Raw genomic sequence first — 283,192 nt, 5'->3', positions numbered from 1 at the left:
AGCCACGGGGCCGGCCCTCCATCAGATTTTCTACATGGAAATCCATGCTGTCCTCAAATAAACACAGTTGCACTTCTTTCTTTCAATTCTGGATGCCCTTTCCCCTTGCCTTAGCTCACTGGCTAGAACCTCCAGTACAATGTTGAATAGGGATCTTGAGAGTGACATCTTTGCCTTGTTCCTGGTGTTAGCAGGAAATCTAGGGTTGTTTTAGGAAAACTCACACTTTTAGCAGCTCTCTCTATGGGGTCTTGGACTCCTCTTCTCTGTTGGGTTTTGCCATCAGTACAATCTAATCTGCTTTAAAACTCCAGTATATTTTTTCTTTGTCATTCCAAAGGGATTTTCAAGGATGGAGTGGTAAACATATGTGCTAAGGTAGCCTTCTTGAATTAGACGTCCAGTGTTAGGGTTTTGCCAGGCAAGTGTAACCACAAAAGACAGAAGGTGGGGAGTTAGGATGATCTGATACAGCAGAGACTCTGGGCTGAAAAGGGAAGAGAATGAAGACAGAAGGGAGCTGATGGATGGAGATAACATCTCAGGGTCAGTTTATGGGGGATTGAAGAACAGTTGTCTGAGGAAGAGTTGAACAAAAGGAGCAGAAGGTGAGGTCAGAGGGGAAAATGTGAGCACTTACAGGTGGTGACAATGTCCGGGACGGGAACAAGGGTGTGGGCAGAGGAGAAAGTGATTAGACATGTGAAGGTTGTAGAACGGAGAAGCAGCGACTTTAGAGTTACCCAGGATGCATTAGGCATTGGGATGCCAAAAGGCTTCAACAAATGAGGCAGTGCTGGGAGGTCAATGGACAACACTAATGAGGGGGTAGAGAGTGGCACAGGTGGATGGAGCAGGGGCTTTCTCAAGAAAGTGACAGAGTGATGTTCCGGAAGCAATGGGGAGCTAGGAAGGACCTGACCCCACCTCCCGACCCTGGCCCCACTTCCTGACCCTGAAGTTGGGGTGAGGTAGAGTGGGCGGCTGCCGTCAGAAGAGGCGACAGGAGTGGCAATGACCCAGGGGAGGTGCAAGACTCTTTCTCCCCAGTTCTTGGGTGCCAGCTCCCTACCTCTAGTTACACTTGGGGATCGCAATCCAGCCCCAGCCCCCAGCCCAGGGATTGCAGGGCTGAGTGTGGTCAGCGGCCTGGAGGGAGAGAAGAGCACGGGCTTGGGATCCTTGGGCCACTCGCTTCGCTTTTCTGAGCCTCAGTTTTATCAACTCTAAAATGGGATTTTCATGTCCTAAGTGCTTAAGAATGGCCCCAACTATGATTATTTTATATTCCTAGGGCTAGACTCTGATTTCCCTGTCCCTGTCTGGGAGCTCCCTGATTTTGACCGTAAGCCTACTCCACCTCTATCTCAGGCTGAATCTGCCCCACTCCTTGACAGTGAAGAGCTGGGGCTCCACTCTGCAGGGTTGCGTCTGGGCCTTGAAGGTGTTCCCTGAACCCCAGGCTCTTACAACCACCAAGATTATTACAGCACATTTAGGGTTGGACCTGGATGGGAGGCCCGCAGTCTGCAACAGGACAAGGAGCAGAGGCTGTAGGTCCTGGGAAGAAAAGGAGCAGGAAGCGAAGCATGTGGCTGTCATCAGCCACCCCAGGTCATCGGTGCTGCCTGGGCCACTAGGCAGTGGCTTCTCTGGTCCCACAGGGGTTGGAGCAGGGCTGCTCACCTGGGAGGCTGGCAGTGATGGAGGACACGGCCAGCTACTCTGTGCAGAGCATTTCCCCTTCACATTCTTCCCGTTTTCTAGATCCAGAAGCAGAGAACAAGAGAGTGACTTGCCCAAGCTCCCACACCTAGTAGGTAGGACTTAGTGGGAGCAATTACTGAGCACTTTCTCTGTGCCTATGGCCCATTCTCCTCTCAATCCTTGTCTTAGTATCCACTTCAGGAGAGCAGGGGTTGGTTTCTGTTTCCTGTTCCCTCCTAACATCTAGAAGAGGGTCCTGCTCCTAGTTGGTGCTCAATAACTACTTGTTGAACGTTGGATGAATGTCGGGCACTGTGCCAAGTGGCTGATATCTGTGCGTTCTGTCACTAATTGTCCCAGGTCCATTTTACAGATGATGAAACTTGTGAACAAAGAGGCTCAGTGTTTAGGGAGGAACAAGGCAGGTGATGCAGAGGGAGAAGGGATCTGGGTCTGAATCCTGCCTCCGCCACTAATTAGCTTTGTGTCCTTGGGCAAGTCACTTAACTTCCCTGAGCCTCAGCTTTCTCATGGGAGAGTGGCTATCTCATGGGGTTGCTGTGGGGCCCTGGAGGCCTGGTCCAGGGTGGAGAGAGTGAGGGAGGAGTGAAGGTTAGGGTCTGAGTCATTTCTTTGGGAGGGAGTCTTGGCTCTTATCTGGGGGCTGGTGAGACATGAAGGGGATGACCTTCGGGGACAGACAGACAGACCTGAATTCTTAACCCACTTACAAGCTGTTGAACCTTAGGGAAGGGACTTACATTTCCCTTTATTTCTTTCCTACTGAAACTTAAACTTCAGTTTCCACGTCGATTAAAAGGGGGAAAGCATGCCTCCCTCTGGGGCTTGTTGTAAGGATTAAGCGAGGCCATGTTGCAAAGTGCCCATAGTAGGTGCTTCATAAACACAGTGTCCAGGTGTCCCCTCTACCAACCTTTCCAGGAGAATCTCTTGAAATGCGATCCCCACTCCAACCTTGGCCCCTCTAAGCTAGCAATTCTCTAAGACCTCTGCAAGGAATTCACTTCTTACTCTGGCCTCGCCTCACCCAATCAGGAGAGGTGCCCCTGCCAACAGACTGGAGACGGACATGGTCAGGGGAGCTGGTGGCTTCAAGAGAACTCCCCCTTCCCCCCTGCACCCATGTCCTTCCCAGGGTGACTCCTCCCTGCCCACAGCTACATGTTCTTTCTGAATCATGTCACTTAAAAGCCTCCGTGGGCACCTGCAGGGGGCACCCCAAACTTCTTAGCTGAGCATTCACCGTTAACAGCTCCTTCTCCAAGGCTGGCCCTCCGCCACCCAGTCTCTCTTGCTGCCCCTCCCTAGTCAGCCCTCTACCCCTCCCACCCCCCACCACAGTGGCTGCAGCACACCCCTTGGCTAGGAACACCCTCCCCCATCTTCTCCACCCAGCAAAGTCTTGCTCCCCGCTCAAGGCCCAACTCAAATATCAGTCACCTCTCCCATAAAGCTTTTCCAGACCGCTTTCCCTGCAGGACTGATTGCTCCTTCCTCACTCTCTACCCCCAGGCTAGCCGGGCATGCTGCTCACAGGGGCAGTGGGATGGTGTCCACAGGTCACAGCTGTTCTGTGTGTGGAGGAGCACTCCTGCTCCTCTGGGAAGTGGGCAGACATGGCTGGTCTCCTGTCTTGCCCTGCCCAGGCTGCTGGACACTTGCCCCGTGCCTTCCAGGGTCCCCTGTGCGTGTCCCCAGTCCCCATCTGGGCTCTGAGCCCCAGAGGTAGCAGGTGTACCCCTCATCCGGCAGGAAGGCTCTGGCTCCACCCTTCTTGGCTGTGTGCAAAGCTGTATAGTACAGATGGGGATGTCGAAAATATCCATGACATATTCCAAATTGGCCTACTTTCCTATCACGAGAGAGTCTGAGACTGAGACGGGCGAGGACAAGTGAGATGGGAATTTGGGACCTGTTCCCACCTTTTTCCTCCTCCCTCAGCTCAGTTGTTAGACAGGGAGGGATGTGCAGCCTCTCCCAGCAGCCCCCACCCTGTTCTGGGGCTGTGTGGTTGGGGTATTGGTGGGGAAGGCTGCATGGAGGAGTGGGGTGCAGAGGACCTGGGGAAGCTGGTGGAGGAACCAAGGATGGAGACCTGGGTCCTAGCTTGGGAAGCTTCCAGCCCCAGGAGGCAGGGCAGTGGAGGTCATCTCATTGGACTTGGGGGCTGAAGGCTCGGGTTCAAGTCCTGGTTCACCTGGGAAGCCTTGGGCAAGTTTCTGAACTTTTCTAGGCTTTGGTTTTCTCATCAACAAAATGGGCTGCTCATAATCCTGCTTGCCCTCCTTGAAGGTTTGAGTATGGGATTGCTTTGAAGACTATAAAGCTCTGGGCCCTGCCTAATTAATCCAGTTCTCAGCCTTTTCACTTTGGTTAGGCTGTGCGCTCACACGGTGGCTTAAGTGGTCAACTGCTCCAGCCCTCTGCCTCCCAGCAGGCCTGGCGGGGCCTCCACCCTTAATCCCGGTTTAGTGATCTCTGAGTAGAGAGTCACCCACAGTCCTTACCTCGTGCCAGGCCATCATCCACCCTCCTGCACTGGCAGGAAGCTCACACTCAGAGCTACCTTCAGTCTCTCTTGCTGCTTGCTGCTGTGGAACCACTTGGGTGTTCTCTGGCTTGTCTCCTCTTTCACACACAAGGTGATCATTATTTTAATTTCTCCCTTTTCAGGCTAAACATCCCCTCCTTCCCTGATGGGTTTCTCAAGATGGGAAGGATCCTTGGGGAATTTTTCTAACTCTGATGAAGCTGGGCTTCTTCCTGTTTTCAGGTTCCTCACCCAATTCAGGTTCCTTTGAATTCTACGGAGGATCTTCTCTGCCTCAGTGTCCCCAGCTGGCACACAACTAGAGAAATAAGTGGCCACGTTGGGAAAGCTTGGTTGCTATGGATCCACTAATCAGGGCAAAACCAGAAATAATGGTTTATATTTAAAACACTTATTATGCACATACCCTTTATCCAGCGATTCCACTTCTAGGAATTTATTCTACAGATATGCTCACATTGTGTGGAATAAAGTAACTGTCGGGACCTCTCTTGCACTGGACACATCCTAAATACCCATCGACAGGGCACCTTTATATGTGCTGATGCGGAGCAATTTCTAGTGTATGTTGTTCAGTGTGTCGTACGCTGCCGTTTGGGTAAGAAAACACACACAAAAAATGCTCCTGAACACAAGGGCACGTCCTGAGAGACCAAAGAACCTGGGAATGGTGTTTGCTTCCAGGGCCAGACCTGGGTGGCTGGGGACGGAGGCAGTGATGGGGAAACTGACTTTCCACTGTATTCTCTTTTGCACCTTTTGAATTTTGCATCATGTGCAAATAGGATTTCCTATTCAAAGAGTAAGTTCAATTAATTTTTTCCAGCCCTTAAAATCTTGCATGTCACTGATTTTTGGCCCAGTCATATACTAGCAGTTATTGCAGAGAAGGACGGACCCCTGGGAAGGAGGCTGAAGCCAGGGGTGCGGCAGGCAGTGGTCTTATCTTGGGAAGGAGCTCTAAGCTCAGAAGGTCCAGCGCGGAAGAGGTGGACACAGAGGAGCAGCCATGTAAAGGCCCGGGAGAGTCAGGACAGCAGAATGCCCAGAACCCGTGCAGCATGGACGCGCTGGAGGATGGACACAGAGGGGATCAGGAGGAGCCAAGCTCTGCCCTGCGAGGAGGAGACAGACAGCCACAAGTGAAGCTAAGTGGGTGTTATGGAAGCCCAGGGGAGAGGGAATTTGAGCTAGAATGTGTTTGTATGTGTTCGTGTGTGTGAGGAGGGCAGGGGTGGAGTTTGGGAAGGCTTTATTGAGGAAGTGGAATTGGAGCTGGGCATGGATGTGGGAGTCAAATGTCAGCAGGTGCAGAGGAAGGAAAGGACAACCCCACGGTGGGGAACAGTGTGGGCAAAGGCGTGGGGTGAGAAGGGAAGATACAGAGCGTGTGCGTGTGCGTGTAGGGGTGTGTGTGTGTGTGTGTGGTGTTGCAGAAGGTAGCCAGAGGTAAGGCTGGAAAGACTAGGGGACAGGACCTTGCAGGGTCTCGAATTCCAGGCTAAGAAATTTATCGAGTAGGTCAGACATTCTCCCCCGAGGTGAATGGATCTCTAGGGTAGTTCTTCTCAGACTCAATGGGGGGAAGGACCTTTTTGTTGTTAAATTTCCAATTGATCGTGAACCCATATTTTTGTAAAATACAGTAAAAATGATCATGTGCTTGGATGTTGTGGCAATGTCAAATCCCTGTAAAGGTTTCTCAACGCTTACTCTCTTTCTGTACTCATCTGTTGTGAACCAGTGGCTAGCACTGGCCTGTGGACCACACTTGGAGTAGCCCTGCCCTAGGGGTCTTTGGAGGGGCTGCAGAGGTCAGGGAGGCCCACAGATTTCTTGTGGTTGGGCATATATATTCATTTGTCTAGGGAGAGGGTGAAAGCTTTTGTCAGGACCTCAAAGGGGTAAGGGTCCCCAAAGGACACAGTCCCCTGTTGTAGGGAGTAGTCTTTGCTGAGGAAGATTGGCCCTGAGCTAACATCTGTGCCAATCTTCCTCTTTTTTGTGTGTGGGTCTCGCCACAGCATGGCTGATGAGTGGTGTAAGTCTGTGCCCAGGGACTGGCCCTCGAACCCAGGCTGTGGAAGTGGAGCATGGCGAACTTAACCACTACGCCACAGGGCCGGCCCTGGGAGTAGTCTTTGAATGGAAGGGTCTAGTGGGGCTTTAGGGCAGCAGGGAGCAGCAAATGTGCTTGACTCATCCTGGGACTCCTCCCTGCCCTACCTGCACCCAGAGCAGCCAGTCCAGGGTCTAGCAGTGGAGAGAGGCCTAGGGGAGTGAGAGATTCCAGAGAGCATCACTTAGGGAGTGATTAAAAGAACCTGTGGGAAGGAAAACCAGAGGGCTTTTTAAAGCTATGTTTGGAGCAAGAAGATCAGGGAGGGGTGGCCTGCCGCTGGGGCAGATGGTACGATGTTAGCTGAAGATGGGGAGCGGAGCTCCTCAGTGCCCGATCAGACGTCTGCTGCTGCTTGGGAAGCAGAAACCTGAAAGGGAGCCTCCCTTGGGGTGGGCGCCAGGCAGAGGAGGAGGCCCTAGGGATGCAGTCTTGGTCCAGAAAACCAGAAAACCTGGGTTCCTATGAGCCTCTTCTGAGTCTTCAGAGCAGATCCTTGGTGCCCTAGGGCATCAGGAAAGGCCGTGACTCATGTGGGCACAGGCTTCCTGTTTCCATGAAAAGTAGACTCTGAAATCTGCAGGTGGGTTGACTTATTGACCTCCCTGGAAAACTCCTACTTTCATTATTTTTTTTTATTGAGGTGAAATTCACATCACATAAAATTAAAGTGAACAACTCAGTGACGTTTGGTGCATTCACCATGTTAAGCAACCACCCCCTCTATCTAGTTCCAAAACACTTTCATCACCCCCAAAGGAAACCCCATCCCCATTAAGCAGTTGCTCCCCATTTCCCCGTCCCCCAGGCAAATCTTTATGTATTTATCTATTCTGAATATTTCATATAAATGGAATCACACAACATGTGACCTTTGGTGTCTGGCTTCTTTCACTCAGCATAAGGTTTTTGAGGCTCATCCGTGTTGAAGCATGTATCAGTACTGCGTTCCTCAATATGGATGAATGATATTCCATTGTATGGATCTACCACAAACCGTTCATCCATTCATCCACTGAAGGACATTGAGGCTGTTGGGTCACATGGTAATTCTATGTTTAACTTTTTGAGGAACCGCCAAACTGTTTCACATAATTGCTGAACCATTTTTCATCCCCATCAGCAAATGTATGAGGGTTCCACCTACTTTCATTATTAAACAGGTGATTGCTGTGACCTTGGAAGGCAAGGAGTTGGTTACCAGGCACTAATATGGATAAAATAGGTCAGGATGATACTTGCTCTGTTCCCCACTGCCCACCATAGGCTTATAAGGCTGGTTGGCAGGCCTGGGAAGGCTGCTGGCTGAAGGGTGTCTTTCCCTTTTTCACCAAGGCATGTGGATCAGATGGTGAAATCTAGAGTCTCAAAGCCAAGCTGAGTGTGGTCCTGCAGGAGTTGGGCTTGTGGTCCACCTGGGCCCCAGTGGCTCACAATATGTCCTCTCAAGCATAGATATAGACTGCTTTCCTTTTCCTCCTCCCTGCTCTGGTCCCCTCTCCTCATCTTTTTTTTCTCTTTCTTTTCCCCTTTCCCAGGCTTCTCACCTCCCTCCAGCCCTCCCTCCTCCCTCCTCTCTCCCACCTCCTTTCTCCTCTCCTTTTCTCCTGTTTTTTTCCATCTCTCATCTTCTCTTCATCCCACTCTGCTGCCCTCCTCTCCCTTCCCCTTCCAACTCTTCATTCCTGCTCCAACCTCCTCCTCTCTCGCTCCTCTCCCCCCACCCTCCACTAGAGCACTAAGGCTGCAGTCCCCTCACCAAGGCAATTCTTATGCCTAGAGGACTGAGTGGGAAGGAAGAAGGCGGGGAGCTGCATGCATGTTCATGTATCCAGGAGCCCCTCTCCCCACTTAGGCTGCAGAAGGTCACCCCCAAGTGAGGTGGGGGGGTTGGAAAGCCTCTTTTATTCCCTCCTCTTCCCAGGAGAGGAGACCCACTGGCATTGGCAGCACCGAGCATGGTGGCACACAGCTGACGATCAGGAGACCCAGTTCTGGTGGTCGCTGTCCCTCAGTATCAAACATCAAGGTTTGGGGGAGGAAGGAGTTGCCAGGGGTGCATATGGTGGCAGGGACTGGCCTTGGTGGTGGTTTGAGGAAAGGAGAGGAGAGGGACATTCATTGGTGCCACAAGGTTCTCCTGGACACTCCCTGTGTGCCAGGCTCTCCAGTGACTTGCCAACTGAGCCACATTAGCGGGCAAAGCCCTAAGCTGGGAAAGCAAGAAGTCCCTACCCCATTGGTTCTCAAAGTGTGGTCCCCAACCAGCAGCAGCAGCATCATTTGGCAACTTGTTAGAAATGCAAATTCTCAGGCCCCTCCTCAAACTTATTGAATCAGAAACTTTGGGGGTGGGGCCCAGCAACCCCTGTTTTAACAAGCCCTCCAGGGGATTCTGATTCTCACTTTAAGAACCACTGTCCTGCCCTGACGGGAGCCCTAGGTAACATGAGAGACTCACTCAGGGCTCTGTCCAGTGGGAGAGGTAGGACCCTTGCTAGCCATCTGACGGGGAAGACAGAGCCTTGTCCTCAGAAAATTCCCAGTCAGAGGGGAACATCTAGGCTTCTCACTGCAAGCCCCTCTAGCAGGGGGGTGGGGGTGGGGGTGGGATCCCTTCCTGCTGGAAGTACCAGGATGAGTCTCTTTACAGAGACTCCTATAGTTAGGACCCCAGAGAAACCCCATACACACACTTTCTCTCTCCATTCTTCAGAAAGTGGGTTTGATGTGCTAATGAGGGCGTCAATTATTGAGCATCATTAGCATTTGTTACAATAACAAGCAGGGGAGGTGGGACCACAGGGAATGAAGGAGGATCTTTTGAAACTGACTGCCTTTTACTCCTCTCCTATAGGGTGAGAGGGAATGGAGAGCAGGAATGCAAGAGGAGACTTTTAGAGGCTCTCAGAGACTAGGCTGTGGTCAGAAGGCTGTAGGCCTAGGGCAGAGGGAAGACCCCTCTCCTCCTCAGCTCCCTCAGCCAGCCCAGCTTCTGCCCCAGATGCCAGGTCACTGTCCCTGGTCACTCTCTCCCCAGAACAGGGCCAGATCCCAGTCCCCTCACTGCCTTCAGAGCCACTCTTGGAGTTTGGATGGTCCAAAGGGGGCTCATGAAGTGTGCTGGCCAGATAATAGCCCTGTTGGCAGGGGGCTTTCTTGAGGATCTGGGGTGGGGGGCTCCAAGGCGGCAGAGTGAGCAGTTTGGGGTGTCTCAGCCATAATTTCCACATCACTCTTTTCCCTGTGCCTTCCCCTAGAGGCCCATGTGCCCCTCTCTGCCTACCCCAGGCCCCATCTCCCTCTCCTGCCCAGACATTTGTCCAGGTGCAACCCCTGTCCCCACCATCCCTTGGGGAAGGAGAAGCGAGGCTGAGAATTCTCACCTCTAGGGTGCTCCCTCATAACCTCCCTCCTGCAGGCTGCCAGGAACAGTCGTGGTGGCTGGGTGGAGTCTGTGAGAAGGGCACGTTGGGTGGTTAAGATCTGCTGTTCCAATACCTCAAACATGCCAGCTGCCCCCTCCCAATGGAGAGCAATGCCAGAGAAGCAGGGGAGGAGGGCCAGAGGGAAGTTACCTGTTGAGGAATGAGAGTTGGGGTGGGGTGGCACCTGAGGCATCTCGGGTGGAGGCAGCTGGCACATGGGTTGTGCCTGGGCACCATGCCAGCTTACAGGAGCAATTCTCGTCTCTCAGCTGGAGAAATAATACCTGTGTTGCTCTTGCCCTGATTGTGGAGATGGCTTCCCCAGCCTTCTCCCTACCCTAGCAGCCTCTGCTTTTGAGATCTGATGGGAGGGGAGGAGGCACCTATCTCCCCTGAGGGGTGGGGCAGAGGATCGGGTGGGGTCAATGAGGGGCGATGGTGCCAGGCCATGTGCCCTCTGGCTCCACTTGGGCCTCGAGGTCTTTGTTCCCATTAGGAGCTGTATCCCTTCTCGTACCTCAGTGGGACCCATGGAGATGGCTGTCCTGGGTTGGGTGGGTGTCGATGAAGTGGTTGAGGGGAGGAGGTGGTCAAATGAGCTCACAGCTCTGAAGATGATCAGAAATGTTAAAGGATTCGTCTTTAAAAAGTGAGCTACACAAATAAAAAATATTACCTGAATCTGATTTAAGCTCCTCACTATGGATGGGACTCCATGATGCCGGAGGTCACATTAGGGTGGGAAAGAAGGATGCATTGTCCTGCTAACATGTTTGGAACTGTTCCCAATCTCTGGGGGCTGATTCACAGAGCCTCTCCCTGGCCCAGTTCCCGAAGCCAGTGGCTTCTTGGCATCTAGTGTAGGGGCAGAAAAATCTCCATGTGATGGACAAGCATCTTTCCAGTCGTCATCCAGGGGATAATGCCCAGTTCCTTAACCTTGACGTAACTGTGTGTCTTAACTCTCAGCCACATTCTTGAGCCCAGCTCTCTTCCATCCACTGTATGGTTATGAGATGTTTGCTGGAGGTCGGTCCCTGCTCCTGGCAGCCCTAACAGGGTCAGGAGATGGTGGTGGTGATGGAAAAGAGGCTGGGAGCTTTGGAGTCAGGCAGAGCTGGGTTTGAATTTCACCTGTGCTACTCTCACATTGGGCAAGTAGCTATACCTCTCTGAGCCTCAACTCCTTTATCTCTGAAATGGGGCTGAAAATGCCCACTTCCTCAGGGTTGGTGAGAGGGTTAAATTAGAGAATACAGTCGGCCCTCCATATCTGTGGGTTCCACATCCGCGGATTCAACCAACAGCAGATTGAAAGGCCTACAATGGTTACGTCTGCACAGAACATGTACAGCCTTTTTTTCTTGTCATTATTCTCTAAACAATACAGTAAAACAACTATTTACACAGCATTTCCATTGTATTAGGTATTATAAGTAATCTAGAGATGATTTAAAGTATATGGGAGGACAAGTGTAAGTTATATGCAAATACTACACCATTTTGTATAAGGGACCCACGCAGCCTTGGATTTTGGTATCCGCAGGGGTCCCAGAACCAATCCCCTGCGGATACCGAGGGACAACCGTATGGGTAGAGCACCTGCTGACTCTCCTCTTAGGTGGGCACAAAGTGGGAGAGGGAAGAGACCTTGTCTTATGGGCGAGCCTGAGGGGAGGCAGAGTCCTGTGTAGTTTGAGTGGGGGGACTGAATGGAGGAGCAGCAGTGCGAGCCCCAGTCTCTGGGTGCTGAGAGACTTGGGAGGTGGTGTCCATGCAGCTGAGGGGCAGCCACCCCAGCCCTCGCCAACCCCTCCCCTACACAGGGCCTGCTGCCTCCCATGCCCATCCTGGGCAGGCAGCCAGGCAGGGAGCTGGACGAGTGCCCACGGTGCGCTCAGAGGCCAAAAGATGGGCACCGTCCAGTTGGCAGAGGGAGAGGCAGCTGGCCCAGGAGGGGAGAAGTCAGGGTACCGACCGCTGGGGGCGTGTGCCCAGACGGTGTGTCTGGGACACAGCTCTTGGCTGCCCTCCTGGGTTGTCCGGCTGGAGCTGGGAAGGGCCCCCTTCATCTTCTGTCCTGGCCCTGTCACCTAAGCTACTGCAACTAGAGATTAATGTCTAAGGAGCATCTGGGACGTGCCCCTACCCAGGCATGAGGCTGGCTCAGGAGCAGGCCTGGGGGCGGGCAGGGAAGTGGGAGAGCATAGATCAAGGCTGCAACTGGGTAGACTAGGAAGTGGGGAAACCGGTTTGGCATTTGGGCCACTTGGGGTGGGGTCTCCTCTGCTGCCTGCCACTCTGCCTGGTAGCCTATAGAGAAGAGAGGTACCGTGCCCCTTCTTGCTCACCGAAACTGGCTGTGGGAATGCCGGGAGTAAATAAAAGGGACAGGGGACTCAGACCACCTTCCCTCCCCAAAAGAAGCTTGGGAGAGAAGGGACAGGACAGAGAACCGGAGGGAGGGAGGGAGCAAGCTACCAGGACAGGAGGAGGGGTCAGAGTCAGTGCCGGTCGGACCTGGAGAAGTCTGTGGAGCCAACAGGTAGGCCAAGGTGGGACAGGGAGGAGGTGGGAGTAAGGCACGGGTCTCGCAGAGCTGGGACCTGCAGGCTGCGGTGGAGGAGGCAATGGCGTCGCCAAGCGAGGTGTGAGACTGGGCAGGAGCTGGAGCGCCCTCCTTTGGGGTCCTACTTGACAGATGAGCATAGACCCGCTCACTCCTAGCACGGGCCCCTGCAGTTCCAGGAGACGCCTGTAGGAGGGGCAGCAACCCCAGCTGGGGGCAAGGAGACAGCCCAGCAGGGGGCGCCGGGGTGCTGAATACCCGAGGCTGAGCCGTGTCTAAGGAGGAGGGGAGGGGGTCTAGACTCTCCCTGCATAGGGCGGCTGTGGCTTTCGGAGGTCACCTTGGCTGAAAAGTGGCCCCTCAGTACCCCCGCCCCGCCTTGCCTCCCTGCCCGGTCGCTCCCCGAATGCTTCTCCATCCCAAGGCGCGCCGGGGCTTGGAGACGAGAAGTCCCCCACCCTAGAAGTGCACCACCCTCCTCTGAGGGCGGTCCCGCGCTGCATGGATTTGTCTCTATCGTGGCACGAGGATTGCTTGGGGTGGGAGAAGCAGGTGGAGAGGGAAGGGGAGCGTGAGCGCGCCCCGCACCCCTGGCCCGGCCGCGCGCCGCGGGATCCCGCGGGGCGGCTGGAGGGCGCGAGAAGGCACAGTGCCCCCTCCCCTTCCCTCCCGCGCTCCCCGCCACCCCGGGCGGCCCTTTGTACACTCCGGCCACACGCGCGTGCACGTGCCGCGCGCGCTCCCGTCCGCAGTGACACACCCGCGCCGGCCCGCGCTCGCGCTCACACACACACACACACACACACACACACACACACTCGCTCTCGCACACTCGGTGACACGCCCGCGCGCGCGCGCGCACCCACACGCCCGGCCGCCGGCGCCCTCCCAGCTGGTCCACCCCGGCGGGGCCCGCGCCCCCGGCCCGCCCGCCTGGCACCGCGCACCGGGGCTGGGGCCGAGCGAGGAGCCCGCGAGGCGGCGAGAGGGCGAGCGCCTGGCAGGCCGGCCTGGGGCCCCCGCCCCCCGCGCCCCCGCCCGATGGGGAACGCTCCGTCCCAAGGCATGTCCCTGTCTCTCTCCTCCCTAATGTGCCTCCATGCTTAAGTGGAAGGTATTTCTGTTTTCTTTGTGTGTTTTCCCCTCGGCCGGGGGAGGGGGCGGCGGCCAGGCCAGGGAGGCGGCGGCCGGCGGGGCGAGGGATGCTTGGGGCGCAGGTGTGTGGGGGGCAGGGGACCGCGGCGCGCCGGGTTTGAGAGAAGGACCTGGGCGAGAGGAGTGCTCGGACCAGAGAGGGGGTCACGGATTGGCGAGGCTGAAGACCGGGTGGGGAGGGCCTCGCGATGCCCGGGGGAGGGGGCCTGAGAGGTTAAAATTTAAAGGGGTTTGTGTGGAGGGGGAGGGGTGGGGAGAAGAGGAAGGGGGATGGACGGTGAGGAGAGTGGGGGAGGGGAGTGGTCCATCCGAGGAGGAGGAGGAGGAAGAGAAGGATGAAGGGGATGGAGGGGGGGGGGAGCATCAAAGGCTTCTCTTTTCCCCAGGTCCCAGAATGGGGTGCGCACACTTGGTTGGTGGTTGTAGGCGCTTTGCGCCAGCCCCCCAGGGAAGGAAGGGGATGAATGCATTCTGGGGTTGGCTGTGTTGCCAGGATACAAGCCTATATTTTCCCCCTCACCTCACCTCGAGGCCCTAGCCCTGGAGACCTCGGAGCCTAGGCAGCAGTCGCAGAAACTGGGGACCCGCTCCCCGCTCGGCGGGCGGGTAGGGAGGGGCCAGGAGAGGGAGGGGCGGGGGAGGGGCTATTTGATCTTAAGCCCTCCCCCTGCAGAGGCCAGAGGGCAGGGGAGGGCGCCCCCAGCTGGGGAGAACATCTAGGGTGAGCGAGGAGGTAGGGACCGCCGGAGGCTGAGGGGCAGAGGGCGGGGCTGGGGAGGGGACACGCCGTGGCCCCCCCTCCCCTCCCACGCACCCCCCTGCTACGTCAGAAGCTCCCGGACCAGCTCCGAGTCCTGTCGGTGGGGGCAGCAGGATGCTGGTGGAAGCAGAGGGGGCCGGCCGGGTGCCTCCGCAGCTCGGCTGGCAGGGCCCGGTGGGGCGTGTGCGGCTGCTAGTGCGAGCCCCCCCGCCCCACCCCTCCCCATGCAGCCCTGGCAGTGCCTCCGGCGCTTTGCCCTGGCCTGGTGGGAGAGAACAGCTGAGGGCAGAGCCCGCTCTCCCAGGGAGGAGGCTGCACCGAGGGACCCCGGGGGCCGAGGGGAGCCAGGTGAGCAGGAACAGGGATTGTGCCAGGAGGAGAGCCCGGACGGTCTTCCCCTCTCACAAAATGCGTACTATGGAACCAGGAGGTCGTGCAGCCCCCAACTTTAAGGGAAGTGGGTTCCGCGAGCCAGCAGAGGGTTCCTGGCTGAAGCCTTTCAGAAGATGTTGGAGCTACTGTTGTTTTGGGGAAGGGGAAACAGATGAGGGCTCAGAGTGGGGAGTGGCTGACCAGACTTCCAGGCTTGTGGGTCTGAACGTTCCTTGGCTGGGGTTTGAGCACTTTGCAGAGGAGGGGGGATACCTTCTTCCTGACTCCCGGTATCTTGGTCTGGGTGACCTTGAGCCAACTGCTTTACCGTCCAACTCCATGCCTCAGTTTCTCTCATCCTTCCTTATCCCTCTTGCTGGTCTTAAAGAATTGATGATGCATTTGATGGAGACTGTCACTGTGAAAATGTGAGGCTCTGTCATCGTTGGTGGCAGCGATGATGGTGGTGGTTTCTGGCATGGTTGTGAATGTGTATGCATGTGGGGGGCAACGATGGTTTACATGTGAGGGTTTTTGCTGGTTCTAGTTGGTGTTGGGGCCACTGTGGGCAAGTGTCAGGGGCCCAGCATTCACACAGAAAGGAGGACCCCAGGCAAGCTCAGAGTTGTTGGGGCAGAGACTTAGCTGGTGGCCTGGTATAGAAGCAAGGGATGGGGGTGAGGGCTCTGGGCATAAGGGGAGGGGGCTCCAAGAATAAGATCCCCCCTCACCCAGACTGCCTGGCACCCAGGCACCATTGGCAGCGAGTGCAAAGGCTTTGCCCTGGCTTCCTGCCACCCCGCCTTGGGGACAAGAGGGTCTTTGTCCAGTGCCCCTCCCAGCCCTGCTCCTTCCACCCTTACCATGATGGCTGGTTCTCTGTGATGACCCTCGGGGCTGGGATGGAGACGCAGGTTCCCCATATGCTGGGGATCTAGAAGAAGCAACTGTGGTCCTTGGGCAGTGCTGAGTGGAGAGGGGGAGCTCTCCTTGGGGAAGTGTTCCTGGAAATGAGCCATCGGAGGCCTGCCCCCACCCCAGGCCTTCTGCTGTCCTCCTTGCCTAATGGGGGATCTGGGGTCTTCATGGCCTGATTCCTGCTGGGCTCCAGGTTTGTTAAAGATGTACAGGGTACAGGGCTGGGGGCTGGGATGCAGAGCCTCAGATGTTCTCTCTCTCTCTCTGGCCAGGGACCCACCCTGGAGAAAGGGTTTAATTAGAACCATTGATTCCTTCTTTGGCTTTGGGCATCGGTCTCAACGGTGTGGTCAGAGCTGAGGGGCGGAGGTGGCACGGCTGCTGTCTGCCCAGTGCCAACTTTGGCTTTCTCTGACAAAACCCAAGCTTAGGAGGGAGGGGCTGGGCCCTTTGAAGGACCAGGTCTGTTTTAGCCTCACCCCCACCCCAGTTAGGTCTTGGGGAAAGAAGGGAGATGGGTTTGTGGATTTGGGGTTGTGGATTTCAAGCTAGGGAGCTGTGTGTGGGGTTCGAGGTCATCCTGAGTAGTGGGGCTGTGGTTCGGGAACGAAGGGGCAGCTGTGTTTGGGAGGGGTCCTCTGAAGGGGAGTCAGGAGGCGAGTGAGGGGGCCTGTGGGTGTGGGGCAGGCAGAGAGCTCAGGGGAAGTATCTAGGGCTTGCCATAAAAGCTTCTCTTTCGAGGAATCCCAAGCACTTATCTCCCCCAAGCCCTGGGAAGGAGATCTAATTTCTTCCTTCGTTTACATTCTCTGAGGCCCAGAGAGGGACGGAGACTGCCTCAGAGGCCCAGCGGGCCTGGGTCTGGCCTTTGAGCCTGGCTGCCCCACCGAGTGGCCCCTGCCTAGGCACAGGGAGCTGAGGGTGAGGCTCCTGGCAGCCTCGGATCTGGTCTCTGGGCTTGGTGGGAGGTGGGGGACAGGTCCTGTCCCCCAGGCCCCGCTGCCTCCCGTGGGTAGCCGGTGCAGGTGCAGGGGCAGGCTTCAATGAGCCACTCAGATGCTCTTTGAAGAATCCCTTGTTGGCTTCCTAGGGCCCATTCGAGCAAAGATAATAAAAATCTGGCCGTCAGCGGGTTTGAGGGCTGCGCTCGCTTCCCCTTCTTCCATTCCCAGCTCTGAAAAGCCTAGATGAAGGCTTTGGATTTGGCTGGGAAGCAGCGCTGCCTGCCCTGAGGGAGGGCAGAAGGGAGGGGGCAGAGGAGGGAGGACTGATTTTCTGGCAGCTGGAGGAGTTGCAAGGGAGGTGGGCAGAGGGGCAGGGGCATGGCCCCCAACCCCTGCCACACAGCCTCAGCCCCGATGGGCTCCCGTGCCCCATACCCAGGCTCCAGCTTTGTCCTTGGGTTCTGGAGGCCGGGAGCCCGCCCCCCCGGGCTCCACTGCTCCCACAGCCCCCCTCTCTGCCCCCCAGTCCCCCTACTTTCTTCCTCCTGGTCTCCCCTCTCTCTGCCTTCATACTCTCTCTCTCTCCCCCCTTTGTCTCCCCCTCTCTGCTCCTTAGTCTCCCCTTTTCTCTGCCTGTCTACCCCCTCCCATCTGTCTGTCTTCCTTTCCCCATCATTGGTCCTGCTTTCTAGATCTGTCTGGAAGGTTGAGAGGCCAAATTGGGGGGTGTGGGGGCAGCTGCACTCACGGAAGGGACGGGCCTGGGTTGACTATTATGGTCTGTCAGGTGCCATAGTTATCAGAGTCCAGGTGGAAGGGGGCTGCTGAGCACTTAGAGATTGTGTGTGTGTGTGTGTGTGTGTGTGTGTGTAGTGAGGTCGCTGTCCCCCTCCCCACGCCACAGGGGGCACCTTGCCCTGACATTGGGCTGCAGACACTCCAATTCCCCTGCTGCCTTCTACTGCTGCTTGACTGCCGGAAACCAATGCCTCCGGCCTCTGGCCCCTCCACCCCCCACCCCACAGTCACCCACTGTCCTAGCCATCACTGCTGCCCTTGCCCACTGTTCCCCTCATGCCCACCACACCTGTCTCCAGGATCAGAGGTAGGAAGGGAGGGATCTGAGGAGCCTCTTAGCCCCATCCCCCCACCCCAGGTCTCTGATAAGCCTGCCTCGAGCCCCATCCAGGTCCTATGCCCCCTTTGCCATCTTGTAAACCGCCCATATGAAAGACAAGACTGCTGTGGAAAAAGCCCTGGACTGAGTAAAAAGACCTTGTTAGGATCCTTCCTCAGTGCCCAAATGTCCGAGTGACCTTGAGCAAGTCCCTTCCCACCTGAGCCTCTTTCCTCACCTGTGAAAGGAGGGGAGGTGAGCTGGATCATCTTCAGGGTCTCTTCTGACATTCTACCGATGTTGTGTCTCTCTTCTGGGTGATTTGCATATGCTTTGCATATATTAATGGTGCCTGCTTAAAGGGGGAGGGTGCCACCCACGGGGACCAGAGCCCCACCCACCATTGCGACTCCCCTTGCCCATTGGCCCATACTTTCCCTGCTCCAGTCTCCCAGAGAGGCGGAAGCTGAGGCCTGAGCATCCCCTGGGGAGGTGAGGCTGGCCCCTGTGTTCCAGCCATGCTGGAGGCAGGATGGGGGGACAGCCCTGGTGGCGGGGGGGCTCCTGCCCTAATCACTCCTGCTCCAAAAGTGTCCAAACAGGTGGCATGTGAATTCACTGAAGTTTCTGTGGCTACCATGAGGGGTGTGAAACCCCACTGAGGCTGGCAGAGGGGCTTGAGGAGTCTCCCTCCCCCATTCCCAGGGCCTGTGCTTAGCTAGGTGTAAGAGTTCCTCCTCTGGCTGCAGCTCTTACCCACAGCCCAGGGCAAGTCCTGCTGTCTTGTGCCCCTGCCCACTTCTGCTCAGGCCCCTGGGCTCTGGGTTGTGGGGTTGGAACTTGGACTTGAGTGATGGTCACTGAGACAGAACTAGATCATTGCATGCTGGGCCCTGCCTCGTCACCACACCAGAGCAAGGCCCCCTGCTCCCTGTAAGGGTCACAGACATCATAGAGAGGGAGAACCTGATGCCCTCTGTTCTGCCCCTACCTCCGTCAGCCCAGCCTGATCTCATGGGGACTGTCCCAGGGCCTCCTCCCCTGCCACCTGGTATGTGCTCTATGTCTATCCAGCACAGGCCAGTGCCCTGGATCCCAGCCCCCAGTCCCACCTCAGTTCCTTTCACCCCCGTAATGCCCATCACATGGGGCAAGACTGGGGTAAAGGTTGGCGGCCTGGAGAAGATAATGTGAGGCCACTGAGTGGTGGTAAGAATTTCTGAAGAAAGGAGCAAAAATGCCCTTCACTGACAAGGAGGACTGGGCCAGAGGAAATGCAACAAGAAGGATCAGGGTTAGATTTTGTCTTAGAGAGGGACTGTCCCAAGGGGCAGATTAGTTTCTGACCACGGACTTATTGTGAAGATTAAATGAAATGATAGCTGAAAATGCCCTGCACAGTGCCTGACACATAATGAACACTTAATAAATGGTGTGGGCAAGGAAACAGATGTCTCTGAACTCAGAGAAGACCCTCCCTAACCCTGAGATTTACGGTTTTGCAGGGGATGAGGAGTTGGAGGGGCAATTCCCAGAAGAGCTGTTTCTCCCACGCTCAGGCTGCTGCCCGCCCCCTCCCCGCACACCCCTCATGACCCACGCGTGTGCTGGGCTCAGGGCCCAGCGCCCTGGGACACGCCGCCTTCATCCTCTCTGCTGCGAGTGGGCAAACAGAAGGGTTTGGAGGCCGGGAAAACTGTTCTTCTCCCCCTCCCCCTGTCTTTGCACAGGGCAGCTTGAGAGGAAACAGGCCCACGCTGCAGCAGGAGGAATCGAGGTTAGATGGGAAGGAAAACCTCCCGCGTGCGAAGGGTGGCTGTGCCCAGGTGGGGAGCTCCAGTGGTGTTCTGCACCTTTGATTCAATGATAGGTGTGTATGAGCACGAGTAGGCTAGTGTTGTACCCAGGGGCAGGGGGCTGGTTGGCATGACCTTTGAGATGACCTTTGGGCCATCCTGAGGAGCTTGATAGATCCAGTTAACCTCCTGTGGCTCTTGTGGTTGGTAGAGAGCAGGGGGCGGTGATAGAGAGGGGTCCAGAGCTGCTGGGCTGCTTCAGAGAAGGGGACAGGGAAGTCACTCTTTGATCCCACAGGGCAGAGAGGTGAAGTGCAGTGTAAAGAGCACGCATTGGCCTGGTGTCAGGTTGCCTGCTTCCTCTACTGCTGTGTGACCTTGGGCAAGTTATTTGCCCCTCTGGTCTTCGTTGTTCTTGGTGTGAGAGGAGAGGGTGGAACTAGAGAATCTCTAAGGTTCCTTCCAGCTGTCACAGGTTCTGGCTGCCTCATCTCCCCTGAGATCATATATGCCTTGCCACATGGAGGGTGAGAAGAATATTTTCCAGTTCCAGCTAAACCAGGAACAATGGAGATTTGGCCAAAGAGAATGTTGGCGCACACACATACACCTTCCCCCCCTTACAAACAATCCCTCCTGCTCCAAAGGCACACCTTGCTAAATCTGCCCTTTCCGCCCGGAGGATGGATAAAGGAGTGGCTGGAGGATTCAGCTGTGTCTGACTCATAAACTCACTCCTTTCCTCCCACCCCTGCAGAATGGGCTTTGCCACCCTCCATTCCAGCCAGAGACTATAATCCAGTCCTTGTTTTCTTCTGCTGAGGCATTTCCAGCTGGAGGCTCCTCTCCCCCGCAACCTTTTCCTGGTTCCTGGTAGCCTCAGCCACCTGGCCCAGTTGCCTGCATGTCCCGGCATGGAGTGGTGAAAGACTGGGAAGGAGTTGGGTTTTCACAGGCCGACCTCCCTCACCTCTGCAAACATCCTCATCCCAGGACACTGGCTTCTTTTCCACCCCAGCTGCAGATCATGCTGGAGACCCCAGACCCGGGGCCCACAGGGGTGCCCCCAGACCCAGAGACCGCCATGGAGAGGCCCTAGCTAGGGATGTTTGTGCAGAGCGCAGAAGGTGGAGGGGTGTGTATGTGTCCTGCTGGCTCCCCACACCCCCAGGGCGCATGATAGTGATAATTGCAGTCACCCCAGGCACCAGCATCTGCCTCATTGGGGAGGAATTAATGATCCCAGCTCGTTGGGAGGGCATTCCAAGGCTCGCTGAAGCCCTTGCAGACATCCAGGCCTCTCTGCCCACTCTCCTGGGCTGTCCCCTGCCTACTCGGCCCCACCCGGCGGCCAGGCTGGCCCAACGAGTCCCCATTCTTGTCCCAGCCTCCTTCAACGTTGAAAGTTGGGGCTCTGAGGAACAGTGAGGGCTGTTAGGACTGACATAGGTGCTCACTTTGCTGGCCCCAGACATTTTAGGCTCTCCCCAGTCTGGGCACTTGGGGGAAATTCTGGATGGTAAAACAAGAAGGGCTTTTGAGGGGCTTCCTGGAGCCTCTTCCATGATAGAGGTGGGACAGCAGGAAAGGGGCTCCTGGAGAGCCAGCAGTCACTTAGAGATGAAGCTCAGGAAATCCTGGACCCACCTCTCCTGAACCTGACGGCTCATCCCCCTTCCCTGGTCCTTGGTCCATCTGCAGCCCAGGGTTAGAATCATCTGCCTCCTACTCCTAGGATGAGGCAGAAAGAGACTGAAGCAAAGCCTTCTCTTCCACTTATTGTCCTTAAGAAATAGTTTATGCTGGAGCATGCAATGGAAAGAGGTTAGACTTGAAGCAGAACTTCCCAGAGGACACTGAATGGGAGACAGCCAAGACTGGGGAAGATGGATGGGAGGCACTTTAGCTCAGGGGTGAAGAGCTCAGGCTCTGGAGTCAGACAGATCTGCACTGGCATTCCAGCCCTGACACTTGCTCACTCTGTGGTTTTGGGCAAGTCATGTCACCTCATCTGTAAACTGGGGCTGACAACAGTGGTTTCGTCACAGGGTGGGTATCAAGATGAAATGAGGTAATTAACGCAGAGTTCCTGGCACATTGTCAACCTTCAATAAATAATAATTTCTTTATCTTCATCCTCTTCCTCCAACTGAATGATGGCACGGGGGACCACTCTCCCTGGAGGAAGGGGCATGCATGAGAAAACCTCTTTAGTCTTCTCCAAAACCCAGATCCTCACCCCAGCCTCTCTGGGGCTGGGCCCCGGAGCTCCTCTTAAGGCTGGTGGTGAGAAGGAAGCAGGGCCTCCTGAGTCTTCTCCCTCCCACCTGTGCCCCTCTGTCCATCTGCCGCTTCCAAGCCTCACCCCCGCCCCCACCGCCTAGTCCAGGAAGCCCTCTGGGGCTAGATTCGTACGTAGAGCGTTCTTGATTTCTTCCTCCAGTCAATGTCCCCACATCTGGGAACAACAGCTGCTTCTCCCTGGGGTGCCTGCGTCTGGGGTAATCCGTGGGAAAATTGGAACCATGGGGTTGGCAGGGGGCTCTGAGAACGATTGCAGCCAGACATGATGTGGGTATGGATGGGTCTGAGCCAGCTGAGTGAGGGCTGTGCCCGAGAGGGTGCCTGGCCATGGCATCTCCAGGCAGGAAGGGTCTTAATGCTGCGTGCCCCGGGATGAGAGGCAATAGACAGATACTGCAGCACGGGGGAGACAGAGCACAGTGAGAAGGACTTCCTGCGGGGTGAGAGGGAAACGGCCATGATGGACAGCTGAGGGGCCCTGCCCTGGGAGTCTGAGGGTCCAGTGGTTGTGGAGGCAGGAGTGGGTACAGGGCTCTGGGCCCAGCCCCGTCACAGTGGGTGGGTGGTTGTTGGGAGTGAAATATCTGTTTCCTCTGTTGCAGGCAGGTAGGGGTGCCTTCCCCCGGGTTAGAGGGTGAGTGGAGCAGATGGGGTCTCTTGGGCCAGGAGAGGGTTGTCAGCAGAGCAATGACAGGGGGCCCCTCTGACTCTGAATCCACCAACCTTTCCAGAATGGAGTGACCTGGGCTGGGGGAGGCAGATGGGCCCTCCCAGGTGCTATCATTTGGGATCTTATGTGGGCACCCCAGTAAAGAGTCTGCCCCCATTTCTGGGAGCAGAACCAGGCCTGATCTGTTGGCTGTCTGTCCCGGGGACCCCATTCTGGGGACCCCACGTTTTCTGTGTTGTCCTGCTGTCTGTCCTCCTGTCTGTCTCCCACTAGTGTTGTTGCCCCCTCAGCCCTTGCTCTTCCTCCAACACCCAGTCTCTATCCTGCCTGCCCCCCAGCCCCCAGTGACCCCCAAAGGGATAGCTCCTGAGGCTATGCCTTGCTCTGTCCCTGCTCCCCCCTCCCTCGTGTTCCTTGCCAGGGGCCTTCCTACTTTGGGATCCCCTGCCCCAGCCCCTTCCGCTGTCCAGCTCCTCTTCCTCGGGCCGGCCTGGGCGTTCATTCATGACTTTCCTCCTTTCCTGTCCCTCACCCAGGGCTCCAGCGTGCATCAGGAGGGAAGCCTCCAGGACTCTGTTCCCTCTGTTTAAAGTCTCCAGGTTAGTAAGCCAGGAGGGAGGCCTCCCCCCCCATCCCACCTGCCACGGCTCCTCAGCCAGATGCCCCTCCCCAGCCTAGAGGGCCAAAAGTGGGGGAGAGGGCTATCCCTGGTGGGCCCAGGCCTGTGCCAGGGGAGAAGGCAGCAGAGACCTGACTCTGGAGTGGGCACCATGCCTGGCAGAGAATGTATCTGTGTTTGCACGTGTGTGCATGTGAATTAGTGTGCGTGTGCAAGCACGTGTGCATGTACATGTGTGTGCTGGATGCAAGGCCACCGTGTAATTGGGGCTGGGGAGGGGGAGGAGGCAGGAGCCCTCTGCCGAGGAGACTGAGGGCCTGGGGAGGGGGTCAGGGGCAGGGGGCCCATCTCCTGGGGAGAAGCCAGTATTCTAGCGATGGCCAGAGGGTGGGGGATGGGAGAAGATGAGACCCCATCCAAGCTGAGTACAGCTTTGTTTAGTTTATAGGCACTTGCACACCTGTGAGCTCCTTTCATTTATTCAATCGTTTACTCGTACATTCATTCAATGAACATTTATTGAACACCTTCTCTGCCAGGCACTGGGCTGGGCTCAGAGTCCAACAGTGACCAGGACAGACAGGTTCTTCCATTGCGTAAATGGTGAGCGCTAGAGGGTAAGGGGTCAGCTGAATTCACCACTGTGGGGCTTGGGGCTGTGACCTGGCCGGCTGACTGCAAGTACCTGCCCTCACCCAGGACTGTGCCGCTGTGTCCACTGATGCCCCGTCCGCCCCTGCTCCCCCTGCTGGCAGCTGCTCTGTACTTCATGTCCCTGGAGAGTGTCCCTGACCCAATGGCGCCCCCCTCATGGTGTGCCCCCGCCAAGCAAGGAGGGACTGGCGACCATGGGATTGTGGGCAGAATTATTTGGCCCCGTGCTGGGGTTCCTTCAGGGGGCCTCAGGGAGCCCAGGCTGGGAGGCCACCCCCTCGTCTGTGCCCAAGACCGGCAGCCTGGAGTACTGGACTTGAGAGTCAGCCTGACCCAGGTTCAAATCCTCACTTAAGCCATTTCCCAGTGGTGTGGCCTTGGACAAGCCGCTTTCCCTCTCTGAGCCTCTGTGTTCTTGCCTGTACGATGGCAGGGCTGTTGAGAAGAGTGAAGGAGAAGCAGCAGCTGGTGCGGAGCCAGGCCCACGGTGGGCGCTGCCTGATTGCTGCTTCCCTTTCTGTCCCCCGCCCCCCCCCCGCCCCGGGCTGGGCAGGCTGTGCCCTGGGCACTGTCTAGGTGCGGCTCCTGCCCGCCTCAGGAGAGGGGCTGCAGAATCCCACTGTTGGCTGTTTGCAGGCTCTGCATCCTCCAGCCTTCTCCAGCTCTCTGAAGATGCTCCAGCCCCAATCCGGTCGGGCAGCTGGGCGAAGCAGACCTCCTTGCCACCGTGGCTGCTGCCGCCTTGATGGCTTTTTAATAACTTTGCTCGGAGACAATCAGCAGAGCGCTCGTTTGTCTGCCTCTTAATTAAAATTACCGTTTTCCTAAAAGAGCAACGATGCCGCTCCCCTCCCTCCCCGCTCTGCGGCTGCTGCCAGGAGAAGGCAGGAGCGACTGGAGACTGCAGCTCTTCCCCTCCGCTCCATCCCGGTCACGCGGGCCACCATCCCCCTTCCCCACACAAACAGCTTAGCGGCCTTGGGGTGGGTTCAGGGGAAGGGAACCAGGGAAGGGGCCTGAATGGTCTCCTCTTTCCCCTACCCTCTTCTGGAACACTCCCAGGGGCAGGGAGCACAATCCCTTCCAAGACTTACTTTCCACATCTGTAAAGAGGGGGAGCAACTGCTGTCCTGCTCTACCCCCCAGAGTGGAGTCTGACGTGGGTGGGTTTGGGGAAAGTGCTGTAAAGGATTCTTAGAATGCCTGGGGTGGGGTGGGGGTGGGGGAGGCATCATGTGGGGCCAGAGGCTATGTGGAGTGGACACAGTGGGGTCAGCCCCTCACTGTTGACTCTGGTTTCAGTTAGATCTCTATGCTCCCTCTGCGGGCTTGGAGAGAGCAAGAGGGTGGAGGGCTGGCAAGGTGGGGGGACCTCATATAGTCGTTGCTGAGTTTTGGAAAAAAATCATCCCTGGTCATAATGAAAATACTAGTGACCAATATTTATTGAATGTTTGCTCAATAATATATGAGCCATATGCTGGGTTCAGTTCAGTACATGTGTCAGTTCATTTCATCCTCACAACCGTCCTGTGAGCTCAACGCTGTTGTCTCTGTTTTACAGGGGAGGTGACAGGCCAGAGAGGTTAAGTAACATGCCCAAGGTCACAGGGAAGCTGACGTTCAGATGATCCATCATGGCAGCGTCAGCCCTACTCCCCCTCCTTCCATTTTGCCTTCTACCTGGAGCCTTTCTTAGGTCTAGCCTCAATTCCTCATGCTATGTGTTGGGTAGTACGCCTTCGCCCCGCTTCCTGAGCTCACGCAGGCAGGGTTCCTCCGTGGTTTGTGCCACTGAGAATTGTCTCTGAGGTTCATCTCCACCTTCCTCCCCCAACCCCATTCCTGGTTCCACTCCTGGGGAGTCTCAGGGGCCCCCAGACCCTGGAGTGGGGGGGGGGACTGGAGGTTAGAGAGTTCCCATTTTCAGACTTCCTTTCGGTTCTAGCAGAGTTCCTCTCCACCTGGGGAAAAGACCGGGGGGACGGGGAAGTGACTCGATGACTTAGTTGTGATAGCAGATGCTGCTTGGTTGTGAGGCAAGGGAGATGGTCTTACATGGCAGCTCCACCAATGAGGCCCACCCAGGAACCCGCTGTGGAGGAGCGAGAGGTGCCTGGGGAGGCCCTCCTGAGATGTTGTCGTTTCCATCGGCTCCCGTTAGGCCTGGCCTTTCCCCTCTGTGAACCTTGGCTTCCACAACTCTCCTTCCAGGAAACAAACACCCTCCTTTTGTCAGCTCCCATTTCTGCTCCCCCCTGAAGTGGCCCTCCCTCATCACCTCCAGGTTTGCCCCTCTGAGCTCCCATAGCACTGTCAAATCTTGTGGCCATTGCTTCTGGACATAACTGAACCTACTAGTCCACTTTTGCTCTTGGGGGCAGCAAACTCAGTGCCTTCAGGGGCAGGAAATGAGTGAAGCAGTGGATGAGGACAATACAGAATGGTGGAGACTGTGGTGAGGAGAAGTGTACATATGCTCCTTAAAGACATTAAAATTCAAAGAAACAAAACAGAACAAAACACCACCAGCCAAACAAAATGCCTGCACCCCAGTGTGGCCCCAGTGTCATCCTTGCTAAACCGTGATTCATTTCTTGGCATCCCCACATTGCCTAGCACATAGTAGGTGTGTACTAATTGTTTGTTGAGTGAATACATGATCATACATGTGCCCGGCACTGTGCTAGATACTTTACATATTTATTTCTTCCTGTCTTCCCAAGGTAGGCACTGTTTTCCCCATTTTGCTGTTGGAGAAGCTGACATTCAGAGAAGTAAAATGACTTGTTCAAGGTCAGACATATGGGAAGGGACGAGGCAAGATCTGAGCCTTGGCTTGTTGTGTCCTTCCTGCTCTATTTGGTCATGGCCATGCATACGTGTGACAGGTGACACACGCAGCCAGTACCTGCCCTGGGTACAGGGAGCACTTGTGTGGCCAATGGCCGCCTGGTTGACGTTCGTTGCGCACCTTGTGGAGAGGTAGGGTTGAAGGAGGTGAGGGCTGCAGAGGCAGGGAGGGAGCAGGCACCCCTCACCCCTGCATGCCCCTCCTCCCTCAGCTTCCGGTCCCAGCCCAGCAGCCTGGGGATGGCTGTGTGGTGACAGGTGCCGAGCTGCTGAGATGACAGCACTGCTGATTCCCCCATAATTACTGTCTGATGAGATGCCAGAATTAGCCGCCACGCGAGCATGGGACGCAGACACGGGGCATGGTGCGGGGAAGCAGCAGGGGGGTGAGAGCCTCTTCTTCCAAGCCTGGGCCCCTCTGGCAGCAGGGTAGCGTCAGCACTGGGGAGGAGGAAGTAGGTTAGCAAGGAGGAAGCACTGTGTGGTTAATATGCATCAGTTATTGCTGTGTGGGCTGTGGTTTTCCAGCCCTCAAAGTGGCTGGGCATACCTCTGAGATGGCTGGCTGCCGGACAGGGCATCAAAGGCCTCAGGCCACTAACCAGAGAATTACAGGCAGCGCAGCCTGCCCACTTAGACTCTTAGACACGCTCTTCGGTGCCTGGAGCTTAGATCTGCCTTGCTGGGGCTGTGAGGGGCATAGCTGCTGGGAAAGGGCTAAGACCAGAGCAGACTCCTCAAATGACATTACAAGGCCAGGCACCAGAGGGAGATGGAAGTGCCTGGAAGGAGCAGGCAGGTTCGGCTGACCTTGCCAGGAGAGTCATCCATCCCAGGCAGGAGTAAAGTTGGCCCCCAGGGCCAAGGTCAGGGGAGGCCAGAGAGTTAGGAGCAGGAGGCCAGGAAGGTCCGTTCTGGTTGCAGAACAGGGCTGGGTATGCCCTGGGCATTTGTTTCCCCTGCACACATGCTGGGGGCAGGAGGGCTGTAGAGGGCTGAAGTAGAGAGGGGTCACCTGGGCTGCTCAGACCTCATCTCGACCACTGGAGCAGTTCTGAAGGCCACCAACTAAGAGAGGTGGTGGCAATGTTGTGCTCACCCAGTGGAGGGCAGTGTAGATGGCAGGGGCTGAAGCCAGGCCACAGAAGGAAGGACCTGAGGTTTTGGGCTAGCAGAGAAGATTCAGGTTCAGGAGCCTCCATCTTGCTCCAAAGGAAGAGGTCATGACCTGCTCCTGGGCCCCTCTGAGGGCCTTGGGCACAAACTCTGGCTCATTTTAAGGAAAGAAGAGCCCCACAAAATGATTGGTGCCTTGGATATAACGAGTTCTCCATTCCTGGAGGTATCCAAGCCCTGGCTGGATGGCGTTCCTGAAATGGGGAGGGCTTGCAGCTCTCCTGTCTCGGCACAGCCTGTGGCAGGGGCTGGAAAGACTCTGTCCCCAGCTAAGGTGTCAGGAGAGGGCTGTGGAAAGATAGGTCCCCTAGAGGTTCTTTCAGGGCTGTGAGACCCCCTTCCCAGCCCGGGCTTCTGTGGCCTGGGGCAGCTCTGCTCCCTGCCACCACCACCAACCCCTCCACTCCACCCCACTTGGCCCTGCCCTGGGGAGGAGTCCCTTTGGCTCTTCCGGTGGGAGGCCGCCCCCAAGAGGATGGGGCTGAGGGTCTCTGTGCTTTGCTGGGGAGGAGGGTCATTTGAATGCTCCTTTCTCAGGCAGTTGGACAGACTGAGGGCATGTGAGGGGCTCTGGCCCAACGGCTTGGACAAAGACTCATGGATGCCGTGGTGGCAGAATCAGCATCTTCCTCAGGGGTAGCAGGGTGCAGGGGAAACAGGGGGATATGGGCTGAGACCCCCACAGTTGAGATCAGGCTCCTCCACATATCAACTCTGACCTTGGACAAGTCACCCCTTCCTGAACCTCTGCTTCCTCACCCGTGTAATGTCACTAGGTGACTCGGAGAATTGAATGAGTACTGGTTCCAAGAGCCCTTGTAGAGTGTCCTGAATGGGAGGTTATCTGGAGTGGTATCGTGCATGGCTGGCCCATGTTTCCCACGGCATCCAGCAAGCCTGGAGCTAACTTGAAACCTCTTCACTCCAGATGGACGAGTGGGTTTAACTGAGAAGAGAAGGTTGCAGTCTTGGAGTCTTTTGCAGATGGAAGGGGAGACTCTATTTCTCCTCTGCCTTCCAGCTGTGCTCCACCCTCCTGGACCCTGCTCTGGTGGGAGGATTCAGGTTAGACAACAGGGGGAACTTCTAAAATATGCCTCTGGTATCTGATCAGGCTTCCCTGGTCAGCCTGGGCCCAGCAGTCAGGCAGGAAACTTGCTGAGTCTCTTGCCTTCTGCGAGCTCCCCTCCTCCGCCATCCCCCAGAGTCTCTCGTGGTACTAACCTTGGCCTCCCTAGGGAGGGGAGATAAGGAGGTGCAGATGTGGCTGTTGGTGCATGCTGGCTTGTGGGGCAGTAGAGTAATTCACCTGGGAGGTGAGGGCTGAGCCTTGGAGCCCAGCAGCCCTGGCCTTCAACCTTCAGCAGCAGGTGGAAGCGGGTCAAAAGCCCACTAGCCCCTCGCCCTAGTGGAAGAGGCTGAGCCCCTGTAGAGGCAGAACAAGGGCTGGGGGTGTGCAGGCCCCAGAGGAGCATCTCAGTCCTCGGCATCGCCTCGCTGCTTAAACGTTGGTCAGAGCGGAGTGGCCTCGAGGTCATTGGGCCCATCCCTCTATTTCAAGACAGAATGTAAATGACCTCACTTCAGCAAGGAAACCCTGAACTTGGCAAAGCAGGATAGGGGCGAGGAAGTTGCCTCCCTGAGAAGGCGTCGCTGGACTCAGGATGGGCAAATGGGGTCCCCACTATCTTGCACCCCAAGCTGGAGACGCATCAACCTGGCACTTCAGGGAGCCTCCAGATGCACTGCAGTTTCTCAGGGGTCCTAAATGCACATGATGTGTGTGCGTAGGCACAGCGCCCTGTTTGTCCACGGGGCATCTACGACGGCAGAGTGGTGAGTCAGGGTGGCATCTGTGTGGTGACCTCAGTCCTGGCTGGGCCAGGTGTGCCCCTGTGGGTGTAGATGCCTGTGGTGGGTGCAGGACATGCAGTCTGTGACAGAGTATGTGTTGGTGAGCATGTGCTGGGCACGTGGGTGTGCACCGTAGTGCACAGGTATGACGATAGAAGCCTGAGGGAGCCGAAGTGTGTGCCTGAGCAACTGAGCGAGTGTGTGGAGTCTGGAGCCCCCAGGACCCTGATCATTCTGGTAGCTGAGGGAGCTGTCTGGGTGCTGACAGAGAAAAGGCCTCCTAGAGAGAGCCTGACCATGAAGGGTGGTGTCTCTGAGGAGGGTCTGGAGGGGTCCAGCAAGGCAACATTTATGAGGCCCTTGATGAACACTGGGTATTGATAACACTTTCTTGTGGTGAGATGGGGTGATGGATGGGGCTCCCACCCCTCACTTCCAACAGACTGTGGTCTCTCCCTCTGGGAACAGACGTCTCCCTCTGTTTTCAGCCCCGGGCAGCTGTAGGGGCATGATAAAGTTCCCTCAGCCCACATCTGCTGCCCCCCCCAAGCACCCTGAGGCTCGAGTGTCCCCTGGGAGAGAAGGAGCTCTGGTGGCCTCCTCAGAGTGGTGGCAGAGCTGGGAGAACAGGCCTCTGCCTCCCTCCCTTCCCGCCGTCTCATGTTCCCTCCTTCCCGTCCTCACAGCCCGTGTTCCTCTCCGCTGCCTCTCCAAGGAGGTGTGGAGCCGACAGGACACCTTCCGGGGGCATGTGACAGTGAAGATGCCATGCAGGACTTAGCTTGTTAACGCGGCTCCATGTGGGCACACACCAGGGCTGTTCCCAGCTTTTCCAGCAACAGCTTCAGACTGGGGGTGACATGCTCCCCTCCACATCTCCGCCCCCTCCCTTCCCGAGAAAGCCAATTAGCCAGATCTTCGTTAGTAGCTAAAAATCAAAATCCTACAGTCCTACATCTGATAAAACTCTGACAGTAGAGTGAAAGGAAATCAGGCGATTGGGCAGATCAGGAAGAAACTTTCCCCCTCTTGCTCCCAGGGCCGGTGCCTTTGTGCAGTGCATAACCTGCACGCCTGTCTGAGTGTTATTAGCTTTTTTAAAAAACAAATAAGAGGACTGGGGCTCAGAGAGGCTGCTGACCTGCTCAAGGTCACACACCTAGTCAGTGGCAGGGCTGGGTTTGAACAGAGCTTTCTCACCCCCAAATTCAGTGATTTTGGTAATGCCATAGCTTTTCGTGCTGGGGGGGAAGTATGGGGAGAAGAGGGAGAATTGTATATCTGAAATTCTCAGTAGGGCGCTGGTTTGTTGGCCCTTTTGCAAGGAGTGGGGGTCTCATCTGAGGAGTGTGGTCAGGACGCCACGCGGTGACCCTGATGTCTGTGTGGTGAGCATCCACTGGGCTGGGGGTGCTCCTGGGGGTGTGGCTGGGCCGTGACTCACGGCTCTTCTCTCCTTTGGGCCCAGGGTGCTGTGGCATGTTTTCCACCTCGCTGCCGATTCCTCCTAAGGAGGTTGTTAGTCTGTGCCCTCCTGGGGCTCATGGCCTGGAGAGGGGCTCCCCTGGCGATTGCTTTCTGAGAAGTGGCATAATGGAATGGAAAAATCCTTGTCCCTGGGGGTCAGGACGCCTGGGCTCTATTGCTGGCTCTTCCTCCAGCTCCTATGACTGAGTCAGGTTCACTCTTTGGGCCTTAGTTTCCTTCTGTGAAAGGCGTTCGGCTGTAGGGAGAGAGAGCATGGTTTTCAAGACACAGGTGGGGTAAGCAGAAGAGTTTTGAGACTTCACTCCTCCTGCCTCAGGGATAAGAGCTGCAGGGAGGGAGGCCTCACGCTGCCGGGGTCAGAGGGCTGCTCTGCTGTGTGGTCTGTGGATGTTGTTGGGGGGGCGGCACGGAGAAGGGCAGCAGGTAGAAGAAAATAAGGACTCCACAGCCATGCACAGCCAGGGTGGGTGGTGGAGATGGCACCAAGGCTGAGCCTGGCATCTTTGACTGTCCCCAGGCTCCCTGCTCTGCCCCTGAGGTGGCTTGTGGATCTCCTCACCCTGCCCACTTCTGTCTGGCAAGACCACCCAATCTGGATAGAGTGGTACTTCTGCCATCAAGGAGGCCCCCAGTCTGAGGGAGGAGACGAGGGCCTTGCTCTGAGGGAACTTCCAATCTAATAAAGTCAACAGGGGCCCTACCCTAGGGCCCCTCAGAGAGGAGGCACAGGCTCTGCCCTTAGGGAGTGCCCAGTCTGAGGAGGAGACAAGGCTCTGTCCTAGGCGGGTCCCTAGTCTGAGGGGGGAGACATGGCCCCTACCCTGGGAGTATACCCATTCTGAGAGGAAGACATGGGCCCTGCCCTGGGGTGTGCCCAGTTTGAGGGAAGAGGCTGTGCCCTGGGGGTGCTCCCAGTCTTAGCAAGTGGTCAGAATCAGCCGCCAAGGGATGGGTGAGAAGGAAGAGCTGGCAGAGGGAGCATCTGGCTGGGGCAATGCCCGCCCACCCCCGCCCCCGGGGGCCTAACACCCTCTCTTTCAAATTCTCTCTCCCTGGGGAAAGCCCCAGAAGCTCTCCTGGGAGCAGCTCTACTGGGTCCCAGTTCCCCCCCACCGAGCCCCCCAATCTCCTCCTAGGCAGGTGAGCTCTCCCAACCCAAGCCCTGACAAGGTCTTTTAATTAGATTCCGACTCGTTTACCAACTAAGTGGCCTTCGGTGGGTTTTAAATCTGTGTAAATTGGTTTGTGTTTCTCTGCCTGTGTGAAGCTGTGACTGGCAGCGCCTGCTCCTTCCCCCGCCTCCTGGCTCCCTCGGGCTCTGTCATCCCTGCCCCACACCCCACCTGAGTCCAGAGGCCCAGCTTCCCTGGGGCTGAGGGGTAGCAGGGCTCCCTGGGCATGGGGGTGGGAGAGACCAGGGGGTCATGGGCCACGGTCCTATTCACCCCCTCCTCCCCAGCCCCAGGGGAGGGAGTCCACTCAGTGACTCTTGTTACATCACTCAACCTCCCTGGTCCTCAGTTTCCCTTGTGCTGTGAGGAGAATCATCCTGCCCCAGGCCCTTCTCCACAGTAGTTCTGTAGATGAATGCTGGGGGTTGAGAGGGGGCATCAGGTGTGTCAGCAGCCAAGGACCACCCTGCCTCTGACACCCTCTTGCCTTGTCCACCTTCCCCCACCACGGCAGGGCCTAGGAAGTGGTCCATCTTGGGGGGGATGGGCTCTACCTGGCCTCTTCCCACTTCTCTGTCTGGCCTCTCACACCTTGGGGGGAGGGGAGCTGGCCTTCCCTGGGGACCCAATGATGACATCTTGCCTGGCCTTGCCCCTGTCTCTGAGTGTCCCTGATCCCAGTCACCCGGAAGTCACCTTTATTGTCTAACCATCTCCCCAATGCTTTCAAGTCAGCTCCCTTTCCCCCCAGGCCTCCCTCCCATGGGTTCCCCTCCCCCTTCCTCTCTGTTTGCCCTCTGTCCAGACAGGCTCTCCTAAGGTGGCTGACATTCCGGGGGGTGGTGCTGGGTTGGTGGGGAATGGGGAAACATGGGGGCAGGTGAGGGGGTTTCTGAGCACACCCCTGCCCCATGCCAGGAACTGGACATGAATCCCTGTCCCTAATTCTCAGTCCAGTTGCCTCCTTCCCTCTGATCGCCCTTCCTCCCACCACCCGCCCCCACCTCTGAGGCTGTGGTTGGAGTGACAGGAAGACTCAACAGGGCGCTGGGCATTAGCAATTTGGGGGGATATTACACAGGAATGTTTACAGAAAGGCAATTGCCCGGAAAATGACTTTGGTTGCTGTGGTATGGGGCGGAAAAGATGGTTTTAGAAAACAGACACAGATGGGCTTCTGCTCCAAGGACCCACAGACAGACAGCAAGGACGGAGGGGCCTGGGCACACAAGGAGCGCAGAGCGAGGGGCACACAAAGACAGAGAGGGCGGGGCAAGGGATGATCCCCTCACCTGATCCAGGTTCACACAGCCTCTGCCAAGCTTGACCTTGGTTCTCTGACCTCTGACCTCCCAGCACAGTGTGCTTTCTGACTGCAGCAGGCAGGCGCCCAGCAGGATGGAGTTGTTAGGCACAATTGATGGTGGCAGTCTCCTCAGGGCTCCTCCTGGGTGACTTGGGCTCCTCTTGCTTTGGCTGCAGACGGTGGAACTGGGGGAGCCTCGAGCTGCATGTGCTCAAGTGTGAGCGTGTGGGCAGGGCACTTTGGGGTCTGAGCCAGGCCCTCCACCCTTCCAGCAATCTCCATGCACCCCTCCCCTTGCCCTGCCTGAGGACCTCACTGAGATCCAGCCCGGGGGCCTATGGGCTCCCTGAGCTGGTACTCAGCTCCCACTTCTGCCCAGGCAATGGCTGGGGGCACATGTGTGAGGCCTGTCAGGTCCTCAAGGGAGAGATCTTGTGCAGCCTCTCCATCTCGAGGGAGAGGGAGACAGGGACCTCAACTCCAGGTCATGAGCTGAGAGGGTCCTCACCCTCTACTTTCTCCCTTTCCTCTCTCTTCTTCCCTCTCCCTCCCCCTCTCCCCCACATTCTCTTCCTCTGAAGATGATGTCATGTGTGAATGTTGCCCAGCATCGGCCAGAGGACGGAGTAGATGGTGACATCTGGAGTAAAGACTCCAGGTGGGGCTGGGCTGATGGCTTATGAGATGGTGTCACTAAAACTTGGGGATCTTAATTCTCATCATGAGTTACAGTGATCTCATGTAAAAGAATGCAGAGGAGGATAAAAATAAATCAGGCTCATAAATAAACCTGGAATTTGGAATTGGTGGAGCAAATAACAATGTGGCTCTCTTCCCAAGCACCTGCGCCTTTATCCTCCGCCGGCCACTAGGGGGCACACAGCTCTTCCCGGTCACCGCAGCCTCAGGCTCGTTCCCTCCGCTCATTCTGAGCTGGATTTCACCAGTCCGGGGCACTTTCATCTCTGACTCGAAAATTAGGGTGGGCCATGCACACTGAAGGTTCTTGGAGAGATGCCAAACCCTCTAGCCCCAACTTATCTTTCCGGCTCCCTGAACCCCCATACCCCGTGCCCCTTCACCAGTACCCCAGCTCTGCTTCCCCCTCCGGGGCCTCCCCACCCTTCCCCTTCCCTCAGAGCTCCCTGCCTCCGCCTCTCCACCTGAGTCCTTCAATTCCCACGTTCTTGCCCCAGTAAACCCAGCTCTGCTTACTCCCTCAAGGCCTCCTTGTCCCATCCGCCCCCCCGCCCCTCCTCAGACCCCTGCCCAGATGGATGCCTCACCCCCCCTGCTATTGAGCGGGAAGCATTGATCTGCTCAGGGCCGCGCTGCCCAGAGCCGGCTGCCTGCTACATTGGAATCGATCTGGGCTTTCACTGGGCTGCTCAGTCCAGGGAGGGTCAGGGCCGCCCCGAGGACTTGATGGCTGGAGTAGGAGCAGGGGTAATGGGAAGGCTGTCCTGCTAGGGCCCAACAGCCCACGTGCCAGGAATGGGTTTAATTCAAAACAATGTACTTTCCTCCATTGTCTTGCCAGCTTCTCGCTCAGTGCCCAGGGGCAGGGTTTAGAGGTTAACATCTCTATTTTACAGATTAGTGCCCTCCGGCTCCGAAAGGGAAGAGACTTGTTGACTGAACAGATAACTAAGTGAATGGCTAACCTGGAGTCCCTCAGGGAAGAAGCTGACTCTAAACCCAGAGTGTCTCTGGCCTGTTTTTCCTCCCAAGGCTCTGACCTCAAGTGCAGGGGCTGGCTCAAAGAGAGAAATTTATGCCTGAGCCCTCCAAGCCCCCACGGGCCTCCTTCTCCTAAGGGTAGCACGATGGCCCCCAACCCAGAAGCCCAGGCTAGTCCTCCCAGTCCCCCGGGGCCCTGCAGGAAAGAGTGAAATATGCACAGAGCAGGGAGATAGGACACCTGGGTTACGCAGGCACCTCACCTCTTCCTTACTCTAGTTTCTGTCCTTGTTAAATAAAGTCAAGGATCTGGAAGATTCTTAAACAGATTCTAAAGCTTTTCAAATCAAAGCCGCTCCTTCCCACTGCCCCTCAGGGATAGCAGTTGGTCTCTCCTGCCCCCTCCTCTGTCTCTACCACCCCCCAGAACCAGGCTCCTGCCCCACCCCTGACCCCTCCCTCCGATAATGTCTGGGCACCTGAGGGGTGAGCCCTGACCTCGAGGAGGCAGCGAGGAGTGAGTCCTTGTTCCACTCTGTCCAGACCTGCTCAGCAGCCCTCTCCCCACCCCGCCCACCCGTGTGAGATTTATGGGACTGCAGTCATAGATAGGGCTGCGAGCACATGTCTTCCGTCCGCAGCTGCTTCCGCTCCACCCTCCCTGTGCCTGCTCTAGGAGCCGGCACCCCTCCCGGCCAGCCCTTTAATCAACCAGGGAGAGCCTGGGTGACTCCAGACCTCCCCACAGTCCCGCCCCTCTCAGGCTGGCATACTGTGTGCCCCACCCCTGACGCGGGACTGAGGTCTCCACCTAGGAGCCGGGGACGGAAGTGCTGGCGTGGAGGGTGGGGGTGGGGATGAGCAGCTCTTCTGGGGCTAGGAGGACAGAAGGGCAGGAGGGCAGATGAGAATGGGATCTGGCCCAGTGCACCTGTGTGTGTCCAGAGCCCTCGGAGGGCACCATGAGCCTGGCTGTTGGGCTCTGGACAAGGGGAGGGGTCCCTCTGGCTCAGGCAGGGCTCAGGGCTGAACTCTCCAGCCAGGTCTCAGCAGCAAGGCCGTGGGCAGAATCTGGCCCTGCCTGGGCGAAGAGAGGGCTACGGAGTGTCCAGGGCCCTTGGCCATGGAGGTTCTCCTCCTGCTCAGTTGTACCTGATGAGGTTGCAAACCTCTAGCTGGTGGTGAGGGGCAGTGGAGAAGGAGGGAGGTCAAGGGTCATGGGAGGCAGCCCCCTGCCTCCGGTTGGGGCTATTTCTCCAGCGCCCAGAGCACTGGGCCCCATCCTGGCCCCTCATCCTGGATGGTTATTCAGGTCACTCCCTTTCAGCCACATTCACTGGCCACCCTGAGTTGCCACCAGCTCCTCAAGGGCAGGGACTGGGCCCTCGTGAAGATGGCCCCAGAGTTCCCAGCCTCACTCAGTCAGGGGCCATCTTCACAAATTTCCTCCCTTTCAGGGAACCGTGGCACTGTATGAACTCAATGTTTTTCATTAACTCACTTTGAACTTAAATAAATTTTCTTAAAAGGAAACCTTCTCTCTCTACCATCCCAAGGAATGATATCCATGAAATCGGTGGTTGGACCTTCTAATGGTTTTTTTTCTAATCCTTATGAAAATAAAGGCATAACTATTAAACTATGAAATGATGTTCCTCCCAAAGTCATCTCTTGTGTGTCTGGACCTCACTTTGAGGAGCAGAACAGAGGGTGGCGACTGCGATGAGAGGGGCAGATGCCTGGGGAGGGAGAGGGAGGGAACCCAGACCCAGCGCCAAGGTGGGCAGGCAGCAGGTAAACAAGGAAGAGCACCCAGTGCTGTGTGGTATTGTCATTGTTTCATCAATAAACAATTGTCATCTGGCAAGGAAAGTGTGGTGGGAGCAGGTGACACGAACCTAATAGATATTGGGGTCAGATCTGGCCTCCACCACTCACTGTGGCTTTGGGCATGTCACTGGACTTCCCTGAGCTTGGTAGCCCCATCTCTGAAATGGGGCCATAGTAACACCCCCCGACAGGGTGTTGGGAGGCTCCCAGGCCGTGATGGTGGTGGTCAGTCAGGCCCTTGGAAGCTGTGGACTCTGTCCACAGGAGCTGGTCTTCCCTTGGTTTGGTGGCAGGTGCTGGGTCGTCTAGGGTTCTGTCCCCCAGATCCACATGCCTCGGCTGTAGCCCAGGGAGGAGTGTGTGTGTGTGTGTTGGGCAAGGAGTGGCTTTTCCTGAAATGTGGCTGAATCTTGTCTTTCCTCCTGTGGTTGAAGAGGCCGTGACTGAGGCCTGGCAGCGGGCCTGATGAGCAGTGGATGTGTGGAGGGAGGGGGCCGGCGAGGGGCTGGGCTGGGTGGAACCTGGCTGGGTCCCAGGATCCCCAGCCTCCTGCTCCTCTGCCTCAGTTGGCCCTGGGAGTCTGCCCTGCATGGGGGTGCATGTGTCTGCTCCAGGGCCTGATGTGCCCAGACGTAGGCTCTGCTTGGGGGGCGCTTTGAGGCTGGTGCAGCTGGGGGTGTGCCAGGGAGACTCTGTTTATCTCCCAGCGAGGGTGACCTCTGGGGATGAGGGAGGGCAAATCTGTTTTGTGGGCAGGAATGTGGCTGAGGTAGGCCCCAGCAACTCCTCCCACGGCGTGGGTGACACTCTGGAACCACTGACCCCTCCTGGGCTGTGGGAAGTTCAGCTCTGAGGCTGGAGGGTGGGAGACAGCAGGGCTGGGCCCGGGGAGGCCAGGAGCTCAGGGCTGGTGGGCATGTGAGGAAGGGACTCAGAGTTCCGCTTGGAGACCTCAACCCCCGGCCTTCTCTTTTTTTCGCTTCTGTGCTGTCCTTTGTCCCCTGTGCGTTCCTTACAGGTCTTGAACTTGTACGTATGTTGGGAGGGCTGATGGAAGAAAGGGAGGGGAGGGGTGAGGGGAGGGTCCCGGGGGAGGGCTTGAGCTGTTCTGTCTGCTTTCTTTTTCCTTTGAGTTTGTCCCAAATCCATCTCTCACTGTCCTCTGTGCCCAGCCTCTCCTGTCTGTCCATCTGTCTGTCTCTGGGGAGGGAGGGGAATGGGGGTCCCATGCCCCAGACCCTGGCCCTCTGTCTCCTTGGGAAGCCCGGAGTGTGATCTTTGCCCCCACCCCCCGACGTATCCTAGCCCTGGCCCCTTTCCAAGCCAACCCCCATCCTTTAGGACAAGTGTGTCCTGATAGGACAAGTGTGTCCTGGACGTGCTAGTCTGAGGGAGGAGGCTAGGTTCCCCCCACCCTTGGACCCCCCCACCTCCTTAGAGTATGCTTCTGAAAGGAAGACAGTGCAGGCTCCTTTCCACATATTTCAGGAAGCATCTAAAAGAAAACTCCCCTTCCCTCACCTGTTCACACCAGCTTTAAGAAGGAGGAAGGGGGTGTGTGGCTAGAGAGGTGCCCAGGACCCCTGCTTCCATCCCCTCCTTGGCCCCAAAGGACAGCACCTCACCACACAGTCATTATCCCTCCAAACCCAACTGCAGAAGAGCAAGATGTTGGACCCTGCCCTTGCTCCCCACCCTCCTTGGCCCTCTAGGCTCACTTTCCACCCCATCTCCCGTTCTGCCTCCTTCTGTCCCCTACTGAGAGGTGGGCAGCCCCTGCCTCACCCAGGCACCCCTCCCCGCAGTGACCCCCAGTGAGTGATGGGTGGCCTGAGGCAGGGCGCACCGTGACCACTCGCCCCCCCACCCCGTGCTCCCTCTCCCCTCTCGCAGATCCGGAGCGGAGCAGCCCCCCCATGCTGTCTGCGGATGATGCCGAATACCCGCGGGAGTACCGGACCCTGGGGGGCGGGGGCGGCGCGGGCAGCGGGGGCCGGCGCTTCTCCAACGTGGGGCTGGTGCACACGTCGGAGCGACGGCACACGGTGATCGCCGCCCAGAGCCTGGAGGCGCTCAGCGGGCTCCAGAAGGCGGATGCCGACCGCAAGCGCGATGCCTTCATGGACCACCTGAAGAGCAAGTACCCCCAGCACGCCCTGGCCCTGCGGGGTCAGCAGGACAGGATGCGAGAGCAGGTGAGTGGGGGCCGGCTGCGGGCTGGGGGCAGCGAGGAGCGGGCAGGGAAGCGGTCTGAGCCCGTGCTCCCCTGCCCCCAGGCTCATCTCCATTCCGAGGGGGGTCGGGGGCAGAGAGGGGGTAGGGGGGAGTTGGGATGTGCCCCAGCTGGTTGGCCTTTCTGGAGCCTAGGGAGGAAGGGGGTGGAGGCTCAGCCTGCAGCCCTGGAATTTGGAGCAGGGGTTGGGCAGAGAGCCCCCCCTCTACCTTCAGGCTGTTTGACTGGGCAGAGGGGCAGGAAGGCGTGTCTTGGAGGCCAAGGGCATGGGTAGGAAGAAGAGGGGACAGGCTTGGGGACTGACTGGTCTGAGTCTGAGGGTCCATCCAGCCGTGGGGTTGAGACCTTGGGGTCGGCACCTCTGTGATATGGCCCCTGAGGGAAGGTCAGGCCGCGGGGGCTCAGAAGGCCTGGTCTGATGTGCCCTAGCCCCTGGGAGAACGGAGCCCAGGTCACCTGGGCCTTTTCCCTCCCTGCCCTGTTTCTTCCCCCAAGACTCGCTGTGTGACTCTGAGCTAGAGGCCTCCTCTCTCTGTGCCTTGGTTTCTCTCCTGCCATCAGTAAGGCTTAGAGGAGAGTCAGGGCTTCTGCCTCTGGACCAGGACCTGTCTCCTTCTGTGTGGAGTGGGATGCTTCCCTTTTAAATCTCTCCCAGATCCTTGGGTTCCTGGATGCATCTCTGCATCCACATATGACCTTGTCTGTAGGAAAGTTCTTTCTTGGGACTAGCCATCTGCGTACAGTCCCACATTGGTGAGGTACCTTGAGGGCTGCTGTGCATTGTCCACTGTGGGAGAGGGGACCGAGGGGAGGGTGGTGCATCCCATCCACATCCTTTCAGTTGAGCCTCGGGATGTCAGTCCCTGCTCCCACACCTGTCTTGCTCTGTTCCACCTTTCCAGGTACTGCTAGGTGTGGCTGGGAAAGGGAAGAGTGTCCCTACCCCATCCTCACTGCAGGGAACAGGACACATTGGCACATTTCTGGTATTTATCTGCCCCCTGATATCACCTTCAGTTCTGTCTGGCTTTTACCTTTTCCCAGCTCCAGAGTTCTCCTGGGAGCAGAATTGCCATTGGGATAAGGGAGAGTCACAGATGAAGGAGATATGGCCCCACCCTCAGGGATCCCCTCTCAGTGGGTTCCCTTTGTGCTCTGGCTTGGGAGGAGGGGGAAGGGGCATTTGTGATCTAGATGGGGTAAAAGGATGGTTTAACTTAAGTATGAGGGGCACAGTCAGTTGGGAGAGTGTTTGGAGGAGGGAAGATCAGGTTGGCAGGCCTGATCAGGGAGGGCTTCCTGGAGGAGGAGGTAGCTAATCTAGGCTTAGAAAAATGAAAAAGGTCTGAATAGGCATAGAGGAAGAGAATGTTGTTTTAGGAGGTGGAGAGGGGAGGGGAGCAGAGGCCTGCGTTGGCTTGAGGACTGGCACAGAGGTCCCCCTGGCTGGTGCAGAAGGCTCAGGGGAGGGGGGCAGTGTGAGGTGTGGGGGCAGACTGGAAAAGTGGGGCCAGATGCTGGTGGCTAGGAGGGCTGTGGTTGTTTTTGGATGGTGAATAGGAGGGCACGAGGAGGGCTGGAGGCAGGAGGAGAGGAGGAAGAGAGCATCAGGGAGGACGAAGGGAAAGGGGTTGGAGGAAGACTGAGTAAGGCTTATTTGCTGCCTGGACCTAGGAGGCAGACAGAAAAACCTGGGTGACAGGGAGATGTTGGTGCCTTGGGGAGAAATGAGAGGGTTGGGAGGGAAACGTTTGGGGGGTGGGGGTCAGGAATATGGGAGATGAGTCTGAGGCGTGGGTAGGGCATTCACAGGGTATCCGTTAGGCACCACAGGCATAGCTCAAGACTCTGAAGGGAGCTCAGCTCCAGGAGGAGGGTTGAGCATGATCGGGGCAGAATGGAAGTGGAGCTGGGCTATAAGCGTGGTCACCAAGGCAGAATGGAGACTGAGAGGGGAGGGGGCCCACAACCATGACAGTGGGGGTGGGGAGGGGGAACCAGGAACATGAGGAAGAGGAGAAAGGCCCAGCAGGAGGGCCACCTGCTCTTCAGAAATCAGGAGGGACAGGGAGAGAGAAACAGCCCTTGGGACTGGCCAGGATCTGGGGGTCCAGAGGGGACTGAGCTCGTTGCTCATGGTGTGGTGAGGTAATGGCCAGTTACAGGGGTTGAGGAGATTGGAGGTAGTGAAGGAACAGACCCCTGGCTGCAGACCTGTCTGGGGAAGTTTGGCCAGAAAAAGGTGAAGACAGGATGGCGGCCTCAAGGGGCAGCGGGCCTGTGAGAGATGATGTGGGCGTGTTTGAGGGCCTCAGATGTGTCTGGCATGTTCACTGGCACAGAGTAGGCACTTGGTAAATACTTAGTAAATGAATCAAAACACAGCCACTCACTCAAATTCCTTCCTTCCTTCCTTCCCTCATTCGTTCCCTCCCTTAGCGTGTAAGTGGGTAGGACCACCAGCCGTCTCATTTGCCGTGGAATGCTTGGCGCCTGAGCAGAGTGCTGGCTCAGGAAATGTGTGCGGGATGAATGAAGATGAATGAATTTGAGGATGCTGAGGGGAATAGGGCCATGGGGAGAAGGTCCTGGAAGCATCAGGAGGGGAGGGGCTTCGAGCCTTAGGTGTGGTGTGGCCTTGGGGTGGGAGAAGAAAGTCGCTTCCTCTGAGATGGCAGGGAAGAAAGCAATGGGGACAGAGGCACACTGGGGTGAGTTCCCATCTCTGTGAGATAGGAGGTAACATCTTCAGTGAGGAGGGAATGAAGAGCTGGAGGAGGGGAGAGGTGAGGAACAGCTCCCTGGCAGAGTGTACAGAGAGGTGTTCAAGAATTGAAGAAAAAGACTTCAGAGAGTATCTGATGGGGAAGGCCCTCCCCTGGGCTCACGGAGCTGCCAGTCTGACAGGAGAGAAACATCCAGAAACAGACCAAGGGCTCTAATTAGAGACCCAGCCTTGTAAGGGACTAGCCAGCATTGCAGGGTCCCTCTGCGGTGTAAGCTCTGTGCCAAAGCTCGCCCCAGGAATGCCCCTCTCCGCCCCGTCACAGCCCCCCAGCGGCTCCTGCCCGCTCCCCCTAATGGGGTGTCCCCCCCTTCGCACACACAGGTTGGCGGCTGGACCGTGGACCCCGTGTGCCTCCTCAGCTCCCTCTGCTCCCACCTCCATGGCGACTCCGCCCCCTCCGGGGCTGGCCAGCCGGCCCAGGTGAGTCACCCACCTCCACCCCACCCCCCAAACCCACGGCAGAGTTTGGCTTTGGGGAGGACTTTTTTGGAGGGGGGGTATCCAGGATTTTTATTTTGCATCCCTTTCTCTTATGTAGGAGCCCCCATTTTCAGGAGACTTCTATGCCCTCTACTCTCCCCCTGATTGTCTAATTCCTTCCACCACCTCCCCAAACCCGTGGCAAGGTTTGGCTTTGGGGAAGGAATTTTTTGAGGTTTTGAAACAAATTTTTATATTCTTTTCTCCTTGAAACAGGAGTACCTCTCCCACCCTCCCCCCATAGGTGTTCAGGAGACTTATGCCCTATACTCAATCCCCACCCCCACTGTAGACCATCTCATTCCCTGATCCCCACCCTACCCTTCCATCTCTGAGCAGACCCAAACTTCCCCTGATGTCTTATCATCAGGAAGTTCTTCATGATGTCTCTCTCCCACCCTTCTTGCTATGTTCCAGGCTTAGTTTCAAATTTTTAAGAGGACTTGGGCATCTAGCCGTTTGTCCTGAACTTGTTCCCTGATTCTTCATCAAGCCTCAGTTTCCCTGATGGGAAGATGGGTCTGAGCTTAGACAGGGCCACACTTAGAGAGCTTGGGCTCCCTGCTCAGGCCTGGACATTGCCATGGGTGAAAAACGGGCATCCAAGGCCCAAATGGGGAGAAGGGGCCAGGGGTCAGAGTTGCAGTGGGAAAGGGGGGCCCTGAGGGGGCCTTGACTTGAGGGTGCTCAGCTATAGGCTGCAGAGGAGGTGCAGAGGCAGGGAGTCCAATGGTAGCGTGAGTGCCAGCTTCACTTCCTCACACACCCTGCTCCCCTGGAGAGGCGCAGCAAGGCCTGGCTTTTTCAAGGCGAGTTAGGAGAAGGAAAAATGTGACAGCCTGGAAAAGGACAAGAGTCCAGAGCACGGACCTTTCAGCTGAGTGTAACTCACGTCTAGCAACAGATTGGCCCACTTGGCATCATGCACAGGGCATTCGGCCCATTTCCTTTCCCTGCTCTCTGCCCCATCTTGACAACTTCGGGGAACAAAGATGTGTCTACCCCCAAGGCTGGATGGCAAGTGGGACAGACTTGTCCTGAGTGGCCAAGTGTGTGTGGAGGTCAAAATGGGGCTGGGGCAGGAGTGGCGATGGGGCAGAGGACAGGTGTGTTGTGCCTGGGGCACACAGAGGCCCTCCCCCCGATGGACTGTCTTGGGGCTAGGTATGGTTGGGGTGATGGAGAGGAGTGAGGCTGGACCTGGTGAGCTCAGTTGTCCCAGATCATGGGATTCTAGGTCTGTCCACATGTGGACTCTGCTCTGATGGAGGAAGGGGGAGAGCTTGAAGGGACCCTCACCGCACAGCTTTGTAATTATGGAGAAAAGTGGCTGTGCACAGGATCTTGTCAGCACTGGATACTTAGTGCTTATCACACTTTCCATTCCCTGTGGCTGAGTCTGAGGCTTCTTTTTGTAAAGTGCAGGACCAGAGACGTTCAGCAAATTCCAGAGTCACACAGCAGGGCAGGATCAGAGGCCATCAAGGAAACTTAGGCATCCTAGGCTTCCCAGACTTGGCTGGCAATTGAGTCATGGGAGAGCTAAGAGGGCAACGGTGCACAGCTGAGACCCTGGTGGGGAGAGGCTGTGAGCTCCGAGGGTGGCGCGTCAGGAGGCAGGACACCCTCCCCCCAACCAACCCCAGGCCAGACCTTTGGGAGTAGGGGCCTGAAGAGGACCCTGGGAGGGGACCAGAGGCCAGCCTCCAAGCCGCGGCCCCTCCCCCGCTTCCACTAGGCTGTCTAACCTCCCTCCCTCCTTCTGCAACTCGAGTCCCGGGCAGGCGTATCGGGTGACCGCGGCGACGCAGCCACCAGCCTCCGCCGCTCCTTTGCGGGGCTGCGCCGGCGGGGCCGCGCCGGGGGAGGGGGCCGGAGAGGATGTGCACGGCGGCGCGCCGCGCCGCGCCAGGTGGAGTCGCGGTTACCGGGGCGACCGGGGCCCGGGCCGGCTCGGCAGCGGCGGCGGCTCTCGCATTGCAGCAAAGGGCACCGGCAGCGGCGGCGGCTGCGGAGGCGGCCGGGGGAGGGGAGAGCCCGGGCGGGTGGGAGTAGGGGGCTGCCCTTCCTCCCCCGCCCGACGCGGGACCTGGGGCTGGGGCCCCCCGACATACACCTGTGGCCGCAGGTAAGGAGGAGCGGCTGCGGGGGCCGGGGTCGCTGCCTCGGGTTCCGCTGGGGGCGAGGGCACCGAGATGGGGGGCCCCAGGGGCCTTCCGGGGGTGGGGGCACGCAGGCTGTTGCGGTTTCTGATCCCTGAGCAACACCCCCTCCCCTCCCCCACCGCGTTCGCAGCCTTCGGCATGGGCCAGGCCCCCAGCCCGAAATGCGGCTGGCGCCCCCACCTCCAACCTCGGAAAGTCATGACCTTCCCGGGGTGCGCTCTCGCCCCCAGCGCAGCGCGGGTCCCGCAGCACCCCTCCCCCGACTCTGCATCCGGAAGGGGTAGTAAGTGAGGGTGTCCATGAGCGCACTCCGGGCCAGGGGGCGGGGGTCGGGCATGTGCGTCTAGGTGGGAGGCTGGCGCCCGCGGGGGCGCGTTACGTCGCCCCAGCCTGGGGGGCGGGTGTTTACGCAGACGCGTATTCACAGGAGTTGAGAGGTGGGCGTGTGCGCCGGTGCACGCGGAGCCAGGGGATTAAGGAGTAGGGGTGCGACCCATTGGTTGTCCTTCCTTCCTGGAGGATGCGTCGTTGGGGCTCGAGGTCAAGGAGGGGTTACTCAGCCACCTAGCCCACAAGGGATGTCTGCCCAGGGGAGCGGAGAGACCTCAGGTGGCTGGACTTAGGATCCTGGAGGGACATGGCCCGGCCCCCCTCCCTCCTGGGGCACGGAGACGGGGGGGGGGGGGGGGGGGGGGGAGATGGGGGAGAAAGGACCAGCTGCAGGGGACGGGAAGAACCCCACTGAGGGCGCCTAGAGTGGGGAAGGGAGGGAGTTAACTCCTCAGCTCCCAGTGGGAAGAAGCTGTTTTCTCTTCTCACCAGGGAGTTCCAGGACTCCCTGGCCTTGCTTCCTTGGGTCTCCGGAGAAGCCCTCCCACCCCTGTTTCTGAAAGCCTTGTCCCTAGAGAGTGGGTGGTTGGCTTCCATCTTATCCTCTTAGAACACCTCTCATTTCCCCCCTGGGCTCCTGTAAGATTCTTCCCTACAAGTGCTTCCCCAGGCAGGGTCTCTCCTACTCAATCTTTTCTTTATTTTGCCTGCTCACTGCCCTCTGGGAAGGTGAGACGCTCCACCCTCCCCCACCACCACCCCCCACCACCCCCCAGCCCCCGCCTCCCCCAAGTATGGGGGCGGGAGACAGCTTGGCCGTGGTATTGAGGTTTTTGCTTGGAGAGTCACACCTCTCTTGGGCTCTTCCTGCCCTCTGCCCTCCTTCCAGGGGGTTTCTGGAGCTGGGACATTCCCAGGGAAAAGGCCCAGAAGGCTGAGCAGTGCTGCGTGCCAGGAGATGTAGGGAGTGGTGCCAGACAAGAGTATTCAGAGACATCCCCCTCCTCCCATGTCTGGTCCTATTGTCTTGGCATTCATTCATGGTCAAATATTTGTTGAGGGTCTACCATATACCAGGCACTGTGCTGGGCACGGCAGGGGGAACAGACAACCAAGAAGAGGGCGAGGAGGTAAAGGGCGCTGGATGTTGGAAGGGGAGAGCCCCACCTTAGCAAACGGAGGAGGAGCCTCCTGCTCTCAGTCACCCAAGGCTGTCCCATGGGTTTAACACCCTGGAAGGAAGCAGAGACAGAGGATGGTCCCCAAGGACCTCTCCCCACTATGGTTCCCCTCTCCCAGGACACTGAGTTGTCAGGAGACTGTGTGTCTCATTCCTGGTGGGGCCAACATGAAAGAGGATCATTCTTCCCACTTTCCAGAGAGGACGGAGGGCCTGGATTCACTCCGTGTGCTCTACAGGCCACAGCCAAAAGTCCCAGGACTCTGATCGCAGCCTCTCCAAGTTCGCCAGGCACAGACGCTGCAACTCGTCCATCTTTACCCTCTAACGGGACTTGGCTGGCCTTTCCTGTGGCACTGATGCTACCCTGTCGTCTCCCCTGGCCCCAGCTAGTGACTCCTCTCTTCCAGGTCTGATTGCCCCGTGGACGTGCCCAGCCTTGGGACCCTGAGGCAGGCCCATGTTGAGGCAGAGCCAGTGTGGCTGTAGCCAGGCCCCATCCCTGTCTCCCTCCCAGAGGCAGGAGGTGGGCCCCAGCCCTCTGCACGTATCAGTCAGATGTGTTGACGCTGGGGGCCGGCTGAGGGTGGGGCATCTTTGCCTCTTTTGAACCAGGAGTTCCCCTACCTGACACATCATGTCTGGGACACCATAGGCACAGGAGAGTGGCCGAGGTGGCCAGAGGCACCATGATCTGGCTAGCGGGGGGAAAGAGGGATGAGACTTTCTTTTCGTGTGTGTGTGCTGTATGTGGACTGCTGTGTGTTTCTGCAGCTCAGTGTGTGTGTGTGTGTGTGTAGATACGTGTGACTGAGTATCCATGTCGCTGTGTGTTTCTGTGACTCTGGGGGGATGTTGGAGGGGGTGTGTGAATGGTGCCAGTGTCTGTGTTTCTGTGGCTGGAGTAGAGCTTGTGGGAGTGTGTGAGCAAATCAGGGCCTTGGCGGGGGGCATGTTTGTGTCTGACTGGGGGTTGTCTGTGTATGAATATCTCTGTCTCTGAGTTTCTGGTTGTTTCTGGAGTTGTTTCTGACCATGGAGGGCTTCTCACCAAGTACTGTGTCCCTTTGTGGGTGTGTTTGTGGCGATGTCGTTATCGGAGGATGTCTGAGAGTTTGTGCATGGCTCAGCGTGGGACCTGTGTGTCGCGGGGCGCCGTGGGTGGCCTGTGTGTACACGGGGTAATGTTGGTGGTGGACGAGGGACGGCGGCCTTCTCTGCAGAGCCGTCCATCACTGCTGGGGCTGCAGACGTGACTATCATCATAAACCTCCCCGTGCCCCCTGCCTGGCTCTGCCTGCCCCTCATGTGTCCACTCCTCTGCTACCCCTCCCCTTCCTGTGGCCACAGGCAGCTGTGGCTGGAGCCTGTTACTCTAGCCCCTCCCCTCCCCTCAGCACCTGTGGGCATCCCCTGGCATCCATGGGACACATCCATGGGCATGTGTCCATCGATTGTTCTAGGCGTTGGCTAGGGCACAGACTTTGCTGTCCCCTTCCTCTGCCTAGCATGTGACTATTTTTTGTGTCTGTTGGAGCCAGTACTGGGGGGAGAGGTGGGGATTGTGGCTCAGATGGGGATGGCCCTGGCAAGTGAACCTCTTCATCCCAGCCCTAGCCTGGTGTCACCCCACCCTAAAGGTCTAACTCAGGTAAAAGCCTCCATCCCAGCAGTGCCCCTCCCCTCAGCTGCTGACCAACTCCTCTCTGCCATTAAAGCAGTCAGGTGGCACAGGACACCCCAGCCTGGTGTCCTTCCCCCATCGAGGACCCTCAGTGTCCCTCCCCTCTGCTAGTGGCTCTGAGGCCTGGGGAATCTTGTCTGCTGATGCCAGGCACCCCAGGGCCAGGCCATCTGCTGCCTCTGTCTTCCTGCTGAGGCTGGCACCAGTCAGCAGGGTGCCCTCAGCTTTGCCAAGAACCAAGCCGGCCTCCGGGCCACTCCTTTGTCCTTAGCCATCTGGAAAGGCCTTCTGGTCTCCAGGGAAGGCAGGGTGACCTTAGGTTATTGTGAATGAGGAGGAACCTGAGGCCCCCATTCTAGGGGTGCCAGGAGCCCTCCTCTCTCATCTCTCCGGCCATAGGATGTTGCCCATGCTCCCCGTCTCCCCAGCTCCCCTTGCTGCCCATGGCTCCCCATCCACTGCCCCGTGCTGTGAGGTGACAGCGTCTGTTCACCCTTCTCTGCAATCCAGGTCCATCGTGTTAACAGGCCTCCCTGCCCTGGCCCTGGCCCCCAGCCTCCCTTTTCCACTCCCCACCCCATCAGCCCTTTTGGGGTCCAGTTCCCATCTCGCTCTGCTTCACTCGGATGCTTTCTGCTCCTCCACCCCGTTAAGTCTAAATACTTGCACTCAGCATGGAAGCCCATTCTTCTGGCCCCGGCCTCCTCTGTGCAGCCTAATCTGCTGTTTTCCCTGCACCCCAGCCAAACTGGGCGATCGCCTATTCCCTCAACACACTCTTGGCTTGCCTGCTCCTGAGCACTTGCCCACGCTGTCCCCTCTTCTCAGCATGCCTTTCCTCCCAATCTCCAGCTGCTCATTTGTCAAGACCCAGCTCAAATGCCACCCCTTCCGGGAAGTTTTCCCTGGCCCGCCACAACCAGATATCATTTCTCTGACCACCCCCCCCCAAGCTCTGCTTCATCTCTGCCAGTGTCCCGTGGGTTCCCTATATCACGGTCATCTTTGCCTTTTCCTACCTGTGACTCTCTAAGGACAGCTACTGTGACTAGAATGCGTGGCTTGTAACCATCTGGAATGGTTCTCCCGGCCCCCACCAGTGGGCCTGGCGCCTGCTCAGGGCCATCCTGGGGCTCAGTAGAGAATGGGACGTACCAGGCGTTGCTTCCTTCCTGCTCTTCAGAGGGTGGAGGGCCCACGTCCCAGGGCTGAGTGCTGAGCTCCAAGGGTCTCTAACCCGCCCCTGTCCCTACTTTCCCCTCTCAGCCCCCGTATAACCATCTCTTCTCTTATTTCCATCAGCAGCCCAACTACTGGAGTTTCAAGGTCAGTGCGTGGTGCTTCTGCTTCCGTGACAGCTGCATGTGCTCTCCCATCCCTGCCCCTGCCCCTCCCTGCACATGCTTTGCACAGGGTGTGCGTCTGCACGCAACCTTCTGGTGTGGGCGGTGGGCCTTGGGGCTGCAGGCTGTGGCTGCTGCTTTGAGAGTCTGGGTTCGCCTGCCAGGGGCTTGTGGGTCCAGCGTGGGAGTTGGAGCCACCTCTGCTGGGCATCTGGGCTGGGGATACTCAGGCTTCCCCAGACCGTGAGGGGCATTTGGGAAGGAGAGGGGCTATCTGACATTTCCCCCAGCCTGGAGAGACTGCTGGCTCTGAGGCAGGGACCTGGACCCCATGATCTTGTTGAGGGCCCTGTTCTCTGAACTCAGATTTCATCTTCCAGGGAGGCCCTGTGACTATGATGGGTCCCCCATCCCTTCCTTACTTTCCACTATGGGGAGCTGGTGAGTGCCAGGCAAGAGACTCATAGCCCTGCATCCCAAACCTGTTGCCCAAGTGGAGGGCTAAGCTGAGGGAGGGGTGCCTTCATGCCTCCTTGGGAGAGGCTGGACTATCCACAGCCCGAGAGCTGTCTGCCCTTCCAGGGGCATCCTGCTGACCCCTGGAGGAGCACCCTCAGGCGCCTCCTCCACCTTCTCTGGCATCCAGGCCCAGAACTGAACCAAGTCAGACTGCTGCTTGTGTCCTGGAGTCTGCTGCCCCTCACGTCCCAGGCATCATGACGGGGTGGGAGGCATTCATCCCCGACTCCCCAGGCATCAGCTTGCTCCAAGCATCTCATTTGCATGCGTTCTCCCAGAGAGAAGTCCTTGAATCAGAGACTGGGAAATTACAGCATCATGGCGTCAGGCAGATAGCCTTTTTGGAGGAAGCAGTTCAGTGCCTGGGCCAAGAGCCAGGCTGCCTGGTGGTGCATTCCAGTCTGCTATTAACTAACTAGTGCGGTGACCTGGGACAAGTTACGTAATCACCTGGGCCTCAGTTTCTCCTCTGTAAAATGGGACAACAATATCTGCATCATAGAGTTGTTGTAAAGATAGAAGAAATGAGAGCCTGTGTGTCCTATGCACAGAGCCCGGCTCCTAGCAATCCCTCCACGTAGCTTACCTCATTAGCTCTTAGAGTCACAGACACTGACTTGATTCCCAAATCAGAATCACCTTGGGAACCTGTCAACAATCTTGAGCCTCGGGCTCCAGACCCCAGAGATTCGAATTCAGTGAATGTGGGGTCCTGGAAAGTGTTTTTAAAAGCTCCCAAGTGCTTCTGCCCCAGTCTGTGGACAGCCATTGGGAACTTCAGCTCCTAGCTTGACCACCCCCACTCAAGGTTCCCTCCCCTGATCTCTGACCAGGAGTCATCAGCTCCTCCCTGGAACATCTCCGGTGACAAGTGCTCCCTGCCTCCCTGGCAGCCCCTTTCCTATCTTTGGAAAGCTCTGCTTGAATTACTCTTCTGTTCTCTTGCCATCTCCCTTGTAATTGGGAAGTCCTTCTGAATGTCTCACTTTTTTCTGCCCTGTTGTCTCAGCCCAGGGCTGGAGAGAAGCGCTAAGGGGCTTTCTGTCTTCTCAAGAGGGTTTTCCACAAAGGTAGTGAGAATGGAAAGGTGCCCACAGGGCCAGGATGGAGACAGGAACTGGCGGAGCAGGGAATGTGGGCATCTCTTCTCCCAGGGTTCCCTGGGCAGGGTCCTGCCTTTTCAGCAGTCAGCAGTCCCTAGCAACCCTGCCCCCCTTCATTCTGGCCCCTGTTCCATCTTCTTACTGGCACCTCACTGTGGCCACCTCCCTACTCCTCATCCCTGCTAGTTGCCTCATTCTGCCTGAATTCTGTAGCCCCTCATCCCCACCAGCCTGGCAAGCACTGACCTTCCAGTTGCCTGGCAACCTCATGACCACCAGCTCAGACCTGGTTCCTGACACTGCCGTGGGGCGGAGGTGAGAGAGAGGGGCATAGGCTGGCACTGGTGATCAGCCTGGATCTGAGCTGCAGGGTCCAAAATCTGGGCACAAGCATCCCCCAAATGGGCCCAGTCCTACACTGACACATGCCCACGCACTGGTCAAGGCATTGTGCTTGAGGCTGGATGCCCTCTGAGGTCCCCAAATCTGACCGTCCACATCCCCAAGCCCTTGAGGCCACTGTGGGGACAGCTGGGCATGTTGCCCATTAGAGGAAGATGCTCTCTCTTTTCAAGAGTACTAATCCGATTGGAACATTAAATTGAGTTAATACAGAAGATGGAGATTAATTAGGGATTAATCAGGATTTGGGGATGGAGGGAGCTGAGAAGGAGAATAAATGATTCCTTTTTAGAGATATTTTTACTGTTTTTTTAAAAATTTTTCCCCCCAAAGCCCCAGTAGATAGTTGTATGTCATAGACGCACATCCTTCTAGTTGCTGTACGTGGGACACGGCCTCAGCATGACCAGAGAAGTGGTGCGTGGGTGCGTGCCTGGGATCTGAACCCGGGCCGCCAGCAGCGGAGCGCACGCACTTAACCGCTAAGCCACGGGGCCGGCCCTTTTTTTTAAATTTTTTTATTTATTTATATTTACTGGTTTTTTTTAATTATAAAAATTATATATTCTAAATGTGCAAAATTCACCCAGCAGAGAAATATATAAAGTAAAAAGAGAAAGCACTGTCTCAATCCCAAAGTAACCAATGGTAATGGTTTTGAGTGATTTGTTGTTAAAAATAGGCAACTTATAGAAAAATACAATTGGGAAACATGACTTTTTCCTGATAATATATGTATATATAATACGTATATGTATATAAGTACGCAACATGGAATGATGTAAATCTGATTCATTATCTTTCTCCCTTAAATACATGAGTTTCTCACAGCAACCAGATGTGAGGGGAGGGGCTGGGGCAGAATGGCAGGAACTGTGGCCCTGAGTGACAGCCCGAGCCTTCAGCCAAAAGTAGGTTCTTAAAGTGCAACTGAAATCATGGTGACCCCTCCCCCAAGGAGAGTAATCAAGCTGTCCCTGGGGCAGGGAATGTCACTGGGTGACAGTGTTCCCTAGCCCCAGCCAGCTATCATCCTCAGCTGTAGCTTCAGGCAAGGGGCTGCCCTGCTGGGTACTGCGGGAGGCCCAGTACTGGGTACTGAGGTACAGCCAGGCCCGATGGCTGTGTGGCAGCATGTGCCTTACGGGGGGTGGGGGGGCTGGCACTTATGCCACATGATAGTGTGGGTCACACCGGGCTTAGCATGTGCACTGCATGTACTAGGCAGGTAGTCTGTTTGAAACTGGGGTCCAACTGGCTTTGGGGGGTTTGGGACGGTTCTCCCAGTCACTCTAAGTCAAGGACATTGTGCCCAGCCCGGTGAGGGCCCATACCATCCAGAGTTGGGATCCTGGGGTCCCCAGCTCTCTCTGCCTTCTCCCTGGGCCCTCCTTCCTGCCCACTCCAAACTCTCTGAACTCCACGAAGGATAAATTCGCTGCTCACAAACCCGCCGCTTAATTAATGTCTGGAACTAATGCCCCAATTTGCTCAATGATTCTGCTGCTCACCTCGGTGACAAATTTGTGTTGTTGTTGTTCTTTGGAAGCTTAAAATAGCAGGCGTGCCCATAGCTCCCGCTCAGATGGTTTCTTGTCTGGCTTCTCAGGGTGCCTGAGTCCTTTGCCCACTCGTTACCTGCTGGGTGTCCCAGCCAGGCCAAGGCCCCAAGAGGTTGGGGAATGCTCCTGCAGCCTCACAGCGAGTCTGGAATCCAGGAGACCCTCCTGTGTGTGTGTGTGTGTGTGTGTGTGTGTGTGTCACTGGCTGGTGGAGGGTCCCCAGGCCTGGCTGGGGGCAGTGGGCAGAGCGAAGGCGCTCATGCTTGTTTCCTCTCGGCCCGCCCTGCCCCTGCAGACCCGCAGCTCGCGCCACACTCAGGGAGCCCAGCCCGGGCTGGCAGACCAGGCTGCCAAGCTGTCATACGCCTCTGCGGAGTCCCTGGAGACCATGTCGGAGGCCGAGCTGCCCCTGGGCTTCAGTAGGATGAACCGCTTCCGACAAAGCCTGCCCCTTTCCCGCTCCGCCAGCCAGACCAAGCTGCGCTCGCCAGGTACTGCTTGCCCCATCCTTCCTCCTCCTGGCCACTGGCTCCTCCCTTTGCTCTGCTCCCCTGGAACCCTCTTCATCCCCTTCACCATTCTGCCTCTCCTCGACCATCTTTCTGGGAAGCCTCTGGCTCCCTTCCCCATCTCCCCATCTCCCCGCCCCCCAGCAATCTCCTCCCCTCAGGGCCTCTCCCTCCTTAGCTTCTCTCTGCCCAGCCCTCCTCTATCTCTCTCTCTGCTCACCTCTCTCCATCATCTTTCCCACCCCTCTCTCTCCCTCAGCATCCCCTGCCCTATCACTTTCTCCCTTAGGCCTCTCATCCTCTTCAGCAGCCCCCTTTCCTTCATAGCCTCCCTTCTCCCCTCTCTCCCCCTCAGCAACGACTCCCTCTCAGTTTCTGCCCCACCGCTCCTGCCCCCAATTACATTTTCTCGTCCAGGCTCCAACCTGCCTGTGGTCGAGTTGGTGCCTTGAGAGACCCGCAAGCATGAGGAGTGCCTGGGTGCACCTGCACTCCGGGGCAGCGTCCGGCCTCAGACCCTGCCTCTGCGGGGCCAGCGCGGCTCCCGAAGGCCCCCCTCGCTCCTCTGCCCGGCGACGTGGTGGTGGCACTGACAACGAGGGCGGCGTCTCCTTCGCAGGGGTGCTGTTCCTGCAGTTCGGGGAGGAGACTCGGCGCGTGCACATCACGCACGAGGTCAGCAGCCTGGACACGCTGCACGCACTCATCGCGCACATGTTCCCGCAGAAGCTCACCATGGGCATGCTTAAGTCGCCCAACACCGCCATCCTCATCAAAGACGAGGCTCGCAACGTCTTCTACGAGCTGGAGGACGTCCGGTGGGCGTGGCCCCGGGGGGATGAGGCGGGCTTCCCATACTCCTCTGAACCGGCTGGACCCCGCGGGGCCATTCCCCAGCCTCCTCCTGACCCAACCTCAACCCTCCCCGTCTCCACCCACAGCCTTACCGCCCCGTCCTCTTCTCGATCATCCCAGTCTCGATCATCCCATCACCCCTCCCTCTAAATCATCCACCCCTGCTGGTTCACGTTGGTTTGAGCTAACCTGAGAATGGCGCGTGAAGCCGAGGAGATGGACCGGGTGGAGGTTGCTGGGTGTGTGTTGGTGGCAGGCAGCCTGAGCCACGAGATCCACCGAGCGAGGAGTTAGGAAGGGGTTGGGGCTCCTAGCTCCTCTTGCCAACCCCTCTTCCCGCTGCCTGGAGTAGCTGCTCCTCCTCATCGCAGGGCTGGGGGATGGTGACCCTCTGCACCTCCCCCCTCCCCCAGGGACATCCAGGACCGCAGTATTATCAAGATCTATAGGAAGGAGCCACTCTACGCCGCTTTCCCTGGCTCACACCTCACCAACGGGGACCTCCGGGTATGGCTGGGATGCCCAGGGCACCGGGGAGGCTGGGCAGATGGGGTCCAGGAGCACAAAGTCTAGTCACTTGTCACCAGGGACCAGGGCCAGCTCTGGAGAAGGGAACATAGAGACTGAAGCAGAGGGGGGCCTCCATTAATTGTGGAGTCATGGGGGTGTCCCTCCCCTCATCTTCCCCTTTCTCCTCTTGTCTGCTCAGGATTTCTCTAACATGCCTCTAGATATTCTAGGACTCTCTCAGGAACCACCTCTTCCCCTTTTGCTTCCTACCCCTCACCATAGGGTGGGCCGAGGGTTGCCCCTCTGCTGCCTCTCCACCTGCCACTTCTTCCCCTATGCTGGGACCTCTGATGAGAAAGGGGCCCAAGATGCAGCATGAGCGAGGGAAGCCAGAGAACAGACTTGCTAAGCGTCAGGGGGGAGATGCTGGCTCCTCAAGCAAGGGGCAAGGGATCCCCTTTGTGACCAGCCCTGTGGGGTCCGGGGCTGTCTTCTGCACAGAGAGAGATGGTGTATGCGTCGCGGGAGTCGTCGCCCACGAGGCGCCTCAACAACCTGTCGCCGGCGCCGCACCTGGCGTCCGGCTCGCCTCCGCCGGGGTTGCCGTCCGGGCTGCCATCCGGGCTGCCATCCGGTTCACCGTCGCGCTCGCGCCTCTCGTACGCCGGGGGGCGCCCGCCCTCCTACGCCGGCAGCCCGGTGCACCACGCGGCCGAGCGGCTGGGGGGCGCCCCCGCCGCCCCGGGCGTCAGCCCCAGCCCCAGCGCCATCCTGGAGCGGCGCGACGTGAAGCCGGACGAGGACCTGGCGGGCAAGGCGGGCGGCATGGTGCTGGTGAAGGGCGAGGGCCTTTACGCCGACCCCTACGGGCTGCTGCACGAGGGCCGCCTGAGCCTGGCCACGGCCGCCGGCGACCCGTTCGCCTACCCGGGGGCGGGCGGCCTCTACAAGCGCGGCTCGGTGCGCTCGCTCAGCACCTACTCGGCCGCCGCGCTGCAGTCCGACCTGGAGGACTCTCTGTACAAGGCGGCGGGCGGCGGCCCGCTCTACGGCGACGGCTACGGCTTCCGCCTGCCGCCCTCGTCGCCGCAGAAGCTGGCCGACGTGGCGGCGCCGCCCGGAGGCCCCCCGCCGCCGCACAGCCCCTACTCGGGGCCGCCCAGCCGCGGCTCGCCGGTGCGCCAGTCCTTCCGCAAAGACTCTGGCTCCTCGTCGGTCTTCGCAGAGAGCCCCGGAGGCAAGACCCGCAGCACCGGGGGCTCCTCGACGGCCGGAGCCCCCCCTGCCGAGCTCTTCCCCGGGCCTGGGGAGCGCCCGCTCGTTGGGTTCGGGCCGCCTGGGCCAGTCAAGGACACGGAGACCAGGTGAGGGACGCTCGCGTGGCCTTAAGGATATGGGGGTTTGGGGGAGAGAGGGCTCGGCAAAGTCCGTGGCAGGATTGTGTCCTGGGCTCTGAGACCCTGGAATCCTTTGTAGACCAGAAGTAGTCTTGAGGGGTCGCCAGAGTACTGTGTCTTGGATGTGGCAGAGAAGGCATTGGAGAGAGGCACATGCCATTTTCTCTCTGTCTACAAGACTTGAGGGGTCGACAAATGGGCCCCAGACAAGGACTCTGGGGACCTGGGTCTGCATCCCTTCCCTGAGCCTCAGTTTCCCCAACTAAAATTGAGGCTGAACCGGCACTCTTTTTTTTCTTGTGAAATTTTTGTTGTACATTATTGTTTATCAGTCACCATATAAGTGCATCCCTCCACCCCTTGTGCCCACCCCCCACCCCCTGAGCCCCTGGTAACCACCAGACAGTTCTATCTGTGCATGTATTGGTTTATCTTCAACATATGAATGAAATCATGCACTGTTTGCCTTTCTCTTTCTGGCTTACTTCACTTAACAAAATATCCTCCAGGTCCATCCATGTTATTGCAAATGGAACGATTTTGTCTGTCTTTATGGCTGAGTAGTATTCCATGGTATATATATACCACATCTTCTTTATCCAGTCATCAGTTGAGAGACACTTGGGTTGCATCCATGTCTTGGCTATAGTGAATAATGCTGCGATGAACATAGGGATGCATAAGCCTCTTTGGATTGTTGATTTCAGCTTCGTTGGGTAGATACCCAGTAGTGAGATAGCTGGATCATAAGGTATTTCTATTTTTAATTTTTTGAGGAATCTCCATGCTGTTTTCCATAGAGGCTGCACCAGTTTGCATTCCCACCAGCAGTGGATTAGGGTTCCCATTTCTCCACAGCCTCTCCAGTATTTGTTGCTTTTTGTCTTGGTGATTATAGCCATTCTAATGGGTGTAAGATGATATCTTAGTGTGGTTTTGATTTTCATTTCCCTGATGATTAGTGATGTTGAGCATCTTTTCATGTGTCTATTGGCCATCTGTATATCTTCTTTGGAGAAGTGTCTGCTGAACCAGCACTCTTTAGTGCCTTTTCTGCTCAGACACAGAATTTGCAGCCATGAGAGCTGTCCAGCACAGGGCTGGCTGAAGTCCACTGGGGAGGGGGTGCTGGTAAGAAATGGGGATGGGGAGAGACACACATTCCATTAGGTAGCCTCCGAGCTGGGGAACTCTTGCCCATCATTCAGCTCCCTCCTAGGGGTGCAGGGCTGGAGGAGGTAACCAGGGCACTTTACCTGTCCCCCCTGCCCTCAGGCAGCGCTGTTGAGAGATGAGGAGAAGTGATTCCCATTCACACAACTCTCTTGTGACTTGTGTGCCAGGCACAGCACTGGGCACTGTTGATGCCAAGTTGGGCAGACCCGGTTCTTGCCCTGTCTAGTGGGGGAGACACGTTAAGAAATACTTGCATTTCCCTTAGGAGGGTGTACAGGTGGTGTGGGAGGAGGTACTGCTCAAGGCTGCTGGGACTCTGGGATGGCTTCAGAGAGGAGGGAGGAGGAGGGCATGCCAGGCAAGGGGAAAACATGTGCAGAGGCACAGAGAGGCCGGGGTGGGGCCCATTGTGGAGCCAGTGGTGAGAGATGAGGCTGGAGAGGGAGGAAGGGACTGTCAGATGGAGAAGTGCCTTACTAATGTTAGGTGTGGGGCTGTGGGCTTAACCCTTAGGCATTGGGGCCCTTTGAATTGTCTGTGTGCTGGCGCTGGGGAGGGAATGGTATTTCCTCTAATTATCAACCTTAGGAATGTGGGGGCCTGGGCAGGAGGGACCCCATGCCCAGAGAAGGGGTTGCTCAAAGCCACCATCCTCCCCAGGGAGCGCATGGAGGCCATGGAGAAGCAGATTGCCAGCCTCACAGGCCTGGTGCAGAGTGCCCTACTGCGAGGCTCGGAGCCTGAGACCCCCAGGTGAGGCTCTTCTCCCAACACCACTGCCGGGGCATGTGGTTGGGGCAAGAGGAAGGGGAAGTGGGCAGCAGGAGCCCTGGGCTCAGCTCTGCCAGTGTCTCGCCGTGTGACCCTGGGTGAGTCCTTTCCCTTCTCTGGGACTCCATCCTGAGATCAGAGGACTGGGGAGATTATGTTAAGGTCTCACCCAGGTTTGACTGTCTGGGGCTAGCCGGGACCCCATGATGGCCATCTTTTACAGTGAGAAGATTGAAGGCTCCAATGGAGCAGCCACCCCCTCAGCACGTGAGTGACCCTTCCCCCCCTCCCCTACAGGTCCTTGCCCTCTCCGAGCCTCAGTTTCCTAATCTGTAAAGTGGAGATTGAACAATAGCTACATCATGGGGCTTCAATGGATAAAAGTGGTCACTTTAGCCCTGGCGCTTTGCCTGCACAGAAGGGCTGACCACCAGTTGGGGCAGAGTCAGAACCACGTGCCTCTCTGGCTACTGTGTGGGGTCGGGAGTGGGGAGGACCTTGCCCTGGCCCCTCACGATTTGTTCCCTTTCTCCCATCCTTGTGGTCCCTCTCTGCAGCCTGTGGGTCAGGCGGCCGGAGCAGCGGGGCCACCCCAGTGTCCGGCCCTCCCCCGCCTCCGGCCAGCAGCACCCCTGCGGGGCAGCCCACTGCCATCAGCCGTTTGCAGATGCAGCTGCACCTGCGTGGCCTGCAAAACAGCACCAATGACCTGCGTGGCCAGCTTCAGCAATTGCGGAAGCTCCAGGTACCGCGGTCTCTGGGGCCTCGCCCCATGCTCCGCCCCCTCTAACCCCGCCCCGCCAGAACCCACCCAGTCGCGCTGAAACCCCTTCCCACAAGTCCCGCCCCATCCCCTACTCCCTCTTAAGAGTCTCTGGCGACTCACCGGGCCTCTCTCCGAACCCTTTCTCCCCTTTCCCTTCCTTGAGCTCCCGCCCCCTCGCTGAATCTCTGCTCCCTCACCAAGCCCCCACCCCTCGCCCATATCCCCCTCACTGAGCCCTCCTTCCCCTTCCCTGAATCCTCCGCTCTCCTGGAGCCCCAGTCCATCCCAAGAGGCCCCTCTGCCTGTCAGTATCGCTCAGGGCAGCCCCAGTTCTTCCTGCCCCGCATTCCTTCTCCCTTCCCCGCCTTTGGGCGGAAGCCCTTCCCAGATCCCCTCAGCTCCCCCGCCTTCCTGAGCCCGCAGAGTCTTCCCCGCCCTGCCCCTCCTGGCAGATGGTCCCACCAGTCAGGAGCCTGGCATCGCTGTGCCCGCTCCTCAAGAGGGCCCGAGGGCCCGTGAGGTGAGAATAATGAGCAGAGACAGGCTGGAGAGGGGGCAGATAGTTGCCATCTGGGCAACGGAAAAGATCTCGGCCCCGCCTCCCCACCATTGCCCCAAGTCGGCCTCAGAATTGGGTTCCCTAGAATTGGGTTCGAGCGTTGTTAGTCTTCCCGTCCCAGCCACGGAAACCCTCTCAAACCCCAGTGCTTGGGTCCTTCATCGAAGCCACAGCCATGCAACCGCCTGGTCGGCAGGGCTCTACAAAGGGCCACCTCTTGCCCCCAAGTATTCCCATCCCGTTCTCCTGCCTCTCTATTTTCCCAGAACGTAACCTTGTCCTCCGCCCCCCGCCATGCCACCCCTTCGCTGCTGCACACGGCCACAGCCAAGCAGCCGCATCTTCGGTGGAGCCCGCCCGGCATCGGACTGTCCTCTGCCCTCCTCCTCCCGGCCCTGTCCCTGCTGCGCGCCCCCATTCCCTCCCACCCCGGTCCATCCGTCCATCTGCGTCCTGCAGCTCCAGAACCTGGAGTCGTTGCGTGCGCTGCTGAAGGGCACGGAGGCGGAGCTGAGCATGCGCGTGTCGGAGGCGGCGCGGCGGCAGGAGGACCCGCTGCAGCGGCAGCGCACCCTGGTGGAGGAGGAGCGGCTGCGCTACCTCAACGACGAGGAGCTCATTACCCAGCAGCTCAAGTGAGGCTGGGTTCAACTACGGAGGGAGGGTGGGGGTGCGGCCCCGGGGGCCTGCGACCTGGTTTCCCTGGGAGGCGCAGCTCCCTTCCTTCTGAATCACAGGTGACGCTGGTCTGTTCGGAAGCCTGATTTCCTTCTCCTCTGTGGCCTGATTTCTCTGTGACCCGCAAACCTTTGACCATCTGGCACAATTTCCAAGTTCTTTTTTCTGGCTTGATGCCTGCTTTTGCTATGATCGTGCTTTCTAATGGTCCACAGTCTGGCTTCCCCATGGCCTGCAGCCTTACTCTCGTGTGGCCAGCTGCCCGATTTACCTTTGCCCTCTGCCTGCTTTCATTCTGGCCTGTGACCTGTGCAAACTGACCCTCGGGTAGAGCATTTAGGTATTGCCAGCTTGGTCCTGACCAGCCACAGTTGCCGCCACTCCAATTCCCTGATCTCTGAGACCAGGTATAGCCGAGGAAAATCCTCCTTCCATCCTAGTGCAGCTGAAACAGGGCTCTAGCTTTCCCAGAAGGAATGAGGAAGCGAGAACACCCCACCCCTAAATGCTTAGACATGGAAGGGTTAACAGAAGACAGTCCTCTGATCCAAATTTAGCAAGTGGCTGTCTGGCCAAGATTCGATTGTCTGGCACCATTGAAGGGAGAAGCTGCCTTTCGTTGCCCTTCCACAGAGTGAGCGCCCCCACCCCACTGCAGCCTTCCCTTGTCAGTAACTGGGGTCTGAGACAGAGGCCCTGCTCCTTCCTCTCACTTCTTTTTTGGTGGCACAGGGCACAAGGGGACCTGAGGTCCAGCTCCAGCACTGAGAGGCTGTGTGATCAGGGCAGTTTCTGCCCTTCTCTGCACTTTGGCTTTCTCATTTGTGCTCAGTATTAAGATTTTTGCAGTTCTTGCCAGAGAGGGCTTGGGTTCTACTGGGCAGTGACTCAGGGAGCAGGAGAGGCTGCTCAAAGGAGCCTAGCTTCCTCACCAAGTCATATGTGGTTGTACCTCTGGCAAGGGGCTCCTGGAGAAGGGTCCCTGTTCCTCAGCCTTGGGCCCACACAGGCTAGTGGTACATGTGCATTTCAGCAAGGCACAAGGCAAAGATTCACATGACCCCTTGTGGCTGAGATGAAATAAGGGCCATTCTACTTGGAAATGAGCCGGCAGCAGCCACCCCGTCACTGCAGGTGTGAAAGCTTAGAGATAACTCCAGTCAGATCTCCAGGTAGACTGGCAGCTGCCATCCCCCTCACCCAGGGAATTCCATTTACCCGACTTTCCTGTCCTCTCCTTACCCTTTTCACTCAGCACAGAGGAGCTGGATTGGAATTTTCAAAAGGAACTTTACTGAGACATTAAAGGAAAATAAAAGGAAATATAAAAGCACAGAGGCAGAAGAGATGAAAGGACAGGATTTATGCTCCTGTCATGTGAGTGTCTGGTCCTCAGCTTCCTGAGGGCCTCAGTTCTCCAGGAACACATAGTCGCTACCCCCTGCCCTGTTATCAAACCCATCACTCAGACTGCTCACTTGGGAGAGCTTGGGGGCTGATATAATGCTTCTGGCAGGATTCTCCATTCACTTTGAAGGGGGCTCCTGCCTTTTTGGGGTAGAATCTGGGCTGGGTTGCACACCAGCCCTGCAGTGGCGCCGGCTTGGCCATAAGGGCCTTCCCTGCCCAGCTCCCATAACCTCCCCGGGTGTTAGGTTGACCAGCAGGCCCATCCTTACCCCTGCTCTGTATGCTTCCTCTTGCTCTGCTTTGCTCTGCCTCTTCCTCTTGCCCTGGGATCTTGCTGGAAGTTAAGACTGATTCTGTGCTTTATTCAGCTTGGCTCACTCACCTGTCCTTCTAGCCAAGCACTTGAGCTCTGTCTAGATGTTGCCCTCAGAGGCAGCCTCTGCTGACTGAGACCTTTTGGTCTCTGGAGCCTAACTTGGCCTAATCCAGGGCCAGCTTTGTAGGCATGCGACCTGCTCAGTCACACAGGGCCCCACGTAGTCCATAAGCTCAGAAGGGCCCCGTGCTTGATTTATGCTCTGCTTTGCTTTCTTGAAATTCTTAATAGTTTTTAAATTAGGGACAAAACATTCATTTTGCATTGGGCCCCCACAAACTATATAGCTGCTTCTGTCCTGACCCTCCCCTCTCGACCCCTCCAGGACTAAACTAAATAAGACACTTTGTGATCCCAGTGTCTAGACCTGGGCTGGTCTGGGACTCATTTGCAGAGCCTGCCCAAGTAGGGGCTCTAAAACTTTAGCAGATTGCGTGATCAGAAAATCGAGATGCTGACTGAACCTCAGGGAGGCCTCATCCCTTCTGCCTGAGAGTTGCAGCATTGTCTCCTCCTGAAGGCTTACCTGAGTCCTCCTTTAAATGAGGGTCTTTTCCCCCTCAGAGTGATGTTTGGGAGTGACCTTTTTACAAAACAGGTACACTTTGAACCAGTCAGGTGTCACACATAGCAGAGGAGACTTGTTCTTTCTCACGTGGCGGAGTGAGGGCTGGGTGGGACAGTGATGGGTGTGGGGTGATGTTAGTCCAGTGTGGAAGTGAGACACAGCAGAGCCAATGGCTGAAGTCAGACATGAGTGGATCCTGCTTTGCCACAAAATAGTTGAACGACCTTGGACAAGTTACTTAATCTTCTTGAGCCTCTTTTTTTTTTTTTTTTTTAATGCCAAAGCCTGTTGTATTAGTTAGAGTAGCTAATTAATTAGTTAGGGTAACTGCTATAACAAATTGTATAATGGTTCAAAAGTAATAGATGTATCTTGTTTTCTCACGGAACAGTATTGGGTGGATTAGTGGAATGGCTTTCCTCCATGCAGTCATTCAGGGACCCAGGCTAATGGAGGTTTTGCCATCTTTAATATGTCCCTTCCCAGATCACCCACAGGTCATTGCCTTTCAACCAACAGGAGGGGCAAAAGAGCCTGGAGGAGCTTCCATGGGAGATTTTTATGGGCTGGGCCTGGAAGCAGCAGGTCCTGCTTGCACTCATATTCCATCTGCTAGACCTCAGTCGAATGGCCACTTCTAACTGCAAAGAAGCCTGGGAAATGTAGTCTCGTGTCTGAGCTACTGTTTGTTGACGTGTAAACTGGAGTAATAATGGTTACTACTCACGGGATTTGTTGTGAGGGTTAAATAAGGTAATGAAAAGGAAGGGCTGGATGTGGCACCTGGCAGACAGTGAGTGCTTGGTACAAGACAGCTCTTGAACTGGTGGTGCTGAGTCACAGGAGGTTGTGTTTGGCTCCAACGTCGTCCGTCTTCACCCACCAGTTGGATGAAGATGTGTAAGACATGCTGATAAGATTTGCTCATCAGCAAATCTTTGAGGGAGAGCGAATCTGTTAGATAGTAGAACTGAGATTAAAAGTTGTTCCCACCTGGACTGTTGAGCTGAAATCCCACAGATGAGATCTGACAGGCGTGTATGTAGAGTCCCGCATGTGGGTCAGGCATGTCAGTGACTCTGGTACAGAGTTGAGATGACCTACCTGGGCAGCCATTCATTTCTTTCACTTGTTCACTCAGTCCACAATATTTACCAGACGTCTCTTCTGCTCCAGGCACCACGCCAGGTGCTGGGAATCAGAGATGAATCTGAAAGACGTGGTTCCTGCCTGCCTGGAGCCACCCAGCCCAGCAACCGGGAGCTCCAGGGGCTTGGGGAGCAGGAAGCAGACCCCCAACCCTAGGTGTAGGGAGTGGGGGAGAGGTTCCCGCTGAGGCCTGAGGACGAGTCACATGTGTGCATGTGTGTGTGCACACGTGTGTGTGTACGGGTGAATGGAGTGTTCTAGGCAGAGGAAATGGCATTATAAAGGCCCAGAGGACAGCACGTACAAAGACCTCAGAGAAGTTCTGGACAGTTCTAAACGGAAGCAAGCCAGACAAGGACAGGGGATGTGGCTGGAGGGAAAATAAGAGCAGGCCCCAGGGACTGACCCCGTCCTCATCTGCACTGGCTTATTTAATCCTCACAATGGCCTCAGGAGGGAGGAACTCTTACCACCCCATTTTCTGGACGATGACGTTGAGGCCTGGAAATAGGAGGTAATTTGTCCGAGATCTCCGCTGGGATGGGCAGAGCTGGGATTGGAATTTGGATCTGTCTGACTCCAGAGCCTAGTTTTCAACTACTACCCTCCTGCCCTTCTTGGCCACATTGAAGAGTTTGGATTTTAGCCTCACGCTCAGAATGGTGGGATCCATTTAGGGTTCAACACAGAGGGTGGTGACTTGTTCTGATTTACATTTTAGAAAGATGTGGGGTTTTTTTTGTTTTGTTTTTTTGTGAGGAAGATCAGCCCTGAGCTAACATCTGCCAATCCTCTTCCTTTTTTTTTTTTTTTCGCTGAGGAAGACTGGCCCTGGGCTAACATCCATGCCCATCTTCCTCCACTTTATATGGGACGCTGCCGCAGCATGGCTTGACAAGCGGTGCGTCGGTGCGCGCCCAGGATCCTAACTGGCGAACCCCGGGCCACCGCAGCGGAGTGCGCGCACTTAACAGCTTGCGCCACCGGGCCGGAGATATGGGGTTTTAAATGACACAAGCTCGGCATAAACCAGCTGAAAGTCGAAAGCAGTTCTGTCCTCAAGGAAAGAGGCTGAGTGTCTGGAGCATTTGAGAAAGGATAGATGGACGTGGCAGCGCCACCGTGTGAGAGAAGAGACCCCTCAGGGGCACGTGCAGCCGCTGCCAGTTCTCTGAAAGGCTGCCAAGTTCTCTGCTGCTTCCTTGGCAGAATGAGAATCAGAGGATGCAAGTTATAGAGAGGGAGATTTGGGCTGATGTTGCTAAAGATCAGAACTTCAACGGGGGGACCCAGGGCACCTGTTAGGCAGCTCTTCTGAGGTCTCATCTCTGAGGTTTGGCATTTCTGATTCCTCTTGGGCATGTGGCCTGATGGATGGCTTTTAATTTTGATGTGACTGGTGGCCTGATTTCTTTCTAGCTGCCCAATTTCAGGGGGCTGGGCTGGGGCCACAGGGGCTGAGAGGGTCTCTCTGTGGCTGCAGTGACCTGGAGAAGTCGGTAGAGAAGATCCAGAGGGACGTGTCTCAGAACCACCGGCTGGTGCCTGGGCCTGAGCTGGAGGAGAAGGCACTGGTGCTGAAGCAGCTCGGGGAGACACTGACTGAGCTCAAGGGTGAGCCTTGGGGCCAGCGACTGGCGCGAGTCCCTGCTGCACCCCCACCCCCACCCCCAGGCACTGCCCTCCCTGCTGCTCCCTCCCCAGCTCACTCCTTCCTGTCCCCGCAGCTCATTTTCCAGGCCTGCAGAGTAAGATGCGGGTAGTGCTGCGCGTGGAGGTGGAGGCCGTGAAGTTCCTGAAGGAGGAGCCACAGCGCCTGGACGGGCTGCTCAAGCGCTGCCGTGGGGTCACAGACACGCTGGCCCAGATCCGAAGGTCATCCTTTCCCTGACCTCTTATCTCTGACTTCCGATTTCCTGTGGGGTCACACACAGGGCCCAGATGGATAGATGGGCCTGACTCCTTATCCTGACTCCCCAAAGGTCACTGATGTGCCGACTGGATCTGTACCTCAGCTCTGGCCTGTGACCCCTCGTGTGTTGTATGCTTGGCTGTCCCTTATGCTGGATGCAGTCACTCCTCCCCAGGCCCTTCCATCTGTCCTGTAACATCCCAGAGCCCTCCTCACACCCTGCCTCCCTCAGGCCAGGTTTCCCTCCCATGGGGCCACCACAGGGCTAGCCTCACAGCTGCTCCTAACTCTCCCAACCCCAGGCAATTGGACGAGGGTGTGTGGCCACCCCCCAACAACCTCCTGAGTCAGTCCCCCAAGAAGGTGACGGCCGAGACTGACTTCAACAAGAGCTTAGACTTCGAAATGCCACCACCCAGCCCTCCGCTGAACCTCCATGAGCTGAGTGGGCCAGCAGAGGGAGCCGCTCCTACCCCCAAGGGGGGCAACCCCACCAAAGGCCTGGACACTCCTGGCAAGAGAAGCGTGGACAAGGCTGTGTCTGTTGAGGTGCTGGGCCCGGGATGGGGGCAGAAGCTAGGCCCACACGTTCTTACCACCATCCTAGGTTGGGAAGTGCCGACACGTGGGTACTTTTTCCTGGGGGAGGAGGAAGTCTGAGAAGCATATTGAGGGTGACATTAGTCCTGCTAGACAGAAAAGCATATTATAAAGTTATAATAATTAAGGCAGTGTGGTGTTAGCATAAGAATAGACTCTGTGGTCAGTGAAACAGAATAGAATGTCCCCAAACAGGTCCAAGTATGTCAAGAGAGTAGTATAGGATGAAGGTGGCATTCTAGACTCCTGGAGAAAGCATGTAATACCCAAGGAGAGGTCCGAGGGTCCTCCGGGGCCGGACCAAATGTGAGGCTTCCTGTTCCATTCCTTGCATGTGTGGCTGGGGGAGGGGCTGAGGCCACAGAGGTCTAGCAGCAGGGCCACCACTTCCGTCCTGACTGTCGCCCCCTCCTCTCAAGGCTGCTGAGCGGGACTGGGAGGAGAAGCGGGCAGCGCTGACCCAGTACAGTGCCAAGGACATTAACCGGCTGCTGGAAGAGACACAGGCAGAGCTGCTGAAGGCCATCCCTGACCTGGACTATGCGAGCAAGGCCCACCCAGGCCCGGCCCCCACCCCTGACCACAAGCCCCCCAAGGTCCCCCACGGTCAGAAGGCAGCCCCCCGAACGGAACCCAGTGGGAGGAGGGGCTCAGGTATGGGGGCAGGTGGGGGGCTGGTGAAGAGCCTGGAGGAGGGGAGGCGCATCCTCAGGAGCTCTCAGGTTGATGGGGGAGGTGCTGGGGTTGAGAATCTTTGTGGTCAGGCTGCCAGAGCAGGGAGGGGTCAGAATATCAGCAGCCCAACCTCAGCCACTAGAGGGAGACCCAGAAGGATGGGGTAGAACTGAACTCTACCCAGGGCTTTTCCCACTGCCCTGACTGCCTCTGAGAGGACCACGCAGGGAGGATGAGCAAGTCCAGACAGGGTCTGCATCCACACGGACATGCAGCGCTGAGCCATATGGACATGGCTCCTGTGCTCCCCGAGCCTGTGAGCTCGCAGGGGAGGCAAAAAATCCAGACCAGAAATGGCAGTCATCATTCATTCATTTATTAATTCCTGCCACACATATTTGCTGAGCACCTACTGCGTGCTCAGTGCTGGGGATAAGGAGATATGACACTGCTTGCTTCCCAGGAGCTTAAAATTTAGTGGGGGAATAATACTAACATTTGTGTTTATCACTTACTGTGTGGCAAGAACTGCTCCAAACACTTTCTATATGTTAATCCTTAGAATTTCCCAACAACCCCAGGAGGCAGATACAGGAGTTGTTCCCATTTTACAGATGAGGACACTAAGGTGCAATGTGGTTAAGTCATCTGTCCCTAGTGGGTAAACCAGGAATAGGATGCAGGTGCTAAATGCAGCGGCGGAGGTGAGCTCCTATACTGTGCAGTCCTAGAGGAGGCCCTGGGGTGGGGAGCAGGAAGGGCTTCCCTTTGGAGGGGACTTTCCACTGGATCCTTGACAACAAGTAGGTGTTTCCGTGGGCCAGTGAGAGAAGGCATTCCAGGGAGAGGGAACAGCATGTGCCAATGCCTGGAGGTTTGCGTTTGTTGTTGGCGAGAGGGTCCAGGCCGGGGAGTAGCAAGCAGAGCTGAGGCTGAAAGATTGGCAGGCGCGGAGGATGCTGGGCCAAGGAGCTTGGACATGGTTTGGGGTAATAGGGAGCCACTGGAGGATCAAAGGCAGAGGAGTGTCAGGTTTGAGTGACTTTTCTGCAGGTTGCCCTGGAAATAGCCCGCACTCTCAAAAGAACTGGGTGAAGGGAGAGCCTGATGGGTGGGTCAGGCTCTTGCAGTTAGCAACCGCTCTCTCTCCATAGAGAAGGGATGAAGATCTGTGCCAGGGCAGGGGCTGAGGGGCGGTAGGAAAGAGATGGATTGCAGCAGCACTTCTCAAACTTGAATGTGGGTGTGAAATCACCTGGGGATCTGCTAACATGTGGGTTCTGCTTCAGCAGCTCTGGGTGGGCCTGAGCTTCCGCGCTTCTAACAAGTTCCCAGGTGCTGCCAACGCTGCTGGTCCATGGACACACTTTGAGTAGCAAGGGGTGGGAGTGCTGGAAAAGGAGGAGTGACAGGACTTGGGGCTGAATTGCAGGGGAGGTCAGAGAGAAGAAGGAGAGGCCTGTGTCCTTGCCCCTGAGCTCTCTTCTCCCCTCCTCCCTGGAGGAAGGAGCAAGGTTGATCCCCTTGGAGTGAGATGTGGCACACAGACTCCAGGGTTACAGGTCCCTGACCCCAGCCCCTTGGCTGCCCACAGATGAGCTGACAGTGCCCCGATACCGCACGGAGAAGCCCTCCAAGTCACCCCCGCCTCCCCCTCCCCGCCGGAGCTTCCCCTCCTCCCACGGCCTGACCACCACGCGCACGGGAGAGGTCGTGGTCACCAGCAAGAAGGACTCGGCCTTCATCAAGGTACCACCCCCATCTTGGGCCAGGGACAAGATGGGTTGAGTAGGGGGGATGCCTGAGATGACCTCTGGAGACCCTCTGAGGTGGCCCCCTCTCAGAGGAAGTGGAAAGAAAGAAGGGAGCTGGCCAATGGTGACTACTTCTGGCTTGGCATCTCTGTGCATTTGTCCTGCTTCCAACCCAGGCCCCTGTCTATTGGGGGCCATCCTGGCAGGGGACAGAGGAAGTGGCAGATGAGGAGCCTGGGCAGGTGGGAGATGGTCTGGAACTGATGGGGCCTAGGAGGTGAGCTGGTGCTGGAAGGGGCAGAGCCTGGTCTTGACAGGGGCCTGCACCTTGCAGAAGGCTGAGTCCGAGGAGCTGGAAGTGCAGAAGCCCCAAGTGAAGCTGCGCCGGACCGTGTCTGAGGTGGCCCGCCCGGCCTCCACACCACCCATCATGGCCTCTGCCATCAAGGATGAGGACGATGAGGACCGCATCATCGCTGAGCTGGAGGTGGGTCAGGGCACGCCTGGCCTCGAGTCATCAGCCAGGCCGGGTCCCTTTCCCCACCAAGCTGACCCCAGGACGTGGTGGCCGGACTGGGACAGGTGGATGGACTCTCGGGCTCCCTGCTGAGGCTGGCCTGTTTGGGACCCCAGCCTGCTTGCCTCAGTTTCTTCTCCACTGTAAAATGGGGGAGGGGGTCTAGAGTCCCTCCTTGCAGGTTTGAGTTTTTTTATTGTAGTCTCTGAGAATGCCCCCCACAACTGCCCTGAGACCCCCTGTGCTCTGAGACCCTGATCCCCAAATGTTCTGAGAACAGGGTGCTTGAAAAACCCTTATACCCAAGGGCCTTGAGCCCCTCCCAGTGCTGTAAGTCACCCGTACTCAAGTGTCCTCAGCCCCCTCCCCAAGTGGCTGGAGACCTTGGACTACCAGGGCCTCTGGAGGAGGAGACAGAATGGAGGGCAGAGTGGCCAGCGGCCATGGTGAGGGGCCAAGGAGTGAGGCTGGGGTCCCAGTGCCAGCCCAGGCACCTCCCCCATGGTGCCCTCCCTATGGGTGCCTGGGCCATCGGCTAGCACCCCCATCCTCCCTGGGCCCCCTCCTCCAAACCTGCCCCCACCTTCTGCTCCCCAGGTGTTTGAGAGAAGCTCAGTGTCTTCCCTCCCCCCCACGCCCCGCCGCCAGCCGATCCCCACCTTGCTGTCCCCCCAGGACCTGGGGCCCCCCGGGGGCTCAGCCCCGGGCCCCCCATGGAAGGTAATGGGCTGCCCTCCCCTCTCACAGCGCTCTCTCTGCCTGTGCCTCCACAGCTTCCTCTCCTCACCTCTCACGCTCACCTGCTAAACGCCCGTCACATCCGAGTCCCGCCACTGCCACAGCCTCACCTGTGCTCTGGCTCACCCCCTCCCCAGCTTCAAGGACAGGCGCACACCCCTCCCTTCCCTCCCAGAGACTCCAGCAGCCTGGTATCTGGTGGCCCCTTGGGTCTGCATTTTCTCACAGGTTTGATTCCGAGTCTGGCCCGTGGTGGCCCGGGTATTTTGTTCCTATCTGCAGCCCGAGTTTTGGTCTGGCCCAAAGCCCGGGTTTTGTCTTGGTCTAAGATTGGAGTCTGGATCTTGCTCACTACATGACTTTAGGTCCAGCTTCAAATCTGACTTTGTCCTGAGCCCTTGCCTAGTCCCTGCCCCATCCCCCTACTCTGCTGCCTGTGCCAGGTGGGGGCTCCGTTTCTTCCACTAGAATCTATGCCTTGCACTGGGGCCCAGGACACCCCAGGAGGAAGTTTCGTTTACAGCCTCCCTCCAGCCCATGGCCCCATCTGATCAGGGAGCTTGGAATGGAAGAAACCCACACCCTTCCTTGGCTGCTGTCCTGTCTTTCAGCATTGGGAAGTTCTTCCTTCTCTCTAACTTCAGTCCTTGCTGCTGTCCTGCTGCACTTATTTCCTCTTTCTTCTTTCTTGGGAATTTGGGGGTGGACATGCTGTCTGCACCCCCAGGGGACTTGGGGAGGGGGACCTGAAGGGTGGTGGTCTGGGAACCTCTGCCCAGTCAGGTTGGGGCAGGAGGGCCTTTGCTCTGAGGGGGACAGCTTCCCACGCACACACATATCACCTGCCTTGTCTGGTTCTCCTTGGCCCACAGTGGGCTCCATGCTGGCCATCACCTGATTTCTGGCCTGGCTTGAGGCCTGGTGGTGCTTTGGCTCCCTGGGCAGGGGGAGCAGACAGGCACCAGATGGGTGGACAGTGCTCTCTGCTGGGCAGAGGATGGGCACAGAGCAGTCCGAGGAGCCGTCTGGGGATGAGTAGTGTGGAAGGGGTGCCCCCCCGGGCTGGCTGTGCCCTCAACACCTTGGCCTGCTGCACCCAGCCCCTGCCCCTTTCTGGCCCTGGGAGCCAGTCCTGAAGGGGTGCAGTGGGCAAAGCCCCTCTGCTGGCCTTTTGGGCTGGCTGACCCTCTGCATCCTGAGGTGCCATCGGGCAGTGGATCCAGACGGGCATGGGTTGCCTCTCTGCCTTCCCAGTCTGCACCCCCTACCTCCAGGTAAGCAGGTGGCAGGGCTGGGTGGGTTGCCTTGGGAGGGGGGCTGGGGGTCCCTGCTGCCCTCCACGCATCTCCCCATGGCTCCTTTTAGTGGAAAGAACACTGGGCTTGAAGTCAGACTGCCTGGGTTCAAATCCTGGCTCTGCCACTAGCTAGCTGTGGGGAGGTGACGCTGGGTGAATCATGTGAGCCCCACCCTTGATTTCCTCATCTGTAAAGGGGACAATGAGAGGAGTAGCCATTTCTTGGGTTATAGCGAGGATTAAAGATGAGGACTAAGGTGATGGTGCCGGCACAGGACTCTGCTCAGAGTTAGACCAGAATTCACGCAAGGTGGGGGATGATTGGGGGCCTCTCTCCGTGCCCCTGCCAAAGCCAGGGCTGGGGGCGCTCCCACAGAAGCAGACGTTCCAGCTTTGCGGAGCCTGCGTGCAGCAGAGGCCCTTGGCCCAGCCCCTGCCCTGTGGCTGTGAAGCCCTTGGAGAAAGCTCTGAAGTAGGAGGTGGGGACCCAGGAGTCTCTGGCCTGAGACGAGGATGACAGCCCCACCCTCAGAGGCCAGAGGCCAGCACCTGGTCTCCACCCGCACAGGGCTGCGGGTCTCAGTCACTCAGTCCAATTCAACAAAGAGCTACTATTTATCAAGCACTTACGACGTGCAGGCACACGTGTTCTAAGCGCACGCCCATGTGAGCTCACTTGATTCTCTACCAACCTCACGTTGCCCCATTGCACAGATGGGCACATTCATGGGAGCACCCATGAGACCTGCTTCCTGGGTTTCACAGTGGGGTGAGAAGTACACATGTATCTGGGCTTCTGGGGAAACTGCCGTCTCTGCCGGCAAGTGGGAGACCATAGGCTGTGGTGGAAAGAGGCCTGAGCTCTAGTCCCAGCTTTGCCCCTGACTTGCTGGGTAAACTCAGTCAGGACCCTCCCCTGCCTCAGTTTCCCCATCTATGAAAGGAAGGGGCTGGGCTCACCCATGTCTAACCCCTATCCCAGCTCGGGGTGTTTTGGTTTGCAGGGATCACATTCTCCCTCATCTTTCTTCTCCCCCCAGGCTGCCCCAGGCCCCAGGGCCTTCTGTGTCCCCCGGATCGTCTTGACAGAGTGTGCCCCCAACCCTCCCTCCCCACCGGAGGCCAGGCTTGAGGAACCTGGTTCCAGGACGACCCCCACCCCACGACCTCGGACCCTGGCTGGCAGTGGGAGAGGCTGGGATGGCCTACGGGCCCCACCACGGGTAGTGGCTGAGGCTTCCCAGCCCAGGAGCAGCTTGACACCCGAGAAGGAAGCGGCAACTCTGGAGAGACTGGGGATAGCAGGCTGCAGCCAAGAGGAGGGAAGAGTAGGGGTCCCCTGTCCTCGGGGACCAGCCCCGGATGGGGCTCAGGAGCCCTTCACTGCCGAGACCCACCCAGAGGAGACCCCCAAGGACTCTGGACACGATGCCCAACCCTGCAGTGGGGAGCGCGGGGGCCAGCATGCTGCTGGCCTAGGCTGCACAGTGAGGGGCGCCACCACCCAGCAGATGGACAGCCTGGAGGAGACACTCCAGGAGTTGGAAGCCACCCTGAGCCAGCTGGGCACGGCTCCTGCCATGGGGCCCCCTGGCAGCCCCCCACTCCCACCCCGCAGTCCCCAGGTGGCTGCCTCCTCTGCTGTCCTCCCCTCCTGCCTTCATGCTCCAGTCTGTCTGTCTTCAGAGCTGGAGGGAATGGGGGAGCACCACACCAGTCCCCTCCTCCCACTGGCCTTCTCTCAGTTCCTGCCACCCTCCTGGGAGCCTGGCATCGGGCGGGGTTTACAGGCAGAGCCCGGGGGAGGCTAGGAAGCTGGCCTACCTAGGGATCAGCCCAACCAGCCCTGGTGGGGACCAGGGCCTCTCCCCTCTGCTCTGTATCTGTAAACCAACAAATAAAGTTCTCTCCCCTTTTCCATCCCTGTGCTCCCCTCCCCCTCTCCTGTCTGACTCTGTCGGTCTCTATTGTTTCTCTGCTTGCGCCTCTGGATTCCAGAGCCCTTCTGGGCCTGCCTGGTACCTGGGGTGGTTCAAGGGGGGTGGACTTGTCCATCTCTAGGGAGACTTCACCCCCATCCTCCCGTTTGGAGGAAGACATGGGCCTGGTACTGCCAGTCCTGCTCTGTCTACCATTATAAAGAACTCCCTCCGCTCCAAATCTCAGGCATGCTCTCCTGGGCCCAGGATGGTGCCCTTGGCCGCGAGTAGGGGTGGTACTAGGGACCCTCACTTTAGAAGTGGCTACCCCAGAAGGGCACCAGCTGTCCCTGGGCTACTCAAGGAAATCACCCAAGAGTTATCAGGAGCTGTTGGGAACCTGGCTGGGGGCCCCTGTTCCCTCTCCTGCAGGGGGGCCTTAAACATGGCCTCAGAGAGTGGAGATCCAAGGAGTCCTGGACAGGGATGTGGAGCCAGGGAGGGTTCTCCAGGTCTTGGAGAGCCCACTGAGGAGGTCCCAGCCCCAGAGGCCCCACCCAGTGCCTGGGATTCCTGTATGATCCCACCTCCAACCCTGACACTGTTCCTCTTCCCGCAGAGTGGCGGTGGTGGTGTGCCACCCATGAAGGTGGTGACTCCAGGGGCTTCTCGGCTGAAGGCAGCCCAGGGCCAGGCAGGCAGCCCTGACAAAGGCAAGCATGGCAAGCAGAGGGCCGAGTACATGAGGATCCAGGCCCAGCAGCAGGTAAGCGTGGGCACCATGGGGGTCCCCTCCTGCGCTTTCCGTGTGCTCCTGCTGTGTGCTGGGTATATCCTGCCAGTACTCCTGTGACCACCTTCCCGCCAGCTGCCCAGAGAGATCCTCCCTTCCAGGACTGCCCTGTCAGTCCTCTGAACCGTTTTCTCCGTCCTCTCCCCAATCTCAGTGCTCTGGGTCTGGTTTGGAACATACGTTCTCAGCCAGGCTGCTGCGTCTCAGGAGGCCCCTCACCCAGGGCAGAGAGAGCCCTCGCCCCAGCTGCTCCTGGAGGAGGGGGAGCAAGCAGACTCATGTCTCCACCAGCCGGAGTGCCCGGGTCCCTTCTGCAGCCGCCGGCTGGCCCTGGGTTGTGGGAGGGGCTTCATCCCCCTTTGTCTTCCTGCCGCTCCTCTCCTCCGCTTCCTACTCTCTGCCCCCAGGTCCCACCTGCTCTTTGGGGACCCCACTCTCATCTCGGCCTCCCTCTTAGCTCTTTGGCCATCTCCTAGCTGAGGGAGGAACCAATTTTGCATCTGCTTTTCAGTCTTGGGTTTTGGTTTCAGTGGGTTCCCTGCTGACGTTCGGTGGGAGGGGGCAAGAGGAAGAAGGACTTCGGCTCCCTCGTAGGTGGGGGTAGGGTAGGAGTGGCAGGGCGCTGCACCCTCTCTCGGATGTAGTTAGTGGGCTTGGGGACGGTGTATAGAGTTGACAACCTCCTCCGTGGCTGTTTCTGCCCCATGGCCCAACCGTGTGGCCCAGTCAGAAGGTGTGGAGTGGTCCCTGGGCCTAGATGTCAAGAGAGACCTTTAGTGTACTCGTTTGGTTTGTTACTACTTCTGAGCAGCTCCTGTATGCCAGGCCCATTCTGGGTGCTGGGGTGGGAGTGGAGGCTGCGAAATATCCAGATGCTGTGAGTTGAAGAAAGTTCTAGACTCAGAGGCAGGAGGTTAGAGATGGGTGAGTCCAGCCACTGCCTTTACAGACAAGGGGACAGGTGAGAGAAGGAAAGGGAATTCCCAAGGGTACACAGCAAGGTGGCATCAGAGCCAGGACTGAGACCCAGGAACCCCAAAGCCCTTCCCACCACGTGGCCTTGTGACAGCCCTGGGCATCCAAGCCCTGCCCACCCTCTGGCTGGCCCCTCAACCAGCCTCTCCTCACTGGCTCTCACTGGCCCACTGGCTTCCTCGTGGGTCCCCATCCACACCCTGCACATCCTACCCCTAGCTCTCTTCCCTGTGACCACCATGGATGAATTCCCCTCGTCCTGTCCAGGCTGGTCCCTCCTTCACGTCCAGAGCAGCAGCTGACATTCATGGGGTGTTCACTTCTGCCAGACACACACATCGTCTCATTTCACACTCACCGCACCACTCTAAGGTCCTTATCTGCATTTGACAGATGAGGAAACTGAGGCTTTATCCCAGGTCACACAGCTGGCACGTGGTGGAGCGGGATTCAAATCCAGACTGTCTGAGCCCCTACCCCATACACGCGCTTGCTGTAATTATGCTCCACTGTCTCTCACCTGACTCCTAACTACCCCGGCTCCTCTGCATGTTGCCCTCTCTCCCGCCCCTCTGGTTAGCAGTCAGCTCATCGCCCCCAGGCCCTCCCCTCCATTCATTCCTCAGCCGCCTCCGCCTCCCCTCCAGCCTCACCGCTGGGCTTGGCTAGGTCTCCAGTGTCCTCCCAATGGACTCTCCCCACCGTGCTCTCCCCACCTCTCTGCAGCATTTGCGGGATATACTCTGACCCCCCATACACCGGGGGGCTGTATTCCTTGACCCTCCATTCCTTGACATCCTCTCTTCCCTTGTTGGCCCTCACCCCGACCCTCCTGACTCCTTCCTGGGCGTTCCCCCTTTGCCCGCCTCTTCATTTTGCTGTGCCCAGGTCCCTCCTTGGCCTCTCTGCTCCTCACGGCGCACGCTCCTCTCATGGGGTACCAGGCGCCATCTGTCCCTGCCCAGGTCTCTGTCTGAGCTCAAGCCTGCCCCAGCTGCTCTCCCCTCAGGAGGTGTCACCCACCCCCAGGCATCCACCCACACTTGGGGCGACTCCGTGAGCTCTTGCTCTCCCTCACCTCCTACACATGCTAACTGTTCTGTCCTCCCACACTGCCGCCACTGGTCTGACTCTCTCTCTCTCTCGCTTTCATTTTTCTAGTAGCCTTTCTTTGAAAAAGCGTCTTCTTTCTAATAAAGTAATACATGTTCCTTGTGGAAATTTTTTAAAGTAAAGCTATAAAGAGGCAGGGAAAAAATCATCTTATGCCTCACTACCTAAATGCCTGCCCTTCTGAAGTCTCCTTGTGACTTCTGTCACCTCTGACCTGTTTTCCCAGACCTGCAGGGCAGGGAGGGAAGTTTGTAACTTGCAGACTTGATTCTGTCACTCCCCTAGCTTAAAACCCATGCCCACCGGCCCCTGCCGGGTAAGAAGATGGAAAATCCTTCACATGCTGCCCAGGGCGCTTCACGAGCAGCCTCGGTTGCCTCCGCCCAGTTCTCCCAGCACCCTCCACCCCACACCCTCGATTTGCTGCAGCCACTCTGGGTCACCTGGCCCTCTGTCCTCTGGGCTGGGACACCTCTCCATACCAACTCAGTCTGTGACCTTGGGCAAAGTCCTCTGCCTTCTGCAGGCTCTTTCCTCATCTGTACAATGGGTTTTGAGGTCACATAACACTAGATATGGGAAAGAGCTTTGAAAGCCACAGAGTGCTCTCCAAAGGGAAGGAGTCACCATTGTCCTTGGTTGCAGTGTACACTTGTCAGGGACAGGGCTAGGCAGAGGCCTCCGCTCATCACATGGGTCTAACACGTGGAGCCCGAAGCTGCCTTTGACAATGATGAGGGGAGAGGAACAGAAGTGCCGGGACCAGAGACACAGAAATTGGGGGGGAGGGGGCCGAGATGGGGGTGTAACAGTGCCTGATACTACAGAGAAATCAAAGGACATGATTGAGGAAAAGCCCTTGGATGTTGTGCTCAAGACGCAGGCGTGGGATGGGAGCGAGATTCCCAGGGATACAAGGATCAAGGGCTTAGTGCAGACGTGAAGCCATGGACACCCCGACTAGGGCTAAGAAATCTGTTGAACACCTGGCGTGTCTCCTCAGATGGCTCAAATGAAGAGACTGTAATAAAGGGGTCACCCCAAAGGGTTGAGGGAACAAACAAGGGGTGTTGAGGCACCGAGGGACTAGAGAAAGCAGGAGCTGTGACCTCCCTGGGGAGAGGGGCAAGGATCAGAGTGTTTAGGGAGCCCAGTGAGAGCTGAGCGGCAGGAGTTGTAGTTATGGAGGTTATGGTGCAACAGGGCACCGAGGGGGCAAGGAGTAGGGAAGAAACTTTACCCCCCTCTCTGTTTTCACTCTGCCCTAATCCCGTTGGCCAAACCCAGCCAGAAGCCAATCAGCAAAGGCGTGGCAGGGGTCAGCCAACCAGGGTGCAGAGCAGGGCAGAATTGGGTCTGGGGGGTGGAGAGGCAAGTGGAAAATAGCCAGCACACCTTCTGTGTACCAAGTTTATGTATCTTATTTAATCCTCATGACAACTTTATATCTTAGAATATATGTGCTTAATCCATTTTGTCACAGCTCCATCCCCACAGCACCTAGAACGGTGCATGGCATACACAGGCACTCAGTAAATAATTGTTGGGTAGGTGAATGAATGGATGAATTTGCCACTGATCAGGCCCAATCCAGATGGAAAGAGACAAAGCAGACTTGAAATGTTACAATAATGATATAATAATAATAGCTACCATTTATTGCATGTGTTCTGAGCGTGGGCACTGAGCCTCGCATATCATCTCTTGTGAATCTGATATCGCTGCTTTGCAGGTGAGGACGTGAAGGCCTAAGAGATACCCGCATAGGGTCATGCAGTTAGGAAGTGGCAGAGCTGGGACTTAAACCCACGTCTGCCTGACACAGATTCTGCTGTTTTAATGCTGGATTCTACTGCTTTATAGGGAGCATAACCTCATGGATGTCTCCACGCCTTAGTGAGATGGCACTTGTGACGGGAATACTATTGACAAGAGCGTTAGGGGAGCAACTGTGGGCCTCGCGTGTGTCAGTTGGAATGCTTTTAGCTGCAAATAACGGAAACTCCAATTCAGAATGGCCTAAACAGTAAAGAAAGGTATTATCTAACAAAACAAAAAGTCTGGAAGCAGGGAGGATCCAGGGCTGGGGAATTCAGCAGTTCAAGGACATCAGGACCTGGGTTCCTTCCATATTTTGGTCCTGTTGGCCCATCATCCTGCCCTGCCCCCATCCCCGCCCCAACCCCTGCAGCAGCTGCCTTCATTCCAGGGCTCCTAGGCATGCAGATCTTTTTAGGAGCAGGAGAACCTTTCCAGAAGCCCCCACCTGATCTCCCCTCTCTTCTCATTACCCATTCCTATCTTCCTTTTTTTTTCCCTCCCCAAAGCCCCAGTGCATGGTTGTATATCCTAGTTGTAAGTCATCCTAGTTCTTTTTTATGTGAGCCCCTGTCACAGCATGGCAACTGACAAGACAGGTGGTGTGGTTCCATGACTGGGAAGTGAACCCAGGCTGCAGAAGCGGTGAGCGCCAAACTTTAACCTCTAGGCCATCAGGGCTGGCTCCTAAATCAGTCACTGGCAAGGAGAAAGGCGTTGCTCAAATTGCCGTAGATTTATCAGGCCCCACCCACCTTGGGCTGGGGAAAGCGCCACCTCTCCTGACAGCCCGGTGCCTGATTGGGGCAAATAGCAAGGAAGAAGGGTGTGCAGGCAGGGGGAGGTGGCACTGGGGATGGCCCTGGAGGAGGCACCAGCAGGATCTGCCACTTCAAGACGATCTACACTTTTATGGAAATCTACGCATCGTAGCATGGAGGGACAGGTCAGCATGCTTGGGACACAGAGCGAGTGCCAGACTCGGACCCACAGGAAGAGGAGGGGGGCCGGGGTCACAGCCCTCTGGGCCTGGCTAACCGTTCCAGTCTCCTCTGCTGAAAGCTGAAGGTTTCTGCCTTGCCACAAAGGTGACAAAGCTCTGCCTCTCTGGACATAATTGGGAGCAACAGGGGAGGACTGTCTGGTGAAATGGAAGTGACAGGAACTTTCAGAGACAACAGCTGTGTCACCTGAGATCTCAGAGCAGCACAGGACAGGGCACAGTTGGGCATGCTCCCTCGGCTTCAGGAAAGTGGATTTTGAATGTTGCTGCAGCCAGTCTCCTGGGAGGGAAGATGGCCTGAGAGGACTCACAGAGCAGCCGTAAGAGGTCTCTGTGAAAAAGGGGGCGGGGGCGTCCACGTCAGCCGGTGAACTCTGCTGCGTACCGGTGTTTAAAGGCCTTCCCCTGGCTGTGGGAGAAGGTGGACATGGCCTGGGTGAGGACATGTCGCCTGAGTGAATACAGGAGTCAGGTGGCAGCACGAGCCTGAAGGCAGGGGTTCCAAAGACCAAAGCTCAGAATAGACTGCGGCTCTTGACAAATGCTAAAGGGAAGGAACAGAAAAAGCTTTTTTCTAGAGAGATGGGTTGAGAACAAAGAGGACAAGAGGACAGCCGGGAGGGACTCAGCGCTGGCTTGAGAGGCGATGAGACGTGAAGAGACGGGAGAAAGCAGACATGCTCCCCTCCCACCTGGCTTTGGGAGAAAGAACTCTACATGGGAAAGGGTGGGAGGGGAGGGGCCTGGAGCCCCAAGGAGTGAGGGAGAGAGCTCTTGGTTGTCTTTGAATGAGTCTGTCTCTGGGCCCAGGTCCCGGGACCCCACGAGCAAGGGCCATGCCTGGTGCATGGTGCTCAGCAAAGGACTGAGTGAGTGCAGAGATCCTGTGGCTGCGGCCCTGGCGCCTCTGTGAGTAAGGCCTGAGCAGCCGCGGTAAGGAGGAGAGGGGTTAGAAGACCCAAATGGGGCCCTGGCCCTGATTCTCATGAAAGGGAAAATGTGGACTGCAGATGACAGCGTGGTGAGCACACCCGGGGAATCCCCATGCACGTGCAAAGGGAGAGTGGTGCTCACTGACAGCAAAGGCGGGTTCACTGTCAGCCAGTCAGCCTGCCAGCTGTCCCCTCGGTTCAATGGAGTGACCTGCCCAGACCTAACTGCAGGAGGTACCCGGCCATGTGCCCCAGCACTGTCTCCAGCCCTCTTCCTTTCTGTCTTTTTCTATCAAGATGGTTCACTTATCACACTAGTAGCCAAGCAAGGCCGGGAGGGACAGTGGGTACAATGACAGGGAGAGCACCCCATCTTTGTAGCCCTAACCCGGTGGATCTCAAAGTAAGTGTGCAGCCGGATCACCCGGGGCACCTGCCTAACATGCGGATTCCTGAGCCCATGCCAGAGATGGATTCTGGAGCGGGGCCTGGGGAATCTGCATTTGTGACCTGTCATCAATGGCTCTGGAACCATACAGTCCTCCAGGACCAGTACAGAGGCAGGGAGTCTGCTGGAGGTGGGGAGGGGGCACGGCTCTTCCTAACCATGAGAACTGACCAGGGAGTGCGGGATGCGTCATGAGGGAGTGACCTCCTGTTCCCCACAGGCCCAGCTCAAGGCAGAAAGAACACTTGCGGTAGGCCTTCCTGCCTTGGGCCGGAGGCTGGATGCAGTGCTACCTTTTCCCCAGCTTCCCGGGGGTAGGGGGTGGGGGGGTTCTTAAGAGAAGTGCTCCCCAGGGAGGACAAGCTCACGCCTCAGTTGCCACCACAAGACCTTTTGCTGGGAATCAACCCCCTGCTGAGGTCGGGAGGGGCGCTGGCTGGGCTGCTGGCCAGCTAGGACTAAGAGCCCACCTGCTCCCAGCCTGAGCCGCTCCCCTCTCGCCTCCCTGCACCCCCGTGGCAGCTAACATTTCACTTCTTCCTCCTCCCCTCCCTGGTCGCCCCTCTCCCCACTCCCCATCTGCCCGTATGCCTGTCCTGGGCGCGGTGCCCCTTGTGCTTCTCTGCCCCCTCTCTTCTGCCTTCTCTCTTTCCTCTCAGTAACTGTGGACCTACCCTCCCGCCCAGGTTCCCAGGACCTTTGGTCCACCCCTGTGCCCCCCTTTCTCCCCATGCTGTGGCCCCCTCCTCCCCTGTCTCAGGGGACAGACCACTCTCTCCAGATGCCCCTCTGATTTCTTCCTTTTGCAGTGAATTTTCTCTTGTATTTGTGGAGGTTTTTCATTTTTTAAAACTTCAGCTGGGAGCCAGCATGAAGGCTCTGCCTTCCTCTCTCTGACCCCTGACCCCTGTTTTCGTTCCAGGCCACTAAACCATCTAAAGAGATGAGTGGGTCGAATGAGACCTCGAGCCCAGTCTCAGAAAAGCCCTCGGCTTCCAGAACCTCTATCCCTGTATTGACTTCCTTTGGGGCAAGAAATTCTTCCATCTCATTCTAGAAGCCCCTCACACCTCCACCCCAGCCCGTCCCCCTCCCTTGCCCCTGCCATTTCTCTTCCTACTCTTCCCTTCATCTCCACCCCACCCCCACTCCATTCTCCAGACCCTCCCAAGGGTTTGCCATGGGCGTGGCCCTCCTCAGCTCTCTATACCTATCCTCTGTTGGTGTTTTTGGTTTTTTAAATGATTCACTTTTAATTATCTTTTTTTTTTTAAAGCAAAATAATAAAACTAAAAACCAAAACACACCACCTTCCCTTGATTTCCTGTTCCAAAATGGCCCACTTCCTGTCATCGTCCGTCCCTTTTCTCTTTCCCCACTCTTCCTCTGGAGTCCACCCTGAAGTTCCTGCATCCCACCCTCCCCCCCACCTTCCCCCAAATTCCCAAGAGCACTCCAAACAAACTCTGAGCCACGGAGACTTGGAGCGGCAAGACACCCCCTCTCCCCTTCCTCGGAATCCTTCCTGGAGGACCACCTGGACGTTGGACCAACCCCAATCTCAGGCTGGAAAATGGGATGCAGGGAGCCTCTGGCCCTGGAGGCGCCCCAGCCGTTCATCTGCAGGATGTGACTGAACTCCGCTGCTCCTCTGCTCCCTTCCACCGCCCTGGTGGGCCTGGAGTCCAGAAGGCTGGGCTGGAGAGGGAGGCCAGAGTTTGAGGGGTCTCAGGGTGTGTGAATCTGTGTGTCCTTGGAGAGGAGTTGGCTTCCTGGGATGCCCTTCCTGTGGTGAGGAGCCGCCTGCCTGTGCCGAGCGGTGGAAGGGGCCCTTTTGGACTACTGTTGGTTGTGGACAGTGGGTTGAGCAGGCAGCCTGACACTGGGGACGCTGCCTTGGATGGGGCAGCCCTGAGGAGGGGTATTTGGTACTTTTAGTTTCCTAATTTAGCACTTTAAATAACATTAACTTATTTAGTGGGGGCGGGGTGGGCAAGAATGAAGGGCCTAGCAAATTAGATTTTGAGGCCTTGAGGGTGGGAAGGGTCTGGTTGTGAGGGAAATGGGGGGAATAGAGAGGGTGTTGATGGGGGCAGCGAGGACAGCTCTGACCCCACGGGTGGGGTGACTTGACCTTCAACTCTCCTCTTTGAGATTTGAGGGTTTTCAGGGAAGGGGTGAGACGTGGTTTTTAAATGGGGAGCCGGTGACCGCTGGTGAGATCCTTGAGGGCCCCTAAGGCCTGACCAGCCAGCGCCCCTGACCTGCGGACACCTGCCTTGCAGAGGCTGTGGGCAGAGGCGTTTGCCCAGGTCCTGAGAGGGGGAGGGAGAGACCAATTTTGGTTCTCAGCCCCAACCTCCCAGAGGGGGCAGGGAAGGGCCAGCAGGGAGATTATGTGGGTGGGGAATGAGGAGGATGGAGGGGGGGTCCCCAGGGAGCAGGATTCCTATTTGGAGCACAAAGTGGGGTAGGCACAGGGGCGGGGGGGGGGGGTGGGATTAGTCTGCCTGAGTAAGCACAGAGAGAAGGAGCCGTTGAAGGGATGGAGCCTCCTAGACCTGGGGCCTGGGGGGAAGGTCAGCGCTTGGGGAGAGCCAGGGGGGCTGTTGAGGGTTGGGGAGGGAGGGGAAATTGGGTTGTGTTTCTTCGTTTCTTTCTTTTTCTTTGTTTTGTTTTTGTTGGCTCATCCTTGTTTTCTAGCTTTGGATCATTTTTGTACAAAGGCAAGCAAGCCTTTTTGAAAAATAACAAAAGAAGAGGGAAAAATAAATCCCTCCTGAAAAAAAAAAAACCTGGAAAATAGAAAAAAAAAAAAAAAGGACCTCATAAATGATGCAATTACTTTTAATTGCAGGCAACTCTTTACATTTAAGTGAAGTGTCTTAACATTTTATATTGTTTTAAAAATATATTTACATATTATATATATATATATATAATATACGTAATATAAATATATATAAATATTTAAAAAAGAAAAAAAAAAGAAACCATGGCACCCTCTCCCTGGCCGCTGTTCTGGCGGGGGAGGGGGGCTGAGGATGGGCACATCCGCCTGGCTTCTGTGGTCCAGTGAAACGGTTTGGTTGATTTGGCTGTACAGAGACCCCCCTGACTTGGGAGGGGAGGGGGGAGTGGTGCCCCCTCCTCCCTCCACTCCATTACTCTTTGCTTGCTACTTTCGCCTGCCCCCACCTCCCACCCTCAGCCCTGTGACTTGAACGTGTGCCCCACCGTCACTGTCCTGAGTTGAATGTCCCTTTGTGGGGGGGGGGAGGAGGTGAAGGGAGGTGTCCGTCCACGAGGGGGCAGATGGAGGGAGCCCGGCCCCACCCCACCTGCTCACGGGGAGCCCAGTGGGATTTGCATCTTTCTTTCACTTTGGTTCCTGCACATTTACACGCTGAGAGGCGTTTGTGGGGAGTTGTGTGCAGCCTCTGTGTGTTTGTGTGTGTGTGTGTGTGCACCAGCACAAGTCCACTTACCTGCGTGTGGAGGGAAGCATGTGCATGCACAGGCGTGACCTTCCACATGTGTGTGCAGGGAGGCATGTGCACGTAGGTGCATGTAACCTGCTTGGGCATCAGCACGTGCCCACCTGCATGTTGGTGTGGAGGAGCTTTGCATGTGAGAACACGTGTAATGTGTGTGTGCAGACGTGCATAGCTGCGAGAGACTTGTATGTATGGGCAGAGGGGTGTACGTGGAGGTACATGTGACCTGTGTGTGGGGGGGGTGTGCGTGCACGTGTGTGTAGACCCAGGCGTGTGGGAGTGCCTGTGTGTGTGTTCCATTGTCCCTGCACCCCTCCTCCGGCTCCCCTCCCAAGCCCCGCTCCCCACGGTCCTCTCAAAGCCTGCAGCACGTCACTGCCCACCCCCAGCTGCATGCGCCTCGATGCTCTGTCCATCAGTGTGTGCTTGACCAAGAGAAAACTAAGACGTCTGGGGGACCCCTGTACCTGGTCCCCTGGGCCCCCACCCACGGTGCTGTGTTACTCGCATGGGGGGTTTCTCTCCCACCCCTTCCACAATATGCTGTTTCCCCAGGAGCCTCAAGCCGAGGCTCTGAGAGGGGTCCCAGGTGGGCCCCCCGGGGCGAACCCTGGCTCCACACCCCACCACATCCACCCCGTAGGGCCCGTGTTGGTGTAGCAGTGATGGCTTCTGTGGATATTCTGTGACCTCTGTCAGTGTAACTTGACAATTTCTAAATGGAAAAGGGTTGCTGTGTGTTCTCTGTCTCTCTCTTTTTTAATGTGCTTTTTCTTCTCCTCACTTCCCTGCTCTCTTTCCTTTGCAGTTTTTCTAGCCAAATGTTTGGGGCTTAAATAAAACTTGTTTCTTTTTCCTCTCCTGGATCTTCTTCCTGTAGGCTGCTGTCTCATTATTTCTCATCTCCCCCTGGAAGGTGCTGGGATGCATGGGGCGGAGGATAGGGAATTCCTGGCAGCCAACTGCCCCACAGCTTGGCAGCCAGGGCACGAAGGAGGAGGGGCAGAAACGGCCCGAGGGGCTGCTGCTGCTCCCAGGGGCCCATGAGGACCAACATCAAGCTGGAGAGGAACACCACTAACTCTTACGAGGTGCCAGCTCTCGGCCAGGCGCTTTGCCACCACCAGTGAGGGAGCTACTGGCATTACTCGCATCTGCGAGTGACAAAGCCGGAGACCTCAGGTGTCTTGCCCAGAGTCATACAAGTAGTAAGATGCAGAGTCAGGATTTGAATCCATCTCTGCCTGACCACAAACGCAATGCTTTCCCCCTAAAACCAAGTAGGGCCTGATTACCTCCAGCAGCCCCCTGGGTTGGGTCTCGGCATCTTGCTCTTTGGGTGGGATGACCCTTCCTGGTGTCCGCCAATCCTTTCAGGAGTAGCAGCTTTCCAACTTTTTTTTTAAACTGTAACTCGCAGTAAGAAATACATTTTACATCTCAACGATTTAGACATGTACACACACACACACACACCCATATATTTAGTGACACAGCACTTATTGTATACAGTGCATTCTGATACTTTCTGTTAAATTCTAAACATTTTGGTGTCAGCCCACTGAATTATTTCATGACCCTCTAATGGGTCAAAACCCACAGTTCGAAAAATATTTTTCTGGAGATCTAATTTCAGCCCCAATCATGCTACATTTCTGCTTTCTCCTCCTCAAAGGCCTGCTGGCCCCACTTACCCCATGGTCTCTGAAATTGGAAGACCCCTGAGAGGAGATTTACCCTTGATTCTGGTTGGGTGGGGGCCCTGGACCCTGACCCTGTAGCCAGCAAGCTGCTTGAACCCTTCTAGCTTACCACATCAAAGTCCAGCCTGCCCCACCGTTGAGTGGGCCAGACTTCCTGATTGGGTTTTTCAGGTTATCCTGGTGTTCTGAAGGCTGTGCCACTGTTCCAGCATATTCTAAGGGTCCTTGAGGCTGTCTTTCTAGGCATTCTCTTGCTCGCCTGAGGCCTGGGGTATTATTGGGTCTCCTCTGCCTCCCCAGCAAACACCATCCCTTCTAGCCCACGAGGTAATGGCAGTGTCCCGAAGCCTCACTCCTCCAGGCTTCACTGGAACCCTGTTCTCACTTCCTTCTCCGACAGGCCAGTAGCCTCTTTGGAGACAGAGGTTGAGGATCTGCTCACTGTCTGCAAGGACTGCCCACTCCGTGAGTCACCCACCTGCCAAGCAGCCCCTCAGACTCAGACAGCCAGACTGCGTCCCTGATGTCCTTTTTAAATGTCAGCAGATCTTGCCTTCCCCCTCCCATCTTATTCCCAGAAAGCTGGGAGAGTAGCCAAAACCCCCTCATCTCTCAGAATCACCCCATTCACTGAAGTTCAAGATCAAGTTAACAAAGGAGACCATCAACAGCATGCCGAGAATTACTCCAGGCTCTTCATTCATCCTTCCAGTGCATCCCGAATGTATACTCCGTGCCGGGCACTGCCCATCTACTCCCTGGGACCATGGCTCAGCATCTAGTGGGGGAGCCAGCCAAAACACAAGAATGCAAATACCTGAGCAAAGTGGTGACAGACCATGAGTAGTGCCACAGGGAAGCAGGCCTGCAACGGTTGTGGCAGTGAGTAAGGGGGCCCACTTCAGAGAGGGTGACCAGGCCCTGAGGTCACATTTGAGTGGAAACCTTGAGAATGATGAGCGGCTACATGGGAGCTGGTGGCTGAGTGTCTCAGGCGAAGGCCCTGAGGTCGGAAGTAATCTGTGGGTTCTAGAAAATGAATGAAACCCAAGTATAGTGAGGAAGGGAAAGGGGGCATGCCATGAGGTCGGAGTGGTGGGGCAGAGGCGCCATCAGAGGAGGTCTTGTGGGATGCAGTAAGGAAGGTGGATTTCTTCTCAGAGCCATGGAAACCAATTGGAGGGTTTTAAGTAAGAAGGGTGACATGATCTGACACTATTTCTGGCATTACTTCTGGCTGCGGTATATGGAAGAGATGGGGTAGGGGCAGGAGTGAGTGCAGAGCCATCATTTAGGGGCAGGTGCAGATGGCGGCTGCCTGGACTCGCTCAAAGGTCACAATCCTATGGCTGAGGGAAGGGAAACTGAGTCACAGACACTTTGTATCTATGAAGTGACGGAGCCAGAATTCAAATCCAGGACTTATCCCTCCCAATAGCCACGCTTGCTTAATGCTTTATAATACTCATCACTGCCATTTATTAAGTGTGCGTTTAGTCCCCACAACATGGGCTGTAGGTATTATTACCTCCATTTAACTGATGGGAAGGCTGACTGCACAAAGCAAGGATTTGACCGACATCAGGCTGGCCTCAGAGTCAGATCCTAACGGATAGGAGAAAAGGAACTGCTTTACAAATAGAAACCTGGGGAAGCCGTCTTCTCTCCTTCACTGTCTGCACGTCTCCCCTGAGTCCCCTGGGCATTTTATTTTTTGTTCTCTGAGTGGGTTAAGTGATCCCAGAGCTCACAGGGCAACTGAACACAATTCACAGTGCTGGGGCCTTGGACCTGCAGCCACCATGGCCATTAACTGATAACAGGCTCCTTTGACACTCACTGATGCTGATTGATTGACACCATTCATAACTACACCTGGCAGGAAGCTCCATCCTATACCCGTGGTCACCATGCCAGAAATTTCACTCAAAATCCCCAGACTCTCTGCTTTAGCTCAGGACGCTATCATGGTCCTTCTACATGCCCAGGCCAGAATGGCAGGGAAAAGCCCCTATTCCTCTTAGTTCAACCCAAACAGATTTGGGGTTTTCCCAAAGAAATGTTTCTTATGAAAAATATGTCTATCCTTATGCCAGTACCACACTATCTTGAATGGTAGTAAGTTTTGAAATCAAGAACTTTCAACTTTGTTTTCTTTTTCAACATTGTTTTGGCTGTTTTGGGTTTTCTGCATTTCCATAGGAATTTTAGGATCAGCTTGTCAATTTCTGCCAAAAAGACCAAAAGATGGGATTTTAATAGGGATTGCATTGAATCCCTAGAACAATTTAAGGAGTATTGCCATCTTAACGTTAAGTCTTCTAAAACATGGAATATCTTTCCATTTATTTAGATCTTCTTTAATTTCTTTCAACAATGTTTTGTAGTTTTCTCGGTACAAGTTTTGCACTTCTTTTGTTAAATTTTTTCCTGGGTATTTTATTATTTTTGATGCTACTATAGATAGGATTGTTTTCTTAATTTCATTTTTAGATTGTTCATTGCTTACTGAAATAAAATTGGGAGGTGTTAAAGATTTTCTTTTTTTATTGAGGTATAACTGACAGACAATATCATATTAGTTTCAGGTGTATAACATAATGATTCGATATTTGTATATATTGCGAAATGATCACCACAATAAGTCTAGTTAACATCCATCACCATACATAGTTACAGATTTTTTTTTCTTGTGATGAGAACTTTTAAGATTTACTCTCTTAGCAACTTTCAAATATGCAATACAGTATTATTAACTACAGTCGCCATGCTGTTCAGTACATCCCCAGGACTTATTTATTTTGTAACTGGAAGTTTGTACCTTTTGACCCCCTTTGCCCACTTTGCAACCTGCCCCCCGACCTCTGGCAACCACCAATTTGTTCTCTTATCTGTGAGCTTGTTTTTTTTAAGATTTTGTGTGTAAGTGAGATCATACAGTATTTGTCTTTCTCTATCTGGCTTAATTTACACTTAGCAAAATGCCTTCAAGCTTCATCCATGTTGTTGCAAATGGTAAGATTTCCTTCTTTTCTATGGCTGAATAATATTCCATGGTATATATATACCACATATTCTTTATCCGTTCATCCATTGATGGATATTTAGGCAATTTCCATATCTTGGCTATTGTAAATAATGCTGCAGTGTACATGGGAGTGCATATATCTTTTCGAGTTAGTGTTTTCATTTTCTTTGGGTAAATACCCAGAAGTGGAATTGCTGGGTCATGTGGTAGTTCTATTTTTAATTTTTTGAGGCATCTCCATACTGTTTTCTATAGTGGCTGGACCAATTTACATTCCCACCAAGATTTTCTTTTTAAAAAAAAAAAGATCTTCCCAAATTATTCCGAATTTATTATTCATCTCAATTTCTAATGAAATCTCTCTTTATGAGTATCTTTAACTTTAGTTTAAAAAATTTGAGATTGGGCTGGCCCCATGGCTTAGCGGTTAAGTGCGTGCACTCCGCTGCTGGTGGCCCGGGTTCGGATCCCGGCACGCACCGACACACCGCTGTTGGATGTGCAACTATGACGTACAACTATCTCCTGGGGCTTTGGGGAAAAAAAAGGAGGAGGATTGACAATAGATGTTAGCTCAGAGCCGGTTTTCCTCAGCAAAAAGAGGAGGATTAGCATGGATGTTAGCTCAGGGCTGATCTTCCTCACCCACAAAAAAATTAAATTAAATTAAATTAAAAATTTGAGATTAAATTCACATAACAAACAATTAATCATTGTAAAGTATGTGCTTCAGTGGTATTTAGCGTATTCATAGTGTTGTGAAACTACCAGCTCTCTCTAGTTTCAAAACTTTTTCATCACCCCATAAAAATACCCCATATCCATTCAGCAATCAATCACTCTCCATCCCCACCCCACCCCATTCCCTGGGGTGGGGATCTGTCTCTATGGTTTTGCCCACTCTGCATATATATCATACAAAAGAAATCATACATTATGTGACTTTTTTGTGTGTGTGTGTGTGGGGAAGATCAGCCCTGAGCTAACACCCATGCCAATCCTCCTCTTTTTGCTGAGGAAGACTGGCCCTGGGTTAACATCCGTGCCCATCTTCCTCCACTTTATGTGGGACGCCGCCACAGCATGGCCTGACAAGCAGTGTGTCCATGCACACCCGGGATCCGAACCTGGGCCGCCAGCAGCGGAGCATGTGCACTTAACCGCCACGCCACGGGGCCGGCCCCATTATGTGACCTTTTGTGTCTGGCTTCTCTCACTTAGCGTAATATTTTTTGAGGATCATCCAGGTTGTAATATTTATCAGTACTTTGTTCCTTTTTGTGGCTGCAAAATATTTCATTGTATGTATATACAATGATTTGTTTATCCATTTATGGACATTTGGGCTCTTTCCACCTTTTTGCTATTATGAATAACGCTGCTATAAACATTCACGTACAAGTTTCTGCGTGGACATATGTTTTCATTTCTTTTGGGTAGATACCTAGGAGTGGAATTGCTGGGTCATGTGGTAACTCTACGTTTAATTTTTGGTGGAACCATCCAACTGTTTTCCACAGTGGCTGTACTATTTTACATCCTTACCAGGGTTCCTATTTCTCCAGATCCTCATCAACACTTGTTATTTTCTATTTTCTTGATTTAAGCCATCGTAGTGGGTGTGAAGTGGTATCTCATTGTGGTTGTGATTTGCATTTCCTTAATGACCAATGAAAATAGAAAAAAAATAGAGAAAATTAATTTAAAAATTAATGAAATTAATAAAACTAAAAGTTGGTTCTTGGAAATGAGCAACAAAATTGACAAATATTTAGCTCTCTTTTTTTCTTGGTCACTCTAACTAAATATTTGTCAATTTTGTTGGTCTTTTCCAAGAACCAACTTTTAGTCTTACTAATTTTCTCTATTTTCTATTTCATTTATTTCCACTCGTATCTTAATATTTCCTTCCTTTGGCTTGCTTTCAGTTTAGTTTGCTCTTCTTTTTTCTAGTTTCTTAAGGTGAAAGGTTAAGTTACTGATTTGAAATCTTCTTTCTTTTCCAATACAGACATTTTACAGCTATAAATTTCCCTCTAAGCACTGCTTTAGCTGCATCCCATAAGCTTTGATTTGTTGTGTTTTTGCTTTCATTCATCTTAAGGTATTTCTAATTTCCTCTGTGATTTCTTCTTTGGCTCATTGGTTACTTAGGAGTGTGCTTTTATATTCCTACATATTTGTGAACTTCCCAAAATTTCTTCTGTTGTTAATTTCTAATTTAATTCCATTGTGCTTGGAGAGCAAACTTTGTATGATTTCAATCCTTTTAAATTTATTGAGGCTTGTTTTATGGCCTAGAATATGGTCTATCCTGGATAATGTTCCATGTGCACTTGAGAAAAACGTGTATTCTGCTGTTGTTGGGTGGAGTCTTCTTTAGATATCTGTTAGGTCTAGTTGGTTTATAGTGTTGTTCAAGTTTTCTACTTTCTTGTTGATCTTCTGCCTAGTTGTTTTGTCCATTATTGAAAGTGGCAATCTCCAACTCTCTTTTGAATTGTCTACTTTCCCTTCAATTCTGTCAGTTTTTGCTTCAGATTTTATTGTTAGAAGCATACATAATCATTTTCTCTTCTTGATAGATTGAGCCTTTCATCATTATAAAATGTCCTTCTCGTCTCTAGTAACAATTTTTGTCTTTTAAGTTATTTTGTCTCACACTGTATAGCCACTCTATCTCTCTTTTGGTAACTCTTTGCATGGTATCTTTTTCCATCCTTTTATTTTCAACCTTTTGGTGTTTTTGACTCTGAAGTAAATTTCTTGTAAACGGTGTGTAGTTGGATCATGTTTTTTAACCTGTTCTGCCAATCTCTGCCTTTCGATTGGGGTGTTTGTTCCATTTACATTCCATGTAATTACTGATAAGGTAGGATTTATGTCTGCTATTTTTTTCATATGTCTTATGGTTTTTTTACTCCTCTATTCCTTGATTCCTGCCTTCTTTTGTGTAAAATAGATATTTTCTAGTGTATCTTTTTTCTTCCTTATTTCATTTACAATATTTTTTGAGTTATTTTCTTAGTGGTTGCCCTGAGGATTACAATTAGCATCTTAACTTAAAACAACAGAGTTCAGGTTAATACTAACCTAATTTTAATAGTATACAAAAACTTTGCTTAAATATAGCTCCATTCTCTCCCCACTCCTTTGTACTATTATTGTCATATAAATTTCACCTTTATACATTATAAGCCCATCAACACAGTTTTATAATTATTGCTTTATGCAGCTGCCTTTGAAACACAATGAAAAAGTTAAAGACAAAAAAGAAAAGAATTACAAATAAAAATGTTTATACTGTCTTTCATATCTATGTAGTTACCTTTTTTGGTGTTCTTTATTTCTTTGTGTGGATTCAAGTTACCATCTAGTGTACTTTCATTTCAGCTTGCAGGACTCCCTTTGGTATTTCTTATAGGGCAAGTCTGCTAATGACAAATTCTCTTTTTCTTTACTGAAGATGTCTTCAGTTCTCCTTTATTTTTGAAGGACAGCACAGGGTTTTGATCTATTCTCATCCAAAGCCTACTGCAGCCTGGAGAAGGTGGCCCAATGGGCAGCTAACCCTGTCCCTAAGTCCTTTCTCTGGGCTTAGATTTATGCTGGCTCTACCACTTACTTACTAGCTGTGTGACCTCAGACAAGTAACGTCACCTCTCTGTGCCTTAGTTTCCTCATATATAAAATGGAGATAACAATGTCGTGGAGCTCAAAAGTGTTGGAGGATTGACTTAAGATACGTAAAGCCCTTGGGGCTGGTGTGAGCCCACAGTAACACTAGCTCTTAGCTCATTGGCCAAACAAAAACAACTTATGGGGAGAGGTGGAGGAAGGAAGGGAATTCAGTGAGCAACTAAGCTCTTCCTAGCCCCAGGGCTCTGCCCTAGGTTCTCTTTGATGACTGTCACCTGTTTTTCCTACAGATGGGTGCTAGGCTCATGGGAGGCAGCCTGGAAGCTGGCAGGGGCAACTACAGAGCCATGACATAAAGGGAAGCCCAGCCCATGTTGTAAGCGGACACATGTAAATAAGACAATAAGCAAAAGCCATTATGTCCTCTTGGGATACTGTGTGAGCCTGGAGTGCCTGTGATGACGGCTGGCCGAGATGGGCCTCCTGTCTGCTGGGCAGCACCTCTGGACCATTCTGCACGTCCAGCAGCCCTAAGAAGGAAGGTGCCTGGGTACCTGCCTGGCCTCCGCAGGAACAGAGACAGCAGGTACATGGAAACCTCCTACAGCAATGAGGGTGACCCGCCCTTCCATCCTGTGTTCCGTGCCTGTGTCTGCTCATACACAGCCACCAGGAGGGAGCGGTTTGCCTCCACTCTGCCACCACCTGGTCCAGCCCCCACTGCCCTCCTTCTGTGGGCCAGCTCTCACTCTTCCCCCGTCCAGCCCCGCTCTGGCCCTCTCCTCCTTCCAAAACAAGTGAGACGGCTGACTGGTGCCTCAAGGAAGGCCATTTATTTCCAAGATATAGACTATACTTTTAAGACAGGACTTTTCAGAAGCAGGAAATCTTAGTTGTCGCCTAGAGAGGTGTGTCAAGGACACAGTGAAAGGAGACATGCGGAGGTGGGGCCGGGAGGCTTATCCAACACTGTTACAACACTTTTTTAAATGAGCAAAACATCTTTAAAAATCCTTATAAATTCTTTATAATATGTTACACATTTAGAGACAATATTTACAATAAAAGGACAGGGGAGGGAGGAGAGAAAAATCTACTTTACAGCAAATCTTTGCATAAAACAAGAGGACTGACAGACGTGGCCATGGGGTTCACCACCCCACCTGGGCTTCCCTGGAATGAGTGAGGGCGTGTGTGGGGAGGCCTGGGGATCTGAGGTCTATTTACAACGTGTGGGGAGAAGAGAGGGCTGGGTCCTGCCCATCCGGAAGGAACAGCCCAGCTCAGACCCCATAAATCCATAAATCAGCGTGTGTGTGTGTGTGTGTGTGTGTGTGAGAGAGAGAGAGAGAGAGAGAGAGCAAGAGAGAGAGAGAAAGACACCAGGGGTGTTTTAGTACGCCCCCTCCTAAAGGGAAGAAGGTGGGAGTCTGTGTGCCTGAGTTGTGGAGAAGCAGGCACAGCTGGAAGAACAAAAAGAAGGGCAAGGGAGGTCCAGCAGGGGGACCCTGGACCCTCCCCAAAGTGTCTGGGAACAGGCAGCTCCCCATGGTCAAAGCGCTTGGGGGGGTGATTTAGAAGCTGGCAAAAGCTGGTGGGGGGAGTAACCCTGGTGAGAGTCTCAGTCCTGCCTCTGGGGAGCGGCTGGAGCCCTTCTCTGGCTCTGACAAGCAGCCGGGAGCAGGGGGTGGGGGCAGGACCCCTGTGTGCACCCAAAGACAGGGAGCCCAGGCAGTGGGAGGGGACGAAGGAGGCAGGAGCGGCAGAAGTTGCTACTGGAAACACCTTTAGACAGTGACTACGCACATTCACACACACAACCCCCTCCCCCCACGGACACCACCACCCTACATCTCCTCTCCCCAGACATACAGACACAACCCCCCTCCCCCCCTTTGCTGGGAGCTTGGAGCTAATGGGGAAGAGCAGAGGAAAGGAGCGACAAGCCAGCATCACCCAGTGTCCTTCCTTTAGTCTGAGACTTGGGGGTTCCCTATCCACACCCTGTGGCCGACAAAGGTCCCTAAGAGCAGACACAGAGGCCCAGAAGGGCACACTCTCACCAGTCCAGGGGACAGAGGACCCCCCCCCCCGCCCCCGCCCAGCAGCTGCCCAGAGCCCCAGGAGCCTATCCCCCTCCTGTCTCACTCCTTATCGCCGGAGTCCCCGCACTCCCATTCACACTCTTTGGCCCCCAGGCCTTCTCCTCTGCCCACCCCCTACCAATTCCAGCACCCAAACTAGAGACACGGCCTCAGCGCCCTCCCACTTCCGCCCGGATGCACCCAGGGGCAACAGAAGAGCGGGTGCAAGCCAGAAGAGACTCCTGTTTCCCAAGGGGCTCTGGGTGGGGGGCGAGCGGCGCGGGGTGTGGGGGCGGGGGGTTGGGGCTGGGGCTGGTCACAGACACTGATGGAGGCGGGAGGCAGCCGAGCGGCGCGGGGGCTGGCTCTGCAGGGCCCCCGGGTCCCCGGGCGCAGGCGGCAGCGAGGCCGCGGACGACGGCGCCCGCGCCTTGGTGGACTCCAGGCTGCTGAGGCCCGAGTCCTTGTTGTCGCTGTGCGCCCGAGGGCCCGCGGGCTCCGGGGGGCCCCCTCCGCCCAGCTCCTTCCACTCGTTGAAGTTGAGGTCGGTCAGCGGGCTCTGCACCACCACCGTGTGGCGCCGCCAGCTGCTCCGGCGCCGCCGCGTCTCGGGCGACAGCGGCCGCCGCAGGCGCACGGCGAGCATGTCGTCGGCGGTGCCGCGGAGGCGCAGCCGCAGAGCCTCGATGCGCGAAGGCCGTGAGCCCAGCGCCGCCACCGCAGCGGCCGCCGTGGGGCGCAGCGACTCCTGGCTGCTGGACGAGGCCGAGCCCGGCAACTCGGCGGCGCGGGGACCGCCCCGGGCCGAGCCCGCGCCCTCGCCGTCGGGGCGGCTCCGGGACAGGCGGCGGCGCGCCAGGGTGTCGCAGGGCATCAGGTGGTGCGAGCTGAAGGAGGGCCGGCGCACCGGGCGCCCCCCGGGCCCCACGCCGCCCTCCGTGTCCGTCTCCACGTGGCTCAGCTCGCTGCGCTCGTCGTCCGCCTCGTCCCCCGCGCCCGCCCGCCGGCCCCCGGCGCCCGAGCACACGCTGCGGTCCATGGTGGACAGGGTGGAGTAGCCCGAGACGATGGAGCGCGTGTCCGCGGCCGGCCGCTCCTCCGGCGCCGCCGGGGGACTGAGGCGCCCGGGGGCCTCGGGGGCAGCGGCGCCGGGCAGCTGTCCCCCCGGCCGGTCCTGGGCCCCGGGCGCCGGCGCCGCCGCCTCGGGCTTGTGCGCCTCCTGCTCCGAGTCGTCGTCGGTGCTGCTGCCCAGCCCCCGAGCCTCCCGCCGCTTCTTCCGCTTGCGGTTGACGGCCGAGATGAAGGAGATCGCCAGCATCTCCCGGGCGTACGGCTCCTTCTTGGGGGCCCACGAGCTCTGTGCGGGAGACAGGTCAGTATGCAGTAGGTGCCCAGACGTGCGCCAGCGCCGCCCTCTCTCCCAGCCCCAGGCCAGAGGGCCTCAGCGCCCTCCACGTTCCCACCCGGACACACCCCACACCGTAGCACCCGATCTCAACAGGTCCAAGCCAAGCTCAGCACCCCACCGGCATCATAAACAGTTCCTCCTGGACCACTGTCCTAGCTGGAGTGTCACTCTCCACTCTGGAGACTCCCCCTGCGGCCGCTTCCCAATCCTGAGGACTCCTCTGCGCCCCTCTGATCTTAATCCAGACTCTCAGCTCTTTCCTGTGAGCTGGGGTCTGGTCTCTCACCTCCCCCACCCCAACTTCCATTCCGTTCTCTATATCCAGCGCTAGGTAAATCCTTTAGACAGCTCTGGTAATCATAGTCTCTCAACAGTGAAAAACATTTTTGACAGTTTGAACCCACTTCACATATACCATCTGAGGCTGTAATCACCAGAGCCTGGCAGGGACCTTTCTCGGACTACAGCTCCTGCCCCCCTCCCTCTCCACTCACTCCCACCTGGAAACCTGCGTTTCCACCTACTCAGTATGTACAGGCCTGTCCAGGGCAACCTGCCCAAGTTCACTGCCCTTTCCCACCACCCATCAGGCATTTCAGCCATTCCCCCAGCACCACACCTGACAACCCCCAACCCCAGATCAATCCAACCGCCAGCTCTGCTGCCAAAAGTGGCTAAAGAATCCTGTACAATCCAATGGTTTGGACTGAAGCTGCTCCCAAACTGTGATTTCCAACCCCAAGCTGGGCAACGTCCTGCTGCTGTTCTCACTGCTAAGCCCCGTGGAGGCGATTTGGTCCCGGCCTTCCACCATCTCCCAGCAGAGCCCACACCGCCCATCACTGCCTTCTCCAACCTGGTTTTTAGTCCTCCCTTTCTGGCCTCTCCTCTGCCTCCTGGGGAGCTCTTCTTCCCTGTCTTACTCCTTAAGAAGCCATGTTCCCAGGGCTCTGTTCTCAGCCCCTCTCTCTTCTTTTTGCTCATGTTCCCCTGGAAATACCATTCCCGAACATCCCCGTCCCGACACCTCCCGGTCCAACACCCAACTCTCTATCTCATGAGCTCCGGAACTCCTCTTCCAACTGCAAATCCGTCTCTACCAGGGTGTCTCAGGGACCTGAAACCTATCCATCTGGAACCACATTCTGCTCCCTACCCCTGCCCCAGACCACCTCCATTCATGTTCCCACTTTAAGGTGAGTCTCTGACCCCTCCCTCTCCTCTCCATTCTCCTCCTGAAACGACTCCCAAAGCTGGCTCATCCTCATCATCCTCCCTTCAGGCCCTCACTCTGCCTTTTCTGGGCCTTTCTGCCCTCTCCTAATAGGACTCCCTGCCTCCACCCTTGCCTCACCCTGATCCCCCCTCCTCCTGAGCAATCAGTCCTTCTAAGGCAAGACAGGACTCTGATCACCTCCGGACTCTGCAGGACCCGCCCCCACCAGGATAAAGCACAGACACAGGGCCCTTCACCGACCTGGTCCCACCTCTCCCAGCCTAGATGCCTCCCTGCCTGACCCCAACCCCAACACAGCCTCCAATCCGTGATGCTGACCCACCAACCCTCGACATGACTTGCACTGTAACGTTGGCAGCCCGTGGTCCCCGCTGCCCTGTTTGCTGGATGAGCTCTTAACTCCTCCTGCTGGGCCCAGCTCAGACCTGGCATCCTCTGTGCAGCAGCTTCCCAGCCCTCCCTCGGGCCGAGCTGGAGATCCCTTTCCGGTTCCCATAGCCCTTTGAAAATACATCGACACCAGCTCTGCTGACATCACAATAGCTTGTTTCCACATCATCTATGTCGGACTCTGAGTTCCTTGAGGGCAAGGTCTGTGCTCCTCTGTGTCTGCATCTGTGACTCCTAGCACAAGCCAGCACATAGCAGGCACTCCGTAAGTGCTAAGTGAACGCACAATGGGTGAATGGATCCCCTCAAATTAGGAAGCCTTGCAGAAGCAGATGCTAGGATGGGTCCCCTGCTGGGCTGGAATGACCTGCCCTTCGACCCCTTCTCAAAGGCCACCTCCTGTTTCCGCCACAGCGTAATAATGACTGGAGTCACAGAGATACCTGTGTGGCCACTGCGTCCTACACACTCTCTCATGTCCGTTAGTTCTGAAAATGCCGAGGCCTGTCAGGGATTCAGGATTCACAGGCATGTGGCTCCTGGGCCATGGCTGCCCACACTGCGTGACTTCAGAAGGCACCCCCTGGAATCGTGTGACACGGCAGCACTGCCACGACCAACTTGAGGCCCATGGTGGCTGGTACCCCTCTCTTTCCTGGCCAGTACTCTCTGAGAGACTTGAGAGGCCGCTAGGAACATCTGATCCAATTACCCTCTCATCCCGGCTAGTTACAGAAGCAGTGAGGTCACATTGGTCACTCCCAGGGAATGCAGAGGTCAGTAGATTCACATAAAGGTCAAAAAACAGGCTACAGAAAACCAGGGGGCTTGCAGGAGCAATGGGTGGACGTGACAAGGAGCTAGATTCAGGTCACTATAATGAACTTGCTCCCTGCCATAGCAGTCTCACAATGGAGTGAGCACCCCGTCACGAAAGGTGTGCAGGTAGACGCTCTGTGGAGAAGTTACAGGGGACCTCTGCACCAGACTAGAGTAGCCTTCGTTCTTTCAGCCAGGGCATTCAGCTGACACATACTGAGCCCCTGCGTGGTGTCAGGCATGCTGGGCTCGCTGGGACCTGGCCAGTGCTTAGAGACCCAAACAGAAGTAAGCCCAGTTCCACTGGCCAATGTTTAGCTGATATCACGCACTAGTATGGACAGAATTGTATCTCCCCTCCCAAATTAACATGGTGAAGCCCTACCGCACAATGCGACAGTATTTGGAGATGGGGCCTGTGGGAGGTAATTAGGTTTAGATGAGGTCATGGGGGGGGCCCCTAATGTGGTGGCATTAGTGCTCTTATAAAAAGAGACACCACAGAGTTTGCTCTCTTGCTCTCTCTCGCTTTCTGCCATCTGAGGACACAGCAAGAAGGCGGCCATCCATCCACAAGCCAGGAAGCGTGCTCTCACCAGAAACTGACCATGCTGACACCTTGATCTTGGACTTCTAGACTCCAGAACTGTGAGAAAATAAATTTCTGTGGTTTAAGCCCCCCAGTTTATGGTATTTTGTGATGGCAGCCCGAGCGGCCATCAAGCTCTAATCTAACAGTTGGGCAGGGTCCACCTGGGGCAGGCTTCCTCGCCTAACAGGGTCTGTCTCAGAGGGCGAGCTCCAGAGCAGGCGACTAGCTGGCTGTGGGACCTGGTTCAAGGAACCAGCTTTGGTTTCACTGATTTTCTCAGTTGTTTTCAATTTCATTGATTTCTGTTCTAATATTTATTATTTCCTTTCTTCTGCTTGCTCTGGGCTCTCCAAAGACTTTGAAGAATAGTTATTATATCAGACATATTTGTTATTCACCCCATTTATGGGGCTAAATATTATCATCATTTACAGATGAAGCAGCTGAGGATCAGAAAGAGGCTACAGAGGCCAGCCCAGGGGCGTAGTGGTTAAGTTCGGCATGCTCCACTTTGGCAGCCTGGGTTTGGTTCCCAGGGAACGGACCTACATCACTCGTCAGCCATGCTGTGGCAGTGACCCACATGCAAAATAGAGGAAGACTGGCCACAGATGTTAGCTCAGGGCGAATCTTCCTCAGCAAAAAAAAAAAAAAAAGAAGAAGAAGAAGAAAAGAAAGAAAGAAAGAAGCTGCCTAACTTGCCCAGTGTCCCAAAGCTACTAAGTGGTGGAGCCAGGACTCAGATCCAGGTCTCTGCTTTTAACCACTGGACAACACTGCCTCCCAGCCACCTAACTCCCAGGCCAGATCCTTCTACTACACAAGACGCCTCACCAAGCACTGCTAAGGTGAGCGACTTCTCAGCTTCCCTTGGACACTCAGTATTTCCCACCTTCCTTCCCGGTGACCATCAACTTTCCTCAGGCTCCAGTCACATTCTCCCAATTCCCTTGACCAAAAAGCAAAGTGGGCTGGCTTGCCTCAGGATAAAGCCTTCAGAATTCCCTTGGCACTTACCTTGGACTTGGCTGAACTACAGGTGGTAGAATCTGTTGGTGAGAGACAGAAAGAAAAATGAAAGTTGGATCAGGGCAAGAGAAGGCTGAGTCTTGTGAACACAATTCCCTCTCCTCAAAGGCTTCAGAAACATGAGATCTCCCCAGGCCCTGGGAGTGTGACGGCCTCTGATGTCATTTCCTGGGGGATAGGGATGGAGCAGAGAATGATGTCAATCACTACTTCCTTTCGAGGCAGGAAGTGACATCAGGCTGCCAGCCACTGGACCCTCATTTGCCCAGGGTTAAGGGCAAGGGGGGAGGTTTCTTTGAGCCTAGTTCCTGTCCCCTCTCCTCCTGTCCCTGTTACTCTGAAGCAACGGAGAGACAATGCCAAATATCAGATGCAGTCCACGGAAACCACAACAATGAAACACAGCAAATCACAGATGCTCTGGAGAAATGGAGACCACACAGTGCATAGAGAGGTGGGTGCCCTACATCCACCCTTACCCCCCTACTTCCAGGAAGGAAGTGAGAGAAGGAAGAGGGACCATGGGCATGATCGAGTACAGGGGCAGATGTGAAGTGGGGGGACACAGGAGGCAGGGAGCGCTGGCGACTGAAGCCTTGGTAGGTTCTACCTCCGGGCGGGAGGTCAGTCTGCCCTTATGGGGCCAGGCCCCTGTTTAGAACCAGAGTTACGAAGGAGAGTAAATTCATTACATCAGTGGGACTTGGGTTCCACTCCCTTAATAGCATGGAGAAGGAACCAGAAATAGGTCCTGGCAGTGTCCTCTCCAGGACTGGGGAGAGGGCAGGCTGATCCAAGGACCCCCCGGGGGCCAGCGGGGAGTGGGCAGGTGTGGTTAATCCACACTCTCTGGCAAGCAAGTTAGACGCCTCCTCCCCAGCCCTCCCCCGCACATGGTGAGCAGAGCAGATGGGCTGACCACACAGCAACACACACAGGGCAGGCAGTGGCAGCAGGTGATTAGAAGAGACCGGGGGGGGGGGGGGGGGGGGGGGGGGGGGCTCCTCTCTGCCATCTCCACCCTCCCGCAGCCTGCCTCTTGCAACTAGGGGCGCTGTGGTATGCCTCTGTCAGAGACAGGGGCGGTCAAAATACTAAGGGCGGGTCACCCACAGGGTGGGAGGAGTTCGTGGCTTGAGCCAAGAAGGGACTGGCCATTCCTTTGATTCTGGGCTACTCTGCTATGAGAGGGCCAGAGGCTGGGAAACAAGACTCAGGGGCTGAGTCACCAGGGGCTCTGGTTTTGGAAGCAGTAAGAGCCAGCCCTCGGAGGCAACTGAGGCAGGAGCTGTAGATATAGAGCCGCTTCTGGAGGTGGTGTCTGGAGAGGCTGGGTCCCCTACCAGCCAAGCCTCCCCCAGCCCAGATAACCAGAAGTGGCCAGGCTCGGCATGGAGTGAGGCCGCAGAGTGTGGGGGACTGCGGGAGGGCAGCCATGTCGTGCCCAAACTTCCTGGCAGGGGACAGGGTCTGGATCCAGCCAGTGCCTGCTTCCTCCTGAGAAGGGCTTTCGGAGGGGAGGGGCTGGGGTGGGCGTGAGTAGCTAGTATGTCAGGGTGAGGTCCCCACAGCCCAGGACGTCTCTGCCGGCCCCTCGTGCCTGCCCAGCCTTCTTATAATCACCCGCCACTGTTAGTGACCGAGGCCGCAATGCCACACTGTACCCTTTAAATCTCCAACAGGTCCGCTGGAGGAGTGGGGGGGGGGGAGAAGAGAAGGGGCAGGTCCAGGGCACGGGAGGAGAGCACAGGGAGAAGAGGGAGGAGGGGTGGAGGGGTGCAAGGAGAAAAGGAAGAAAAATTAAAAAGAGGAACATGCCCAGAAGGACACAGCCCAGGAGAAATAAAAAGCTCAGGAAGGAAACCAGTGAAGGAGGGTGGACAAAGCTCCTACCCAGCCCGGGGGCGGGGGCAGCCGAGCGGACAAGGAGGCGGGCACACAGGCAAGCCAGACCTCCCCAGAGAGGGAGAAGGCCCTGCCACAGCCCAGTCTCCGGGGGGCAGGGAAGGACCCTGCTGGGGCAGAAGCAGGGCCGCTGGGCATCTGGTCAGGCATCCGGGACCCTCAGGAATGCAGTTCCCACCCCCACCCCTTCCCAGGCCCCTGTGCTCACCTGAACCTGGGTCACCAGGGGGCACTGTCCTGCCAATGTTGGGTAGGAGGTACTCAATGTTGGGCACTGACTGAGGCTCCTTGTCATCCACAGGGGTCTGCAAACAGGAGGAGGGTCAGCCAGCATGCCCTCAGATGGCGGGACTGGGGACCCCGCAGGATGGGGGACCCTGAAGACAGGGCCACGTTCCTCCATCAGACTGGGGCTCGCCAGAGCAGGGACTGTCTCCCTCATCAGTCAGGCACTCTGGAGGGCACGTCCTACATGTCCCCCATGAGGCTGTTCTGTGCCTTCCCCAACACCTTGATGGAACCCCGAAGGCCCAAGCTGCTCCCTCAGCTGAGGGCAGGAGCTGTGTCTCCCCCTTCAGACTGGACCTTCCTGAGACCTATGTCCTCCACATAACACTGGAAGGTGAGGACTGCCTTTGCTATTAGACTCAGTTTCCTCAGGGCAAGGCCTATATCTATCCCCTCAGACTGGGGGCTCAGGAAGGGGAGGGTCGTGTCTCCCATCAGACTGGAGGAACCTGCTGCCCTCTACACACACACCTGGGATGAGGAGGCCCACCTCAGACCAGACCCCAGCCCACCTGCCCTCTGCATCACTTACCCTCTCTCCCTTGTCCTCGTCGTCACTGAAGAACCAGTCTGACTGCAGAGGGGACAAAAAGAAGAGATGAAATCAGCTGGGAAGGGGCTGAGGGAAGACAGGGAAACACGGGCTCCCAAGCTGCTCCGTCCAGAGCACCCACTCAGGGGCCTGAAGGAGCGCCGGATTGGCAGGAGGGGGCCCCAAAGGCGAGGGCCCCCTCCTCTTCTCAACAAACCCCAGGCTGCCCTGGCTGCTCAAGAGGCCTCAGAGGGAGGTTGATGGAGCCTGGAACCTGACTCCACAGACTATGAGAAACCCGTGGGGAGAGAAAAGGGAGGGAAACGCAGCCTAGAGTGGGAGAGGGCTCGAGTATAGATGGATGATGGCTCGGGGACAGCTTCTCCCTTTGCCTGTTTTTCACTAAACACTGTCCAGTGCCCTGGCTGTGGCTCTCTCCCTACTGTCAGCTGGGGGCGGGGGCAGCGCCATCTAGTGCCAGCTGGGTCCACTGCAGGGAGAAGGCCGGCCCAGTGCCAGCTGAGTGTCCCCCACACCAGCCTGGGCTCCACGCTGACACCTGGGGGTGTCCTGCCCCCTGCCCAGAAAAGGCAACTGCCTGGGCGGAGGTGTTAAGAGGCTCCCTGAGGGGCAGGCAGGCAGGCAGGCAGGCAAGGGTTTTCTCATAAATGCCAAACAGGCTAGAAAATAAAGTAAAAATCCTACTCAAATATATTTTATGAAATTTAAGAATCCTGAAGATAAAACTCTAATAAACATTTTATGAAAAACAAACCAGATTGCTTGCAAATGAACAAGTATCACTTGTAACTAGAACTTTCAGCAGCAACAGACACAAGAAGACAAGGAAGTAATATTTTCAACGTGCTGCTGGACTACAAATGTAAGAATTTTGAACCTAGACTTTTCTACTCTGCTAAACTCTCATTTAAATTTGAGTGTGATATAAAGTTGTTCTAAGACATCAGGAAGTTTACTACACAAAAACTCTCTTGACTGAGTACATGAGCAAGTAAAGAAATGAATCCAGGTGGGGTGACAAGCTCTGAGATGGATGGATAACAGCGTAGAAAGATCCATTGTTATCAAACCAAGCAGTGACACACACACACATATGAAACACACAGAGCATATCCATGACAATCTGGAATTCAAATGCGGAGGGAGAAACCAGTGACAAGTGAAAGTACACTAAGGTCCTTGGCTTTCAGATGTGCTGGAAGAAAGACATGGATACTGATAAGCTTTAGAAATTGACAGTGAAAATTAAACAGGAGTATGGGCTTTTATAGTTGTATAACTAAATATAAGTATGGATTTTATAAATTGTACAAATTTTCATATCAGGAAAATAAAAATCAACCCATCCAAAGCAAGGTGGGCCAGACCGAAAAAAAAAGGAAATAAAATGAAAATGTGGTAAAAAGAAAAATTATATTAAAAAAAGAAAGAAAATAACATTTAAGATGGCAGAAATAAGTCCTAACAGTACAGAGATTACAATAAGGTAAATGAGCTAAGCTCACCGATTGAAAGAACACACAGAACATCATATACATTTAAGGGTATCCATACATTTAAAATAAGCATACAGAAGGTGGGCTGGAAGGACACGTATTAACCTCCTAGAGTGGGTTCTTATGGAGGAGGCGGAGTGGGGTCAGCAATGAAGGGGGACTCGCAAGGTCGATTATGACCATGTGCCATGAACCTCAGTTATTATCAATCACAATCAGGCACATATTAACTCAAATAAGTGGCACAAAGAGAAACAAGAAAGAGACAGAAGAGAAAAGAGTAAGAGAGGAGAAGAAAGAAATGCAAGATCTAGAGTCAGTCGTCTCGGGCTTAAGTTCTCCTCAGGCAAATTACCTCTCTGAGTCCTTACTTGTCTGTAAAATGGGCATAATATAAGCATCTACTTCTACAATTGTGGTGAGGATTAAAATGAAATACTGTATGGCTATTATCAAAAAGACAAGAAATAAATTTTCGCGAGGATGTGGAGAAAAGGGACCCTTGTGCGCTGTTGGTACGAATGTAAATTGGTGCAGCCATTTTGGAGGTTCCTCAAAAAATTAAAACTAGAACTACCATATGATCCAGCAATTCCACTTCTGGGTATTTATCTGAAGAAAACACTAACTCAAAAAGATATCTGCACCCCCACGTTCACTGCAGCATTATTTACAATAGTCAAGACATGGAAGCAAACTAAGTGTCCATTGATAGACAAACAGATAAAGAAAATGTGGTGTATATATACAATGGAATATTATTCAGCCATAAAAAATGAAATCTTGCCATTTGTGACCACATGGGTGGAGCTGGAGGGCGTTATGCTAAGTGCAATAACTCAGACAGAGAAAGACAAACACCATATGATCTCATTTCTATGTGGCATTTAAAAAAAAAGAAAAAGAAATCCCAAGCTCATAGATACACAAAACAGATTGGTGGTTGCCAGTGGCAGGGGATGTGGGATGGGTGAAATGGGTGAAGGGGGTCAAAAGGTATAAACTTCCAGTTATAAAATAAATAAGTCCTGGGGATGGAACATACAGCATGGCGAATCTAGTTAATAATACTGCACTGCATATTTGAAAGTTGCTAGGAGAGTAAATCTTGAAAGTTCTCATCACAAGAAAAAAAACATTTGTATCCATGTATGGTGATGGATGTTAACTAGACTTATTGTGGTGATCATTTCACAATATATACAAATATCGAATCATGTTGTGCACCTGAAACTAATATGATATTATATGTCAATTATATCTCAATTAAAAGAAATACTGTACTTAAAACATTTAGTACAACACATTGTTGGTGCATAATAAATGTTAGCTATTATTAAAAGGTGTGGTCCCCAGAGACAGGCTAATCAGAGGGAGCCCTAAGAAGCCAGCCTTTAACTCGGGTTTGAGGGTACATAAAAGTGCTCTGGGAACCTGGAAGTCTACAGGAAGCTTCCGAGTGGTGCATGGTTCTCTGGAAGGATTCGTGCCAGCTCATGCCACCCTGCTTTTGCACATGCTGTGCCCTCTGCCTGGAATGCTCTTTCTCCCTTCTCTGCCTGGCTAAATTCCTTGTGGTCTTTTAAGACAATTCAAGAACTCCCTGACCGCCATCCCAGCCCTGCCCTAAGGGCTGAGGGGGTCCTTCTGAGGGGCTTCCCTGGGCCTAGCCCAGAGCCTGAAGAAGTGATGTCTTCACTGGGCAGTGCTCCTTCAGAGCAGGGCCTGAGTTCCATTCATCTCTGTGTCCCCAGCACTTGCCTCTGTCTCTGGCATGGGATAATGCCATGGGGAGGATGGGGAGGAGGATGATGATGGGAGCTAAGGCTCGTGTAACAATTACTAACTGCCAGCCACCATTAAGTGCTTTATAGATATTAACTCCCGTAACCTCCACAATAACCCTGTGAGGTAAGTATATTCTTATCTCCACTTTACAGATGAGGAAACTGAGGCACCGAGAGGGTAAGTAACTTGTCCAAGGCCACACAGCACACAAGGAGCAGAGCGAGGATTCAACCTCAGGCCGGCTGGCTCCAGAGCCAGTGCTCTCAACCACTACACGGGTGGTTCTCAACGGGGCGACTGTGCCCCTCCTAGGGGGGCATTTGCAATGTCAGGAGACATTTTCCATGGTCACAACTGGAGGGATGCTCCTGGCATCTAGCCAGAGATGCTGCTAAACACCCCACACTACACAGGACGGCCCCCCACAAAGAACTATCTGGCCCCACAGGTCACTCGTGCAGAGGTGGAGAGATCCCAGTGTCCACACAGCAGGGATGGCCATCTTTGCTGAGTGAATACATGGACAAATGCCTGACGTGGTCTTGGTTTGGGTTCCGACTGACTTGGTAAACACAGGTGTGAGCTGGCTGGTGAGCTGCTGCCGGGAGGCTGTATATATACAGTGAGCCCGGGTTTGCTCATCCCCACTCTGCCGTCACGTTGCTGAGGGACCCTGGGGTAGTCACTGTTCCTCTTCACAGCTCAGTTTCCGCCCTCTGTATGACGGGGGACAGATCTGGCTGCCTTCAGGCCCCTTGCAGCTCTGCTGTCCACGGATGATGGAGCCCCCGGGAGGGAGGCAGGTGACGGCTGCGTCCGGAACTCCCAACAGGAGTCGTGTCACCCGCTAACTCCAACCATCCACGGACGAGCCAGGGGCTCAGAGCGAGAGCCAGAGCAGCCTCTGCCACAGGTCGGGTCCTGCCTGGGCTCGTGACTACACGGCTCCCTGGCTAAAGAGCCTTCGGGCTGGACAGAGCCCAGCAGACTGGGGTGGGCGGGCTCAAGGGGCCTGCAGGGGGTGGCCCATTCCCTTGACAGCGGTCCGGGGCTGATGGTCAAGTGCCAGGAGGCAGAGAATGGAGGGGCACCAGCTCGGCTTCTTGCCAGGAATGAATCCCTGAGTGGGAGAGCCCAGATGGGTATAACCTCAATAGCAATTCATTCATTTGTTCATTCATTCAACAAACACTGAGAGTTCACTATATGCCAGGCCCTAGGCTGGGTGCTGGGAGTAAACCTCTGAAGGACACAGATATGCTCCACCAGCCCCCACTCTTCCCAGATGAGGGGCTGCTACTGGCTGGGGACTCCCCTTCAGGGCCCTGAGGGAGGGTAAGTGGACACACTTTGGGCCTCCCTTTTCCCTGAAGGCTGCTGTTCTGGACACCCCAGCTGACCACAGGCCTCGGGCTTCCAGGGGCTTTTCCAGGAGCCATGGGGCCAGTGTCCCTCCCTTTCCCACTGCCCCCACCAAAGCACACACTCCTGGGGGTTCCAGGGGCTCCTGTTCAGTTGGGGAGCTGAACTTATCCCAGGGAGATAAGCATCCCCAGACCAAGGCCTCATCAGGATCCCTGACGCTGCCCGGCAGCCCTGGCCTCCCTGACAGCTCTGGAGGGGGGTCTCCAGGCTCTTCTTATCTCCACTTTACAGATGAGGAAACTGAGGCACAGAGAGGGTAAGTAGCTTGTCTAAGGCCACGCAGCACACAAGGAGCAGAGCAAGGCTGGCTGGCTGAGTGGCGGTCCCAGTGTTAGAAGGAGAACAGGCCTCAATGCTCCCTCCTGTGGCTCAGGGCCCTGACCACGCAGTAAGGGCAGGAAACGAGCAGACAAGGCCCGTCAGCATGACCAACGTCTACCCCACCCCTCCCTTCACTGACCCTGGCCAGCCTCCCTCACTCCGAGCCAGCTCTGGGACAGACCCAGGCATCTGCCCTCCCAGTAGGTGGGGAGGGAAGCACAGGCTTTGGTCAGACAGATTTGGCTTAAAACCCTGGGGCTGCATTTATTAGCTGTGTGACCTTGAGCAAGTCGCTTTGCCTCTCTGAGCCCGTTTCCTCGTCTGCAAAATGGGAGTAACCTGAGCTGGTTTCCCTTCCCTAAAGCGTCTATGAGGTGGGGGAGGCTGAGGCTCCCCTTCCCCTGACCAGCTGACAATCTTATTTCTCCTAGCAGGAGGGGTCTGGTTCTGTCCTTTGTGGGCCAGACACAGGCCATACTAAAATTTAGAAATAGAAAATCTATGATTTATAAAAACAGCACTGAGCGCCCCACAAGGGGGTGGTGCTGCCCTCGTTTGGCTCAGGACGACCAAGGCCTCCTGCGCCCTCTGCTGGCCGCTCCATGTTCTCATCCCGTCATGGACAAGAATCCTTAGAAACAGGGCTCTTGGTGCCTCCAGGCAGCCATGAGAAGGGAAGGGACCAGCCCAAGACACACGGAGCCCAAGGGCAGGATCCTGCCTCAGTCCGTGCTGTGTCCTGTCCCCTCCCCCTCCCCCGGGAATCACCGTTTCCTCCCTGAAGCCTCAGTTGGGCCAGCAGGGCAGAGCTTCGACCCCACCCGGCACCTGTCTACCCAGTTCTGCCAGGAAACTCTCCTGGGGGCCACCTTCTGATGATGCCCCTGCATTCACCCCTCTGCTCTCCAACCCAGCAGCGCCTTCCCTGACCCTCCTCCACCCTCTGACCCTCACATTTATCTTGGAAGCTCAGGGGCCTCCTTATTCTCCTGGGGGGATGTGACATCCCAGAACCACAGGGATGTCTGGATCCGTCCCTGTTTGGCCTTGAAATGCAGCCTATCACTTCTGAAGGGCATTCAGCATTTTCTGAAGCTGCCTCATCCTTCCCTGAGCACGCCCACCCAGGCGAACAGGAGTGAAGTGCCCAGGGGACATGGCCCTGGCCTGAGGCGGCTGCTTACGTGCTGGATCAGTGTCTCCACGATCTTGTAGCGGTCAGGCATGTGGGTCACCATGTCCGCCATGTTGTCCTCGGATGTCCTCACCAGCGTTGGCCCGAAGACCAGGGCCAGGTTCCGGGGCTCCATCTGGGCAGGGGAGGGGAGCAGGTCAGTGACAACATCTGTGGGCTCTGACTCCAGTCCCCAGGCCTCCCTCACTCTGGGCCCCTCAGGCCCCCGTCCCAACCACATCCTGATCTGTCCCTGGCTTAGGGGCTGGACACCCCCTTGTATGGGCATGGAGCTGCCTGGTAAGGAGAGCACAGGACAGACTTCAGCCCCACTCACCCCTAGGCCCGGCAGCCATGGCAGTGCCCAACCTGCACACCTATACTGTGCCAGCAGTGGGAGATCCCAGAGTGGGGACCCACTGGAGTTCCGAGGGTATATTAGGACTGGGAGAAATCCTATAGCTCCCCTCATTTTCCCTGCTGCAGAACAAGAAGATACAGAGGTTTGATTAGGAAAATGCAATGCAAGGGATTCGAGCTGGATCAGAGGATAGGTTTCCATTAGACGCAGGGAGACTGTGGCTCTCTGCCTCTGGAAGACCCTCAGAAACTCAGGAGCTGGCTCTCTGGGGGAGAAGCACTGGCTGGCATGTAGGGGTGGGGTGGGGACAGAATGACCTTTAAGAAGGAGGGCACACCTAGAGGGGCTTGAGATTATCTGACCTGGAGGATCTTAGAGTATTCTGAGGAGACCCTGGTCTGCTTCCCTCCCCCACGCTCCAGGCCGGAGTCCCCACCCACCTTGTTTTTCTCCGAGTGGTCGGCAATGGTCTTCAGATGGCCCACGAGGAATTTGAGTGTTTCATAGTAGTGTCCTGGGAGATCCCGGATCTGGCGGGAGAGAGAAGGGGCACAGGACCAGGCTGTGACAGCCTCTCCCACTCCCCTCCAAGCCCTACGGGGGCTCCCACTGCCATATCTCAGAGGGTCTGGAATCTACCCTCTAACCATTCCCCTTGTGTAGATGGAGAAACTGAGGCCCAGAGTGGACTTCTCCAAGGTCACAGGGAATTGGTGGCCCTGGACCCCAGGCTTCTGGGACAGTGGTCTCTCCAGTCTGGTCTACCTTTGGCCCAACAGCGTCTCTCCCTCCTTACCAGCTTCCGCAGCGTCTTCAACCGCTCCCTCGAGTCTTCAATGCGATTGGCCTCGATGAAGTCATTGTATTTGTCTAGAACACAGTGAAGACACCTTAGAGAGGCGGGAGGTAGCCCCTTCTCCCACAATCAGGGTGAGCTGACTCCGGGCTGAAGGCCCTGGCTGGCTGAAGGGGCCCTGCTGGGAGGTCAGTGGTTTGTACCCAAGCTGTTCCAGTTTTGGGGGGCTCCATGGCCTTGTGTTCATGTGACCAAACCCACCACACCAGCACTCAAGTGTGTACCTGACCTGGGGTAGCCCAGGTGTGTGCATCTGGGAAGAAATAAGACCTAAGCTGCATGTTAATACTGGAAAATGGATCCGTGCCCCAGTCTCCAGGACAAGGACACCACAAGGTCAGAAGAGACGGTTATCTAGAAAGAGGGAGGGGCCTTTCATCCCCCAGACACCTCTTCCCAATTGCCAGGATTCCCCCAACTCCCTTCAGGAGAAGTCCACTGGGAACCTTAAAAAATGGAACATAATATGGGCCGGCCCAGTGGCATAGTGGTTAAGTCCGGCATGCTCCACTTTGGTGGCCTGGGTTCCTGGGTTCGGATCCCAGGCGCAGACCTACACACTGCTCATCAAGCCTTGCTGTGGCAGTGACCCACATACAAAATAGAGGAAGACTGGCACAGATGTTAGCTCAGGGCCAGTATTCCTCACCAATAAAAAAAAAAAGGAATGTGATAAGTTTACTCTAAAATTTATCTGGATGAGTAAATGCACAAAGATAGCCAAGATTACTTTTTAAAGGAAGAATGGTGAGGGAGGATTTGCCCTACCAGATACAGCTAAGGCAGCACGGAACTGGTAGAGAAGCTAGATCGAGGATAAGGCAGAAAGGAGAGATACAGGCCACCCATGTGGGTCTTTACTAGGTGATATAGGCGGCATTCAAACCAGCGGGGAAGGATGCAGGCAGCAATAAATGTCCCTGGACAATTAGCTGTCTTGTTGGGAAAAAAAAATCCATTTCTAACTCACATAGTATACAAACAAATTTAACTGCATTACAGAGCCAAATATAAAAGTTATTAAAATATTGGGGAAAATAAGAAAATACTTTTATAATCATAAGATCTTCCTAAACATGAGATGCAGAATCCATTAAAGATTAGTAGCTTTGACTGCACTTAAAATCATTGTTTTCAATTTCTATACTGAAAAGTTAAAAGGCAAATGGCAGACCAAGAGCAAATATTTGCAAAAAGTAACAAAGGTTAATACCATATTATACAAGAGCTTGTCTCTTACAAATCAATACAAAAAAAGACAAACAACCCAACAGAAAAATGGGCACATAGTCTGAACAGGCAATTACAGAGGGAATAGAAAAGACCAATAAACGAATGAAAAGGTAGTTAATCTCCCTAGAAATGAGGGAAATGAAAATGAAAACAATAATGAGGTGCCATTTCCCCTATCCAATTAGCAAAAGTTGAAAATATGAATAACATCCAGTGTTGATGGGGTGTGGGAACAAACTCTTATGCCGTTAGTGGGAGTGTGAACTAGGGCCTCCTTCTCAGAGCAACTTCACATGAGCTTTCAAAAATGTTTACCAGCAATATGGAGATTCCTCAAAGGATTAAAAACAGAAATACCCTATGATCCAGCTATCCCACTACTGGGAATCTATCCAACGAACCTGAAATCAACAATCCAAAGAGGCTTAGGCACCCCTATGATCATTGCAGCATTATTCACTATAGCCAAGACATGGAACCAACCCACGTGTCCCTCGACTGATGATTGGATCAAGAAGATGTGGTATATATATATATCATGGAATACTACTCAGCCATAAAGAAAGACAAAATCATCCCATTTGCAACAACATGGATGGGCCTGGAGGGTATTAAGTGAAATAAGCCAGAAAGAGAAAGACAAATGCTGTATGATCTCATTCATATGTGGAATATAAACCAACACACGGACAGAAAAAACTGTATTGTGGTTACCAGGGGCAATGGGTGTAGGGGGTGGGCACAAGGGGTGAAGGGAGACATGTATATGGTGATGGACAAACAAAAATGTACAACCCAAAATTTCACAATATTATAAACTATTAAAACATCAATAAAAAAAAAATTGTTTACCAGGACTTGAACCCAACAATTCTACATCTAGAAATCTACCTTAAGGGCTGATCCAGGTGTGAGGGACACATTTAAGGAAAGTCATCGCAATGTGTTTAGCAACAGCAAAAATTTAAAGACAACCTAAAAATCCATCAATAGGGGAGTGATTAGACAAATTATAGTCTCTTCACGCTATGAAATCCTATGCGGTTGATTTAAACGAAGAAGGAGGTAGAGCTCTTTGTACTGACACGAATGAATCTCCAAATTACAAGCCTCCTTTTGTTAAGAACAACTCAACTAGTGGTTGCTGCAGCTCCTGAGAGCCAATTGTGTTCATCTCTCCCCAACTCCACGTAGGGGACAGCACATCGGGAGCTTGGAATAAGCCATGGTGAGAGTATTTATACCATGGAAACTGGAAAACACTACAAATCAAGGCTTTTTTCCCTTGAGAGCCAGATGTTAAACATGTACCAGCACACCACTGAACTCACCCAGCTCCAAACCCTATGTATGTGTGTGTGTCTTTGTCATGTGTGTAAGGGTCTGGAAGGAAACACAACAGATTGTTAATAAGCATCTCAGCTAACGGTCAAGAGCTGGGCTCTGGAGCCTGATGTCTGGGGCCGACTCCCAGCTCTTTTTTTTGTGTGTGTGTGTGTGAGGAAGATCAGCCCTGAGCTAACATCCATGCTAATCCTCCTCTTTTTGCTGAGGAAGACCGGCCCTGAGCTAACATCTATTGCCAATCCTCCTCCTTTTTTTTTCCCCCAAAGCCCCAGTAGATAGTTGTATGTCATAGTTGCACATCCTTCTAGTTGCTGGATGTGGGACGCGGCCCCAGCATGGCTGAAGAAGCAGTGCGTCAGTGCCCGCCTGGGATCCAAACCCGGGCCACCAGTAGCGGAGCACGCGCACTTAACCCCTAAGCCACGGGGCCGGCCCCGAATCCTGGCTCTGACACTTGCAACCTGTGTGACTTTGGGCAAGTCAGTTAACCTCTCTGTGCCTCAGTTTCCTCCTCTGTAAAGAGGAGATAATAGTACCTACCTCACTGAGTTGTTGCAGGGAGTTGTGCTTGGCCCATAATAAACGCCGAGAAAGTGTTAGTCAAACCTCCGGGGACAGGGGGTGGGAGACTGACAGGGACCTTCGTGTTACTTTATTCCTGTCTGTACTACCTAAGTTTTTTACAAGCACGTGTTTCTTTTGTATTAAAACAAAAACCCAAAAAGTAAAACCAACAAATCCAATTAATCAGTGGTCAGGGTGCAGCACAGACAGGTGTCCCTCCTCCTCCCATCCTCCACTTCCGCCCCCTGCCCTACTCACCGTCGGTGAAAAGAGGCTCAGGGAGCTTTCGGAAGAAGGACTTGAGCAGGCTGCTGATCACATTGAGGTCTTGCCAGCGCTGGGAAAGGGGCAAAGACGTCAGACCGCGTGCAGGCTTAGCCTTATGCCTGCAAACCTCCATCCCCCAGGTCCAGGGCCAGCCAGACCCAGCCCAGGTGCCCACACCTCCACGCTTGTCCAGCCTAGAGCCCAGGCCAGCCCAGCCCAGGCCCTCCCTGGGATCCAGACACACCAAGCTCTACTCAGGCCAGGGATCTCTGGGCTAAGAAGACTCATCAGGGTGGTGGCAGCAGAACAGAGTCCCCAGCTAGGTCCTAGCCCCCTACTACCTGGCCCCAGCCCCTCCCTGTCCCACCCAACCCAGTGGGCCCCAACATCTGCCCATCCACAGAAAGGATGGGGTGCCTTCTTTGGTCCAGGCACTGTGGGAGATAGAAGTAAGCAAAACCCACCCCATACCTGCCCATTGGACCTCCACTGGGCCTATGAGTGCCAACTCCTGCTTCCCAGTGCTCCCCATTTAGCAGAGAGTCATCCTCGGACCCCCTCTCCTTCGCCATGACACAGCACTCATTCACCTGGCGCCTGCCTGTCTCAGGCCCTTTGCACTTGCCGGGTGCCTCCACTAGAACTCTCTTCCCCCTACCCCTCACATGACCGGCTCCTCACCCTATCTAAATGTTACCTCCAGAGAGACCTTCCCTGACCATCATAGCTAAAGCAGCCACCATCACCACTGCCCTGTCATCTGTATCACAGCCCCGCTTCGTTTTTTCCATGGCACTCAGCACAATTTGTCACTACTGTAAACATTCGTTTCCCTTTTCCGCCTAGCTCCCTGGCAGGCTTGTAAACTCCATGAGGGGCACGGATCTTATCTTATCCCCTGCTGTGTTCCTATCACCTAGCCAGCTCTGTGAGCCTGGCACTTAAATGGTCTAAATCAGTAGGTCTCAACCAGGGCGATTCTGCCCCCCAGGGACATCGGCAACGTCTAGAACCATTTTGGTTTTCGCAACTAGGGGGTGCCACTAGCACCTAGAGGATAGAGGAGGCCAGAGATGCTGCTAAACTTCCCCCAGTGCACAGGACAACCTCCCACAACAAACATTATTCTGCCCCAAGTGTCAAGGTTGAGAAACCCCGGGCTAAATAAACGGTTGTTGAATATAAGAGTGAAGGACAGCCGGGTCATTGTCCCTTCTGTCCACCAGGGGGCACCATCGCCCTGCACCATTGGTAGGAACCGTTCAGAGGAACTCACACCCAGAAAGCAACATAATACCCTCAACAAAGACACACAACTCGACAATATACGTGCTCTTTACAGTGGATCCATAGCTTAATGCCAGAGAATTCCACAAACAATACCCTCCCCACAGGCTCAACAGGAGTTAGATTCACCCCGCACACAAACACTTAACTCCAGCACTCCCCCGACAAACGACACAACTGCTGTCTAAGACAAAACCACACCCCGATACACTCGGCACGCCCCCACTCCAGCAAAGGTGTGTGCTTCAGTGCACACCCCCACCCCTTTACCTCCCTCCCACCTCCTGCCCACCTCCCTCCACTCCCTCCTGGCCCCACAGCATGGGCTCTTCTCATCTCCCAGCTGCCAAACCTAAGCCTTGCCCCGTCCTCCTTGACCCCACCTGTGTGCAAGGATCTGCCCTCTTCCCAGCCTCACCCGAGCTCCCTCTCCCGCCCCACTCAGAGCCTGGCCCTTGCACTCCTGATGGCCACCCTCTCCCCCAACAGCAGCTCCCTCCATCGTTGCACTTCCATACCCCAGCATGACCCACACCCACTCTCCAGTCCACTCTTGGTCTAGTGCCTGAATACGCCATCACCCCCATGTGGGTGACTTACCATCACCCCAAATCCAATGGGGCTGTGACCTGACACTTCTTCCCTCTCCTGCCCTACTCCCCAGTTTCTGCCAGGGACAGAGACCACTGGGCCCCCAGCTCAAACTTTTATCTCTTCCCTGCCCCTCCTCCTCTCTCTCATGCAGCCAACACCAGAGCTGCTCCTAACCTTCTTATTCCCCTGGGACCAGAGTCCTCCTGACCCCTCACACTTCCAATATATCAGTAATTTCTTCCCTAGATGCCCTACCCTGGGGCTCCTTCATTCACACTCATTAGGCATAAGCTAAAGCACTACTCTTTCTCAAACCCCACTCTCCTTTATGCACCCCCCATCCCTCCCAGCTGAAGAACCATCGAAGGCTCCCTATTGTCCATTGGATCAAGGTCAAAGGCTTCAGCAAAGCCAATAAAAGCCCTCTGTCCACTGCCCTGGGCCTCACCTCCCCACTGCCAAGCCCAGGAGGGGGGTCCATTCTCTGTCCTGACACGCAGACCCTTCTCTGGGATTTTGGAAAATGCCATCATTCCCTGCCTGGACTGCTTCCCTGTCTGCCTGCCCCCTCCTGTTCATCCTTCAAACACTCAAGCCCACCACCTGCCCCAGCCCTCCACATCCTCTCCTTCCACATCCTCATCCTCGATGCGAGATCAGCCTTGTCTCTGTCCACTGTTTCACATGTGCTTATCTCTCCATTTCCTTCCCAAGGGCAGGAAGACTGTCACGTCACGTATCACATACAGCTTCACAGTATGTGACTCATGGGACTTTGCTGCCCAGATTCGTGGTTTTCCAAAACATCTTTTTCACCAGAGCCCCTTTTATCAAATAGAATCATACATAAAAACCCAATATGATAAAAATTGACATAAAAAAGCCAGAGCAAAGCAGGTTACTCTAGTTCAAGCAAGGATGGGGGTCCCGACCTGCCCCTGGCCCCCCACAGCACCTCTGGGGACCTCAGGATCCCAGGAAACACAGTTTGAGAACCATGGTCCTGCTGCAAACTCTGTTGGTTTTTTTCATATTGAAACATTGGATATTTTTTCCAGCTTTACTGAGATAGAACTGACATATAGCCTGCTGCAATCTCTTTTTCTTTTTTTTAATTTTTTTCCACTTAATTTTGATGATGACAGTATTTAGTTACAGGGATGGCTATATGATAATTTAATCTCCTATTGTTTTGCTTTTTTTTTTTTTTAACTTTATTTATTTATTTATCTCCCCAAAGCCCCAGTAGATAGTTGTATGTCATAGTTGCATATTCTTCTAGTTGCTGTATGTGGGACTCGGCCCCAGCACGGCCGTAGAAGCGGTGCATCTGTGCGCACCCAGGATCCGAACCCCGGGCCGCCAGCAGTGGAGGGCGCGCACTTAACCGCTAAGCCACAGGGCCAGCGTTGCAATCTCTTAAGTGTGGTTGTTAGATCCCCTCACGAGCTGGTCTCATTTCATCTGATCAGCCCCTTCTCTTCCCACCCAAAATTGCTGGCCGGTCCAGAAAACACCATACACTCCCCTTCTTCTAAGCCAGGGCCTGCAAACCACAGCCGGTAGGTCAAATCCAGCCAACGGCCTGTTTCTGTACAGGCTTTGGGCTAAGAATTTTACATCTTTAAATGTAAAATTTTACTGTTTTAAAGGGTTGTGAAGGCCGGCCCCGTGGCTTATCGGTTAAGTGTTCGCGCTCCGCTGCTGGCGGCCCAGGTTCGGATCTCCGGCGCGCACCGACGCACAGCTTCTCCGGCCATGCTGAGGCCGCGTCCCACATACAGCAACTAGAAGGATGTGCAGCTATGGCATACAACTATCTACTGGGGCTTTGGGGGGAAATAAAATAAATAAATAAAATCTTTAAAAAAAAAAATGAAAAAAAATAAAGGGTCGTGAAGGAAAAGGAGGAGGGGTGGTGGAGGAGGGTATGCATTAGAGTCCGCGTGGTAACCAAAGCCTGCGATATCTACTGCCCGGCCCTTAGAGAGAAGGGGTGTTGACGGCTGGCACACCTGCAGAGTCTGCGCCCCTACTCAGGCCATGCCCTCTGCCTGGAATGCCCTTTCCTGGCTTTCACTGGCTTTTAGTGGACTCTGCTCGTCCACAAGGCCCAGAGAACTGTTGCCCACGAGCCTCTGCCTCGGGCTCCCCAGGCCACAACCACATCTGTCTGTTTGGCTTCAGCTGGGGTGGGCCCGTCCCCAGCACCAGCCAGCAAGGACAGGTCCCGTCTTGCCCATCTTGGTGCTCTGGCTCAGTGCCGGGCACATCGCAGGGTACAATGAACACGACAGACACACAGGCCACCTGGGCGCCCCCTCCACAGACCCCCAGCCACACCCACCTCATCCTGCAGGTTGATGTCACCGGGCCCGCGGTTGAGCTGCTCCTGCAGGCTGGACACCACTGCATTGTTGCCCGGCACCCGGTAAATGCCCGTGGACTCCAGGCCCCGTGCCTCCACGATGCGACAGCATGCAGCCACAATCAGGGGGACACGCTGGGGACACAGGCAGGGCAGGGGTGTTAGGGAAGGCAAGGGCGGCATTTTCCACCAGTGGGCCAGAGGAGGTGGGGAGGCCAGGATGGGGGCAGCACAAGGCCAGAGCTGCTGCCAGGAACCCCATGGGGGGACAAGAGGCCCTCGCTGCCTCCAATCTGGGGACTAGAAATTACACCAATGCCTCCCCATGGGCTGAGAGAGAGTACGGCTGGGGGTCAGGGATTCGGGCTCTGCCTCAGCTCTGCTGCTCCCTCCCTGGGCTGTGTCCTCAGCTGTGTCCGTAGGACGAGGTGGAGAGCTGGTCCCAAAGCCCCTTGCAGCTCTGACTCTCTGTGCCTTGGTCTCCCCGCTCCCTGCTTGCTCTGGAGAACAGCAGGGCCCACCTGGTTCTCTGTCGCTGGCTGGCACTCCTCCAGCCGGACCCCAAACGCCCTGGGGGCTGCCTTCTTGTTCTTCTTGATGATGTTGATGCCCCAGGGGGCTTTAGGGGTGGCAGCACTGTCATCTGGGGTGGGGGGAGGCAGAGAGAGTCAAGGTGAGCTGGGGGCCCAGGACGGACAGTAACCACACTTGGTCACATACACTGACCTGTCACATTCACACATGCCTGGACATATGGGGGCTCCATCAGAGAAGGAACTGGGATGCTGAGGGCCAATGGGAAATTACATCCTGAGAGAGAACGCAGAAGGGATGAGGGTGTTTGCCCGGGAGAAGAGAGGCCTCAGAGTAACGTGAGGACTTCTGTATGACCTCAAGGGCTCACACAATGAGGTGGGAGCCACAGATTCTGGTACAACCAAAGGAAGAACTTTCTAACAGCCAAAAGTGTGTGAAGATGGAAAAGGCTGCCTCCAGAGAGGATGAGCCTCCCCCTCCTGAAGGGACACAAGCAAAGACTGGAGGGCCACACAGCTGAGATGTCATGGAGGGAAATCAGGTGCCAGGCCCTTCCAGCCCCGAGACCCTGAGAGCCCCCAGACTCCCACAGGTATACACACCAGGATAACTGTGGCACACATCCACAGGCACACACACAGCCCAACACACACACTCACGCGCCCTCTGCTCCTGTGCAGACCAACAGGGCTGACACCCACCCTCCCACACGCACAACCCTCCCACACGCACCACACACACCATCCCCTTCGCAGCCACCTTCCTACCCTTACTCCCTGCAGGCTGGTCCTGAGTCCTGAGGCCGCGAGCCGTACTCTGTTTGAGGAACTCAGACTTGAGGCCCCCGAGGCCACGAGAGCCTTTTGGGGAGGAATCAGCTTTGGGCCCAGAGCTATGGCTGTGTAGGAAAAGGGGGAGAGAGGTCTTCATCAGGCGGACCCAGGATGCCACCTGCCCTGGCCTCTCACCACTTCGGATCTCCCCTTCATCCCTGGGCAATCCCTCCACGCCCTTCTGGGGACTGGGGGCCTCAATGCCCTTGCTGCCCTCCCTGCCCCCAGCAGAGGGCAACTTGGGGGCTGCCCTCAGGCCTGGAGGATGCCCTCTGCCTGGAGTCCCCCCACCCCATGGCCAGGACTGCTCCACAAGGCCTGGGCCTCACCTCACTTTGCGGTAATCATTAAGCTTCTTGCTGATCAGAGCTTGGTTGGCACAGCCGGGGTCCTGGAGGAAGGGGAAGAGAAAGCAGACCCCATCAGTGCCCACAGTCAGCCCACCCAAGGCTCATCCCTGGCCCCTGCCTCAGCCTCGCCTCCCCTCTCCTCCATCAGCCAGCTGGAGGGCACAGACCCTGGAGCGAGAAAGACCAGGGCTGGACTCCAGAGCACCCCCTCACCAGCTGTGTGACCTTGGGTAATCCACTTAGCCTCTCTGAGCCTCAGTCCCCTCAGCAGTAACATGCGGAGATAATGTGGCAACCTCAGGATTGGGGTGCAGAATTATGCACGTAGCACTCATGACAGTCCTGGCAAGGCACAGAGGGGGTGCCCCATGAGGCACAGCTATTGCGATAATGAAGATGACTTGGGACCTCTTGACTGTGCCCTGCTGGGGACAGCCCAGTCAGGCCCCCTAGAGCAGGGGCCCCAGATTCCAGGTACTTTCCTCCCTGTAGTGAGGAAAGACAATGTCTTGGGAGGACAGAGCCGGGTTCAGCGAGAGGATGTGTCCTCCGCGAGAGGGTCTGTGGCCCAGAGGCTGTGCACTGGGACCCTCTCCCCACAGCCGGAGTGGGTGTATGGCCTGGACGAGGAGGGCCCAGGCCCACTGTCCTTTTGGCAGAGATCAGCCCGCAAGCCTAGGACCCCACATAACTTTGCGCAGGTGTGTTGAGGCACCTTTGTGCCGGCACCTGGCAGAGGGGCTGACCACAGGAAGAAACCCCAGCCGAGGCCCCTGGTGCATAGCTGCAGCTTCCCAGGAGGGGGCGCCACTTCACAAATTCTCCCAAAGTCCCTTCCAAAGCCCTTGGCTCAACCCCAGCCGCCTGCCGCCAAAGGCCAATCCTCTTGGCCTCCTGCCAAGGTCAGCGTGTGGGTGCCCCGCAGACAGGCCAGCCCTGTCAGAAGGGCCAGCCACAGTTTTGGCACAGGGGCACCTCATTCTGTAATGAGACACCCCCCCACCCCCCGACCTCCAGCAAGAAGCTGAGGTTGGCCTGGGGCTGACCTCTGTGCCAGAGCATGCCCAAGGCAGTCATAACGATAATAATAACAATTACTCTCATTCCTACAGCTATTATTGTTACTGCCAGACATGGTACACTAAGGACGCCAGGTGCTCTGTGAGCCACTGTCCGTGCATCTTTTCTTCACACCAAACCCTAGGTGGGGGTGTGCAAGGTGTACTCCTGTTAGCCCATGTGACAGAAGCGGGCACTGAGGCTCAGGGCGGGGAAGGAGGTCCCGGCAAGTGAGAGGCGGCCCTGGGCCCGCCCTGCCCTCCTCGCCCGGCTGGGGCTGGGCGGGGCCCTCACCTCGCCCTCGGCCCTGCTGTTCTCTCGGATCGCTCTGATCCAGCCCAGCATGTCATCCCGGTCCTCAGCCTGAAAGAGATATTCACAGAAGTCAGCGGTGGTCAGCCGGAACACGTGCCTCCTCTTGGTCTCGCTGTAGGAGATGTCCACCAGGCAGGAGCCGATGCAGACGGGCGCCGCCTCGTCCTCACCTGCGACGGCCGCCGCCGCCCCCCGCCGCCGCCGGCCCGGGCTCCCGCCGCTCCTTGCTCAGCGAGAGCGAGCGCGCCCGCAGCGCGGCGTACACCCGCTTCCACTGGCGCAGGCCGCCGCCCGCTTTCTGCAGGGAGACACGGGAGTGGGGAGAGACGGAGGGGGAGGGTGTGAGAGGCCAGGCCTGCCCTCCCCGCCCCCAGAGCCCTAGCGGGCCCTAGAAGCTGCAGACAGTGGACAGCAGTGGGGACCCCCACCCCACGGCCCACCAGGAGCCCCCTTGCTCCACCCCTGCCGGGACCTGGGGCAGCCTCCTGTCAACAGTCCCCCAGCTCTCTCAGCCCCTCGCCTGCCTGGACACCCCATCCATGTTTCTCAGTCCCCCCAGAGGGTCCCCAACCTTCTCTTTATTTTTTTTTTTATTTTATTTATTTAATTTTTTCCCCCAAAGCCCCAGTAGATAGTTGTATGTCACAGCTGCACATCCTTCTAGTTGCTGTACGTGGGACGCGGCCTCAACATGGCCAGAGAAGCGGTGAGTCGGTGCATGCTCAGGATCGGAACCCGAGCCACCAGCAGCGGAGTGCGCGCACTTAACCGCTAAGCCACGGGCCGGCCGCCAACCTTCTCTTTAAATACTAGCTAGCATCGACACTCATCTGGCGTTGGCAATGCCCCAGAGAACCAGCAGGACTCTGGGAGGGCAATCAGGCCTCCCAACCAGCGTGACCCACCTTCTAAAATCCTGGTAAAGCCATTTAGTCCACATATTGCTCCCCCTTCACAGCAAAACTGGTCAAGAGTTGTCAGAACACTTGCTCTCCCCACCTCTGTGCCTCTCACTCAAGACTCCACTCAGTATCCCCCTCCCTGGAAATCTCTCACAAGGTCACCCAGGCCCTCCATGTTGCCAAAGCCAGTAGTAGCTTCTTGGCCCTTCTCAGCCCTTTTCTTAACCTCTCAGTGGCATCTGACCCAGCTGGCCGCTCCTTCCCTCTCCAAACCCTTTCTTGGCATCGGGGACCCCACGGTCCCTGGTTTTCCTCCTAATTCCACTAGCTCCTTCTCAGTGTCCTCCACTGGTTTCTCTCTCCCCGACATCCTCTACACCAGCGGTTCTCAACCAGGTGACTCGCCCCCAGAGGACATTTGTCTGGAGACATTTCCGTTGTCACACCTGGGGAAGGGCTATGGCATCCAGTGGGTAGAAGCCAAGCATGCTGTTAAACATGCCCCGATGCCCAGGACAGCCCCCACAACAGAATCATCTGGCCCAAAATGTCCGTAGACCTGAGGCTGAGACCCTGCCCTGAAGGAAACAGAGTTCCAGAACTTTGTCCTGGGTCCCCCTCTCCCTGCATGCTCCCGCCATGGCGTCATCCATGCCCGAGGCTTCCAATCCCGTCTGTCTGCTGACAATGATCCCTAAATGTCTCGGCCCAGCATCTCCCCCGAGCCACAGTCCTGCACCCCACTGCCTGCTCAGGGTCTCCACTAGCATGTCCCACGGGCACTTCCCACGCTACTTGCTCACTGTGGGGCACCTGACTTTCACCATCAAACCCCCCACCCCCACCTTTTCCAGCTCAGTAAATCTACCCAGTTGCCCAGAAACCTGGGATTTGCCCTTGAACTCTTCCCTTATCCTCCCCCTCGACATCCAACCCACTAGGAAACCACGACTGTTCTGCTTCCAAAATATCACCCGTCTCCATCTCTCCTGCTACCACCTCGTCCACACCATCGACACCTCTTGCCTGGACAACTGCACAAACCTTCCCAGTCTCCACTGTCACCTCCTGGGACCCATTCTCCACCTGGCAGCTGCAGCCATCACTTAAAAATGTAGACGAGATCCTGTCTCTCCCCTGCTGAGCACCCCTCATGGGTTCCCATGGCCCTGGAATCGAATCTAAGCTCTTTGTGATCTGGTCCCTGCCTCTCTCCCGCCTCCTTCTTCCTCACTATCTCAAGCCACAGGGAACTTCTCCGGGGAACAAGCCAAGCCTTGCCTTTCTCTGGGCCTTTGCACTTGCTGTTCCTTCTGCCCAGAGCCCCTTCTCTCCCTTCTTCGTCTGGATGCCCCCTGGCCCTTCAGGTCTGAGCTCAAATGTCACCAACATCAGCTCCTCCGCGAGGCCTTCTCTATTTTTTTTTCTGTAAAGGCAGCTCCGCCCTTCCTCCCGACTTAAAGGCCATCACCTCAGCTGTTCACTTTCCCTGAGTGCTGATGGTAAGCTGGGGGGGGGGGGGGCAGGCAGCTTGTCTGTCCTCTCACTTCCATATTCCAGGGCCTAGAGCCACACTGGCACAGGGTAAGTGCTTGGCAGTATTTACTGAATAAATGAATTAACCATCCTTGGAGCACCCCGAGGGCAGGGGCTCCATCACCCCCATCAGACCAAGGGCTCCGTTCCTCCGGCCAGTGGCCCACCTCCTACTCCACACCCAGCACGAGCCTCTGCCCTCAGAGCAAAGGAGACGAGGATGCTCCATGGCTAGAGGTGAACACAGCCGTGTCTGCCGCGAGCCCCACCCACCGCCACAGCCCTGCTGGCCTCGGGCACAGACATTCAGAGCAGGAGACAGCAGGGCCCTTGAGGAGAAGCTTAGTGTCAGAGTGAGGTGGTGACAAGGGTGCCCCTTTGAGACTGAACCAGCTAGGTGACCTTGGACATGTCAAGCCCCCTCCCCTGGCATCAGTGTTCCCTGTTGGTAAAACGAGAGGTGAACTGGCTGGTCTCCAAGGTTGCATCAGCTCAAATGCCAGGTCTGTGGCTGCAGGGACGTATCACACACACCCACCCACCCCCCCCGGAGGATTGTCTCCTCCAGAGACAATCAATGGTCTCTGAAAGAGGCTGAGCGGTGGGGGGGTGGGCAGGACAGGCTGGACTTGCTGCAACAGACATCTGGCTGGCAATCAGGAACCCAGACAGAACATCAGGACCCCAGACAGACCAAGGGCGTGAAGCTGGCTGGCCGGCATCTCTCCTAACTACCAGGGTACGGCACCAAGGGAACAAGTGAAATCGGGTTTTGACCGGAGTGGGAGTGGAAGCCCCTGTCCTCCAGAGCTGATCCGTGAGCAGCAAGGGGCCGGCTCCTCTCCCTGCCCAGGAGACATTGCAGCTGGGCTGCCAGGGGCCACCCAGAGCTGGGGGACAGGCTACCTGGCAGGTGGGAGGGAGCCAGCAGTTCTCACAGGCCTCAGAGTGGCTCAAACGTGGCGCTGGAAGGTTTGTGCATGCCTGGCTCCCCTTCCTCCACTCACACAGCTGGCCCCTGCTGCCCCTCCTAGGGCGCCCCTCCTGGTTTACTGCCACCTTGCTGGCTCTCCTCCTTGGCCTCCGTCCCCCACTTCCTCTCAAGGCGCAGCTGGTCTCTTGCCTTCTCCCTAGGTGCTCACACCCCCGTGGCTGCAGGTGTCCGTGTACCCTGATGGACAAATGCCCTCTGTCCCTAGGACACCTCCACCAGGGTATGTCCCAGGGCCCTCAGACTCCATGGGACCCCGAAGAAACCTCTTGGCTTCCTCTCCCCAAACCTCCTCCTCAGTGCCCTGTGGCTCAGGGGAGGGTCCCACCACCCATCACCCCCACAGCCCAAGCCCCAGGAACCAGCGTCACCTCCTCCATCCTCACTCATCTCGCAGCCATCCGCAAGCCCAGGCCTTCCTTCTCTTTGAATCTCTCTAAATTGTCCCCACGCCACGACCTTGGTCAGGGCCCCCACCCTCGCTCACCTGGACAACAGCAGTGGCGTTGACTCCTGCTGTCCCCGATGCAACACTGGCCTCCTGGGTCACGCACCTCCCACCCCCATTTAAATCCTGCAACACTTGCCCTGAGCAACAATGCCCGGCATGCGGCGGCAGGCGCCCGACTCCCCACCTTGGCTTCCATCTCCTGCTCTGGCTCCCAGCCTCCCAGCACCCCTCCCCACCTTTCTCCCAAACTGTACAGGAGGGCATCCCCCCGTCAGACCCCTCCTTTCCCTCCCTGTCTTGTGGATTCCCACACACCCTTCATGTCTCAGCCTTCGAGACGCCCTCTCCTGCCCTGCTGACGTTAGAGTCACCTACCCTGTGCTGTGCCCTCACCCCCCATCATAACAGTCATGTGCTGGTAACTGTCATACAACATGTGTTTCTCTGCTCATCACGAGCCCCAGCAGGGCAGGACTGGCCTGGCTCCCCACCACTAAATCCCCAGACCCTCAACCGAAAACGGGAGCAGAGTGGGCCCTTCGTCCTTGTCTGCGGACTGGCTGAGGGCACGGAGGAGTGCCAGCACTGCCTGGACCGCACATCTCACTTCACCTCACACCGGCCCTCGGAGTAGAAGAACACTGTCCCCATCTGACAGATCAGAAAAGCGAGGCTCAGCAGTTAAGGGGGTTGCCCAAAGCCAGACGCTTGATAAGTGGCTGGGCAAGGGCTCCAAGTCTGTCTGACCTCAAAGCTTATGTTCTCCCAGGTCCAAGACCCCTAGAAGGCAGGGTGGAAAATTCAGATAACAGCAGTAAGCAGAAGAATAGCAGCTCCCCCGAGCCAGGTGCTGGGTAAACCCTTAGATCATCTCATTGAATCCTCAGCAGCAGGCGTTCAAGCCAGGGACTATTATTAGCTCCATTTACAGACGAGGAAACTGAGTCATAGGCAGGTGAGTCACCAGGCTCCCCCAGTCCAGAGCCAAGCCCAGGTTTATGCGTACCGCTCTGCTCAGCTTTGCCAGGGCTGCCTGGAGGGACGGTAGTGGGGCTGCCTCTCCTCCCGCTTCCTCAGCCATGGCGCCGGCCTGGAACTGGAGGCTCATACTCCGTGGACCCGGGGGCCTCGCATTCTCCCCTTGAGATCCTGCTCATCCCCCCCACGCTGCCCCCCAGACCCAAGCCCCCTTCATCGCTCACCTGGGTCTCTGCAGTGGCTCTTAACTGGTCTTCTTGCCTCCAGTTTGGCTCCCCTCTAATTCACTGCCCAGGAAGCCAACTGGGTATTTTAAAGCTGTAACTCCCTCCTGAGAGAGGCCCCAGGGGCTTTCTGCTGCCCTTAGGGTAAAGACTAAAACCTTTGCTGGCCCTGAAAAGGCTGACCTCTGCTTTCTTTTTGGGCCTCAGTTCCCCTCCCCTGACCTTGCTACCTCATTTTGCATGAGGCCCTGTGGCCATTTTGGGGGTGATCTGTCAACCAAGGATCACTGTGGGATGGTTTTGTCAGAATTCCAAGCACAACTTCATCAGATCTATCCCACAGCAAAGACCACCTCTCTGGTTAACCTCTTTTTCATGAGTTCTTTAGGTCCCCTAGGAAGTTCTTCCTAGCATCTAACCTCTACTCCTCATGCTACAGCGTCAGCTGGTTCTCTGTGGCTCTAGAGGCTGTGGGGTGAGTGTAGAAACTGGAGAGGCCTGCTGGAGGCAGCTTCCATCCACCTCCATCCCATTCCTCCAGCCATCTTACCTTCCCCTTCTTGGTGAGGACCTGCTTATAATACAACCAGCCTTCTCTCCTGATATCGCTGAAGGCTGAGTCCGAGAGGTCAGAGGTTGAGTGTCGCTTAGAAGGGGCGTCAGCATCTTCGGAAGTGCCCCAGCTATCCAAGGACTGCAGTGAGACAACAGAGGGCAATTTAGGGTGGCTGCCACAGTGTCAGCATCTCAGGAACCCCATGGACCACTCACAGCCACACAGGCCTGGTGAGGCTCCGCCATGCTATGTGGCCTCATAGGCCTTGCTTGCCCTCTCTGAATCACTTGTGTTGAGAACATGAGACATATGTGATGGGGAAGCCAGAAAGGAGGAAAGGCTATGACCTGCAGACCGCATGCCTCGCCACGCTAGAAACGCCAATCTGGAACCTCCCTTAACTTTATAGACTTGAAGGAATTAAGGAAACAGAGGAAATGATTATGTCAACATGAAGTTAAATAAACAGTGGAAGTGGAAACATCAACAAAGACTGAGTTAGTGGAGCAGGTATTCATGTCCACAAGGAGTTAAACAGAGGAAGTGATAGTGTCAACAGGACTCCAGCAACAGAGGGGACATGTCAAGGGAGAGTTAAGTAAGCAGAGGAAGTGATAAAGAATAAGCCAGGTGACAATATCATTCAAGGTGTTAAATGAACCCAAGATATGAAGGGTTTGAAATCAAGATGGCTTTTCCAGTCGGTCCATAACCAAAAAGAGTAAGGCCATTTCAGAACCGACCCTATGTCTCCCCAGGTCCTGAGGCTGCAAACTCTAGCCTCTCCATCACTGTCAACCTTACATCCCCCCTGTGCCTTGAAGACACCATGCAAATACTGGCCAAGTGCCGCCCCGTGCAGGCGCTGTTTTGGGTACCCTAGGGATCAAGCAAATGAACTCCCCGCCCTCAGGGCTTACGTTCTAGCGGGGGCGACAGGCAAGGAAGGAGAGAGATCATTCATTGTCTAACGTGAGAAAAACACGAAGTGGAGAAGGGAGGCGTGAAATGCCAGGAGTGAGGGCTGAAATTTCCAGGAGGTCCTAAAATGACCTGAAGAAAGTAAAAAGTGGGTCATGTGGCTCTGGGAGGGCATTCTAGATGGAGGGAGAACAAGCACAAAGGCCTCGGGTGGGAGGTAAGTGATGACAGAGCCCACGGGAGAGGGTGGGTCACGTGGCTGACACAAGGGTGAGGGGGTGCAGGGAGGAACGGGGAGACAGGAGCTGGAGTAGCTCCTTTCGGATCACAGAAGCCCCAGGCCCGGAACCCTCTGCCAAGGCTGGGCCCCCCACAGCCCTCCAACACCCTCACTAGCACACACTTCCCACTCACCCCATCAGTGAAGAAGCTTCGGAGCATCCGCAGGCTGGGGACTCGGTTTGGCAGGCGCCTAGGGAGCGAGGACCGAGGGTGAGGGATGTGAGAAGCACAGCCTGGACCTCTCCGCAGGCCCCAAGGCTCAGAGGCCTTCCAGGGAGGGAGCACTCTGCCCGGTCTGTAGAGGGCCCCGGGGCCAAAAGCCCCCCCCAGAACTGAGGGAGCGGTCGCCCAAGGTGGTTGTGACAGCCCCTCCCCCAGTGCAGACAAGGCCTTACCGCAGAGCCCTGCCCTCGTCCCGGAAGGTGTTGAGCCCATCATCGCAGGACTTGGAGCGTTCCGTGGTGATGGCCAGCAAGTAGGAGGAGCGCCGGCCGGCCTTGATGCTGCCTGCAAACCACCCACATTGGGTCCCAGGCTCAGCAAGGCAGCAGGGTGCGGGCTTTCCCAAACCCTCCCGTCCGGGCAAGGCCAGGAGCTGACTCTCCCCATGGTGCTCCAGGAAGAGCAGAAGCCAGTTGAAAGTGGCCAGACATCAAGCAGCAGGCCCAATAAGACCCCTAGGGACCGGGCAGCAAGGGAGCAGGTAGGGCTGGGGGTGCGGGGAGCACTCACTGCAGTCCTGGGAGTAATGATGGCGGCCAAGGGCAAAGGTGAAGGTTGGGGAGGACGGGCTGGTGCCCAGGACGGGGGCCGAGTTCATGGCGCTGGAGACCACAGCAGAAGCAGGGACATGCTTGGCTTGGAGGTCAATGCTGGGGCTGGTGGGCTCATCTGCACAAGCAGAGGGTGGTGGGTGAAGGCAGCAGAAGGCTGACCCTGCCTTCCCCCACCCCCAGCCTCACCTCCGGACCCAGACCACATCCCCAAGGCCCCGCAAGCTCTCCAGGGCCCTGCTGGCAACATGCCCACTGCCAAGGGTGATCGACCCACCAGACTGTGGTCGTGGAGGCTCAGCCCCGGCCTCCCCCATCACACTCAGGGCACCCAGCACGCAGGAGTGGGGTTGAGCCACCCTCCTTAGACCTGGCTCCTGAGGGCAAGGCCTGTGTCTCCCCCCAAACACTGAAAGCTCTCTGAGGGCATGGATTTTGTCTCCTCCATCCTTCTGAGGGCAAGGACTATGTTTCCCCCACCAGACTGGGAGCTTCTTGAGGACAGACCATCTCCCCCATCAGTTGGGGGCTCCTTGAGGATGGGTGCCATGTCTCCCTCTCAGACTGGGAGTACCCTGAAACTAGACCTTACCTCCCCTGTCAGACTGAGAGCTTACTAAGAAAAAAGGCTGTGTCTGCCCTCTCAGACTGAAGGCTGGCTGGGTGCGGCCAGGGCTGTGCCTCCACTCCCTAGCCCAGGCCTCTTCTTCACTCCCATGGCTTCCCTAGGGCAAGCTCACCACTCTCAGTTCCAGGTACCACCTCTCAGCTCCTGGCTCCCAGTCCCATGATCTTGCATCCTGGTCTTTCTCCCAAGCCCTAGACCCAGCCCAGCCCATCCTGCTCCCTCCTGGGTGCTTCTTATTCAGCAAACCCTAAACCTTTTCCTGCCCCACTCCCTCCCATTCCCAATATGGAGGTGAGGCACCACCCTCTGGCTAGGCCAGAAATCTGGGTATCACTCAACCTCTCCACTCGCTCACCTCTCCCTTATCCAACATCTGTTCTAAAGACAGCAAGTCTTCAGTATTCCCTCTGCTCTCAGGATAAAGTCCAAACTCCCCAGCAACTGACAAGACCCCTCTGGATCTGTCCCAAAGACCTGGAAGGGCATCCTGCCTCTTGCACTTCAGAGACTTTGCATATTCTATTCTCTCTCCCTGAACATTCTTCCCCTGACTAACTCCTTCAAATCTTAGCCGAAATCTTTCTCCAAGATTCTCTCCTTGGCCACCATGCCCTCCAGTCTAGGCCGTATAGCTCTTCTCTGTCTCCTAGAGATCCCTGTACTCTTATCACACACCCATTCCACGGGATTGTTCTTGCCTGATCATCCATCCCCCTGTTGGACCATACACTCCAGGAGAGCAGAGAGCCCAGCACAGTGGCTAACACAGATATCTGTTGGATGGAGGGTGGATAGAAGGAACAAAGAGTGAAAGGAACAAAGGAAAGAAAGAATGGAAGGATGAAAGGAAGGGTGAAAGGAAAGAATAATGGAAAAACGCAAGGAAGGAAGGAAGAAACCAACAAAGGAAAGAGTGAGGGGGGAAGGGAGGGAAAGAGGGTAGAAGAATAGATGAATGAGTAGATGGATGGAAGAAAGTATGGAGGGAGGAAAGAAAGGAGCCAGGAGAAACAGAGAGGACAGGAAGGAAGGAAGGAAGGAAGGAAGGAAGGAAGGAAGGAAGGAAGGAAGGGGGACGAGAAGATAGCTGGCAGGGTAAATGAATGGTAGGAAGGATGGTGGAAGAATGGAAGAGAGGACAGAAGGATGAAGGGATGGATGGATGGATGGGGGGATGGATGGATAGATGGATGGGGGGATGGATGGGTGGATGGATGGATGGGGGGATGAATGGATGGATGGGTAGATGAATGGACAGATGGATAGACAGACAGAGAAACAGGTTGATCCCATCAACACCCAACCCAGAGTTTTGCTCACAGTGACAGGTGGGTGGAGTACGACAGGGCACAGACGACCAAGTCTACTGAGATAGCCACCTGCACCATCACTCACCGATGAAGGGAATGGAAGCCAGAGAGTCTTCAGTAGTAGTCAAAGGGGCCACTTTCCTGCCTAGGCGTTCCCCTCGCCCACTGGCCTCTGGCTCTGGGGACTCTTCCCCAAACCCAAGGTTCATCTGTCTTGCAGGGGGCAGCTGGACCTTGCGGCCCGTCGGAGGCTTCTGCCTCAGGACCACATCGTCACGGCGATCCTCAGCGGGAGGCTCCAGGGCCCGAGTGCTGGGTTCTGGTCGGACAACCCTGGGTGGTTCGGAGGCTTCCGGTGGGAATGGTGCAGGGGACTGGGCCAAGTTGAAGGTGGGCAGCCCCCCAAAGGGTGAGTCCCGGAAGGAGAGTGCGTGCAGGAGGCCAGTCCGGCGCTGGAATGATGGGCTGTAGCTCCGGTACCCGATGTACCCGATGTCGTCCAGGCCCTGCAGGCCAGTTGAGGCTGGAGCCTGGGGCCCGGGCAGGTCCCTGGGTGGGCAGGCAGGTGTGCGGGCAGACGGACGCTGGGAAGCCCAGCCACAGCGCTCGAAGCGGGGTGACACCAGGGCCCCTGGCCCCAGCGCCTCAGCTGAGCGGGTGGCCCGGCTCAGGTAGTCGTCTGAGCGAGCTCGGTGCCAGCCCTCCTGGCCTAGCTGGCTCAAGGCACCCTGGGAGGTGGAGCAGGGCCATGGGCGGTGGGCAGTCACGTCCTCCAAACGGTCCTGGGAGGCACTGCGGGCCCGGGGGGGCATGGTGGGGCACTGTCTCTCCCCCGCCCTGCGGGGTACCTGGTTCGACAGCCACTGTGACAAGGCCTGTTGGCACTCCAGTCTGCTGGGGGGTACCCGGCTGCCAGGCTCCGGGAAGGCACGGGGCGTCCGGGACTCCACAGGAAGGCGGGGGAAGGCACCAGGGCTGGGGCGGGGCTGGCTCATCCCCAAGGAAGGGTTGTCCGGATGGGTGCGGGTGGCTGATGGGACTCGGGGCCCCGGGTCGCTCCAGGCAGCGGGACTCCGGGGGTCACTGGGTAGCGCTGAGAGGGGCTCAGGCACCATAGTGGCCCAGGTGGAGACCCGGGCTGGCGGGGCGTAGGTCTTCCGGGGGTAGCAGAGTGGGGGTGGCTCTGGGATGCTCCGGGCCTCTCCAGAATACGGCTCGTTCCCCTTCAGGTAGGCGTCCTGGGAGTAGGCCTGGTCGGGGACACAAGGCAGGTGAGCAGGGCCAAACAGGCCCCAGAGGGCAATGTTACAGCAGGCCTGGGAAACCAAGGACCCCAGAGAAGGGGACTGAAGGAGAGGACCAACCAGGGGGAGCCCTGAGTGGGTGGGGTGGGAGGGCACACTCCAGAGAGACGGGGGAGGACAAAGACATAAGAGGCCTCTGAGAGTCACACTCACACACACTCACTCAAGAGAGAGCCAGGATTTCTCTAAGACTTACGACAAGGACTGCCTTTAGCCACAAACATTCCAACATCTGTTTTCTGGGATCCTGCCCCCATGCTGGCCTCAGCCGCCTCCCTGCTTCCTCATGTCCGAGGGAGCCCACAGGCCCTCGGGCAGAGCTGGGAAACCCCACCAGAGACCAGTCAAGGTGGCAGATGACAGGGAAGGAAGCTGGCTAAGGGGTGTGTCCAGGGTGGGGTGGGCTGGGGATGAGTGGGGGCTGGGAGAGCCCAGCTGTCCCTGCTTCCCTTGGATGGGGAGCCGGGGGCCTGGCTCCTGGGCCACTGGGGTGAGAAGGAACTTGTCTACCTCCTGCTCCCTCTGGGCCAGGCTTTGGGGAGGGGACAGATTGGCCGAGGGGCCTTGGGCCACCTTCTGCCACCCCAGGCCTGGAATTTGGCTCTGGGAGCTGAGGCTGACGCTGCATTGCTGAGGAGTGACAGGGCCGGTGCCCAGGACCGGCCAAAAAAGGAGGTGGCCCCCAGGGACAGCGGCCTTGTGGCCCTGGCCCAGCCTGGCCTTTATGGGCTCCCAGGGGCCCATCTAAGGGAGAAGCATCAAGAGGTGGGATGATGAAACCAAACAGACACACACACACACACACACACACACACACCACCCCACCCCACCCACAAGGAGACACAGGAAAATACACACCCTGAGACACACTCACACACACATAGCAAAACACAATGAGACACACACACACACAAATAACTACATCTCCAGTCCCAGGCACACACATCATGTGATGAAGATGAGCTAAACCACACCCTGCACACTCAGCCCCCTTCGGACTCACACACACGGGACCAGGGACACTCACATACCTCTCCCTCCTGCCATCCTGCCGGCTCCCAGGGCTCCCCACATCAAGGCGGTGGCGGCAGCATCCTGGCCCGCCTCCGCCCTCCCCCTGCCCCCAGCTAACCCCCACTGACCACTGTGCCAGCCCTGGCCTCCGTGGCCCCCAGTCTGCCCTCCCCGCAGCTGCCCTCAGCCCCCACCGGCTCTCTCGGCGGGTGGGAGGAGGAGGGAGGGGAGGATGGGTGTGGAGGGGCCTCGCCGCGTCGGCGGTGGCGTCAGCAGCTGCCGCGGCCCCATTGGCCTCCAGCCTTGGCTCCCAACCACAGGAATGCCTGGGCCCCACCCTCCGGCCGGCGCGGACTGGGGGGCAGCGTAGGCTCCCAGATGCTGACATCTGGGGCTGTCTGCCCACCCGAGCCTGGGTAGCAGAGCTCCAGGTGCTGCCCTCCTCACCCCTTGTCCCCCTCCAGCTGGAGAGCCGGGATGCCCTCCTGTCAGCCCCCCATAGCCTCGCCTCAGCTTGGGGGGAGGTGTACGGGCAGGGCCTTTGAGATGGGAAGAGGGGGCCATCCACCTCTCCCGGTCCCCATCTTCACTCCCCCCTCCCCAGGAAGGGCAAGGGGACAATTGAAGTCAGGGGGTGGAGGTTCCCAGAGGGGCCTGGTGCCAAGCATGGCACTGTGATTACAGTGATTATGAGAGCACATCCAGGGCAGAAGCCAGTATGGCGGCTCCCAGGACCTCCCGGGCTTGGCCCTCAGCCCTCTCCTGGCGGGCAGTGACTTTGGGGGCAAGCAAGCTGGCATCTGGCTGGGAGCCATGAGACCGCAAAACTGGGCACTGGGCACAGAGGACTGCCCTGGGCTCTGGGTCAGGGCTGGAGGAAGGCACAGATGGCATGGGGGTGTGCGTGTGCACAGTGTGTGGGGTAAATGGGTACACATGTGAGTGCAGGGTATGCTGCGGGCAGTGTCTGCGGTGCCTGCCGTGCGTGGTGGGTGGAATGCTGGGTTCCAGGTGTGCTGGAGTGCCGTGGGGGAGGGGCAGTGGACTGCGCATCACAATCGTGTAAGTTTTGCTCCTTGTGATAGGCGTGAGCTCATGCACCTATGTCAGGCTAGAGTATGCTGTGATGTCTATGGGCACACGCATTGTGACAGGAGCGAGCGTTTATGCTGCCAGTGAGCGTTCGTGTGGTGGTGGTGAGAAGTCTGAGTGTGTGTGCTGTCACCCGCTGTGACATTGTGTCGTAGAGAACTGAGATGCTGAGGAGTGTCTTGTGCTGTTTTGACGTTTGTGGTGAACTGTGATGTGTGAGGGGGTATGTGTGGTAACAGGTGCCTGTGTGCAGCACTGAGGGGTTTGTGTGCTTCATGGCACGTGCCTGGTGTGGTGTGTCTGGTGCATTGTGTGTGTTTTATCACACATGCAGTGGATGGCGTGCTGGATGAAGGGTGGTGCTGCGGGGTTGTGCTGTGTGGTTGTGTATCTGGCATGTTCTTTTGTGTATTGAGTGGTGTGTCGTGTGAACGGGAGTACACGACAGGAGGGTGGGGTGGGATGGGATGGGGTGTGCTCTGTGTGTGTGTGGACACATCTACAGGAGACACGCTCACTCGGGGCCAGGCGGGGGGCGTGCAGGGAACAGGCATCTCACGGGAGCCAACAAGAACGTGCCAGTCTGGCATGGCCCGCTGGGCCACCCTCCTTCCAGATACCCTGGCAGGAATCCTGCCTGCCAAGGCCAGCGCCTCCCCCTCCCCCAGCACAGAGCAGCCCTGAATGAGGCAACAACCAGCCCCAGCCCAGGGAGGGGCCTGGCATCCAGATGGGGCAATGCCGGCTGGTGCTGCCCCCTACACTCTCTTCTCTGCCTCCCAGAGGGGCCAACACAGGAGGGAGACCCAAGAAGAGGGGCTGGATCCTACACCCCAGGCCCCAGGGGCCCTCCACCTCATACAGCAGGGCAGGACTCACCAGCTGGAGGATGTCCTCGTCCTTGGACATGATGGAGAGCTCCAGGATATCATCGCTACAGAGACAGGGCAGGGGGTCAGGCCAGGCTGAGGCAACAGGGTCTGGGAGAACAGGGAGCCTGGTTGCCAAGGCAGCCCCAGGACCAAGGGGGTGGGGTGTGCAGGGATTCAGTGAGCAGGCTGGGAGCTGTTATGGGAGAAGGGAGGCAGGGGATGCTCACCTATTCTGGATCAGAGCTATGACCTGGGAGTAGGTCTTCCCAATGACACTCTCCCCATTCACCTTCACCAGCCGGTCTCCTGGGGACAAGGGTCAGGGCCACGTGTGAGCAGGCCAAGGGGTGTCAATGGCCCCACCTAAGAACCCCTGTACCAGGTATGGACGACAGCAGAGGAGCAGGAGCCTCCCCAACACTCGGGTCCAAGAATCCCATCCTAACCAGAGGGTAGGGAGAAGAGATCCAGAGAGGTGCGATGAACCAGGTAACTGGGACAGCTCACCTGTGCGAAGCCCCGCCCTATGGGCAGGGCCATCATCCTTCACATTCTTGACAAAGATGGTATCCATGGGCTCCAAGCGGTGCCGGGGGGAGGGTCCTGGTGAGCATCAGCCAGGTTAGCTGGGGGTGGCTGCTGAAGGTCACACCCACGCACAGCTACACACACAGAGGACACACACTCAGAGAATGACTGCACTCACACAGACACAAACACAGACCCACACATCCACAGGGACGTGATGCACAGGATCAGACAAGAGGACACACTCCTGTGGACAAAAACCTACACGGACACACAGTCGCTCCTTAAAGGCCTCTTGCATCCAGCACCGTGCTAGAAAGACTAAAAAGGGTGGATAGACATGGTCCTTGCCCTTCCAGAGCTCACTGTCTAGTGGGGCAGACATGTGCGTGTGCTCAGACACAGACACACGCATACACACACACACACACACACACACACACGAGTCACAAGACAAAGGAAAGGGTGCCATACAAGAGGCCAGTATCAAGTCCTGAAGACACATGGCAGGGAGAGACAGCCACACACACAGAGAATGTCCACACCCACAGACCCCGGGGGAGCCACAGAGAGGCGCTGAAGCTCATAGGCACCCAACGCCCACACCAGCCACCTCACTCCCTTCCCCAGGGTCGGGGGATCTCCGAGCAGAGGTCTGAGGATCCCAGGATGGACAACCACCCCCTGATGACATCACGTTATAACCCAGCAATACTCCTCGCTGCTAACAGTCTCCCTCAGGGAAATGGCCTGTTATAGGTCAGATGGCTCCTCCCGTACCACAGGCCTCTGCAACGGGGACTCAGGAAGACAGTGTCCCCGTGGCTGCCCAGTAGAAGCCCCAGTGGCAGAGAAGGAAGGCTGTTGCTTCAAGGAGTTGTGCCTTGAAAACCCTGGGGAGCCTGGGTGCCAGAAGGGGCCCTTTGGGATAGCAAGGGTGACAGCCAGGGGAGTGGGGTTCACATTTGAAAAGAGAAAGACCTCAAGGTCCCCCATACGCCCAACAGAACCCCAGTGTCTCTATCCCCAAGGACAGCCCATGATCAGCTACACCCTCCCACAAGCCCCCAGCCTGCGCCTCATCTAGGCTGGGAGTAACTCCAGAGCAGGGGCCAGGTCTTAGAAACCCATTGCTCCCCAGAGCACCACCCCCAGTGTGGAATAGACAGGCCCAAAGGGAGATAAATGTGAGAAAAGAAAGGGAGGAGAGAGAGAGGGCGCAGATGTCCAGAGTGGGCACAGAGAAGAGCCAGGATGGGAACAGCAGTCGAGGGTGGGGGCACAGCAAAATCCAGGCCCACTTGGGGGAGGGGGAGAAACAGAAGCTGGAGGATGAGTCCCGCTCAGCCCCAGTCCCTAGTGTCCACCCCCCACCACTCCTTACCTCCTCCTCGGCCTCCATTCTCTTCCTCCTGCATGGGACAGAGAGGCGGGTGTGGGCCACCTGGGCGGGCCCCTTCAAGCTCCGCACCCAGCAGCCTCCTCTCTTATCTTCCTTCAACTAGCCCAGCCCGGAGGGGGCAGGAGGGGTGTCGACAGGGACTTCAAGTCCCAGGCAACGTTCCCTGGTAGCATGAGCCCTCTCTCATGCCTGCTGATCCCATTGTCTGAAAGCCCCCAATCCAAGGGGGGACCCATGACTCCATCCCTTGGGGAGCTCGAAGCCCAACGGAGGAGATACCAAACACACCAACCCACGGAGGGGACCCAGGCAGACACAGATAACCAGCATGACAACTGCAAACAGTGGCTATCAGCTCTTAAGAGAATAGGAAGGGAAGGCCTGATTAGTGTCCCCCTGGGGGAGGGGATTTTAAAGCAAGTTTCAGGATGGCTAGGAGAAGGCATTCTCGGTGAGGGGATGGAGTGCGCAGGCGCCTGGTGGCAGAAAAAGGCAAGCATATCTAGGACTGATCAGTTGAGCTGAAGGAGAAAGTCAACACCAGCAAGTGACAGAAGTCAGACTAAAGCTTTCAGGTTTGAAAAGGAAGAAAGAGGGAGCCACTGAAGGTTTCTGAGTGGGAGAGAGTGGATGTGAAAACACCAATGAGGGAAGAGGATTCTAGCCTCTAGGTGCAGGGCTCAGAAATGGAGTCGAGGAGACCCAGTAAGGAGGCCTCCGGGATCATCCTGGTGAGTGAAGGGGGAAGGGCACTAGATTTGGGAGGAAATAGAAACGAAGGAAAGGAGAAGGTCAGAGAGATAGGACGGGCCAGCAGGATATGGCATTTTAGAGCTGGATCGGACCTTTGGCGTCATCTTGTCTAACCCTCTCCACAGATCATCCGTTTACAGGTGACAGGGCATGACTTGTCCAGGGCCACTCAGAGACTCAGTAGCAGAGCCAGGGCTGGAACCCAGGACTCTGGCACCCTGGCCAGCACAGGAAGGCCGCTGGGCACTGCTGGAGAGCAGTCCCTCTGCCCTGCTCTCCCATGTGGGGTGCATGCCCGCTGATGTGAGCTGACAGTGCGGCGAGCGGGTGGCAGAGGCAGACAGATGCATTTAGAGATGCATTTAGACGGCTGAGCTGCCTGAAGGCTCCCTGCCCTGGGCAGGTTCTGGAAAGGGGATGGGACCTGTCCCTGGTTGGCCCTACCCTGGGGTCTTCCAGTGCCCCACGTGAGCGAGGTCTCTCTGAGACAGGTCCACCACCCAGCCTAGAGCACTCAGGATGATTCTGCCCCGGTCAACCCTCAGCAGGGTCCCCTGAGAGAAGGTGGCAGGGGCCGGGAAGGAGGGGCATTCTAGGGAAGGAGGGAAGGAAGAGGTTCCAGGGAACGAGGGGCTGGTGTCCTTGGGCATCAGGGGTGGGGCAGCGCCCCTCCCACACACCGTCAGCCCGGTGCACACTCCTAAGCACAGCTGCAGCCAATGAGGATAGTTTATGCAGGCGCCCCAGATTCAGACATGGACACGAGAGGTGCACAGTGGCACGTGCACATGACGTGTATTTAGACACCTATATGCACACGTCTAGATATATATGACCAGCATACTACGCCCGCACATGTGCACACAAAGAGAGGAGTGCAAGCACCCGGACACAGGCACTGAAACCCAATGCCTTGGTTCTCTGGCAGGTAGGACCAAGCTCCGCAAGGGAGAGTCTCCCAACAGCTGTGCAGCCTAGTCCCAGCCCTGGGGGAAGGGGAGAAATGGGTTCATGGACTCCAAAATATATTTGTCTCCTCCCCTGCTGGGAGAGAGGTGGGGGAAGGGGGCAGGGCCCTCCTGGTTCCTGCCCAGGGCCCCCTCACTTCTTCCTGCATGCCTGCTTCACTGTCAGGGACCCCCTCCCCCCAGCCCACACTGTGGGTTGAGCTGAGCAGCCCTGGTGCCCGCACCCAGATAACTTTGACATTTATATTAGGGCTGGAAGGGCCCTTGAGGGTCAAGTAGATAAATGCCCTCAGGTTACAGCAGGAGAAATGGAGCCCAGAGAGGGGAGAGACCACCCCAAGATCCACAGTGAGCTAGGAGTAGTCCCAGCACTAGAACCCAGGTCTTCTTCATCCTGGCCCACGGCTCTTTCCAGTGGGCCTGGGGCACACTGGGAGGGGTCCCAGAGGTGTTAGGATGGACTCCCTGAGAGCTCAGGCTGCGGACCAGGCAGCAAACTCAGCTCAGAAGCGGCCAGTGGACAAGGGGTCCCAGGAACTCCATCTCTCCGAAAAGGCTGTTCGCCTTCCAGAAGCCAAGAGTCTGGGGGTATAGGTGAGCATCCTGGCTCCCCCACCTCTACGTTCCTTGCCCTGAACCAGCCACCCGGTGCCCTTCTCCTGAGAAGACCAAGCCCAGAGCAGTTAGGGGGCTTGTCCACGATCACACAACACAAATGACCCGGCCAGGGCTGCCCTTGCCTCTGTGACCTCCTCCCCAGGCCACAGAAGGACCGTGGAGGTGACAGCGCAAAGGACTCTCCCCCCCCCGCCATTCACGCTTCCTCAGGACAGGCCAGGGCAGTGGTGAGGTGGGCGTACCTTCAGGCTGCAGTGCACAGCTGACTCGGGCGGGTACACAATGAAGTGGCGCAGGGTGAAGCCAAAGCCATCCTGGAGACTCTTGTGCAGCAGCAGCGTCCTCGGTCCCTGCCAGGGGAGGGGGCGCCCAGGAGAGCACCCATCTCTCGGGCCCAGGGGCAGCTGCAGGAGCACAGAGAGACGGGGTTGAGTGGCCATGTGGCCACACTCCCGAGTCTGCACAGTGCCTCCGGCAGCCCAGAGAACCCGAGGGGGACTGGAATGGTCCTGGAGTCCACGGGTCCCGGGGCTCCAGGCACCCTCCTCTGCCCCTGACCGCCTCCTCACCCCTTCCTTCTTCTCCCGCCCTCATCAGCCCGATAGCTTCTTCCTTCCTTCTTTCCCCTCAATCACACACAGACACATGCACACAGTGCACACCGCAGACAGACAGACACACACATGCACAGACAGACTGGCACACACAAGCATCCTTCAGGAGCAGCAGGAACAAGTGGGGGACTAAGAGCCACGAGGGAGCAGACTGGACATCAGACAACTGAAGGGACTTCCTGAGGCTCAGAGCCCAGACCCAGAGGCCTGGCTGCTTCACGGGAACTGAGTGGGGATCCGGGTGGGTGTGGGGGAGACACTCTGCTGCCCACTGGCCGACCTGCTGGAATACTTGGGATTCCCCAGGATGACACGGCAGAGGGTGTCTGAAGACAAGGGTTTGGGGGCACACAGGTCTGTTTCTGGGGCAACAGGAAGAAGAAGATGGACAGTGCCTGAGAGAGGGCTCCCTTCAGGTCCCCTGATCAGACACAGAGGGAAAGTGGGTGACAGGAGGGTGTCAGAGAGATGTGTGCACAGGGAGGCAGATGGCAGACTGGAGAAGATGGGAGCCGAGGGCAGGCTGCCTAGTGAAAAGCATCGAGGCCACCCCTTGGGGTTCTTCAACCCGCACCCAACCTCACACAGCCTAACCTATCTGTTGCCCCTAATCCAAACCCCTCAGAGGGCAAGAAGCCCCCCTACCCCACCCTCGACAGTCCTCAACCCCCTCACTCCTCCTTGGCACCAGGCAGGAGCCTTCAGCTGCAGGAAGAAAGGTGGGGCTGGGTGCAGAGGGAGGAGGCCCACCAGTTCTGGGGTGAGGAGCTCCCGCTTCACTATTAAGGCTCCCTTTCCCCCCGTCTAACAGCTGGAGAAAGCTCCAATTTGCCACTCAAAGGTCCTGATACTAGGAAGTCCCCTCATGTATCCATCCACCCTCCTGCTCACATGTCCAGTGGAAGGGAGCCGGCCCTGTGCCCAGCCCTGTGCTAGGGACTTCTGCATGGGATGTGAGGCTTGGGGGAGGGCGTGTATCCTCAAATCTCAGAAGATTAAAGAAAAATGTGACAGAGGCAATAGGCGTGCTTCATACAGTCCCAGAGGACACAGCCGGTGGATGATACAAGGCAGCTGAGCGAAGCTCCGGGCCAGGGAGACCATTCTAATCAATGTATCTGGAAAACTACCCGGATGAGGTTGTGAGCTCTCTGTCCTTGCAAGGGTCTCAGCAAAAGCTGAATAACCCCCAGTCCAGGAAGCTTTAGCTGGGGTTCCACTTCAGGCTGGAGGACAAGTGATGGCCCCTCAGCTCCTTCCACTTGTGGCTTTAGCCTGGACTTTCCCACTGAACCCCACACCCCTGTGGGGGTCTGATGAGCCCAGAAGGGAAAATTCTCTGGGAATTCTGCTGAGGTCTGAAATCCCCTGGATTTCCTATTTCTGCTGACCTGGCAAGGAACTGATCAGGGAGAGAAGAGGGCCTCAGGGGACCCTCCACTGCCCCCTCTTACAGAAGCCCTTGCTCCTCCCCAGTGCGGGCTGCCTCCCCTGCATGCCCTCCACTGGGGCTCAGAGCTGAGGCTGTTTGCAGGGCCCATTGTTTTGCTGGTGTCCTGGATTAAGGTTTAAGCCACCAGCTGCCCCAGTGATGAGAAGTGGCTGGGACAGGTCCCCGCATGCCCCCCACCCCACCCCTCCTCCAGAGCACATCCTGCCTGGAGCTGCCAGCTGCCTGGGGGTGCCACTCCCTGGGGGCCTGCCTCTAATCCAGGGCAGTGGGCATGCCATCTCTCAGGCTCCCTCCTCACCCAGGCACCAATGCGGCCTCCTCTCTTATCCCTGCCTCTCCCTTTCTTCTTTTCCTCCCTTCCAGTCTCCCTTCCCCCACCCCTTCCAACTAGGCTCCTGAGAATGGCAGTGTGGCAAAACCCCTGCCACAGCTACCACGCCTGAAGAGGAGACACCACAGCCCCCATCAACAGCCAGATCTGGCAACTCCCCTGTGGGAATTTCTTCCTTCGGTTTAACCTCAATCCTTCACGCTATTATACATGCACGTCTCCTCTTTTCCCCTTCGACCTGGGACAACACTGGGTCTTTGCTCTCATCTTGAGGGGGAGGGAGGTGACAGACACAGAAACAGAGAAGGAGCCAGCAATGAGGATCAGAAAGGTGATTAGACTGGGAAGGGGTACAGCTCACACACATCCCCAACTCTGCTCTCCGAGGTAGGCACAGAAACAAGGGGATGGAAAGGGAGAGGCTCTGGGGACACAGAGACATCACTGATTAACACCCTCGTGGCCCAGATCTATTTCCAAACACTCCCATCCTCATGTTAGAAAAAAAAGAGACATCCAGAAATACCAACTGATGGTGGAGAAGGGCAGACGGCCCCAGGGCCACAAATTAGACAGAATAGACACGAGGTGGGTTGGAGACACAGGAACTAGAACCCAGGAGTTCTGCTCCTCCCCCAGGAGCATAAAGAGGTCATTGCAGGGAGCACTGCGTTCATGCTGGGCATGGTGCCCACTGTGACTCACACCCTACCAGCCCGGTCGATCCCGGACATCAGAAACACTGTCCCCAACCCCCCTCTCCAGCCCTGTCAGTCCTCACCCTGAGATCCCTCACTACCTGCTGGGGCCCATTCCGCCACCTCAGCCTCCTTTGCCCACCAGAAAACCTTTGTGTGCCCCTGAAGCCAGGTTCCCTACCAGGGGGAGGACAGGGTGGTGCTCACCGCTCCATTTAGTGGTACCCCTGCCTGCCTCTGGCTCAGGGACCCTGCCAGCCCAAACTCCCCAGGATCCTAGATGCCCCAGCATTTCTTCAAACAACCTGGTCCCCTCCATCCTTCTACTGCCTGTAAACCTAGAGGCTTGAACCCACTGGAGGCCACCACCCAGACTGGGGGTTGTCATCCAGGACCCCTGGAAAAGCGCTCAGCCCCAATCCTGCCACCGTCACCCGCATCTCTCCGGCTCCTCACTCCTCACTCACTCCCTACTCCGGGGCATCCGTCCCGGATGCAGGGCGCACTCAGCTCAAAGATCGCAAGGAGTTAGTGGCCCAGTCCCACCCACCCCGGACGAGGCCTGCCCGGGCTTCTGCCCCGGCCACCGGCCCCGCCAGCCCCGCGGCGCTCACCCTGGCTCGGCGCGACCCGGGCGCGCGGCGGTCGCAGTGGCCGAGGCAGGGCAGCCAGAGGCAGCGCGGCTCCGGGGCACTGCAGTCCACGCCGACGGCGCGCTCCCAGCGCCAGCCCCCGGCCCCCGCGCGCTCCACGCGCCACATGGCGCTGCCCACGAGCGCGGCGGCCATCGGGGGCCCCCGGGCCCGGCCGCCGCCCCGGCCCCAGCGTGCCGCGGGCCCGGCTTCCGGAGCGGGGCGCGCCGCGCGGGGGCCCGCTGCCGCTCCTCGGCGCCCGGCGGGCGGCGTCCTAGGTCCCCCAGACGGCCGGCGGACCCTAGGGGTCCCCGCCCGCCCCCCAGAGCCGCGGGCGCGGGGCCCAGGGGCCCCGAGGGGACGGCCGGCCCGCGCGGACGGCGGCAGGACGGCTGGAGCGGCTCCGCGCCTCCCGCACCTCCCGGCTGAAGGCGCCCGAGCCTGGACACTCCGGCGAGTCGCGCAGGGCAGACGCCTCCCCCTCCGGGGCGGCCCCAGTCCGCGGCCGCCCGGATCCCACACTCACACACACCCACACACAGGAGGCACTATACAGCGCCCCCGCACAGTCATACACCGCACACCTTGTACAGGCACACACGCATACACACACCCTCCCACTCACACAACACTCACTGTACCCCGGCCAGCACGCAGTGTACTCCTTCCAGTACACTCGAGCATCCAGCTTCACGCCCCAGAGAAACATACACTCACATGTGTACACATGCTCCTCACATAGATGCACACACATAAACATACACGCTACCCACCCTCTACAGGTTCGAAACACACACACACACATCCATGCACCCCACACCCTCCCATCCACACACACACACACACACACACACACACTCACCCTCTGTCCACATACCCCAGAGAAACACACTCACATAAACACACTATTCCCCTCACACATACATTGTGTGTTGACACCCTGCCATGAGTATATGGTCCACACACCCCACAGAGACACATTTGCAAGCATACTCACTGTGCCCCTAAAAGCACACCAGACCCCCCCCACATACCCACCCATACATTCTACACATACCCCACAGACACCCACACACCCCACGAAGGCAGAGAGAAGACGTGCACACCACTGCCCAGCACACGCACTCCGTGCATTGATGCCGTGCCCCTCAGGTCACACACACACACACACACACACACACACACACACAATGACGGGCACAGAGAGCAGCACTCACTCTCATCACACCCCACCCTAGAGTTATGCTATACCCTAAGGCTGCAGGTGGAGTCCCCACCACCACCTGTGGGGAAGCATGACCAACCCTCTCCCCCAGGACCCCCTGCCCATTAGCTCTACCCAGAGGGGCTCACCAAGCTGACAATGGGTTCCAAGCTGGCCCCCACCCCACCCCCAGCATGTGAGTCAGACAGGAAGCCCATGTTGATGGCAGACCCTGCCCTCCTCCCCTTCCTGGCTCTCTCTTCCCAGGCCCCTTCCCGGGTGGGGCCGGCAGAGGCCTTGGCTAGTAGGTGTGTAATCTCCGTCACCGCCACTTCTATCCCACTTGACTGTTCACAAACAGTGTGCTTCTCACCACGGCCACACTGTGGCCTGGGGCCGCTGCTATGACCCAATTTTCAGAGAACGAAACTGAAGCCCAAGATCACCCAGCTTGTGATGGCAGCGCTGGGACGCCAAGCCCAGACCCCCTCACTCCAACCTGGATCTTATACCCCAGTTCTAGCCAGCGGCCAGGAAAGAGAGCTGGGGTGGAGGGGAGCAGCCCCAGCCCAGCCCTACTCCCAAATCTGGGAGTCCAGGGAGGAAGAGTCACAGGGTTGGGACCTTTCAGGGCAGCCACCGGAGGGAGAACTGAGCAGACGAGTCAGCTTCCCCTTCCTTCCCCATCCCATCACCTGCTGTCCACAGCAAGGACAGCACTCTGGTGGATCGTGTGGGAGGGAAGGCAGGGAGATGGAGGGGCAGAGAGAGGGGAGGGGAGGCCTAAGGACAGAGCGAGGAGAAACAGAGGACCCTGGGGGTGGGCAGGATCGAGGGAGGGAGAAGGAAGGGGGAGAGGGAGGCGTGTGGGGGCCAGGGAGCGGTTTTGTTCTCCTGTTTCCTGTTTGTCGCTTGCTGGGCCCCCTGTGCAGGAGCTGGACCCCCACCCCCACCCTGGCGGAAGCCGGACGGGAAGAGTGAGGCTGCCACCAGCGCTGAGTCAGGAGGGCTTAGGGGCAGAGTGGGAAAGGACCACAGTCAGGGGGAGCAGAACCCATGGCATCTCCATCAGCACCCTCCCCCGCCCCTCAATCACTAGACAACCAAGGATTCTCTTCAAGTCCACTCCTGCCCTTGCCTGCTCGGGGCGCCTCCCTGTCACGCCCTCCAAACGCCAGACCCTCATAGACCAGCTGGAAGCACCACCAAGATGTCCTCAGCATGGCAGACTCTGCGTGCGGCCCCAAGCAGAGGGCAACGGCTTCGGGGATGTCCTCACTCAGAGTCTGGCCCGCTCTCCCAGCAAGCAGCCAGTAAGTCCTTCCAGCTGCCTAACTTCCTTTCCTCTTGCTGCAAGTCCAGTCCTTAGTTCTGAGGGAATGGAGTGACTCTGCCCTCCCATGCCCCAGGGAACATCTCATGGCCAACAGGTAATACGGTGTGTCTGGATCAAGAATCCATCTCCCTGGAAACTGCTGAGGGCTCTGGGGGCTACAGAGCCCACGGCTGCAGAGACCTGGGAAATGATAAGCCACATACGATGTCCATCTCCTGCCCTCTAACTTGGCAGGGGCGACAAGGCCTGGCCAAGGAGGTAACAGCCCTCTCCACCACAAACCCGCACCTTCCTCATCCCACCCCCCACCCCAGCTGCCTCTATAGGGACCTCAGGATGCACTATAGTAGGGCCTTGAATGTTTGCATAAATGATCCTCTAGGCCTGGGGAAACTCTTAGCCCCCTCCCCCATTTCCTCCGGGAAAGGAATGTGGGGTGGGCCCCAGAGGAGGGTGGTGGGGGAGGGGGCCAAGGGCTGGGAAATACCAGGCGTAGCTGAGATTCTATTCCAAGCCTTCCTGCCTAGTGTGAGTCGTCCTCCCCTGCACCCTCCCCAGCTTCCTCCCCCCAAATCAGGAATTACCCCGCTGAGCAGTCCGTCCCATCATCCTCTAGTTTGACCAGCTTGCAAAATCCATTCACCCTCATCTTCCTGAGGGTTCCAGGGCAGGACTTGGGGGCTGTACCCCAAGGGAAGGGCATCCAGACTTCTCTCCAAATGAGATAATCATCCTTTATTGTTTGAAAGCACTTTCACTTCATTTCATTTGACACTGACCCTAATAATTGGATATTCAGGGATTGTTTTTATACCCATTTTTCAGATGCAGAAACTGAGGCTCAAAGAGGATAAAGTGACTGGGTTAAGGCTTCACTTTTATTAGACTGGGACCAAATCCCAGGGTTCTAACGCCTAACTCAGATCTCTTTCCATCACCCTCTCATTTATGCTTTCAGCAACCAAGTCTTGATGCCTGCTGTGGGCCGGGTGCTGTGCAGGGGGCCGGGTCACCTTGGAGAATAAGACAAGTGCAGACCTTGCTCTCGAGGCACTTATAGTTCTACTAGTGCCTTTAGAGGTCCCCAAGTTCCAGATTCAGGCCCAATCCAGCTGCCTTCACCCCCACCAAGGAAGATCCCCCTCATAACAACAGAGCCCCTGTGTCAAGGTGTTCAGGGCATCTTCCTCTGGGAGGGGACAGTTTGTTTGAGGGAGGGGTCAGGGGCCTCCCAAGTTAGCCCTTGAACAAGAGGGTGGCCTGGGCTGGAGGAACAGAAGACCACAGGGGCAGCCTGACAATCAGGAACTGGGGAACGGGCGAGTGTCCTGGGACCAAGGGTCAGGGAATATGAGGAGGGAAACCGAAGGGTGTGTGGTTCAGGAAGTGAGAGAGAGGGGCCCAGGGTCAATTCGCCTGCTTTTCCTTCCTCTGGCTTGCTTAGCACCTCCTCCCAGAATGTAAGCCCCAGACCACGTGACAAACAATGCCCCCTCCCCAAGAGAATCATCTGGCATTTATGAAGCTCTAACCAGTCCCATACTCTCATCGCACACCACCAAACGTGGACCCATAACACCCACAACCTCACACACAGACAGAGCAAATCGCCCGCCAGTCCTGTCCGTCCCAGGCATGCAGGCAATGTGATACCGGAGGCATGCCCGCCGCGCCCACGCCTGGGCCCCTGACCCCTGTCTCCTGGCTCAAGGGCCGCCGCCCCCTCATCCGCCTCCACCCTTTGGCCCCATTCAGATGCCTGGTTCCCAGCACCACTGTGTGCAGTCCTGACGTGTCCCAACAGGCCAAGCCGATGAGCCGGCCAAGCAAGCCTGCGTCTCCCCAACACCCTCAATGGGCAGATAACCCTGCGTCACCGGGAACCTGCGCTCCGCTCTGTCTGGCCTGCGAGCAGGGGGCGGTTCAAAGGGTCTCTCCAGACCGTGTGCTCTCCCCTCCAGGGCCAATCTTGCCCTAAGCTGGGGTGGTTGGGGCTCTCCTCTCCCAACCCCCAGCTGGGCCAGAGCCAAGGAGGGCTGGGGGCGGGGAGGGGAGGGAACAGGGAGGTGGAAGCACTTTGATGCCACAAATCCCACTGCCAGCTCAAGGAGGGGCCAACGCAGTCCCAAGCAGCACAGAATCCCCTAGCTCTTCCGGTGCCAGCATGGCTCAGGGGTTAGCCACGGGCTCTGTGTCCTCTGGAGTCCATGACTTCTGGGTCTGAGTCCCGTCTCTACCACTTTCTGGCTGTGAGACTTCAGGCGAGTTACTTAACCTCTCTGAGCCTCAGTTCCTCACCAATAAAATGGGAATGATACTAATTTCCACCTCATAGGTTGTTGGGAGAATTAAGTAAATTAAAGAAAGTCCTTAGCACCAGCCCTGAGCACATAGTAGGGGGTCAATAAATGCAAGCTTTTTTTGTTTTGTTTTTTCTTTCAAAAAAATTTTTTTATTTATGATGAGAACTTTTAACATCTACTCTCTTAGCAATTTTCCAATATGCAATACAGTATTATTAACTATAGTCGCCATGCTGTTCAGTACATCCCCAGGATTTATTTATTTTATAACTGGAAGTTTGTACCTTTTGACACCTTCACCCATTTCGCCCACTCCCCCACCCCCTGCCTCTAGCAACCACCAATCTGTTCTCTGTATCTGTGAGCTTGGTTGTTTTTTTTTTTTCAGATTCCCCATAAAAGTGAGATCATTTGTCTCTCTCTGACTTATTTCACTTAGCATAATGCCCTCCAGGTCAATGCAAGCTGTTCGATTGTCTTTGGATATTCACATTCTTACACACCCAGCCACACTCACATTCAGACATGCAGACGACTCAGCCACGTGTACACAGAGACACGGTGACACAGGCAGACACTCATGGAGGTCTATACAGACCCAGGTGAAGCCATTCACGTGGGCATCACCACCACCTCCCACCTACAGGCTCCTACATGCCCCAACTCCCCCCAAGCAGGGAGGAATCATCAGGAGCCCCTCCTCCCACAGCAGGACTTTGGCAGGCCCAGAGCCTTGTCTTGTAGGCCCTTTGGGAGTGAGGCAGGGGTGGGCGATGTGAGACCCCAGGATGGGGCCTGCTCCCAGCAGGCAAGGAGCATGGCAAAGGTGCCAGGCTGGCAGGGCCTCCGCCCAGCAGGAGAGCCAGTTCCCTCCTCAGGGACGCCAGAGGGAGGGGAGACTAAAGACGGGCATCTTCCCTCATGATGGGAAATGAGCACTTGCAGAAAAGGGTGAGTCTGGAGCCAGCCACAAAGTAAACAGCCAGGCCATTGCCTAGACAACCGCGGGCCAGCGTGGGACAGGGCCCACCGCAAACCCTCCATTTATTCCCCTCAGCAGCCCCTTGACTGTCTCAACGCATGCCCTCCACGTATCCGTTCTGGGCCCTGGGCCTGTCTGGGGACTCCCCAGAGGGAAGAGCCTATGCCTCCTCAATCAGACTGGGAGGTCCCTGACAGCAGGGGTTTTTGCCCCATATCAGTCTAGGGTCTCCCAGAGGTCACGGCCTGTGTCTTTCCCCTTAGATTGGAGCCTGAGTCTCCCCCATTAGACTGAGAGCTTCCTAAGGACAACAGCTACTGAATTTTCAGAAATGGATTTGTGCTACTAGAGTGCTTTGTATATAGTAGGCTCTCAAAAATTATTTGTTGATGGCAAGGACGTGGAGAAACTGGAACCCTTGTGCATTGCTGGTGGGAATGCAAAATGGTGCCATGGCTGTGGAAAATAGCATGGCAGTTCCTCAAAAAATTAAACATAGAATGGGGCCAGCCCGGTGGCGCAAGTGGTTAAGTGCACGCGCTCCGCTGCGGTGGCCCGGGGTTCGCCGGTTCGGATCCCGGGCGTGCACCGACGCACCGCTTGTCGGGTTCGGATCCCGGGCGTGCACCGACGCACCGCTTGTCGGGCCATGCTGTGGTGGCATCCCATATAAGGTGGAGGAAGATGGGCACGGATGTTAGCCCAGCGCCAGTCTTCCTCAGCAAAAAGAGGAGGATTGGCAGATGTTGACTCAGGGCCGATCCTCCTCACAAAAAAAAAATTAAACATAGAATTACCATATGATCCAGCAATTCCACTCCTGGCTATGTACCCAAAAGAAGTGAAATCAGGGGCTCAAACAGATATTTGTACACCCATGGTTATAGCAGCATTATTCACAATAGCCTAAAGGTGGAAATAACCCAAATGTCTATCGAGGGATGAATGGATAAACAAAATGTAGTATATACACACAACGGAATTTTATTCAGTCTTAAAGAGGAAGGAAATTCTGACACATGCTACAACATGGATGAACGTTGAAGGCATTATGCTAAGTGAAATAAGCCTGTCACAAAAGGACAAATATTGTATGATTCCACCTGTTTGAGATACCTAGATTCATAGAGACAGAAAATAGAGTGGTGGGGCTGTGGGAAAGGGGAATGAGGAGTTATTGTGTAATGCATACAGAGTGTCGGTTTGGGAGGATGAAAAGTTCTGGAGATGGATGGCACTGATGGTTGCACAGCAATGTTAATGTACTTAATGCCTCTGAACTGTACACTTAAAAATGGTAAATTTTATATTGTGTATATTTTACCACAATAAAAAAAAGCAAAGTCAGAATTCAAATTTTTAAAAAAATGTTGAAAGAAGGTGGAACAAATGAATGGGTCTCCCATTGGGGCCCAGGAGCGGGCTCTGCCCACAGAGGTTGCCCAGGATAGCTGCTCATCTCCTGCCTGGAGGACCTTCCCCTCCCACCCCTCTCCATTGTGCCTTCTCAAAGCCCCTATTGTCATCTTTAGGGACCTAGTAGTCCCTGCCCGGGTGAGCTCTCAGGCTGCTGGGGAGGCTGACCCTTGCACACAGTAGGTCCTTGGCATTGACGAGGACCTACCATCTATTGGAGGCTGGAGCAATGGATGTACAAACTCTTGGGATGTCACATCCCAGGGTGTCGGGACCTTGGAAGAGTTTTTCTAGCAAAAGCTGGGCTAAATGTGGAGTTCCTGCCCCCTGAGGCCTGATTCCTCTCAGCACACAAGTCTACACACACTTACACACCACCCGTAACATAGACACACACACAAGTGTGTGCCCACAGAGGCAAGTCCCTGTTCTCGCATGCTTTCTCACGCACACATTCCAAGAAAAGCATGCCTACACACTGAAGGGTGCACCCTCTTGTCAGAGACGCAGGCAGGTCCCATGTGCAACAGAGCCCCCTGCTGGCCCAGGGCTGGCACTCTCTCCCAACAGCCCAGAGTGGGCGGGGTGCCCTCATTCCTCTACCCCGCCTCTCCCCATTGTATTCTCCAGGCCCCTCAGCCCCCAACCACACCCCAGGCTCACCCCTCCCCATCTCCTACAGAGAAGCAGGGTCCCCCTGAAGAAAGACAGAGTGACTGTGGGACCTTAGGAAGGATCTCCCTTTGGTCAAGGAGTACCCAAGGGAGGCCAGAGCCCCTTTTCAGACTAGATGGTGTTGGGGCAGTCATTCCTGGAAGCAGGAGAATGCCTGCAATGACTCTTCTCCAAAATCATCGTATCCATTCTCCGACTCCACACTGGACAGCTCATTTCAGAGGAGACTGGAGGAGAACTCTGGGAGTGGCTCCCCCTATGGTCCCACACACCCCTTTCTGGAAGTTCTCTCTGTTGTCTGACCACCTGGACAGAAACAGGTGCACTCACTGCTTTCTTTCAGGGGAGAGCTCAGTCCTAGTCAAGCTGAGACCACATCCCCTCCCAGGGCAGGTCTCAGCAGATTCCGAAAGTCTCCCCCAGGGCACATGGGGCTCCCTGCAGGGAGAGGCTCTCAGCCCCACCCCTGAAACCACCCACCCCCTCACTCCAGGCCCTGCCCAACCCGCCCAGGTCATCCCTTCACCTTGCCTAGGAGCTCTCCCTAATCCAGCCCATGATGCCCCAGGGGCAGCTGGAAGGGTGGAAGAGATGATGGCTCTGCAGGGACAAACAACCTCCCCCAGCTCCTGCCCATGAGGGAGCAGGGATGGTTTCTGGGCTAGGCTTTGTGGTCAGAAGATAGATGGCATCACCCTCAGCCCCAGATCCTACCACTCACCAGTTTGCCTGGCCCCGCATTTGGGGACATGGTAACAGCCACAGCAGTAATGAATATTGTGGAGCCCTTACCATATACCAGGCACACTGCACATGCATAACCTCATTTAACAGCAGAGCAACCTCTTAGGACAAGTGTGACACACACCCACCCACCCCCTGGGCCTCTTGGTGCCCCCCCGGGGTCTGGTGCTAGGTAGGGAATGCTGGGCTAACCCACGGGGGCACCCAGGGGTGGGGGATAGCAGGCTAGTGAGAGAGAGAGAGTACTGTCCCAGCATGGAGAGGGGTGATATGGAGAAAGGGTCACACTTGCCATTGGTACTGGCCCTAGCCCTTTTCTGGCTGTGTGACCTCAAGGTCATACAAATTTTCTTATTTCTTCAGCTACAAAATCAAGCTAGGAATAGCAGCCTGACAAAGTTGCTGGGAAAGCATTCTGGGGACTAATAAATGTGAGGCATTATGGCCCCAGCCCTACATCCCACCCACCAGAGAGTGGACTCTGCTGTCTGAGTCTACCCCCTTCACCACATCCACCACTGCTCCAAGCCACCATCACTCCTCTGGCCCCTGAGAGTCCAGACTAATCGTTTTAATATGACAACCAGATCTGTGGGACGTGCCTCTGGGCTCCACGCCCACCACACCCCCTTCCTCTGTGCTGCAGCTACCCTGGCCTCCTTCCAGTTCCTTGGAGGACCAGGCACCCTTCCAGCCTCAGGTCCTTTGCACATGCTGTTTCTGGAATGCTGTTCTCTCTTCCCCAGCTCCCTCTCTGCCTCACCAACCCACACTCTAATTAACTCCTACCCACTCTGCAGTTCTCAGCAAAAAAGTCGCTTCCCCAGAGACACCTCCTCTGGGCCCCAGACCAGGTCAGGTCCCTGTGAACCCCCTCACAGCACTCTTTAGTTGGTGTCTATATATTTATGAGGTTATTTTGACCAACATCTTCCCCCTGGGGCTGTGAGTTCTGGAAGGCTGGGACCATGTCTGCTTTGCTGGCAGTCCAATCCCCAGCTCCTGGCACAGGGTGGGTGCTCAGCACTGTTTCTGAATGTGAAGGATGAATGAGCCTCTGCTCAGAGAGAGTCCACAGTGGTAGGACCCGGGTCCCCAGGAGGGGTCTACCTGGGACAGGGGCTGCTTCAGATATTTGTCTGTCTTTTTGCATCCACCCCTTCCTCAGCAGGAACCAGATTCAGAAAGTGGAGGTGCTGGAATAAGGGAGTGAGGGGTGGGGAGAAAAGGGAAGCTGTTTCAATCCCCTTTGCAGTGTCCTCTGTCCCCTCACCCCAGCTGGCCAAGCCCTTGTCCACTCAGGGCTGGCCCACCACATCCACAGTTCTCTCTCCCTGGAGTATAACGCTTGTCTCTCCCCTCCCCCATCTTCCCTTAACTGATCCCTCATCCTCCAGGTCTCAGCTTGGCTATTTCTGAAAAGCTTCCCGGACCTGAAAAGGAAACTGCCGGGGTCCCACAGCTAGCGGCAGCTCCGACTCAAGCCTCGGTCTGCCTGCCGGCAGAGCCCAGGCTCTTAGCCACCTCATTACACGCCTCATTACTACCGGTATCTGCCTCGAGGCCCCGCCGAAAGACACGCCCCCTCTCTAGGCCTCAGTTTCCTCCTGCGGGCTCGGCCATCTCTAGATTTCAGAAAGACGGGATGAGAGAAGACTAAGGTGGGGAAGGAGGCAAAGGGAGGAGGGGGTAAGGAGCGAGGAGAGGAGGGAGGGGGGAGCGCGGAGGGGAGGCAACCTTGGGCCAGCCAGACGTAAGAAACGCCAAGTATGCGAACTACGCCAGCCCCTGAGCTATGAATAGTGCGGCCAGGCTGGCAGCCCAGGTCGGCCCTTCCCGCCCCGCAGCCCCCTACCCCAGCCCTGCACTGTGGGCCTGAAACCGGGCAGAGGCCGAAGAGGCACACTTGAGGGCGGAGGCTGAGTGGCAGGAGCGAAGGGGCGCGGTCATGCAAATAACATGCAAAAAGAGAGCAGCGGGCGTACCTGATTGGCGGGTCTCTGCCGGTCTGGGAACGTGCGCCGAATGGGCACTCAGCAAGAGGCAGTGAATACCCAGCCCACTGCACGGCGTAGGGGCCCTGCCCACACCCGCCTCCGCCTGCGATTCCCAAGCCTGGAGGTCCTTCGGGTCACCCCGTGGCTGAAATCCCACTGGTGCTGTGCACTGGAGGCCTCTCATCCTTTTCTGTCAAGGCCCTGCAAGACTCTGCCACCTCCTGACACCGTCCCTGCCCACCCCAGCGCCAGGTCAGCCTCCCCTCCTTGGAGCTCACATGTCTGACAGACAGCTAAGCACTGGGGAAATTGCAATGGCCCCATCCCTGCGTCTGGACCCCCTTGCCTCATCAGTGACCGAAGTGGGGACCACACTGGGCTAGGGGCAGGAGACCCAGCCGCCAGCCCATGTCCTGCCCTTTGTGTGCCCCTATACAACTCAGTCAACCTCAGAGCCCGGCTCTTCTTTCTTTCATTCCTGGACTATTGACTGAGTGTCACCGAGGGGCTGGCACTGGGCTGGGCCCAGTGACACTAGGGAAAGAGGAGTGAAGGAGACTGAGTTCAGGTCCCAGTTGTGGGATCCCAGTCAAGTCTCTTCCCTCTCCTAGCCTGTAAACCGGTCCTTGAGAGGACTCAGTGTTGAGTGCCCGGCAAATAGGAGTTATCAACAAATCTTAGTTCGGTAGTCCACAAAGGATTTTTTTTTAATTAATAAAACAGTCCCTGACTTTATAAAGAGATAGACATGCAACAAATAAAGACGCTGCAGAGCATAGTGTTTAAAATTTCCTAAACAGGATTCAGAGGAACCTGGGTTTGAATCCCAATTTGGTCCCACTTCCTGGCTGTGTGTCCTTGGACTAGTTACTAACCTCTCTGAGCTTCTGTTTATTTATAAAATAGAGATAATCTATTCCACATGGGGTTGTTGTGCAGATTAACGAGACAGTGTGTATAAAGTGCTCACACAGCAGTGTCTGGCTCTGAAATGCTCAATAAATGTTAGTTGCAACCAATACTCCTATCGATATTATTATGTGGTTCTCACAATGCAGGGCCAAGTGCTTTTGGAACGTTCAGTTCATCAGTCAATAATATTCAGTCAACAGGGCTTGGTCTAGAACTTGGAAATAGAACAGTGAACAAGACAAAGTCCCTACCCTCATAGAACTTAAGTTCTAGTGCCCAGAGAAAGAAGTCCCCATATATTTGAGAAAATTGGTGTGTGTGTGGGGGTGCTTTACAGAGAAGGATATTTGAACTGGGTGTTGAAGGATGAATAGGAGTTCAAGAAATGGAGAAGGCAGGGAAGGCTATATCAGACAAGGGGAAGAGATGGTATGGCAAGTTTCTGGAAAGAGGAAGAAGGTAATGCATCCCACTCCTGTCCTGTCCTCTCCATCTCCAACTCCAGTTTTAGCCCTCATCATCTCTCACCTGGTCTGCTGCCTCCACTGCCTGACACCCTTCCATGGCTGCACAGTATGTACGGGAGCAAGTCAAGTTCATTAGTATGGCATGAGGGGTCCACCATAATGGTGGAGGGGAGGGGCAGGATCTGGCCCTCATTGGCCTTGACAATCTCATCTCTCTTCACTTTCAATCTTATACTCATTCATCCAGTAAGAGGCCAGACTGTTTCACATGGCCTTAGCTTTGCTCATGGTGGGTCCTTCTGTATGGAACGCCCTTTTCTCTCTTCTCCACAACCCTTTCCTGCCCAGCAGACATCTTTCCAGCCTTGGCAAGCCTCGCCTCTTCAGCGAAGCCTTCTTCCCCTCAGAGCTGGAGCATCTTCAGAGGAGGCAGGGGCTCGGCTTTTGTTTATTTATGCAGCCCCGGGGTCCTCCACACCACTCAAGAGCAAACCCAGACTCCAGGCAGGCATGGGGAGTCACAGAGAGTCCCTGTGCGCAGCAGAGCCACAGAAAAGCAGAACACAATCATGCTGTCTGCATTCACCATGCTTCCTTCATTATGCCAACCCCTACTTGGATTTCAAGGCTCAGCTAGGGGCCAGGGGGATGGTCCACCTTCCCAGGGTAGGAGGTGTCCTTCCAGGCTCTGCCTTGTTAGGGAATGTAGCAGTGACGCAGGACAGGTTTAGGATTCAGAAAGACCCAGATTACATTCAGGTGCTGAGTGACCTTTGGTTGAGTTATTTACCCTCTCAGGGTCTCAGTTCTTGTATCAGTAAATAAACAACCACTTCACAATGGCCCTTGAAAATTGATCGAAAGAAGTTTCACTAAAGAATGCTCAACTTAACGGTAGGTTTAGAAACAGGAGATAAGAGAAAGGAGATTAATCATATCACCAACTGGTTTTTAACCAATCCCTACAGCGATTCTCCCCAGCAAGACCGTTTCCATCTTTAAACCAGCTTTGTGGCCACATTCACACTCAAATGATATCACAGTGAAGACACTCGCTTGTGTCTGTTCCGGATCTGTCTCCTCAGGTAGGCACGGCCATTTTTATGTTATTATTTTTGACAAGGGGTGTTCTGGACTGGCAGATAGCGTAGAATCAAATCTTAGAACCCATGGTTATAAAATCTTAGTGGAGACTTTGGGTCGTAGGAAAAGCAGACAAGAAGCCCCTTGAGGGCAGGGCTGTGTCTTATTCATCCAGATCCCAAGACACACAGAGAGAGCCTAAAACACAGGAAATGAGAGGACACCCAGGAAATGATCACCAAATGAACCAAGGTCGATTTGCATTAAGATCTGGCTGCTGGGGCTGGCCCCGTGGCTCAGCGGTTAAGTGCGCGCGCTGTGCTGCTGGCGGCCCGGGTTCGGATCCCGGGCGCGCACCAACGCACCACTTCTCCGGCCATGCTGAGGCCACGTCCCACATACAGCAACTAGAAGGATGTGCAACTATGACATACAACTGTCTACTGGGGCTTTGGGGAGAAAAAGGAGGAGGATTAGCAATAGATGTTAGCTCAGGGCTGGTCTTCCTCAGCAAAAAGAGGAGGATTGGCATGGATGTTAGCTCAGGGCTGATCTTCCTCACACACACACAAAAATAAATAAAATAAATAAATAAATAATAATAAAAAATTAAAAAAAAAAAAAGATCTGGCTGCTGCCTGATTTTCCCAGGCACTGAACCTCCAGTTTCTGGTGTCAGGTCCTTCTCCTGCCGCAGGCTGAAATTAGGGAGAGGCCAGGAGGAACACTATGCAACCAAGCCTGGGAATGTCCTCGGTGCTCCCGGCCACACTCAGTCTCTCAGATAACGCTTTCCCTAGCACTGTGGGGACCTAAGCATCTGGGATGCTCCTGGAGGAGGAAAAGGTCTCAGAGGGGAAGGGAGGGGGGCCTATTTCTCTGTCCCATCAGCAGCCCCAGCCTTGTTGCATGGCCCCCATTTCCTGACTCCCACCCTCCCCTCTCGCAGATGTCCAGCCCCCCTCCTGGGCTCTGGGCGCAACCTCAGCGGGCCCCTCCCCGTCTCCCCCCAACCAAGTGCTATGGGGGGGGGCAGGGGGGGAGGCACAGTGGCAAGGCTTCATTAGAGCTAATGAGGGCTCAGCTCTGCGGATGCCAGTGCAAGATATGGGAAAGCCCCAGAGCCACCCGCAGCCCACCATCACAACCTGGGTCCTCAGCTCCCTCCTCTCCCTCTCTTGGGGAGGAACTAGGGCCCACACCTTCAGGAGACAAAAGGGAGATTTAGAAGAATCTTCCCAAGTACAGAGAGTGCCACGACGTCAAGGAGAGATCAGGGTGTGGGGGCATGAACTAGAAAACAGCCTCAGGGCGGGGCAGGGTTCTCACCTGGGCTGCTGAGGGCTCCACGGTCCACTGCTCAGTCCAAAAAACCCCCCAACAGAAACCCGCTCCTTCCTCTCCCTGCTTTCATGGAATCACAGCAGGTCAGCTGAAGAGACTATGGGCACTTCTCCACCACTCTCGAATTATAACTCTGCAACCTGAGCCCCACACGCCAACCTGGCTTCCATCCTCCCTCTTCCACTTTTTCCTGTCCCAACCCCTCTGCCTCTTCTCCTGGGCTTGTCCTTTCTCTAGGCCTCAGTTTCCCTGAGTCAAATGGGGAGGCAGAGGGAGGGGCGTGGCCTCCACATCCCTCCAGCTGGAATTTAGGAAGATGTTCCCTCTCTGGGGGGCTTCTGCCTCCCTCCCTCTCTTTTGAAGAACAGTACAGAGTTTCCTCCACATTGAGAATGAGGGAAACTGTGGTGGAGGGTCGGGGTCTCCACTTCAGCTTCCCCTTCCAGCCTTTTGGAGGCTCTCAGGAGCAGGAAAAGCTCCAATAGCCCAGATCTCCACCCCTCTCGTCTATCGAGGGCTCTAAGTCCTGCGCCCACACTAGATTCTCTCCAAGGAGCTCTCACACTCTTTGAGGAAATTAAAAAGGAAGGAGAAGCTGCAGATTTAGGAGACCCGAGTCAGACAGAAATCAAGCTAGGGACTGACAGAAACCAGGCATGGGGCCAAAATGAACTCTGCCCTTCCCTATACCGACCCCCACTTGGGGGCAAAGACCCCTGGAGTGGTTGTCCTCCCACATGGCTCCCACATGTCCCCCTAGCCCCGCCACATTCCTCCGACCCACACATCTCCTGCCAGCCTGCCCGCCCAAAGAGGCCAGCCCTGGCTCTGTTTCCATCCTTGGCTTGTGGGTCTCAGGCATCCCGCTGCCCAGGCTCTCTCCTCCCAGGCATTCAGCCTGAGCTTTGAAAGGGTCACTTCAAAGAGGACCTGCCGGCCGAGGGCCCAGCCAGACCCAGGGCCAGCTCCTCGGCCAGATTCCCGGTGGCTGGGGACAAAGGCCCCACTGTTCCCCCGACCCCCAGACGCTCCCAAATGCATTGGGCATAAGAAGTCTTTCTTTCTCCGGTTCTGCTCCTTACAGGCCCCTGATCTTTGTCACAGGGAGTAGCCTCAGCCCCTCCTCCAGGACAGCTGGGAGGTGTGGGGGTCAGGGAGCCACCAGTTCCTCACCACCACCACCACCACCATACACCCATACCCTTGGGCAGCCAGGATGTGGAGTCAGCCTTAGGGCAGACTTCAGGACCAGCAGCCCAGGTGCCTCACTGCCCCTCAACCACCAAGCCCCTCCCTGGCCTGCAGTGGCCTCCACCTTCTGCCACCCATCAGAGCCACATCCATCCTTCCAGGCCTCCTCCAGGCAGACTCTCAGGGCTCCTTCTCCTCAGAGGAGCCTCACAGCCCAAACCACAGCAGCCAACCTCTCACTCCCCTCCCCAATCCCCAGAGCAGGAACCAGGTCTCACCTGCTCCTCTAACTTCCTACCACAAGGTGCTGATCCCAAAGCAGGGCTCTTAAGGTTTTCTGTGTCAACCCCTCACCCAATGTCAGAATTCTCTCTAGTCCAGCCTGTGCTTGCTCACCTCCACTGATGGGGGCTTCATTACTTCCAGGGGCAGCCCATTTCCTTGTCAGATTACTCCAGCCATAATGGGTTCTCTTTATTGAGCCCAAAGGATGTTGTTCTCATTCCCATCCATTGATTATCTTTTGTTTGTTTGTTTGTTTATTTATTTATTTTTCCCCCAAAGCCCCAGTAGATAGTTGTATGTCATAGCTGCACGTCCTTCTAGTTGCTGTATGTGGGACGTGGCCTCAGCATGGCCAGAGAAGCGGTGCGTCGGTGCGCGCCCGGGATCCGAACCCGGGCCGCCTGCAGCGGAGCGCACGCACTTAACCGCTAAGCCACGGGGCCGGCCCATCCATCGATTATCATTTGTTTAATAAACATAGGGGCCAGCCCCGGTCGCCTAGTGGTTAAGTTTGGCACACTCCACTTCAGCGGCCTGGGTTCGGTTCCTGGGTGTGGACCTACAGTACTTGTCGATGGCCGTGCTGTGGCAGCGACCCACATACAAAATAGAGGAAGACTGGCACAGATGTTAGCTCAGGGCGAATCTTCCTCAGCAAAAAAATAAATTAATTAATAATAATAATAGTTGCTACTAATTGTTGAGATTACCAAATGTCAGCCACTTTACCTGTATTACCTCACTTAATCCTCTCAACAATTTTAAGGGATTCTTTCAGGGATAAGAAAACTGAGACTAGGGCCGGCCCTGTGGCTTAGCATCAAGTGCGCGCACTCCACTGCTGGCGGCCCGGGTTTGGATCCCGGGCATGCACCGACTCACCGCTTCTCTGGCCATGCTGAGGCCGCGTCCCACATACAGCAACTAGAAGGATGTGCAGCTATGACATACAACTATCTACTGGGGCTTTGGGGGAAAAAATAAATAAATAAAACTTTAAAAAAAAAAAAAAGAAAGCTGAGACTAAAAATGAATTAACTTGGCCAAGGTCACACAGTGAATAAGGGGTAGAGCTGAAATTGGAACCTCAGCAGGCTGAAGGCAGGGCTCAGACACCCAACCTGCTCCCAGTGTACCAGCGGCCATGCCAGGCCTGGGCCTCTCATCTCCCACGGTTGCCTCTCTGTGTTAGAAGGCAGACCCCATCCCCCACACTGAGTCTTCTGTCTCCTAGCCAGCTCCCCACCAGCTTTTGTCAGCAGATGAAGTGTGGGCTGGGGATAGTGACTGACTGATGTTCATTCAAACCAGCAAACGGGGAGCAGGAGGCAATCAGAGGGGAAGAGGTTACCTGCCCAGGGGGACGTGGGTTTCAGGAGGTTGGAGGAGATGACCCTGGGCCTAAGGTTTAGGACTGGAGGTGGCCGGAAATCCAACACCCCTTCCAGGGAGAGACAGAGAATTGATAGCTATGATGGGCCCTGCCCCAAACCAGACACTCCGTCTACCCTCCAACTTGAAAGGCACAGAATCTTCCCCCAAGGTGATGCATTGGGCTGAACATCTCAGGGCCAGAGAGATGAAAAAGAACAGCCCTCTTTAATCCAACCTGTAGTCTTCTCCCACGTGCCCATTGCTCAGCACCATTCCCTCGGAACTCTGGGGGAGGAAGGGAGGAAGTGAGAGCACAAGAGAAGCCAGAAGACTGGGGGGCGCAGTGGCCCGCGTTAAGCCTTGGAGGGTAGTCATGACAGGATGTGGTTGAGCTTTCCCTTCCTTTCTAGATTTGGCTCAGGTCCTCCTGGCGCAGATAACACAGTGATGAACCTCTAGGCTGCCTTCCCAAGACCCCAACCCCAGCTACCTCCAAAAGGTAGGATTCTGTGGTTTTTCCATTCATTGTCAGCCCGTCAGTCAACAAACAGTCTCTGAGTACCGGCTGCAGGCCAGGCCCTGTGGATACCAAGATAAACTCAACACTTCTGGGGCCACTTGGAATGAGGTCAAGAGCATGGTCAACTCATTAGCTCTGCCACTTACTAGCTGTGTGACCCTAGGAAGCCACATAATCTCTTTGTGCCAGCTTCTTCATCTGTCAAATGGGACGATGATGATGTACCTACTTAGTGGTGAGCACTATGGAAGCAGTTGCTATTAATACTTTTCTTGCCCTCAAATAACTCCAGTCTGATGGGGGAGACTGACATGCAGACCGACTGTCACAGTGCCAGAGGCAGAGCTGGGCAGGGGCACCCTGGGAAGCCAGGGGAGGAGCTGTTCCCTGGCCCGCACTTCACAAACATTTATGGAGAGCTGCTCTGTGCCAGGCACTGTGCTGGCCACTGGGGACACAGAGAAGAACGGGACACATTGTCCACTCATCCTTGCTCCTCCATGCCCTCCCCTCTCCCTCCCAGGGCCCTGTCCCAGAACCCTGCACTGAAGGGGGGCACCAAGGACAGAACCATGTGGGGAAAGGCATAGCCTGGGAGCCCAGGAGTCAGAACATCTGGGTTCATGTCCACCACTCACAGGCTACCTGACTTTGGGCCTCTCTGGCCTCTCTGGTCTCAGTTTCCTCCCTGTAGCATGAGGGAGTTGGGCAAGATGACCCCTCTGGTCCTGACTCACTCTGACAGGTGATGAAAACACTCCACCCCCACAGAGATTTAAGCTCGCCCCAAAGTCCAGTCCCAAGGCCACCCAGCCTGCTGTCCCACTGAGGCAGTGGGGAGGAGATGCCTGCCTGGTACTGACCGGCACTGCCCTGCTGATGAGCTGACACAATTTCACATGAAATAGGGGGCTTGGATCTAAAGGCGGGTTGTTTGAAGGGGGTGGAGGGTGCTAGGGGAAAGGCAGAGCCAGCTCCCACAGGCCCTATTCATGGCTCTCTCCGGGGAGGGAGAGAGAGCAGGATCATTCAAACCAGGCTTTGTCCAAATCCCTGACCAAGCCAATATCTCACCTTTGAACTCTTGCAACCAACAGAGCAGGGTGGATGCCCCTTTGGAGGGAAAACATCAAGTGCTATGGACTGGCATGGGGTGGCATGGGAGGGTGGAGGAGTAAATGAGCTGATTCGCCACCTACCAACACAGACGGGCACCTGAGGCTTCATCTCACTGAGGCCTCTGGTCCCCAGCCCTGTCCCAGCAGAAAGACAAGCAACCAAGCTCCAATCCAGGGAGAGGTTGACCTTGATCTTGGGCTGTGTCCAAGATGGACCCAGACCTGGGGTGGGAGTGACAGTGGGACAAAGCAGGTCCTGAGAAGCAGGATAGCAGGGTGAGAGCATGGACATGGGCCAGACTGCCGGGTTCCCACCCTAGCTCTGCCACTTGTTACTGATGTGATTTTGGCCAACCTATTAGCTCTCTGTGCCTCAGTGTCTTCACCTGTCAAATGGGGATAACGATATCCACATCATGGTGGTGTTGTGAGGATTAAAAGCAGTAATTTATAAAAATCCTGGCCCGGAGTAATTGCCATCTATGTCTTAATTATCAGCTATACTATTAAAGCAACTCCTCCTCCTTAAAAACACATTTTTTCAGGCACTAATGTCTATGCTCGTTTGAATATATTTGCATCCCCTACCAATCCCTCCAGATTGCTACACTGGAATCCAACATCATAAGAATCTACCTGACCCACTATACTGGAGGGAACTTCCCTACATGACGCTCCAGGCTAGCCTGGGATGCTGCCGTTCACAAGCCTCGCCCCAGAAGTTCTCCCGTATAGCTAACTGCAATCCTTCACATTGTAACTTATTCCATTCTCCTCTTTTGTTCTCTCTTTTAACTTTATACATCACGAAGTCATTCTAAGTAACCCTGCCATGAAGGATGAAGTGTAAACGCCTCCATCCACTCCTGCACTGCCCTGATCTGTAACCAGCACCCTCCCTCATTCCCACTCCCATCCGTGCCAAAAATGCTGCACCCCTGAGGGGCCAGACAGGACTCTTGTTCCTTTCCCTATGAGCTCAAAGTTGGCCTGATGAGGGGACACAGAGGTCCCCATGCAGGCTCCCCAAACACAAGGCCTATTCCCTGGGTCCAGTCCCTCTCCGCTGGGGCTGGGATCCTCAAAAGCCTGCCCCATTCCACATGTGTCCCAAAGCCACCTTCCTAACAATGCTCCCCTCTCCAAAGCTTTATCCTGTGCCGTGACTCCTATCAGGAGACCCGGGTTCCAGCCCTGGCACTATCTCTGTGTAGCCTCAGACTCTAATATCCATCCCACCCACTCACAGGGCTTTTGAGGCCCACAAATCCAGCACTGAAGGTCAAGGATTTACTGCTCTCATCATTCCCAAGGGGAGGGCGGGGTCTTGGACGCAGGAACTTGGAGCTCAGAGTCACCTAGGGGTGGACCCAACCACCCTGTGAGCAAGTGGAAGAAGAGGCTGGGGCTGGGGGCCTTTGGGCTGTGTTTGGAGGCAAAATGATGGGTTATGTAATAGAGGTTCAAATCGCATGCCAATGAGCAAATCGCAGTGAGAGCCACCACTTTGGGGAATGGGGCTGTTGCCCTGGCCAGGGAAAGAACCACGTGGCATCAAATGCATCCACCCCCAGCAGGGCCTTGGCTGCGGGTGGGGGTGGAAATTGTGGGGGTGGGGGTGGAGATGAGGTATGTGTTGGTCCAGGGGGAGAATCCAAGGGACTCAGGCTTAATGACCTCCACCCCCAGCCCCAGTCCATCCTGAAATTCAAGTTTGTAATTAGGAAACTCTGAAAAGTGGAGTGGGAGTCCGGGGAGAGAGACACAGATTGAGGGAGAACTGAGCATACAGCCAGCTCCTGAGAAACACACCAGTGTCAGGAAGAGTTTGCAAAGTACCAGACCCCAGCTCCAGCACTGGGGGAGGGCTGGGAAGGAGCGTCCCTAAGTCCTCCAGCCCTGTCAAAAGCGGAAGAGGCCTCAGCCCAGGCCTTGACCCCAACCTGGACCCCCAGGGAACTTCTTTTCCAAGCTGGGAAAACGACTGGCGGGACAGCGTTCAATCCTTCACTTTGGGAAGGGGGAGTGTATGTTGGGGTGCTCCAACAGGACTGGGTGGCCAGGCTCAGAGGTAGGGGGCTGGCCCCGATGGGGCGCAGAGGCCCCTGCTGGCCCCTCCCTAGCGCCAGCAGCTGGCAGATGAAAGGACCCAAGCAAAGCAGCCCAGCGCTGAGTAATGCCCCTGGCACCCCATGCCCAGACCCACCCACAGCCAGCCGGAGGGGACAGAGGGGAGTGCAGCTGCGCCTGCAGGGCCGCAGGTCCCGGGCCTGTTTCTCTTACCCGGGACCCAGAGGGGCGGCGGACCCGCGCCCCGCAGCTCGTCGAGCCCGGCAGGGGGCGAGTGTGGCGCGGGGAGGGGGGTGTCCGGCCGCGGTGGCCAAGGACATCCCGCTTCGGGAACCCCCTCCCCCACTCCCTCTCCCTCCAGCTGTGGCGGGGCCTCGCCAACGGAAAACGAAAACTCGGGCAGAGGAAACGGCGGCAGGCGCCCCGCCTGAAAAACCCGGACAAAAGGCGCGGGCCTCCCGCCCCCGCTGCCCAGCCCCCGGGGGCCTGGCACCGCCGCCCCAGTCGGTGCCCCCTGCCCTGGCAGCCCTGCGCGGGTCCCGGCCCCCTGCCTACCTTCCTCCTTCCCGCCCCCCTGCCCAGAGCAGCCCTCGCTCTGGCCCCCTCCCCGGCTCGCCACCAGCCAAGGTTTCCCGCAGCCGTGCCCGCGGTGCCAGCGCCGTGTTCCCCAGGCTGTGCCCGCCGAGCGGGGGCGCCGCGACCCCAGCCCTGCCGCCAGCTCCCCGGCAGCGCCTGGACCCGCCCCCTCCCCTGGCCCCGCGCCCTCACCTGGGGGGGCCGGGGCTCCGGGCGGGGCGGGATCCCGACCAGGCAGAAGGCGACTCCATTCATCGGGCGGCAGCGGCAGCTCTGCGGCCAGGGCACTGTTGGGGGCGCAAGCAAGGACCCGGGAGGGGCGGGGCCGGAGGGGGCGGGGCCGAGCCTGGGGTGGGTGGGGCCTCCTCCCTGGGGCCCGCCCCTTCGCTCCTTCCGCTGCGCTCCCGTCGGGGCGCACCCGCCGCCTTTCCCTGGGCCAGCAGACAGGTGAGGCGGCTGAGGCAGGGGTTTGCGCTGGCCGCGGAGCCGAGGGCAGAACACAGCCTGGGGAAGAGAGGCGGTCTCGGAGACAGTTTGGGCCGGCCTCCAGGGGACCGGCCCAGATAGACGGTGATCCGGGCCGGCCGAGGAAAGAGGACAAGGGCACTGAACCCAGAACTAGCACAGGGACAGGGGAGAGAGGAAGGGAGGAAGGGAAAGGGAAGCAGAGAGAAACATAGCCAGACAGAGATGGTCAGAAACAGACACGAAGAGACACAGAAAGCCTGAGAGAAACAGAGACAAGATAGAGAGAGTAGACTGAGGTAGAGAAAGTCAGAGAAAAAGATGAAGAGACCCAGGATGGAAGACAGGGAAAAGTAGAAAAAGGCTTAGGGAGCCTTCCTTCTAAGGACTCAAGGAAGTTGAGACAAGGGCAGAGATGATGATGCCCATGGGGGCTCCACACCCCTCAATCTAGGGTCACCCTCCCAGGCAGAGTCTCAGCCCAGGGCCCCACTGAGGCAAGGGAATGGAGGCTGTAGGAGAGAGGCCGGCAGGTTCCCCTTCAGACTCCCACCCAGCCAGCCTGTGTGTGGCTCAGGCCTCTGGATCAGCCCATTGACCTGCTCTGCAGTGGGCAGCAGTGAGAGCAGAGACACCCTCCACCCCAAGCCTCCTAATTACAAGCTCCCAACAACCTCCCTTCTCAGCTTCACTCTGACCTGGGCCCAAAGAGCCACCAGGGTCCTGAGCCAGGTCCTCATTTCCCTGCCCCCAAGCAGGATCCTTCCAGCCCATCCTCTGAGGATCCAGAAAGGGACGGCCCCTCAGTCCTTCATTTCTGCTGGAAAGTTCTTTCTGGGATCTAACACCCTTCGTACCTCCTATTTCCTACAGCCTATGCTCACCTCTTTCCCAGGCCTTCTTGCAGTTTTATGGCTCCAGTATTCCTTCATCCAGATTATGAAGAAAGGGAGGCAGAGGCCACAGACAGGTAGAAATATGGTTGGATAAGGCAGACAATGAACGTGGGAAGCCTGACACCAACTGGAGTCACCCACCCCCTCTGGGGCAAGGAGACCTGGGAAAACCTGTTTGCTTCACCACCACCCCCATCACCCCGACTCCTGAGAGTAAATCAGCCCCAAGCCCCCCAGCCCTTCACCTCTGAGCAGGATCAGGGACTCAGGTCCTGGAGGGGCCGGGGGGCCCAGACCCAACTAGGCCAACCCTACTCCCGTGAGCCTGAGGAAGGAGAGACTGACTTGTTTTTAAATCTTATGTTTTATTTAATTTATTTCAAATCCCCTGGAAGTCAGTGGAAAGGGATGCTTTTATAATAATGGAGTGGCAGTGAATGACTCCTTTTCCTTCCCCACCTCTCTTCGTCAAGGTCACATGCAGCCAGAATTATCCCCCACTTCTGAGTCCTTCCTGCTATCTAACTGTAATCCGTCATACTGCCTGTATTTTCTTGCTTAATCTTCAACCAGGTCCCTGTTTCTGCCTCTTTCTGTCTTGCAGCCCCGGTGGTCCAAGGCTGGCTGCCACTCTGGCTCAGGGGCCCTTTCCTCTCAGAACAAATGGGGTGTCTATGTAAGGGGGCAGCAGTGGCATCTGAGATCCAGACTGAACTGAGGCTGTGGGGGAGGGGAGGAGGGTGGTGGCCTCTGGGGTGCCCCTGGCTCACTTTTTCCAGAGCCTGTGCCCTCAGACACTGCAGGAGGCGGTGAGAGGAAATGAGCTCACAGTGGCCGGCAGGCAATTCCTCCCTCCACAATGCACTGCACTCACCTCCCCCACCCTCTCCCGCTTCCCAGAAAGTGCGCCCTCCCCCCACCCTGCTGCCCTTCCCACCTCTTCCTGCACCTTGACCTGCACCTCCATTCTGTGTGGCTCTCCCTCATCGATCTTCCCCAACACCTCTTCCTCCCATCCTTCCTCTCTGTCCTGGCTCCCTATTCCTCTGACTTCCCATGTCTCACTCCCTGCGTCCCACCATCCACCTCAAAATCCACTCTATTCCTGGCACACTCTTTCTCTGGGGTTTCAGGCGGTAAAGCCCAACATGGGGTGGAGGGTGTCCCTCAGTGAGGACCCTCCTTATATCCTTCCTCTTTCTAAACTCCTCCTCCAGCCCAATCACTTTCCTTCATTCCCAAACACTTACTGGGAGCCCTAATATTTGAGGGGGTGGGGAGCGGAGGTTGCCCCTGGGGATACAGAGATAAGGCCTGGCTCCTTCCCTTTGAGGGGTCCTGGTCTTACCAATCCTGACTCTAGAGTGAGATCCCAGAAAAGAAGCAATGGGAGACTGGAGAAGTGGAGGAAGGTCCAGAAGGAGGATGCCTTGAGCTTTTTGGGGCTTCATGGAGTGGGGTGGGGAATGGGGGGAAAAGCCCTCCAGGGAGAAAAGACAGAGCAGGAGAGCAGACTCTAGCTGGAGCCAAGGGGAGCGTACATACGCGGGCAGGAAGCACAGAGGGATGAGGAAGGAAACGCAGAGGGGATGTGACCCAGGGGTGACGCCTGAGACACTTAGATTCTAGCCTGGCTTGGGGCAGGGATTTACGCAGAGAAGTGCCATGGCCACTGTGGCGGCTCGGGAAAGAACGGAGGACATGTGAGGGGTTGGGGGGCGACAAATATCAGAGGCCCCCGGGACTCTGTGACCAACTGGGTGTTGGGCATAGGAGATGGAAGAGTCTAGAACAACCCCAAGGTTTCTGGCTCAGAACATTAAGTAGACTAGTCATCTCGAGTGTTCTCAGGGAGAGGGTATATGCCAGGCACTGTGCTAAGTCCTTTGTATGTGCTAAGTCCTTACAAAGGGCCTGTGAAGTAGATATTATAATCCTCATTTTATGGATAGGAAACTGAGGCCCAGAAAGCTTGAGTATCTTACCAAGGACATGCAGGATTCGAACCCAGGCATTTGGGCTCCCGAATCCACACACTTAACCCTCAGGCTGTGTTGCTGGTGATGGCTTAAACGCTGGGTCCATCTCCCAGAAGGAAGAGAGCCTGAGCTAGAGACCAGGCTCTAGAGGTTGTCGAAGGACCAGGAGTGTGGCTCAGGTTCTCCAGGGACAGTGCAGAGAGGAGACCAGATGTGGGACAGGACCCGAGGAGCACCCACCTCTAGAGGCAGGTGAGGAGGACTGAGGGGAAGCAGGTGGCCGGAGGAAGTGGCCTGTGTCAGGCAGAGAGGGCACTTTCAGGGGATGGCGGGAGGGGAGGCCAGACTGTGCAGAGAGGAGAGCCTCCAGGGTGAGGAAAAGGGACCGGCCCTGAGAGTCAGCAGAAGGGATAATCGGGCAGCACACGTTCCTGTTTGGGTGGGGGCACCTGAGTAGGCTTTTTGGTTAAGGAGCAGGCAGCAAGGGAGAGAGAACCTGAGGGGACACGAGGAGGGGGTGAGGAGTGGAGTGAAGGGAAAAGAATCCCAAGTCTGGGGTGCCAGAGGAAGAACCCGCCTTCCCCAGGGCCAGGCAGAGGCGAGCAGGGGAGCATTGTGGGGAGATCCAGGAGTCCAGACCAGAGCCGTCCAGGGTCAGGGTCAGGCCTGGCCCAGGAGCCGGCAAGGGGTTGTATGGTGTCCTCAAGGAGCACTGAACCAAGAGTCCTGGGTTCAGGTTCCCATCCTGCCCACCTTGTAGCTGTATGTCGTTGAGGAAAGGTACCTTCTCTGAACCTCAGTTTCACCCTCTGCCTGGAAACAATAAGACCTTCTCTGCCTGCCTCCTCCGATTTGGGGCTTACATTTTATGATGGATTCTAAGCACCCTGTGAGCCGAAAAGGGAAAACAATGGGTGGCAGGTGGGTTATGGGACGGGTGGCCATAAACCTGGCCACAGCTTCTGGCCCTTCTACCGAAGAGGAAAGAGCACCCCCTGGTGGAGAAGAGCAGGAAGGCAGGACTAGAGGGGAGAGCCGAGAAGAGACTTCACCTGTTCTTGTGCCTCTGGCTTTTAGCCTCCAGGTCCTCTGCTTGTCCCCCAAAAGCAACACCACCCCCACCTAAATTTGCATTTCCAAAGCAGGTGGGGCCCCAGTGCAGTCAAGTCAAAAGACATTTATCAAGCTCCAACTACATGGAAACAGCTGTATGCAGTGGCGGGGACAATTCAATGAACCAGTTGATGTGCCTGCCCTCAGTGAGCTTATATTCCAGGGAGGGTAACAAACACAGCAGAGGATGGCTGGAAGGGGGCTGGGATGGGGCTGCAAGCAGAGCATTGAGCAAAACAAGAGGAGCCCTCCATAATGAGAGGAGAAAGCAGGAGCCTTGGGAGGCAGTGTGAGGACCTTGAAGGCCCTCAACTGGCAAGTGGCGGAGAAAGGAGGCCTGAAGGCTGAGAGCTGGGTGGGGCCCAGGCTCTGGCAGAAGCCCCAGGCATCCGTAGAGTGGACCTCACTGAGCATCTTTAACGGTGTAGGGTGGGGCAAAGGTCCACTCAAGATGACACCAGTCCCCACCCTCATCTCTGCCGCCAGGTCCCTGAGCAATCCTGGGTAAGAAGATCCCACCTGAACACCCCCTGGGGAGGGAGGCTACAGACCCCTGGCCAGGCTGGGGCCAAAGGGCGCTGACAACCTGCCTAACAGCTGGGACCCCAGCCCAGCAATCTCTGGACAGCCAGCTTGGGGTGGGAGCGAGAGGCTGCAGCTTCTCTGGGCTGGCAGCAGGGCAAGCAAGCCACACCCAGCGAAACCTTGGTGCCAGGGCAGAGGGTGGATGAAAGATGCCCCAGCCTGGCCGCTCTCAACTAGCAGCCCCTCCAGTGAACCCTGTTTGGGGAAGCTATGTCATGGGGCGGGGAGAGAAGGAGACCCTGGGCTGGGGTCTCAGCCCTGCAGGGTCTCAACTGTGTGACATCGGGCAGTTGAAGACCGGTGGCCCAGAGTGTGTGAGTGATGTGCAAGGTTAACAGATGACTTATAAGGATCATGACATCACCTCACAGGGGCTTGAAAACACCAAGATGGATAAGAAAGGAATTAAAATGTGTGAGCACCTACTGTCTGAGAAGCTCTCTACAAACATTATTTCATCTGCTCTCCTTGACAACACCGTAAGCTGGGCCTTATTAGCCCCACCGTGTAAATGAGGAGACAGGCTCAGAGAGGTTAAGTAACGGGCTGAAGTCTGATGCTAACTGAGCCCTTGCTCTTTCTATGAAGCCCCATCCCTCTGGGAGGAGCTAGGCCAGGTAGTCCCTTCCAGTGCCAGGATGCTGAATTCTATGGTTCTGTGAGAGCTTTTACATTCTTCCAGCAACTGGCCTGCAGCCCTGCTTCCGCCACAGGCCCCCAGACCCTGCCTAGCCCCACCGAGCCCCTGCGCATCCCTGCACATAGGAGGGGCCTGCTCCACTCTCCTCGCTGTCTCCATTTTGCCCTTCTGGGAGGGGAGGGGGGAGGGGAGAGGAGGAAAAAGAAGAGGAGGGGAGAGGAGGGGAACATACAGAAAGGGAAGAGGAGGAGAGGGGAGAGGAACATAGGGGAGGGGTGAAAGGAGGAGGAGAGGGGTGGCTCCCACCTCCCCTCGGAAGCTCTGGAAATCCCCTGCAGCTGCTCCTCTCTCCTCTCTCTGGCCCTGAGCCAGCCCTGGGAGGGACTGAGGGGAGTTAGAAGGAGAGAAAAGAGGGGCTGGACACTGACCACAGGGGGGCAAGCCCCTGAGTCCCACACCCACCCCACCCGGCAATTCCAGCCCCTGTGAGAGATTCCAGACATGCTCCCCTTGAAGGAAACCCTACATGCCAAAATCCACACATACCAAACAGACGGGGCGGTTCTTGCACTATAAAAGGATTCTTTGCTTTACAAGAGGGCTCAGCACATGGGAAACTTAAAATAGGAGCTTCCCCTGGTGGGTGAAAGCAGCTCTGATTTCAGAAGCACCCCATACACACCATGCTTCCCGCACATCCAGAAAGCTGGCAACACCCGTGGGGCTGGAGGGCTGGGGCTGCCTTAAGGCGTTGACATCAGCCTGGGCACCTCCACGTCTGTGCTGTCATCAGAGTCCCCACCCAGGCGAGGGTGGGGGAGTCTCATGGTCCAGGGGGCAGGCTGGTTGCTCGGCAGAGGTGTCCTAGGACCCCCAGAAAGGACCTAGAGAGGCACCACTCAGCACAGCTGGCAGGGATTTCACAGCAGCCCAGAGGTCCACGGCCTCCTGGTGTCCCTTTGATGGGGTCAGGGCAGGAGCCTAATTTCCTGACTTTCCTCCATGCTCTCTCCTCCCTTCCACGATGCCAGGGCACAGGGCAGCCAGGCTCTGCCTCCTGGAAAGGGGAAGCAGCTGACCTCCAGAAGAAGTACGGAAGGCTGATGGAAGCAACCATGGGGCTGCTTTGAGGAGCATCTCAGGCCAAGCTGCAGCCCCAGTGAGATGTGTTTAGGGTCCTCTAGGCAGAAAGTAGTGGTGGCCCCTAGCCCCGTCTCTACTTTTTCTTATCAAGGTAAAATTCACATAACATAAAATTAACTATTTTAATGTAATTCAGTGGCATTTAGTACTGTCCCCCCCAACACACTCTTTTGCACTCAAAGTGGAGTTGAGGGTAGAGTCAGTTAATGACAACAGCAGATAATCGAATCGAATCCCCTTCGCCCTGCCAGGCCTGGTGCTCCAGGGAGCTGCCACTGCCACTGGCCATTTAAATTAACAACCAAGACGCCAAACAGGCCTGGAGACTAGACCAGCCCACAACCCCGCCCCAAACATCGTGCGCAGCCCAGGCACTTCATGCCTCCTCAGAGCCCTCTCCAACCCCCAGAACTTAGGATCATCCCATCCCCTGACTCCTCACCCTCCACCCCTCCTCACCACTATCCCAGGCAACCACTGACCCCCCTGCCACAGAGGCCCAGGGCCCTGAGCTCAGTCTGGAGGGGAGGAGTCTCAGAGCCCGGGGCCCCAGGCCACTGCTTCAGGCAGAGCAGCCCCAAGGAGCCTGGGAGTGCCGAGGAGCATGGCACTTGAAGGCAAGCCCCAAGAACAGAAAACCCCACCACTCCACACCCCACCCCAAGACCTCATACCAAGTCAGGATTAGGAAAGGAGCAAGTGGGCCTCAGAAGCCGCCCCCAACTCGGCTGCTGCCCTTCTTAGAGGAAGGGGCTGCAAGTCAGGATAGAGGCCCGCCTCGCTCACTTAAGGGGACTGGCCCCACTTGTCCAGGATTTGCTGAGCTCTGTGGAGGGGGTGAGGAGCTCCGACCTGAGGGGGCCTTCACCTCTGCTCCCTTCTGAGGGAGACTGTATGAAAGAAACATAGCCCCTGGGGCCAGGCTGGGGTGGGGGCAGGCTTGTATTTGGGGGGCCTGTGGAGAAGCTGCCCAGCCCACCCTATCTTTTCATTGCCATGAAATGGTGGCAGCAGCTGCAGCAGCTGCTGTAACTGGGAGAGGGGAGGGAGCCTGGCTGAGAGAAGCCCCTTGATGTGTAGGGGGAAGGCGGACAGTTGCATCTTGAGGTCCCACCAGGGGGGTCTGGGGGTCAGCAGTAGTTGTATGGCTGCCTCCTGTCACTCCCTCATTCTGCAGAGCCTGCAGCCCCCTTAGGCCTAGGATCCTGGCAGGGGCTGGGACCTCACTGAGCGGGGAGGGGGACTTCTAAATGCGGGTGCTCTCCCTCTGGAGGGGTGTGGGGAGGGAGGCAGCGTGTGCGCCCTCTGTGTTCGCCTCCCTGTGTGTCGGTGGTGGGGGAGTACTCGTGCGTGTGCGTGTGTGTGTGTGTACACCAGCTCTGTGTCACACCAGCCCCATCCCTCCCAAACAGCTCCGACCCCGCCTGGAGCCCCGGCGCCCCAACCTCTCCCGCAGCGTCGGGGCCCCCTCGCTCTCGGCGCGCCCACCCTCATCCGGTCCTTACGCCCCCCGCCCGCCCCTGCAGACCCGCGCCCGCGCCCCGCGCCCGCTGACCTGCTCCATGCTGCCGCCCCCTACGCCGTCCTCGCCGCGCCAGCCCCGGGGAGCGCGGGGGGCGGCGGCCCCTCCATGCGCCCCGTCCCTGGCCCTGTCCCCGTCCGTACAGCGCCGGGCCACCGCCGAGCGCAAGGAGCGCCTGGTGTCAGCCGCCTAGACCCCCGCCCCGCCCCGCCCCGCAGGCCCCGCCCCCTCCCCTCCCCTCCCCTCCCCTCCCCACCCGCGGGTGGAGGCACCGCGCTCTCACACGCGCGCGCACACACACGCACGCTCTCGATCACACATACATAATGCACACACACTCCTCACACACCCAGGGGCTCATCCCTGCCAGCACCCCCTGTTCTGCCTGTGCTGGGGGCAGTTAGTCCAGAGAAGACCCCCTCCAAAAGAAGCCTCTCTCCTCACTCCGGAGGTTTATCAGAGTCAGAAGAGACCCACTCTTCATTTTAGCGGCCACAGAGGGGCTTGCCCAAGGTCACACAGCAGCTTCGCGACAAAGCTGACCCCATGGCCCAGACCACTGTCTCCAGGCTGATTGCCTCCCTCAGAGGTCGCCTGAGAGCAGGCCAGAGACACCTGCAGAGCCTGGAACACAGGGAGACGCTGCCGGCCCCACCCCAGTGAGCAGGAGTGGGGACCCTGTGACCTGTGAGGACAGGAGCTGGTGACCAGGGGCCGCTCCCTGTTGCTGGGACCCAGCCTCTATTCAAATGTGGTCTGAGCCCTCCCCTGGGTGTGGGGAGCAGGGGTAGAGATTCCTGCCGCCCACCGTGTGCCATGCCCCAGGCATGTGCCAAGCGGGAGGAGGGGTGACCTGTGTGTCCACTGACAGAGAAGGGTCATCTGAAGCCCCAGATACCAGCCGGGAACCTGATTTGTGGGCAACGGGGCCACTCACTCTGGAGAAGACCAAGGAGGTGACACCTCCCCCCCATCAGGGGAGGCTCCTGACTGCCCACTGCCCCTCTGTCCCGCCCCTGACTGGGCAGGGCCGAACTGAAGGGATATCACATGAGCAGGCATAGGAGAGGCGGGCAGGCATGTGGTGTCCCGGAGTGGAGAGGGGTGGGAATTAACCTGCCCTGAGGCGGGCAGTGGGCTGGGGGCATCAGTGTGCAGGGGCTGGCTTCCCAACATCCCCCCCACCTCCGCCCCCGGACCAGAGCCCAGGCCAGCATGAAGGGGTTTCACCTCTTCTCCCTGTGCTCTGGCCTCTTTGTTAGGCACCAGAGGGTGAGGGGGCAGGGAGCGGGAAGCTGAGATGGGGAGAGTTAAGATCCTCAGTGGGCCCAGACAAAGGGGGCTTTATAGGCTGGGTGTAGGGGGCATGCTGGGGGGAGGGAGGCAGGAATGCAGGCTGGGGAGGCCCTGAGCTCCTGGGCAGCCCAGTTTGGGGCTGACGTTGGAACCCTCCAGCCCTCCCATGCTTTGGCCCTGCGGGGTATTTGCTGCTTTGCTCCTGGGACACAGCCAGGAGTCTGGCAGCCCCTCGTCCCTGGCCACCCCTCCTCTCCAGGATCTGGTGGGCGCTGCCCACGCATCCAAGTCTTCCCCTCCTGGCTGGCTGCAGCCTCTCTTGGCTTCCCCGCTACGCCCTCCCAGGGGCGTCGTGCCCGTCTGCTGCCCGAGTGAGTGCCCTGCCGGCTCCCTGGGGAGGGGAAAGACAGACTTGGGTGGGGTCACAAGGCTATGGGGTCAATGAGGCCCTTTGTCCTTTCAGATGGAGTCTGTCCTGGGCTGAAGAGACAGGAGACAGACAAGAGTACTAGCCAGCAAGCACGTCCCCCACACCCTGCTCCAGCCTCTCCCATGTCATGGTGGAGCTGGGCCCTGGGCTGTGGAAGCAGGCTCCATTCTTCCCAGTTGGTTTCCCTCTGGTTCTCTTTCAGGGCTGAAGCAGCCACTGGGAAGTGAAAACAAGAAGGAGGAGGTGGCCTCGGTGGTGGCAGCAGTGGCCCATGCTGGGCTTCTGAAACAGCTGCTTCTTGGCCAGGCCTGAGGTCTGGGGTTGGGCTTTGCAAGGTTGAGAACTGTCTATCCCCAAAGATGCTGATCTGGCCCTGAGGAGGAGACTCCTACTAGCCAAAGTCATGGTGGCTAGCTTGCTAAACCCCAAAAGCTATTTTTTTTTTTATCACTTTTTTTTTTTTTTTTTTTTTTTTTGGTGAGGAGATCAGCCCTGAGCTAACATCCACCAATCCTCCTCTTTTTTTTTTTTTGCTGAGGAAGACGGCCCTGGGCTAACATCCGTGCCCATCTTCCTCCACTTTATATGGGACGCCGCCACAGCATGGCTTACCAAGCAGTGTGTCGGTGCGCGCCCGGGATCCGAACCAGCGAACCCCGGGCCGCCGCAGCGGAGCGCGCGCACTTAACCGCTTGCGCCACCGGGCCGGCCCCCCAAAAGCTATTTTATCAACACAGCCTGAGCACTACAGGAAGCTTCACAGAGTCCCTGTGAAAGGAACAGATGGTACTGCCCACTGTCTCTGCTCCAGCCTGCGGGGTCCACATGTGTAATCCCCCAGTCCTCCCTCTTCCCTGGCAGGCTGGATCTCTGACAAGCTCCTGCTCTTAGTGTGTACACCTCATGTGGGCCAGAACCTTCAGCAACAGCATTCCTCAGAGGGGCAGCAGCTGGGGCTTGGGGGAAGGGCCCAGCCCAGGTCATTTGTTGTGTATCTTATTTTATATCCTGCATAAGATTAAAATAGGACAGTTTGTCTCTTGCTGAATGTCTTGGGCAGGAATCTCCTTTTAGGAGGTAAAAAAATATATCCAAGTCTGGTCAACATATTTTCCAACCATCTCTTTGAGAGGCTTCAAGTTTCGCTGGAGGGAGGCAGTCGTGAGATTCAAATCTCAGGTCTGCCATTTGGTAGCTGTGTGGTCTTAGGCAGGCATTCTCACCTCTCTGAGCTCCAGCTTCCTCCTCCATAAACCAGAAATGATAACGGCACCACCTCGCGGGGTTGATGAAAGATTAGATGAGATGTGAGTATACAATGCTTGGCCCACTGACGGGCACATAAATGATCGACAAAAGTGAGGTACTTTCTTTTTTTTTTTTTTTTTTAATTTTTTTTTTGTGAGGAAGATCGGCCCTGAACTAACATCTGCCAATCCTCCTCTTTTTTTGCTGAGGAAGACTGGCCCTGGGCTAACATCCATGCCCATCTTCCTCCACTTTATATGGGACACCGCCACAGCATGGCTTGACAAGTGGTGCATCGGTGCGCGCCCGGGATCCGAACCAGCGAACCCCGGGCCGCCGCAGTGGAGCTCACGCACTTAACCTCTTGCGCCACCAGGCCAGCCCAGTGAGGTACTTTCTACAAAGAATTGACTTTATAGTGATTATTATTAGCTTTAGTTTAGCAGGTGACAATTTCTGACCTTGTCCCCACATTCTGAGAGGTCATACCCTGGCTACAACCAGGTGTTCCTTTTGAGGGTGGCACCTGCCTTCCACTGTATGGGAAGCAGAAATGACGAAGGCCTGTTTCCAGCCTGGTGCTGATCCCTGCCCCCCAGCCTCCCTCCCTTTTCCTCTGTAGCCTCTGAGGCTCGCTGGGGAGCAGGGGAAGGTGGAAAGAGAGCTGAGAGCCACCGGGTGAGGCGGACAACTCCCAGGGTGCTATGGGCCTGTGATGGGAGGAAGGAGGAGGATTACCCAGGAGGGAGTGGAAGGAGATGAGAGGGAAGGGCGGTGGCGGGCAGCAGGCCCCACTCCACCTGCTGCTCTGCGAACAAAGCCAAGAATGATGCAATCCTGGCCTGGTGCAGCTGAGGCTGCAGGCCCTGAGAGGGAAAGTGGGCGTCAGGGGTGGGGAGGGCAGTGGGCAGCAGGGCAGACACAAGGGGCCTGTGGACACCTGACCCTGGATTCCCAGCCCAACATGTGGCTCCTTCATGTGGGTCCCAGCCTCTTCCTGAAGCCCCTCACCCAGGGTCAGACCCCTCCCCAAATAGTTAGGGCTGCCTCTGCAGCAGGAATCAGACATGATGCAACCAGGACGTCATTCCAGGCAGCCTCCTCAGAGGGGAGGGCCCCTCCCACGGGGGGAGGGAGACGAAGAGAGACCCAGACACTGAGTTGACTCCAAGGCCCCCACTGGGCCCTTCACCTGCAGGCCTCAGCTACAGGTCTCTGTCTCCCCTTCCTCTCACCCTGGAGACGAAAGGCAAAATCCTCCAGAGAAGGTGGGATGGGAAGGCTCAGGAGAATCCTAACCCAGGGCCTGCAAGAAGTAGTACATATTTATAGAATTAAATAAGACCCCAGGCGGGGCCGGCCCAGTGGCACAAGCCGTTAAGTGCACGCGCGGTGGCCCAGGGTTTGCCAGTTCAGATCCTGGGCATGCACTGATGCACCGCTTGTCAAGCCATGCTGTGGCGGCATCCCATATAAAATAGAGGAAGATGGACATGGATGTCAGCCCAGGGCCAGTCTTCCTCAGCAAAAAAAAAAAAAAAAAGGAGGATTGGCAGATGTTAGCTCAGAGCCGATCTTCCTCACAAAAAAACAAAAATAAAAAAAATAAGACCCAAGGCAGACACTGAGACCAGCCTGGCGTCCCCCTGGGGCAAGAATGCCATTAGCAGTCATCAAGCCAGGGGAGGTGGGGTGGGGCATGAGGGTGGCCTCCACCGGCCCCCCGGGTGTCTGCCTCAGCTCCCCACTCCACCTGGGAGCCAAGAGAACAAAGGCTTCCCCCTCTCCCTCAACCTGGAGAAGGGGTCTTGTCTCACACACCAGGGCCATGTGGAGGGTGTGGCACCGGCCAGGGTCCCTGAGGGGACAGGGCATTAAAGTGGGGCAGCAGAAGAGGACTGGAGATACTGTGTTCAGGAATATTTAAGCCCGGCCTCCCCCAACGCCCAGATCTGAGGGGACAGTTGGTTGGCCTAACTCAGAGGAGGCCACTAGGTGGCAGGAGAAGCCCAACAACTCAGCTGGCTCCACCTGCTCCCACCACCAGCCCCACAGCTCACCCTCCCACTCCTCCCTCCAGCCCACCTCTCTCTGCAGCCTCTAGTGATGGGGGCTCCTGACATCTTTTCATTCTTCCTTCTACCTTTGGGAAGGCTAAAAGCTCTCAGTCCTTCTCAAAATTCTGCTAACAATGACGATACTAATTAGTGTCCGTGGCCATTTACCGAGTGCTGAAGAGGTACCAGGCATTTTACCTGCATTACCTCATTACTCACACAAGGTACGTAAAAATACTCTCCCTCTTTTAAAGAGGAGACCGACCAAGAGAGCAGAAATAGATTGCCCAAGATCACAGGACTAGCAAGTGGGAGCCAGTGCTGAGACCCAGGTCTGCAGATGCTGGGGGGGTCCTCCCTAGAGTGTTTACAAGTGGGTGTAGGCGTGGGGAGGAGGCAAAGGACCCATCAGGTGCATCTGAGAAGTTTTGTCCACCATCCTTACCACCCCCATCCCCCACCCCACCCCTTCAGATTCTAGGAAGGTGTCTTAGTCTCCTGGTGAGTGTGAGGTTTGAAAAGTTTGCCCAAGTGATTCAGGCCCACAAAAACCCTGCCTGGCTGAGAACCACTGCAGCCTACCCTGCTGCCTCTCCTCCAGACTCCACAAGGCACTCTAGGGTCTCCCCTTGCCGGCACTGCTTCCTGTGAGAATTCCCGTGTGAATTCCCATTCCAATATGGTTGCCCCCCATTCAGGCCCAAAGGTGATTCCAGCCCAGAGGACCCTCCCCCACGGCACCTCCCCTCCTGGCCTGGCTGTCTGTGACCTACTCCATCATTTTCAGCAAACCTTCACGGGGGCATCTCTTGGTGTGCTGGCACAGCACTGGGTGGTGGGGGTCAGGGACAGAGCAGAAGGCAGACAAGACACAGAACCCACTCTCCATGTGCAATAAGAGTGGAACATGTCTAAAGCTGGGCCTGCAGTCACTGCTACACATGGTGTCCCATTCAAAGAAACAGGCCCACATCCAGAAGAAAAGGATGTCTATCTCTGGTGCAGTTTTTTCATCAACAACAGGGCAGGGGGAGGCTGGCAGCTGCAGGGAAGGGGCGCTAGGGGAAGGACACCTAATGCACAATGAAACTTCCTGGAATCTTCTTTGATTCTATCAACCCCTCACACAGGATAGCTGCTGCCAGACTCTCCTATCCCATTCCAGACCTTCCAAACTCATCCCAAGCTCAGCTTTCCCCTTCCCACACTTACGTTTCTTTCCCAGTATAAACCCAGCTAGCCTCTCCTGTTCTCCCACCTGTCCCATCACCCCTTGATCTGCAGAATAAAGGCCCAGAAACAAGCCAAGTTTCTCAGAAGGGGGCAGGGGAAAAGCCAGGCCTTGACACCTCATGAGAGGAGATGAGAAGCTCAGGATGTAAAGAAGAGTGTCTGAGCTGAGCTCTGTTTAAATGCAGGGTTTCTGTTAAGTGAGAATTCAGCATTGGCACCAGGAGGAAATGGTCCATGTCCCACTTTTGGAATATCTTGAGTTACAGCCATATCATATCACATAGTTCATACTCTTCCTCCAACCACCAAAACTTCAATCCATTGAGAAAATTCTGAAGAAAACTGACATTTAGTGGGGCTAAAAAAAAAAAACCCTACTTTTATACAATCAAGTTGTCCTGCGTGAAAGGTGAAAATCCAGGCTTAAGGCTGGCTGACCAGGAAAACAAGCACCCCCAGGAAGGGGGCTGATCTCATATTTCCTTAACCACCACCACCTTGTGCCAGCCCTGTGGCAGGGAGAGAGCTGAGCAGGACACAGGCTCTGTCCCTCACAGACCAGAGGTCACAGGCAGACACATGAACAAATATCTTAACAGAGGAAGGACCATTTGTTTGGGTGGGATTGGCTGGTGAAAATTCCAGAGGTGACCTTGGAGCAGAACCTTGAAGGATGAGCAGGAGCTTTGCAGATGAAGAGGGTGACAGGTAAGGGTCCTTCAGGCAGAGGGGAAAGCATGAGGGAACGTGTAGTGGCAGGAGAAGGGATGCCATGATCTGGGGACTTCGAGTCATGCATTGCAACCAGAGTGCAGCCTCTGCAGCAGGGGAAGGAGTAACAGCCTTGAATGTTAAGTTGAGAAGATTTTCTGCTTTAGGTTGAAAGTCATTGATGGTTTTGAACTAAGGAAGTGACTTGAGCACATCTTCATTTTGGAAGGAATTTTAGAAGGACTGGAGAGGGGAAACAGGAAGCAGGAAGACCAGTTGGGAAATTGCTGAATTGTCCAGGTTAAAAAAGGGGAATACAGGGGCTGGCCCGGTGGTGTAGCAGTTGAGTTTGCACGCTCCGCTGCTGCAGCCCGAGGGTTTGCGGGTTCGGATCCCAGGCGCGGACCGGTGCACAGCTTGTCAAGCCATGCTGTGGTGGCGTCCCATATAAAGTGGAGGAAGATGAGCACGAATGTTAGCCCAGGGCCAATCTTCCTCAGCAAAAAGAGGAAGATTGGCAACAGATGTTAGCTCAAGGCTAATCTTCCTCCCAAAAAAAAAGGTGGGGGGACACCTAAACTAGGACATGGCATTGAGGAGAAATGCATGATGAAGTCACAGCTTAAATGGGGATCAGTGCATGGGATAAAACTGCAATCAAAATTCCTCTTGAAACTCTCTTGGGAAGGGGCTCCATTAGAGATCAGTGATAACCCAGCTAGTGTTTCTTCAGAGCTGGCATCAACTCTTGTGCCTTTGGCTGAGTACCAGATGAAAATGGTTGGTCTTCAGAATCCACGTGGCACAAATAGGCACTAGAATCATTAAGCACAAGATGCTCACACTGTGAGAGGCTAGAGGGAATCAAGACAGAAAATTTTCTTTTCCCATCTCATCCTCAATCAGAGGGACACACAAGGGAATGGAGGAGGGAATTTCCTGCACAATTATTTGCCATGTGCTTATAATTGAATTCAAGTAAGTTTCAATCAAGTAGATATGTACGTGATGAGAGGTGAGATGCAACAGCCTTTGTGATAGAAAGTGGTGGCTGAAAGGAGTAGACAGGGAACACAGGACATGAAGTTGATGGTTTCAGGTTTTGGGGGTGAAAAGGGTGGGAGGTAGTAGTTTTATTTATTTCTTTTGGGCTGTTTCCAAAAGAATCCTTTCCTGCTATAGGCTTTATCACCCAAGTCAAAGGGGGCTAATATCTATCTTTCCTAACCTAACAAATTGTCACTAACATGAATGATGCTGATTTGAAATGATGAAAACCTATGTCCCTACTTTCAAGAAATGCACACTAACACTCTTGACTGATGGTGTTAGCAAAGATTCCTTAAGATTGATAAACTGTTTCCAAATGGTGGTCATAAGAGCATTTGAATTGCTGATTCTGAGCTAAGCATTTTCCCTTGTTATGTTGTTCCCACTTCATAGCTTGGAGCACCTTTTCTTCCAAAAGGGAAGAAAACTTTACTCAGGGCTTCATGCTGTCATAGAATGGCTATCAGAATTGGTATTATACTGTTTCATCCTACCATGGACCTCTGACTTAAGAATGAGCTGACTGGGGCAAGTGGGCATTCCAAGACTCCCTCTTTGAGGCACTTCTAATCAGTCCTATGAAAATGTCACTCCTGAGAACTAGGGTTTCATCTCACTCAGCATGCTTCCCACTCTGAGAATGCAGAGAAATTGCAGAAAATTCGCCAAAAAGTGCTGCGGTGGTACAGTGGCCTCTAAGTGGGGAACTTGGAGAGGGACTGGGTGGGACAGTCACGAGGGGAGATTTGAGTGGCTCCAAGTACACACAGTTGTCAATCAGAGAAACATATCTGGTCCTATACTCTCCAAAGAGTACAGCTCAAGAGGGAATGGGCTAGAAAGGCAGGAGGGATGCAGGTTAAACTTATGAAAAAACCTTGACTGCCAGCCTAGATAAATACTAGGAATGACTACTATAGTGAAATATGAACTCTCTCTGTGTAGAGCCCCACACCACTGCTCACCAAGGCAAAAAGGCCACAGGCACCTGGCCCCAGAAAGCTCTCTGGAATTCTCCTACACTTCCTAGGGAAGGAGAAAGCAGCTTTGAGCAACGGCCATCAGCCTCAGGAAGCTTTCAACATCTCTAATTGTGACAAGACCAGTCCTGGAGGCACTCTGCTTGGCCGACAGCACAGGGATTCCCCAGCTGCCAGGGGTGGGTCATCTGACCCTATGTGGGTGGTGGTGGTGTAAGGAGTCATGTGAGATGGGAGGGGAATTGAAAATCACACACCCAAATAACATGAAATAATTTCTAAACATTTTTATTTCAAATCTCTGTTGGCCCCTCCCCAAAAAGACATGGGTCAGTACAGCAATCATAAAAAGGAGATACAAACACAAGAGTCAAATGTCTCCCGCACTGACACTTACAAAAAACCGGGAATTGTACATGAGTTTCCAAACAGGACCTGCAGCAGCTACTAACGTCCCTTTACAAGAGTCAAACATGCCTATTAATACAGTATATACAGACACCCCACTCTGGAACTAATCTACAGGGACATCCCAACACCCCCCCCATCCCCAGAAAAATACCAAAACACACCCAAAGTGCATTTGTTTTGTTTATATCAAAACATCTTTCCCTCTCCCCACCCCACCCTCAAATCCTCCCACCCCATTTAAGATTGGCCTGCAAGTCTATTTTAACCATTTAGTAATTTTTTATAGTTTATGAAAATAAATTATACAGCAAGTATTTTAATAAATTAAGCACAAAAAGGGCGAGGAAAGGAGGAAAACTAAACGGGAAGACAAAAGCCAGGCCACGCTTTGGCTTGGAGGAGGGCGGGTGGCTGAAGAGGACAGAAGTGGTTGCAGAGCGTATGGCTCCCCTTCTGGTGAAGAACTGCAACCACTGGAGCCCAGAATGACGCCCTTTTCATTGAGTTCCTTAAAAACCACCAGAAAGCGTACAGCAGTGGCTGCGCCACGGGCAGCACCAGTTTGGGCATTCCAACAACTGGCCTGCCCACAGAGCAGTGCCTGGATTATGCTTGTCCCTTGGAAAGGTTCTGGGCCTAGCAGTGAGGGGCAGGTCCCTGTTTAAGGGAGCACCAAGGATGGAGTAGTCAGACCAGGCTTCCTTCTCCACCTGAACTGAGTAAGGGGCTTCAGACGCAGCTCTGAGCAGGGCTGTGTGATTTGGGGTTATCCTGGGTTCTGATCAAGAGTGTCTTTAAGCTTTCCTTGCACTCTAATTCCAGAAGCAACTACTATCGCAGTCCAGCTGCAACCAGACATTCATGTCTTCCCGCCATGGCTGGCTGCTTTTTGCCTGCCCCTTGATGCCTCCTGGCATGGCCAAGGAGGGGTGGGAGGGGGAAGGAGCAGTTCCAGGTAGCCTCTAAATGAGATGAAATGGGCAAAATGGACATGAAGGCATGTCACAGACTCAGCATGCACGACTGGCTTCCTGGGAGGTAGATGGGAATGGGAAGCGGGGAAAAGGGGTAGACAGGAAAGGAAATAGGGAGAAACTGGGCGGCAGGCACCTACCAGGAAGGTCAGGAAGTGATGAAAAGGACAAAGACAATCCGGAATCTGATGTAAAGAAAGGTCTTTCCCTGGCAGATTAGAGAGTCAATATTCTAAACACAATTCTTTCCTCTATTTTTCTAACTGCAGCACCTGAGTCTCCAGTGCCCCTGTTTCAGTGGTCCGGCCCCCACTTCACTCCTTGAAAGACTCTGCTCTCCATCTTCTCAAGGCCTCCTGTCATTTTGTGCTGAGCATGAAGGCTCCAATGTCAAAACAGGATGGATCGCGGGGACTGGCAGACTTGACTTTGCCTTCTTGAGCTTTGTGGCCCAACAATCCTACAGCTGTCATAGCGGGGAGGGGGTCACACTTCTCTCTTTTTTTTTTTTTTTTCCTTTTTTAATAAAAAAGGTTTTACTCCCCAGGAGCAAATAAATCATTTCGAACTACTAATAAACACTGCTGCAGTGAAAAGAAAGATGGGTACATGTATGCAATAGCACAAATTCAGTGTAAGAAGAGCTGTGTTGACGATTAGAGATAAAAATCACTTATGCATTCCCCCTTTCCCACAAACCAAACCAAGAGGATTCCCATAGGGAAAATGTCTAACTCAAAAGCTCTTCCCTTAGGGACAGGGGGCATGTCATTCTCTTCAAAGTGGAAAAAAAATGGCAAGTCTTCCCCCAGTGGAGATGCTCTCAACACCCCAACTGGTGGCAAGACTTCTGCAAATGAAGACACACACACGGGCGCACATACACACATACTTTCAGACTCCTTCCAGCAGCCACAGAGCTATATCCCCATGCCTAGTCCTCCAACTTCAGGGCTCAAAGCCAAGGGAGAGACAGCACGGCAGGGAAGGATCCAACCTAGGGGAAAAGTTCCTCCTATCTCACTTCCTGCTGGGATCCGACAGCTTCAAGCAGGCCATACTGTTCATGGGCATGGGGTGAGGGCTGAAAAGGCAGGCACCCCAGGGGATCCAGCTCTACGCCAGCCTCTCACACCTGGATCTGGGAGCACTAATCCCCCTCCCACTCCCCAGGTCTTCCTGGTGTGCACGGTAGGGGTGTTTGCAGCTATCTCCACATCGCTCCGAACCTCAATAAGGGGCCTACAAAATCAGCTCCAGTGAAGAGTAGCAAAGGAGGAGTAGAAACCATGGTAGCAAGCTCCCCGCCAAGCCTTTCCTCTCGGAGGCTGGTGCTGCAGTCCACAGCTCCCGTTCCAGGGTGTCACATTCACTATATCTAGGCACAGGCAGGCAACCAGGCCAAGGTCATTGCCAATGGTCCCAAACTCCCAGTTGTCACCCACTGATCTAGTCCCCACACCAAAGCCCCCGCCCTCCTTACTCCCGTGCTCCTAACACAGCACACACACTTCAAGTAACAGCGAGTTGTAGCAGTAGTTGTCACTGGCTCACAGTGGTTTGCGCCTGTCCCGAGCAAGGCTACAGTAGATCAATCATAAACAAGTGAGCGTTACACAGGCAGGGCCTGCAGGTCCTGACATCACCCGTCCATAGCTAAGAAATCAACCATGAGTCCCAAGAAGAGAGAACCTTCTTCAGTTTGTGACATTAAAATACAACCACCAAAAAGGAATGAGTTCCCTCTGTAGATTCATTTCAATGAGCTCTACACAGAACTGGCAAAGGAGGGGCGGTCCCAACCAGGAGAGGGGAAGGGGAAGTGCTGACCGGCCAGTTGCTCCTGCCGGTACCTCAGGCTGGTACCTTAGCCAACTGCCCCATTCCTGGCTCTTCCTCCTCATATCCTGACAGAGCCTGTCTTCTCTTGTGCAACTCTGTCTTGTAGCCCACTCTACTGGGGAAGGACCAGGCTACAGCCTGGGCTGTGACTAATGCACAGACAGCTTATGGACACAGGTAAACACCGCCCTTCCCAGGAGAAGAAGGGAGGATGGTGATGAGGTTGGGTCATGCCTCCTCAGCTGGTTTGGTGTTGTACCTGAGTGTGTGAATTCTCCCATGGAAACAAGGGGTGCAGGGGCTCACCCAGGCTGCACTGAGAGCAGTGAGTTCCCAGGCCATCAGCAGGAACCGGCTGACTCTGGCTCTGGGCTCCACCTCACCATCGTAACCCCTCATCATTCAAACCTGCCTGAGGACCGGGAAGTTTTGGTCGAGACCGCAGCACTGAAAAAGGATTCTTTGCTGCTGCTGCTGAGCACTTGGGGCTGTGCGCTGTTCAGCACACGCCACGCAGATTCTGCCTCCTGCTTTTGTTGACGTTTCTCATCACACTGTCCTGCCCTTGCCTATGTCCTGCCCTCGCCTGTGACCCAAAGCCTCACCGCCACAAAGCTTTCCTAGACCATTGGGTCTAGCCTGATCTTATCCACTCTGAATTTCTTTAAAGACAGCCCTTGGTTCTCTCTGCCACACTGCGTCATTCTCCAATTGCTTCATGTGTGGCAGTCACCTAAAAGTTCCCTTAGGCCAGATATCATGTCTTCCACCTCTTATGTTTTCCACAGTATCTAGCCCAGAGCCAGGCAAGCACACACTAAAAAATAATTTTAAAATTATGGGTGGTAGAAATGGTAAAAAAAAAAAAAAAAGATCCCAGGTGGCTGCACACCAGCCACTCGAGGATCCCAATGGACTGCAGACGGCAGGCTCTACAGTGGGGTGGCACTTCCTGCAGATGCAAGTTAATCTGCACCCTCAATAGGCAAGACTCACGGGTTAAGCCAATTTCTGGGATCACAGTCTTAACTGCTGGTAATACAACCATGGAAGCCAAGGAGAGAAGAGGTACCTCATGACAAATCAGAGGTGGGCTGTGTTTATGCTACAAAGCTCATTTTGTGGGCCACCTCTTTACAGCCAGTTTCCTAAAACTATGCAAGTTTCCTCCCAATTCAGCTACAAGGAGGAAGACTGGTCATTCCATGCAGAAGGTAAGGCAGAATGCCAGAGGAGGCAGTCCTAATATATTACCAAGACATGGGCCTCTCCCCGAACCAGGAAACTACAAACATTTATCTCATGAGATGAGGCAGATATAAGCATAGGGGAACCAAAAGCAGTCTAATGGAACACTTACTGCAAAAGAGTAATAAAGACCAAATAGCTCAATTTTCACACCTTAATAGAAAACCTTTCCCCAGAGTAACTCCATAGAAGAGCAAACTCAATGTTATGATTTGACAATGGCCCGCTTCAGAAAAAATTAAAGACCACTGAAAAGCACTGGAGTTTTTCTCCCTCCTCCTCCACTTCCACCTAGCAGACAGGCAACTCTCAAATCAGCATCTGACAGACTTCCCAGTGAAAGGAGGGCAAATAGGATCTGACTCAGGAAAATGTTTGGGTTGCTAGAAAGAACACAGGAAAATTAAGAAGCCCTTGCTACCTCCCGTCCCAGAAGTGGGACGACAGTGATAAAGCTAAAAATGTGAGATGTAATGCTCTCCTCCTCACTGATCCAAGGACATCCCATTAAGGCTGAGACACTAGAGAGCTTTGTCTAGGAAGAGCACAACGACAATGGCTTCCTTTCTCACTGCCTCCACGTTTCCTCTCACTAGCTGACAGACATATGGAGGTAAGTAACACTGACTCCAAAGTCATGGGTACGGTTTGCCATTAAGAATCTGGAAGCATGCTCCATTAACTCCAGCAGCACATGACTGGAGCTCTGAACTGCTCAGGTACCGTGACAGCTGGTGGAAGCAACAGAAATGACGTTCCCATGACCAGAGTGAAATGTACAGTTATCTCAAGGGGAATGAGTTGAGGGTAGAGGAAGAACGGGGCTAACTTGAGGTCACAGAACTTAGTAATTCATAAAACAAACATAACACAGACTGTACGAGAGATGATCCTGAAATCAGTTTCCCAAACCTGGAAGGAAAGGATGCAAGGAGTCACTACTTCCCCCCGGAGAGGCCATTTGCCAGTTTTTGTCCAGTAATCTTCTGTTTGAGACACCCACCTTCCTCTCTTTCCTGCTCCTACTGAAGCTGCCCTTGCTTAAAGAGAAGCAGATTCTCATCCCTCAGAAACTCCCAACTTGATTTGCCCTTCCGACTCCTTCTCTTCCCTTCTTCAAGGTCAGTGGTGAAGACTTGCATTCTGCCTTTGGCACCAGCTGAATGACTGTCACTGGCAAGCCCCTCTCCTCCCCTCCCTGCCTTCAGACCTCCTCACCCTTGGCACCACTTCCAATCCAACGGGCACAAACTCCAGCTGCCTTTAAGGTGAATTTTCCATACTGATCAATGCAAATATCCAAAACAAAACTTCTGAAAAAGGAACAGTGTTGAGACTTCTTCCAGTTTTCCAAGGAGCTCATCCAGTTCAGGGATACCACAGGGACTGGATGTGAAAGCTGGAGCCCCCACTCAGAGAGTACGGTTGTGTGCTTCTTCCAAGCCCCAGGGCTACGAGGGGAACCAGAGTCTTTGCGCAGAGGATCCCAACCCTTCCTATTCCCTCTTGCCTTTCCTCACTCCTCTTTTCATGGTGGCTTCATTTGGTTCTTCAAAACTGGAGCTTGGCAACCAAATGCCTAGGTAAAAAAGGGGAAAAAATTAGAGTGGTTCAGCAGAGTGGAACCAAAATGGAGTGAAAGAAGAGCCTGGCCTCTGGAGGTGAAGAAGTACAGCTAAGAAGGAGAATGGAGTCTGGACAGCCAAACGCTTCCACAAACACTGTAGCTGGCTGGGGACGTAGCAACGGCCTTTGTCACGGGGGCCTGAGCAGCCTATAATACGGATGTCAAAAAAAGGCCCTAAAATAACTAATAAATATATCCTACCACATTGCCTAACTTCCCTCTTTCCTTTTCTCCTTAATTTTCCACCCACTCTTTTCCCCACTTTCTCCCAAAGGGCAACCTGCTCAAGGGACTAAAAAAAGGAACTGAGCCCCTGGAGTACCCGTCGTGAGCGTGGCTAGAAACACCTGCAGGTCTCTGCGGCCTCTGGCTATTAAAGAGGGTTGACATATAATCACAAAGGCCAGTGCTGCTCTACCCTGTGATTTAAGAAGGGCACTGTTGGGCCGGCCCCATGGCTTAGCAGTTAAGTGTGCGTACTCCGCTACTGGCGGCCCGGGTTCGGATCCCGGGCGCTCACCGACGCACTGCTTCTCCGGCCATGCTGAGGCCGCATCCCACATACAGCAACTAGAAGGATGTGCAACTATGACATACAACTATCTACCGGGGCTTTGGGGAAAAAAAAGGAGGAGGATTGGCAATAGACGTTAGCTCAGAGCCGCTCTTCCTCAGCAAAAAAGAGGAGGATTAGCATAGATGTTAGCTCAGGGCTGATTTTCCTCCCACACACACACACATACAAATAATAATAATAAAAAATAAAAATAAAAAAAAAAGAAGGGCACTGTTGCAGCTATTACTCTGTCCTGACTCCAAGCACCCTGGCATGAAATTCCCCAGGTAACAGCATGCACAGAACTCCCAAATTAAAATCGACCTGACCAATAAGAAGTCTTAAGGGCCAAATTTCACACCTTAAAGACCTCTCCCTTGAGAAGTGTTGTTACTTTTTTTCAAGGGATCCTAGGTGGAGAGGTCTAAATCAGGAGCGAGTATAGCATGATGCTTGTTCTTTGCCGCAGGCAACAACCCCAGTGTCACAGCAAAAAGAGAGCCTGGGAATTCAGTTCAATCCTTTGCCAGTACATGGTATCCCCACACTCATGACAAATCTACCCCCAGCCTATCCCTGATCACGTCATGCCCCTTCCCACTTCAGGGCCTTTATACTTACGGGACCCCTTGCTCAGAATGCTCTGCTCGCAGATCCTCTCATGGCTGACTCCTTAATATTCAGATCTCAGCTGAAATGTCACCTCCTCACAGGAGCCTTCCTAGATCATCCAAACTTGAGTAGTATCCCACCACTAATCAATAAATCTCACCCAGCTTTATTTTCCTCATAACATGTACAGTCTAGTGAAATGAACCTATTCATTTATTGACACGTTTGCTGTCTGTCTCTGCCTGTGAAAACTGCAGCTCAGGGAGAACAGTGCCTTTGACTATCTTGCTCAGCACTCTCTTCCCAGTTCACACTGGGTACTTAACAAATACAGAGATACCTGCTGAGTGAAGAAACAAACGGGGCACTCACTAACTCCTGTGGAAAACCATTCCATTTTGGATCTCTTCTAAAGCTGGACTGAAATCCAACTCCTTATAACTTACATCCATTGTGGTCCTTGTCCCGCCCCCTGGAACAACACAGAGAAAGTTTAATCACTCTTCCTTAGGAAAATCCATCAACTACTTTGGCTATCAAGTTCCTCTTACCCTAAAATTTCTCTGCTCCGTGTTAACGATTTATTCCCCATATGATGAAGTTTGAAGCCCTCCACCATCCTGAGCCTTTCTCTGACTGTACTCCTGGTCACCTGGGTTCCTCCTAGGGCACAGCACCTGCAGAAGTGGTGCTCTAACTGAAGGGTCCTAATTACGCCTCAAGGGTGCAGTCGGGTAGGTGGGCCTCCCTAGTTCCCTTCTACCTCCCCACCTTAATCTCAACTGCAAAGCCAGCAAGTAGAGAAATCCTCCTAGATATTAGAGCATTTAGATGTTTTAGGAGTCACTTCCAAGGGCATACAACTTGCATATAATTGAAGATGTGATAAGAGACTGTACACCCAATCCAGGATCCTTTAAGTTAAAACTCTACAGCCTCCCAGAGTTACCATTTCTTGATCTCTCTTCTTCATTCTTTCTCCCCTTGTTAATCCTTATTAGCCCAGTTCACGTGCTTTCCCCCAATAGCACAGGATCAGGGACTTTCAGAGCCAAGAGGAGACACACAGCTGGGTTCACCTTAGCCATGGCTCAAGAAAACCCATGGGATATAAATAATTGACAATTGTGACAAGTGCCAATTGTCACTCTCTCCCATTATGAAGAGAGCAGAGATGGTGCAGAGATTAAAGCCCCCTTTTCATTCTAAGGCCATTGCTCCTGTGGGTTTTTCCCCTTAGTTTGTTTTGTGTGGGGGATGGGAGTGGGGAACAGAGAAGGTTAGAAGAGAAGCAGAAGTATTCAATGTCTAAAAAGGACACTCCACACTAAGAGGAAAGATGGAGGGCACTGTACCCCACAGTAGGTCACTAGAATGTGGGATCGTGCAGGTAACCCACACTACCAAATTGCAACTCTGCAATTCTGTTCCCTACTCTCCTCTACCTTTCAATGTTCACATTAATGCAATTTAAAAGACTCATTAGAATTCATCTGCACAAACTAGTATTCCAAGATATTTTATGGGGAAACAAATGAGTAGAACTCAGTATAGCAATGGGAGAATAGCCTCTCAGATAAATGAATTCCTTGGCTAATTCAGTTATTATTTTGAATGATTTGCTTTTCAGTGGCCCAAGTGGGACTAAGTAGAAGAGCGAGCTGTTTCTCCTCAGCCCCATGTTCCTAGCCATGGGACACAGTGGAGTCTCACTGAAGTGCATGCCTATTGCAATTAAAGGCATGTTTGCCTTCCCTTTGATGAAATTTTTTTTCCCTTTGGTTTCCCATTTTATGTATCATTTGTGCAGTATCAGGGAGAGCAGCCAAAGTATGAGAGAAGGCTGCACACTTAGCTACACTTGTGTATCCTCCTTATTTATACTCAGTGATGACTTGCATGTTGCTTGGCAAATATTCTTTAAGCCTCTCATGTCCATCTGCTCTTCTCCCAATTGGGGTATGTGCCCTCTTGAGGACTCCATTATCAGATGTGGTAACTCTGTGGGCAGATGCCTGGATCAGGGGTATACACGGGGTGGAGGGGAGGGGGACAAGGCCCAATGCATGATGATAACTGCCCAGGAAGAGACCTGGCTGGACCGTGAGGCAGAGAGCTCATACCCTTGGTGGTGACCAGCAGGGGGCTGCTCGCTACGTGGAGGGTTCCAAGTCTTGCTTCTGTTTGGAAATGAGCTGCGCTTCCTTTAGAGACAGGTATACCTCTTCCTGAGGATCATAGTAGTAGAACTTTCGGATATAAGAGATCAGAGGTCTGTGAAAAACACAAGAGGGATACACACAAAGTGTTATTTACATAGACGATAAATGAAAGACCAGCTTTGTTCAACTCTTCCTTCTTTTCAATCCCTATATGGTTGAGACTACACCAGATTCTCTGCCGCCCATTTTCTCACTTATAGTTCTGTCTCCCTCGCTCCACCCTTCACAGAGACTGCAGAAGGGAGGCCAACCCACACACACCTTCCTCTCTTCTGGCTGCAAAGTGACAGTTCTAGAGTTAGGTGCTAAGACATAGGAAAAGTGAAAGGATGATGCCTGTGAATACTGCCAGGCTCTGCCTGTGCAAGCAGCTTGCAGGCCTCACTAACACTGGTAACTAACCCTCCTTCCTGCCCCAACCCTCAAGACCCCATTGTACTTAGGTAGTGGGAGATCCGGAATGTGATCTATCCGGACGAGCTGTCGGATTCGGAATCTGCAAAGGTGCTGGAGGGATTTGACATTGCTGAATCGGGACACAGGATAGAGCAGCTGGACTGGAGTGGGTGGCAGTCCTTCAAGAATGAAAACCAAGAGAAATATTCAGAGTGAACAATGCAGCTAACCACAATTTCCCTTATGAAAAGAATCCAGGGAAGGGAAATGGGGCTTCTTTATAGTTCATAAACGTGTTCTGTGCAAAAGCTCCCTTCCACAAAGGACTGCTGATTTCCATTTGCAGAAGTGCCACTACCATATTTCACACTCAAGAGAATCTATCCCCCCTTGCCGAGGGCCTCCCTAGCATCACTCTTAACAGCTAAGAGTCTTGCTCTTCAGCACAGTCCAATGAAAAATGCCAAGCTAGAGACTTTGCTTGGACTCAAGTGGACAATCCCAGGTATGAGGCTCTCAGTGAAGGGCAAGAATCAAAAGCATCCCTGCTGGGAATGGGAGATACTCATTCAGCACATCTAGCAGTATCCTGAAGGTGAGTGCTCAGAAAGGCTGTTCCGAGGGGTCCCCCCCAAATTCCAACTGAGAGGCTGGTCAGTAGAAGGCAAAAGCTGGGATCAAAGTTGACAGGCCTATCACTCCTGACATTTACTTCAAGCTGGGACCATCAGGTTGAATAGCAATCTCTATTTCCTACCCACCACCACCACCCTTCTTGCTTCTGAAATTTTAGGCTGGGTACAGGAACAGAAAAAAAGAGGACGATGCTATTAAAAGAAAAGCAACTACAGTTGCTTGGGCAAGCTGGAATTAGTATCACTCAGTGCAAAAGTGCCTGCTGACTGATGCCAGCCAGGCCTGTGGGAGCCCCACACTCTGTGTTTCAACAACATCAGCAGGCTCTGTGCTGGGAAATTCCAACCCCCAAAAGGTCAAAGCCACAGAATGGAGACACCCAGAATGGCAGGGACGCTGAAACAGGTTCAAAGGAACAAAGCATATCCTGGTTTCAATAAACAAAGGGGCAATGGAAGGTAAATAAGCAAACTGCTCTCAGAAAGAATCCAAGTTACAAAACCTTTGAAAGAATTCTTTTCTCACTCATCGTCATATCAGAAGACATTCTGTAGACACAACTTGTTAGAAAATAAAATATGTACTATTTTTGGAGTTTAATTTCAAACCGTTTTTAAATTTTGTTTGAAGGCATGAGAAGAAAAAATTAAAGCTTGCAGATTGCCTCCCAAAGCCTTTTCATGGTCGTTGACAACTGACTCCATAAAAAAAAACCAAAAACAAAATACATATTATACTGTTACTAAACAAGTAAGCTTATCTTAAAAACATTTAAACTCATTTAGGCTTCAAAACTATACTTTGAGACAAACACCACTATTATCCCCATTTCACATATGAAGAAACTCGGGCCTACTGGGCTTAGAGAACTTGCTCACGGCACAGAACCAACAAAGCTGGCCTGCCTTGAACACCTGGCTCTGTCTGAGGAAGAGTTTAGCCCAGGGAGCCTCTCACGGGGGTTCTCCAGGAGCCTCCCTCTGCCTGACAGGGGGCTGGCACAGCACCGTGACTCAGGACCAGCCTCTCTCAGTCCTCTCCTTCTCACTCCCAGCCCTTCAACACTAAGCCTTATATTCTGAAGCCCTGCAGCCGTCCTCTACCACACGGCGGTCCTCTCCTCCCACACCATTAAAAAAAAATGCACACATGGATTTCTCTCTTGAATATATTTAAACTCGAGTGGTTTTAAAAATGACTTTGGGTTCAAATGCCTCTTTGAATTTACTCTTTCTCTCGTATGTTTTTAAAATATTCTTTAGTAAATTAAACTATGGCGAACAGAAAGCTTTTGGGGGTTGGTCGTAATATTGTTAAAGTCAACATGATGTTTCAGAGATAAAAGTAATTTATGTATCTAATTATTTATTCCCAAAGACACAGTACGATAGGACTTGTGCTTAAAGAGATCAGGATAATAAGCAGCATACAATTATCTGATTGTTTGCCTACTTGAATTTTAATGACCATATATACTTGCCTATTATATTGTGTTACTCTTAGCCTTAGGTTCACAAATAGCAATTTGAAACTGTTAATTCTCTGATATTCCCTGGTGCCAACCTGACCATTTACTGCTTGCCCCTAAACAAGCAAATGATTGGAGCTCTTGCACCCAGAGCATATTAACAGAAGAGGTCAGAAATGGAAATAAATCTAAGATAAGACACCAGTGCAGCTGAAAAGGAAAGGGTGAGGTGGGACAGTGATCATCAGGAACTTTCCTCTGGTCCTCATGCCAGGGGTCCTGGGCACAAATCCAGTTTCCAGCCACTTCACTATTTTCTCTTCCCCCACACGGACCAGGTTAAAGGTGACAAATCTTTTCCAGGTCTGAACACCCGAACACCCAGGTCTTTCTGTCACACCAAACTCTTCCCTGAAGACCAGAATTATCCAGCCCAAAATGTCAATAATGCTGAATTGAGAAACCCTGGGATACAGGGAAGACATGTCACTGAACAATTAAGTATAAGCTTAATGATGGTTACAAAAGAGGAAGTGACCGATTTCCTTAGAGTTGTCCAACTCAAAGTGCAATTAAAAAACGAAAGGTAGGGCCAGCCCCATGGCTTAGCGGTTAAGTGCGCGCGCTCCGCTACTGGCGGCCCGGGTTCGGATCCCGGGCGCACACCGACGCACTGCTTCTCTGGCCATGCTGAGGCCGCGTCCCATGTACAGCAACTGGAGGGATGTGCAGCTATGACATACAACTATCTACTGGGGCTTTGGGGGAAAAAATAAATAAATAAAATTATTAAAAAAAAAGAAAGGTATTTTCTCAGATGAAGAGGATTCTCCCAACTAAGAAGGACACGTTCACTTTGAGTTCTGGTTCTAATAGCATCAGAGGTTTTGTGCTAACCCAACCACATTCTCTTTTCGAGACTGCAACCTGGTGTTACGGGTTTAGTTTATAACTGTGGAACGGGCCAGACGGAGACGCAATCAGTGACCTCAGATTTGTCATGACAACGCTTCAATACTACGATGAGAAGAGGTAAGGAGAAACCAAGCTCAGGTGCCATCATTTTTACCAAGGGCCCCTCCTCCAGATGCTAATTATTCTATTTATTTTAACTAATTTCCTTCTGCTCCTTATGTCACCATCCAGAAGTTTCCCATTAGTCCTAGCTTTATGATTCCTATGATCCCTGGTATCCTTTTAACACCAGCCTGGGTGTCCTGCTAGTGCATCCAGCTCTACATTTGAGCCAGAAAAACTTGACTTTGCATCCTGGCTCTGCAACTCACTGTACCTCAGTTTCTTAATCTGCTAAAAAAAAAAAAAAAAAGGACTGTAATATTCCTTCAAAGGAGTTTGTAAGGGTTAAATGAAATAATACCTGGCCCTTTATAGGCATTCAGTTATCATCATCCCAAAGTCTGAACAAATGAGCTCCTTTTAGAATGTCCCGAGTTAAAACCCCTGGTGTAGGCTGATAGTGCTCAACCTCTGCCTCACGCCAATCCTCGCCCCTAAGAAAGTCAGCTTCATAGAATGCCTAGGCTTTTATGACAAGCAAAGGAGGTCAGCAAATAATGGTAAAGGAGAGCACTGGCTTTACCTTCTTTGTCCCAATCCTTCAAAGAGAGGTCATTTGTGGTCTCAGGGCAAATACTAACTCTGCTTTGCCTTCTCAATTTGATTACAGTTTTAAGTGCAAATAGATATTCCACCTTAGCATTCATCAGAGGTCCTAGAAAGACACCCTCCACTAACAAACACAATTCTTTCTTCTTTATGTAGTCTCCACAAATCCCAGCAAACTCAATTTTCCATTTGCTTACTGCTACTTTTTCCCATAACAGAGTGGAGGCAAACAAAGCATAGGATTTGGAGTTAGTTGGGCCTGGGTTTGAATCCCGCCTTCAGTAGTGACCAGCTGAGTGACCTTTACAGTAAGTAACTTCACTTTTGAGCCTCAGCCTCAGTGTCCTCACTGGCAAAATGAAAATAGTCTTATCTATAAATAGACCAATCTATTATCTAACTTGGGAGTTGCTGTAAGGAACTAGAGATATTTAAATAAAGAACCTGACAAAGTACCTGGTACATGATAGGCACTTAATAAATAGGAGCAATTATTACAAGCTCTAGCCATTAACAATGTTAAGAATCTTAGTTAGGGGCCGGCTCCACGGCGTAGCAGTGAAGTGCGTGTGCTCCGCTGCTGGCAGCCGCGGTTCGGATCCCGGGCGTGCACCGAGGCACCGCTTGTCAGGCCATGCTGTGGCAGTGTTCCATATAAAGTGGAGGAAGATGGGCATGGATGTTAGCCCAGGGCCAGTCTTCCACAGCAAAAAAAAGAGGAGGATTGGCATGGATGTTAGCTCAGGGCTGATCTTCCTCACAAAAAAAAAAAGAGAATCTTAGTTAAAATTTCTGCAGACAGGGCACACTTGTGGAATGAAATGAGCTATACCTGAGGCATCCAAGATTCTACGAAGTCTCTTACTACTCTACAAGGAGATACATACTCCAGACTCCAGAATCCTCTGAGAGGATTTCCCTGGCTCACCCACAAACAAAGCGGATCACCCTGCCCTTGTCCATCACCACCATGCCTTGTATTGAATTTAACACCTGCTCTTGCCTTTATCTTCCAACCTGTCCCCTCTTTGAGGCTATGAGCTCTCTGAGGGTAAAGGTGTGGCTTATTTTTGATACTGAGTAATAAAATAAATGTTTGTTAAATAAATACCTCCCCAAAGCCACAAACTTTAAAAATTTCCAAGCAGAGGCAATTCCTATAAGAAAGGATTCTAACTTTTCCCTTTAACCAAGTCAACTGCATGAGACCCAACTGTGTTGACAGCACTGAGGCAAATACTAAATGAAGTGAAAATTAATACAGTTCACACTCTGTCATGCCTTATTTAAATCACCAAGATTATAAAACACATCCCTGTAACCTGGCTCAATCCTGTTACTGATGTTCTGCCTGAGGTGCCCCTCTGACTTCTTTTTAGAGCAATTTCTTGGCACCAAGTTTGTTTAAGAATCTTAATTTGATTCAATGGGAAAGCATAAAGTTCTCATTTTAAGTTCTGTTTGTCTTATAAATTCCCCAATTAATGTGCCTGTCATTTTATTCTTCCCAACACTATAAACGCAGATTCCTCCAACCCATCCCTTTTCCCCCTTCAACAGAGATTATACAGATACCTCCCTAATTAGCAGGCAGTTAGACTATATAGCCACATCAGCAAAGATGGGAACTGCTCAGTGCTCCTAAATGGAGAGAAGTCTTTATATTCAACACTGGTAGGAATACAAGATACAACAAAAAATATCTACTCTTTAACAGCAAGTTTACTACAACATGGACAAAATCCAGAGTAGACTGCCATTGAATTCAGCCTCCTTGACACTCACCATTGCCTTTCTAGTGAATACTCTTTTACCTTCCCTGTTCCCGTAGAAATCACCTGAGAGCTCTCACCTCTCTTTTTCACATGTAAGTGAAATGGATGAGGGACAAGGAGACACCTCTGAATGTTAAATATTCACATGATGCCTGCATCCGAGGCAAGATCAGTTTTCCCATTCACGTGGTCAGAGATGCAAAGATTCCTTTTCAATATCTTGAGAGATTAATGTACAGGGGCAGGGGATTAATCACTGGACTCTAGGAAGAGTGGTTGCTATAAGAGCCAGGAAAAAGAGCTTCAATTAAGTGTGGCCTTTTCTTTTTTTTGTGGAGGTGGGGGGTACATTTTGATACTATACTACACCATACCCAAGTTAAATAATTAATGTAACTACAGCCTTACCTGGAACCCTGGATCTCAAGAAATAGAGAAACTTCCCATTCTTAGAGTGCATGATGGCTCTCTTAATGAACTCCACCACTGACTGACAGCGATCCTCAAACTTGGGATGACACCACAGGCTAAAAGTTCCTGCCATGGAAAATTAAGGAGAGGTAAAAATGTAAAACTTACCTGAAAAGGATCAGGGAGGCTGGCTTGAATATTTTATATTCAATAATATAGTGATTCTCACTTCTGAGAGGGTAGTTTGTGGGCAAGCTGAGTCAGACAAAGGTCCCTGAAGCCACCTGTTCATGCTTGTTCCACAATTAATGGAAAGAAAGATGTTGCCTTTAATAAGACATAAATTACGTCTTACAAGGCTTTTGTTAGACAAGTAAATAATAAATTCAAGTCAGAAAAAAAGATATAAAAGATTCTGTCAAGTATGAACACTAATCCTTAAATCATAGACCATAAGAAAAGAATGCCACAGCAAAAGCGAGTTTAAATGACATCCCCTCAAGAAGATCTAAGTCTTCAAGTATTCATGGACTAGGCGAGGAAAGAGAGGAACAGCAGTCTTGTGGGTCTCACTTACCCCTGAGTGTGTTAGGCACAAAAAATCAAATTCTAAGTCTTTTATTCTTTAACTTCTAAAATCCCACAGCCCAATATGTTACAAAGATCCCACCTCAAACTTTCAAATCTCAAAGGCAAAAGGGAATCTGAACTCCCATGACTTAAAACAACAACAAAAAACTCCAAAAACTAAAGCATAAATCCTAAGGAATCGCCCACAAAACGGATACTAATCACTCAAGAGAGCTGCAGATTTAAGTCTCTTTAGCTACTCTTATAGGATCACTTAAACAGACCAAGACAAATGCTCCACTGCAAACTGGCAACTGAAAGCCTCACAAGGCTTCTATTAAAAATTCCATTTATTCAAGGAAGAAAAGTCCCTTGGAACAAAAAGTAATTGGAGAACCATTTGAAAGAGCTCTCTGATTCCTGGCATCTCACCTATCAGGAACCTAGAGGTCAAGCGTTTATTCATTATGCCCATGGCCTAGTCATTTACCATTTTAATAGGTTTATAAAAATCTTCACTCTCAATTGCTTTGTTTTGCATTTTGTTTTTTTGTTTGACTTTTGTTTTTAGGAACAGCATGAAAATAGGCAGCAGTCTAACCATAATTATCTAATTAATTCTCAGGTCTTCAGTCTGAAGTTCCTCTCTCTCACACATCTCTAAGACAGAGGTAGGGGCAGAGGAAACCATGGACAAAGTTATGCTGACCTAAACAGCTACCTCCTGCCTCACAAGAGAAGCAAACCAAATAAATCCAGCAGAAGAACCTGGCTGAGAGCGGGAAAGATGCAGTGGTGCCTGAGAGGAGCATGAAAGAAACTCTTACTTGAGATGCAATGTCTTATACAGCCTAAGGTTGAACACATGTGGGGAGAGTGTGAGGGATACGAGGGGCAAGTCCCTGAAACTCCTCAAAGTTCTCCACACTTTCTTATGTGCAGCATAAGCAGGTATATTGATGAAGGATGTGGTACCCAGCCCTATCACCAATGACCATCACAAGTTTCTGACCCAAGTCATACACAGAACGCCCCGATGCAAAGCCAATCCAGACAGCTGTGTTGAACAGCTTCCAGACATGACTGGAACATTAAGCACAACCCGACCACGAAGGAGGTGGTACCACCAGGGAGGAAAGTAGATAGTCTAAAGCACATTGATCCCACAAACTCTCAAGAGTTCTAATGGTTATGTCCTAAGAAACTACAAAGCTGACAAAAAGAAGAAATTATCATCACCATGCTGTCTGGCAGGAAGAGCTAACGTGACTGCCAAGCAAAGAAATTCAGAAAGTAGGCAAAGAAATTCAATAGAACAGTCACAGGATCAACACTAAATTCTCCCCTTTGTATATATGATTTAATAGAAAGTACCTCTAGATGGTAAGTCTAAACATGAACAAAGCTTGGGAGAATTTGTCTAATGGTCCTGGGTTATTTCTTCCTTTTGCCAAGAGAGTTTTACTGGCTTTGTTCTGTTCTTCAACAGTCTTGCTCAGGTCCCCCTATTTAGAAGACAGGATGCTAAGCAAAATGGAACCCTTACTCTCCTCCCTACCCCCACCAACATTTCTGCTACTGATTGAAACCAGTGCCCACATCAACAGTCAATAGAGTCTATGAGACTTCCCCCCCATTCATAGTTCCATGTCTATGAATCCTTCCTATGAAAAAGCCAGACAGCAAAGGCAGAGAAAGGCAAAGGGCGGAAGAAGGCTGTCTTCAAACCCTAGTACCTCTTACCTCTATAGTGTTCCATTCTGGTGTGGTGGGTGATACCCTGTGATCGGAAACTGAGGCTCAGGATATAACGAGGATCAGAGCTGTCTCGTACCAGGAAAGAACCATCTGGCTTCCCTTTTAGCTTCATCTCTGCATCTTCCCAGTTCATTGGCCCCCAATACCAACCACACTATCAAAGATAAGATGTGGTCAAGTAGTTAAGAGAACAGAGAAATGTTCAAGTTTTCAGCACAATCTGTCTTACCATAAAAGAACCCCCCATTTCCAAAACATTTCAATAGGTAAAAGCTGCTAAGAGTGTCTCATTCATTAGCAATGAATATCAGGCTCATTATACTTTCAGCCCTCCAAAGTAACAGAAGAACAATTCTGCAATTCCATTACCAAGGCCCTACAAAGAAGAGAAGAGTGACTTGGGTCAGTTAATCTATCAAAATCAGCTTAGACTATGCAAACATTTCTCCACACCTATCTTTATCACATTCAAATTTTTTTCCCCCAAGATTCAATTTTACAACATGTCTTATGGAATTAATAGCAGCAGTGTATTGTTTTGTCACTGTAAATATAGATGCAAGGAACTATTCTTTCTCTAAAAATAATAAAAGGAGAGCCTGGTACAGAATTAGGAGAGTGCGAGAGGAGGCGAGCCACCAGTCCTCAGGCACCACCTACCTTCTCCAACTCTCGAAGGCTGGCTGCAAAGCTGCTTGAGTCAGGCCGGTAGAGAGGACACTGGAGGTGTTGGGGGGGCTGGCTGTGTAGGGATTCAGCTGCTCGGATGGGAGCAATCCGGGGAAATGCATCTGCGGGGCACAAGAGTCTTTGTCATTTGTTTACCCTCATTGCTCCCAACCACAGGTAGACCCTCCCTCCAAAATAGATGCTAACTGAGAGGGGTAAGGCATTAGAAGCTAAGCTGGAGAGGGTGGAAGCCAAAGCAGTGGGAAAGAGCTGGATGGGCTGGAACAAAAAGCTTTGTGGGCTTGTGTGAGCTGTGAAGGATGGGTGGGGGCACGGAACCCCATGAAAGGGGTAGGGGAGCTGCTCACTAACCTGACTAAGGTGACTACTTCAGGGACTTCACCAGCCTAGAGCGATTCCAACTTCTCGCACCTTGAGGTGAAGTGCTGGCCGGTAAAGCAGCCTTGGAAATAGTGACTGGCTTACTTGCCCAGGAGGAGTAACAATTTTGCCAGGCAAGTAGAAAAAAATGCCGATTTCATTCATGTTATTCCTTGGGTACTGGAGGCTGGCAAAGCAGGTATGGGCCACTAAATGCTTGGTACTTATTTACAAGGCTGCAGTAAATACTACAGCTTAAAAAAACCACAGAACTTTGAAAACCAGCAACATAGTAAACCTCCTCATTATCCCGAAATTAAGGCAGTTTCTAAGTGGTATCTACTCAAAGACTGCAAATCAGTCTTAGCAGCAAAGAGACAAAAAACTCAATAGTCTTTTATCTCTAACAAAAATCAGATTCACCTCCATAAAAAAAACAGCTTAGAAAAACCAGTTCTTGGCCTCATTTCCAAGGAGTTCTGATCCAGCCAAGAGGATAAGATTTAAGTTTTCTCATAAGTTCTGTTATTTCCATAAATAGATTTCTCCCATCTTTCAAAAGTTTATCACTTTATACTCCCAACTCTTACAAGTCTTGCCTCTAAGCTAAGCTAACCTGGGGCATGGGGTGGAGGAGGCGGAGGTAGGGGGAAAGACTGCAGGGAAGACCCCATCGGAGCCACAAGGACAGATGTAGGCAGCGTCCCACTGATATCATCTAGAAGAGAGAACAAAAGCAAGAGGTTCAGAAATCTGAGCACAGAATGAGTGAAGTGAAGGCAGAGGAAAGGGAGAAGGATCATCAGGCTGCTCTCGGGCAAGATGGCCTGACCTTCACCCTGTCTCTTTGCACAGAAGACAACAATCATCTTAATCTGGTTTTCTTTGCTTGAAAGCAGGACAATAAGGATATTCCTAAAGCAGCCTACTAGCAGTAGATTCAGGGCAAGATAAATACAGATCTAATCAACATCTGGACAGTAAATGTTAAGGCTTGCAGCTAAGAGACCCATCTAATTGCTCAGGGAGATGACAGGGATGCTGAGAAAGGGACAGGAAATAATTGGGTCATCATTAGAAACCCAGGAGCTTGTTTGGCTCCTGGCAAAGAAAACAGATCCCTGGAGCTCACCCTCCCACTAGGGCAAGAAGGCAGAGAGGAGAAGAGGCCATACCTAGGAGGCTGAGGCTTCTTCTCGGAGGAGGAGGAGGAGTTGGAGGGTGGGGAGAGGTCAGGCCCCGCTGAGAGATGTCCACGTCCACAAGCGACACTGTTTCACCTGAGGGATTCATGGAGCAAGCCTGTTACAGAAGCACCTTGCCCAAAGCTGAGGCCGGAAGCAAAGGGCAAGCAAGGGAGGCTTAGAGGTCCATGGCTCTCCAAAAGCTCAAAATCTAACGCTCCCAGGGCTGGAATCACCCCCAAGCACCTGAGAAGTCAATTTTAAATTCTATCATTCCTTTACCCTGTTAAAGATCAAGGATTCTTTAGGAAAAAAACATGGCATTGACAGTGGAAAAGACAACTAAGTGGTTCTGCCACTGATGATATAACTCTGAACAAGGGGTCTTCTTTATTCAAATGGAACACACCCCATTTATTTTTAAAGACTTGTATACCAATCTCTGCCTCAGCAAGCAAGGCAAGTGGCTTGTTATAAGTCCAAATGGACATGGAAAGCAAGTGCCAGAAAAATGTAAGAACTCTTAAACTGAATGCAGATAAAGCTCCCAATGTTAGCCCCCAATTTCTTCCTAAATGGCTTTCCACACCTAGATTGTCCAGAATATTCATTCATAAGAGAACCAACATTTTTAGATATCAGCCTCTTCCTAATAGCTGAGGCTACAAAGGCTGAAAAGCGCATTTACAACCCTAACAGTCAGCCAAAAGTCAGGTGAGCTTACAGGAAGCTTCTCAGTAGGAACTTAGTGGGGGGTTTCTCCTACTTCCCAGCATGTCACGCAGTTCTGTTCTCTGCCAATACACTCCTTCTTGCCACCCAACTCCATTTATCCTCTCTCCACGTGAGTCATCAGAGTATATAAGAGATATTTTATTAAAGAAGGTTGACAGCCAAGAATAGGTTTGTTTTGGTAGGGCTGATCCATAGATCAGAATTTGGGATTTCTCTAATTTGGCCCTTAGGGGTGTTACTTCCAACACCTTTTTTCTTATTCAGGAGGCTGAATTAGCCCCTCAGCTAGAATTTTAATGTTTTCCAGTTAAGAAAATGAGACAACCGGGGCCTGCCTGGTGGCGCAAGCAGTTAAGTGCACGTGCTCCGCTGCAGCGGCCCGGGGTTAGCCGGTTCGGATCCCGGGCTCGCACCGACGCACCGCTTGTTAAGCCACGTTGTGGCGGCGTCCCATATAAAGTAGAGGAAGATGGGCACGGATGTTAGCCCAGAGCCAGTCTTCCTCCGCAAAAAAGAGGATTGGCATCAGATGTTAGCTCAGGGCTGGTCTTCCTCACAAAAAAAAGAAAAAAGGAAAATGAAACAACCAATATCTCTAAAAGGCCAGGAGCTGGGATTTCAGAATCTAATACCATTTTTTACAAAGGTCTTGAACACTAATTAAGATAAGCAGAAAAGCTCTTCTAAAAGTCATCAGTGGAAGTTCTGGGAACTTATCACACAGCTTAGTAACTGAGAGCCTCGCTGCCCAGAGCAACGCAATGAGCTCAGACAAGTATGTTTCCGGAAGGGTCAGAGAGGTCCAGATTGTAGGTGTAGCACTTAAATAAAGGATGTAATTCAAGACGCTAAGGCTGTTTGAAACAAGAACACCAAACCTGAAACTACAAACGTGGGTGTTCCTTACTTTAAAGACGAAACAATTATTAACTAGAAAGACATGCTGCTACAGGATAAGACTCTTTAATTCTGGGCTTGGGGTAAGAACAGAGACCTCCTTCTCCACCTGTGTCTATTACAGGTACTGACTCACTTGTTCTGACAGCTCATGGAAGTCTATGCAGTAATGGGGTCCCAGTAGCCTGCTTGACATCTTCTGGAAATGTCTATTCCCAAATCATAATTCTTCCAATTGGCTTTTTGAGGGACACAATGTCCAAGAGTCTGAAATTGGGATTTTTTTTTTTAAAGGCTTCTCAGTCACAACCACTGAGAAGTACTCAGTTTCTGAGACTTGAGGCAGTGTGCTGAAGGCCTTCTTTTCTACAGCTTATTCAAGCAGGAGCTTCACATCTGACCGATGTAACAAAAGGTATCCCTCTCTGAAAACGTTCCTCTCTCTGAAAATGTTCCCTATTACAGGAGAAGGCAGTTGCCCAAAGGACATTCAACGGCTTTCCTACTTTAGCAACTGTGTTCCCTCCTGTAAGAGGAGAGACTTAAATTAGATACAGTGAAGAGCTCTAACAGCTGCACGAACTACTAGACCTAAAATGGGTAAGACAAGAGTTCATGTAATCCCCTTTGCCCAAAGTCTTTAAAAATAGATCAGATAATCATGGATCATATTTATTAGATAATCCATGAACCTCCTTGGAAGTGGGGATAGGAACCATGTGACTTTTAGAGAGTCCTTTATGCACTGTGAACCCATAAATTTATAATTCCTATTTTTAATTTATATGTGATGACCCTGACCTGACCACTGCATAACTGCCGGGGCCACCTAATTACCACCAAGCAGTCTCTACCTCCAACTATAAAGCATCCAGAGTCAAGAACACATGCCATACCATAAAAATAGCCTCACCCCAAACCCAGTGGGCACGGAATGAAGAAAATAACCGCAGACATGCCTGAAGCTCCCTCTGTGATGCATCTGCAAGTGCTTCTGACAGGTCTCAGAACACACTTGCTTTCAGATGTCAGAAGAAAAAGGAAGGGATCACCCTTACCTGTGAACAGCGGGCTGAAGGAGACCGGAGAAAAGGCACTTTGAGTTCTTGTCAACCTGGGTTTCCTAGGGGGTGAGAAAGCACACAGAGAGAACAGGGGGAAATGAACACACGTGCATTTCAATCAAACAACACTCAAGTCCAGATGCACTGAGAAACAAAGCAACCTTCGTGTTGTCATTGTCAGCAACACCTTTGTAATAAAGTCTAAAATTTAAAGGAGGAGAATGAAATAATTAAGGCAATTTCTTAATTAGATTTGGCTACAGAATTTACTAGCCTACAGAGCAATGAGAAATCCCTTTGGATCTCTCCATACCCAGCACATTAAAAGAGTAAAACACCTTGGGTGATAAATAGCAAGTCCATTTCTAGAGGAAGGAAGTTGGATGCAGAGTTGATTTTCACATGGGAGCCAAGAAAAGGCTCTTTACCTGAACAGGTGCCATCTCAGAGCAGCAGCCTTCCCTCCGGGCCTGACCCTAGGAGCAGGAGGTGCCAAAGCAAACCAGGGAATGTATTTGGACTTGAGGAGAGCACCACAGGATGTGCATGCAATCTTCAACCACTAACACCTCTGATTTCTGCACAAACGCCCCAAGCCACGGGTCAAACTCATCAGCTAACAAGGGGGCCTCCACAGGTTATGGGTTCTGCCTGGCCCCTAAAGAAGATGGCCCCTTCCCCTCTCTGAGCTGCAAGTCACATCGCTCCGCCATAACTTCTCCTTGACGCTGCTCCAGGGAACCAGCTTGAAAACACACATCTCCTGTGAAAAGACAGACCAAAGGCAACTTCACTTTGTACCAATTTCAACTGGCTTTTCAGTGAGAAATGAAAGAAATCCAAAAGACTCTGACAAAGACTTTCTGGCGAGAAATGTGCTAAGCTCAAAAAACTCACCTTAGGATGACTGAATTGACTAAAAGAGAAAGAACTTGTGGAGGTGATGAAAATATGCTCTACCTTTATTGTGACAGAGGTTATGATGACTACATACATTTGTCAAAATTAATAGAACTTGGGGCCAGCCCAGTGGCGCAGCGGTTAAGTGCGCACGCTCCGCTTTGGTGGTCCGGGGCTCACAGGTTCAGATCCCAGGCGCGGACTGATGCACTGCTTGTCAAGCCATGCTGTGGGTGGCATCCCAGACAAAGTAGAGGAAGATGGGCACGGATGTTAGCCCAGGGCCAATCTTCCTCGGCAAAAAAAAGAGGAGGACTGGCATTGCATGTTAGCTCAGGGCTGATCATCCTCACACACACACACACACACACACACACACACACACACAAAATTAATAGAACTGGACAGCTAAAAGGTGAATTTTAAGTGGTATATAAATTATACCTCAATAAACCAGACTTAAAAAAAAAATCCCACTCCAGAATTGAGTGCCTGACTCCAGGCATTGTAGCTGGCTCACCTTCCAAAATTACTCTCACCCAAAGGACTAAATAAAACTTAAACTCTTTTCAACTGTCAACTGCACCAATAAAGGGTAGCAGAAGCAAAGAAAATCCAAGATGAAATCCTATTTAAAATTATTTGACTTTGGAAGATCTTTATGCATTTTAACATAGATGTCTGAGCTTCTCAGAACCCACTTCAAACAAAATTTCAAAACCACACTGTGAAGACCTTACTCAGAAATAGCTGAGACGCTGGATTCCCTCTCCTGGGCTACCTCACACTCCCTCTGCAACCTCCTCCAGGCTGAGCCTTGAGAAGCGAAATGATGGTGCCCACTGTGAATGCCCCACCCACAGCACTCAGGGGAGAGGTGGCTGCTTCAAAACAGGACACAACCACACACAGTCCATCTGTTTATAAAAGTTGCTCATGACAGTCTGCAGCTTAGTTCCAACACTCCAGAGGGCTGGAAGGGAAAGTTAATTTCACTGGACATGAACATTAAGACTGCTGAAGAGCTTCCAAGCTGATTTTTATTTGATAACTTGCGGGTACAACATTAAAACTCAGCAAGTAGAAACCTAAAGCACTGGCCTTTCAAAGGGCTCACACCTCAGCCATTTGGCTGTTTGCCTCCTTTCAAAGGAAGCTACATTATTCTGCCATCTGCCCATGCTGGGGACGAGTCTCCACAGTGCCAAGCACTGAAGAACGGCAGTACCCAAATGCACACATCTTGCGGAGGCCTTCTCACTCCAGCTCATCTTCTCCCCCACCCCCGGTATTTTGGAGAAGAAAAATCATAGTTTCTACGATGTAGAAAAAGAAATACATATGAATCTAAACCCAGGCAGAGCCATTTGAGAGCCCTGGCATGTTTTTCTGGAAAATAAGGGGGTCTCAGAGCTGGAAGCGTGGAGAGGTGGAAGGTCTAAGAGGCTGAAAGGCTAATAATAAATATGAGTGTTTCTCTCTCTCTAGGGAGAGACTGTCCAACTAAAAACCCAAAGCAGTGTCAAGGATCCTGAAAGCATTCTAATTGCAGTCATTCACAAAAAGACCAATCTAGACAACTATAAAAAATAAAGCATGGGAATGATTAACACAAAATTGAAGATGGTTACATGGAGGAGGAGGAGGGAGACATAATCAGGAAGCCACACACATGGGTCCTCAAAGATACTGATAACATTCTATTTGCTAAGCATAGCGATGGGGACCTTGGTATGCATTTCATTATTATTATAGTATGTATAATTTATATATCTCCTTTTGTATATATGAAACATTTAAAATGATAAAAGCCCATTCTAAGCTGGATGTGCTGGTTTTTGGAGAGCAACATGAATGATACGGCTCCAGATCACATTTTTAACTAACCCTTCTACACTACATTCTCATGTTATTTTATTCCTCCCCAGATCATCCTGACAAGCATTAGGGTGCAAAGTTAAGCCACTGTAACTTTGCCAGTGGGCCACTTGCATCTTAGCAGCAGACAGACTTCAGGGGTGGGGTGGGGTAGAATTTGGTGGGCTATGCCTCAGGTGGCAGAACAGGACTGGGGCAGCAGAAAACATTAGGGAAAGGTCTTCTTTGAGGTTAGCAGTCCTTTGTGTCAGCTATGCACTGTTTATGTGCAGGTAAGAAAGAGACAGAATGCCTCTGTCCATTGCCACTCTGCAAATTACTAATCGTATGGCAACACATCTGTCGGGTAAAAGGAGTTAAAAGCAGTAGACTAGACAGGCCGACCACACATTGATATAACCATTGGCCACTTTTCAAATTCCTTGAAACCTAAAATGTAAACAATGAAATAGTAATGCCCTCCCTCTCTTGTCCACAAATCCCCTCTACAGATGTCCTAAGACTTACATATGTCCTTTTCTAAAGTAACTTCCAAACCAAGATGTCCACATATCAGGTTTTGCGGCTCCAATGTACCTCTGCCCCTGCTAAAGCACACAGTGCCAAGTCAGCCAGCCTGTGCCATTTCCAACACATCATAAGCCAGTGTCTGTTCATGTGCTACAGGCACAAAAACCATGTGTTCATTTTTAGTTCCAATACACAGACATCTGTGCAGCAAGGTCAGATCCAAAACTCCATCATAAACTAAACTAAAGAACCTGTGGAGAGAACTTCCAGGGAGAAGCTGAGAGGCACAGTCCAAGGTCTAAAACCTTAGGAATGACGTTAGCAGGGAAAATGTTAAAGAGTGAAAGACACAAGGCCCAAATTGACAGACAGAGATTTCTGAAGCCAGGTTGCTCATTCCAAAAGAGAGCTGCCAACCACAACCACTTGGTGGAAAAATAGGTAAAAAGATCAACAGAATATGGACCCAAAACCCAAACATAAAGTCGGAACTTCCTCAGCACACCATAAAATCATTTTGCTCTCAGCATGTCATGCTATTTCTCAAAAAGACCCCCTCAGACCTGAAGACCCAAGAAAACAGAGAAAAGGGTTTCTCATGATTGCCAGGTCTGTCCACGACAGCAGGGCCCCAAACTGATGCCAAGGCAGCCTGCCTCTCTTCCAGAATTCTATCTTTTTTTCCAAACAAATAGATGGAAACCACTATAGAACTGTTCTCCATTTTTCCACCTCACAACTATGAAGACTGCCAGTTAACTCAACTGTTAACTGGGAAAAAACAAACCTTGACAAATTAACAAGGTACCCATTTCCAACCAAGTGTATATTATGTGACGATTCAAAAAGGTCAGATCAAATGCTGTTTCTCACCAAATACAAAGGAAGATAATCAGCTCAACATATGTGAAACAGACAAGGGAACTTCACTAGTTTTCCTGAAATAGCAATTCTATATTACACCAAGGCCCACAGGCATCAAGCCCAGCTCTTTGAATTCCAACATATGTGTGTTACAAGGCCTAGCCCAGTTCTCCAGAACAGAAACCTGATTAGTTGGTGGGCCCATTTTTTCCTTTACTTGAAAAGAGTTCTCTAGGCTAACTCTTGCTAGACCCAAGACTCAGTATATCCAGGCAGTTCCACTCAGCAGGCTAAAGCATCTGAAAGGAACTAAAGTTGTGCTTAATGTTAAAATATGAAAGATTATAAAATGATTGTAGGAAGTACTTTCTAGTGATAGCTGTGGGAAAGGTAGATGTTGAGAAGAGCAAAGAGAATCATGCCCAGAGGTTACTGTAGCAGCCCCAAATTATACAGCAAAGACTGCAGAAACTCATAATTAACTCCAACCAACAATAAGGAGGAAGGCATTTACCTTCTGGCAAAAGACTGACACTTCTCATGGCTTCCAGGTCCCACCAATCAAAACAAGAGAACAAGCTAAAAATCCAAACTCATCCTTCCTCCCAACAGGGCAGACTTACTTAGGAGGTGCAGATCCGTAGAAATCACAACTACCGCGGCCAGACTTTACCAAGTTTCTCACAGCTGCGAGGCTGCCAGCAAGACTGGCACATAGTAAGCTGTGGAAAAGCTAACAAGCAAATCTAACAGCACCAAATCCTAAGCATTAAAAAAATAAAATAAAATAACCAGTTCAATCTTGTTACTTCTCCTCCAAAAGCACAAAATATTCCATCTCAATTTCTCTTGTCTTCACTCTATTTCTATGACAGGAACAAGACAGGAATCACTCCCATTTTACAGATGAAAAAAGGGGGAAGCACGAAGATGACAAAATTAGCCTGCAGCCCACAGCTGATGTTGGAGCTTTAAATGGAATCTGAATGTTCACATTCTTTGTACAACCTGCTGCCTCCTAACAGCAGTCAACCAGACGTTCACACACAAATACCTAGCTCTTCTCCAATTCATCAGAAAAAGCCCTTGGACCAAAAAATGTAATTCTCCAGTGGCCTGAACTAAGCTTCTTTGCAGAGCTACAGCCCAATTTGCTCTGCAGCAGAAATCTGTATTGTGCTTAGTGTGAGACCTGGTGACAGAGCAGCCAATGACCATTAAATTCTGCTTCCAAAGGCAAAAAACCGTATAATGTTATATGCCTTTTCCTCTTTCTAATCTATTAGACGTAGCAGCTAATTTCACGCCACACCTCATATTTGGCGTCGCAAGAATCTTAGACCAAGTCCTGGTCAATATGGAACAAAGGCAAGACAAACCACAAGAAAATCAGCAATCTATCCTATGTCATTACCCCCAGCTTCAATCCTGCCCTCCCCCCATTTGATGAAAATTTCATCTGTACTGGTAAGTGGAGCACCGAATGCAGAGCCTACCTACAAAAAAAGCTGCTTCAGCAGCCACACACTTTTCAAGACCTGAGCTCTCAGCATGAGTTCATTGGGAGGCAGCAGCAGAAACAGGCCTACCTGCAGGGGCAATGAGCATCAACCTACCGATTCCTTTAGGGAGTTCGGGTTTGGTCTGATCCCCAAGATGAGCCCCTGCGCAGCCGTTCAGAAAGGGCAGCAAAGTCAAACTGACCCCACACTTGGAGTATCCAAGTTCCCTTGAAAAGAGCAGTCTATGGATAAGTGGTTCCCAGTTCAGGTCATGACTTCAGGATCAACTGGGGAGCCTTTAAAAATTCAAATTCTTGGGCCCTCAGGCATACGGATCTTTCCCAAAAGCTCTCCATGTGATTCTGGTGCACAGCAAAGTTCTCAGTTTATTCGTCTACCTGTTCTTCAGCCTTGGGTTGTGGCTGCCAGTGTGTCTCAAGAATCCATCACATGACCCACCCAAAACCAATTCCAATCTTTCTAAGAATCCATTCAGCAGCACAAACCACAATGGCAGTTACCACAAGGGAGGCCTCATTTTGGTGACACAAAAGTTGACACTTTTCTAAACTGATATTACAGATCTAACACTGGATATCAGAGAGCAATCCACCCTCCAGAAATGCAAGAAAAAACTCAATGTCTAAGTTTGGAATTTTCATCAATTGGCCTCAAACTCATGCACCAATACCTCATACTTAGAATTTTCCCATGGGCTTGAGAGCAAAACTATTTTCTGTTCTCACAGGCAGTGGTCAGCACACACACTTGAGATACCAAGTATACCTAAGTGACCAACCAGGAAAACATTAACACTTCGAATAGAGATACCCAATTGATTGCTGGCCTACAACTGCACAAGTTTGTCACATCATTTGCATGCATGAGTGTGAAGGGGGTGGGGTGCTGATACACAAAGTAATAAGCAAGGTGGTCAAAACGCAATACCAACTTTTTGCCCCAAAGGCCAAACATTCCAGCAACCTCGGTGCCAGGGGTAATGGTAGGCAGGTACCTTGTAAAAACTTTAAAAGCTGGGCCAGGGTTGGGGTGGGGAGGATGGTTTCAAATCATCTCCCATCTAGAGATGCTAACCCGCTGAGAGGTTTCACCGGGGAGGGAACTCTTTAAGAGTGAAAGCTGTTCCCACAATTAGCTCCGACCTAATGGGCGATGTCACCACCTTTAGCCCCAAGTCTCTGCCTCCTCATGAAGACCATAACAATTGTCAGGATCGTGTTAGCAACAGAATAAAAGGGAAATGAAACAAGAAGGGAAAGTTTGTCAGCCAGCCCCCCAGCCTCTCTCACCTCCCTGCGTCCAGCTCCCGGCCCGCAGAGCCTCCCATGTCCGTCAGGCTCGCAGCTGAAGCAGCCAGCTCTCCAGAAGGCCTCTTGCCGGCCCCATCCCCACCGCCCGAGCTACCATTGCAGCTCTTCGTCCGAAACAGGCGACTGAGGCGGATTTTGAGGGAGCCCTTGCGAGAAGGGCCCGCGAGTGGCCGGAGGGGCCCAGGAGGAGGCGGGGGCGGGGGAGGTTGCTGCGGCTGCTGCTCCCCTCTACTCAAGCGCCCTGGAAGGACCAAGTCCTGCAGCGGGAAGGGCACCGGGGGTAATTCAGGGCCTGGGGGCTGCAGCAGAAGCCGTCCGCCCCCTCCTCCTCCGCGGCCAGGGCTGCTGAGCTCCTCTTCCGAGCAGCTGTTGGTCTCCAGGCTCTCGGCCTCCGACTCCAAGCCCTCCAGGACCAGCAGCGCGTCGCTCGTTTCCGTGGGATCCTCCCCGGCCTGCGGGGCGGCAGCAGGCGGCTGGGGCTGCGGAGCGGGCGGCTGCGGGGGGCACGGGCACGGGCAGCAACCCCCACTGACCGTCTTGACCCCCGGCCCCGCCGGCTGCCCGAGCCCCAGAGCCGCCAACTGCGCCTCTAGTCCAGCCGCCGGGCCCCAGGTCCGCTCAAGCGCCAACCCCGGCGGCAGGGCCTTCGGGTCCAGGGCACAGCGATGCCGGGGACACAGCAGTTCCGAGGGTCCCGGGTCCGGGGCCGCCTCCGCGTCCTCCTCCTCCGGCGGCCGACCCACGTTGCGGAACACCATCAGCTGCGGCGGCCGGGAACCCCGCGGGCCGGGCCGCGAGAGGAAGGGTGGCGGCGGGGGACCATGGCCCGGGGGCGGCGGCGGCGGGCCTGGCTCGGGGGCCGACTCTCCATAGCCGAGCAGGCGGCTCAGGACGCGGTACGAAGCCGCCGCCGCCGCCGCCGCCTCGCCATCCCGGAGCTCGGCCCCCTGCATCGGGGAGAGGGAGGGAGGGCGGGCGGCTGGGAGCCGAGCTGGGGTGGGGACTAGGCCGGGCCCCGCCGGAGCCCCGCCCGCCGCGGGCCCCGGAGCGACAGCGCTAACGGCCGCCGCGGTCTCTGCCTCATAGAGGGGGGCGGAGGGCGCGCGGAGCCCAGCGCGAGCCCAGGCCGCGCGCCGCCGCCCCCGCCGCCGAGGACCGCCCCCCGATGCCGTCACTTCCGGGAGGCTGTGACCACGCCCCCCTCCCCGGGACAGGATCGTGCCGGCCTCCACGGAGTGTGACGTTGCGCGCGGCCTGGGCCGCTATTGGCCGTGAGCTGCCTCTCGCCTGGTCGTTGGTCCCCCTGCCTCGACCCTGTTTTTCACTTCCCGGGCGCTCTGGCCTAAGCCACCGCTCCCGGTAAGGTGGAGCGGCCCTGGAAAGCCTGGTGTGGTGCTGGGAGAGCCGCTGGCCTTCGGAGGACCTCTGGTTCTGGTCCCGCCTATGCCGCTTGCGATGTGTAACCGTGGCCGAGTCATTTCTTCATTGACTAACTGTATCCCCTTGGCATATTTATGGAAAGACACATGAATAATGTGTTCTAGACCCACTGGTGTGCTGCTAAATGTTGAACAGCCGACCCTCTGGGGGGAAAAGGGGAATGTATGCATATATATAGGTACATAAGTTTATCATAAATTATACTGATGTAAAGGATGTGTAGTGTACAATTTACAAATAATAATGATATGCAATTGCACTTTCATGTAACCAATTGATTCTCACAGAATAATTTCATTGATTTTTGCCAAACTCTGGTATGGGTAGCCAACCTGTGGTTTCAATTGACCGGGGAGTGTAATTGCGACGTGAATGAATGTTGGTTGATATTTTCCTCTATGTCAATGTAAGAGGAAAGAGAAAAACTGTCAATTATGGGAGCAACTTCTTTGCTGAATCAGAAAACAGTTGTCAAGTACTGAAAGCACATTTCCTCAATTTTTGTGCTATTCACAACATATCTGCTACAGACACAAATTTACTCTTTTTTGTGTGTGTGTGAGGAGATCAGCCCTGTGCTAACATCTGCCAATCCTCCTCTTTTTTTGCGGAGGAAGACTGGCCACGGGCTAACATCAGTGCCCATCTTCCTCCACTTTATATGGGACGCCGCAACAGCATGACTTGCCAAGCGGTGTGCGCCCTGGTTCGGCGAACCCTGGGCCACCGCAGCGGAGCGCGCACACTTAACCGCTTGCGTCACCGGGCCGACACACACACTAAATTTAAATCTGAATTATTAACATTTTCTCCATCACTTTTTAGTTTTTTATTTTATTTATTTTTTTTGAGGAAGATCGGCCCTGAGCTAACATCTGCCAATCCTCCTCTTTTTGTTGAGGAAGACTGGCCCTGGGCTAACATCCGTGCCCATCTTCCTCCACTTTATATGGGAGGCCGCCACAGCATGGTTTGACAAGCGGTGTGTCGGTGCGTGCCCGGGATCCAAACCCGGGATCTGAACCGGCGAACCCCGGCCGTCGCAGTGGAGCACGGGCACTTAACCACTTGGGCCACGGGCCGGCCCCTCCATCCCTTTTTAAAATCTAGATAATTGAGGGCCGGCCCTGTGGCTTAGCGGTTAAGCGCGCGCGCTCCGCTACTGGCGGCTTGGGTTCCGATGGGGGCGCACACCGACGCACCGCTTCTCCGGCCATGCTGAGGCCGCGTCCCACATACAGCAACTAGAAGAATGTGCAACTATGACATACAACTATCTACTGGGGCTTTGGGGAAAAAAAGGAGGAGGATTGGCAATAGATGTTAGCTCAGAGCTGGTCTTCCTCAGCAAAAAGAGGAGGATTAGCATGGATGTTAGCTCAGGGCTGATCTTCCTCACAAAAAAAAAAAAAAGACAAGCAGTAGCATACCGTTATGCGATAGTTTCATCATGCAGACACAATAACATAAAAAACCCCAAGAGTATAGGTAAATAATAATAGTAAAATTATTAGGAAATGATGAGTTGTGAGATCTTTGATTTTAATATCATTTGTTTAATTGTTTGTATAATTGAATTGTTAATAGCGACTGTGTTTAACAACTGGCTTGCAAAATTCCTGAAATTTTAACAGTTGGCCTTCACAAGCCTGTAAGAGCCAGCTCCACAGCACCACTAGACTTCAGTTTTCTTATCTGCAAAATAGGGATAAGGATTGCTGCTCTGCTTCCTTGCAGGCATGTTCTGAAGATCAAGTAAGATCAAGCTTGTGTAGAGGAGGTGGGACTGGAGGCAGGGAGACCAGTTAGGAAACCATTGCAATTGTTCCATGAGAGATGTTGGGGGATGCAAAGGATGAGGAGGAAGGATCAGCGAGCAGAACTTAGCAACTTTAGTACCTGAGGGTGCATTGAGGAAAAGAGGGTTGAGGGTCTGCTATGAGTCCTGCAGCCAGAGAGCCCTTTTTAAAATGGAAATTTGTCCATAGCCTGTGATTACAATCCTTCATGGTTTCCCACTGTTCTTAGACTAAAGACACAACTCCTTAAGGAGGCCAATGGGATCCTGTGTGATCTGACCTCTGTCTCTGGCCTCATCTCCTATTAAGCTCCACCTTGTTCTCTCTCCCCTGCAGTTCCACTAGCCCTGGGTCAGGCTCACAGGCATATGGCCATTGCATAAGCTGTTCTCTTTTCTTGAAAGGCTTTTTCCCTCTCTTTTTGCTTGGTAAACTCCTACTCATCCCTTAGATTGAATTCACTCCTCACTACCAGGGAAATCTCCCTGCATGGGCACTTCCTCCTCACTGAGCTCCAAGACCACTTCTTTATTGCACATATTGCATAGGTGTAACTTGTCATCTCTCCGTGGGGTTATTTGATTAAAGTCTGTCTTTCCTACTAAGCTGTAACCTCCAAGAGGGCAGGGGCTGCATTTGCTTTTTGCCCATCACACACGTTCCAGTGCCAAGGACTGTGTCTGGCCCTTGATACATAAATGTGGAAAGATGGTTCAACCTCACACCTTGTAAGAGGCTCCTGATACAAATTCATCTCTAATTCTGCATAACAGAATTAATATCCTTTCTTGCCCATGAAGAAACTGAAGCTCAGAGAGTTATTTACCTAAGGTCACACAGTTCAAAAAGATGCAGTGGGGGGCCGGCCCTGTGGCATAGCAGGTAAGTCCAGCACACTCTGCTTTGGCGGCTGGGGTTCACGGGTTTGGATCTCCAGCACGGACCCACACCACTCGTCAAGCCATATTGTGGCGGCAACCCACATACAAAATAGAGGAAGACTGGCACAAATGTTAGCTCAGGGCTAATCTTCCTCACGAAAAAAAAAAAAAAAGGTGCAGTGGAATTCAAAACTAGCTCTGTCTGACTCTAAAGATTTTATTCTCTACCCTTTCTCTCTCAGGTGTCACTCAGATTTCTGGAGAAAAGAAACGAAATTGCTATAGGATCACGGAACACCCGAGGCCTAAGAAGACCACCCAAGACCCCTGGCTGTCTCTGGAAAACTCTCTGGCCCCAGAACAGATTACTCCATGAATGCAAGGTGTGTAGCTCGGCAGCGCCATCTGCTGTCCACCTACTTTCTCAGCCCGGGAGGAAGGCTGACTGTGTTCGCCTCGTGGGGTATCTCTACCTGCCCAGAGCACCCGGAGGCACAGGGGAACGCACGCAGGCTCTTTCTAAGGCAGGGCAAGGAATGCTGCCTTTCTCCATTTTCTTAAATGTCCAAGCCTGTAGCCGAGGTCCTGGAAAAAACATTTAAAATTAAGCTCCAAGCAAAGGAAGTGTACCTGACACCGGCTTAAGACAAGGTTGACATAACGGTAGCCATACTGTAGAAAAGAAAAACTCTGTTATAACTTTGAATGACCTCTGACAAACTAACCCAGCTGGATACGCACCCTCCAGAAGATCTAACTGCTCTGTAGATTTTACAATCCCTGCTTGTGTATGTACCTCCCAGCTGCAATAGGATGATAACTTCGTTTTTTTTGAGTTCCTTAGGAATGTGATGACCCCCCGAACAGTGAGTCTATGCTGACAGCCATCATAAGTGAAAACTGAAAGATCTGGTGTGGCGCTCCCAGTCTGTAACACCAGAAGGTCAACATTCCTAACCCCCTCCCCAATAACCCAATGGCCTACATAACTGCTGTAAGATTTCGTGCCCCTTTAAGATGGTTCTTTTGGACATGAGTCGGCCATCTTCCCTCTTGCTAGCAAGCTATAATAAAAAGTCCATTTTCTCCTACCACCTTGCCTCTTGACTATTGGCATGTCTTGCGGCGAGCAGAAGGCCCCACGTTGGACGGTAACATACCTTTGTATGAGCTGTATTTGTGTTTGTTGAGCGGGCTTTGTGTCCACACATACCTCTTTCACTGAGGGCTATGTAAGTGGTCCCTGCAGTGGTAGGACCCTTTATTTAACAGGTGTGTGAAGAACAGCTCAGAGAATCTAAGCCAGTCCTGAGGTTCACTGAGTCATTCAGCAGTGGGCTATGCTTCAGGGGTACAGAGATGAGTGGGACAGGTGCAGTCCCGGCCCCTCTGGAGCTTGCTATGTTGTTTGAGTCCCAATCATGCTGTTTCCTGGATGTACGACCAAGAGCAAATAATTAAACATCTTTGAACCTGTGTTTCATTTGTAAGAATAGGTCAATAATAATCCCCCCTGGATGGGGCTCTTGTGGGGATTAAATAAAAACTTACATTTAAATGCTAAAACACTATAAAAACATTAGTTGTTATTATGAAAAGCTTCTTGGGGGGAAAAAACAACTCACTATTTTGCCTTCACCTAGTGTGTTTTGTTGGCCCTCAACTAGCGGTAAGCAGTCATATCAAGAACGTGGAATGGGTCACTGGCTCCCCTCCATCCTCTCTGTTGGCACACAGAATTAGAGATGCCAAGGAGAGAGTCAGGGATGTGTAATACAGGTCTGACCCCAGTGACCACTCACTGGCTTTGCGGCCTTGAGAAGGTCACTTTGCTGATGTTCAGTTTTAGTTTTAATTTCCTTCTCTATTAGAGGAAGGTCTGGGCTGGAAGCGCTCCTAGTTCTGACATCATAGAGATTCTGCTGGGGGGGGGTGCCCTCCAGCCCCCTTCCCTTCCTCCCACCCCGTACATTCCCACTTAGGGTTCCAAAGCAAATTTGTTGTTTGCAGAGGCCACCTATAAAGCAAGGGAAGTTTTTAGCAACCATCACCCATCCCTTCCTACATACACTCAGTGATCTGGGACATCAGAGGTTTAAGATTGCATTGTGGGCGTGGGGTGAGAAAGAGGAAGCCAAGAGACAGCATGTGCAAGTGGGGCCAGATCGCTGGATGAGTGAGGAGCACATCAGCGGTGGAAAGGTGATGGAAGAGGGAGGGAGGGGAAGGCAGGAGCTTCATTCTGTGCTACCCGCAAGAATCCACACCCTTGAAGATACAAGGAGGCTGCCTCCGACAGTGCTTACTCTGGGCCCCCCAGTTACTGTGTCCAATGGAGGGAAGGATGTGAGGGGTAAGAAAACCGGGAAGAGCAGGAGAGGTTAGGTACAGGTTTCATGAAGAAAGAAAGTAGACAGAGCTTAGGATGACAAAATGAAGGTGGAAGAAGCGGGGGCAAAACTTTGCTCATCCTCTTCTCCCTGCCCCATGATCCCCCCTACCCATTGGCTGGGTTGTTAACTCTGTGGTGCAGGAGAAAGAAGGCTCCCCTGGGTGGGGAGGTGGAGACCTGGTGGAGGCAGAGGCTGCTGCTCTGTCATGAACAACAGTATGATCCTAGGGAAGTCTCTTCACCTCTCTGGGCCTTGATTTACTCCTCTGTAATGAGGCTTTATTAAGGTCACCGAGGTTGAAGAACTGGGTGTCGGTGGTGGTTTGATGGGGCAGTGTATGGGGGTCAGAGCTCTGGGTTTGAGTCTCAACTCAAAGGGAGCAGCTGCATGGTCTTGGGTGAGTCTCTGAGCCTCAGTGTCTGCATCTGTGAAATGCGGTTAAGAATATTCACGACCCGTGGTCGTGGGAAAGATTCACTGAGATGATGCACGTGAAAAACACTTTATAAACTGTCAGTCTGTACAAAGATTCATTATGGTGATATTAAGCTGTCTTTCCCACTCTTGCCATTCCCATTCTCAAATTCCAGTCGGCAGCACGGTGTCAGGGGGTACAGGCAGCCAGAGCAGATTGCCAGGAGATGCAGCTTGGCCCTTTATCATGCCCGTCGCAATTGCTGCCAGTAGGCTGAGTGGAGCAGAGGGGTGGAGAGAGGCGCATGGCTCATCTGCGGTTGCTATGGTGCCCCATCCTGGATTTGCCCATCTCTCCTAATGGAGCAAAGGGCAGAGGGAGGGAGGGAGGTAGAGAGAGAACGACTGGCCCCTTCCTCGCCCCTCCCATCTCTCTCTCTCTGGAGCAGATGCGAGGTAGGGAGTGAGGGGAGGGAGCCTAAATACTGGATAAGAGGAGGAGGGAAGAGTGGTATGCCAGGATTTAGAGGGTTTGCGATGGGGGGCCACACTGAGAGAGAAGGGGGCAGAGCCCTCATGCCTACGTCCAGAAGCCAGCTGATGACGTTAGAGAGAAGAAAAAACAAGCGAGACAGTGCCAGCATGAGAGAGAGAGAGGAAGACAGAAAGCGAGGATAGGAGGCGTGGAGGCAGGCAGCCCCAGACTGCGGCCAGCCTCTGCCCAGGCTCTCCTGCCGCCAAATCCCCCAGGTAGCCTGGACCTCAGGGTCCCTGAGAGCTGCCCCGAGGATGGGCACCAGGGCAGTGGTCATGCCGCCTCCTGTGTGGGGACTGCTGGGCTGCTGTTTCCTCTGTGGCTGGGTTCTGGGGGGTCAGCGGCCCCTCCGCTCTCTGCCCCCACTGTCCTCCCACCTCAAGCCAGGATCTGTACCCATGTGGGTGCCCCCAGAGGGAGCTGAGGCAGCCCTAGCTTTTCTCTACTCTGGAGATGCCCAACAGCTGTCGGGAGCTAATTGCAGTGAGCGCTATGAAGCCCATGGGGCAGGGGCCAGACCAGGGCTCCCCCCAATCCTGTGGAGGGCAGCAGGCACCCTCGCCCAGGCCGCCAATTTCCTCAACATGCTGCTACAAGCCAACGACATCCGCGAGTCCAGTGTGGAGGAGGATGTGGAGTGGTACCAGGCACTGGTCCGCAGCGTGGCCGAGGGGGACCCAAGGGCGTACCGGGCTTTGCTGACCTTTAACCCTCCACCAGAGGCCAGCCACCTGCAGCTGGCCTTGCAGGCCACCCGGATGGGGGAGGAGACCGTCCTTCAGGACTTGTCTGGGAACAGGGTGCAGGCGGAGAGCCCAGCGGGGGCCCTGGACACCCCTGTCCTGCGGAAGCGGGTGCTGACCAATGACCTAGGGAGCCTTGGCAGCCCCAAGTGGCCACGGGGAGATGGATATGTGGGGGACATACAGCACGTGAGGCTGTCTCCTCCCTTCCTGGAATGCCAGGAGGGTCGGCTCCGTCCAGGCTGGCTTATCACACTCTCCACCACCTTCTATGGACTCAAGCCGGACCTCAGCCCGGAGGTCAGGTAAGTGGGTTTGTGCAGGATTTGATGCATTTGTGGGTATATGGGGGTGGGGGCCCAAGTCCAGCCAGCTGTGCATGAGCAATTTGGCATGCATACATGTGTCTGGGGGGCACAGATGTATGTATTTGCATTCAGCTGTGTGTATTTGCAGTTGACTCTGGGAATCTGTAACTGTGTTTAACACGTACAGGTGTGAGTGTACGTACTGTGTCTGAATCAATCCATTTGCATGTAGGTATACACACATGTGTGTGTACAGATGTATGGGTGTAGCCAGGCATAGATCTTGGCCCCCAGGTCTGAGTGGTGGGTGTAAGAAGCAGGAGAGGGCCTGATGTGGATGACAGTGACAATCTAGGAACAAGGCATCTTGGAGGAGCCAGGCGGGCACTCTGGGAATTAAACCCGCACACTGCTCTCTAGCAATCTAGAGCTGTAAAAGGAGGCTTCTCCAAGGAAAGGAAAATTCTTGGGGGGGGGGGGTTGGAACCATTGCCCTTTCTGTCCAGGAGTTGGCTGACTCCCCAGGGTCACTCCCAATGGCTATATTCTTACATCAAGTAGGTTCCACTGTCCTGCCTGTTCTGACCCAGGCGCCTGTGATACTCCTCAAATAAGTGACCCCCTCAACCAGAGTTAAGAGATGATTAAGAGCCCCAGTGAGAAGCAGGCAGCAAATCGGCATGGTACTGCAAGGCATTCAACAATCAACATTGTTTTCCAGCTGTGTGTCCCCATTCATTGTCCCCAGCAAGGTTCCCCTCCTGCCGGCAGGAAGCCTGGTTCCTTGCCAGCTCTCTCCCCGTTCAGCCCAGAGCAGAGGCTGGGAACTCTTTGGGCCAGGCAGCTCTGGCTTTGGGATCCTTCATTCCATATCTCCTTTGCTGTGATCAATTCAGACCTGGTTTGGGCAGAATGAGAGGGTGGTTAATAGCTGGGCTCTGTGTATGTGTGTTTGTGCGTGTATACATGCCGTGGGGAAGTGTTAAAATCCCCTTCAGACACATCATCAGAGCCCCAGCTCCTACAGGTCTTGATATGCCCCCTCCCTCTACCCATTGATAGAAACCAGGAAATGATAGGATGTTGAAAGGGTGAGGGATGGGGGGACAATCAGGGGTGGAGGTTGTTGACCAGAGAGACAGTGAGGGCTAATAGCACTGGAAAAATGAATGCATGCGTGCCCTCTCTCCTGACACACTGCAGCCACTGTGCTAAAGTTTGCAAAGCTTGCATTTCCCCATAGTCTGGGGCCCAAGGAAACGCGTCCACCTTGGCATCCTTCACTGTGCCCCTAACTGCCTATTCACTGCCCTAGGGGGCAGGTGCAGATGGACGTAGATCTTCAGAGCGTGGACATCAATCAGTGTGCCAGCGGCCCAGGCTGGTATGCTAACACGCACCTGTGTGATCTCAACAGCACCCAGGTAAGGATAAGGAGGATGGGGGGCACTAGGGTCCTGCCTCCCTCCCCCTTTCCCATCACTGCCACCACCCAGCTCCCAAGAGCAGCTGACAAAGGCACACCAGCCTCTCAGGGCATCAGTGGAGTCCCTAGTGATGAGATAAAGATGATATACCAGACTTTTTAAAAGTGAAGATACTCACAACCTACCCCCTACCCTCTACCTGAGACAGCCCACCCTCATTCTTTTGAAATCTCAGCATGCTTCCCTGTCTGCTCTCCCTTCTGGTACTGCAGGCCCCAGGATCCCTCCCCAGGACCATCTCCTGAGCCTCTATTAATCAAACCCTTTCCTTCTCCTGGACCACATTCTCCTTGTCAACAGAGCTCCAGGCTCCTTCTGACCCACGAAGGATGCTCTGTTGGTGTTTGTTGAAATAAGTGGAATTGCTGGTTGGGATGCAGGATGAATCTAACCAAAGAAGGGGCATGAAAGGCTCTGGGACTCAGGTAAAGGTGATGGAACCCATGCCAGATGTCGGCAGAATCAAAGCCATGGGTGCGAGAGAATCTGGATAACGGAAAGCAATGGCTGGTAATCCTGTAAGCCCAATACTGGGAAACTGGGAGGCCAGTGAACTAATCCGCTCCACAGTTACACTGCTGCATGCTTATTCCTGAGCTGGACTGAAGCCAAGACGAGCCCTGCAGCCTGTTGGGAGGTGGGGCAGGTTTGGGCACCTGCTGCTCTTCAGGGTACATGTGTTTGGAGCTATAAGTCCAGGGATGGAGAAGGGCTTCCATTGTCCAGGGTGCTTTTATTTTATTTTTTTTGTGAGGAAGACCAGCCCTGAGCTAACATACAATGCCAATCCTCCTCTTTTTTGCTGAGGAAGACTGGCCCTGGGCTAACATCCATGCCCATTTTCCTCTACTTTATATGGGACGCTGCCACAGCATGGCTTAACAAGCGGTGTGTTGGTGCACGCCCGGGATCCAAACTGGTGAACCCTGGGCTGCAGCAGTGGAGTGCGCGCACTTAACCGCTTGCGCCACCGGGCCGACCCCTCCAGGGTGCTTTTAAACTCAGCCACATGCACATCTCTGGGTACGCATTTGTCTGACTGTGCAGACTGTGCCAGGAACAGAGCGTGTTCATGGGCCAGGCAAGATAGGAAGCTGGGTCACAATTTCAGAAGCACCACTCTTTGGATATGCAATCTCCCAGAGTTAACCCCTTCCTTTGCCCAACCGCTGTCTGTTCCTGACCACTCCCTCCAGCAGATCTAGCCTCATCCATGTGCTCATTCTCCCTGCCTGACTCTGAGGTCTGCTCTGTCCCCTGCTGGGCAAACATCAATGGGCGGAGGTGGAATAAAAAGCTGGCCTTGGCATCCCACCAGCCTGGCATTAGGGCTGGAGAAAGCAGTCCTGTGCCAAAGCCAGATGGCCCCTAGCAGAGGAAGCTGCTCCTCTGTGGGGGCCTTTTCAACCCACCTGTGTGCCAGAGAGGGAGGCTGATGGGCACCCTTGGAAGCAGGACGTAGGCACACAGGTGTGACTGGGCTCAGAGTCCTCCCTACTTCCATCTCCCCCAGCACCTCGCTCTAGTGATAGCTGGGCACTGGGAAATGGGACCTGTGAGGCTCCTGTCCCTCTGCCGGTCTGAATAAAAGGGTAATCTATCCCCGTACTCTTTGCTTGGGGGTCTCTTTGAGGAGAGGTAGTGGTCGGGGGTAGAATAGGGTTTCCATAGAGGGGAGGCTTCCCTAGGACGAGGGAGGGCTTCTGGTGAGGTTCCCTAGCATGGACCCAGGTGCCATGGATATAAAGGTAGATGGACCCTCCATCTCTTCCCCGGAGGAAAGCCCCATGTAAACACCTACCACGTTTGTCATTCACACAGTGTGTCCCCCTGGAGAGTCAGGGCTTTGTCCTTGGCCGCTACCTCTGCCGCTGCCGACCTGGCTTCTACGGGGCAAGCCGCACTGGGGGTATGTAATTGTGGTGAGGGCCAGGCAGGTGTTTTAACCCGGTTGGGCCATCTGGGGAAGAAAGGCAGGCTGGGGTGAGACACCAGGAGGAAACTTGCGAGGCAAGGGCAGAGAGAGAGGTAGAGAGAACTAGGAGAGGCAGGCGGGATCCAGTTTGGAGGTGTCTGCGCCTTCTGAGAATGAGCCCATAACATACCGATCTGACGCAAGTTGACCACATAATGAGCCCTAGCCTGGCATCACCTCTTCCTGTTACCCTGCCTTCCCTGGGGAGTACCCACTTCCTCATTCCTCCCCCTCCCAATCCCAGGGGTTAGGGACCATTGGAGGGCAGGGAGAAGGCTGGGATCTCAGGATGCCCCAGCCACGCCCCTCTCCCTGCACCCACCTTGTTCTTTATAGGGTTAGAGAAGAGTGCTGCCCAGCCTACCGGGCAATTCGGGTCCCCGCAAGGCAGCTCCAGGAGGCTGCTGCGGTGCCAGCCATGTGCTGAGGGCTGCACTAGCTGCATGGATGCCACACCATGCCTGGTGGACGAGGCCCTGGTGCTGCGGGCAGCAGTGCTGGCCTGCCAGGCCTGCTGCATGCTGGCCATCTTCCTGAGCATGCTGGTTTCCTACCGCTGCCGCCGGAGCAAGGCAAGGAAGGCCCCACATCTCTCCCCTGCACACATGTCCTACCCAACTTGTGTCCCTAGCATCAACTGGAGACCAGAGACTACCTAAGACTAGAACTTTCCATGGGAGAAATGGGTTCAGGTCTTGATTCTTAATCTAACTCACTATGGGACATTAGGCAAGTGACCTCACCTTAGCCCTGTTTCCTCACCTGTTAAATGAAGGCACTGGACTTGATTCAAAACACTGTGTAGGCACTAGGGGAAGGGATCTGGACCCTCATGGAGCTCCCAGTTGAATGGAGGAGGCAGACATGTAAATAAAATGACAGCACAGCAACAGGAGCGGGGATGGAGGTGAACCAGGCTTGAAGGTCAACCAGATGGTCACCAGGCAGAGAAGGGGGTATCTAGACAAGGGAGCAGTCTGACCCAAAGCTTGGAAAAATGCATGAGATCCCTTCTGGCTCCAGCAACCTCTGATCTGAGCCCAGGTCTGTAGCAAGGCCCAAGCAGGGATTGGGAGGGGCAGGAGCTGGGGTAGCACGGGCTGTGTGAAACCTTGGCCTTAGCCAGGCTCAGTGCCAGTGGAGCTGAGGCTGTGGTGGGAGTGGGGGCACGGCTGTGGATGGAGAGGATGGAGCTAATGTTACAGGGTGAAGCCTGAGCCCAGGGCCACTGAATGACCTCTGAAACAGGCCTGAGACCCTCCTGCCCTGTCCAGGCTCTGTCCTCCACTGCCCTGCTTACATGCCTCTCTCCTGGTTCACAGAGGATCCGGACATCTGGAGTTGTCCTGCTGGAAACCATCCTTTTTGGATCCCTGCTGCTCTACTTCCCTGTGAGTTTGTAGCCAGAAGCTGACCCTACCTCCCAAGTCCCAACCTGGCACCCTCCAAACCCCAGAATCCTTCTTCCTCTCTGCCCTCTTGGGGAGATTCAGAGACCTCCAAATCCCCTACTCATATCCACAAATGACAGGCTGGCCTAGTGAGCTCTGGAGCCACATAGTCCAGGCTTAAAAGAGCTCTATGACCTGCTGTGTGGCTTACAACAAGTTACCTAACCTCTCTGATACTTAAGCTACTCCTTTGCAAAATGGAGGTGATGATGCCTCTATTGCAAGGCTGTTAGAAGAGCAGCTCTTTTTGCCCCTCCCCACCAGGTCTTCATCCTCTACTTCAAGCCCAGTGTATTCCGCTGCATCGCTCTCCGCTGGGTCCGGCTGCTGGGTTTTGCCATTGTCTACGGGACCATTATACTCAAGCTTTATAGGTAGGGTCTGGGCAGACCTTGCTCTCATGCTGCTCACTCCAGGCCACCCCAGCTCCTTTTTGGAATGGAGGTCTTCACAGCCAGACCCTTACCAGCTTCACTCCCCTGTGCCCCCAAGGCCTGCCCCCATCACTGTAGCCCTCTCCTCCATGTAACTGTGGAGGGTAGAGGCAGCGAACCATGGAAGGGATAGAACAGGTATGTGTGGAGGGGAGGGAAGCAATGGACAGAGGCCAGAGCCCCGGCCCCTCTCCTTGGTCCTCCCTCATCACCCCCGCATCCACACCCTTGTAGAGTGCTCCAGCTGTTTCTGTCTCGAACGGCTCAGCGGGGCCCCCACCTGAGCAGCGGGCAGCTGCTGCGGCGTCTGGGGCTGCTCCTGCTGCTAGTGCTGGGCTTCCTGGCCGTGTGGACGGCAGGGGTCCTGGAACGAGGCATCCAGCACACGTCCCTAGTGACCCGAGGCCACACTCCCACGGGCCGCCACTTCTACCTCTGCCACCATGACCGCTGGGACTACATCATGGTTGTGGGTGAGTTGCTTCCGCTGAGGCCAGTCTCACTCTGGCCCCTGGCTCTGCACCTCCCGGGGTCCTCCTGTCCTGTCCTCTGGCCTTGTACTCGGACCCCTGGCCAGGCCCCCCCCAGCAAGCCCTACAGAGAAAGGGCAGCATGGCTGCTGAGGTGGTGCCTGGCTCTGTCCTCCGCTTCCCCACAGCCGAGATGCTGCTCCTGTGCTGGGGCAGCTTCCTCTGCTACGCCACCCGGGCTGTACCCTCGGCCTTTCATGAGCCGCGCTACATGGGCATCGCCCTGCACAACGAGCTGCTGCTCTCCGCTGCCTTCCACGCAGCCAGGTGAGGATGGGACCTCCTCCCCACGACTCCTCCCACCCTAACATCACTCCTCACCTTTCCCAGGTGAGGGGACCTTCATCCCATGGCCATCCTTGCAACCCTGCCATGCCTCAGCAAGGTGAGGAAGGCCCACCGTCTGTAGCTCTCTCCCTACCCCACAGATACCATTCTTGCACCCCATGTCTCACCCAACACCCAAAAAGAGGAAGCATGCCCCACTCCTAATTCCTCTCCCATTCCTAAGCCACTTCTCCAGCACCCCCATCATGCTCCTTCCCACACATGCTCAATTCTCCCTACCTTCTTCTCCCTCACACCTCAGCCATCCTAGCAACAGGCCTGCTGAGTGTCTACAAGGACCTGGCCCTGTGGTGGAAGCAGAATCAACCCACAGGGCGGTCCATAACAGAATTGTGGAGCATGAGTCTGTGCTATAGGCAGCCAGAGAAGGCGAGCTGGAGTAGTCTGGGAGGGCTTCTCGGAGGTGGGGGTTAACATTAGCCTTGAGGTAGGACCTACATCCTAGAGAGGGCAGAAAGAAGAAAGAGTGCCCTCTTCACCCGACCCAGCACCTCCATGGAGATCAGGGCTGGGGCTGGGGAGGTGAGCCAGTGAGACAAGGGAGGGGGAAGAGGCCACTCCCACCGGCAGCTAATGCTTCCCCTCCCACCCCACCCTCAGATTTATGCTGGTTCCCTCCCTGCACCCAGACTGGACCCTCCTCCTCTTCTTCTTCCACACCCACAGCACAGTCACCACCACACTGGCTTTGATCTTCATCCCTAAGGTGAGGTCTTCCCCTCCTGGATGTGCGGCAGACCCCCAGCCCCTTTGTAAGGGGCACTGTGGATCTGCTGCCACCACAACGCTCTCTCCAGCTCAGAGTGAGGATTACACCCTGGGGTGAAGGGGTTCTGAGCAACCTGGGCACTAAGCCAGGAGCCACTTCGGGGAGGAAGCTACTATCGCTCTGCCTCCAATCCCTGAGCAAAGGAAATAAGAGCTAGGGCTGGAGCTGTCCTTGTAACGCAACTGGAAGGTTGCGGGCTCTGAAAATCAACTCAGGAGCAGTTAGAGAGAGACAGATAGGGGAGCTGAAGGACAGGGCTAGGAATTGTGGGGCAGGGGGTTAGGACTCCCTGGTCTCCGAGCTAGAGAAAGTCAGGGAGGATGAGGAGCAAAACTCTTCGGACCCCCGGGATTGCAAATCAGAGGGGGACTGAGGATTCACAAAGTGAAGGCGTGTTCCACGGGGCAGGGGGAGTAGGAGTGAGCAGGGAGCCCAGGTGACTCTTTCCAATCATGCCCACCTGGCCAGTTCTGGAAGCTGGGGGCTCCTCCCCGAGAGGAGATCGTGGATGAGGTGTATGAGGACGAGCTGGGCCTGCAGCGCTCAGGATCCTACCTCGGCAGCAGCATTGCCTCAGCCTGGAGTGAGCGCAGCCTGGACCCGGGAGACATTCGGGTAGGTGCCACCCTCCCTGCCTCTTTGCGACGCTGGCTTTTAGGGATGAGCAAGGAGCACTGCTGCCCTCCCTCCAGGGCTACGCGCCACTGCAGGTCCCCAGCCCTGCCCCTCGCTTTCCCTCTCTCCAAGACCTGCCTCCCTCCCTTCTCCACCATCGCCCTAAGCTGCTTGCCCTGACTCTATTTGAAGGAGGCCACACATCATCCAGGTACCTGAGTCCCAGGCCACTTGGCTAGTTAGAGTGGAGCTCTAATCCCCCATGTCCTCCACTCCCACTCAGCAGCAGCATAATGAAGGCAGACTAAGAAGCCCCACAGCCCCCAGCACACGGGGGCAGTGGGTGACCCTAGGGCCAGCTGTGAGGCTGGGTAGTTCAGGCAGTGAGTGGCTACCAGAGACTTCCACACCAGGATCCCCTTTCCCTGGACCTGGCAATCTTAGAGAAAGGAAGTTCTTCCCGAGTCTTACAGTAAGAGAGCATCCTTACTCTTATCTTTCTGCTTAGGGGTATCATTATAGTCAGGAGAACCCTAATGGGAGGCTCAGTGGGTGGGAAATAAGGAGACCTGGTGGTCTAAACCCATTGTTTGATAAAACCTAAGGTGTAGGAACAACCTCATGAAGCCGTTTTGTCCATCCTCTCCACCTCCACTGGGGCCTCCCTCTACACCTGACTTGTCTACATCTCCCAATTCCCTCCTTGTCCCAACTGCCCCTACCTCTCTTTCCTGCTGTGTCCTCCTCACGCTCTGAGCTCTGCCCCCTGGGTATAGGCTGAACTGAGACCCCAAATCAGCAGGGAGGCCAGAGAGTGTGGAGGTGCATTGCCACAGCAACTGGCCCTCCACTTTGTGGAACACAGCCAGTCTATTCTCCCTATGCTGGCTCTGGGGAGAAACCCAAAGTATGACTTTCAAAGCCCCATTCCATCATTTATACCTGCATATGGCACTTTTCACACCCACCAGTCCCATCAGTCTCATACAGTCCTCTTAAGGAAGCTACCTAACCAGGCAGCCAGTTATTGTTACTTTATAGAAGCAGAAGCTCAGAGAGTTCAAGGAAATAGCCTTGAGTCACGTGATGGGTCAGCAGCCTCAAACCCAGGTTTGCTGTCTCCCAAGCTGTTGATTTCCCACCAGACCACAGTGTCCCAGAGAAGGGAGCGCATGCTGCGTCCTTAGAGCTGAATGGGTCTGGCTTGGAACTAGGTTGGCGCTGGTCTTGTAGGAACGAAGAGATGAATTCTGAGAACTTTCAAGGCAGGGAAGAGACGCAGCTTGCTGGGAAAGAGATCCCCCAGAGAAAATGGTCTAAATAAGGGCTGAGGGGGAGAACAGCACAGCCAGGGGATGGAGAGAGCTTAGCCTGCCCATCTGAACCTCAGCTCTGCTCTCCTCACTCCTCCCCACCCTCAGGATGAGTTGAAGAAGCTCTATGCCCAGCTAGAGGTCCACAAGACCAAGGAAATGGCTGCTAACAACCCCCACCTGCCTAAGAAGCGGGGCAGCTGGCGCCAGGGCCTGGGCCGCTCCTTCATGAGGTACCTGGCCGAGTTCCCTGAGGTCCTGACCCGACAGCACTCCCGGGACTCGGGCTCCCTGGGCCGCAGTAGCCTGCCCGGCTCCTCCCGCCGCCGGCTCCTCAGCTCCAGCCTCCAGGAACCCAAGGGGCCACCGGCCCTGCGCAAGTCCTGCAGCACCTACGACCACGACCACTGCAGGGAGCAGGACCCGCCTCTCCTCGACTCCCTGCTGAGGAGGAAGCTGGCCAAGAAGGCCTCGCTAGCAGAGAGCCCTGAGTCAGTGGAGGCGCCCCCTGCCCTGGGCTTCAGGTCAGCCAGCGCTCACAACCTGACGGTGGGAGAGAGGCTCCCCAGAGCCCGGCCCGCCTCCCTGCAGAAGTCACTCAGCGTCGTGGCTGGCTCCAGGGAAAAGGCCCTGCTCGTGGCCAGCCAGGCCTACCTGGAGGAGACCTATCTGCAGGCGAAGGAGAGAGAGGAAAGAAAGAAGGCAGAGGCAGCCTTGGCGAGCCCCATGCGGAGGCCATCAGCCAGGAGGCTGGAGCGAGCTCGAGGGGCCCCTCTGTCAGCACCCCCATCCCCTGCCAAGAGCAGCAGCATGGACAGCTCCCACGCCTCCGGGAAGCTTCACGAGGAGGCTGCGAGAAGGCTGCCTCACCCACCCATTCGGCATCAGGTCTCCACACCCATCATGGCCCTGTCTGGGGCCTGCCGGGGAGAGCCAAGGACGCTGTCTCCTACCTCCACCTTGGCTCCAGTTCTGATGCCAGCTCCAGCCCCAGCCCTAGCCCCTGCCCTGGCACCAGTTCCAGTACCCCCCCAAAGCCCAAGCTTACTCACCTTTATCTGCCCCTGGGAGAATGCAGAACTGCCAGTCAAGAAAGAAAATGTGGCTCAGGAAGGCCCCTCGGGGCCAGAGCGAAGCAGCCACTCCCCTGCCCCTGCTCGGACCAGGCTCTGGCGGGCCCTCTCGGTTGCAGTAGAGAGAAGGGGGGCCGGGGAGAATGGGACGGACACAGAGGAGAGGCAACCTCGGGTGGAAGCTGAGGACGCGGATGAGGACAGGCCCAAGAGCTCCCCTAAATCCCACAGCCTCAAGGTCCCTGTTCAGCAGGGCTCCACGCACAGTCTGGGACTGGCTATCAAAGCTCTGACCCGTTCTCGGAGCACCTACAGAGAGAAGGAGGGTGGGGAAGAGAGTCCTGAGAAGGAGAAGGGCAGAGCTTCAGGAGAGGGTGTGCGGGCCTGCCCCAGATCTCCCAGACCAGGCCGGCCCAAGGTGGTGAGTAAGCAGGCCGCCCTTGCCCCCTGTGATGATGAAGAGTCCCTCCAGAACCAACAGAATGCTCACACCAGCAGAATGCTCCAAGTCCGTCACCAGGAGGGCAGCAGGGAACAAGACACCAGAGGCAGGAGGACATCGCAGGGCCTAGGGGAGGGGAAAGTTGAGAGAGCAGGTAAAGCAGGGCCTACCACACTGAGGCCAGTCAGGCAGGGCACAGCTGGGGACAGAAATGCTGAGCGAGCAAAAGAAGCCCCTGTGGGGCAACAGGAACTGCCCCAAGCGGGCCTTCAGCCCCTGAGCAGTGCCGACCACAAGGTGGCAGAGGTATGCCCCTGGGAAGTCACCGAGGCAGAAGCGGGTCAGCCTGACAGTAGCAACAAGGCCGAAATCTGCCCCTGGGAGGTGAGTGAAGGAGCCCCTGAAAAGAGGACATTGAGACAAGATCTAGGTGATTCCCAAGAAGAGGGGGGGAAAGCCTCAGAAAAGGCAGAGCCCAAAGATGTGGCTGCTGTTGCTCGGAAAAAGCCAGAGAGGCTGGTCAGGGGGCAGGAGGCTGTGTGCCCCTGGGAGGGTGCCGATCCCGGTGGTCTGTCTCCTAGGTCAGACCCTCAGGACTCTGACAGAACCAAGGGAAAGTCTGAGACATCGGGCAGTGTGGAGGCTAGAGAGGTGGAGAAGCGACGGCGGGAAGCCACTGGCCCAGAAGCTTGTATACCCGACACAGCCAAGGCAGAGCCCTGTCCCTGGGAGGCAAGTGGAGGAGGAGAGAATGGGAAACCTTCCCAGGAGGGAGCAAAGAAGAAACAGGAAACTCCCAAGAAAGCAACCTTCTGGAAAGAACAGACCCTGGGTGGAGACTTGGAGTCTCTTTGTCCATGGGAGAGGACGGATTTCCGGGGCCCCACAGCAGTCTCCACTCAGGTCCCAGGAACCCCCGAGGGCTCAGGGAGTCTGGGCGGTAGCATCGTGGAGGTGTGTCCATGGGAGGCAGGAGATGCTCCTGTTATCAGGAGAGCAGAGCTCTGTCCCTGGGAGCTGTGTGATGAGGCAGTGGGGAAGGAAATGCTGAGTCAGGGGACAGGTGGAGAATCTCTCCAGGAACAGGGGAAAGCCTCCAGAACAGGGGGTTCTGGAGAGACGGGGGAACAAACTGAGAGAGTAGGGCAGAAACTTCTTCAACAGCAGGAGTCGGTGTGTCCCTGGGAGAGCACAGCCCCTGGGCACTCTAGCCCATGTCTGGACGATTCCTCATCCAGAGCTGATGGCCAGCTCCTCAGCAATGGAGGAAGTAGGGCCATGCAGGTATGGGAAGACCTCAGGCCAGAGGTAAAGGAGGTAACACCTGCCAAGGCAGAAATCTGTCCCTGGGAGGTGAATGAAAGAACAACAGAGGACTGGACATTGGGACAAGCACCAAAAGGAGGAGACTCTCAAAAGGACAAGGAGGAAATGCCTGGAACATCAGGAATCAAAGATGTCACCGCTTGGGAAAAGCCTGAGGGACAGATCCAAAAGCAGGAAGCAGTCTGTTCTTGGGAGAGTGAGGACCCTGTCAGCTTCCCCCCACAACCAGGTCCTCAAGACACAGAGAAACCCAAAGCCAGTTTTCAGATGTCAGGCGGTATGGGAAGCAAAATTGCCACGATCTGTCCATGGGACGTGGAGGAAACTCCGCCTGCCGAGAAGGCAGAGGTCTGTCCCTGGGAGGTGAGTGCTGGAGCAGCGGATGAAAGGGCTTTGGCAGGTGAGGCCATTAGGAAATTGCCAACCAATACAGGAAAGGCTTCTGCAGATTCTGGACCTGGCAAGATAGGTCTTACTACTCCCAAGAAGCCAGAGAGGCCAGGCCAGGAGCGGGAGGTGGCCTGTCCCTGGAAGAGCTTGCATCCAGGGGGCTCCTCTCAGCATTCAGACACCCTGGACACCGACAGACCAAAAGCTGGATTCCAGGAACTGGACCGTGTGGGGTACAGGCCAATTGAGGTGTGTCCCTGGGAAGTGGAGGAAGTGCCTATCAGTGAAAAAGCCAAGATCTGTCCCTGGGAGGGGAATGAAGGTGCTACTGGGAAGGGACTGGAACAAGAGATGGGGAGTGATTCACCAGGGCAGAGGGAGAAAATTCTAGAAAAGGGGAGACTCATCTCCCTAGAAGAAGACATATCAAAATCGGAGACAAAACAGAGGCACGAGCAGGAAGCTATTTTCCCTTGGGAGAAGGACTGGAGGGAACCCTCTGCTCAGGCCCCTGAGGTCTCAGACTTGTCCAGCAGCATGAGTAGCAAACTGGCAGAGGGGCATTCCTTGGAAGTGAGTGATGAGGCAGCAGAGAAAGGGGACCTGACACAAGACCCAAAGATGGGCTTGGTCCCAGAACACATAAACCAAGAAAAAGCTCCATCTTCGAAAGCAGGAGAATTCACTACTGAAGATGGGGAAAAAGCAAACGAGCTACAACCTATCTGTCCACAGGAGACCATGGCCCTGGCAGACTCTTTCTCCCACCTGGACAGTCAGTGCCCTGACCAACCTAAAGCTGGCTCTCAGGGGCCGGTCACTTTTGGGGGCAGGCTCGCTGAAGGGTGCCCACGGGATGCTCCTGCCCTGGATGCTCAGAAACCTGAGAGAAGCACCAAAGCTGAGATCTGTCCCTGGGAGGTGACTGAAAGAATCCCTGAGGAAGGGATGTCAAGACAGGATGGAAAAGGGGAAGCTCAAGAGAAGGAGGAGAAAGCCCCAGAAAAAACAGAGCCCAAAGTTGTGGCAGTTCAGGAAAAGCCAGTGAGGGCAGATGGGAAGCAGGAGGCTGTGTGTCTCTGGGAGAGTCAGCATTGTGGAGGTCTGTCTCCACAACCAGCCCCACAAGCTTCTGACAGAAGCAAAGGCAGTTCTGAGGCAGCAGGCAGTGTGGGGGCCAGGGTAGCAGAAGTGTGTCCGTGGAAAGCAGAAGAGGCGTCCTCTGCTAAGAAAGCAGAAATCTGCCCTTGGGAGGTGAGTAAAGGAGCAGCAGAGAACGGAGGACTGGAACAAGAGGTGGACAGAGAATCCCAAGGGCAAGGAGAGACGTTTCTTCAAAAGGCAGGATCTGGAGAGACTGAAGAACACTTTTCAAAAGCAGCAGCAAAAGTCAGCAGAGAGCAGCAGACAGTCTGCCGCTGGGAAGGCACAGGTTCAGGGGGGCTCTTCCCCCAGCCAGATGCTCCAGACACTGACCAACCCGCAGTCAGTCCCCATGGAGCAAGCAGTATGGGGAGCAGGATGGCAGAGCTGTGTCAGTGGGAAGTCACAGATCCAGAAGGAAATATAATAAAGGGCACCATGGCAGACATCTGTCCTTGGGAGGAAACTGGAGCCCCATCTGAGGGATCTGGCCTCCTGTCTTTAACAGCAACTTGGACAGAAATATCTTTCCCCACAGCTCCTGAGAACCCACCCTGCCTTTTAGTCCACAGACCCCTGAGTAGCTTCCTTCCAGAAAGCAAAAGCTCCCGCCCCAAGGTGAGCAAGCCAGCCAGTACTATTACTCTGGAAGGTGTCAGAGAGCTCCAAGGACCTTCAGGACTTGGGCCAAGGACCAGCTTAGCCCCAGAGCCAAGTCTCCAAGAAGCTGAGGATCAGAAGTTTTCCTCCTTAACTAAAGACCAAGGAGAAGTGGCTTCTAAAGCTCAACATGAAGAATTTGCCCCTCCAACTGTCTATCCTTGGGACTGGGAGTAACAACTCCATCAGGGTAGGTGACTAGCCTTCAGGAGCCATGGTCTTTTCTAAGGTTTTTCATAGGTTCTCAAAGAGCTGAATCAAAGACACTTGGCCACATCCCCTCTCCAAGAAGGCCAGAAGTCAACTCATTCCAAAGACAAATTACACAAGGGTGCAGCTCGGACCCCAACAGGAAGTCCCACCTTCTCTTTACTTTCAACTCTTCTTCCTGCTCCAGGGAACAAAGGCCAGATGCTCTGCTTCTAACGAATCCTCCCATCGAGCTAGAGTACTCAACACGAGCCATCTGGGTCTGGATAGTCACTCATAAAGCCAAGGTTAGGGATGACAGGACGTCAGCAGTGCCCAGCCCACATTTTCTGAGAGAGACCCCATTCTTCTCTGAAGGCTGCAGAGGACCATTTTCTGAGAAGAAACTAAGCCACACAAGACATTGGTTAACACAGGGACTGAGGATCACAGAAGGCTACAAAGGTCACCATAGGAAGCTTAAGAGAACTCAAATTCAAAGATAATCAGGTGGAAAAAATGGCTCAAAAGAGGTGCCTGAAATGTCTTACAGACCTTGTCATTTTGACTTTGGATCTCCAATTTCTGCTTTATTGATCCTCACACCTGCCCTGCATGACTGCTGAAGTAGGGCCAATCAAGCACTCTTACATCCTATCAACACCTGCCATCGGAAGCAGCATCCGAGACACAGCACAGAAGGAAAGGCAATCGCTCCAGGTCTTCCTTGCGCTGACCAAGGTGGAGTTCTCCCTTCCAGACACCCTGACCGCTGGTTTAAGGAGTATGCGTCTTGCCACCTTTTTCATATGGTCTCTCCTTCTTCCTGCCCCATCTTTTGCCAGTCTCGAGAGTTCTCATTCTCCTCCTACCCCTTCAAGTGCTGTCATCAAAAGGATCCCACTCTGTTGACAACGCAGCTGGAGCCAGGGGGAATCTCGGATTCTGATGTGAGAACCACTCCAAATTACTTGTTCACAAGTAACAAGAGGCCCACATCAGTCTCCTTCCCGAGAAGTCCCAGAAAGAAAGAAGGTCCTGTTTACAGCCAGCACCACAACTGCCCTGAGAAACAGCAGTGCTCCGGGGCAGGTTAGAGGCCTGAGGGCCAGGAAAAGGGCATCGTGTACATACAAAGCCTTCTTTCTTAGGGAGCTCTCTCTCCTTAGCTCTGCTCTGTTCTCTCAAGTCAGTTCAGGCTACCCTTGCTTCAGCGGTCCTAGATAACAGAGTACTGGAATCAGATGATACTACCAGAGAGAAAGGAGGGAGGAGAAAACATTGGTCAAAGAAATCCCAAGATTGGCAGGGGTAGATGAAGGTGCAAACTGGCAGACTAAATGTGGCAGAGCTGGGCACGGGCACTGAAGATGGCAGTAAGCCCACCATCTAACTGGACAGATATCAATGCCATTCACGGGGAGGAAAAAGACAAAACAAGGAGACCAAATACCCAATGGGAAAAAAATGAGTGCACGTGTAAATACTCTGGGCAGCTACAGGGCTTCACAGAAAAAGTAGCAGAGTGCTCCATTTCCAAAAAAGGAGAAGGAATGGAGTAAACCACTCTTTCAGGGACCAGATGCCCTTGTTCCCCTTTCTAGGCCCTCCCACTTACCTAGGTCCCTTGCCGTGGGCTTTCAGAGCAGTAACTCAAGTGTGTTGTTCCTCTGGGCGCTGGCTAGTTAACCCCACAGCTGCTGAGCCAATGCAAATTTTGCTAACTGCACCTCAGAACAATTCCATTGGGTCTGGTCTAGCTGCGAACAGAAAAGTTGTCCCTGGGCTGGCCCCATGGCTTAGCAGTTAAGTGCCCACGCTCCGCTACTGGCAGCCCGGGTTTGGATCCCGGGTGCGCACCGACGCACTGCTTCTCTGGCCATGTTGAGGCCGCGTCCCACATACAGCAACTAGAAGGATGTGTAAGCTATGACGTACAACTATCTACTGGGGCTCTGGGGAAAAAAAAAAAAGGAGGAGGATTGGCAATAGATGTTAGCTCAGAGTCGGTCTTCCTCAGCAAAAAGAGGAGGATTAGCATGGATGTTAGCTCAGGGCTGATCTTCCTCACAAAAAAAAAAAAAAAGAAAGAAAAGTTGTCCCTATATCCACTGTTGTGAAGTAAACTATGGAGAAAAAAATAAAGAATGGTTTTTTTTGACCATTGCAGTTGGTTCCAGCTTATTTATTATGTTGATTTCCTTTTCCCAATGTTTTTAAGCAGGAACAGTGCATAGGTAAGGAACGAACAATGCCTGCTTTAAAGACCAAGGTAGCTACACTGCAGACTTCAGGACCTCCGGTGGTCTGGCTGATTCTCCGCCAGTGCCCAGCTCTGTGGCTGGCGCTGCAGATGGTCTCTGCCTGGTCCTTCTAGCCAATCCTTTACATCTGGGCCATTTGCTCAGCTGGATTTGATCCCAAGGGGAATGAAACTGCACTTATCCTCTGGCCCCCTGGTAGCAGCTACTGCTTAGCTGCTATTTAGGATTATCTAGAGACCCCAGAGAGACAGACCTAAGAGGATGGGGTGAACCAGCTTCTTTGAAGCTCTGTTTTTACAGATTCAGGAAAATCAATGTATCCTTCGCCCACTAAGTGTGCTTTTTTTGTTCTCTTCTGCCCTCCCCTCCCTGCATTACCTCCCTTTATTCCTCATGGTTGTGGATCCTACTCAAAGCACTTCCCTTCTCATTTTGCCTTAATCTGGGGCTCAGGCAAATAGGATGTGACCAGACCTCACTTGGGCAGTAATGCTGCAAACTGATGTACATTTTAAGCTAAAAGGGTTGGGACTAAGTAGCATGATGAGAGTGGCTGCTTTGGATTAACCCACCAAAGCTGCCTCTTCCCCCAGCACACGTCTTGTTTCCAGTCAGCACTGCAAAAAAATCAGTTTTACAGCTGCTGTGGAAACATCAGTTTTCCCCGGTAAGGCCTGGTCTGTTCCCTGCTTCTGAGATGGTAGCTTTAGAGACTGAGGAGTTAAGTTATTCTCGACCTGATTCCAGTTTCTTTGGGCTCTACTTTCGGGTCAAGGTCAGAACAGATTAATCCTCACCCTAAGTGACAGATTCCTTAAAAGAAAACTCCAGGCTTGAAAAATGGAAACTATGAGAATTAAGGTCCTGTTTTTTAAGGGAGCCCACACCAGGCTGATGAAAGCAATAGTACTATAAGCCAAGCTTGCTGCTGGTAGAGTGATTTCCCTTATCACACCTCAGATGACCCAGGGCACAAGAGTATGTGAAGTCCCACATCCTCCCCAACAGCTCAGCTAGAGTTAAGGAACAAGGAGCGGCTGGGCTGTTTCACTCTACACAGGTTCGTGTTCTGGTACCTTTGCCTTCCCAGTGCTGGGCTGGAAAGAACAGTTACCATCTCCAAGAGGTCCTAGAAATCAGGAAACCAAGTCTTACAGATGATTTCGCAAATATATCAACTTCTCCACGGCCCCTGCCTCCCTCCTCGCCACCTTTCCTGGGATTATACCAGGATGTAGCTGACAACTAAGAACACAATCCAAAGGCTGAGGGATAAACGATTTCTTTGGATGTACATCCTTCTATGAAATACAAACGCTGATTCAGTGAGTCAGTGTATGAGAAAAGACCCACTTAAATGATACTATCTTTTATAAACACTAATTATTTTTCCCAAGTCTGGATTTCCTGGAAGTCACATCACTCACAATTCAGCTTGTCTTCCATTTCTGCCATCTGAAGGCTGGTGTGCTTCCAACCTGAACCAGAAATGTACAGAACCCACTACAATTTGTCCAACACCCTGATAGTGTTTTATTTCAAACTCTGATCGCTGCCCTGCGATTAGAAAGAAAATTCCGCCAATTTGCTCCTGACAGTCCTGCTATAGGAAAAACCGCTATCAGATGTTCTCTGTAACATACCGTCTTTCATCTACACTCAGAGGCTAGATATAAAATTTCTTCTAAAAGTGGGTCTATGGCTGTGCACAGCAGCCACCTACCTGGGCCCAGCCATCAGCTGTGGTTATTAAAGATGAGACTGCTGAAAAGACCCAAGCAGGACAGGAGAGAACAAAGGTAGTTCCTTCTACAGCGTGATGGAGATAGATGACTTTACAGCGCTCAGACTCCCAGACTTCACAGCTTCCAGCCACCTCACCACCCATGCTTCACCCCAGGAGTCATTTTTGCCATCAGGCTAGCTGAGGCTTATGGGCCTCTCCTTGTGGCTCTTCATAGTCTTCCCAGGGTTTCAGCTGGGGACCAGGGATCATCACGGTCTGAAAGAGCAGGAAGCTGAGTTATCTACCTCCAAGCCCACGGCTTACCCAAGAGAGATTCACACTTACCTCCATGCCCACCCCCCACAGGAGGCTTCCCCTTCCCTGGTGCTGCATCACCCTGTCTCTCCACTAGGTGGAGCCCAACAGGAGTGGCTTAGGATGCCATGAGCACTGCCTCAGCTCTCTTAAACCACGCAAGCTGCCTTACCTTAAGGATGGGCTGCTTAGGGGGTGCCCATGGGGGGACAATCTTGCCATGCATTCTCCAGCTCCCATAGGGGTTTACCAGGTGCTTTTCAAAGACAACATACTCCAGGACATCCTTGGGCACATCTTCCTGTCCATACATCAATCGGCCAAACCGGTCATAGATGGCCAGAGTCTGCAAGGATGACAGCAAATCTAGTTTGTTAGTCCACAGAGTTGTTTGTTCTGTTTTGTTTTGGTTTCTGTTTTTTGGCCACACGACCATTTTTGAAACAACCATAACAAAACATTTAAATAGGTAGAAAAAAATTATCTCAGAATTCTGAATCTAGACTAACGGATCAACTACTGACACTTCAGAGGTTTTTTGGGGAGCGGAAGCGGGAGGGGAAGGGAGTCAAGACCAGGAAGGGTAGAAGAGAACATCCTCGCACCTGTCTCAGTACAGCTAGCTTCTGGCAGTGAGAAGGGCACAGTGATAGACCAAGGAAGACATTGGGTTCCTTAGAACCCACAGTCCTAGGCAGCTGCAGCCAGGACTCCAGAGGTGGGTGCCCAGCCCGAGAGTAAAGAAAAACTGGGAGGGAAGCAGACTGGTGCCTCTACCTGCCGGGTGTGCATGCGGACAGTGATCTGGCCATACATGTTGCCCTGGTTCAGCAGATTTGAACAGCGAACCTGAACCACCTGAGGTGGCTCTAAAGATTCTACGAAGCTCCAGCGGACGGTCTTATATTTGATGTCCCAGACCATGTCCTGAAGGCAGAGGAGAACAAGTTCAAATGGGTTTTTCCCTCCCTTTAGGGAAGCTGCTGCTTCCTTCCACACCTGCTCTCACGCCTTCTAATACTACAGCCAACGTGCAACACTTCCCACAAAATGCTTTCTTTTGCTTCTTTTCTCTCTCACCTTCCCAAGTTCTCGTTAAGCTATTACTCAAACCCACCTCCCAACAACTTACCTTTTCATCTAAATCACAACTCAAGACCAAGCTACCTCCTGGAGGACCCTTCTCCAAATCAATGAAAACCACACTCCAAACTGCCGGCTTACCTAAGACACCATCATCCCTCCCAGACACTTTCATAATCTGCTAATTATTGCATGTATTTCTGTTAACTGCACACATGTTGTCGTCCCCCCCCCGCCCCCCGCCTCACCTTTTAGCAGTGAAGGGTGGGATTTTACAGGGATAACAGACTACGCTAGCTATTCTTGTCCCTAGGGAGATGAGGCTGAATTGACAGAAACTGAAATTTCTGTCCTTGAACCACAAAGTCTCCATTCTTGAACGTCCTCCCAAAGTACCTAGCACCTGTTACCAAACAGTGTAAGCCTTGTGAATGCTTGTTAAATCCTTTATTAAAGTGTAGGTGTGTGTAGGGCTGGCCTAATGTAGCCCACACCCTGCCCCCAGGATCCGTACCCCAAGGTTTCAGTACTGCTTTCTGGGGACTTCCTCCTTCCTCATGTGCAGCCCTTACCAGAGTCCATGTCAAGTCATTATCATTCAGCCAAAAATAATGGAACTTAAGCTTTTGCGTTAAACTTCCTGTACTTTCAAAACTGATCCTTCTTAAGAAAACCAGGGGCAATGTCTAGAATCTGCCCATTCAAGCATCCCACAGATCTGAGGAGGATGAGAACCTACCGGAAAACAGTTTTCAGTTACCAAGGTATGAAGCCGGTCATGGTCTGAGCTAAAAAAGAAAGAGATGTATATCATTGACTCCTGCTTTTATGATAACCTGTATGAAAATTGAAAATGGCCCTAGAAATGGAAGACAATTCAATTCATTTTTATACATGTTTTCTGCACACCTACTATAAGCGAGGTAATACGCTAAGTCCTGGAGACACAAATATGAAAATGATTTAAAAGAAAACCCTGAGATCTAACAGCAGTGTAAAGTTAAGTTTGAATCTCAGGAGCAGAAAGAAATTTCTCTGAAATTATCATACATCCTTAAGATGGGCAAGAGACCCTCCCTGGGACATGGGGATCGATCTTTGCTCTAGCTGCTATGGGGAATGAAACCCAAAACAAATAATCAGAAGCTCATCTTATCTCCTCTTACCTCATACACATCATTAGTACAACTGTCTTGGCCTTGCATCGATACTCTTATCTATGAACTTAGCCAAAGGATAATCATCTGTCTTTTCTGGTACTTTGTTTCCACCCATCTTTGGTGCTGCCAGAGTGACCTAGTCATGCCAATTCTATGCAATAATAGTAAGAAAACAGACAGCAAACCCCAGTTCCTGTATATACAAGATTTTAGGAAGGTTCCTAACTGAGGAGTTTCAAATAAACCTAAGATCACAGATTAGTTTCTTTCAGATACACATTCTTAACTTTTCCCCACAGTTTAATACTTTTTGGGAAGTTTAAGTCTTTGTCCCTTTGTAAAATCTTGTCTCTAATCCCAGAGTGAGTAAGGGATTAGATCTATCTGCTTCCCTTCCACCTCTATTCCTAACAGAAATTTCCCCCACTGTAGCTCGAGACTAGACTAGACTAGACTGAGTTCTGGTGACAGCTACACAACTACATGCCTGGCACCTCTGAATGAACCCTTCTTCTTCACTATCTCGGCCTAGAAATCTTCAGTAAAATAAATTCCCCTTTCTATGAGTTCACTTCCTATTTTGCAATAGAACTTACACTGAAAAATAAAAGGAAGTCATCTGCTTCTGGCAACATAATGGACTGAGCTAACGTGAAACTATGCCCACTATAAACATCTAAAAATGCTGGATAGAATATACTATCCATAGACACACACACATTTATAAATACTGTACTCTAGTTCACAAGAAAGATAAATCCCCAGATGCCAGAAAGGAAAGGGAACTAAAACCAGAATGGAAAGAATACAACCTGATCCCATGACACCATAAGGGATGATTAAGGGATCCAGAAATAGATCTGATGGCTAGGAGCTGACTCTTCCTAAAGCCTCGGACCCTCAAAGGGCAGGGAGTTGGAACTGAGATCCCTGCATAAAGCTACAACTCTCAAAAGAGTCCTGCACTTGTAGCAAAGGGAGACTAGAAAAACAGTCCACCAACCAAGAGATAAATCTTCTCTCTAGGGAAAAAAATAAAAACTAAAAAATTAAAGCCCTAAGCCCACATTACCCTCAGATGTAAAGGCAGAATTTATGGTACCTGTATAGTGTAAAAATTCCTAAGGTAAGAACTTAACATTAAAACTGATACCTGGGGGCCGGCCCCGTGGCTTAGTGGTTAAGTGCGCGCGCTCGGCTGCTGGCGGCCCGGGTTCGGATCCCGGGCGCGCACCGACGCACCGCTTCTCCGGCCATGCTGAGGCCGCATCCCACATACAGCAACTAGAAGGATGTACAGCTATGACATACAGCTATCTACTGGGGCTTTGGGGGGAAAAATAAAAATAAAATAAAATAAAAATCTTTAAAACTGATACCTGGCCAATGATACGCCTGAGGTATCTGGAAGAAACACGCACAAAACCTCTCTGGGAGCATATTCATAACTTAAGTTGTTCAGAATTCCCTCAGAAGAAACAATCTCCACTGAAGATGAGCTTACAACTAAACATTACAAAACACACCTAGAATCTATCTAGCAAAAGGCAACTGACACAGACATGAAGCAAAATGAAAGAGCAGGAAGCTCTAGGGGTGAGTTCCTCCATCGAAACAACTGGTAAATTGGGAAAAAAAGACCAGAATCACTATTTCAGAACTCTAGATTCTGACTGGACACTTATAACAACCAAGGCGGTGCCTGATGAAGGAAGAGGTTACTGATCTTGAGTAGAAGAACAATCTGTGCAAACCACCTACCACTCCTTCCTTCAGCCTTGCCAAAACTGTGGGGATAGTGACCCATGTTCCTAAAGTGGATAGCTGGTGCTAGGTCAGGCAGTGGGGACTCTGCCCTCCAAAAATTTGGGGTTTCACATTTTGGTCAGTCTGGTGGATTGCAGAGAGACCAGAGCAGATGATGCAATGGTTTTGGCCCTGTTGGTTGCAAGAGCTTCTCCCACCAACATCTATCAAAAGATTTAAAGGGACCAAGAAACAAGAACATCTCTTTTATTTTTATTCAGCCCAACACTAAAGGAAATCTTTGTGAGGTCACTGGCTGACTGCAGAGAGAATAGAATAGAAACTTCAATGACGACACACAACAAAGAATACACACTTAGCAATACTAGTTTATTATTTTTGCTGAGGAAAATTCGCCCTGAGCTAACATCTGTTGCCAGTCTTCCTCTTTTTCTTTTTGCTTGAGGAAGATTAGCCCTGAGCTAACATCTGTGCCAATCTTCCTCTATTTTGTATGTGGGTCACTGCCACAGCATGGCTGACAGGTGGTGCAGGTCTGCACCCGGGATCCGAACCAGTGAACCCGGGCCACCAAAGCAGAGCACGTTGAACTTAACCACTAAGCCACGGGGCCGGCCCCTAGCAATATTAGTTTAGAATAGCCACAAATGAGGGGGCGGCCCAGTGGTGCAAGCGGTTAAGTGCGTGCGCTCCGCTGCGAAGGCCCAGGGTTTGCCAGTTCGGATCCCCGGTGTGCACCAACGCACTGCTTATCAAGCCATGCTGTGGCGGTGTCCCATATAAAGTGGAGGAAGATGGGCACGGATGTCAGCCCAGGGCCAGTCTTCCTCAGCAAAAAAAGAGGAGGATTGGCAGATGCTAGCTCAGGGCCGATCTTCCTCAAAAAAAAAAAAAAAACACAGTAGCCACAAATGGAATGCCAGCAGCACTGATGAGCAAAGTCAGCAATTCCTGAGGAGTACAGGAATCTGATTTTCAGAGTTATTACATTATAATACTTAGAAGGTCCAGTTCTCAACAAAAAATTACAAAGTATCCCAAGAAATACAAAAGTAAGGCCATTCACAGGAAAAAAAAATTTGACAGAAACTGTCCCTGAGCAAGTCCAGACATTGAATTATTAGTCAAAGATGTTCAATCAACTGTCCTAAATATGCTCAATAAGATAAAAGGAAACCATAGACAAAGAACTAAAGGAAATCAGGAAACAATGTATAAACAAAATAAGAACATCAATAAAGAGAAATTATGAAAAGAAACCAAACAAATTCTAGAGCTGAAAAGTACAATAACTGAAATAAAAAATTCACTACAGGGGTTGAAGAGCAGATCTGAGCAGGCAGAATCAGCAGGATTTGCTGATCAGCAGGATCAGCAAACTTGAGGATGAGGCAATTAAAATTATCCAGTCTGAGGAGCAAAAAGAAAAAAGAATGAAGAAAAAAGAGCAGAGCCTGAAGGACCTGTGGGACACCATCAAATGTACCAAAACACATATTATAGGAGTCTCAGAAAGAGAAGAGAGAAAGGGGCAGAAAAAATATTCAAAGAAATAATGGCCAAAAACATCACATATCTGATGAAAGACATGAATATTCACATCCAAGAAGTTCAACAAACTCCAAACAAGATAAACTCAAAGAAATCCACACTGAGACACATTACAGTCCAAGTGTTAAAACCCAAAGACAGAGAATCTCGAAAGCAGCAAGAGAGAAGTGACTCATCACATACAAGGGATTCTCAATAAGATTACAGTTGATTTTTTTTTTCCTGAGGAAGATTAGCCCTGAGCTAATCTGTTGCCAATCTTCCTCTTTTTTTGTTTGAGGAAGATTAGCCCTGAACTAACATCTGCACCAATCTGCCTCCACTCTATATGTGGGTCGCTGCCACAGGATGGCCGACAAGTGGTATAGGTCTGCGCCCAGGGTCCAAACCCGTGGACCCGGGCCGCCAAAGCAGAGTGCACCAAACCCAACCACTATGCCCTAGGGCCAGCCCCTACAGTTGATTTTTTATCAGAAACCATGGAGGCCAGAAGGCAATGGGATGATATATTTAAAGTCCTGAAAGATAAAAAACTGTCAACCAAGAATTCTATAGATGGGAAAACTATCCTTTAAGAATGAAGGAGAAATTTAGACATTCCCAGATAAACAAAAACTGAGAGTTCATTAGCAGTAGATCTGCCCTACTAGAAATGCTAAGGGGAGTTTTTCAGACTGAAATGAAAGGACACTAGACAATAACTCAAAGTCACAAGAAGAAATAAAGAACACTGGTAAAGGAAACTACATAGGTAAATATAAAAGCCAAATATATTGTACTTTTGCTTTGTAACTCCTCTTAATTTTTTTCCTATAGGATTTAAAAGGCAAATGCATAAAACAATAATTATAAATCTATGTTATGGGCACACAATGTATAAAGATGTAACTGTGACAATAACAATATAAAGGGGGAAAGACAGAGATCTATAGAAGCAGAGTGTTTGTATACTACGAAACTAAGTTGATATTATTCCAACTAGGTTGTTATAAATTAAGATGTTAGTTCTAATCTCCAAGGTAACCACTAAGAAAATAACTAAAAAATATATAGGAAAGGAAAGAAGGCAATCAGAATGGTACATTATAAAAAAAATCAACTAAATACAAAAAAGGCAGTAATGGAGGAATTGAAGACCAAGAAACATAAAAGATACACAGAAAATAAATAGCTAAATGGCAGAACTCCTTCTTATCAGTAATTACTTCACACATAAATGCATTCAACTCTCCAAATAAAAGGCAGAAATTGGCAGATGGAGTAACAAAAACCTACAATCCATCTATATGTTGTTTACAAGAGACTCATTTTAGATAGAAAGACACAAAAAGATTGAAAGTAAAAAGACGGAAAAAGATATTCATGCAAATAGTAACCAAAAGACAGTTGGGACAGTGATATTATTGTTAGATAAAATAGACTTTACACGAAAAAGGTTACAAAAGACAAAGAAGGACACTATATACTGATAGAAGGCTCAATCCATCAAGAAGATATAACAATTATAAACACATACCTAAGACACAGCCCCAAAATGCGTAAAGCAAAAACTGACAGAATTAAAGGGAGAAATAAACAGTTCTACAGTAATAGTTGGAGATTTCAATCCTCCACTTTCAATAATGCAGAGAACAACCAGATAGAAAATCCATAAGGCAAAAGAGAACGTATAACACCAATTAACAGACATATACAGAACACTGCATCCCACAACAACAGAATACACATTCCTTTCATGTGCACATGGAACATTCTCCAGGATGGACCATGGGTTAGGCCACAAAACAAGCCTGAATAAATTTTAAAAGACTAAAATCACGCAAAGTATCTTTTCTGATCACAACAGAATGAAATTAGAAATCAATAACAGAAGAAAAATTGTAAAATTCACCAAAATGTGGAAAATAAACAGCACACTCTTAAATAATCAATGGATCAAAGAAGAAATCACAAGGGAAATTACAAAATACCTTGAGAAAAATGAAAATGAAAACACAACATACCAAAACTTACAGGATATAGCAAAAGCAGTGCTAATAGGAAAATTTATAGCTGCAAATGCGTACATTAACAAAGAAGAAAGGGGCCGGCCTTGTGGCTTAGCGGTTAAGTGCCCACGCTCCACTACTGGTAACACTGGTTCGGATCCAGGTGTGCACCAATGCACCGCTTGTCCAGCCACGCTGAGGCGGCATCCCACATACAGCAACTAGAAGGATGTGCAACTATGACATACAACTATCTACTGGGGCTTTGGGGAGAAAAAGGGAAAAAAAAAGGAGGAGGACTGGCAATAGATGTTAGCTCAGGGCCAGTCTTCCTCAGCAAAAAGAGGAGGATTGGCATGGATGTTAGCTCACGGCTGATCTCCCTCACCAAAAAAAATAAATAAATAAATAAAAGAAAAGAAAAGAAAAACAAGGAAGAAAGATCTCAAATTAATAACTTAACTGTACAATGTAAGGAACTAGAAAAAGAAGAACAAACTAAACCCAAAGCTAGCAGAAGGAAGGAAATAATAAGATTAGAGCAGAGAAAAACAAAATAGACAACATAAAAAAACAACAGAGAAAATCAATGAAACCAAAAGTTGTTTGGTTTTTTTTTTTTTTTTGGTGAGGAAGACTGGCCCCAAGATAACAACTGTTGCCAATCTTCCTCTTTTTCCTTGAGGAAGATTGTCCCTAAGCTAACATCTGTGCCACTCTTCTTCTATTTTGTATGTGGGATGCCACCACAGCATGGCTTGATGAACAATGTGTGAATGGTTACATGTTTGATTTTTAAAAAATATCTATTTGGAAAAAAAAAATGTAGGCATACAAAAAGACAAAAACTAACCAGGGGCCGGCCTGGTGGCGCAAGCAGTTAAGTGCCCACATTCTGCTGCGGCAGCCTGGGGTTCGCTGGTTCGGATCTCTGGGTGCGCACCAATGCACCGTTTGGCAAGCCATGCTGTGGCAGCATCCCATGTAAAGTGGAGGAAGATGAGGCACGGATGTTCACCCAGGGCCAGTCTTCCTCAGCAAAAAGAGGAGGATTGGCAGATGTTAGCACAGGGCTGATCTTCCTCACCAAAAAAAAAAAAGAAAAAAACTAACCAAAAACAAAAGAAAAAAAAGATAAGATAAAACAGATCTATTGAAGACATAGATTTTATCAGACACAGACTTTAAAATAGTGTAATTAGTATGTTGAAGAAATTACATGAAAGACTGGAGAATTTTAGCAAAAAACGGACACACACAAAAAATCAAATTAAAGTTCTATAAGTAAAAAATGGAAAATAAGTACAAAACTAAGAACTCAATAGATAAGTTTAACAGCAGATTAGATACAACTGAAAAGAGGACAGAAAGATAGATCAGAAAATATCCAAATTAAAGCTGGAGGGGAAAAGAAAAAATGATTGGAAAATATAGAAAGTAGCCTAAGAGACATTTGGCACACAGTGAAAAGATCTAACATATGCATATTCAGAGCTACACAAGCAGGCAAGAAAGTGGAGCAGAAGGAACATCTGAAGAGATGTTCTAAGAATTTTCTAACACTAACAAAAAAAGCACCTAAAGATTTAAGCAATAGGAACCCAGAGCAGGATAGAGACACACAAACACACACACACACATATCATAGTAAACTGCTGAGAACTGAAGGCAGAGAAAAAAATCTTAAAAGCAGGCAGAGAAAAAAGAAACTTGAACTTTAAAGGAACAACAAGAAAAAATAGCTAACTTCTCAATAGAGACAACAGAAAGCAAAAGACGACATCTTCAACATGCTGACAGAAACCAGCTACCAACCTAGAATGCTCTACCGGAAGAAAGTATCTTTTAAAAATGAAGTGGGGGGGGGCCGGCCCGGTGGCGCAAGCGGTTAAGTGCGCGCGCTCCGCTGCGGCGGCCCGCGGTTCGCTGGTTCGGATCCCGGGTGCGCACCGACGCACTGCTTGGTAAGCCATGCTGTGGCGGCGTCCCATATAAAGTGGAGGAAGACAGGCACAGATGTTAGCCCAGGGCCGTCTTCCTCAGCAAAAAAAGAGGAGAATTGGCGGATGTTAGCTCAGGGCTGATCTCCTCACAAAAAAAAAAAAAATACTTCCTAAATAAAAAAAAAAAAAAAAAAATGAAGTGGGGGAAAAACCTCATAAACAAAAAATGAAAGTGAAATAAAAACAAGGCAGAACCAAAAAACTAGATAACAAAACATGGAAGATGCATGAGGTAGTGATTGGAATTCAAGTGTGCGAAGGTTCTCATAATATTAAGTCAAGTATATATGTTAAACCTTTTAAAAATAGCTCCTGAAAGAACAGAAGTAGAATGTAATACTCCCAAACAAGTGGAAGGAATAAAAAAGGAAGAAAGAAATTATATCAATCCAACAAATGAAAGGAGAAAAAGAGGCAAAGAAAAATCACAGTAAATAGAATGCACAAAATAACGTGGTAGAAAAAAATCACACATACAAAAAACTATGTTGAACAATAAAAATAGCAGGTTTCAAAAAGATATATACAGTATCATTCGTGTAAATTTTCACAATACATAGAACAATACTGTACGTTGTTTATATACGTATTCATGCAGTGAAAGTATAAAAACATGCATGGGAATGAGGGGCTGGCCCAGTGGCCTAGTGGTTGTTTGCTCACTCCACGTCGGTGGCCTGTGGTTCATGAGTTCGGATGCTGGGCACAGACCTACACACTGCTCATCAAGCCACGCTGTGGCGGCATCCCATATACAAAGTAGAGGAAGACTGGCACAGATGTTAGCTCAGGGACAATCTTCCTCAACCAAAAAGAGGAAGACTGGCAATGGATGGTGGCTCAGGGCCAATCTTCCTCACCCCCCCAAACAAAAAAATGCATGGGAATGATACATACGTAGGATGGTGGTTATCTCTAGGAAGGCAAAGAAGCGGGATATGGGGCTTTAGCTATATCTATAATGTTTTATCCCTCTCCCCTCCCCCTATTAGGCATTCTGAAGTAAATATGGCAAAATGTAAACATCTATTAACTTAAATGGTACTTATATATTTTTATATGTTTGAAATATTTCATAATTAAAAAAAATTTTTAAGACATAAAACAAAAGTAAAAGGAAATGGATTTTAGAGTACAGTTTTTGTGTTCTCCCTGAAGCCTAGCCATAGCAGCCACAGTTCATGAATGTCAGCAAGAATCCAAGGACTGGTACTTAAGATTATTCCAGGTCTCTCATTGATTTTTCATCTCTTTAGCAGCCCTGACTTTGCCCTTGGTTGAATCAAGAAAAAGTTGCAAATCTCCAAAAGAAACTTATTCAAAATAACTAAGGAGGGCCGGCACCGTGGCTTAGCGGTTAAGTGTGTGCCCTCCGCTACTGGCAGCCCGGGTTCGGATCCCGGGTGCGCACTGACGCACCGCTTCTCCAGCCATGCTGAGGCCGCGTCCCACATACAGCAACTAGAAGGATGTGCAACTACGACATACAACTATCTACTGGGACTTCGGGGAAAACAAGAGGAGGAGGATTGGCATTAGATGTTAGCTCAGAGCCGGTCTTCCTCAGCAAAAAGAGGAGGATTAGCATGGATGTTAGCTCAGGACTGATCTGCCTCACAAAAAAATAAAATAAAAAAAATAACTAAGAAAAGGGAAATGTACATACATAAGACAAGCACACAAAAAGAGTCAGGATGAATTAGGGATCAGGTGGGGTGAAACAGCAGCCCTTTGGCAGAGTCTCCCAACACTTGTGGGCAGAGCTGAGCCAGATCACATGGTGAAAACTCCCAGGAGCAGGGAGAGGAGTCAAGGACAGCTCCAGGCTCCAATTATTTCCCACACAGGAAGTTCTCCCACTCTAGAACTCTTACTTAAAGGAAAAAAAATCTGTGCCTAGAATAATAGCTGCTGAGAACATAATGAGTATAAGATAGGGAGTTTACTTACTTGTTTAGACAAAGGTGAGCTTCAATGAAGATATCTTTAGCTTTTTCAGGGAAGTCCTTTATTTTAAAATTAGCATCACATTCTCTTATCCTCCGAATTCTGTAAAATTAAGCATGAGAATCATTTCTAAAGAAGACTTCATACAATTCCCATAACTCACAGCTTATATTAACCTCCATTAATGTCTGTCCACTTATTCAATAATTATTTTTTAAATGTGCCAAGTCCTATAAATTCAACCTTCTAACTCAAACCTAAATCAATCATTCCAAAGAAAGACCAAGCCTTCTCATAGTGAAATTTCAGAATTCTGGCATCAAAAAAAAACATCCTATAAGCACTTAGAAAGAAAACACAGGTTTCATACAAAAACTCAAGAGTCAGAATGACATCAGGCTTCTAACTAGCAACATCAGAAATTAGAAAGACATGGAGCAGTGCTTTTAATTAAGGAAGAAATGATTTCTAGCCCAGAATTCTAAACCTGGGCAAATTATGAAAGAAGTGGGAGAGTAAAAGAAAGACTTTTCCTTATATTTGCAAGATCTCCTTTATCTACCATACATCCTTTCTCCCGAAGCTGCTGGGGAACGTGCTCCACCAAAATAACAGAATAAACCATGAAAGATGTAAAATCCAGGAAACAGGGAATACAACACAAGAGCAAGGCAAAAGGAATATCAGGATGATGACAGAAGTAGATCCAAAGACATACAATGGGACTAAAGGATAACCAGTCCAGACTGAAATAGGTAAGAAGGCTCTAGGAGGAATTTCTTCTTGAAGATAAAATTGATAAAATACTTAATGATTTTAATGTACTGAGAGGAAATTTACACAACCAGGGGTTCTGTAAGCAAATGAGAAAAAAAGACACTTAACTCCAGAAAAAAAATGTTATGCAGGAAAGGCAAAGTCATGATCATGTACTGCATGACTCAGCTATCAACAGCATTTTCATAACTATAATAACATAAACAGGGAATTCTGATCTAATCAAAGTGTGACTATAAGTATATTAAGAGGATGAGAGACACCATGACCAAGTGGAATTTACTCCAGAATGCAAGGTTGGCTTACCATTCAAAAATCAATTAATGTAATACACTGTATCAATAGAATAAAGGACAAATCTCATATGATCATCTCAACAGACACAGAAAAAGAATTTGACAAAAATCCAACACTCCCTTCACTCTCTTTTCACCTCAGAGCTTGCTTGTTCTGTTTTGTCTCCCTAGAATGCTACTTCTCACTGCACCCTTCTACCCAGCTAACTCCAAGCAATTCTTTAGATCCCAGCTTTAAATACCATCTCCTCAGGGAAGCCTTCCCTGAACTCCCAGACCAAGTTACCTTTCCCATATGTTCCCACAGCACTCATACTTCACCATACTTGTAATTATTTGTGTCCAATCAGTATTTAATGGCTGTTTTCCATTAACTCCATGGAGTTAATGGATGATAACTCCATGATAAAACCACATATGTTTTATTCATCATCATCATGGACCCTACTACCAAAGAGCTCAGAGTCCAGGACAGAAACACATGAAAGCAAATCATCGCAGTACAGAGTTATTAGAAGTAGTAAGTGTAAGTATACAGTTACAATTATAGCAAAGGCAACTCTAAAAAAGAGTCAGGGAAGGCTTAAAAGCAGACACGATGCTCTTTTTTTTTACCCCCCTGAGGAAGATTGGCCCTGAGCTAACATCTATGCCAATCTTCCTCTATTTTGTATGTGGGACGTCACCACAGTATGGCTTAATGAGTGGTGCATAGTGGTGTGGGATCCGAACCTGCAAACTTAGGGCTGCCAAAGCGGAGTGCATGAACTTAACCACTATGCCACCAGGCTGACTCCTCAACTGGTTCTTGAGGAATGAAGTTCCAGTTACCAGGTAAAGAAGGGGTAAAAAGACATTTTCAGGCAAAGGAAAAGACGTGCAAAGACACAGAGGCATAGCACAATACCGTTAAGGAACTGGCAATTAGTTTGGAAATGCTGAAGTTTAGGATAAGCAAAAAGGAATAAGGAGAAGATGATGGTGGAGAAGAAGGCAAGAGCCACATGATAAAAAGCCTTGGGCCAGCCCCATGGCGTAGCGGTTAAGCACGCACGCTCTGCTGCTGGCGGCCCGGGTTCAGATCCTGGGTGTGCACTGATGCACCACTTGTCAGGCCATGCTGTGGTGGTGTCCCACATAAAGCAGAGGAAGATCGGCACAGATGTTAGCTCAGGGCCACTCTTCCTCAGCAAAAGGAGGATTGGCATGGATGTTAGTTCAGGGGTGATCTTCCTCACAAAAAAAATTAAAAATAAAAATAAATAAAAAGTTAAAAAATATAAAAAGCCTTGAACACCACTGAAAAAATCTGGTTCAGGTAATAGGGAGCCACAAGAGTTTTAAACAGGAAAGGTGTGGGGCTGGTGTGGTGGCGCAGCGGTTAAGTGTGCAAGCTCCACTTTGGCGGCTGGTGGTTCATCGGTTCGGATCCCAGGCGTGCACTGACACACCACTTGTCAAGCAATGCTGAGGCAGTGTCCTATATCAAGTAGAGGAAGATGGGCACAGATGTTAGCCCAGGGCCAATCTTCCTCAGCAAAAAGAGGAGGATTGGCATCGGATGTTAGCTCAGGGCTGGTTTTCCTCACAAAAAAAAAAAAAAACAGGAAAAGTGATGTGATAAGATGTGTATTTACAGAAGTAAGTTATGGCCACCTGAAGAACTAACACTGACTCAATATACTTGGGCATAGATATCTATATACGACCCTAAAGAACCTCAGAGTGACAAATAGTAAATGTTTCTGTCCTTTCAACTAAAAGAGAGACTAAAAAGAAGGTTCTCACTTATGCTCCTTAACTAAGGCTCCCTCAAACAGGTCTGTCTTCTTGACCTTTTTTGGCTTTTCTTCCTCTCTGAAGTTTAAACTCTAAGGCACTTCTCATATAAATATGCTCTCTTTTATTATTATTTTAAATTGTAAAATATGTGATCAAAAAAGTGTCTTACAAACTTCAAAGTCATATTCCTGATGTGACAAAAACTAACAATAAAGGCTGAGATGCTAAGAATCAAAATGCACCTATTACTCTACATTAACTAGAGACTCTATTACAGAAAAAGAAAAGTCTGTCGAGTTATCAAGGGAGTTATATCCAACCCAATTAACCCAAGAATAAAGTAGTGCTAAGAAATTTTTATTCTACTATCAACTCCCAGTGGTCTCAGACACCTACGACAATTGTGATGCCACATTCTTCTTCAATCGCTCAGCTCTCCGTGCCAGTCCTTCCTTTGAAAGAGACGACACTCGAGCATCACCCTCTGGAGGAACATAGGCATCAAAGATACCAGCTGTAATGAGAGACGGAGAAAACTGAAAAAAACATTGAAAGATTGAGAAAAGCTTATCTTGAGGTCATATAAAATTGGGAGGGATCCTGGATATAAATTAGACTAATGAAACAGACTTCCATGTAGAGGGGACCACGTTACATTACAAAAAACATAATAAGATAATTTAAGTTTTCTCTCAGAGTCTCAGTTTCTTCTTGTACCAAATGGAGAAATTTCACCCTTGCCTTCTAGGAACAGTGTGAAAACAAGATCAAAGATGACCTCATGAAATATAGTGTATATAAAATCATTATTGAGGTTGAACTGATTTTGCGGTTAATTTTGTGGTTAATTAAATGCTGTCAATCATAGCCCAAATCATTCCACTTCCAGATCTCTGACAGAAGGGGATTGGGTCAGCGTCTCAGAAATATGCCTCACCTGTACAGGCCAGATGTATGGGACGCTCCAGACGTTCCGGAGGAATGACCAGTCCTGCTTTCCGGGCATGTTCTACAAACTCCTTTTCGGATTTGAATTTAGGTTCATAAGTAGGGGGTGTGAAACGTTTTTTAGTTCTCACTGGAATTACAGATGTGGACTGAGTCACCAAGACTGGCTGGAAGGCAGGAAAAGATTAGGATATAGGTAACTTGGAAAAAAATCTACTACCTTGAACAAACTCTAAGCCAAGATAGAAAGGGCACATCCAAAGAATGACTTAGAAACAATTAGGAAGCCACATACGTGGGGAAATGCATTACTACCTTAACACTTCTGGGTGTCTCTTACTAGAAGCCAGTAAGCAACCTTTACTAACACCACTCAACACTTACTAAAGGCTTTCCTTTAGTACTTTCCATAGTACAAGACTATACCAACTCCTAGGGATGCAGAGTTGATTAAAGCAAAGCTTCTACTTTCAAACAACCTTCAGTCTGATGGGGAACTTAAACACCAACCCAATACTGAAATGAGCAAAATGCTACTATTAAAGCATAAGAAAAATCCTCTTCTTGGCATCTCTATATTTACTCAGATTACATTCTGCTCATTCTACTGGGAGCCTCACTGTAAACTTTATTCTGTCATTCTAGCTCCCAACTGATCAATAAGCTTTTTAGGGCCGGCCCCGTGGCTTAGCGGTTAAGTGTGCACGCTCTGCTACTGGTGGCCCGGGGTTCGGATACCGGGCGCAGACCAACACACCGCTTCTCTGGCCATGCTGAGGCCGCGTCCCACATACAGCAACTAGAAGGCTGTGCAACTATGACATACAACTATGGGGCTTTAGGGGAAAAAAAGGAGGAGGATTGGCAATAGATGTTAGCTCAGAGCTGGTCTTCCTCAGCAAAAAGAGGAGGATTAGCACGGATGTTAGCTCAGGGCTGATCCTCCTCACAAAAAAACTAAATAAATAAATAAATAATAATAAAAAACACAAATAAGCTTTTTAATTTTTCTCTGACATGAGGTCTGTTGAAGCTGGTACAGTGACAATACAGGACTCCCTCCTTTCCAGCTACTGCTTAATTTAGGACATTTATAAGAATCAAAAGGAGGCGAGCCCACCTACCAAACCATTACATCTTTCCCCTTTAACACCTCCTCGCCAGACAGACCCAGACCAAACTGGAGAAACTTAATCCCTGAGAACTTGCTCCCCGCCATGACCCTACCCAGGCTCTCCCCACTTGGCCACTTAGCTCGGTAGCTGGGTCCTGTCTATCTCAAACTCTTCCCTAGCCTAGGTATAACTCGTATCATCCAAGATTACCAAGCATAACTGCAAAGCGATATTTCCCTCTACTTTGTCCTCCTCCTCTAGCCTCTGGAGTCCTATCCGCCCCGTCCCTACCAACCTGCGGAGACCACCATCCTAAAGCCCTGGATAGGCAAGACACTCTCCGCAGCACGGTGGCTGCCATTTTGTTCACGCAAAGACCGCCGGGATGGGGACTAAGCGTGAAGCGCTTGGCGCAGGAAAGAAGGCGCATGGGGTGGAGCTAGCTCTGGTGTGGAATTTTCCAGGGCGCGCGCCCTCCACCAAAGTGTGAGCGGCGCGAACGCGCACGTGCACGTCGGTGGGGGGGGTTGGAGTATGGACTGCGCGTGCGCAGTAAAACAGCCTTGGGGGCAGGGTGGAATGCACGCCAGTCACGCGCAAGCCGGCGAGCACTAGAGCGCAAGCTGCGCCTGCGCCCAAGGCCTTCTGGGGGCAAGGAGTTGCTACATTTCTATAGGTTGGGACTCTGTTGCGCCTTGTTTCCGTTTCGTAAAGAATGAAAAGATGTTTCTTTTGTGAGATAAGTGTTTTCCTTCAGTGCCTACTTGGATCCCAGAAAAGGCAAAAATGAATAGTTTCTGGATCTGGGTAGTCTTAAACCTGAGCCCGTAGTTTTCCCAATCTGTACCTCGTGAAGAAAATTCTTTCTTACTGTCAAATTAAGGGAATTAATGACTAGTATGTTTATTGAACAAACATAATGAGTACTATGTTTATTGAAGCAAAAGACACGTGGACTAACAACATTTGTTGTTTGTCATCTTGGGAAAGAGGCACAGGTTTAATATTAACAAATAGCTTATACTTAGAAATTGTTTACCAGGTGCCAGGCAATTTTCTAAGCACTTTACGTATATTAACTCAATTAATTCTCACCACAAACGAGAGTAATATTCTCCTTTTACATATGAAGTTGGCCACATGGAAATTAAGTACATAATTTATTTAAGGTCACACAACAAATAACTGGCAGAAGCGGGATTCAAATTCAAGCAGTCTAACTCCAGAACCCAGGCACAAACTACAATCCCGTATGGCTTCATATTCAGTTGTTAATGTTGGGATCATCCTGAAAAATCCAGTGCTATAATCATTGCTGAATGGCAAACACTTTCCACTTACCATAGTTTCTTATCTCATTCTGCCTATTAGTGTTTATTGAGCACTTACCTACAGTATTTTGCCATGAGTCAGAAGCTATGGGCTGTATATATGAGAGTTTACAGGCCAGAATAGAATTGCCATAAAGGTCCAGGTGAAATGGTGGAAAGAGAGAGATTACTTTTGGCTTTGGGGATCACATATATTGTCTTAAATCTTGACTTCTCAACTATACTGTAAATTCTTCAATGGTAAGAATTCTCCCACAAGTCCTAGCCACAGCATTGAAACTATAGAATGACACATGAATAGTAACATGAAATTAGGTGCTACGTGTGTGTTAATTAAAAATATATATTATTAAGTATTTAAATGAGACCTATCTAATTATTTCTATTCTTTTTTGTGTGTGTGATGAAGATCAGCCCTGAGCTAACATCCATGCTAATGTTCCTCTTTTTTTTGTTGCTGAGGAAGACCAGCTCTGAGCTAACATCTATTGCCAATCCTCCTCCTCCTTTTTTTTCCCCCCCCAAAGCCGCAGTAGATAGTGGTATGTCATAGTTGCACATCCTTCTAGTTGCTGTATGTGGGACGCGGCCTCAGCATGGCCAGAGAAGCGGTGCGACGGTGCACGCCCGGGATCTGAACCCGGGCTGCCAGTGGCGGAGCGCGCGCACTTAACTGCTAAGCCATGGGGCTGGCCTTATCTAATTATTTCTTAACAGACTCCTGTCTATCTACTCTATGCCCCAGAAAATGACATATGAATTCCTTTTACTGGTCTCCCCACTGAAGTGAGGAAACCTCACTTCATGATGAGTGGTTATTGATGAATCAGGACATTGATATAGTCTATCTGGAATTATCTGTTCCACTGTTGAGTTTCATGTTGGCCTCACACAATAGCCAACACATCTCAAATCAACTCTGCCTGCCCTCTGATCAGTTTCTCAGGGAATGCAAACTTGTTCCATATCAGCCTGGATGAAATAAGAGGAATCAATATCATTTAATTCATTCTGAGACAAATTGTAAGTCGGCTTTTTTTATTAGCTGCTCTTTGGGAAAATTCATATTCTCTCTCTACCTCATTAACTCCATGGAAAATTGGGAGCTGCCTGATGGGGAAGTAACACCAAAAGGATATTTCTTAATCCTACAACCCTAGTAGTTCACATTTCAGAAAAAGCAAGATAAAAGCAAGAGAAGGGGACTCATCACACAATTAGAGGAAGGAATAAGGTGTTTAGGGGCTCAGCTTTGCAAAGGACAGTCTTGCACATAACAGACACTCAAATGTTTATTTATTCAATAAATGGATGAGTAGAATCCCACGTGGAATATGATGAGGCAGAAGGCAACGTTGATTTCCTCTTTCCCCAAATACAAGGAGTTCCTGGAATCCCTTGTTGTCCTATTGCAATTTATAAATGGAGCCAAAGAGGATGGGATATCTCACGAGCAGTGGGGGCATGTACATGCATTTTTTTTTCTCCTAGTGACGGATGACATCAAAGATTGCAACTCCTGAAGTTCTACCTGATAATCTACATTCTGGAGAAAAACAGTTGATTTGAACAAGGAAAATCCTTCTAGAGAATTGGAAGAATCTGATTACAATATGTTTATTGATTACAATAAACAATACAACTCTTGTATTGAAGCAGGTAACAGGCTTGCCGTGTATTTTTATTGTACCTCCCTCCCTTGAGTGACAGCATGAAGAGCAAAAGAAGTGAATTGTCCAAGATAAGGTGACATAGAAGAAACCAAGAATTCTGACTTTCTAAGAAATGTTCTCAACTGATTTTTTAGCTAACAATGTTAGCAGAGCTTCTTTGTCACTCCGAGAGTTGACTATCTACGACTCTCACATAGTAGTTAAGAATGCTATAGTGCCTGAGTTTACGTGTTAGCTCCAGCTCTTTTCCTCACCTATAGAAAGGGGGCAATTAAGTACCTCACTCATGGAATTGTTATTAACTCATTAAATGAGTTAACACGTTGCCACTCTGGTTAGTTATGGCCACTGCTTCCAAGCCCCATGATGGCCCCGGAAGGGATACATGGAGCCTAGCAGAATCCTGGTAAGTGCAACTGCTCTTTGTGCTGGACACAGATAACATGCCTGCCCCCAGAGTCCACCCCAGTGCAGTGTCTCTAGAGCAAGAGAGCTCCCAACCGGGGTATGAACTAGAAATCCTCAGGAAGCCCTGTGTGTTAGCTCTCTTTCCTTAGGGAGCAGTTCTCACCTCTGTTGAAGCTAAGACCACTGAAATGCAGGTTGTTTCCAAACCCAAAAGTAATTCCTTATTCCTGTGTTGCATGCCTTTTTTCTCCTAGCTGCTCTTCTCTCTCATCTGTCCTTCCACTCATCCCTGCTGCTGAGGACAAAGGCCTTTTCCTTTAGCTTTTTCTCCCTGCCTCAGACTCCTTATTTCTAAAGGTATATTTAGGAAGAGATATTTCTCATCCTGGCTCAGCTAGACAAGAAGCCCATGCATCCCGCTGTCAAGCTAGGTCTAGAGTTAATCCTCCCTTCTTCTTGCTCCACTTTCACCACAGCTGGCTAAATCAAGCAATAATCCTAAAAGGGAATATCAGGCTATCTGTAACTTCCCCTCTCTCCCCCCGGTGCCACATTTAGGGAGGAGAGAGCAAAGCCCCTGGATCAGAGTAATCTGTTTCTAACCCACTTCTATTCCCAGGGATTACCTCTGCAGGAGGAGGGAGACAGAAATAAATCTGACACCTTAGCGCAGGGAACTTGGGGAAGAAGCTGCAGGAGTGCCTGTGGTTCTGTAGGCATGGGGCTCAGGAGCCTTGGAGCCTGTTCTCATACACTGGGGTACCCTGTGATAGGGTCCACGAACGTGAAACACGATGCCTAGAGTAGTGTTTGGCAATGATAGGCACTCTGTAAATGTGTTGAACACAAGAATGAAAAGTGTATAGATTGTGGGCCAATGAAGGCAAAAACAATACCCTGGTTATACCTACAACCTCATGTCCTTATATGCAGACCAACTTATGGCTAAAATCAATCAACAACAAACAGGGAAGTGTGATATAGTGGAAAGAGCTCTGGGTTGGGAGGCAGGAGACATGATTCCTAGTCCCACCATTGCTGACAGTGACTTACCCTGTGGCCTTAGGCTAGTCGCTTCGCATCTCTGATCACTAATTTTCCCCGTTAAAAAAAAGTCACTCTCTAGAGCCCTAAAAGCCTACACTCCCGTATGATGTGTATTGGGCTCTTATTAATAATGCACAAAGGCCTGAGCTCATTTATATACTGACAAGGGCTCCCTTTGGGCCCCTTGTGAACCAAGTGCTCAGCACACCTTCCCTTTAGTCTATATTCCTTCCTCCACCCCTCCTGGACCTCGACATACAAACATGTATCTTCCAGCTGACTGTTCTTTTGGGATGCTCTCCAGTGGCTGGGTGAGGGCTTCCTTCCCAACTATTTGAGATTGAAGCCAGGGAAGCTGTGTGAATGCAGGAAACTTCCACTAGAGGGTACCAAGGCTGCACTGGGATCTCAGATTGCAGGGATGCCTACGCAAACCCAACAATTCCAGGATTTTTATCTTTGTGTGTGTGTGTGTGTGTGTGAGGAAGATCAGCCCTGAGCTAACATCCATGCCAATCCTCCTCTTTTTGCTGAGGAAAACCGGCCCTGAGCTAACATCTATTGCCAATCCTCCTCCTTTTTTTCCCCCAGAGCCCCCATAGATAGTTGTATGTTATAGTTGCACATCCTTCTAGTTGCTGTATGTGGGACGCGGCCTCAGCATGGCCTGACAAGTGGTGTGTTGGTGCGCGCCCGGCTTCCCTACCCGGGCCACCAGTAGTGGAGCGCGCACACTTAACCACTAAGCCACGGGTCCAGCCCCCCTCCAGGATTTTTAAATACGTACATTCAGAGAGTTAGAGATCTCTGTTCATTGTTCTCCGTTCATTGTTCTTCCTTACTGCTCCTTGGAAGGCTTAAGAAGTCTCTACTATTTTGACAACATTTTGATTTGATTTGACTTCGAAAAGACCTGGCTCCACTACTTCCAAACTCTATGGGCAAATTACTTATATCCTCTGAATCTCAGTGTACTCATCTCTGAAATGGGAATAATGAAATTTGCCTCATAGGGCTGTTGTGAGCACTAAGTAAAATCATATCAGGAAACATGTGACTGGTAGACAGTAGACGCCTAAAAGTGTTTTTGCACTGGAGAAGAGTTCTAAGAATTGCCCCAGACTGGGAATGGTGTTGAGGAAAGAGAGATGGATTTGCAAGAGCTGCATACTTCCAAACAAGAAATGTGACTTTTTGCCATTTTGCCCTTGAATCTTGCAGGTTTCCAGGCTAGTGCTTCTCGGTCCTCCTCAGCCTTAGCCCTCAGTCCTGTTCTATCATCTGTGTCAGCCCAGCCATGGCTCTCTTTTGCCCTTTCCTTATTCTTTTTTTTTTTTGGAAGTCAGTTTCGTTGCTACTCACCTCCTAGACAAAAAGTCTCTTGTACTTGTCCTGTGTTTTCTGAAGCACCACATCTCCACCTGGTTCTGTTCTTCCCTTTTCCTCTTATCTCTCCTGTAGTCACCTCTGGGGTAGACTGTGCCGTCTGTTTCTGAGATTGAGCAGAGGCTTGGGGAAGGGGGAGGGAGAGCGTGTCAGGGCTTGTGTGTCAGCAGACACGTTACAGCTGCAGGGCAAACCAGGGTGAAACCGCAAGCCAGAAGCCCCAGGGCAGGCAGCCACCCGTGAGGCCCGCCCCTCAGCTCCTCTCTCATCTCTATCTCACCCCAGAGGTTTCCTGGCAGGAATGGGAGAGGTTGGTATCGAGTCCTTGAGCCCTGACTCATTCCCTGACCCAGTTGGGTGTTCCCCAGTTATCTCCCAAATCTCTCTCCAAGGCTTTTGGTAGCAACCCAACAGTGTCATCCCAGGAGACAGAAGAGACAGAAGAGGAGAGCAGACCACATATTTCTTTTTTTTTTTTTAAGATTTTATTTATTTATTTTCCCCCCAAAGCCCCAGTAGATAGTTGTATGTCACAGCTGCACATCCTTCTAGTTGCTGTATGTGGGACACGGCCTCAGCATGGCCGGAGAAGCGGTGCGTCGGTGCGCGCCCGGGATCCGAACCCGGGCTGCCAGCAGCGGAGCGTGCGCACTTAACCGCTAAGCCACGGGGCCGGCCCATAACCACCTATTTCTTTCATCCCATCTGAAGATTCCAACAACAAATGAGAAGTTTATAGTCCTCATGGCCTTATGTACCACCCAGGAGGTTACACTGGTTATAAAATGAACAAAATCATCTCACATTGCTACATTAAGAGACTGGCTATTTTCCATATTGCTTTATAGAAACAATCATGCTTAACTTTCTCAGGAAAGAATAAAATCATTATTTTACTTTGCTTGGGCAGGGGAAGGAACTGAGGAGAAGGGAGACGGGCACTGGAACACTAAGCCAGGAAGTGACTGGTCATTATCACATAGTGAATCAGGGGCCTAACTAGGGACATAACTCAGGTTTCCTAACCCACCCAAAGTCCCATTCTCTTTTCCTCAGCCTCGTTACTTACGGACTATAGTAATATTCTGGCCTTTCTGGACTTTACAAAAAGTTCTTATAACCTCCAAATTCCTGAGGGTTCAATAGGAAGTCAATTGTATGATGCTAAAGGGCTTCATACGTGCCCCTTTCACTCTTTGTCCTGTGGAAGTGTGAGATATATGTTTATTGCCTCCTTAACAGGTTGTTGAAAACACTTTAGAGTTCCCTAAGATTCAAGGAAGATCAGTGTAGTAGTCTATGATCCTGAAGTTAGATCTCAGAGACAGGAGATTCCATTTTTAAATCACTTGTTGGTGTTTACAACCTAATATCCTTATGAGTCACCGTACCAATGGATGCTGAAAGTTATTTTCCTCCCCCGCCACTTATTCAGAGGTCCCAATCTCTCCCTAGCTAGGGTCATGCTTTCTAAAGACATTAGCTGGTTTCCAAGAAAGCAGATTTTAGCTTTATCCCTTGGCAGAGACAACGGAGTCATTGCACACAGGCCAGAACATTCTTTCTGCCAGAGCTCCCCATCTGGAAGAAAAGAGAAAGAGTTTCAGAGTTTCCATAAGGGCTGCCATAGGGAGGGAAGAAGAAAGCTACAGGGCTGGAACCTCAAGCTCCATAGTCTGAAAAGAGTATCAGATTCAGCAGGCCGAAAATCCCAGCCCAGCAGTGCCATACCTTTCCCTTCCTCCTAACCCATAGATAGGATTTACTTTGCTCCCCATTCCTTTATCTTTCACATGTGCCAATCTGTCCTGCCTGTCCCACCTCAGAATTTTCCCTCTATTCTTTGTTTTTTATGTGCCTCCCTTCCAATTTTGTGCACTCCCAATGAATGACTCTTAGATACTCCTAGACTACTTCCTAATACTTCTCAGAAAAATAGGATTGCAGAATTAGAAGAAACTTTCTCATAACGTATAATGCACAGATGAACTTTAGTGGGTCCAGGGAGCCTCTGAAATTGAATATCAATTTGGTGCATAAATGCATCTTTCTGTCAAGAAGGCCCATAGCTTCTATCAGGTTCTCATACCTTACATTCAAATCCCGCTCTTGACCATGCAGTTCAGTGTTTTTCAGAATAAGGCTGGGAACCCAAGTTAATTTTGGAACCTAGACCATAACTTCCATTTTTTCTTTTTTTTTAATATATAATTTTATTTATTTATTTATTTTTTCCCCCAAAGCCCCAGTAGATAGTTGTATGTCATAGCTGCATCCTTTCAGTTGCTGTATGTGGGATGCGGCCTCAGCATGGCCGGAGAAGCGGTGCGTTGGTGCGCGCCCGGGATCCGAACCCAGGCCGCCAGCAGTGGAGTGCACGCACTTAACCACTAAGCCATGGGGCCGGCCCCCATTTTTTCTAAATGAATGAAATAGAATAGAAAATATCAGTGCGTATCACACATAGTAAGGACATTAGTTTTTTTGGTTTTGTTTTTTATTATTTTATTGAGGTCATAATAGTTGATAACGTTGTGAAATTTCAGGCATACATTATTATTTGTCAGTCACCATATATATATGTGCCCCTTTACCCCTTTTGCCCATCCCCCAACTGCCTTCCCTTCTGGTAACCATTAATCTGTTCTCTTTGTCCATGTGTTTGTTTATCTTCTACATATGAGCGAAATCATACAGTGTTTGTCTTTCTCTGTCTGGCTTATTTCACTTGACATAATACCCTCAAGGTCCATCCATGTTACTGCAAATGGGACGATTTTGTCTTTTTTATGGCTGAGTAGTATTCCATTGTATATATACCACATTGTCTTTATCCATTCATCAGTTGATGGGCACTTAGGTTGCTTCCACATCTTGGCTATTGTGAATAATGCTGCAGTGAACATAGAGGAGTATAAATCTCTTTGAATTGTTGATTTCAAGTTCTTTGGATAAATACCCAGTAGTAGGATAGCTGGGTTGTATGGTATTTCTATTTTTAATTTTTTGAGAAATCTCCATACTGTTTTCCATAATGGCTGCACCACCAGCCACTGCATTCCCACCAGCAGTGTATGAGAGTTCCCTTTTCTCCACATCCTCTCCAATATTTGATATTTTTTGTCTTGGTAATTATCAGTAAGGACATTAGTTTTGATTAATTAATTAATATTTGATTTAAAATGCACATATAATAACTTTTTTGATTTTACATATATATAATCAAAACATCCAACATCATTCATTTAATGGATATTAAATGAAGCTGCAGATGCTGCTCTAATCACTTGGGGATAGAAGGATGAAAGAGACATTTCTGGCCTACTAGCAGCTTTGTACATTTAGTACAAAAGAGACAAATACTGTACACAAAAAATTGCAAAAGTATGATAAGTGCCACTACTGAAGTAAGCACAAGGTATAAGGTACAAAGGAGAGTATGACAGACTTTTTGGGGAGTTCAGTGGGGCCACACTTGAATTGAGTCAGGAGAGATGAGTAAGAGTTCGTAGGATGCATAGTAAGGAGATGCGCAATTCTAGGAAAGGGGATTGATGTGCACAAAGATGGGGGCCAGCCCGGTGGCGCAAGTGGTTGGGTGCGCGTGGCCCGGGGGTTCGCGTTCGGATCCTGGGCACGCACCGACGCACTGCTTGGCAAGCCATGCTGTGGTGGCGTCCCATATAAAGTGGAGGAAGATGGGCACGGATGTTAGCCCAGGGCCAATCTTCCTCGGCAAAAAAAAAAAAAAAAGGAAAAAAGAGGAGGATTGGCAGATGTTAGCACAGGGCTGATCTTCCTCACACACAAAAAAGACAGCACAGGATGGCCAGGGCACTCACAGTAGTCTGGTGCATTGTGCCTGTACTGTGGGCTAGCTGGAGAGGCTGGAGACTCAGGCTGGATCACAGCGAGTTGCCCACTGACTGCAGAAAATTCTAAATATCCTCGACAGACTGTCATCCAGCTGTGACTGGGCTCTCTCAGTGTTAGGGAACCTAGAATTTTGTAAGGCAGCTCATTCTGCTCTTGAGCATCTGATTGTGACAAATTTCTTCCTATGCTGATGTAATATTTGCTTCCTTTCACCCAATGGTTCTCGTTTGCCCTCTGCAGCATTACGAAATTAATCTACATCCTCTTGTATTAGGGTGAACCAAATGAAATTGCCATTTTTATAGATCAAAATGAGTGAATATTGGCAATTTCGTATTATTAACCTTACACTTGACAAAATCAGCTATTTGAGGACAGCTATTATTTATTCAGCCCTGGTGATCTAGTGGTTAACATATGGCACCACTGTGGCCTGAGCTCGTTTCCCGGTCAGGGAACCACACCACGCGTCTGTCAGTTGTCATACTGCGTCGGCTGCGTGTTGCTGTGATGCTGAAAGCTGTGCCACTGGTATTTCAAATACCAGCAGGGTCACCCATGGTGGACAGGGGTCAGCGGAGCTTTCAGACTAAGACAGACGAGGAAAAAAGACCTGGGCCACCCACTTGCGAAAAAATTGGCCATGAAAGCCCTATGATAGCAGCAGAGCATTGTCTTATATAGCACTGGATGGTGAGAGGATGGCACAAAAAACTGAGCAGGGTTCCTCTATGCTGTTCACAAGGTCACCAGGAGTCGGAATTGATTTGACAGTACTAACAACAAAATTTATTTATCCACCTAAGTCTTCTCTTTCTCATACTTACTATCTATTTTTATTTTATTTATTTATTTTTTTTGTGAGGAAGATCAGCCCTGAGCTAACATCCATGCTAATCCTCCTCTTTTTGCTGAGGAAGACCGGCTCTGAGCTAACATCTATTGCCAATCCTCCTCCTTTTCTCCCCCCCAAAGCCCCAGTAGATAGTTGTATGTCATAGCTGCACGTCCTTCTAGTTGCTGTATGTGGGACGCGGCTTCAGCATGGCCGGAGAAGCGGTGCATGTGTGCACGCCCGGGATCCAAACCCGGGCTGCCAGCAGCAGAGCGCGCGCACTTAACCTCTAAGCCACGGGGCTGGCCCTCATATTTACTATCTATAAACTCCACCAATTCTTCCTCACCTAGTAACGTTACCAGATCCTTTCCAACCTGATTTCTCACTGGGCATACACTAGTTCATCAATATCTTTTTAAATGTGGGACTCCCCTAACACTGTTCAAAAAACAGTGAGACTATTATCTGTCTTGATCCGACTTTGAGTCTTTTCATGAAACTGTGAGTGCATTGGGTTTGGTGCTTCCTAAAGCTTTTTTCACATAAAATGCTGTCAAGCCAGTCCTACTCCTTCCTGTACAATTGATTTTTTTTTTTAACCTAAATGTAAGTCTTCACTTTATCCCTGTCAAATTTCATCTTGTTGATTTTGGCACTTTGTTCCAATCTGTCAAGATGATTTTAAATCTTGCTTCTATCATCCATTCTATTAATTATCTTTCCCAGCTAGATCATCATCTACGTTATTGATTTTAAAAAATGTTTAGGACAGTGAGGCCCCTCTCTTTGTTGTTATCAATCTTTTAATCAATATCCTTTGAGTTCAGTTGAAAATCTCGTTAAAAATCTACATAACTGTGGGGCTGGCCTTGTTAAGTTTGGTGTGCTCTGCTTCAGCGGCCTGGGTTCTGTTCCTGGGCGTGAACCTACACCACTCATTGGCGGCTGTGCCATGGCAGTGACCCACATACAAAATAGAGGAAGATTGGCACAGATGTTAGCTCAGGATGAATCTTCCTCAGCGGGGAAAAAAAAAAATCAACATAACTGTGATTATCCACCCCCATAACTCCCCAGCCTCATTTTCTTGGCCCCATCTTCCAGCTCCTTTGCTACCTTTCACCAAGCTGTCCCTGGCTCATTAGGCAAACCAGACCCATCCAGGCAGCACACAACTACAAGTTTCTGTATGGGACCTACAAACACCAGCTGTTTTTCAAGGAATCATCAAACCTTCCCTTTGCTAATTCTTCACCTGCTGGCATGCTGGTCTTCCCTCCATGCAACTCTGTGGGAGGCTTTGTGGTTCCCAACCCTCATTACCGCCACCAGCCACTCCAAACACGATGTCTCTATATTCTCCTAGGATACAGGCAACAGCTTGGGCTTTGGCACGGCTCCTCCCATTGGGTCTTGATGCTCTCCCTCTGCCTATAATAGAACTCTCTTTTTTAGCCTGGCTATTATTCCATAAATAATATGTATAACCTTGCGTCAATCTTTTTAATGGCTATATAGTATTCCATTGCATAGCTATACTATGCTGTTGGACATCTAGGTGGCTCTCAAACTTTTGGCCATGAGTCTGTTTACAAGTGCCAAGGTAGGACAAATTCCTGGAAACAGAATTGAAGGGTCAAAAGGTATGTACATTTTTATTTTGATAGATAGTGCCAAATTGGCCTCTAAGGAGTTATACCATTTCACTTGAGTGGTAGTTTAGATCTCAGCAACATAAGCAATTTCAAATTAAATATACTTGTTCTTAAAAGATATCTTGCTATTATACTATCAGAAATTTGAAATTGCTTCTAATGTTTCCCTTCTCCTTCATTTCTCCTCCTTACTCTCTCTGATTGCTCTCCTACCCTGAACTCCAAATCTTCTCACTCATTTACATAAAGTAATTCTGCTATCTCCAGACCCTATGACTTAACTGTGCCCTAGCCCTTCATTTACACATACAAACCTCAACATAGTAAACCAGCCACCATCCAACACCGTCCTCTTTAGTAATAACAACATTGAGCACTTACATGCATTAACTTATTTAATCCTTTCAACAATCTTATGACGCAGGTGCCATTATTATCCCTACTTCATGAGTGAGGAAATTAAGGTATAGAGAGGTTAGGTAGCTTGTCCAAGGTCAGGCACTTAAAAATACCATTTGAACCTAGACAGCAGGTCTCTAGGGACTATGCTCTTAACCCTACAGGCAGACACCTCTCTTGGGAGATTAGAATTTTAACCTAACTTTCCTAGTGATTCCTATGATACAGTTCAGGCTCTGGTCTCCACCCCGATCTCTATCTAGCGCACAGCCTGTTCTATCAGCAGCTCTGTCCCACAAAAGCGTCTGGATAAAACAAGTTTCTGTACTACGTTACTTAACCCGCAGTGGAGGAAGAAGTTTGGGGTGGGATCACAGGCAGAGGGGCACATCCGTCAAGCCCTCTCCCTCTGCAGAGGTGTGGCCTCCCTGTTCTAGCCTCTGGGTAGGTCTCCCCAGACAGGAAGGGAGCAGTTGGCTTAGTCGGTATAATTTTCCCTGGAAGTCAGCACACTGTGAAGTTCAGGAGATGCCTGAGGCCAATTTAGGCAAGTTCCATTCAACAAACATTGATTGAGTCCTAACAATGGGCCAGGCACTGTGCTGGCTTAGGGTACAATATAAATGAGTCACAGGCTTTGGAAGTGAAGATAAGCACTTCAATTGCCAGTCAGCTATGGTGTGATAAATGCCACAGCAGCTAGAGACCTGAGCATATTGTTTGGAGTGAGAGAGGGCAAGAGGAGAAACGGGAAAGGGAAAGTGCAGAGAAGGTGCTTATCTCCAGGGGTTTTGATTTTAAGGAAATGATCTAGATTAGGGAAAGAAATAATAACTCAGTAAGGATTTCTGGCAGAAGAGAGGCACCTGCACGAGTACAGAGTTCTTCAACTGCAGGTGAGGTCAAATACCTTGCCTGTTTATCTGGAATGTGGGGGAAGGAAGGTATGAGGGCAAAGAGCAGTCAGGAATAGTTCCAGGATCCATAATAGTAGGGGGAGGGGATTCTGCAAAAAGCTAATTCCTGCTTTTTCTGGCAGCTTTTCTGGAAATTGTGATGATAGCTGGTGGTGGGAAAAATCACTGAAATCACCAGTGACCACAGCCATTTCCCTGCCTCTAGGTGGCTGGCTATCACCTGAGACTTTCCAGATGGCAGGCCACTGTGGATTCTTCTTCCTCTTCTTTTTTTCTCTTTCTCATTTAATAAAGGGAGGGTATTACTGATCTTTTTTTTTTTCTTTTCTTTTTTGGAGGCAGGAGGTAGGGTGGAAGGAAGAGAGAGGTTCATTTTCCAAGAGCAATGAATAAGCAAGCCACATCCTCTACATTAACCAGACAGCTTCATGCAGGATAAAAAGCCCTGGACAAAAGACTCAGTCAGCAGAGAGACCCAGTTTCTGGTTTCAGATCTGGTCCAACTGACTGTGCGCTTTGGAAATTCACAACCAGTCTGTACATCCAGTTTCTCATTTGTGCTGTGGGGGATAATAAATTCTTGTCTCTCAATGATATTGTGAAAAAAGAAAGAAAGGAATAATTGATAAACATTTAAAGACTTCAGGAAATAGTACTCTGTAGAGATGTATTTTATTGTGTTTAATAATTTCTCAGACTGTTTCAGAAAAGTAAAAAGGCCATGGCTGATATGCTATTTTTTATTTATTTTTACTTTTATTTTTAATAATTTTATTTATTTATTTTTCCCCCAAAGGCCCAGTAGATAGTTGTATGTCATAGCTGTGCATCCTTCTAGTTGCTGTATGTGGGACGCGGCCTCAGCATGGCCAGAGAAGCGGTGCATCGGTGCGCGCCCGGGGATCCAAACCCGGACCGCCAGTAGCGGAGCACGCGCACACCTAACCGCTAAGCCACGGGGCCAGCCGTGATATGCTATTTTTCAAATGGATGCTGAGTGTTGCTAAGGGGCCTCTCTTAAGTAACTTCCTTCTCTTAATTGGGACAGAAATGCTGGCCGTTGGAAGAAGCATAGAAGGGCCAAAACAGAACTTAACTTTCCTACAACTTCTGGTTCTCAATAGACTCTACGTAAGCATTTGGTTCTGTCTTCAAAACTAAGTCATTAAAACGGGCCAGTTTTAACGAAGAGCAAACTTATGAAGAAATGTGGATAACACGAAGAGAAAGAAAAGGCAAGGAAAAAATCCATTGATGAACTACAAGTGGCCATAAAATCTGGAAACATAGGTGAATATACATAATAAAAGGCTTAGGGATACTACAATACAATACGTGCTATGTTCAATAATATTACATTATATGGTCAATACCACGTCCCTCATGAGGAATGCTTAGTTAAAGGCCCTGTGCCTACCCGCAGTGCATGCAGTGCTAATGCAGAGTTTCTACCAATCCCCGAAAATGAGTCTGTGATTCCTTGTCTCACATAACTTATCTTTGATTTTCATTTTCACTGAATAAACCTACACGCCACAGAAGAAGTAATCAAGCAGGTCCAATCTGTAAAAAATAAGCTATTATCTGTTTCTAGACTTTATGGCTATCTTGTAGCTTCTACAGAGATGAACATAGAGAATAGATGCAAAGAGAACAGTAAGGAATCCAGAGAAAGATAGAGGGTAAAAGAAGAAACACACAGGATGTGACCATGGAAACAAAATTGGGGGGGAAATATGTAAATATCTGAATCCAGGGAACAGAGAGACATACATATGTATATAAATATATATGTATATGTATATGTATATTTATATACATTTATATGTATATTATATTTATATGTATATTTATACATTTATATACTCTCTCTATATGTATATATATATACATATAGAGAGAGAGATCCTCTAGAAAATAAGGCAATGTATCAAGGGGAAAGGACAGTGAGAAGGACAGAAATGTAGGTCAGAAAGGAAAAAGCATTCTTAAGGGGAACTTCCTAAACTTCACAAACTGTTGAATACAGCCTTCATTAGCCAAAGCTGACGGATGTGAGCATAATAACTTTTCCCAGAGAAAATTAGTAGAAAAATATAATTTAAGAGCTAGAAAGAACTTCAAAGATTATCTCATCCAACACCTAATTTTACAGATGAAGAAACTAAGGCACTGAGAGTTTCTAGAGACAGATAAAGGATTGGGCAGACTATTGGAAAAAAGGAGATTCTGATGACCATTAAGAGAAAATAATATCTTTTGATAGTTCTCAATATTTAAATGAAACAGGTGATGGAAACTCATCTGCTCTTGAGTTATGCACCATCTGTTAGGAAAGAGCTAGGGACCCGCCCCGTGGCTTAGAGGTTAAGTGCGCACACTCCGCTGCTGGCAGCCCGGGTTTGGATCCCAGGTGTGCACCGACGCACCACTTCTCCGGCCATGCTGAGGCCGAGCCCCACATACAGCAACTAGAAGGATGTGCAGCTGTGACATACAACTGTCTACTGGGGCTTTGGGGGAAAAAATAAATAAATAAATAAATAAATAAAAAGGAAAGAGCTAAATGGGAACTCAAGCTCTATTCTTCTTTGTCTTGTTCCAGCCATTCTTTTTTTTTTTTTTTGTGAGGAAGATCAGCCCTGAGCTAACGTCCATACTAATCCTCCTCTTTTTGCTGAGGAAGACTGGCTCTGAGCTAACATCTATTGCCAATCCTCCTCCTTTTATTCTCCCCAAAGCCCCAGTAGACAATTGTACGTCATAGTTGCACATCCTTCTAGTTGCTGTATGTGGGACGCGGCCTCAGCATGGCCGGACAAGTGGTGCATCGGTGCGCGCCCAGGATCCGAACCCGAGCCACCAGTAGTGGAGCTCGCACACTTAACCACTAAGCCACAGGGCCGGCCCTGTTCCAGCAGTTCTTTGGGTGAAATTACATCAGCCCTGGAGTTTACAGAAAGAGATCATGGGAAGACCAAACGTTGAGGAGGAAAGAGTGCCTGTTCTGAGTCAGACTGACCTGGGGTGTGGCACTGGCTCTGGCAGTTACTAGCCCAATGAGATCCCAGGCAAGTTAATTAACCCATGCATTTCTCAGTTTTCCAACTTGACAATAACATCTACTTGGGGGAATAAGTGAAAGAATATATAGTATAAAGGATAAAAATTATACTACCGGCAGTGAGCATGATGCAGTCTAGACAGAAACTGATAAATAATAATGTACACCTGAAATTACACAATGTTATAAACTATTATGATCTCAATAAAATAATTGAACAAAAAAGAAAACATAGTATAAAGTGCACAGCAATTCACCAAAACAATAAAAATGGGCAATATGAAAAAAAATTCATCCCAACCATGAATCAAAGAAATGCAAAATAAATAGCAATGAGATAACACTGTCACCTACCAAATTGACAAAGATTAAAGGAAACAAAGCTAACAATACTGGAGGGTGTGGAAGCAGATATTTTCATATATTGCCGAAAGGAGTGTAAATTGGTACATTCCTGGAGGTCAGTTTGGCAACAACGTGTATTAACAGCCTCACACATGTTCACATTCTTTGACCTAGGGTTTTACTTCTAGATGTTTAGCCTAAGGAAACAGTTACACGTAGGGGAAAAAAGATATATCTGTTTATAAGTTTGTTCATATAGCTTTTTTATATGATAGGAAAAAATATACTAAGTATGAGTTTTCACAACTTTCCTCTCTCCCACAAGACAAGAAGAATGCTTTGCTGCTAGATCAGTAAAATGAGGGGATTGGGTCCTGGAGAAAATGAAATATAGCTTTAATTTAATTTACATCGAAAGGGCCGGCCCCGTGGCTTAGCAGTTGAGTGTGCGCGCTCCACTGCTGGCGGCCCGGGTTCGGATCCCGGGCGCGCACCAACGCACCGCTCCTCCGGCCATGCTGAGGCCGCGTCCCACATACAGCAACTAGAAGGATATGCAGCTATAACATACAACTATCTACTGGGGCTTTGGGGGAAAAATAAATAAATAAATAAAATAAAATTATAATTTACATTGAAAAAGGCAGACATTGACAGGAAACTGAGAAGACTTTTACAGAACGTTTGGGATGGGGGAGGAAGAGATGATGGGAAAAGGAAGGGAGGAAACAGGAGAAAAGGGGCTAGTTGGGAGAGAAGCTTCAAATAATTGTGCCGTGTGTGAGGTATTAAGAGAAAGAGGGCGAAGAGAGGATTTTGAGAAGTTTTGCTGTCTTATTAATATAATCTCCCTTTGGGTTTATCTTGAGAGAGTAAAGATTTACTTTTCTTTTTCTTTTCTTTATTCTCTCTCTCTTCTCTTCCTTTCTCTTCTTCCTTCTCATCCTCTTCTTCTTTTGCTTCAAATCTTCTTAAATGCTGGAATGATGTTTCTTTAAAATCTTTAGCTTGGGCTACCTATCCACTTAGTTGTTTTTTTGGGTGTGTGAGGAAGATTGGCCCTGAGCTAACATCTGCCAATCCTCCTCTTTTTTTTGCTGTGGAAGACTGGCCCTGGGCTAACATCCGTGCCCATCTTCTTCTACTTTATATGGGACGCTGCCACAGCATGGCTTGCCAAGCGGTGCGTCAGTTTGTGCCCGAGATCTGAACAAGCGAACCCTGGGCCGCCACAGTGGAGCACGCGCACTTAACCGCTTGTGCCACCGGTCCGGCCCCTCCACTTAGTTTTATATGGATTATATTTAAAACAGCAAAAATAATTAGAAACACTGTAAATATCCAAGAATAGGGAATTAGTTAAAGAAGTTAACTAATTTATGTTAGTGAATTAAATAAGTTAACACATATCTATGGTCATTAAATCGTACTGAAGAATATTTAATAAGGTGAATACTTGAATAATATATTAAGCAAAATATATTGTGATCCCAACATGGTGTGTGTGTGTGTGTTTGTGTTATGCATATGTGCATAGAAAAAAAGACAAGAAGGCAGTATATTAAACATTAACAGCGATATTTGTGGAATTACTGATTATTTTTGTTTTCTTTTTTTTTTTTTTTTTGTGAGGAAGATCAGCCTTGAGCTAACATCCATGCCAATCCTCCTCTTTTTGCCGAGGAAGACTGGCCCTGGGCTAACATCTGTGCCCATTTTCCTCCACTTTATATGGGACGCCGCCACAGCATGGCTTGACAAGCGGTGTCTCAGTGTGCGCCCGGGATCCAAACCCAGGCTGCCAGCAATGGAGCACACGCACTTAACCAATACACCACTGGGCCGGTCCCTATTTTTGTTTTCTTAATGCTCATCTAAATTTTCTGAATTCCCTACATTGATCAAGTAATACTTTTATAATCAGAAACTCCCTCACAATAAACTATTTTTAAAAGCGAGTAGCACAAGAACCACACAGCTTCTAGAAAAAAATACAGAAGAAAATCTTTGCAACCTTGAGGGAGGCAAAGATTTCTTGGCAGGACACAAAAAGCACTAGCCATAAAAGGAAAAATTGAAAAATTGGACTTCAGGGCCGGCCCCGTGGCTTAGCGGTTAAGTGCGCGTGCTCCGCTGCTGGCGGCCCGGGTTAGATCCCGGGCGCGCATGGATGCACCGCTTCTCTGGCCATGCTGAGGCCACGTCCCACATACAGCAACTAGAAGGATGTGCAGCTATGACCATACAACTATCTACTGGGGCTTTGGGGGGAAAAAATAAATAAAATTATAAAAAAAACAAAAAGAAAAATTGGACTTCATCAAAATTAAAATGTCTACTCATCTAAAAACATCACTAAGAAAACAAGTAGACACGGGCTGGACCTGTGGTAAGTTTGGTGTGCTCCACTTCGGCGGCCTGCGTTTGGTTCCCGGGCACGGACCTATACCACTTGGTGGTGGCCATGCTGTGGCAGTGACCCACATATAAAATAGAGGAAGATTGGCACAGATGTTCACTCAGGGAAAATCTTCCTGAGCAAAAAAAAAGAAAGAAAAGACAACAAGTAGACAAATGACAGACTAGGGAAAAAATATTCAGAGTATATATACTTGACCAAGGATTCATATCCAAATAATATAAAGAATGCCAATAAATCAACAACAAAATGATGAACTAGGGCCTGGCCCCATGGCATAGCGGTTAAGTTCACACACTCTGCTTTGGCAGTGGCCTGGGGTTCGCAGGTTCAGATCCTGGGTGTGGACTGACATGCCACTTGTCAAGCCATGCTGTGGTGGCGTCCCATATAAAGTAGAGGAAGATGGGCACGGATGTTAGCCCATGGCCAATCTTCCTGAGCAAAAAGAGGAGGATTGGCATCAGATGTTAGCTCACGGCTGATCTTCCTTACACAGACACAAAAAAAGATGAACTATGCACTTAAAAAATGGGCAAAGGACTTGAACAGACACTTCACATAAATGGCCAATAAGCCATGAAAAGGTGCTTGTGGCAAATGCTATGATATTACGCTCAGATTCTTCTTTTGGAAGGAAGAATTTATTCCTCAGCTGTTGGAAAGGCTGCCAGCAGACAGCCCTCAACTGTCAGTCCACTTCAGTGATTGCCTCCGCTGAAAAGCTCTGACTTGCCTAAGGTCACTCCCTCTTCTCTTAGTGGCCTGCATCCAATAACTGATCGACATGGGGGTATAAAGTCCCGGCCACTTGCTCAAACTTAGAACATTTCTGAAGGGTCATCCCAGTTACAGTGCTGTCTGTAGAGTCAGCTGAGGCCTCTGAGACTACATTGAAGCTCAACTTCTTCCTCTGCCCAGTCGTGCTTCTGTCGCCTCCCTTCCACAGGTATAGAGCCCAAGAGCATTCCTTGAAAAACTTCCTGCCAACTAATCTCCCTCTCAGAGTCTTCTTCCAAAGGATCCCAACCTTCAGTAATCATCAGGAAAATACAAATTAAAACCATAATGAGATGCCATTTCACATCCACTAGAAGAGCTAAAAAACGACTGACATTACCAAATGTTGGTAAAGATGTGGAAAAACTGGAACTCTCATACATTGCTGCTGGGAGTGTAAAATGGTAAAACCATGTTGGAGAATTGTGTGGCAGGTTTTTTTTTTTTGGGGGGGGGGAGGAAGATCAGCCCTGAGCTATCACCTGCCAATCCTCCTCTTTTTGCTGAGGAAGACTGGCCCTGGGCTAACATCCATGCCCATCTTCCTCCACTTTATATGGGACACCGCCACAGCATGGCTTCACAAATGGTGCATCAGTGCGCGCCCGGGATCCAAACTGGCGAACCCTGGCCAGCCGCAGCAGAGCACGCGCACTTAACCGCTTGCACCCCCAGGCCGGCCTTATAAGGTTAAATATACATTTAACCCATGACCCAGCAATTCCATTCTTAAGTATGTACCCAAGAGAAACGAAGACATATATCCATAAAATTGTACAAGAATCCTTCTAGGTAGCCTTAGTTATAATAGCACCAAACTGGAAATAACCCAAATGTCTATCAATAAGGAATGGATAAATAGATTGCAGTATAGTCCTATAATACTACTCAGCAATATAAAGGAACGAACTATTGATACACACAACATGTGTAGATCAAAAACACTACATTGTAGGGCCGGCCCCGTGGCTTGGCGGTTGAGTACCCGCGCTCCACTGCTGGCGGCCCGGGTTCGGACCCGGGAGCGCACCAATGCACCGCTTCTCCGGCCATGCTGAGGCCACGTCTCACATACAGCAACTAGAAGGATGTGCAACTATGACATACAACTGTCTACTGGGGCTTTGGGGAAAAAGAAAAAAACAAAACAACAACAACAACAAAAACACTACATTGTATAAAAGAAACCACAAACACACACACATACACCAAACACATACTGAATCCATTGATATGAAGAACAAGACTAGGCAAGACAAATCCATGGTGATAGAAATCAGAAAGTAGTTGCTTAGGTAAGGTGGGGGCGGGGTGGGAATGACTGAAAAGGTCCATGAGGAAACTTCCTGGGATGATGAAAAGATTCTGTATCTTGTTTTGAGTGGTAGTTACACAGTGGTTACAATTGTCACTAGGCATTGACTTGAACATTTAAGATGCGTCCATTTTATTTTATGTAAATTATACTTCAATCAAAGCTTACATAGACACACACACACAAAATGAGTAGCATATACTAGGCACTCAATAAATGTTTAATAAACAAGTGAAGGAGATGATTTTTCTAAAGAACCAAATTACTAATAATTACAGAAAAGATTTCCCTCTCCTGGGTTATGGTAAAATGTGAGATTCTCTTGGGACACTCCTTGATTAAAACCCTGTGAATATTTATTCTTCACAGTGATTTTTTCCTCCCCCATTAAAATGGTGAAGCTTTGATATCCACAGGAGTGGCAGAATCAGGTCTATTATGTCCGCCTGCATCATCTGCAGGTGAGTGGAAATGCTAAAGTAACAGTGCTGAGAGAAAGGAATCAAAAACCATCATTGGTTTCCCAGTGTGGTAGATCAGTTTTTGGCTGCTACTCCACATAATCTTGCCAACATCACTCTCAAAGCAATTTCTCTTACAAAATAGCACACAATCACCACCCTATTTTGAACATGGGCATTTAATCTCAGAAAAAGTATTTAAAGTATTTGAAATATTTGAAGAGACAAGTCGATTTTTATGGAGACAGTTGATATTAACCTATGCTGTTTTCCACTAAGGTTAATTCCCTGGGATATATGAAAATGAGAAGAGAGGGAATCCTTTTAGGGGTTTCACAGCCTAAACGAATAAGACAGAATGCCAATTGACTCTCAAGAAAAAGATTTTTGTAAACACACAAAGCTATTTTAAAATTCCCTTTTATAAAACCAAACAGTTCAAAAGGTGTTGGCCGCCATCTTAAAAATCTGAAAGCAGACTACTGGTCAGGTTGCCAGGTTTAGCAAATAAAAATACAGGATGTTCAATTAAGTTTGAATTTCAGATAAACAATGAATAGTTTTTAGTATAAGTATTCCCCCCAAATATTGCATATATTTAGTATATTCCCCTAAAATATTTGAGACATTTATACTAAAAGACTATTTATTGTTTAATCTGAAAATCAAATTTAACTAGGTGTCCTGTACTTTATCTGGAAACTCTAGTACTGGGGAGAGTTGCTCAGCCTACTCTGCAGAACAAGAGGCCCCATCTGGCTGATGAGAATGTGCCTTTAGGGTTACTACACAAAATTACAAGGTTAGCAATGGTCATGGTAAAAAGAGAAGAATTGAACCTTTCTTCTACTCTGTGGAGTTCTACTCTCTCTTTCATACTGAAAAATACCGTGAAAAGCATTTGAATGTATTTCCAATTATTTAGAGTGGTAATGGATTAGTTGTAGTAAATAGAGGGTATACTGCAATTGGATCTCTAGTGTTTGTGTAGGGGCTAAGAGCCTAAGATTAACCATGTGGATTTATGAACCTAGAGAACTTGTTTCTCTTGCTAAATTTGCTATTTCTAGTGAGGAATGAATGGACCTGATTTTGTAAAGCAGTTTGAGGACTTCAAAACTGCTGCATGGAAACATTTTTTCTAATGAAGTTATTCCCCTACTCCTTTCCCTAAAGGATTACCCGCATCGTTCTGCTTTATAGGACTTGTAATACTATGTCAGATCTCCAAGGTGGAAGGCTGGTTCTTTTTTTTTTTTTTTTAAATATTTATTTATTTGTTCCCCCAAAGCCCCAGTAGATTGTTGTACGTCATAGCTGCACATCCTTCTAGTTGCTGTACGTGGGACGCGGCCTCAGCGTGGCCGGAGAAGCGGTGCATCGGTTCATGCCTGGGATCCGAACCCGGGCCGCCAGCAGCGGAGCACGCGCACTCAACCGCTAAGCTACGGGGCCGGCCCTGGAAGCCTGCTTCTAATGAAGGCTGGAATACTTGTCCTGTAGAGGTGGGTTGAAAACAGCAACATTGCTCTGAGTCTGTTTTAAGCACTCATGGAGACAGCATCCTTTTCAGCATCAGCTGATGCTCCACAGCATGGAATTCTATTACTCTCATTTGAGCTGCTTGGTTATTCTAGCAATCAGATCTTTCTGTCTCCTTCCTGTTACCCGGCCTTGACACCAGCTATCATGTGCCCTCTTTGCCTTGACTCCCAGGCACATAATTCTTTTTTCATTTTCTTTGAAGTCAAATGCCAGAATATTGGAATTTCTAGGACAGTTACACGGCTATAACAACAGTAGAGAATGTGAAATCAGAGCTGTCCTGTAAAATCCAGGGCATGTAGTCCCTCTAATATTTCAACACTTGTCCTCTGACAGTTACCCATGAAGTCAGGGATATTCGGAAAAGAGACGGGACTCGGAGTCAGAATTCTTCTCATCATGACTTTAATCACTGCTTTGCAGTTAATCTTGGGCAAATTACTGCATCTATCTTCATCCTGTGAGTTTCTGATCCCCTTTTATTTGAAGCCCCCTATAACAATAGTAAAAAAAAGAACAAAGCAAAAGGAACTCATTTCCAACTTACTTTGCCTATCCTTAAAATTTATGCTTAAAATCTTAGCGTTTGTAACATGGCATATTGGGCTTCTCTGTCCCTTTACCATGAAGGGGGAAAAGTTATGGAAAATGAAAGTCTTAACAATTTTACCATTTTAATTCCTTACTTAGGAAGATGAAACATGTATTTGCTTTCAGGACTGCAATTTGTAAACTTCAAGTCTGAACCCAGTTTGGATAGAGCTGTAGTGTTCTAATTCCTGGAAAAAATAAAAGGGGTTTACAGGGCCGGCCCTGTGGCTTAGCGGTTAAGTGCGTGCGCTCCGGGCTGGTGGCCCGGGTTCGGACCCTGGGCGTGCACCGACGCACTGCTTCTCCGGCCATGCTGAGGCCGCGTCCCACATAAAGCAACTAGAAGGACGTGCAGCTATGATGTACAACTATCTACTGGGGCTTTGGGGGCAAAATAAATAAATAAAATTAAAAAGTAATAATAAAAGGGGCTTACAAACTAAAGAAAGTGATTTACCCAATCAGACAGTAAGAGTAGCACTTTCTGCAAAATAGTGACTCCTTTTTCTCTCCCCTACCTCTTCAATTCCTTTGATCCTGTCACCCTCTCCTCCACGTATCGATATCCTCTTAAACCGAAATAAGACAATAATGAATCACTTTAGCAAAACTTCGTAGGGCTAAGCAAAGATGTCATATTTTGGTATCTCTTGGCCCTTGAGACACATCAGGATTGGTCCCAGCAGGAGTGCAGGGTTTCCTGATGCAGAGTTCCTGAAACGGTGGCCTCCACTTCATAGTTAATGTATGTTTGGGGCAAGAAAAACATAAATCTCTCTTGAATGTTTGAATTGTGCTTTGCTGCCTAAAGAGTTTTGTCTTTTTTTTTTTTTGGCCTGCCTTAACTCCTGATGTCAGGTCCCTAGGGTACCCGTGCTATGCCTCATTCTCAGTGAATGTATATTTTATACAGTGTGATCGCACTTTGAACTAAAATAGACCATATCTAGAAATCTGCTGGTATGGCTTCCCAGGACTAAAGGATATGAGCAGTTTGAATTGCTTTTTGTCTCTCTGGCTTCTTCTTGAGTCAATTCACAATACATAGATGTTACCATTTAGATTTTATTAAAAAAAAAAAAAAAGGCACCAGATCCCAAAGGCTAGCCTCCATACTGAGACTATTTTCCTAGAACATGCAGAATATCTAAAAATGAAAGGGTCCTAGATGCTTACCTTCCAGTCTATCTTCAGCTCTGGCATTATTTGTTTATTGGAGACAAGACGATTTTCAGTTCAATCCTGTGCATAAGCAGGCCACAGCCAATTTCTAGCTTCCCCTACACTTTTAAGTGTTTTAATCTTGACTCCTATGCAAATTCTGTATGGAGGCTGGCAGCAGATTTTCATCCTCAGTTATTTAAGATACATGGCTAAAACTCTAAGGCAAATTGCTCTCATAAAATCACACCCCATAAGATGTGATGTCCACCAGTCTGGTAGGCCTTAATGTCTTGGGTCTCTTTTCCTCACCCCGCCCTTAACCTAGGGTTGGACAGAGGTTGAGATTATTCTGTTTGCTAGGCATGAGGATCAGGTATTGAGTGAGGACTAATTCTGATGTAAATTCTTCTTGTCAGGGATTTAGAAAGCAAACAGAAATAGAGCCAAGGGTGGAGAAACTGAGGCTATCTGACTGTTGCCAAGCTGCTGAGACTTCCAATCCTGTTAGCTACTTCCACCAGGTCTGCTTCACCCTGAGCCCTCACTTATTTCTTTGGATTTGAAGTCAAGGCAACATGATTGCTAAGTCAATTCCAGCATGCCAGCTCCAGAACACTGTAACCTTTAAAGACTTGGGATTCCACGAGAAATGTTGTAGCAGCATTCCAGAGACCCACGCATCAGACACAGACATATGCATTCTTGCCTGCAGCAGAGGGTGTTGGCTTTACTCCCTAACTCATATTCTGCAAAACGCTGGTGGCTATTCATAAGAGGACACAGCCAAACAGGCTCATCTCAATTTCAAGAGCACGAACAAAGGGCCTGGGTTTAGTCATATAGTTGCCCGTCACCCGGGATTGGTAAATAATCGTGGAGTAGTGGTTGTGAAAAAGGAAACAGAAGTACTGAGAAAAAAAAAAAAAAAAAAAAGGAGAGGGGCTAGAAAGGAAGTAAGACAGGTGGAAACGTATGACTTTTTCAACTTCCTGATGGAAAGATACCAACAGAAATAAAACTCTTTCTAACTCTGAGGACATTTCTTTGGCCATATTTGGATGTATATAATGTCATATTGCCACCCTCAAATATATATAGACACACACACATATATATCACCTGTTGTATCATGTATAGTTATTATCCATCATGTAGTATACATTTTAAAGCATATGGAATTAATCTACTTCCCCTTCCTGAAGATCACAGGATGGGTAGGCAACATTCCATCTACTCCCCACATTTCCAACAGTCATTCCAACAGCCATTTTAAGTTACAGAAAAGAATCAAGGCTGGGATCTCATGGCATCAGCTTCTTATGGATTGCTCTCCAACGTTTTGTGCCCCTGTTTTTTGGAACCTCTTCACCATCTTCTGCAGGTAAGACTCATATTAGCGGAATTAGAGTTATAATTTCCACGCTGGAAATTGACATTGAAGGCCATAATTTCTAAGTCAGAGAGGGTAAACAGTAACAGTAGTACTTTGTTTTGATCTAATGTGGTGGGTTTTGTAATGGTCTCCCAAACTCTTCCACATTTTTCTCCTCCCCTTTCAAAGCTCCACAGCCAGTGTTTCTTACCCTCCTGCCTGAATATTTTGGCTCTCTAACCCAACTCTTTTATATTCTCTTTGCTTTGAAACATCTCTTTCAATGACATACATTTGCTCTATACATCCTTTATTCCAACTCTTTTTTTTTTTGGTGAGAAAGATTGGCCCTGTGCTAACATCTGTTGCCAATCTTCTTCTTTTTGCTAGAGGGAGATTGGCCCTGAGCTAATATCTGTGCCAATCTACCTCTATTTTGTATGTAGATTGCTGCCACAGCATGGCTTGATGAGTGGTGTAGGTCTGTGCCGAATCCGAACCCGAGAACTCGGGCTGCGGAAGTGCAGCATGCAAACTTAACCACTATGCCACTGGGCCAGCCCCTGATTTGTTTTTTCTTTCTTAACTTTTTATTGAAGTATACAATCTGCATAGGTTTTTTCATTTGCAAATTTTCAAGGGCTTCGTTAAACAGCGAAGCCTAGAAATCTGTTAGAAGTAGGGCTAATGACCTTGGGACATTACTAACTTCCCACTCCTTCTGAAGCACCATGGAGGGAAATGAATTTCCAAAAGCCCTTGTGTTGTTCATTTTGGTTATTCCAGAGAAGCCTGCCTGCAGCATATGTTAGATTGTAGCCAGTCTTCTTTATGAGAACTATACACTACCTTCCATTCCTCCATCCCATGTCATAGGTAGTAGGTCTATGTTCACTCGTGACTTGCTGCACTGGAACCTCCAGGGTCATGGGGCGAGGGATGGGGCCAAGTAAGGTTCTCCCCTTCTTCTTCGGCAGGGTCACAATTACTGCTGCCAGGAAGTCCATGGCTCTGGTGTGTTTTTTTCTGTTTTGTTTTAAATCATGTCTGTGATTTTATAAAAGAAAGTTGTCTCTATTCTTAGGTTCACCTACTTTCTCTGTGGGGCACACATCTGGTACATAAAGAAAAGGCTATAGACTGGATAAAATAAACTCTCTTGGTCAGTTGCTTAGTCGGGTCAATAACAATTGAGATGTACTTTGTGCAGGGCTCAGTACTGACAGTAATAAAAGAATTAGAAGTCAACCTTTTGCTAGTAGTACATCTTGAAAAAATATCCATATAAAACAAATTAAAAATATAATTACAGAACAACAGAAAGAGTACAAATAAATCAGCAAAAGTCAGTACTTGGGAGCTGATGGGAAAGGGGTTAGAGTTGGGTAGAGTTAGTCAATGAGGACTTTCCGGAAAAGGTGAGATTTGAAGGAAGGGAGGGGCATGGGTTTGGCAAAAAGAATGAGGAGGTCTTTCCAGCAACAATGCATGAGCAATGGTAGAGACGAGAGAATGAGCAAGCTGTAAGGGCCAGATGGTAAACAGGTTAGCTTGCTAAGACTGGAGAATCTATGTTAAAGGGTAAGAAGCAACAAGTCTGAGAAAATGGAAAGGATAGTTTATGGAGAGCCTTAAATGGTTATAAATCAAATTTGCTTTAACAGACAAGAGGGAGACTTATGGGTTCTTGCATAATGAAAATAACTTTGTAAGAAGCTAAGATACAGATGGATTAGAATAAAACAAACTGGAGAGTCAGAAAAATAGGCAATCTGCTACAAAATTTTCCAGGAGAGGAAAAAAAAAAAAGGCTGGGTCCTAATGCCAGCTCTGACATTTATTAGCTGTATGACCTTGGGCAAGTTACTGAATCTCTGTGTTCCTGTTTCCTCATCTGTAAAATGGGGACAGATAATGGTGTCCACCCAACAGAGTTGTTGAAAGGATTAAATGAATTCATACATGAAAAGTGTTTAGTAAGCACTC

The 283,192-nt window shown here is 52.4% G+C and overlaps 5 protein-coding genes across 6 annotated transcripts; 2 read left to right on the top strand and 3 right to left on the bottom strand.

Moving 5' to 3' along the window:
• Nucleotides 1-24,130: 24,130 nt before the first annotated feature.
• On the top strand, nucleotides 24,131-82,068 carry SRCIN1 (SRC kinase signaling inhibitor 1). Its single transcript, XM_058562034.1, has 20 exons — nucleotides 24,131-24,191; nucleotides 38,957-39,258; nucleotides 42,406-42,504; nucleotides 49,226-49,249; nucleotides 53,148-53,343; nucleotides 53,981-54,179; nucleotides 54,630-54,723; nucleotides 55,228-56,090; nucleotides 57,960-58,052; nucleotides 58,294-58,337; nucleotides 58,628-58,815; nucleotides 59,855-60,030; nucleotides 65,060-65,190; nucleotides 65,304-65,451; nucleotides 65,791-66,037; nucleotides 66,508-66,742; nucleotides 68,358-68,512; nucleotides 68,852-69,004; nucleotides 73,608-73,754; nucleotides 80,993-82,068. Exons 1-20 carry the CDS (start codon nucleotides 24,131-24,133, stop codon nucleotides 81,125-81,127), a joined length of 3,690 nt encoding a protein of 1,229 aa, XP_058418017.1. The 3' UTR covers nucleotides 81,128-82,068.
• A 12,020-nt stretch (nucleotides 82,069-94,088) lies between these two features.
• On the bottom strand, nucleotides 94,089-164,100 carry ARHGAP23 (Rho GTPase activating protein 23). Its single transcript, XM_058560803.1, is given in 25 exon segments — nucleotides 94,089-95,378; nucleotides 99,485-99,516; nucleotides 101,610-101,706; nucleotides 102,222-102,263; nucleotides 108,457-108,582; nucleotides 109,248-109,337; nucleotides 109,604-109,677; nucleotides 113,066-113,144; nucleotides 117,303-117,458; nucleotides 117,845-117,966; nucleotides 118,628-118,758; nucleotides 119,023-119,084; nucleotides 120,397-120,609; nucleotides 120,611-120,715; nucleotides 126,050-126,193; nucleotides 127,391-127,448; nucleotides 127,654-127,765; nucleotides 127,991-128,149; nucleotides 130,055-131,219; nucleotides 134,259-134,313; nucleotides 134,479-134,557; nucleotides 134,759-134,854; nucleotides 136,164-136,191; nucleotides 138,763-138,924; nucleotides 164,038-164,100. Coding segments are annotated over 25 exon segments (4,491 nt in total). The 3' UTR covers nucleotides 94,089-94,337.
• Nucleotides 164,101-185,719: 21,619 nt separating this feature from the next.
• Nucleotides 185,720-212,306, bottom strand: SOCS7 (suppressor of cytokine signaling 7). Of its 2 annotated transcripts, XM_058560801.1 has the most exons (10): nucleotides 211,220-212,306; nucleotides 204,250-204,314; nucleotides 201,551-201,655; nucleotides 200,992-201,093; nucleotides 199,986-200,116; nucleotides 199,311-199,479; nucleotides 196,995-197,123; nucleotides 191,125-191,260; nucleotides 190,587-190,737; nucleotides 185,720-187,247 (listed from the first exon to the last, which is right to left on the bottom strand). In XM_058560801.1, the coding sequence occupies exons 1-9, from the start codon at nucleotides 212,191-212,193 to the stop codon at nucleotides 190,617-190,619; spliced, it is 1,932 nt and encodes a 643-aa protein (XP_058416784.1). In that variant the 5' UTR covers nucleotides 212,194-212,306; the 3' UTR covers nucleotides 185,720-187,247; nucleotides 190,587-190,616. The 2 variants fall into 2 exon arrangements, with proteins under 2 accessions (XP_058416784.1, XP_058416785.1); XM_058560802.1 differs by lacking the exon at nucleotides 200,992-201,093.
• A 6,600-nt stretch (nucleotides 212,307-218,906) lies between these two features.
• Nucleotides 218,907-233,915, top strand: GPR179 (G protein-coupled receptor 179). Its single transcript, XM_058560800.1, has 11 exons — nucleotides 218,907-219,750; nucleotides 221,069-221,177; nucleotides 223,062-223,149; nucleotides 223,552-223,787; nucleotides 224,538-224,606; nucleotides 224,931-225,040; nucleotides 225,335-225,573; nucleotides 225,759-225,897; nucleotides 226,579-226,684; nucleotides 227,216-227,362; nucleotides 228,784-233,915. Exons 1-11 carry the CDS (start codon nucleotides 218,957-218,959, stop codon nucleotides 233,884-233,886), a joined length of 7,140 nt encoding a protein of 2,379 aa, XP_058416783.1. The 5' UTR covers nucleotides 218,907-218,956; the 3' UTR covers nucleotides 233,887-233,915.
• Nucleotides 233,916-237,318: 3,403 nt separating this feature from the next.
• On the bottom strand, nucleotides 237,319-255,020 carry MRPL45 (mitochondrial ribosomal protein L45). Its single transcript, XM_058560799.1, has 8 exons — nucleotides 254,916-255,020; nucleotides 253,495-253,672; nucleotides 252,954-253,071; nucleotides 249,706-249,804; nucleotides 240,026-240,074; nucleotides 238,981-239,130; nucleotides 238,376-238,549; nucleotides 237,319-238,164 (listed from the first exon to the last, which is right to left on the bottom strand). The coding sequence occupies exons 1-8, from the start codon at nucleotides 254,979-254,981 to the stop codon at nucleotides 238,078-238,080; spliced, it is 921 nt and encodes a 306-aa protein (XP_058416782.1). The 5' UTR covers nucleotides 254,982-255,020; the 3' UTR covers nucleotides 237,319-238,077.
• Between the last annotated feature and the right edge of the window lie 28,172 nt (nucleotides 255,021-283,192).

This window comes from Diceros bicornis, chromosome 18 (assembly GCF_020826845.1).
Source record: "Diceros bicornis minor isolate mBicDic1 chromosome 18, mDicBic1.mat.cur, whole genome shotgun sequence".
NCBI lineage: Eukaryota > Metazoa > Chordata > Mammalia > Perissodactyla > Rhinocerotidae > Diceros > Diceros bicornis.
The sequence above is the reverse complement of the archived record's forward strand: the minus strand, read 5'-3'. Positions and strand labels throughout refer to the sequence as shown.

What these genes read in the sequence shown, in the direction of transcription:
- SRCIN1 (XM_058562034.1), top strand. Translation starts at nt 24,131, where the DNA reads ATGGCAGGGCTGTTGAGAAGAGTGAAGGAGAAGCAGCAGCTGGTGCGG. An exon ending in GACCAAGCTGCGCTCGCCAG is followed by an intron (nt 53,344 to 53,980) that starts GTACTGCTTGCC and finishes TCTCCTTCGCAG; the next exon opens with GGGTGCTGTTCCTGCAGTTC. An exon ending in GTCAAGGACACGGAGACCAG is followed by an intron (nt 56,091 to 57,959) that starts GTGAGGGACGCT and finishes CATCCTCCCCAG; the next exon opens with GGAGCGCATGGAGGCCATGG.
- SOCS7 (XM_058560801.1), bottom strand. Translation starts at nt 212,193, where the DNA reads ATGCAGGGGGCCGAGCTCCGGGATGGCGAGGCGGCGGCGGCGGCGGCG. An exon ending in CTTCAGCCCGCTGTTCACAG is followed by an intron (nt 201,656 to 204,249) that starts GTAAGGGTGATC and finishes TGAATCCCTCAG; the next exon opens with GTGAAACAGTGTCGCTTGTG. An exon ending in CCGGATCTCCCACTACCTAA is followed by an intron (nt 190,738 to 191,124) that starts GTACAATGGGGT and finishes TGTTTTTCACAG; the next exon opens with ACCTCTGATCTCTTATATCC.
- GPR179 (XM_058560800.1), top strand. Translation starts at nt 218,957, where the DNA reads ATGGGCACCAGGGCAGTGGTCATGCCGCCTCCTGTGTGGGGACTGCTG. An exon ending in ATTATACTCAAGCTTTATAG is followed by an intron (nt 225,041 to 225,334) that starts GTAGGGTCTGGG and finishes ACACCCTTGTAG; the next exon opens with AGTGCTCCAGCTGTTTCTGT. An exon ending in GCTGCCTTCCACGCAGCCAG is followed by an intron (nt 225,898 to 226,578) that starts GTGAGGATGGGA and finishes CCCCACCCTCAG; the next exon opens with ATTTATGCTGGTTCCCTCCC.
- MRPL45 (XM_058560799.1), bottom strand. Translation starts at nt 254,981, where the DNA reads ATGGCAGCCACCGTGCTGCGGAGAGTGTCTTGCCTATCCAGGGCTTTA. An exon ending in TAGGATGGTGGTCTCCGCAG is followed by an intron (nt 253,673 to 254,915) that starts GTTGGTAGGGAC and finishes CCTGCCTTCCAG; the next exon opens with CCAGTCTTGGTGACTCAGTC. An exon ending in AATGTGGCATCACAATTGTC is followed by an intron (nt 249,805 to 252,953) that starts GTAGGTGTCTGA and finishes TTAATTTTACAG; the next exon opens with AATTCGGAGGATAAGAGAAT.